This window comes from Homo sapiens, chromosome 2 (assembly GCF_000001405.40).
Source record: "Homo sapiens chromosome 2, GRCh38.p14 Primary Assembly".
Classification (NCBI taxonomy): domain Eukaryota; kingdom Metazoa; phylum Chordata; class Mammalia; order Primates; family Hominidae; genus Homo; species Homo sapiens.
Genome location: NC_000002.12, coordinates 48957654 through 49246011, shown reverse-complemented (window position 1 = coordinate 49246011; position 288358 = coordinate 48957654). Strand labels below are relative to the sequence as shown.

The 288358-nt window shown below is 39.0% G+C and overlaps 1 protein-coding gene, 1 long non-coding RNA gene, 1 other non-coding gene and 1 pseudogene across 8 annotated transcripts, besides 6 other annotated features; 3 read left to right on the top strand and 1 right to left on the bottom strand.

Annotated features, from left to right (window-relative positions):
* RNU6-439P (RNA, U6 small nuclear 439, pseudogene) lies at window positions 12113-12218 on the top strand (annotated as a pseudogene).
* Window positions 27384-29997, top strand: LOC107985810 (uncharacterized). Its single transcript, XR_001739191.2, has 3 exons — window positions 27384-27550; window positions 27899-27958; window positions 29765-29997. It is a non-coding gene; the product is annotated as an uncharacterized LOC107985810 (long non-coding RNA).
* Window positions 69815-70316: an enhancer, noted in NCBI's record as "H3K27ac hESC enhancer chr2:49402835-49403336 (GRCh37/hg19 assembly coordinates)". NCBI's record gives its function as "activates a minimal SCP1, AML or CMV promoter by ChIP-STARR-seq in naive H9 embryonic stem cells {active_cell/tissue: H9 hESC(naive)}" and the evidence as "EXISTENCE:reporter gene assay evidence [ECO:0000049][PMID:30033119]".
* On the top strand, window positions 91497-283855 carry FSHR (follicle stimulating hormone receptor). Of its 6 annotated transcripts, none has more exons than XM_011532733.3 (11): window positions 91497-91746; window positions 177722-177793; window positions 225852-225926; window positions 228449-228523; window positions 255375-255446; window positions 256958-257035; window positions 262846-262914; window positions 263026-263100; window positions 276926-277027; window positions 277129-277314; window positions 282046-283855. In XM_011532733.3, exons 1-11 carry the CDS (start codon window positions 91595-91597, stop codon window positions 283277-283279), a joined length of 2190 nt encoding a protein of 729 aa, XP_011531035.1. In that variant the 5' UTR covers window positions 91497-91594; the 3' UTR covers window positions 283280-283855. The 6 variants fall into 6 exon arrangements, with proteins under 6 accessions (XP_011531035.1, XP_011531042.1, NP_000136.2 ...); XM_011532740.1 differs by lacking the exon at window positions 282046-283855 and adding an exon at window positions 278518-278646; NM_000145.4 differs by lacking the exon at window positions 276926-277027.
* Window positions 164675-165475: an enhancer, noted in NCBI's record as "OCT4-NANOG hESC enhancer chr2:49307676-49308476 (GRCh37/hg19 assembly coordinates)". NCBI's record gives its function as "activates a minimal SCP1, AML or CMV promoter by ChIP-STARR-seq in naive and primed H9 embryonic stem cells {active_cell/tissue: H9 hESC(naive and primed)}" and the evidence as "EXISTENCE:reporter gene assay evidence [ECO:0000049][PMID:30033119]".
* Window positions 182650-183165: an enhancer, noted in NCBI's record as "NANOG hESC enhancer chr2:49289986-49290501 (GRCh37/hg19 assembly coordinates)". NCBI's record gives its function as "activates a minimal SCP1, AML or CMV promoter by ChIP-STARR-seq in naive H9 embryonic stem cells {active_cell/tissue: H9 hESC(naive)}" and the evidence as "EXISTENCE:reporter gene assay evidence [ECO:0000049][PMID:30033119]".
* On the bottom strand, window positions 186354-186409 carry MIR548BA (microRNA 548ba). The gene has a single exon (NR_107011.1). It is a non-coding gene; the product is annotated as a microRNA 548ba (primary transcript).
* Window positions 241617-241736: an enhancer, noted in NCBI's record as "active region_15751". NCBI's record gives its function as "activates an Ori minimal core promoter by ATAC-STARR-seq in GM12878 lymphoblastoid cells {active_cell/tissue: GM12878}" and the evidence as "EXISTENCE:reporter gene assay evidence [ECO:0000049][PMID:35858748]".
* Window positions 241767-241816: an enhancer, noted in NCBI's record as "active region_15750". NCBI's record gives its function as "activates an Ori minimal core promoter by ATAC-STARR-seq in GM12878 lymphoblastoid cells {active_cell/tissue: GM12878}" and the evidence as "EXISTENCE:reporter gene assay evidence [ECO:0000049][PMID:35858748]".
* Window positions 254438-254527: an enhancer, noted in NCBI's record as "active region_15749". NCBI's record gives its function as "activates an Ori minimal core promoter by ATAC-STARR-seq in GM12878 lymphoblastoid cells {active_cell/tissue: GM12878}" and the evidence as "EXISTENCE:reporter gene assay evidence [ECO:0000049][PMID:35858748]".

Genomic DNA, 288358 nt, shown 5'->3' with positions numbered 1-288358 from the left:
ATATGTTGAACCAGCCTTGCATCCCAGGGATGAAGCCCGCTTGATCATGGTGGATAAGGTTTTTGATGTGCTGCTGGATTTGTTTTGCCATTATTTTACTGAGGATTTTCTCATCAATGTTCATCAGGAATATTGGCCTAAAATTTTCTTTTTTGTGTGTCTCTGCCAGGTTTTGGTATCAGGATGATGCTGGCCTCATAAAATGAGTTAGGGAGGATTCCTCTTTTTCTATTGTTTGGAATAGTTTCAGAAGGAATGGTACCAGCTCCTCTTTGTACCTCTGGTAGAATTCTGCTGTGAATCTGTCTGGTCCTGAACTTTTTTTAGTCAGTAGGCTATTAATTATTGCCTTGATTTCAGAACCTGCTATTGGTCTATTCAGAGATTCCACTTCTTCCTGGTTTAGTCTTGGGAGGGTGTATGTGTCCAGGAATTTATCCATTTCTTCTAGATTTTCTAGTTGATTTGTGTAGAGGTGTTTACAGTATTCTCTGATGGTAGTTTGTATTTCTGTGGGATGGGTGGTGGTATCTCCTTTACCATTTTTTATTGCGTCTATTTGACTTTTCTCTCTTTTCTCATTTATTAGTCTTGCTAGCAGTCTATTTTGTTGATCTTTCAAAAAACCAGCTCCTGGACTCATTGATGTTTTGAAGGGATTTTTGTGTCTCTATCTCCTTCAGTTCTGCTGTGATCTTAGTTATTTCGTATCTTCTGCTAGCTTTTGAATTTGTTTGCTCTTGTTTCTCTATTTCTTCTAAATGTGACATTAGGGTGTCGATTTTAGATCTTTCCTGCTTTCTCTTGTGGGCATTTGGTGCTATAAATTTCCCTTTATGCACTGCTTTAAGTGTGGCCCAGAGATTCTTTGTGTCCCAGACACAAAGAACGTTGTGTCTTTGTTCTCAGTGGTTTCAAAGAACATCTTTATTTCTGCCTTCCTCTCGTTATTTACCCAGTAGTCATTCAGGAGCAGGTTGTTCAGTTTCCGTGTAGCTGTACGGTCTTGAGTGAGTTTCTTAATCCTGAGTTCTAATTTGATTGCACTGTGGTCTAAGAGACAGTTTTTTGTGATTTCTGTTCTTTTACAGTTGCTGAGGAGTGTTTTACTTCCAATTATTTGGTCAATTTTAGTAATAAGTGTGATGTGGTGCTGAGAAAAATGTATATTCTATTGATTTGGGGTGGAGAGTTCTGTAGACTTCTATTAGGTCTGCTTGGTCCAGAGCTGAGTTCAAGTCCTGGATATCCTTGTTATTTTCTGTCTCTTTGATCTAATATTGACAGTGTGGTGTTAAAGTCTCCCACTATTATTGTGTGGGAGTCTAAGTCTCTTTGTAGGTCTCTAACTGGGTGCTCCTGTATTGGGTTCATATATATTTAGGATAGTTAACTCTTCTCATTGCAGTGATCCCTTTACCATTATGTAATTGCCTTCTTTGTCTCTTTTGATATTTGTTGGTTTAAAGTCTGTTTTTTCAGAGATTAGGATTGCAACCCCTGCTTTTTTTTTTTTTTTTTTTCCTTCCTTTTGCTTGGTAAGTCTTCCTCCATCCCTTTATTTTGAGCCTATGTGTTTCTTTGCATGTGAGATGGGTCTTCTGAATACAGCACACTGCTAGGTCTTGACTCTTCATGCTATTTGCCAGTCTCTGTCTTTTAATTGGGGTATTTAGCCCATTTACATTTAAGGTTAATATTATTATGTGTTAATTTGATGCCATCATTATGATGCTAGCTGGTTATTTTGCCCATTAGTTTATGCAGTTTCTTCATAGCATCAATAGTCTTTACAATTTGGCATGTTTTTGTGATGGCTGGTACCAGTTTTTCCTTTCCATGTTTAGTGCTTCCTTCAGGAGCTCTTGTAAAGCAGGCCCGGTGGTGACAAAATCTCTCAGCATTTGCTTGTCTGTAAGGGATTTTATTTCTCCTTCACTTATGAAGCTAAGTATGGCTGGATGTGAAATTCTAGGTTGAAAATTCTTTTCTTTAAGAATGTTGAATATGGGCTCCCACTCTCTACTTGCTTCTAGAGTTTCTGCTGAGAGATCCACTCTTAGTCTGGTGGGCTTCCCTTTGTGGGCAATCGACCTTTCTCTCTGGCTGCCCTTAACATTTTTTCCTTCATTTCAGCCTTGGTGAATCTGATGATTATGCATGTTCAGGTTGCTCTTCTTGAGGAATATCTTTGTGGTGTTCTCTGTATTTCCTGAATGTGAATGTTGGCTTGCCTTGCTTGGTTGAGGAAGTTCTCCTGGATAATACCCTGAAGAGTGTTTTCCAACTTGGTTCCATTCTCCCCATCACTTTCAGGTACACCAGTCAAATGTAGATTTGGTCTTTTCACATAGTCCCATATTTCTTGGAGGCTTTGTTCATTTCTTTTCACTCTTTTTTCTCTCACCTTGTCTTCTCACTTTATTTCATTGAGTTGATCTTCAATCACTGATATCCTTTCTTCTGCATGATTGATTTGGCTATTGAAGCTTGTGTATGCTTCATGAAGTTCTCATGCTCTGTTTTTCAACTCCATCAGGTCATTTATGTTCTTCTCTGCACTGGTTGTTCTAGTTAGCAATTCGTCTAACCTTTTTTCTTCATTTTTAAAATCTGAATTTAAAAATCTACAATGAGCATATATAGGATGCATTGTTTCTATTAAACATTTAAAGTTAGTTCAGAAAAAGTTGTCTGTTAACATATCCTGTCCAAAATGTAGAATGGTCCAATTGTTAAAATGTCTAAACAATGCACGTTTGATAGCAAAAGTACCATATGGAGACATTGGTCACGCCCTCATTCATTAGAAAGGAAATTTGCAACACTGCCATTACTATTTTGTCACAACTTTGCTAAATTGCACCCATCCAGTTAATTTTGAAGGACTGAAAATTAGATATGACTCATGTGATATTCATCAAAAATTACAGTAATATTAACATACTTTTAGGCAGTAATTTATATACACACACTTGTAGCCAAATCAAGTTATCCTCATGGGGATGACCTCATTTTTCAATAATATTCCATCTTCAAAGTTTTGCTGATGCAGTTTTTGTCTTCTTGATTGTCCTCACCCCTTTTGTGGTCAATCATTTCCTCAAGGCCCACTTTGTTCTAAAGGCTTGTTTAGCCAACACTAATATCTCCTCTTTGTACAGTCTGTTTGATCATTTGGTTATGTTGTGGCTTATCTTATGTATGTGCAGGCCCTCAATAAAACAGTGATTAATTGAATATTTGAAATCTCTCAAAAGCTCTGAGCTTCATGTTTAGCACTTGAGCAGAAAACTTTGATTATTTAAATTTCTTCAAATTTTAATAAATCAAGCATTTGGATTTTCAGAGAAAAAGAGCAATCCCAGTGATATGATTTGGCTGTGTCCCCACCCAAATATCATCTTGAATTGTAGCTCCCATAATCCACATGTGTCATGGGAGGGATCCAGTGGGAGGTAACTGAATCATGGGGGTGGGTTTTTCCCGTGGTGTTTTCTGATAGTGTATAAGTATCATGAGACCTGATGGTTTTATAAAGGGCAGTTTCCGTACACATGCTGTCTTGTCTGCTGCCATGTAAGAAGTGCTTTTGCTCTTCCTTCATCTTCCACCATGATTGTGAGGCACCCCCAGCTGTGAGACCAATAAACCTCTTTCCTTTATAAATTACCCAGTCTTGGGTATGTCTTTATTAGCATCATGAGTAGGGACTAATACACCCAGCTTCCATCCTTTCCCTTGCAGCAGGAGAGAAAGTGGTATATACTTCCTGATTATGAGCACTTCTCATTTCTTCTGAGCTGTGACATCACTTTTGGCAAGGGACTCTCCTTCCAAGTGGAATGTACTGGTATTTGAGCAGGCATATCCTCATTTTGGAGTCCTGTGAGGGGCATGTGGCAGGAAGAAGTTTTAGTAAATGAGGAAATATCTCTGCACTAGCAGCTTTTGCTTGTTGTGTACAAATTCATTTTGAAGACCCCTTATTCTCCTCTACCTCCTTCCTGAGTATCCTGCTTATCACCCGGAGATGAGAAAAGATGGTTTTGGCAGAGAGAAGACTTTCAAGTTAATATTTCCTGGAGCCAGAGCGGAGACAGACAACTACTGTTGCATTATGGAGGTATAAGTAAATGGGGTTATTTCAAAAGCAATAAAAGTTTCCTTTATTGGTTTCTCTTTTTCACACCAGTTGTTTAAATCTGAATATTTCCTAGCTTTTTGCAGATGATGAAATAGGTGGAAAGAAATGTTTAGCTAATAAAGTGCATGCTATTAGGCAAGCTGCATCATCACTTTCTTCTACCAGGATTTAAGTCTTTTCTTTTTTTAAAAATCCCTGCCACTATTCCAGGGTTCATAAGATGCCACTCCTTCAGGGGTCAGTGCCTGTTTGATTCCTGATCATGCCACAGGAATGTGATTGTAATCTCATCATCATGGTGGCCATTCTCAACAGTCCCTCTTTTCCTGGACATTATCCTCTTTCCCTGGGATTTGTATAGATAAAAGACTGCTTGGGCCGGGCGTGGTGGCTCATGCCTGTAATCCCAGCACTTTGGGGGGTCAGGGCGGGCGGATCATGAGGTCAGGAGATAGAGACCATCCTGGTTAACACAGTGAACCCTGTCTCTACTAAAAAATACAAAAAATTAGCCGGGTGTGGTGGTGGGCACCTGTAGTCCCAGCTACTTGGGAGGCTGAGGCAGGAGAATGGCATGAACCTGGGAGGCAGAGCTTGCAGTGAGCGGAGATAGTGTCACTACACTCCAGGCTGGGCGACAGAGCAAGACTCCATCTCACAAAAAAGACTGCTTATCCAGGCCAAAAGGAGTTGGTCAGGTTCAAAAGTAGAGCCTGTCCCCAGTTACGTTGTGAAGTAGGCAAAGTTGTCTTCAGTGCTTCAGGCTCCAATGTTTGGAATATCACCTTTGTGATTCCCAGGCCAGCCTGTCTCCACACTTCCCTTCTCCCTTCAGCACCAAAGAGAGTATGATTTGTGCATATACTGCATAACATGCCAAGTAAAGAAGTTGGCTGCACATCTTAATTGTCAATTCCAATAGGGACAATATTAGTCTTTCGGTTACCCACATGAGTGAGGTTCAGAAAGGGTTTCTTACCCGCCTGTGTGCCAGTTGTCATCTGAGAGGAGTGCACTGTGTGAGTCATTCTCCCCTAGCTGTTTGTTTATGTGTTAATCATTCTCAAGCCCTGTAGAGAAAGGGTTAACAGCCCAGTCCCCGGAATCAGATGCCTGAGTTAAAAGAATGGCTTTAGCACTCTCTAGCTGGTTGACATTGGGCAAATTGTTTGACTTCCTAGTGCTTGAATTTTTTTCATCTATAAAGCAGGAATAATAACCAAACCTACCTCATAAGTATGTTGTGAAGATTAAATAAATTCATACATTAAAAGCACTTTGAACAGTGTTTATCACGTTGCAATCAATGAAAGTTATTATTATAATATTTGTACTCATTTCTTAAACTACTTGAGAGTGCTCCCCTTTTCTAATGTCTCTCCTATAGTACCTAACTTAGAGGGGCTTGCTTACTCCATGACCAGGGATGGTTGGACCAGGCAAAGAACTAAGAAAAGATCTATGAAAGGAAACTAAATATAACTATTAGAATTTAATTAACATATCAAAAATGTATAGAATCACAGGACTGAAAGTAAATCAGAGATGGTTTAATCTACGGTTATCAGAAGTAGAAATATCAATGAGAATAACAGGGAGTTTAAATATACATACCATCACCCCAGTACACACACACACAAACACACACCCCAGTGCAACTCTCCCAACTTCATCCCATCCAACATCTACCAAACCCCGACCAGGGATTTGATAAGATTTGTTGAGGACCACAACTATATGTATTTTGAAAAAGACTATAGGAGGATTCTGATGTATTTCTACCGACCCCTTACCCACTGGTGTCTACACATCCTGTCTAATACTAATACTCTCAGTTTACGGAGGAGAAAAAAAATGATGACAAGAGAGGATAAATGGCTCTGCCAAAGACAAGTTGCTAATGACTGTAGAGCAGTGCTTCTCTGGCTTTTATCCCTACCCTGATAGTTTAGTTTAGGTCTCCAGCCTCTGGTGACATATGCTTGCCCCCAAATAAAATAATTTCTGGAAGCCCTCAGGGGATATTCCACTAATGCTTAAAGTCAGACGGTCCTGTTAGCCACTGCATGGTTCCTCTGTTCCTCTTCTCCCTCTCTCAATCAGCTATTTGAATTACTCATTCATGCTTTATATACATCTGGGTCCATGGCACGTCCAGGTCCTATAGCTTTTGTGGTTCCCACTGCTGTTTCTGCTGAGCATGCTGCTTGTGTTAGGCATTGCTGCCCCTCCTATTGGTATTGTCATCTCCCCCTGGGCATTCTACCCGCATTGATGCCCTGGGACTTTTAAGATGCCAAAGCTATGTGCCGTGTAGTGCTTTCTTATGTTATAGAGAAAAGCAAGATAGTGTAACTTATATTGCAGCCCACCACCAAGATTTAGCAGAACAGCTCTTTCTTTCAGCTTCTTATTTATGGCTCCTGTTTTCCTCCCTCTGTCTCTTGCTGGCATTGTGTCTGAAAATGAATAGACAAACAGGACTAAAACACAATAAGGGATTCATACAACTAAGGCTTTGTTTCCACCTTAATTTGGCTTTCTGATTCTCTCTTCTGTAAAGACAGGTGCTGTAAGACTGAATTCATAAGTTAAAAAATAGCAATAATAAAAACTAATCTTTGAGCACTTATTCTGTGTAGGCATGACATTAAGCACTTCACCAACATTAATTCATTTAATATTCATAGGCACCCTTGACAAAGGTAATATTATTATTGCTGTGAATGAATGAAACTGAAATGTGTTTAGTCACTTGCCCAAGGTCTCAAAACTGGCAATGGGCGAAGCAGATGTTCTATTCAAGTGTGCTTTCCTCCAGAATCCAAGCTCCTAATTACTTTATTTTACTGCCTAGGGCTAGACTTTAGAGAGCTTGCAAAATCACTAAAATTATATTTAAAATGATGTATGCATGTGCTTTTTACCCTCTAGAGATAAATTTCAGGTGCTCAAAGGGCAAAAAGAATGTCCTAGCATTTTGTTGAGCTTTCCTGTAGGAAGCTGTACAATCTTTTATGAAAATAGACTCCTGCTATGTCTGTCCCATTGGGTCATCAAACCTCCCCAGACATGTCTGATACTTCAGTAGTGGATCAGCTCAGGCTTCTACTGTGACAAGTAGCAGAGCCAAGATGATGTATTTAGCTATGTTAAGCTGACTCAAGCTTAACACAAGATCTTGTGCCTCTCATTTTCCTACCTTCATAGATTTTTTACCTGAAACCTTTCTGGGTTACTGAAGATCCTATGGAATCAGGGGGTTGAAGAGATGGAAACATAAAGAATCCAACCCACTGTGAGAAGATTAAAAGCCCAGTTGCTGGAAACCACCTCTCTCGGGCCAGGGTAACAGCATGCCTCCCCACCTGTGTCTGCTCAGGCAGCCCCTTGGGGTAACTTAGCATGCTGCAGCTGCGCAGATTTCCATCTCTGATATAAGTTTGCCTGAGAGGTACTTGCTGATGATTGTTAACAATCAAATGAATTATAGATGATATTGGTAAACAAAATGCTGCCATGATAAATGATAAGTTGGCTCTCCTCTGACATGACTGCTAAGTCATTCAAAGTGCTGATTAAACCCATTACTGTAAAATAATCACTATCCATTACCTTTAATGTCGTGAGCTGACAACCTAGTTAAGGCAGCTGATGGTGTCAGCAAAATGATTTGTTGTACTGCATGTCCATCGTCAATAAATCACTTCGATAAATCAATGAACAGTAGCAATAAAACAATATATTTTCATATTTCCTGACATTCAATTACAGAGTGTGTATATGGACTTAAACACAACACTGAGATGGAAGATTTCAGCATTCACCAGCAGTGAACACAGGATTAATTCTATTTTGGCCCAGACTGGAGGACGCTTGTATAATTATGTTTGTGTGTATGTGTGTGTGTGTGTACATGTATGCCTTCTTCAGCTACACTACTTACCTAGCTGCTGCTGCCAAGATAACACATTACACAAGCAAAATGATGATCCTAAAGGTGTTCCTTGTCTTGAACTTAGAAAAAGGTAATAACGTAGAATACAGAGCTGTGGACCAGGAATTAAGACCTGAGAAAGTTTTTAAGCAGCTGTTTGACCTTATGCAAGTCACTTAACTTTGCTGTGATTGTTTTTTCATCTGTAAAGTAGGGATAATATCTGTTTACTGCAGACAATGAGAACAACAATCAACTGAGATAACATATATGAGAATATTTTATGAAATATAACACCTACTTCTAAATTTAGTTTTCATTTTTCTTATTCTGAAGTCACTGTTACCTCTAAAAACTCTTATATATTAAATGCTTTTTCCAGCTATAGAGGTCTTGTAAGCAATTAAGTCTTAGCTAACTCAATTTTTAATATAGTAATGTTTTATGTACTGAATCTTTCTTTATTCACCCACAAGTTATCTAGTATTTGATTTTGTGCCAAGCAATGTGCTAGGCCCAGAGAAGAAAATAGTGAAAAAAGAGTTCACCATTTCATCATGAAAATAGAAAAGAAACAGGAAAGTAAAAACTCTGCAAAAATCATCATATAGATGTTCTCTAAATATCAAAACATAATTTCTTTTAGCTACTATGATAGAATTTTTGAAAATTATATTGCACACTCTGAGTCTTCAACTCAGTTTTGTAAATATTTTCCAGAAAACTTAGATACAAAGGGCTGTGCAGGTGTGACATGTAAGTATAATTCAGGCCCTCTGAAGGGCCTGCTTTCTAACAGAGAGGAAAAGTAAGTATACCAATAAGTATAGGATGAGACAGAATTTGTGAATAGCAATAAAAAAGGTGACTATCAAGCCTCCTCATGATTAGAAGAAAGTTAAATTACATCTGATTGGCAAGCATCTAGACATGATTAACATTAGAGATGGTTCTGGAAGGGTGAGTAATATGCCAATAATTAGAATAAGGCAATGGAGGGATGGAGGAATTGATCATTCAGAGAAAGATATTCCCAATGGAGAGATACACGAAGGCAAAGGTAAGAATAAGGGAAAGCACAAAGGCAAAGTTAAGAATAAGGGAAAGCACAATGTGGTGCAGGAATTGGTGAGTTCATCCACTTTGGTTGATGTACTAGTTTAAAGAGGCTAAGTTATGTGTAGTAACAGATTCACTTCAAAATCCCAGCAGCACAACACACCAACACACCAACACACATCAAATGTTTATTTTTTGCTCACACACTAGATCAATGAGGTCTCAGATTCCACCACTTTGTAGCTGCAGGATTTAAATGTGCAACTTTCCTTGTTGCTTCAGGAAGAGAATAAAGAAGCATGGAGAACTCACACCTGTTCTTCTAGGCTCAGGCACAGAAATGACGTATGTTCTTTCTGCTAACAGCCAATTAACCAGAACTAGCCATATGGCCAGCTCAATGGCAAGAAGCTGCATAAAGTGGGAGAAAGGAGATTATTTGGTAAGCATTGTTATCTCTTTCATGGCTGGGCTATGAAACATATACAATGGAGAGTAAAAGATAAGATGGAAAATGTCAGCCACTTCCAGTAGTGACTGTCAGGATGTAGAATTTACACTAACCCTAGGAACTAGGGTGAGATTGAATGAACAAGATTAGGAGGATGATCTGATTGGGTTTGGTGATAATCTAGCTGTTAACCAGAAGGTCTGAAGATGGCTTTCTGGATAAATTGTGAGAGAATAGGGAGATTGGTGTGGTGCCTATCTCAGGAAAAGAGAGAGAGAGAAATTTAAAGCCTAAACATACCATGGTCATGACAATGGAAAACAGAGGGCATATGTGAGAAAATGATGAAAGTAAAAGTCTATTAGATTCGGCCATTTATTCAACATGGCACATGAAAAGTACAGAGTATAGAAAGGAGAAATCCAGTGGCTTTAGTCATAGTGGTGTCATTGTACAGGCAGTCCACAGAAGAAGCCACTCTGGAGACTTCATACATAGGATATAAAGTTATTATAAAAAATAAAGTATGGAGCTGGAGTACAGCAACTACAGCAGAAGCCAAAGATGTGAGTCAGATTTAGTGTGCCTTGAAATCCATTCAAAAAATGTCTAATAAATGGCCGGGTACGGTGGCTCACACCTGTAATCCCAGCACTTTGGGAGGCTGAGGTGGGCAGATCACGAGGTCAGGAGATCAAGACCATCCTGGCTAACATGGTGAGACCCCGTCTCTACTAAAAATACAAAACAAATTAGCCAGGTGTGATGATAGGTGCCTGTAGTGCCAGCTATTCGGGAGGCTGAGGCAGGAGAATGGCGTGAACCCAGGAAGCAGAGCTTGCGGTGAGCCGAGATCGCACCACTGCACTCCAGCCTGGGCGACAGAGCAAAACTCCATCCCCCGACCCCCACCAAAAAATGTCTAATAAGCCACTTTTCTATTTCTTCACCAATGTGATGACCATGCCAAACATCACTAAAAAGATACCATGTTTGCTGATGTATAAGATACATGTTACTTTTCAAAAAATTCAATGTGTCCCACCATCCATAAATAATTACTATTAATGATTAGATGGTATTCTTTTGAAGTTTCCATTTGTAACATATGAAAATCAGAGTGCCTGTGTTCTACCTTTTGTTCTAACTCGGTGTCAGAACTCTGAAAAATTATTCCCTGACTCTGTAATTCAATTTCCTCTGGTGATCTATGGTGTTTGGTAAAAAGTTGACTTTTTTATGATCTCTGTTTTATGAGTTGATTCTTTTGTGAGCCCCTGGTCATTCTCTGTAAATTTTAGTTGCCCTTACCAATGTTGCATATGCTTTATGTTTTTCTCTTTAGTCCTTATAGTGTGCTGTATATTTTCCATTTTGTTCTTATTGTCAGTCTCTTCCACTAGAATATAAAGTCCATGGCAATGAAAATACATTTTTGTTTATAAATGCTCAGTAACATTCATAAAGAGCTCTATGAATGTTAGTAATAAGAAGATCATTACCATCAAAAGGGCTTGTAATCGGACTTGGCAGCAATTTGAATACAGGAACTGCTTGTACCATGCTTCTTGAACTCAAAGTGTGTATCTCTGACCATTAAATATGTTTCAACATCATTTTTAATATCTACATAATATTCCACTATAGCTGTTCTTTAAATTTACACTGCCATTTCCTAATTCTTTCATATTTGCATTATCTTCTCACTATGCTCCATATTATAACAATATTTCTGCACATATAATTTTGTATTTTTCTCACATTATTATATTCCTAAAAGAAGAATTTGTGGGTAAAAGTATAACAACTTTTGTAATTAAATTGATTTTTTGCCAAATTATCTCTTAGAAAGGCATTATCAATTGATATTTTTCCATAAGTGAAAGTAGCTTTCAAGTGATGAGTAAGACCATGGCCTCTTAGTAGCCTGTAGGTCGAAATCTTAGCTCACCCTCATCTGGTTGAAGGCACTGGGCAAGTTCTTGAATTCTTCTTAGTATCCACATATGAAAAATAGGTAAAATATCAAATTTTATTGTTGTTCTGAAGATTAAATGTGAAAATATACATAAAATGTAAAATGGGATCTGACACATAGAACTTATTAAATAAAATTCAACCATTATTGTTTCAGTATATGAAATTATCTTTTCACCATACCTTTATTAACACAATATATTTTTCTTTTATAATCTCAAAGCCTTAATATGATTTTGTTAAATTAGCATTTATTTAATCACTAATGACAATGAATATTATCCCTTATGATTATTAATATTATCCCTTATGATTATTAGTTCATTCTTGCTACTGGGGCTGTCATTTCTCATTAACCTATAAGATTCACTTAAATATTAAGGAAATTAATTCGTTATATATCCCATACATATTAATTAATACATAATAATATTAAGAAAATTAATTCCTTATATGTATTATAAATACATTTCGAGACTATGACTTGCCTTTTCATCATATCTGTGAGTTTATTTGCCTTACCAAATATAAAATTTTTATGGTGCTCACTACGGCAGCACATATACTAAAACTGGAACAATACAGAGAAGACCAGCAAGACCCTGTGCAAGGATGACATGCAAATTCATGAAGCATTCCATATTTTTCAAGATGGCCAAATAGGAACAGCTCCCGTCTGCAGTTCCCAGCATGATTGACAGAGAAGATGAGTGATTTCTGCATTTCCCACTGAGGTACCGGGTTCATCTCATTGGGACTGGTTGGACAGTGGGTGCAGGCCACAGAGGGCGAGCCAAAGCAGGGTGGGGCATCGCCTTACCCGGGAAGCACAGGGGTTGGGGGATGTCCCTTTCCTAGCCAAAGGAAGCCGTGACAGACTATGGCAGGAAAATCGGGACACTGCCACCCAAATAATGCACTTTTCCAATGGTCTTAGCAAACGGCAGACCAGGAGATTATATCCCATGCCTGGCTCAGCAAATCCCATGCCAACAGAGCCTTGCTCACTGCTAGCGCAGCAGTCTGAGATCCAGCTGCGAGGCAGCAGCCTGGCTGGGGAAGGGGCGTCTGCCATTGCTGAGGCTTGAGTAGGAAAACACAGCAGCCTGGAAGCTCAAACTGGGTGGAGCCCACCTCATCTCAATAAGGCCTGTCTGCCTCTGTAGACTCCACCTCTGGGGGCAGGGCATAGCTGAACAAAAGGCAGCAGAAACTTCTACAGACTTAAATGTCCCTGACAGCTCTGAAGAGAGCAGTGGTTCTCCCAGCATGGTGTTTGAGCTCTGAGAATGGATAGACTGCCTCCTCAAGTGGGTCCCATGTAGCTTAACTGGGAGACATCTCCCAGTAGGGGCCAACTGACACCTAATACAGCCAGGTGCCCCTCTGAGATAAAGCTTCCAGAGGAAGGATCAGGCAGCAATATTTGCTGTTCTGCAGCCTCTGCTGGTGATACCCAGGCAAACAGCGTCTGGAGTGGACCTCCAGCAAACTCCAACAGACCTACAGCTGAGGGACCTGACTGTTAGAAGGAAAACTAACTAACAAACAGAAAGGAATAGCATCAACATCAACAAAAAGGACATCCACACCAAAACCCCACGTGTAAGTCACCAACATCAAAGACCAAAGGTAGATAAAACCACAAAGATAGGGAGAAACCAGAGCAGAAAAGCAGAAAATTCTAAAAACCAGACCGCCTCTTCTCCTCCAAAGGATCGCAGCTCATCGCCAGCAACAGAACAAAGCTGGACAGAGAATGACTTTGACGAGTTTACAGAAGTATGTTTCAGAAGGTCAGTAATAACAAACTTCTCTGAAGTAAAGGAAGATGTTCGAACCCATCGCAAACAAGCTAAAAACCTTGAGAAAAGATTAGAAGAATGGCTAACTAGAATAAACAGTGTAGAGAAGACCTTAAATGACCTGATGGAGCTGAAAACCATCGCATGAGAACTACATGAGGCATGCACAAGCTTCAATAGCCGATTTGATCAAGTGGAAGAAAGGGTATCAGTGATTGAAGATCAAATTAATGAAATAAAGCAAGAAGAGAAGTTTAGAGAAAAAAGAGTAAAAAGAAATGAACAAAGCCTCCAAGCAATATGGAAGTATGTGAAAAGACCAAATCTACATTTGATTGGTGTACCTGAAAGTGACGGGGAGAATGGAACCAAGCTGGAAAACACTCTTCACGATATTATCCAGGAGAACTTCCCCAACCTAGCAATGCAGGCCAACATTCAAATTCAGGAAATACAGAGAACACCACAAAGATACTCCTCGAGAAGACCAACCCCAAGATACATAATTGTCAGATTCACCAAGGTTGAACAGAAGAAAAAAATGTTAAAGGCAGCCAGAGAGAAAGGTCAGGCTACCCACAAATGGTAGCCCATCAGACTAACAGTGGATCTCTCAGCAGAAACTCTACAAGCCAGTAGAGAGTGGGGGCCCATATTCAACATTCTTAACGAAAAGAATTTTCAACCCAGAATTTCATATCCAGCCATACTAAGCTTCATAAGTGAAGGAGAAATAAAATCCTTTACAGACAAGCAAATGTTGAGAGATTTTGTCACCACCAAGCCTGCCTTACAAGAGCTCCTGAAGGAAGCACTAATCATGGAAAGGAACAACTGGTACCAGCCACTGCAAAAACATGCCAAATTGGAAAGACCACTGATGCTAGGAAGAAATGGCATCAACTAATGGGCAAAATAACCAGCTAACATCATAATGACAGGATCAAATTCACACATAACAATACTAACCTTAAATGTAAATGGAATAAATGCCCCAAAGAGTCAAGACCCATCAGTGTGCTGTATTCAGTAGACCCATCTCACGTGCAGAGACTCACACAGGCTCAAAAAAAAAAAAAAAAAAAAAAAAAAAAAAAAAAAAAGCAGGGGTTGTAATCCTAGTCTCTGGTAAAACAGACTTTAAAATAACAAAGATCAAAAGAGACAAAGAAGGGCATTACATCATGGTAAAGGAATCAATTCAACAAGAAGAGCTAACTATCCTAAATATATATGCACCCAATACAGGAGCACCCAGATTCAAAAAGCAAGTCCATGGAGACCTACAAAGAGGCTTAGATTCCCACACAATAATAATGGGAGACATTAACACCCTGCTGTCAATATTATATCAACGAGACAGAAGGGTAATAATGATATGCAGGACTTGAACTCAGCTCTGCACCAAGCCAACCTAATAGACATCTATAGAACTCTCCACCTCAAATCAAAAGAAGATGCATTCTTCTCAGCACCACATCACACTTATTCCAAAATTGACCACATAGTTGAAAGTAAAGCACTCCTCAGCAAATGTAAAAGAACAGAAATCACAACAAATTGTCTCTCAGACCACAGTGCAATCAAATTAGAACTAAGGACTAAGAAACTCACTCAAAACTGCAAAATTACATGGAAACTGAACAACCTGCTCCTGAATGAGTACTGGGTAAATAACGAAATGAAGGCAGAAATAAAGATGTCCTTTGAAACCAATAAGAACAAAGACACAACATAAAAATCCCTGGGACACATTTAAAGCAGTATGTAGAGGGAAATTTATAGCACTAAATGCCCACAAGAGAAAGCAGGAAAGATCTAAAATCAACACCCTAACATCACAATAAAATGAACTAGAGAAGCAAGAGCAAACAAATTCAAAAGCTACCAGAAGGCACGAAATAACTAAGATCAGAGCAGAACTAAAGGAAATAGAGACACAAAAAAACCCTTCAAAAAATCAGTGAATCCAGGAGATGGTTTTTGAAAAGATCAACAAAATTGACAGACCACTAGCAAGACTAACAAAGAGGAAAAGAGAGAAGAATCAAATAGACTCAATAAAAAAAGATAAAGGGGATATCACCACCGATCCCACAGAAATACAAACTACCATCAGAGAATATTTGTGTAGAGGTGTTTACAGCAAACTAGAAAATCTAGAAGAAATGGATAAATTCCTGGACACATATACCCCCGCCAAGACTAAACCAGGAAGAAGTTGAATCCCTGAATACACCAATAACCAGGCTCTGAAATTGAGACAATTATTAATAGCCTACCAACCAAAAAAAGTCCAGGACCAGATGGATTCACAGCCAGATTCTACCAAAGGTAGGAAGAGGAGCTGATACCAATCCTTCTGAAACTATTCCAATCAATAAAAAAAGACAGAATCCTCCCTAACTCATTTTATGCAGCCAGCATCATCCTGATACCAAAGCCTGGCAGAGAAATAACAAAAAAAGAGAATTTTAGACCAATACACCTGATGAACATCGATGCGAAAATCCTCAATAAAATACTGGCAAACCAAATCCTGCAGCACATCAAAAGGCTTATCCACCACACTCAAGTGGGCTTCATCCCTGGGATGCAAGGCTGGTTCAACATATGCAAATCAATAAACGTAATCCATCACATAAACAGAACCAAAGACAAAAACCACATGATTATCTCAATAGATGCAGAAAAGGCCTTCGACAAAATTCAACAGCCCTTCATGCTAAGAACTTCATTGGTTTCCTAGGGTTTATTGTGTGAGCACACCATATATTTACAGTAGGAATGGACGTAGACACACGAGCTTATTTCACCTCCGCTACCATAATCATCGCTATCCCCACCGGCGTCAAAGTATTTAGCTGACTCGCTACACTCCACGGAAGCAATATGAAGTGATCTGCTGCAGTGCTCTGAGCCCTGGGATTCATTTTTCTCTTCACTGTGGGTGGCCTAACCGGCATTGTATTAGCAAACTCATCACTAGACATCGTACTACACTACACAACAACACAACATAGTGTTGGAAGTTCTGGCCAGGGCAATCAGGCAAGAGAAAAAATAAAGGGTATTCAATTAGGAAAAGAGGAAGTCAAATTGTCCCTGTTTGCAGATGACATGATTGTATATTTAGAAAACCCCATTGTCTCAGCCCCAAATCTCCTTACACTGATAAGCAACTTCAGCAAAATCTCAGGATACAAAATCAATGTGCAAAAGTCACAAGCATTCCTATACACCAACAAAAGACAAACAGAGAGCCAAATCATGAGTGAACTCCCATTCACAATTGCTACCAAGAGAATAAAATACCTAGGAATCCAACTTACAAGGGATGTGAAGGACCTCTTCAAGGAGAACTACAAACCACTGCTCGACGAAATAAAAGAGGACACAAACAAATGGAAGAACATTCCATGCTCATGGAGAGGAAGAATCGATTTCGTGAAAATGGCCATACTGCCCAAGGCAATTTATAGATTCACTGCCATCTCCATCAAGCTACCAATGACTTTTGTCACAGAATTGGGAAAAACTACTTTAAAGTTCACGTGGAACCAAAAAAGAGACCGCATTGCCAAGACAATCCTAAGCCAAAGGAACAAAGCTGGAGGCATCATGCTACCTGACTTCAAAGTATACTACAAGGCTGCAGTAACCACAACAGCATGGTACTGGTACCAAAACAGAGATATAGACCAATGGAACAGAGCAGAGGTCTCTACAATAACTTCACACATCTACAACCATTTGATCTTTGACAAACCTGACAAAAACAAGCCATGCAGAAAGGATTCCCTATTTAATAAATGGTGCTGGGAAAACTGGCTAGCCATATGTAGAAAGCTGAAACTGCATTCCTTCCTTACACCTTATACAAACATTAATTCAAGATGGATTAAAGACTTACATGTTAGACCTAAAACCATAAAAACCCTAGAAGAAAACCTAGGCAATACCATTCAGGACATAGGCATGGGCAAGGACTTCATGACTAAAACACCAAAAGCAACGGTAACAAAAGCCAAAATAGACAAATGGGATCTAATTAAACTAAAGAGCTTCTGCACAGCAAAAGAAACTACCATCAGAGTGAACAGGCAACCTACAGAATGGGAGGAAATTTTTGCAATCTACCCATCTGACAAAGAACTAATATCCAGAATCTGCAAAGAACTTATACAAATTTACAAGAAAAAAATCAACCCCATCAAAAAGTGGGTGAAGGATATGAACAGACACTTCTCAAAAGAAGACATTTATGCAGCCAACAGACATGTGAAAAAATGCTCATCATCACTGGTCAGCAGAGAAATGCAAATCAAAACCACAATGAGATACCATCTCACACCAGTTAAAATGGTGATCATTAAAAAGTCAGGAAACAACAGGTACTGGAGAGGATGTGGAGAAATAGGAATGCTATTACACTGTTCTTGGTAGTGTGAACTAGTTCAACCATTGTGGAAGACAGTGTGGCGATTCCTCAAGGATCTAGAACTAGAAATACCATTTGACCCAGTGATCCCATTACTGGGTATATACCCAAAGGATTATAAATCATGCTGCTATAAAGACACATGCACATGTATGTTTATTGCAGCACTATTCACAATAGCAGACTTGGAACCAACCCAAATGTCCATCAGTGATAGACTGGATTAAGAAAATGTGGCACATATACACCATGGAATACTATGCAGCCATAAAAAAAGATGAGTTCATGTCCTTTGTAGGCAGATGGATGCAACTGGAAACCATTATTCTGAGCAAACTATCACAAGGACAGAAAACCAAACACCACATGTTCTCACTCATAGGTGGGAATTGAACAATGAGAACACTTGGACACAGGGTAGGGAACATCACACACCGGGGCCTGTCATGGGGTGGGGGGACTGGGGGGGATAGCATTAGGAGAAATACCTAATGTAAATGACGAGTTAATGGGTGCAACCAACCAACATGGCACATGTATACATATGTAACAAACCTGCACATTGTGCACATGTACCCTAGAACTTAAAGTATAATAAACAAAATAAATAAAATAAAAATTTTATGTTATCAAATCTATCACTATTTTCTCTTATGAGCTTTGTTTTGGGAGATATGCCTAGGCAGTTCTCCTTTACCAAGTATAACATTATTATTTACCTACTTCTATTGCTCTCAAGCTTCTGTTATTTATATTTAGAACTTCAGTCCATCTGGAATTTATTTTGGCTTAAGGCATGCAGTAAGAATCTAGATTTTTTTCACATGTTAATTCAATTGATGTGTTGTCTGCTCTTCTATTCTTTGTGTGTGCTTTTTTTTGTTTGTTTGTTTGTTTGTTTTTACTGCTAAGATAGAACGAAAGGTATCAAGAATAAAAGGTTAACCGGATTAAATCCTGATCATTATTTTATGTAAGAGTCTAATTCATAGATTCTGACTTTTCTTCTCTACACTTGTTAATAAGGTAAATAGGCTTTGTAACTACTATTTTCCTGAATGTATTCCTTTTTACCTCTGCCAAATTTGGTCTTCAGGTTAAGGTTGCTATTAAGAAGACCACAAGCACTGTAAGCATTACCTTTGCAAAAGCATTGATAGACTCACATAGCTATGCTGGTCTCTCTGGAGAAAATTGCAGAGAGAATTTATAAATCTATATGAGACTACCCTGTAGACACTCATTGCAGCGACTCTGCTCTGTAAAATTCTGTTTTCCTCCCTAAATGTCTCCCATTATCACAAATGTTCTGGGAGATCATAGGGATTAACATTTCCCTATAACTATTGGAAGTCAAAGTTTGATGCTCCAAAACATACTTTAATTATTGTTTTCTTCTGGACTGTGGAGTTAAATCTTTCCAAATATTCCTCCAAACTTACTAGTATTCACAATTTATTTGAAATACAATAAGGATATTTAAGGCCTCTTTCAGGCTTTACGGTTTTTGGGCTCAGTGAGCATAAAAACATTCTTCCCATGTCTTGGATCTTAAAGGGATAGTGTTGCAATGAGAAATGTGATTATCGAGAGCTATTACTAACCTAATGGTCTCCCTTCCAGCCCCACCCCAGGTCTTTGAGTCAGATTCTCAAATATCTTCCTTTGGCTCATAAATGCAAGTCCCGATGATTAGCTGGCCTCGAAGACAAACACTCAGGACTCTCACTCTCTCTGAAGATTCTGCTCTTACTTGAACTCATTAGACCTTGATTTGGGAACTTTGAACTCTTGATTCTCTAAGTTGACCTTGACAGCTGATTCTTTCCCTTATTAGATTTGGTCCTTTAATTTTCATCTGTTCGTGTGCAGTTGAAATATTCTGTGTTCAGGTCAGTCTTGTTTATCATTGTTCCTGTTATCTTTTAGGAAGATTCAGAGTTCATGAATTACACAGTCACTGTTTGGTATAGGTCTTTAACAGCCAATGCCTTTTTGATAGGAAACTTTCCCATACCTGCTTACATAGGAGCTATAAACAAAGTTAATAAGTCACATTTTATTTAACATAGCCACCTCTCTTTCTGTCATCCCTATTCTCTCCTATATACTTTTACTCGTTATGTTTTCCTCTACTGAAATATCTAACCTTTTACATATTTTCTATTTTCAAATCATAACCATCTCTTCAGGTTCTATTCAGATCCTGTCTTCTCTATGAAGCCTCTTTAAACTTTCTTTTCATGTTTTTTTCCTTCTCCTTAGGACTTTTACTTTTCTTAAAATGTGTACTTAATTATTACTATATATTTTCTTATTTAATGACATACTGTCTGGGTCTTGTTTCTTCAGCTAGATTATAATCTCCTTAAGGAAAGAAACTAGAATGTTCTCTAATTCCCACAATGGCTAGCATCGTGTTAAATATACCATAAGTGCTCAATAGATGTTGTCAACTGGTGGACTAGCAGCTCCATTTTACTGCACTGTAGACTAATAGAAAAATAAGATTTGCCTATTCTACTAGAACTAGCACAAAGAGGTGAAATTCCCAATGTGTTTTTCTTGGCCATGTCATTGTCGTCCATAAAACTTATCCATTTTCTTGACCTTCCTCCAGCTTTCTACATCATTCTATTGATGACTGCATTTGATAAACATGCATTTATTTTACAAGAAACACTTACTGAAAATATTTACTAGTTAGGTTTTAATATAAGACCTTAAACTCATTTTGTAATTGTGTAAGTATTTTAGTAACCAACCCCACAGATTAGATAAGAAAAATTTTTTTCATGCTCAATATGTTGGTGAGAAAATGGAGATGTGGCATTTTCAAGGAACTTCTCCAAGTTCATATGCTTAGTAACTACAACAGAAGAGACAAAACAGTTTATCTGGCTTAAAGCCAGTGGTTTCCAGAATGAGAAGAGTGTGCTTTCTGCTAAGCCCTAATGCCCCTCAATTACCACAAGGTCAAATCACATTTAAAGTTCATTCCACCTAAAAATGCACATAAACATTAAACAATAGCAATGTCCCAAATCTTATCATTAACCATTCCTCTACAGAGCTTTACTGAAAATTTTAGAATTCAAGGCTATGATTTGTCCATTTTATCCCCTTATTCTTTCCCCTTCACAACCAGTTATTCTCTTAATTGAACCAATCTTTAAACTAGACAACACGTTCATTTTTCTGTCAGAGGTATTTCAGCTCATTTTTGCTGAATTGGACATGAAGACTGTGTTTGAAGTTTGTTAGGGAGATATAGTGGCAAGTGTACCATGGCTACTTGCAAAATGCAATTAAGCCCTGGGATGGTGGCCAAGGGCCCTGGCAGGCAGAGACTCGAAACCAGGGAAGAGATTATACTGGAGCCATATTAGTGCCATCTAATTGCTGTTTTAACTTCCTCCCTTCAGCCATACTAGTTGTCCTGGCAGAGACTTGATGCTTCTAACACAAGAGCTAGAGCCAAAGTGAATTTATCATCAGTTTGAATTTGTTTGTGTTTGAATTAGTCTGAGACCTGGCCATGAGAAATTGTTTTCTTTATACCTTTGATGTCGTTCCAGGTGTTCCAGCTGCCTGTAGGTCGTTAGGCTGCTGATTCAGCCCTGGCCCTAGCACTGGAAAATGATAGCTGATCAATCTTTGTTTGTCCATTCCCAAGTCAACTGTTAATTCCAGAATTTGAGGCATTAGAAAAATACTTAGATATTACACTGAGAGAAATGAACATTTAAATTCCTTTTGGTGGTAAGGAAGAATGTAATACCAGGATATAAAATGTAATTTGCAGGAGAAAATCCTCTTTCTCCCAAATATATTCTCTACTGTTACCTGTGATTCTGCATTACTTATAGTAGAAAGTATCATTCACTTCAGACTCCTTTTAAAGGCAAATTCCCTTGGAATGAGAAGCCCATCAGCCCCGCCATGTCATTATGGATGAATAAGAGAGCCTGTGTCAGTGTGGATGAAATAAATATATCTAGGAGATGTTGTACAGGCTGGAGCAAATTCTTATGCTGTAGCCATAACTGTCTTCCGGAGTGGAAATTGTTAACATGTAGCTTCTTAAGACTTAAATACATCTTGTTAAACCAACATTTTTCAAGTGTTATCTTACCGAGTTCACCAAATGTGGATATCAAGATCTTAAATGCAATAATCAGATACCCAACTACAGCTTACCTCCTGTAGTTAAAATTAACTACCTCAAAATTCTCTAAGAGATTTATTTCCTTTAGGTTACTCTGCAAATGCCTGTCATCTATTTCTTTTACTATTTGCATCTCTATTTGCAAGATGCTGGAATTACATCTATATCTTTGTTCTGAGTGCTTGATATAGAATCCTCAAAAAAAATTTCAGCATTCTGCATTTTGCTTGTGCTGCAGAATTGGGAAGGGTAGAGTAACTTCAAGTTTAGGAGTCCAACTTTCAAAAATATTAATCACATGGAAATTGGATACCATTATACATCCTGTATGACAAATGGAAACATTTTCTTTGGCTGCAGAAACTTGTTTGCCCCTCTAACCATTTCACTTCTAAGTCATGCGAACAACTCAAACGGGACTCGAGGTGAGAGCAAAAGCATTTGCTGTACTCCTCCATCAACTCTAGCCTTTCCTGTGCCAAGCATTAATACCATGGGCCACCACCATAGACTGTCATTTTCTTGGAGAGGAAAAAGGAACCAAGAGGAGATTATGGAAAGTGGGGCCCTATTTAGAACTGAAGCATAGAAAGAAATCTGGTGTTCTGCTAACTCCCCACACAAGTCCCCTTTCTGTAGTCTGTTCTGTTCTCTCCTAGCTGACACCTCTTTTCTCTCCATTGCATTTCAAAACATTTCTTGATTTCAGTGAGTCAGATGGAAAAGAGCACTGGACTGAGAGTTGAGCAACCACAGATTTAGTTCCAACCATTCAACCTACTTTCAGTAAAAACTTGGGCAAGTAGGTCAGTCACTTGGATGCCATCCTCTACAACTTAAAAAATGGGTGTGCCCATCTCAGCTGGAGAGGTGCTAAGCAGACCCAGCCCGGCTATTTGGCCACATCTCCACTCCTAGCACTCCGATATGATTGAAGAGGTTCACAAAGAGGATGTGTGATCACCGTACTTATATCCCTAGTAAGGAATTACTGAGAAATTTCTGTGGGTATTTTTCCTGGGTTGGTGTTCTGTGTTAGTACAACAGGCAATTTTTTGGAAAATGTTGTAGGTAGCAGTGACTAAAATGTCACCACTACAGCTCTTTTTTTTTTTTCCTGTGGAATATTCCTATTATTCCACAGGAAATATATTCCACAGGAATAAGGAAACATTATTCTGTTTCCTTAAAATAACAATGCCATAATATGGATCAAAAAAAAAATCCGTAACTCCTTCTCCTTAGCCATGGACAGCAGAATGTCCTATAAACCACCACCGCTGTGGTAGAATGAACGATGGACCCCCAAAGATGTTCATGTCCTAATCCCCAAAACATAAATATGTTACATTATCTGGAAAAAGGGACTTGGCAAATATGGTTAAGCAGAGAATTTTGAGATAAGGAGATTATCCTGGACTATTCAAACGGGCCCAAAGTAATGAGTCCTTTTAAGAAAAAGGCATAAAGGTCAGAGGCAGAGAAAATGATTAGAAGATAATACACTGCTGACTTTGAAGATAGCTATTAAAACCATAAGCCAAGGAATGTGGGCAGCCTCTAGAGGCCAGAAAAGGCAAATAAACAGATTTTCTCCCAGAGTCTCCAGAAAGAATGCCCTGCCAACACCTTGATTTTAGGACTTCTCACTTCCAGGACTGTAAGATAACAAATGTGTGTCATTTTATATCCCTTCGTTTGTGGTAGTTATAGGATTAATAGGAAATTAATATAACCACTTAATTCAGACTCTCTAACATGGATCTGTGGTGTTTGTGTTGGTCATTCTTTCTCATTATTTATAATCAGATAATGTCATTTAAATTTTTCTAAACATTAATTAAATGCTAAATATTATCCCATAACCAGCCATGCCTGGTGGGGCAGGTGATGCTGCTAAAGTGGGATGTTATACAAGAGGGTAAAAGCTCTAGATCTTGGACCAGACAGATCTGGCTTTAAGCCCTTTCTCTGAACTACTGTAACTCTGAGAACGTCAGTGAAATTACTCTATCACTTTGAAACCAGCTTCTTGTCTATTAAAATGTTATCCTAACTCATAAGGTCAATGAGAGCATTAAATAAGATAATTTATATGTAAGAATTCAACAGAAGTTCTAGTACATAGGGTACATATGGCAGGTTTTATTGTTTTTAAAAAGGGATGATTCACTGAACTAAAGTGTATAGCAACAGCTTTATAGAGGAAATGTGATCCACATTGGCCCTCAAATATTTCGGTAGACTTGGGTAGAGACTTTCAAAAGTGAAGCTATTATGTTGGGGAATACAGGCTTTAGGGTAGAGATTTGGATTTGCCACTTATTAGCCACATCATCATCTTCGGTGAATTATTTCATTTCTCTGACCTACAATTTCTTCAGCTAAAATTTGTATATCAATATCCATCTTACAGGATCATTGAGAAAATTAAATAGAATTATGCATGTGAAGCTTGGGGAAAGCTCAGCACAGAATGCAATCACTAGGGTTAGGAAGGCAGCAAGGACAAAGTGGTAGGGCATGTTTTTGAAACAGATAAACCAGCAGACCGTCTCTGGTGGAGCCAGCAGACTAAAGGAGAACAAGTGAAAAAGTTAGAGAATCAATTGAAAGAAGATTGTAGGGGGGTCCTCTGTGGCTGGCTAGGGTTTTCTAGCCTGAAAGACTGAAAGTAACTTTTATAATAGAAGCTATCAAATATAAGCTATGGAGGGTTTTATGTAACACTATAAATTGTCAGTTTGCCCATAATGCAAATGATAGAAGAGTTTATAGAGAGAGGTATTCCTGGGTAGATCTATAGGGCAATGTTTTCAAAGTTTCTTAGCAATGAAATACATGTATTAGAATACATGTAAAGAGTAAAATATTAATGAAGAATCACAAAATGTTTTTTAATATAAATTGATATGCTTCATATTTAAACATATTCATTAGGCAAATATGTGTTGAGTACCTATCATCTAAACAGTTAAAGATAGAATAATGAGCAAAGACCTCAGTCACTGTGTTTACAGCGCTTAGTTTCATGGAAGACACAGATATGAATTAAATAGTTATACAAATGAATATAAATATTATACTTTATGTAACAATATATAATGATATAATACATAGGCATATTTCATCATTTTTATGAAAAGAAAGTATAAAGGGCTGTGACACGTCCCAGAGGGCTTTATACAGTCTGCTATGGACTAAATGGTATCCCCCCAAAATTTCTATTTTGAAGCTGTAACTCCCAATATAATGGTGGTATTTGAAGATGGGGCCCATGGAAGGTAGTTAAGTTTAGATGAGATCATAAAGATCAGGCCTTCATGATGGGGGTTAGAGACTAGTACACGGTCTAGGGAATTTGTGTCCTTGACATCCATTCCTCTGCCTCTCTTTGGTATAGATGCCCTTAAGATAGAACAGGATTTGCTTCTCTTCTCTCATAGGCCCTGTAATTGGTCCATGATTGGTATAGGCAGTTTCAAGGCCAACCCTCCTCCTATCTGTAGCAACTTCCTCCTCTCACCTCCTAGTTCACCCATTGACTTCACCTTCCTTTGGTAATCATAATTCTCATCACTTAGCTATTTTCTTGTGCATGTTGTTATATGGTGAATGTGATATAATCTCATTGATCATATAAGAACTATTCTTCTCCTGCTCTGTGCATAGTACATACTGTGGTCAGTCTCTACCCTTTGACTTGACTAGGATGACTGAGAATATGTTTGAGCTGGACTATGAGGGAGTAGATGTAGCATGAGATAAAAGATATTATTTGGTGGAATTGAGGAGGACAAGAAAAATAATAACAACAACAACAAGAGAAGAAGGAGGAGGAGGACAAAAGAAGAGAAAGAGTATTGGATAGCCAGGAATGAAGACGCAAATGTGGGTTAAACTGACACTGACTTTGAATGTTTATTGGGTCAGAGTGATCTCCAGAAAAGCCACTTCCCACTGTTCAGTTGATTGAATATCTCTGAATTTAAAAAGTGCTTCAGACAAATGAAGCAACTTAGTACTGTGGACTCTACTTTTATCATCTGTTACTTTTGTCAAGTGAAAAGCTTGTGATGTCCTCACCTAATCTAGCTAAAGCCTACAAGTAGTCTCTCATCACTCTCTTCCCTTTTCATTCCATTCTCTACACAGCAGCCAAAATGATATTTATAAAAATAAATGGGATATTTATAAACATAAATTGGATCACCGCCTGCTTAAAACCACTCAATGATTTCCTTTGCATTTAGAATAAAACCTAAGCCCCTTACCATGGCTTACAAAACTCTGGCAGTCTAATTCCTGCCCAGCTCTCAAATTGCATATGATTGCCACCCTAACTCCCAATGTACCTGCCCCACTGGCCTTGTTTCCCTTCTTAAACATGCTAATCTCCTCCTCACCTTTGTTCCCTATGAAGGCTGAATGCTGAGTGTGCAATGCATTTCTCTTATGTCTTCACTTAGCTGCCCCTTCTCATGTGTCAGATTTAAGCATGAATGCCACCTCCTAAAATAAGCCTTCCATTAGGTATTCTGTCAAATAACCCTTTGTTCTTTTCTTCTGTAGCATTCGGCAAAATGTAAGTCTTTCAATGAGGGGCAGGTTTTGCCCTTTTGTTCCCCATTATATTAACAGAACTCAACCTATTGTCTTGCATATAGTAGGCACTCAAGTGTTTATTGAAAGAATGAATGGATAGGTGGATGGTTGGATGGTTGGATGGATGCATGGATGGATGGATGGATGGATGGATGGTAGGCGGGTATGCCTGTGGAGAAGAATGTGTGAATCAGATAGCCATTATGAAAGAATAAGTTAGATTTTTCAAAGTTTACTTTTAGACTTTTCAGGAAATTAAAATCTGTCTCTATTTGGCCAAGTGAAAAGTTCTCCAAGCCCAATTTGCCCCCACCCCACCCCCAGTTTTCTTCCCTGCTTGCTCCTCTGGCCTTCCCTTCTCCCTGCAATCCTATAGTACTAGACATCTGTGTACCACATCTAGCCTTTTAAAACTTTTTGTCTTGTTTTCCTTCTTGTCCCAGAAGACTTTGTTCACTGCTTTATCTGTAGCCTCTACACCTTTGTTCAGAATCCAATAGGTGCCTGATAAATACTTTTTAGATGAGCAAAAGTAGAAATCTTTGAGGATGAGAATCATGCCAAATGCCTCTTAGACGTTTTCTGTAATTAAGCAGTATGTCAAAGCATGAGTTAACATTAATGGATTTAGGCACCAATGTTTAGAAAAGTAAATGTATTAAAATTATTTCTGAAATATAGGATGCATATTTTTGCCTTCTTATATGTAGGTCAATGAACACAATTTGATATTTTCTTGATGTCTGAGGATTATTATGTGAGCATCAATTATTGTTTGCTTCTGCCTCTGTAGATGTAGTTTGGTCTGACATTTGCAGGAAGGAGAGGAGGCACAGAAGCAAATGTTGCCCTTCACCATTCCCTGAGCCATCTATGCCAAATGGCCTAGAGCACGCAAGACAGAAAATCTAAGACAACCAAACAAACCATTTTCCTTCAGAAAGGGAAGTGGATCCAAATGTGAGTGGCTTTTCTTTTCTCTCTAAGACAGTAATGCAGAAATTTTGTTTCTAGTGTGGGATGGCTCTCTCACTCTTAAACTTACATACACTTAACAAAATAAGTTGCCAATTCTATCTTTGGGGCTTCCCACCTTCACTTTCAGATTTATTCTAAGAAAGTGTGATAAAAAGAGCACTGCCTTTAGAGTCAGACAGAGCTGAACTTGAACCCCAGCTCTGCCCTGTCTAGCCATGTGAGAGAGATGTGGGATTGAATTATGCAATGTATATATCACACTTTACACAGTATCCAACACAGAAATAAATGCCTGATTCATGGTTGTTGTTTTTTTTCATCTCCCTCTAGAGTGTCTTCTGCCCTCTAATGACCTACCTGCCCCATGAGCCTCACTCTTCATTGCCTAGGGTAGGTAATCAGCTTCCTTCCCCTCACCTTCTGCCATCTGTCAGGAATAGTCCTATGGGGGGGAAAATATATATATATATATATATATATATATATATATATATAAATATATATATATAAATTTACTCAAAGATACTAGATTCTGATACTTCTTGTTTTCCTTTTCCAGAGGCATTTGCATTTACAAAGGAGACAATTAACTCATCCAGAGAGGTGCCTCTTAAATGATAGAAACTAGTACAGTATTCCCTGTACTAGATAGAAAGTACAGTATTCCCTCCTTACCCAAAGTTTCATTTTCCACGGTTTCAGTTATCTATTGTCATCTGTGGTCTAGAGATATTAAAGGGAAAATTCCAGAAATAATTTATAAATTTCAAATTGTGCACCATTCTGAAGAGTATGATAAAATCTCACACCATCCCACTCCAGCTCCACCCCACCCCACATGAATTATCTCTTTGTCCAGCACATCCACACTGTATAACCTCCCTGTCTGTTAGTCACTTAGCAGACATGTTGGTTAACAGATTGAAAAACATAAAATATATATGGTTTGGCACTGTCCATGGTTTCAGGCATCCACTGGGGGTCCTGGAACATATTCCCCGCAGATAAGAGTGAACTACTATACAATTTTTTAGGGTATTGGTTTGCCGATTGCTCTTCAAATTAAACTGCCTTGGTAATGCTGTATCTGTATTCATGCAGGGCAAAGACTTGTACCAATTTTTTTATGTGTATAATTAAAATGTGTGTGCTGATATCTCTGATATATCAAATTTATATTAAAACTTTCTTCTTCAAATGTAATACTGTAAAACATAGCCACTACATTTCCTACCTGGAAAATCATGTAACTCTGGTGCCTTTATGTAGCTGTACACCTCATTCTGACTTATTGAAGGATTTAAGCTTTTCATAGAGAGGGTTTTAACGAAGCCACTTTAAGCCCTTTTTAGATTTGAAAAGATGAAAGCATTGGCAGGACTTGTAAGAGATAGCACGGGGTTTCCGTGTGAACATCTTAACAGCAGAAACGTGCCCCCATCCAAAGAGTGCACTTTGCTATTTATCAGGATTTAGGGAAGAGACTGAAGTGCAAGCGTGATGCAATTTTAAAAGATCCCTTTAAAAGCAGCTATATCCACACCCAGCGGAAATGGGGATCGGTTTATCTAAAAGTCTGCAGGTGGCACGTTTTCTATTTCTGTGGCCATTAGAGGATGAGTCCCAGAGTGAAGTTTGACTTCAAGATCCCAAAGTGTCCTTTCTAACTAAAGAAAATCTCTCAGATAAACTAGTAATAGCTAAGGTTATTTATTGATGTGGTGATTTTACAAAATATACAAGTAAAAGCTAATAATGTTTGAACTGCAATCACAAGAAATAAATTTATATTCCTGGGTAAAAAGGGGAGGTGGCTTTATTTGTTTGGCTGTCTGTTGTTACTGCTTATAAGTTTAGATGTTCAGTCACTGAAACTAAATAATTAGACTGTTTCTATACCACACAAAAGCCCAGTTTTCATCAATATTTAAACACTAAGGGAGAAAGCAAGAAATTGACCATTTATTTAGGAAAGTAATGTGGCTGGCACCTTCTGAAATGGCTCAAACGATCGATCCCTGCCTTCTGTCATTCAAATGCTTGTGTAATCCCTCTCCTATTGAGTGTGGGCTGCACATAGTGACTGGCTTCTACCAAACAGAATATGAAAAAAGTGATGAGATGTCACTTATAAGATTAGGTTATAAAAGAGTGTGACACCTCTCTTTCTCTTCTCTCTTGCTTTCTATAATGAAGCCAGCCACCATTTTGTGAGCTATCCTATGAAGAAACCCATATGGCAAGAAACTAAGAGCAGCTTCTGGATAATAACCAATGAGGAAGTGAGGCACTCAGTCCAATAGCTCATAAGTAACTGAATCCTGCCAGCAACTACAGCCCCAGCCAATACCTTGATTGCAGCCTTGAAAGAAACCCAGAGAAAGAATGGACCCAACTAGACCATGCTGTACTTCTGACCCACAGAAACTGTGAGATAACGAATACTGTTTTTTTAATGTATTTTCATCTATTATTATTTGTTTTTTACATTTTTTAATTTTAATTATTTTTATTATACTTTAAGTTCTAGGGTACATGTGCACAACATGCATGTTTGTTATATAGGTATATATGTGCCATGTTGGTTTGCTGCACCCAGTAACTCATCATTTACATTAGGTATTTCTTCTAATGCTATCCCTCCCCCTGCCCCCACCCCATGACAGGCCCCAGTGTGTGATGTTCCCCACCCTATGTCCAAGTGATCTCATTGTTCAGTTCCCACCTATGAGTGAGAACATGCGGTGTTTGGTTTTCTGTCCTTGCAGTAGTTTGCTGAGAATGATGGTTTCCACCTGCATCCATGTCCCTGCAAATGACATGAACTCATCCTTTTTTATGGCTGCATAGTATTCCATAATGTATATGTGCCACATTTTCTTAATCCAGTCTATCACTGATGCTCATTTAGGTTGGTTCCAAGTCTTTGCTATTGTGATTAGTGCCGCAATAAACATACATGTGCATGTGTCTTTATAGTAGCATGATTTATAATCCTTTGGGTATATACTCAGTAATGGGATGGCTGGGTCAAATGGTATTTCTAGTTCTAGATCCTTGAGGAATCACCACACTGTCTTCCACAATGGTTGAACTAGTTTACACTCGCACCAGCAGTGTAAAAGCATTCCTATTTCTCCACATCCTCTCCAGTACCTGTAGTTTCCTGACTTTTTAATGATCGCCATTCTAACTGGTATGAGATGGTATCTCATTGTGGTTTTGATTTGCATTTCTCTGCTGACCAGTGATGATGAGCATTTTTTCACATGTCTGTTGGCTGCATAAATGTCTTCTTTTGAGAAGTGTCTGTTCATATCCTTCACCCACTTTTTGATGGGGTTGATTTTTTTCTTGTAAATTTGTATAAGTTCTTTGCAGATTCTGGATATTAGTTCTTTGTCAGATGGGTAGATTGCAAAAATTTCCTCCCATTCTGTAGGTTGCCTGTTCACTCTGATGGTAGTTTCTTTTGCTGTGCAGAAGCTCTTTAGTTTAATTAGATCTCATTTGTCTATTTTGGCTTTTGCGCCATTGCTTTTGGTGTTTTAGACATGAAGTCCTTGCCCTTGCCCATGCCTATGTCCTGAATGGTATTGCCTAGGTTTTCTTCTAAGGTTTTTATGGTTTTAGGTCTAACAGTAAGTCTTTAATCCATCTTGAATTAATTTTTGTACAAGGTGCAAGCAACGGATCCAGTTTCAGCTGTCTACATATGGCTAGCCAGTTTTCCCAGCACCATTTATTAAACAGGGAATCCTTTCCCCATTTCTTGTTTTTGTCACATTTGTTAAAGATCAGGGGGTTGTAGATGTGTGGTGTTATTTCTGAGGCCTCTGTTCTGTTCCATTGGTCTATATCTCTGTTTTGGTGCCAGTAGCATGCTATTTTGGTTACTGTAGCCTTGTAATATAGTTTGAAATCAGGTAGTGTGATGCCTCCAGCTTAGTTCTTTTTGCTTAGGATTGTCTTGGCAATGTGGCCTCTTTTTTGGTTCCATATTAACCAAATGAAATAGTTACATGTGAAAGTAGTTTTTTTCCAATTCTGTGAAGAAAGTCATTGGTAGCTTAATGGGGATGGCATTGAACCTATCAATTACTTTGGGCAGCATGGCCATTTTCACGATATTGATTCTTCCTACCCATGAGCATGGAAGGTTCTTCCATTTGCTTGTGTCCTCTTTTATTTCGTTGAGCAGTGGTTTGTAGTTCTCCTTGGAGAGGTCCTTCACATCCCTTGTAAGTTGGATTCCTAGGTATTTTATTCTCTTAGCAGCAATTGTGAATGGGAGTTCACTCATGATTTGGCTCTCTGTTTGTCTATTATTGGTGTATAGGAATGCTTGTGATTTTTGTACATTGATTTTGTATCCTGAGACTTTGCTGAAGTTGCTTATCAGCGTAAGGAGATTTGGGGCTGAGAGAATGGGGTTTTCTAAATATACAATGATGTCATATGCAATTGGAGACAATTTGACTTCCTCTTTTCCTAATTGAATACCCTTTATTTCTTTCTCTTGCCTGATTGCTCTGGCCAGAACTTCCAACATTGTGTTGAATAGCAGTGGTGAGAGAGGGCATCCCTGTCTTTTGCCAGTTTTCAAAGGGAATGCTTCCAGTTTTTGCCCATTCAGTATGATATTGACTGTGGGTGCATCATAAATAGTTATTATTATTTTGCGGTATGTTCCACCAATACCTAGTTTATTGAGAGTTTTTAGCATGAAGGGCTTTGAATTTTGTCAAGGGCCTTTTCTGCATCTATTGAGATAATCATGTGGTTTTTGTCTTTGGTTCTGTTTATGTGATGGATTACATTTATTGATTTGCGTATTTTGAACCGGCCTTGCATCCCAGGGATGAAGCTGACTTGAGTGTGGTGGATAAGCTTTTTGATGTGCTGCTGGATTAGGTTTGCCAGTATTTTACTGAGGATTTTCGCATCGATGTTCATCAGGGATATTGGTCTAAAATTCTCTTTTTTTGTTATTTCTCTGCCAGGCTTTGGTATCAGGATGATGCTGGCTGCATAAAATGAGTTAGGGAGGATTCCCTCTTTTTTTTATTGGAACAGTTTCAGAAGGACTGTTAACAGCTCCTCTCTGTACCTCTGGTAGAATTCGGCTGTGAATCCGTCTGGTCCGGGACATTTTTCGATTGGTAGGCTATTAATTATGGCCTCAATTTCAGAGCCTGTTATTGGTCTATTAAGAGATTCATCTTCTTCCTGGTTTAGTCTTGGGAGAGTGTATCTGTCCAGGTATTTATCCATTTCTTCTAGATTTTCTAGTTGATTTGTGTAGAGGTGTTTATAGTATTCTCTGATGGTAGTTTGTATGTCTGTTGGATTGGTGGTGATATCCCCTTTATCATTTTTTTGTTGTGTCTGTTTGATTCACTCTTTTCTTCTTTATTAGTCTTGCTAGCGATCTATCAATTTTGTTCATGTTTTAAAAAACCAGCTCCTGGATTCAATGATTTTTTTTGAAGGGTTTTTTGTGTCTCTATCTCTTCCAGTCCTGCTCTGATCTTAGTTATTTCTTGCCTTCTGCTAGCTTTTGAATTTGTTTGTTCTTACTTCCCTAGTTCTTTTAATTGTGATGTTAGGGTGTCAGTTTTAGATCTTTCCTGCTTTCTCTTGTGGGCATTGAGTGCTATAAGTTTCCCTCTACACACTGCTTTAAATGTGTCCCAGAGATTCTGGTACATTGTATCTTTGTTCTCATTGGTTTCAAAGAACATCTTTATTTCTGCCTTCATGTCGTTATTTACCCAGTAGTCATTCAGGAGCAGGTTGTTGAGTTTCTTAATCCTGAGTTCTAATTTGATTGCACTGTGACCTGAGAGATAGTTTGTTGTGATTTCTCTGCTTTTACATTTGCTGAGGAGTGCTTTACTTCCAACTATGTGGTCAATTTTTGGAATAAGTGTGATGTGGTGCTGAGAAGAATGTATATTCTGTTGATTTGGGGTGAATAGTACTGTAAATGTCTATGAGGTCTGCTTGGTGCAGAGCTGAGTTCAAGTCCTGGATATCCTTGTTAACCTTCTGTCTGTTGATCTGTCTAATATTGACAGCAGGGTGTTAATGTCTCCCATTACTATTGTGTGGGAGTCTTAGTCTCTAAGGCTTGCTTTATGAATCTGGGTGCTCCTGTATTGGGTGCATATATATTTAGGATAGTTAGCTCTTCTTGTTGAATTGATTCCTTTACCATGATGTAATGCCCTTCTTTGTCTCTTTTGATCTTTGCTTTCCATTTGCTTTGTAGATCTTCCTCAATCCCTCTATTTTGAGCCTATATGTGTCTCTGCACGTGAGATGGGTCTCCTGAATACAGCACACTAATAGGTCTTGACTATTCAATTTGCCAGTCTGTGTCTTTTAATTGGGGGCATTTAGCCCATTTACATTTAAGGTTAATATTGTTATGTTTGAATTTGATCCTGTCATTATGAAGTTGGCTGGTTATTTTGCCTGTTAGTTGATGCAGTTTCTTGCTAGCATTGATAGTCTTTCCAATTTGGCATGTTTTTGCAGTGGCTGGTACTGGTTGTTCCTTTCCATGTTTAGTGCTTCCTTCAGAAGCTCTTGTAAGGCAGGCCTGGTGGTGACAAAATCTCTCAGCATTTGCTTGTCTGTAAAGGATTTTATTTCTCCTTCATTTATGAAGCTTAGTTTGGCCGGATTTGCAAATTATTTTGCTTAAAAATATTGAATATTAGCCCCTACTCTCTTCTGTCTTGCAGAGTTTCTGCTGAGAGATCTGCCATTAGTTTGATGGGCGTCCCTTTGTGGGTAACCTGACCTTTCTCTCTGGCTGCCCTTAACATTTTTTTCCTTCATTTCAACCTTGATGAATCTGACAATTATGTGTCTTGAGGTTGCTCTTGAGGTATATCTTTGTGGTGTTCTCTGTATTCCCTGAATTTGAATGTTGGCCTGCCTTGCTAGGTTGGGGAAGTTCTCCTGGATAATATCCTGAAGAGGGTTTTCCAACTTGGTTCCATTCTCCCTGTCACTTTCAGGTATACCAATCAAATGTAGATTTGGTCTTTTCACATAGTCCCATATTTCTTGGAGGCTTTGTTTGTTTCTTTTTACTCTTTTTTTCTCTAAACTTCTCTTCTTGCTTTATTTCATTAATTTGATCTTCAATCACTGATACCCTTTCTTGCACTTGATCGAATCAGCTATTGAAGGTTGTGCTTGAATCATGTAGTTCTCTTGCCATGGTTTTCATGTCTATCAGGTCATTTAAGGTCTTCTCCACACTGTTTATTCTAGTTAGCCATTCGTCTAATCTTTTTTTAAGGTTTTTAGCTTCCTTACAATGGGCTCGAACATCCTCCTTTAGCTCAGAGGAATTTGTTATTACCGACTTTCTGAAGCCTACTTCTGTCAGCTGGTCAAAGTCTCTCCGTCCAGCTTTGTTCCATTGCTGGAGATGAGCTGTGATCCTTTGGAGGAGAAAAGGCACTCTGATTTTTAGAATTTTCAGGTTGTCTGCTCTGGTTTCTCCCCATCTTTGTGGTTTTATCTACCTTTGGTCTTTGATGTTTGTGACCTACACATGGGATTTTGGTGTGGATGTCCTTTTTTTGATGTTGATGCTATTCCTTTCTGTTAGTTAGTTTTCCTTCTAACCATCAGGTCCCTCAGCTGCAGTTCTGTTGGAGTTTGCTGGAGGTCCACTCCAGACCCTGTTTGCCTGGGTATCACCAGCAGAGGCTGCAGAACAGCAAATATTGCTGCCTGATCCTTCCTCTGGAAGCTTCGTCCCAGAGGGGCACCTGGCTGTATGAGATGTCAGTCGGCCCCTACTGGGAGGTGTCTCCCAGTTAGGCTACATCGGGGTCAGGGACCCACTTGAAGAGGCAGTCTGTCCGTTTTCCGAGCTCAAACACCATTCTGGGAGAATGACTGCTCGCTTCAGAGCTGTCAGACAGGGACGTTTAAGTCTGTAGAAGTTTCTGCTGCCTTTTAAGTTATGCCCTGCCCCCAGAGGTGGAGTCTATACAGCAGGCCTTGCTGAGCTGCAGTGGGCTCCGCCCAGTTCTAGCTTCCCAGTCTGTTTTGTTTACCTACTCAAGCCTCAGCAATGGCAGACACCCACCCCTCCCCCTGCCAGACTGCCACCTCGCAGGTCAATCTCAGACTGCTGCACTAGCAGTGAGCAAGGCTCCATGGGTGTGTTACGCACCGAGCCAGGCACGTGATATAATCTTTTGGTGTGCCATTTGCTAAGACCATTGGAAAAGCACAGTATTTGGGCGGGAGTGTCTCGTTTTTCCAGGTACTGTCTGTCACAGCTTCCCTGGGCTAAGAAAGGGAAATCCCTCGACCCCTTGTACTTCCCAGGTGAGGTGATGCCCCAACCCTACTTTGGCTTGCCCTCTGTGGGCTGCACCACTGTCCAACCAGTTCCAGTGAGATGAACCAGTTGCCTCAGTTGGAAATGCAGAAATCACCTGTTTTCTGTGTTAATCATACTGGAAGCTGCAGACTGGAGCTGTTCCTATTTGGCTGTCTTGGAACAGAAATCCACGAATATTGTTTTAATCCACTAAGTTTGAGGGTAATTTATTATGCTACAATAGATAACTAAATCAAGAACACTTAAATATATAATATCTTACATGGTACAAAAGTAGATAAAGTGTGGTATATCTATATACAATATAAACTAGAATAAGGTTGAAGATGATTTGATTATATAAAAATAATATCTATGTAGTTACATATATGACCTTCAAAGAAGACCAAATCAATTCCTTTAGAAGACCAAGAGGTAGAGAACTAGAGCATCAAGCCAACACCCAGAAATTATAGAAAAACACTTTTCTATAGCTATATAAAAGATATAGAAAAATCCTTATTTCTGTTTTTTATCAGCTAGTATTCAGGGAGGTAAACAGAAAACAGTCTTCATACCTTGTGGAGAGAAAAATTTAATGCAAGAAATTAGAAAAGGGTTGGAAGTTCTGGGGGAGTGTAAGAGGGAGGGTGGTATTGCCCAGAGAGCAAGCAGCTTCCAGTACCCTTGCAAGAGCCCAAGGGACTATACTTGCTGCTGGTGCCACCAAAGGACTAAACAGGAAGTACAACCCTACTGCAACCACTGTTGATTCTTCTACCTAAGGTGCAGCAGAAGCAGACAGATGTCTATCACCATTCTGTCTTCTAATACCCCATGGAGATCTTCCATGGGAAGACTTTCCCTTCAGCCCGCCTAAAAAGAGGGTCTGATAAATGTGTTTCCAGTAGAATGGTGGGTGTACAGCTGAGTGCCAATAAACAATGTCTGCCACACATATTAAACCAGTTTTGATATTTCCTTTGATCAACGGCATATATTTTTCAAGACTGAAATTATCGCAAGATTCATCGTATAAAATTCATCAAGCACCTTACATCAGTTTTATAAATTAAGCCCTAAATTATCACTGTATTCACATGAAAACAGGATAACTACATGAATACACTGATTTCACCATATATGAAATTAAAGGATTCAGGATTTTAAAATGTCACTCAAACCCTATTATATTAGTGGGTTTTTGACTGAACAATTCAGTTAATCTAGTCAAAACAGTTTATTCAGAAATGCCTTATATGTAATTTTTATAAATCTGGTATTCCCATGTTTATATCCCCATTTCATTGAGAAAACGTAGAAAAAATGAGTTAGATATGAATGCTTTAAGATACAAATTTTTTTTTGCCCTTGTTTATTCATGAAATTTTTTGAGATTCCAAATATAGCCAACCCTTGAACAACGCAGGGGTTAGTGGATCCCAAAACTTAATTACTAGTAGCCTACTGTTGATAGGAAGCTTTACCAATTACATGAACAGCCTATTAACACATATTTTGTATGTTATATGTATTATATACTGTATTCTTACAATAAAGCTAGAGAAAAGAAAATGTTATTAAGAAAGTCATAAGGAAGAGGAAATATATTTGCTATTCATTAAGTTAAAGTGAAACATCATAAAGGTCTTCATCCTTGTCATTTCCATTGAGTAGGCTGAGAAATAGGAGGAATTGGTCTTGTTGTCTCAAGGGTGGCAGAGGTAGAAGAAGTGGAGGAGGTCGAAAGGGGAGGCAAGAGAGGCAGGCACACTCCCTGTAACTTTACGGAAATACATCATAATCTCTGCCTGACTTTTTGCTTTTTCATTCCCTTAAAAACGTTCCTATAGATACTAATACTTCATCCACTATTGCTTTAGTTTCAGCGCCCATGTCATAGAAGGATGCGTGTTCTAAAAGAAGTCAAAAGCAGGCTTCATTACTGAGAACCCTTCTGCCAGATTGTGTAACGTCAACTTGTTTTCGGGCACTGCTTCTCCTATATCTTCTTCCTCATATTCCGTCACTGGTTCAGAAGCAGTTATCTTCATCAAGTCATCTTCTATTAATTCCTCTGGAGTGGTGTCTATTAACTCTCTAATTTTACCAAGATAGGTATCTTGATCCACCCCTTCCGCCACCTTTTTTTCATATCCACATCTTTCATGATTTCCTTGATTGGCTCTGTTGCAAATCCTGTGAAGTCATGTATAATGCTCTTTCTATAAGACTCATAATGCTCTTTCTATAACAACAATGGCATCTTCAATGGTGTAATCCTTCCAGACTTTTATGATAATCTCTCTATCAGACTTCTCTTCCATGGAGCTGGCAATCCTTTCCATAGAATGCTACATGTAATGAGGCTTCAAGGTCCTTATGACCTCCTTATTTGGAGGCTGAGCTAGTGACATTGAGTTTGGGGACAAGTAGATCCTTTTGAAACGTTAATGTTAAAGTCATGGAGTTCTGAGTGGCCAGGAGCATTGTCTAATATCAAGTGAACTTTAAAAGGCAGTTTCTTATGGCAAGGTGCTTCCTGACTTCAGGAATAGAACATCAGTGGAACCAGTCCAGAAAAAGCGTTCTTGTTGTCCAGGCCTTCTTGTTATACTACTAAATGACTGGAAGCTGGTGTTTATCTCTTTCCCTTAAGGCGGAGTTGTTAGCAGCTTTATAGATAAGGGCAGTCCTCATGATGAATCCTACTGCATTTGCGCCAAACAGTGGAGTTAGCTAATCCCTTCCTGCCTTAAATCCTGGTGCTTATGCCTCTTCTTTTCTAATAAATGTCTTTTGCATTGCTTTTTCCCAAAATTGGGCACTTTTGTCTGCAATAAAAACTTGTTCAGGTAGATATATATATATTTTTTTCAGTCTGTATGCCTTTTGTTTATTACTAGCTGAAACCTTCAGTGAAATGTCAAATAGAGGTAGTAAGAGCGGAAATACTTGACTTGTTCATGACCTTAGGAAGAAAGCGTTTAGCCTTTCACCATGCAGATAGTCTTTTTCCTCAATTATTTTCTTAAATGGCATCTAGGAACTTTGCTGCCTCTTGGGCAGCAGAATCTGCTTTTCCTGGTATCTTGACATGTTTTCTAAGCCACCTCTCTTTCTAAACATATTAAACCATCCTTGGCTGTCACTAAACCTTCCAGCTTTAGATCCTTCACTTTCCTTTTGCTTTTAGTTGTCATATAATGAACTCACACTTTCTCAAATCATATTAGAGTCTATAGGTATACCTTTCTTATAGCAATCCAGCACCCACATGAAAGCTATGTTTTCAATATGAGATAAAAAGGTGTTTTGCAAAAACTGCAAGGCTTTTGTGTCTGCTGCTGTAGCTACAGCAATAGCTTTATTAATTTTCTGTTTTTGTTTTGTTTGTAATGGTCCTTACATTGAATTCATTTATCTTGAAATGATGAGCAACCACAGCTGCAGACCTCAATCTATGGTGCATATCAAACAATTCAGTGTTTTCCTGTAAAGCACTTTTCTCTGCTTCTTGGGAGCACTTCCAACATCACTAGTTGCACTTTGTATGGGTACCGTGTTGTTATTCAAGGTTTACGGTATTGCACTAACACAAAGATGAAAAATATGCAAGAACTATGAGTGATCACTTTTTACTGGGATGCACAATTGACTGGAGATGTTGCTCCCAAGGAGATGATTAGTCTCACACAACATTTTAAGCAGATACTTGAGCTCACCACAATAGAAACAGAAGGTGGCTACAAAATTATTGTGATAGTACAGTATATACTATAGTGAATTTTGTGTGGTTATGATTTAATAATGCATATTTACATTTGTTCACATTTCTCTTGGTCTGTGTTTGTGTGCCTAAACTTAACTTTTGATAATAGATCTGTATATGTATTATGGTAATAAATAATAAAATGACTAGTATCTATGTATATTTTATATAATCATGACATACTTAACTTTTTCCTATTTTTTTGATATCTAGACTATGAAGTTCATCTGCTACTGTTTTCAAATTGTCACAAATCTCCAAACTGTCACAAATCTCCAAAAAATCTTCCAATATATTTATTGAAAAATAATCTGCATATAAGTGGATTTTGCAGTTCAAATCCATGTTGTTCAAGGGTCAATTGTATGAGTCCTGTCATCTCTAGCCACACCAGACAATATTCAGCGCTTTGAATGTTTTACACAACATTCCCATGGGCAATTATTTATTCTCCCCTCAACTGGGTCAAGTGTTTTAGGCATGCATAGGAAGACAGTCAGGTTAGCAATTTATTTTTATCTATTGATTATTACTCTAATTTTTAGAACTATCTAAACCTTTGTTTCATCTATGCACTCTCACAAAAGGCCTTTGCTTCACTGTTTAGAAAGTATGCTACTTGAGAACAATGCCCACATTCTGAATTTAATAAATGATTAGCAAAGACCAAGATGTTCCAAGCACTTTGGTAGGTGCTACCCTACATCTCTTTTTAGTTCTAACACCATGAGCCTCACATTCTGCCTGGCCTGGAGCTTGTGCTTAGCGAGCAGTTATCAAATGACTGATTAGCTCAAGAAAAACTACAGATTCAAAGGAACTAAAGCTTTTCCATTGAACTTTTTCCAGTGATTATTGTAACACATTTATTTCCAATCTCCCTTTAGAATTCCTGGTAACTTTTCAATGGCATGTACTGCTGAGGAGAGAAAAACCTGGATATCTTGCTTTAATGCTTAGGTTTATACAACTAATAATTAGCTTTCGTTCTTCTCAAGGAGACACAATTAGTCATGGCTCTGGTCCTCTTCCTTAAAGAGCAGAGAGAACACTCAACCACAATCTTCATAGTCCTTGTATCAGCCTTTTCTAAACTTAGAGGAGTGGTAGCATGACAGCTGCTTCTAAAGGCCGCTGTTGGGGAGGAAAGTGTGAGTGTCGGTATTTGCATCTGAAAATCTGTGTTCAACACCAGTGTATTCTACAAGGCCCTGGAGTAAGTAAGGGCCTTTCTTCTTACCCTTACCCTTTATCCTTGTTTGTTCATTGGAATGAACAATTCAAACTGCCAATGTTGACTGAGGAGGGCCTGAAAGAGTAACAGGCCTAGGTCAATAATGCAACTGGCTCAGATGCCATTGGAAGAAGGCAGATGGAAGAGTGAGCACAAGTGTTCACCTCTGCTCCTAGTCTATCACTTACTGAAGTGATAGAAATGGAATTTTCAAAAGACATAAACTCATAAAGACAAGGAGAGGAGGCAATGGCAAAACACTGTGGAAGTTGGAAAGCATAGAAGCAAAACCAAAAAGTTAAATTTTAAATGAAGACGAGAATGTTAAAAGCAACCAGATGCATACTACAGAACACCACAAAAGGCTCAGAAAGGGGCATCATCTATTATCAATTATCTTCTATTCCCTAGAAGTGGAGTAAAGTGGGACTGCAGATGGATCAGTACCAAGTCCATATACAAAGTGGTTGGATCCTAAGATCATCTCTCTGACTTAGTGAATGTCCCACCTTATCAGAAGACTAGAGATTTATCCTCCAGTGAGGAAAACAGAGAGTCTCTGATCTGCTAACAGAGAGTTAGCACTGTTAAGAGTAGGAATGTGATACTAAGATAAGGGAGAAAATGTGAAAGCCTGTAGGTAGAATCTGGAGACATCCCTACTACCACTTCTCCACCAGTCCTCTTTCCTTAACAAGTTCTCAGAATGGTCTACTAGGAAGGCTTATCCTTCAAGAAAGAAGAATCAAAGATTCTAATCGGAAACTGGACCAATTCTGGGGAAAAAGCCCAAATCTGTAACATGGGTCATTCCCCATTATAACGCTACTCAACGAAGCCCACAAAAAAGTCCCATTATAATGCCATGCAATTACCAGTCCATGCAAACTCAGCTTCTGTTCTCTTAAATATGAACAGAGAGTCATGAATCAGCAGAAAACTAAGAAAAATTTCTATTTGAAAGACAGAAACCAAAACAAACAGATAAGAGCAATCTGGGAAAAAGAAGAAAATAATATACAAACATGTCATTAATATCCTCAGAGAACTGAGAACAATATGCTATACAAATGGAACATTTAAAGAAAAGCTTTTGGAAATTAAAACTATGATTGAATGCATTTAAAATTTCAGTAGAGAGAATAGAAGTTTTTTAAAAGTTGAGAGAATTTCTCCAACAGGTGTGCAAAATGGGAGCTTTTTTAAAAATGGGGAGGCAATTGACAAGTAATAAAACTGAAAAAGCTGTGTAGGCATATTTTATAGAGATATGGACATAATCAAACATATAAAATTGGAAGCAGTTGTGTTTTGGAGTTGAACATGGTGGTCACGTGAGCAAAAGACTGCTTTTTTTTTGTTATTATTATACTTTACTTTAAGTTCTGGGATATGTGTACAGAACGTGCAGGTTTGTTACATAGGTATACACGTGCCATGGTGGTTTGCTGCACCCATCAACCCATCATCTACATTAGGTATTTCCCCTAATGCTATCCCTCCCTTAAACCCCCCACCCCACAACAGGCCCTGGTGTGTGATGTTCCCCTCCCTGTGTCCATGTGTTCTCATTGTTCAATTCCCACTTATGAGTGAGAACATGCGGTGTTTGGTTTTCTGTTCCTGTGTTAGTTTGCTGAGAATGATGGTTTCCAGCTTCATCCATGTCCCTGAAAAGGACATAAACTCATCCTTTTTATGGCTGCGTAGTATTTAATATACGCTGTTTATATTTAATATATGCTGTTTTTAGCAACAAATCTTATATAACTCTTTAAAATATTTTCATGTATAACTTTAATGAAAATAAATACTCTTTTTCTAAAGAAACAGCATAGAATTCGTATCTGGCTTTTAAAATCTTAGCTCTGCTACTTACTAGTATTGAGAATATTTCTGAACTTCTTTAATGTCTCCTTGTCTCTATACTGGAGGAAATAATATCTACTTCACAGAGTTGTTATGACTATCAAATATGATAATAAATGTAGAAAGAATTAATCAAAGAAAGAGTCTGGTAAATATTAAGGGCACAATAAATGTTAGCCATTATCTTTATTCCCTAAATTAACTAGAAACAAATTTCATTTTCATTTTCCAGGGGAATTTCTCATTCCATCCTTTCTTTTGATAACAGAGATGTAAGAGGTTTTGAAAAGAAACTATGTGTAGGGTTGTCTGTGGCCTTTATAGAAACCACTGACAAACCAATGGTTTCTATAAAACCCTTGGTACCTATTGCTATACCTATTAACTATCTAATGTATATCAGACACATAGTCTGGAATGGGATGTTCATGAGGATGACGAAGAGAAGCTGACGTGAAGGTTCCTGTTTCATGATAAATAAAGTTATTTTCATGTTGTTAATTATTCTTTTTGTCCCAATAGGTTTTCTAGCCATGAAGAAATAAAGATAGTAGCAATATTTGTGGTAGCCAGAATGGTACTCCAAAGAAGTCCATGGCCAACTCCTGGAATTGGAATATGTAAGTTTACAGATATAATTAAGGTTACTAACCTTAAAATAGAGAGATTTTCCTGTATTATCTGGACGGCCAAATCTAATCACAGGAGTCCTTAAAAGCAGAGAATGCCCTCCAGCTGGAGGCAAGAGGAAGGTGGAATAAGAAGTCACAGAGGTTCGAATCAGGAGAGAGACTCAACCTGCCATGTTTAGAACTCCTTGGAAAGCATGAAAAGAATGCAGGTGGCTTCTAGGAGCAAATACCAGTCCTTGGCTGACAACCAGTAAGGTAACAAAGACCTGAGTTCTACAACTGCAAGAAACTGAATTCAAGAATTAAACTGAATGAGCTTGGAAGCAGATTTCTCCTCAGAGGTGCCAATAAGGAATACTGCTCTGCCAACACCTGGAGTTAGGCTTTGTTAAACTTTAGCAAAAGATCCAGTCATGCCCACTCAGGCATCTGACCAACAGAAATTGTGGTACAATAAATTTGTGTTGTCTTAATCTACTAAATTTGTGGTAAATTGTTACGGCAGCAAAGAACACTAATATAATATTCAAACAGGTCATACTTCTAATAAAGCCTCATCTGATTCAGAATAGATAGTCCAATTCACTGGATTCAACATATCTTTGGAGAATTTTACAACACAAAAACATAATAATATTATAGCAGCTTATATTTTAAAAGAGGACTTTTATGATGTAAATATTCAGTACTTTTATCTTCAAGAAATAAATGAGGCTTGACAGAATCTACATGCTTCTGCATATAAGTAAGTTAGGTTCCAATGGCTAGATAAAAAGCCAGAAAACCCATGATATTTCTCAGTTTCAACTGCCTTTCCAAGGTGATTTGGCCAATCATTTACTTTACAAATAGCTAAAGACACTAATACTTCCCATAAAGTTTAACTTGACAATTCTTTTCCTGTCATTGGTATTAGGCGACTTTTTAGCTTTCATTGAATGGTAGTGAAACATATTATAGAAAATTACTTACTTCATTCCTCAAAGAGAAGGCTTAGTATAAAATGAGTAATAACTTCAGGTGGTGTTAAATTTTAGTGAATTAAGATGTTATCATTTATGACACTTTATATTCTAGCACCTTATAAAAAGTCCATATTCTGGGAAAGATGCCTGGGCTAGAAACTAGAAAATGGAACAAAAGAAAACAAGATATGTTCTAAGCAAGGTCTTGAGGCTGAGTGTAAACTTCAGAGAATGAAAAATAATGAAGGGTAGTAGATTTTAAAAGTGAAAGAAGAAAATGATATGACTCTGAGAAGAAGACTACAACAGCATCATAGTTGTAGAATCTCCTCAAATTCCCCCATAAAAACAGACAGATCATCTAGAAAACCAATAACCCACAATTTCGGCTGCAAAATGAGATGACAAGATGATATCAGCAGGAACTCCAAAGTACTAGTAAGCGAGTTTAAACTACTTAATGATAGGACCTGTGTATTCATAACTGTGCGGGAGTACACAAAGGAAAGGAAAGGGAACTCTTGGTGTATCTGAATTCAGAAAAGCCTCAAGATAATGCATGGATATTCACTAGAAATATCAGCAGGTTATTTTAAGAATAAAGTCTACAGTGGAGAAAGTTTTACAAACTCCTAATCGAGGGTGAACGCACACGAAATCAAATCTCAGACCCTTCACTCTTCTTGATAATTTGGGAGGTAATAATGGGATGTTCACAGGGACGTGGCTTTCTAAAAGAGGAAACACAGGAGTCTCATGGGTCAGTTTCAAGGATATGAGAAGATTCTCTGTGATTCAGTATTAGATAGTCATGCCCGAGTGGCAGCCAGGGTTAAAAATCACTGGTAGAGAAATATAAAACTATGTGGCATGTACAGGAATAAGCTAATGCTCTTTTGCAGCAGAAACAAAGGGTTGGGGAAAAGATGAAGGAGTGCAAGTACTGAGTCATCAGGGAGGTTAGGAGGGCTCAAGGCTCTGTACACCAAGAGTTATCCTGTAGACCAAATCTGGCCTGCCATTTGTTGAATATGACCTGTGAGCTAATAATGGTTTTTACATTTTTAACTTTAAAAAATCAAAAGAACAATTGTAAATGATATGTGTTTATAAATAAGATTTTTTTTGGAACAAGCCATGTCTATTTATGTGTTATGTATGCCTGCTTTGCACTGCTATGGCAAAGTTGAGTATGACAGAGGCTGTATGGCCCACAAAACCATGAGCATATATACAGATAAATCATTGAGAAACTATTCCAATAACCCAAATTACAGATGAAGAGGACACACTTGGAGAAGGGGACAGTAATGAAGAGAAGGAGGGAAATATCTCCTGAGACAAGTATAATATAAAATTGACAAAATCTGATTAGAAAGGGAAGGTAAAAGAGAAAAATGGAAAATATTGATATTTTAGACCTGTTGGTTTGATTGACATTATTTGAAGAAGACAAAAGGAGGAGCAAATTGGGGTAGGAGAGGAAAAATAAAGGCAAAATAAGTTTGGTGTTGCTCATTAAAAATGTGCTATATATGCAAGACAGCTAGGTAATCCTTGTCTCTAAACATTCGTAATACACTCTTGTGTCATTTATTGCATAATGTATTGTGTTATGTTTTGTGTATAACAAACTAATCTTACGACACTGTGATCCCTCAAGAGCACAGCCCACATCTTACTTACTTAATACCCTGACACAATGTGTTATATGTAATAGGTAGCCCATACATATTCTTGAATAGATGAATTCAGTCGTAAACTTCATAAGGGCAGGGATATATTTTAAGTTGCTCCAGAGCCCCTCAGCACCTAAGATAGAGAAAAGAACACTGTAGGCATAAATAAATGGTTTATGACAGATGTCAAGGGACAAACCCTCCAAACCAAAGGGAGAGAATGCATTGGCCATCATGCTACCCAATTTTCTTTAATTAGCCAAGGTTCTGCAGTATGACTTTAGATAGAGAAATTCCCTGGTCAAGAACTCCTCTCCTAGCAGCTGAATGCTATAGAAGCAGAAAATTTACTTTATACCTTTCTGTCCTCAGGGGACACAGAGGGACAATGGTTGCTATTTTAAAAGACAGGTTATTGGGAAAGTTGAAGGTTCAGATAAATGGCAGAGCACTTTGGCGTGAAAAGAATAAACACTAGGGCATTAGGGGAGCGATAAGGAGATGCTATTCCCAGAGGCTGAAGAAACCCATTTGCCAGAGATATTATTCAAAATCATAGTCCATACTGCAATTGTCTGGCAAATAGACTCTCATACCATTAGGTAAAAAGATAGGTGACAGGTAAAATTGAATGAAGGGTACCCTGTTATGTATACTGAATGCCTGAGGGTCATTTCTGAATGTGTAGATTACCATTTCAGGTTAAATCACTCACTAGTCATTGCCACAGAAAGAAGAAAAGAAAATAAGGAAGAGGCCAGGTGGGAAGAGGGGAAGATGCCAGGTGAATGTGTGGCTGCTACTCATCAGTGGCAGTGTTACCTACCTAGGCAAATGACAAAGCGAGGCCAGAGCCACATAGAGTAAGGCCTGCAAGAAGGACAAAGGATAGCAAGTTATGACTCAAAATGACTCTGGTCAAATGTTAAATGCCCCTTAATTTGGACGTTTTCCCCTTATCTCTCTCAGCTCACAGCCACTATTACTTCCTTACAAATTAGGTTGTATTTTCAATGTGCAGTACACAATGGCTACTATGGCCTAAAATATATGTTCCTTCCCTTTCCCCACTTACTTAATTATATACTCATCCAAAAACAACCTTCTCACTAGCCTCTCATTCTACCAAGAATCCGAAATTACATTCACACTTTAGGGTTAAAGGCATTATCTCTAACACCCCTCTTAAAGTGTAGGTTTCTTCTAGAACAGAAGCATTAATACTTTCTTAGGGCTGCCTCAGCATAAGGTGTCACGTGGGGCATCTCATCTCATGAAGCCAACTGGGCGGATCCAGAGAAAAAAATGTCCAGGCTCAGTAAGAAGGTCCTCTGAAAAAGAGGAAAATGATACTGGAGGCCAGACGTCGTGGCTCACACCTGTAATCCCAGCACTTTGGGAGGCTGAGGAGGGAGGATCACCCGAGGTCAGGAGTTTGAGACCAGCCTGGCCAACATGGCAAAACCTCATCTTTACTAAGATTACAAAAGTTAGCTGAGTGTGGTGGCACATGCCTGTAATCCCAGCTACTCGGGAAGCTGAGGCAGGAGAATCGCTTAAACCCAGGAGGCAAAGGTTGCAGCAAGCAGAGATTGCACCACTGCACTCCAGCCTGGGCAACAGAGTGAGACTCTGTCTCAAAAAAAGAAAAGAAAAGAAAACACTGGAAAGCAGGAAACCCCTTGAGCTGACCAAAGCCCACCATTCCCGGGTCATTGACATTTATGCACTGTCCAGAAGGGAGGCTGTCAGCATCTACGCTCTTGTGATGGAGCAGGTAGCCACTCATCTTCAAATCAGTTTGAGCTGTTAAAACTCCTGAACTCATTTTTGTGCTTGTCAATCATCATGCAGAATTCACCCATTATAAACTAAGATGAATTGTCCTTTATATTTCAAGAGTAACTTTCAACTAAAGAGTACAAAGCATGAGCCAAATTCTCACATCTTTCTCCAGAGAGCCATAGCACATGTTCTTTTAATCTGATCATGATTTTTAAAATGATTATGGATTGTTAGAATTTGTGAAATGGATCCTCCTTGGAAATTGTTCATTGAAAAAAAGAAAAGGTTCATAGAGACTTCCTATGGAGGACTCAGACACTGATGAAGTAGAATATTGAGGTTAATCGTATGTTGTGGTCTAAGATGGCATAAATATTGAGAGAAACAAAAGGAAAAAAATCATCTTGACCTCAAGAGGCATGATAAAGACGAAAGAAAAAGGAGACACACTGCTTTTGAGTTACACAAGTCTGGAGCTGAATGCTGAGTCTTCAGATTTCTGTGTCTCCTTGGGAAAAAGTTTAAACCTCTCTGAAGTTTAGTGTCCTCATTTGTAAAAATAAGAATGATACATTATCTGACAGAGTATTGGTAATAAATGTGGTTGTTACATGGTAGGTGCTAGATGAGGCTTCCTTTTACATGTTCTCTCACTACAAACTGGGCAGACAAGGCTTACACAGAATGACAGCAATTTAGTAGAGGCAGCTTGATATAACAGATAGTGCAGAAAGGAGTCAGGGGACTTGGCTTCTAGATGCCGCTCTGCCACTCAAAGAGTACTAACTACTATTTCTATAGCAACTTTCAGTTTATAAACAAACATGTTAACATATATTCCAAGCATACGATCTAACGTGAGTAACACCCTGTCACCAAAGCTCAGTTGTCTCATCTGACAAATGAAAGGAGATGGCTAGATATGGTCTGTAAGGACCCCTTCAACTCTCACATCTTATGATTCTAATTATTAAACTGTGCAAAATAAAGAGTACTTTAAAGGAGTCCGATGAATATAGAAAGGTCCTGGGACTTGGGAACCTGAAAAAGTTTCATAGATCATAAGAGCTTACATTCTTGAGAATATATTTCCAAGTGATGGTGATAGCCTGAGCCAAGACAGGTACGTAACCAGAACTGAGGAAGAAGTGCAAGGATGAGAGAGAACAACCTGAAGGAAGCAAGTAAGAGTATTGCAATAGAACATGAAGAAAGGTCAGGAAGGCTGAGGCCAGCATTTGGATACACTGCAATGCTAAACAGATATGAGATCAGCTATGGCAGCAAACAGGATCTACTGAAGCTCTTGTTTGAGCCTTTCTTCCAATTCTTGTTGCACCCATGGTTACCATCATAGTGGACAACCAAAACTTCTATAAATTGTTCTCATCTTTTATGTTCCCAAATGAATTTCTCCTTTCTCTAGGTCTCAAACCACAACTTATATTCTGCCTAACATAAGTTGAAGGAAGGAAGAGAGTGGACGGATGAAGGAAGAGAGTAGACACATGGACATGATACACGTGGATTAGCCAACTAGTTAAAACAAATATCATGCTTATAATGCTGTGATCCACATGGCTTGGCATCAAAATGGGATTGCAGTTAAAAACAAAAACATAGTCCATGCAACCAAAATAGTATAAAAGTAGTTCAGCTCTAATGTTTGTATTTTTCTTTAACACCTAACATTGCAAAAGATTTTAATCAATAGCAACATTTCTTAAACGTTTTAAATTAAAAACTTCCTCTCCAGTCTGCAAGCTGTACACACTGCACCTGCTCTCACACCTCTCCTCAAAACCACCTGAAGCCACCCTTAAAACTGTAGTTTTATCTCCCTCTGGTCCTCTCTTCCCCTGCCTCCCAAATTCTTCAACCCCTAAGTCCTAAAAAGAATCCAAAAAAGAAGCAGAGCAATCCCAAATAAAACAACACAGAATTTCTGAGAGTAGGAAGGAGGAGGCAGATTTTGTAGACATTTACATATTAACCATTTCCACACAAACTTCCAACATTTACTTTATGTGAAGCCAAATGTATATATGTACAATATTTTGCATCTCATCTAAATTTATATACGAGAGATGGGGTCCTAAGAGCCGAATTCCACAGACTTGACAAGAGTGGCAAAGCAATAGACGCATTCGGTTCAGGAGCATGTCTCCTGAGTTGGCAGGGACAAAACCCCAGCACAGCACCAGAGAAGAAACCATGCTTGCTGCATCTAGACTGGCCCAGACCCAGGAAAATGGCTGAAAGTAGGATTTGAGTAGAAAGGAGGAGAAGAAAGTCATTTAGATAGCTCCGATATTAATATAAAACAAATTCCAGGCCGGGCACAGTGGCTCACGTCTATAATCCTAGCACCTTGGGAGGCCGAGGTGAGTGGATCACCTGAGGTCAGGAGTTTGAGACCAGCCTGTACAACATGGTGAAACCCCATCTCTACTAAAAGATACAGAAATTAGCCGGGCATGGTGGCGGGTGCCTGTAATCTCAGCTACTTGGGAGGCTGAGGTAGGAGAATCACTTGAACCCGGGAGGCAGAGGTTACAGTGAGCTGAGATTGCACCATTGCATTTCAGCCTAGGCAACAGACTGAGACTCTGTCTCAAAAAATATAATTAATAAATAAATTCCTAAGTTTCTCAGTGGAATTTTGAATTTCTGCTTGTCTAATCTCAAGAGCACTAGTCTTTGCAAAACTCAGAAAGCTAACCTTCCACAGTTGCTGGCTGCTGCTCCTGAAATCTGTTTATCAAGGGTCAAAATATCACTTGCTTCTTCAGGTCCTGCTGAAAATGACAGCAATTGTAGTCCCAGGAGCTAAAAACACTGCCTCTGTGTCTTGGGGCAGAATTCCTGCAACTGTTCTAATAGCCTGGGGAGAACAAAGAACAAGGCTTATTTCTCTAGGGCATTAAGTGTATTCCTTCCAATATGGCTTTCCTTTCCTCCCTTCTTAGCTCACATATCCCTTCCAATTAACTGAGGGCAGCTTGAACCCAATTTACATGTTCCCATATTAACAAGTCCTCATCTGCTTTTTCTGATGAGCCTGTGCCCACCTACAAACCTCTCTCAAAGTATGTGATGAAAAATCTAATTCTTGGGAGCTGTGTTCCTGCAAGTCAGAAAGATGCCCTACATATTTTTTAACTGATCAGTCTAAAAACAGCTTCAGCCAATTTAAACCACTTTTTATAAAATATCATTTGCATCAGGTTTGACAGCCCGCCTGCCACATTCCCACCCATTATGAAATGAAACAGCTGAGCTACCAACTCTCAGAAAAACTTTCTGCTGGAAACTGCAACTCAACATTAATGGTCATAGGCCTTGAAGCAGGCCTTAGCTTACATTATGGAGCTCAGCCTGGGAAATTAAATCAATCTAAAGAAGGCAAGGAAAGAACTAATTCTTCTGTGTTACATAAATGGAGAGAGAGCTGCTGATACAGCATTCTGTGGGGCCTCTGATAATGGTACCAAAAGCCACTGTGGCCTTGCCATGGTCTCTGTGGGGGACGGAGTCTCCCTCTCTAAGAAACACAACCGCCAGGACCCAACAAGTGGCTGACCTGCAGAATGAGCTCCCCAGTCCTGGTAAACAGTCATGAACTAGAAAACACGGTTGAAATGTTCCCTGCAATTAAGAAACTGCCTGCCTAAGACTCAGGACTCTGCTTTTATTCCTCCTGCCTGCACTTTGTTTTGCTATACTAAACACCATATCCCAACTCTGAAAGAACATGGCAGTCTCTACAATTTAGACAACTACTTGAAGGCCGGTGAAATATACCCTCTACCTTGTCCCCAAATGAGTGTGGAAGATGCTTTCTTTGAGGAACTGGAACCCATTCTGGGGTGGAAATCCATATTCCTGATTGTACTGGGATAAAGGGTATTGTGTACTTGGGCATATCACTGTCTAATTGTAACGAGGGTGTTTTGTTTATATTCAGGTAGCAGTTTTTCCATACTTCCAGTCAGTGGGCTCTTCTGTGGAGGGGAGAATACTCTTGAGACTCAACTCATCTAGAGGAACTGAGACCTTGGTAAGGAGCAGTCTGACTTCTGAAAAAGGCCAAAGGTCCTGAAAGCTGCTCCAGATGCTGGGTCACCTCAAGTCCTGTATTTTAATGGTTCTTTTTTCTTCTGGGTGTTTTTAATCCGGGTTCTCCCAAAACATCTCACTCACCCACACTCCCTGCTTTTGATAACCCTCATCTTGCTCTGATCTTAACCTCACCCCTCACCCCTACCAAACAGACTAAGATTGGGGTTATTCTCCCACATCCTAAGCATGATTTGGTGGGTTTATAATCTCTCCTCACTGCTATCACCACATTCCAACACTGCCTCACCTGGTGACCGATATAGACCAGCATTAATTAATTCATTCATTTATTCTTCAACAATGTGTATGGAACACTTGCTATGTGCCAGGCACTGTTCCAATAATAAGATTATCATTAGATGATTGCTGTACTTGCTATGTATACAGCCCTGAACAAAACAAATAAAACCATCTCCCTTCATGGAGCTGACATTCTAAAAAGCAGGAGTTAGAAAATGATTTTGGACCTTTTAAGAATGTCACTTAAAATATTTTCCTTCATCTCTTACACCTTCCAGCAGCCATCCCTACTGTCCACTCTTTCCATTTCCCCATGAGAAAAATAAAAATTTTTTTATATGTAAGTATGATACTAGATCTTTTCTAGGCATTTTCAAATATTATTGAAGTGGTTCCTTAAACAACTTTGTAAGATACAATATTTTTAAAACTTTTTATTTTGATATAGATTTAGATTTCCAGAAAAGTTGCAAAAATAGTTCAGAGAATTCACATCGACCCTTCACCCTGCTTCCCCCAATATTAACATCTTATGTAACTAAGAAATATTTATCAAAACTAAGAAATTAATACTGATGCTGGACTGTTAAACTATAGACTTTATTCAGATTTCACAAAATTTTCTAGTTTCCACTAATCCTTTGTCTGTTCTAGGAGTCAATAGAGAATTCCACATTGCATTTTCTTTAATCTTCTCCAATCTGTGGCAATTTCTTAGCTTTTATTTTTCATGCTGGTGACACCTTTGAAAAGAACTAGTTGGGTATTTGCAGAATGCCCCTCAATTTGGATTTGTCTGATGGTTTCTCATGATTAGACTGGGGTTATGGATTTTGGGGAAAAATACCACAAAAGTAATTTATCTTATTCATTGCATTAATGAAGCCTTCTTCTTCAGGGGCTACACAATGTCACTATGACAGTACTGGTGACGTTAACTGTGATCACTTGCTTACGGTGGTGTCTGCTGGATTTCTCCACCTAAAAGTGGTATCTTTTCCTATGTCCTTTGTTAGAAAAAGTCTGAGCCCAGCAAACATTATAGGAAAGGGGGATTAAGGCCCACCTCCTGAAAGGAGGACTGTGAAAGAATCTGTAGACACGTTAAAACCACCAATCTATTTAATGAATATTTGGGGGAGATACTTTGAGGCTATCCAAATATCCTGTGTAACGTTTCAGCATTTACTTGTGGATCTTGTATGCAGCAATCATCTAATGATAATCGTATCTTAGTCTTTCTACATGTACTTGAAGTTAATCTGCTCCTTTCCCTATTTATTTGACCATTTATTTATATCATTTTGAACTCACAGATATCTATTTCATGCATGTTCCTGCCTAATTATGTAGTTGTGAAGTGCAGATAAATAAATTGAGATTCAAAGCATTTTCATGATTCACCCAGGGTCACACAGTCACTCAGCTGCAAAACAGGATCGGTCATTTAAGTTTCCTCACTTTCAGTTCTATGCTGTCTATGGTTCACCTGGCAAACAACTTGCTACACAGCATAAGTTAATAAATACTTGATGAACAAACTAATGAATGAATAACATAGTAAACTTACAAATTTATTTGGCCATTGGAATTGACTCTTGCTAATCTTATTTTAAGAACACAGAGAACTAGGAAATGTGTAATAGAGAGAGATTTGAATACCAACCCCACAAAGAAAGTTTATTCAGCAGCAGAAAAGGTTTCTTCCTGTTCACAAGGTGATTTGGTAGCTTTGGCATTTGCCCAAATGTTCAGAATATATCATCGGTTCCTTGGCCTGATTTCCTTTTAGGAGAGAATGAATATATAATCCCTGGGAAGAGAAACCCAGAAGCCACTTTTCCTGATAATTCACAATGACCCCTATGTGCGACTCTAACAATTCTCCCAGAATCTAAGAACTCCCTCCCCAAGGGCAGAAGTCTTGTCAAATTTGCATAGTAGGTACTCAATGAATGTTGCCCAATGTGGATCTCGCTTTTTGTGGTTCTTTCGTATTAACAGACTATCACAAGGCCAGAGCTCCTTCATTCAGCTGCCACTGATTTCAGGTTTCATTATGTTCTTCAATGGAAACATCAGTAAATAAACTGTGTTATTAAAAGACTTATGTCCTAGAAACAATAGAGTCAGTAGAAATGTCTGGCACCTTGCCCAATTTCTGATGCACAGTAGGTGCAAAGTAAATATTTGAAGAATTAACCCATAAAGAAATGAATGTGTGGGCTAGAGTAGTTAGGAAACACTTCATGCAGGAGATGGAGTTTGGACAGGACCAAGAAGGATGCTGGTGACAAGTGGAAAGGGCTTATCCCAACAATACTGAATGCTATTCCTTTTATAGTTTTAGTCATGTCAGCTAGTAATAAGACTTTTTTCTTTACTTAGACTCCCATATTAACTAAGAAAAAAACCAACACCCTCTAATAAACTTACAATTGTTTCCCAAGTCCTTAATGGCTCTGTCTTGGTATGTTTAATTGGTATATGACAACAAGAGATGAAAGGCAAGCATTCAACCATCTGGTATGGGATCATGTAACAATAATCCCATTTTCCCAACCCACAAGAAGGCAATCCTGTCAATCATACACCACCCAAAGTCAAACAATTCCGAATTCTAGGGCCTGATGACACCCTACTTCTAATGAGTGATTTCTATTTTTTCAGGAATGTATATTATGTAACAGAAACTCAACAGAAAGTGGCTCACACTAAAAGGGCCTTATTGTCCCATTAGACTGGATGGGCTCACAGAAACAAAAGTGTCACTAAGGGAAGAAGGGAAGCTCTGGGACCAATGAGAACTAGCCTAAGAAGTTGATGCTGATATGATCATTTACTTGTACATCCAGCTCTTAAACCTACCTTCTCTGATTTTATTCCCTCCTTCTGTAGACAGTGATGTCTTCTAAGACAGGAGAGCCAAACCTCAGTTCGTAGTTTTCCGTTCATAAATGCAGAGGCAGTTAAGCCAGGCACTATGGATACTATAAGGAAATTGCTGGTCTTGGTCACATGTCTATCCCAATGGCCAGTGAGACTGGGTGCTATGATAGAAAATCCTACTAGGATCACAGAATATAGTGGAGAAAGAACAATTTCCAGAGAAAAGAGGACATCAGAGTAGACCAACCCCTCAACAATAGTCCACAACTCTTTGCTGAGCTAGACAAAGCAGGCATGAACAGATTTGTTTTTGAGGACCTCATATCTAACATCCACAACTTTCACATAATGTATGTTTAGCCTTATAGAACTCCCAGTCTCCTATTTATCTTGACTCCAGAGACTCCCTCTGCAAACTCCTTACTGATGAGATAGGGAAGGAAACACAATGAAACTGAGTATTATAATAACCATTTGGGGGCTAAAAAACAAAGAAAAGAGACAATGGAGAGTGATGACTTTTTCTTGCTAAAACTAACTCCCAGCCAATTTTTTATTTGGCTACATAGTAAGTGGCCAATAGCACTCTAAGCAGTTAAGAGTGTGTGTCTTGGACAGAGGACACATGGGCCAGAATAGAGGTACGTGGCAGTTCAGATATGGCATAGTTATCAATCTGGAGGTGACATAATTTGTGCTTTGGGGATTTTTGACATTTACTTTGCTTTCCACCATCGTCTATCAACAAGTCACACTCTTTTTTGTTCCATCATTTTGATCTATATTCCAAAAAAGTTCTACAAATTCTAGCTAGGTCTACTGTGCCTCTCAAGTTACTAACTTACTATCCATGGTCAGCACATTTTTGAGTTTCCTCTATGACTCACAGCTATTTGCTTACTTACTATCTATAATTAGTCTCATCTCCACCTCATGTAGTTGTTTCTTTTATTCTGAGTGTAACAAAATTGAATTTTCTTAAATAAAAGAGAAAAATTAAATGCATAATGGCTTCTGATATTTCTTCCTTCTGGAACATCCTGGAACCAAATGACTAGGGAAGGAACTGCATATGCATACACAAAAGCAAGGCAAAGTGGTCAGGGAAGGAGAGCACTCTCTCTTCTGTTTCCCACTTCCCAGGAGGTAGGATATCCACTGCCAGAGTATCAATCTGAATGTTGAAATACTCTATGACTCAATGAACTTCGACTCTTAACACTCAGATAAATTATGAGTGCTTTCCTTCCTTGAGTTTAGAAGCAGCTCTGAAGATGCAAACAATCGTTTAGTTATAAAGCTAGGTGCGGATTGCCTAGACAACCTTGGCTACCTCCTTGACTCTCACAACTAAGACCTGGGAAATAATTCTTAAGAGTTCAATTGTCAGAGGGGATTAGGCAGCAGTAGTAGCCCCCAAGGAAAGAAACACCCAAAGATACAGCCATTTCTGCAAAAGGTTGTAAACATGTGGTTCATTGACCACACTACTTTGTTTCTTTGCCTTGTTCAAATGCAGCCTGCCACAGAAAGAAATATCAGGAGTCATGCTGACAAGCAGAGACTGGAAGAATAAAAATTTTAAAATGAAAATAAAAAACAGGCAATTTCCAAAATTCTAACTCTGTGAACTATGCAAATGTATTTAGCCACTGGACCTCCCCTTTTAGAAGTAGTTTCAGGACCTTAAGGGGGTGCTGGGGAAGGCAAGCCTATCCCTCTCCCTACGTTTGAGAAACAAGTAAGTAGACATGGAGAAAACAAGTGGGGGAGGGAGAGGCAGCAAGAGATTTTTTTCTTCTTTGCTATTTGAATAAACAAGCTTTCTTGCCAGAGCCAACTGATGGGTATTTGATGGCGTTCTGACAGCCAAGGAGAATAAAGGCTTAGTGAGCAATGCCATAGGATCTGTGGGGCCAAAAATTCAAATACAAATACAGTCAGAAATACAGCTGTAACAGGGGTTTCTATGGGCACCTCCTCCAGGAGGTGTTAAAGTACTAGCACTATCACAGAAGTTTGGTTCCCACTGTCCTGTTTTGTTTGTGACTCCCATAGCACTACTGTCCAGCTCCTCATCCCTCCTTCCAGATATTCAAGTTCCTGCATCACTTGAGTAGGTGCCTCCGGAGACTTTGCTATCCACAGACCTATACTAAAGCTTCTAAGGGATGTAATTAGTGACGTTAAGAATAAATAAAAGAGTTTAAAAGGCTAAGCAACAATATCACGCAGGCCTGAAGTGTGTGTTTGCAATTGAAGCATTCATAAAAGTAACTTTATTTGCTGAGCACTTACTATAAGCAGGAACTATTTGATGCATTGAGTAAACAAGAGTAAACAAACTGTTAAAAAATTTTGTCCCTGTGAAATTTGCATGTTAGAGGAGAAAGGCAGCCAATAAGCAAATGACAAAGTCAAGTGATGATAAATTCTATGGAGAAAAATATGAAAGAGATGTAGGAGACAGAGTGAGTGCCGAACCTTCTTATTGCTGCATATCCCTCTTACAGTCCATGCATTCTTTCTACAAATTTATCTTAAAATAAATAGAATATTCTATAATTTTTATATTTTTGAAGGGAAGGAAAAACTCTTAATTTATATTTAAGTATAAGAAGTGTGGATGTTAAATTTTTTTAATTAAAAATAGAAGGAGAGTATATCTCTTCCAAATATGTATGAGGAAGAGTAGATAATGGAATACGGGGAAATAAATTGATTCAAAGAAAAAAAAGGAGGAAAATCTGAGACACAGAGAGGGACACAAATAGAAAGCTTAAAAATGAGGTGGTAAAAATAAATCAAAATATTTTAGAAATTGCAGTAGATGAAAATAGACTGAACTCCGGGTAAATGGCATGAACTGTCAGATTTGATTATAAAAATTCAAGGAATATACACGCTTTAGATGAAACAAGCCTCACAATAAAGAAGCAGAAATGTTTAAATAAAGAGACGAAATAAACATAGTAGGCAAATTAACCTAGATATCTATCTGGTATATCTATATCATACCAGTCAAAATAGGCTTTCCCACAAATACATGTAAAACCAGAGTTAAAGTTTACACCATAATGAAAAAAAAAGGTTCAGTTTTCCTGAGAGATGTAATAATTCTAAACTTGCATTACCCTAAGATATCTCAAAATATGTAGCACAAAAACTAAAGGAACTATAAGGAAAAACTGGCAAATTCTTCCATTTGTGGGAGATACTAACATCCTCATTGATGTATAAATCAAACAGACCAAAAATTAGTAAGCATAGCGAAGATTTAAATATTAGAAAGCTTAATTAATGAATATGAAGAATGAAGAATATGAATATGAAGAATGTTGTAACTAACACTTTGTTTTCAGGCACACATGGAATCTTTACAAATGTTAACAGAGACCACTACCTCATGGACCTTATATTCTGCTGGAAGAAGACAGATAATAAATAAGTAAAGCATATAGTATATTAGATTATGATAAATAATAACGAGAATAAATAAAACTATAAATGAGGAAAGGGAGTAGAGTGGGAAAGAGTATCAATTTTAGATAGGTAGGGCATGGAGAAAGACAGATTTCAGCAAAGACCCGGAAGAGGTCACGGAGGGAGCCATGTGGTACCTGGAGGGATAGCATTCCAGGCAGACAAAAGAGGAAATAAGAAGGGCCTGGGATTGATGGATGCCTAGATTGTTTCACCAAGGTGGGTGATGTAGCTAAAGCAGAATGATCCTGAAGGAGCATAGCGGGCAATAAGGTCTGAGAGATATGGGATGCCAGATCAGGTGGACCCCAAAGATATTATAAGAAATGTTCATTTTTTACTATGAGTGAGAAAGGATTACATTGGAAGAGAATTTGGCCTGATTTGTATTTTCAAAATACCACTCTGACATTTATGCTGCCAATGGACTGAAGAGGCAAAACAAATGCCAGGAGACAAGTTAGGGAGCTATTACAAAACTAAGTGAGAAATCACAGCAGCTTGGAACTTGGTGGTAGCAGTCAAAGTGATGAGAAATGGCTGGGTTCTGGATTTACTGTGAAGTAGAGTCCGTGGGATTTGCTGACGGACTGGATGCACACTATTAAAGTCAAGCAAGATGCCAAGGTTTTTTGGTCCAAACAGCCAGAAAGATGGATTGCTATTTCCTAAAAGGAGAGGCTGTGGGAGGAAGAGAAGCTCCATTTTGGACAGGTCAACTTTTGGATGTCAATTAGACATGCAGGAGAGACATCATGTAGGCAGTCCGATAAACAAATCTGGAGTTCAGGGGAGGGGCACAGTTAGAAATTATATATTTGACAGTCATCAGTAAATGTGCAACTCGGTGACATCATCCAGAGTGTGAGTGTAGACAGAAAAGAAGAGATTCAAGGATTGATTTTGGGGCCAACTCACTAGTAGGGGTAGGAAGCTAAGGAAGAAGTAGTAATGCTGACTAAGGAGTAACCAGACATGTCCCACCCCCAGAGAGCCCAGCAAGCTAAGATCCACTGGCTTGAAATTCTTGCTGCCAGCACAGCAGCAGTCTAAGATGGACCTGGGACGCTCAAGCTTGGTGGAGGAAAGCACGTCCGCCATTGCTAAGGCTTGAGTAGACGGTTTCACCCTCACAGTGTAAACAAAGCTGCCAGGAAGTTCGAACTGGGCGGATCCCGCCCCAACTCAGCAACACCCCTGTGGCCAGACTGCCTCTCTGGGCAGGGCATCTCTGAAAAAAAGGCAGCAGCCCCAGTCAGGGACTTATACATGAAACTCCCACATCCCTGGGACAGAGCACCTGGGGGAAGGGGCGGTTGTGGGCACAGCTTCAGCAGACTTAAATGTCCCTACCTGGCAGCTCTGAAGACAGCAGCGGATCTACAAGCACAGCATTGGAGCTCTAATAAGGGACAGACTGCCACCTCAAGTGGATCCCTGACCCTTGTGTATCCTGACTAGGAGATACCTCCCAGTAGGGGCTGACAGACACCTCATACAGGAGAGCTCTGGCTGGCATCTGGTGGGTGCCACTCTGGAACGAAGCTTCCAGAGGTAGGAACAAGCAGCAGTCTTTGTTATTCTGCAGCCTCCACTGGTGATACCCAGGCAAACAGGGTCTGGAGTGGACTTCCAGCAAACTCCAGCAGACCTGCAGCAGAGGGTCCTGACTTTTAAAAGGAAAACTAACAAACAAAAAGGAATAGTATCAACATCAACAAAAAAGGACATCCACTCAGAGACCCCATCTGAAGGGCACCGACTTCAAAGACCAAAGGTAGATAAATCCATGAAGATGGGGATAAACCAGCGCAAAAAGGATGAAAATTCCAAAAACCAGAACGGCTCTTCTCCTCCAAAGGATCACAACTCCTTGCCAGCAAGGGAACAAAACTGGATGGAGAATGAGTTCGACGAATTGGCAAAAGTAAGCTTCAGAAGGTGGGTAATAACAAATTCCTCCGAGTTAAGGAGCATGTTCTAACCCAATGCAAGGAAGCTAAGAACCTTGAAAAAGTTTAGAAAAATCGCTAACTAGAATGACCAGTTCAGAGAAGAACATAAATGACCTGATAGAGCTAAAAAACGCAGCATGAGAACTTCGTGAAGCATACACAAGTATCATTAGCCGAATTGATAGTGGAAGAAAGAATATCAGACATTGAAGATCAACTCAATGAAATAAAGTGAGAAGACAAGATTCGAAAAAAAAGAGTGAAAAGAACAAAGCCTCCAAGAAATATGGGACTATGTGAAAAGACCAAATCTACTTTTGACTGGTGTACCTGAAAGTGATGGGGAGAATGGAACCAAGTTGGAAAACACTCTGCAGGATATCATCCAGGAGAACTATCCCAACCTAGCAAGGCAGGCCAACATTCAAATTCAGGAAATACAGAGAACACCATAAAGATACTCCTCAAGAAGAGCAACCTCAAGACATATAATTGTCAGATTCACCAAGGGTGAAATGGAGAAAAAAATGTTAAGGGCAGCCAGAGAGAAAGGTCAGGTTACCCACAAAGGGAAGCCCATCAGACTAACAGCAGATCCCTCAGCAGAAACCCTACAAGACAGAAGAGAGTGGAGGCCCATATTGAACATTCTTAAACAAAAGAATTTTCAACCCAGAATTTCATATCCAGCCAAACTAAGCTTCATAAGTGAAGGAGAAATAAAATCCTTTACAGATAAGGAAATGCTAAGAGATTTTGTCACCACCAAGCCTGTCCTACGAGAGTTCCTGAAGGAAGCACTAAACATGGAAAGGAACAACCACTACCAGCTACTGCAAAAGCATACCAAATTGTAAAGACCATCAACACTATGAAGAAACTGCATCAACTAACGGACAAAATAACCAGCTAGCATCACAATGGCAGGATCAAATTCACACATAACAATATTAACCTTAAATGTAAATGGGCTAAATGCCTCAATTAAAAGACACAGGCTGACAAATTGGATAAAGAGTCACGAACCATTGGTGTGATCTATTCAGGAGACCCATCTCACTTGCAAAGACACACAGAGGCTCAAAATAAAGGGATGGAGGAAGATCTACCAAGCAAATGGAAAGCAAAAAAAAAAGCAGGGGTTGCAATACTGGTCTCTGATAAAACAGACTTTAAACCAACAAAGATCAAAAGAGACAAAGAAGGGCATAACATAACTGTAAAGGGATCAATGCAACAAGAAGAGCTAACTATCCTAAATATATATGCACTCAATACGGGAGCACTCAGATTCATAAAGCAAGTTCTTAGAGGCCTACAAAGAGACTTAGACTCCCACACAATAATAGTGGGAGACTTTAACACCCCAGTGTCAATAATAGATCAACGAGACACAAAATTACCAAGGATATCCAAGACTTGAACTCAGCTATAGACCAAGCAGACCTAATAAACATCTATAGAACTCTCCACCCCAAATCAACAGAATATGCATTCTTCTCAGCATCACATCACACTTTTTCTAAAATTGACCACATAATTGGAAGTAAAACACTCCTCAGAAAATGTAAAAGAACAGAAATCATAACAGTCTCTCAGACCACAGTGCAATCAAATTAGAACTCAGGATTAAGAAACTCACTCAAAACCGAACATCTACATGGAAACTGAACAACCTGCTCCTGAATGACTACTGGGTAAATAACAAGATGAAGGCAGAAATAAAGATGTTCTTTGAAACCAGTGAGAACAAAGACACAATGTACCAGAATCTCTGGGACACATTTAAAGCAGTGTGTAGAGGGAAATTTATAGCACTAAATGCCCACAAGAGAGAGCAGGAAAGATCTAAAATTGACACGCTAACATCACAATTAAAAGAACTAGAGAATCAAGAGCAAACAAATTCAAAAGCTAGCAGAAGGCAAGAAATAACCAAGATCAGAGCATAACTGAAGGAGATAGAGACACAAAAAACCCTCCAAAGAAATCAATGAATGCAGGAGCTGCTTTTTGGAAAGATCAACAAAATAGACCACTAGCCAGACTAATAAAGAAGAAAAGAGAGAAGAATCAAATAGATGCAATAAGAAATGATAAAGGGGATATCAACACCAATCCCACAGACATACAAAGCACCATCAGAGAATACTATAAACACTTCTATGGAAATAAACTAGAAAATCTAGAAAAAATTGATAAATTCATGGACATATACACCCTCCCAAGACTAAACCAGGAAGAAGTCGAATCCCTGAATAGAACAATAACAAGTTCTGAAATTGAGGCAGCAATTAATAGCCTACCAACCAACAAAAGCTCAGGACCAGACGATTCACAGCCAAGTTCTACCAGAGGTAGAAAGAGGAGCTGGTACCATTCTTTCTGAAACTATTCCAAACAATAGAGAAAGAGGGAATCCTCCCTAACTCATTTTGTGAGGCCAGCATCATCCTGATACCAAAACCTGGCAGAGACACAACAACAATAAAAAATATTTCAGGCCAATATCCCTGATGAACATCGATGCTAAAAACCTCAATAAAATACTGGCAAATCAAATCCAGCAGCACATCAAAAAGCTTTTCCACCATGATCAAGTCGGCTTTATCCCTGGGATGCAGGGCTGGTTCAACATATGCAAATTAATAAGCGTAATCCATCACATAAACAGAACCAATGAAAAAACCAGATGATTATCTCAATAGATGCAGAAAAGGCCTTCGACAATACTCCATAGCCCTTCATGCTAAAAACTCTCAATAAATGAGGCATTGATGGAACATATCTCAAAATAATAAGAGCTATTATGACAAACCCACAGCCAATATCATACTGAATGGGCAAAAACTGGAAGCATTCCCTTTGAAAACTGGCACAAGACAAGGATGCCCTCTCTCACCACTCCTATTCAATGTAGTATTGGAAGTTCTGTCCAGGGCAATCAGGCAAGTGAAAGAAACACAGGGTATTCAATTAGGAAAAGAGGAAGTCAAATGGTCTCTGTTTGCAAATGACGTACTTGTATATTTAGAAAACCCTTTTGTCTCATCCCCAAATCACCTTAAGCTGATAAGCAACTTCAGCAAAGACTCAGGATATAAAATCAATGTGCAAAAATCACAAGCATTCCTATACACCAATAATAGACAAACAAAGAGCCAAATCATGAGTGAACTCCCATTCACAATTGCTTCAAAGAGAATAAAATATTTAGGAATCCAACTTACAAGGGATGTGAAGGACCTCTTCAAGGAGAACTACAAACCACTGCTCAACGAAATAAGAGAGGACACAAACAAATGGAAAAACATTCCATGCTCATGGATAGGAAGAATCAATATCATCAAAATAGCCATACTGTCCAAAGTAATTTATAGATTCAATGCTATCCCAGTCTAGCTACCATTGACTTTCTTCACAGAATTGGAAAAAACTACTTTAAACTTCATATGGAACCAAAAAAGAGCCCACATAGCCAAGACAGTCCTAAGCAAAAACAACAAAGCTGGAAGCATCACACTACCTGACTTCAAACTATACTATAAGGCTACAGTCACCAAAACAGCATGGGACTGGTACCAAAACAGAGATATAGACCAATGGAACAGAATAGAGGCCTCAGAAATAACACCACACATCTACAACCATCTGATCTTTCACAAACCTGACAAAAACAAGCAATGGGGAAAGGATTCCATATTTAATAAATGGTGCTAGGAAAACTGGCTAGCCATATCCGGAAAGCTGAAACGGGATCCCTTCCTTACACCTTACACAAAAATTAACTCAAGATGGATTAAAGACTTAAATGTAAGACCTAAAACCATAAAAACCCTAGAAGAAAACCTTGGCAATACCATTCAGGACATATGCATGGGCAAAGACTTCATGACTAAAACACCAAAAGCAATGGCAACAAAAGCCAAAATAGACAAATGGGATCTGAATAAACTAAAGAACTTCTGCACAGCAAAAGAAACTATCATCAGAGTGAACAGGAAACCTACAGATTGGGAGAAAATTTTTGCAATCTATCCATCTGACAAATGGCCAATATCTAGAATCTACAAAGAACTTAAACAAATTTACAAGAAAAAACCCCATCAAAAAGTGGGCAAAGGACATGAACGGACACTCCTCAAAAGAAGCCAGTAAACATACGAAAAAAGCTCATCATCCCTGCTCATTAGAGAGATGCAAATCAAAACTACAGTGAGATACCACCTCACACAAGTCAGAATGGCAATCATTTAAAAAGTCAGGAAACAACAGATGCTGCAGAAGATGTGGAGAAATAAGAATGCTTTTACACTGTGGGTGGGAGTGTATATTAGTTCAACCATTGTGGACGACAGTGTGGCAATTCCTCAAGGATCTAGAACTAGAAATACCATTTGACCCAGCAATCCCATTACTGGGTATATACCCAAAGGATTATAAATCATTCTACTATAAAGACACATGCACACGCATGTTTACTGCAGCACTATTCACAATAGCAAAGACTTGGAACCAACCCAAATGCCCATCCATGAGAGACCTGATAAAAAAAATGTGGCACATATATACCATCAAATACTATGCAGCCATAAAAAAGGATGAGTTCAGGTCCTTTACAGGGACATGGATGAAGCTGGAAACCATCATTCTCAGCACACTAACACAAGAACAGAAAACTAAACACCAAGTGTTCACACTCATAAGTGGGAGTTCAACAATGAGAACACATGCACCCATGGAGGGGAACATCACACACCATGGCTTGTCAGGGGTGGGGGCCTAGGGGAGGGATAGCATTAGGATAAATACCTAATGTAGATGATGGGTTGATGGGTGCAGCAAACCCCCATGGCATGTGTATACCTATGTAACAAACCTACACATTCTTCACATGTACCTCAGAACTTAAACTATAATTAAAAAAATGACAAAAAAAGAACTTCTGCTCATCAAAATATTCCAGGAAGAAAATGAAAATATGAGCCATAAACTATGAGGAATATTAGAACAAATATTCCATTTTAAAATACCTGCAAAAACTCAACAAGTAAAAGGCCAAAACCCCACATAAAAATGGTCAAAATATATTAACAACCATTTTCCAGAAGAAGAAAAACAAATGACTAAGGAATATGTGGGAAAAAAATTTACCTGAAATGTTAATCAGAGAACTTCAAAATAAGACAAATGAAATTCAATCTGCAATCACCAATATGACAAAAATTTAAGAATCAGATAATACCAAGTATGAAAGGAATGTGGAGCAATGAGGATTATACACTAGTAATGAGAATTCAAATTAGTACAACCATTTGGAAATAAAATTAACCTCATCTTGTAAGACTGATTTACATTACCCTCAGATTCAGAAGTTCCACTCCTAAGAATATATTATCCATACCCTAAAGCAGCACTGTCCAATAAAAATTTAATACAAGCCACAAAAGAAACTTAAAAATTTCCATAGGCACATTCAAAATAGTAAAAAATGTGAAATTACTCTCAATAATAAATTTAATGTAGTTAATTTTACGCAATACAACCAAAGTATCATTTCAACATGCAATCAATATATGAAAAATATTAATTAGATATTTTACATTTTTTGTACTAAGTCTTTAACGGCTGATGTGTATTTTATATGTAGAGTACATACCAATCCTAACTTGCCACATTTCAAATGCTCAATAGCCACGTATCCAGTGGTTATCCTATTGGACAGCATAACTTAAGGAATCACAGGAAACATGTACAGCAGGTTTATATTTTTGGTGATTCATAACAAAAAAATCCTGTAAACACTCTACATCTACATTGACAGGAGGATAGTTAATCATAGATTACCCATATAATGGAATACTATGCAGCAATAAAATAAAAGAACAGCAGCCGCAGACACTCTTATTTGAATCTTAGAAAGAAATGTTTTCTGAGAAAAGCAAATTTCACGGGAATATATACAGTGTAACATCATTTTCATAAAGCCAAAAAAAGAACAAAACTAAACAATATGTTGTTTATGGATACATACGTATGTGGTAATTCTATGAAGAAAAGCAAGGGAATAAAAACAAACAGTCAAAGATAGTGGTTACCTCTGAGTAAGGCAGGGAAATGAAATCAAGAAAAATTACAGACGTTTCAAGGATTTAAGTAACTATCCTGAAAGGTATTTTCCTAGGTAATATGTTTATTCTTCTGATTTATAGCTCACATGTTGCTTATTTTATCTGTATTAAATGCTTCATAATAAAAGGAGAAAAAAACTGAAGAAGTTGTTCTGGAAAACATCAGATCACTTTGCCTGTGGCACTTCCTTTTTCCCCTTCACACATTTTCAACATTTTTCTATAGCTGTGGAGAAAACACAAAATGGCCAGCCATACTGTGTAAAAGTCACAGTTTAAAAGCATACATTTATCCTGTGTCAAGAACTGGACTAAACACTTTATATCCACTATCTTATTTAATCATCACAAAAGCACCTGGGTATGCCGGGGTCTGACCTGAAGACGCAGGCTGCACGATGGATGAGTAACATACTCAGGCACCGATATTCAGTGAAAGAGCAGGCCAGGGGTGCCGGGCCACTCACAGAAAGAGTTGTGGCAGCCACACATATTGACTAGCTGGCTTCGTGGGCATTTATTCAGCACATATTTAATGACAAAGGCTTTTAATCAACACACCTGTGGGTAATTAACCTGGTTGCCGTCCCCCCAGAGAGAGCAGTCCTACAAATGATCAAAGGCCAGTCTTAGGACCACATGAGTAAACAAGCTCTTTAGATAAACTCCCTTACATTCCTTTGTACCTACTCTAAGCTATTAGCTCAAGGTAAGAAGAGTAGGCTGCCTTCAGTCATAACCCTATCTTAAGGCTTTTGCAAAACCTTCTGGCCTTCCAAGAAGGTTTGTGTCTATTTTATAATTTCACCTACCACCCTGACTGAACTCCTACATGGTTAGGTGCTTGTATGGTCCCCATTTCACACATGAGAAAATCAGCTTAGGAAGATGAAATGATTCCCACATGAAATCAATTGCCCAAAGTCACCTGGTCAACTAAGTGGCCAAGACAGAATTTGAACTCAAATCTGATGACTATTAGCTCCTGAACGTCTAACACTCAAGGTATAAGGTTTCTTTTCAAGTTGCTACTGTCTCTTGGTCTTAGTATTTACCTACAAATGCATTTAGCATATGCTGTGTCCCGTTGCAAACACAAAAGGATCATGCCAGGTTTTTTTTTTTTCTTTTTTAATATCAGAAGGCTGCAATTGGTGAAGCCAGGAGCTAAAATATCATTAATCTGGACTATGGATAATAAATAAAGCAATTTTGTTTTAAGAGAAAGAGTCTCACTGTGTTGCCCAAACTGGACTTGAAGGCCTAGGCTCAAGGGATCCTCCCACTTCAGCATCCCAGGTCGCTGGGACTATAGGTACATACCACTACACCCAGCTTGATCAAGAAAATTATTTAGGCCAGATGTGGTAGCTCACTCCTGTAATCCCAACACTTTGGGAGACCAAGGCAGGAGGATCGCTTGACCCCAGGAGTTCAAGACCAACCTGGACAACCATAGTGAGATCTCCTCTCTACAAAATTTTCTTTAAAAAATTAGCCAGGCATTGTGGTTCATGCCTGTAGTCCCAACTACTGAGGATGCTGAGGTAGATGGATTGCTTGAGGCTGGGAGGTCGAGGCTGCAGTGAGCCATGATCATTCCACTGCACTCTAGCCTGGGTGACAGAGCAAGACCTTGCCTCAAAAAAACACAAAAATTTAAAAAAAGAAAATTATTTTTACCACTAAATACTTTCTCTATGCTAGGTGATGCTGGGTAGGCATCGTGTCTCTAACCTTCACCATGCTGCTGGATAATTATTATCATCTTTTGCAGATGAGAAAACTGGGGCTCAGAAAGACTCCGCTATTGGCCAAAGTCCCTACTTCAGTTGATGGCAGTGGTGGAATGCAAACCTAAGCTGTAGGTGCTTCCTGAATCTTAAGAAATGCTAAAGGGATGCAGGTAGGTGGTCAATACCTTCTGTCAGCAGAATTAGCAGCTGGGCTGATACTATACAAGAGAGATATCCTGTCTTTCCATGTATGGTCAGGAAGGTATTTAAAATGAAGATGATGACATTTACATGGAAACCTGACTACAAGTATAAACCACACCCTTGGCCTGGACATGCCAGAAGCAAGACAAGGATGAATCCTCTACATTCTTGGTGGTACAGGGGGAGGGGGAGTGTTGAAGTAAAAAAGAGAATCAAACCAACAAAAAGATGGCAGGAAGGAAAGTGAGTAATAATTCTAAAGATGTTGTTCAGTTAATGAAAATGAAGGCAGAAGCAAATTATTGGGTGGTTTGGGCAGTTTTACTTTCTTAAAAGTAAGCTTTTTAAAGCTTGATGCTATATACGGTGAATAATTCATGCCTTTTGGGAACACAGAAAGGCTCTGAGATGCTCTAGGAAAAAGAAGAAGAGGAAAAAAATCTGTCCGTAGAGTTTTGCGGTTTGGGAAGAGAGGAGGGGTGTGTACTACCTGTTAATGCAACTCTAACCAGATGCCCACATCAGCAAATCTCACCACTGACCACATGTTAAGGAATCAGGCTGGATTTCGGTGGGAGTTCAACCAGGTTTGCAAGTGGTTTTGAAAAAAAAATAATAATAATCACAGTGAACATTCTATGTGGTCTGCAAGGCTGAAACAGGCTACCCTTTTTCTTCTCTTTCCATCATCCATATAGGATTCTGTCTCCTTTCCATCAAGATCAGCTTTGCCCTTTCATATTCACCCAACCTCAGTCCCCATTCTCTCCCCAGATTCACTAGGCAGTAGCTCTGAGATGTCCTAACCAAATGTGAGAAACTTGTGATAGCAGCAACTGCAGGAGGAGGCTAGGTTTGAAGGAACCCCACGGGGCAATCTGATCAGGACCTCTGTTAGTTCTGTGAAATATATCTTCGAGATACGTTTCAACAAACCCTAGGCATTAAAGGAGGAAAACAACAGGAGAAAGTAATTTACACCATGAATTCCTCCCACCAGCCATCTTATTCCCATAGGAAGCCTCTGCCTTCCCCTTTTGGGCTCTGGGGAAACGCAGAGGGAATGGCAGCCACAACGGTCCCAGGAAACACAATGGATGAGGCTAGGATGTCCCTTGAATGTCCACGACAGACATAATATGAGGAAAACCAAGAGCCAAGACCTGAAAATCCATACAAAGGGATAGATGCAAGGGGTGACTGTGAGAGTACACAGCAGGGAGCTGTGCTAAGGAGGTCAACACAGTTCAGGAGGCATCGGTCTAGGAGACGAGGACTGCAACAACTGCTTTCCTCTCCAGAGGTGACTAATGCTATAGTGCTGTTAGAAGGGGTGGGACCTCCAGGCAATGAGGTGTCCACAGACAGACATCCTCAGTTGCTTCCAGAGATAATGGTAGTTCCTGCAGCTGCTGCAGTCCAATGACCCTTAAAAAACGTTTCCTGTTGAAAGCAATGACTCCTAGCAGCTGCTCCTCCTGCATCTCTTACCTCCTTATCTGGCTGTGCCAACTCTTGGGTCTCTCAGACCAAAGTTTAAAAAATGTTGATGATGATAATGACTCACTTTTATTAAGCACCTACTATATGCCAGAGATCTTTATACTAGGGAGCTATTATTTTATTTATTCCAATGATGTAAGTCATTGTAATTATAATTATGATAATGATTATTGCTTTTATTATATCAATCTTAGCAGATCAGGAAAATGAAACACAATTCAATTAAATAACACATTCAAGTTTACACGGTTTTTAAGTGTGAGAGCTTGGGTTTTGAACCCAGGTCTGATGTTAAACTCTGTGCTCTTAACCCCTGTACCAGTGCCTCCCAAATTTGAATGATACACAGATCCCTTTAAAAGAGAAAAACATTCCTGTGGATCTCCAGTACTGACTAAAACTAGCTATAAACTCCTCCTAAAATCATTAAACCAAAACCAAACATATACATTAAAAACATGTAATAACTAAGCTATAAGACCAATAAAATTCAAATTAAAAACATTAATTCACTGTGATAAAGCATGTTGTTCTGCTGAAACTAGATCTTCAGTATTGGTTTTAATAGGAAAAAGATGAGCCTCAGGTCAGGTTCTATACTGAATAATTTTTGTTGGTATTTTGGCTTCAGTAATTCAGATAATGCCTGTTAGCATAAGTATGTTATTAATTATTTCAAAGCTTTGCTTGCTGGTTCACAACAAATAGACCTCATATTTTTCCAAAACATTGCCAACAAACAATCTTCAAGTGCCAATTTTAATTAAGTGTCATTTGATAACTCTGTAATGCTGTCTTGTTTGCTTGAAAAGAAGGTTATGATTCCAGCATTATTGAAATTTTCATTAAATAAATCCTGATTGCCAGAAGCAGGTCTCATTTCATGTGCCTGGCCATGCTTACAAGGAATGAGCGGTGACAGTTTGGCTTGTTCAAAGATGGGATCTGTAGAGGGTGTCTGCACAATTTTGGAGCGCCTGTGCAGAAGCATATTGTGAATTTGACAGGCATGTCTGTCCTTGTGCCCTCTGATGGCTCAGCTCTCCCATCACGTTTCTTCCTGTGATACTTTCATTAATGCATCACTCCCTGACATCATTTGACTTTCATTTAGTGAAAATAACATTTATAAAAACAAATGTAAATGTCCACATGGAAACTGTGCTCCATTCTTGGAATGAGTGATCTTTAAAATGCCTAAATATGCCTGTCAGGCAATGCATTATAACTGAAATGCAACATAATTTTTAAAACATTCTTTTATGAAACATTTGGACTATTGAAAGTTTTTGTCCATGAGCTCCAGTCTGAGAATCACAGACCATGTATGCTCATTTCCTAGCATCCAGTATGCAGGGAGTGGCATAGCTCTTTCAAGGACTCTCCACTGTTGAAAACCTTGGTCCTGGAGTCACCTCTCAAACACATGCCGAGGCTCCATTCTCAGCACCTTTCCCCTGGAACCTAAACATAGGCCCACACTCCTGTTTCTGTGTAACCCACCCACAGATATAGAACCATCTATTTCCCAGCACCCATATTTCCCCAAGAGAGGTTCACCAGTAAGTAAAGTAATGGCTCTGAGTCCTACATTGAATTGTTTTATTTTACCCTGTGAGAAGACAAACTCATCACCCCCTCTGAATAGATAAGGAAACTGTAGCCCAAATATTTTTGTCCAAAATCATGGGGAGAAGTTACGGATCTCCCAATTTATGCTTTTCTCATTAAAACACTCTGCTTCATCTGAGTAAGATATGTAGAAGCAGGGGATTCTCACATTATACGTATGATTAGAAAGGGAATAGGGTACACAAGAACAGGGAAGAATCAAGAGCCATTTTTCTTCTCTATTAAGATGAAATACTGCCACTTCCTATTTTCAAATGACAACAGCAACAATAACATGCTAATGATGCAGAATTTTAGAGGAATTTCTCTAGCCTTTACCATTTGCTCTATTTGCCATTGTTTGAGAAGCAATTATTAAGAGTAAGCTTTTTTTTAATCACAAGATTCTAAAATCCATTTAATTCAATAAACACTTACACAATGGGGTACCAATCAAGACAAACTTTAAATGTTGTAATTGTACTTTAATGACAAAACTGCTATTTGGGAATCTGAAACTATTGACACCAACTTCCTCAGTTCTGGAGAAATCAACAGGATTACATAGAAATCATGTAAATACCAACGATTGTTCTCAGAGAAAGCTGTGATTCCCCCACAAATGTGACTGCAGGTGGTGTAGGCTGAAGTTTGCATTTATTAGTTGGGTAAATTTGATCCATCCATGGTAAGCCAGGATGTACCCTTAAAGATTTTGATAACTGTTCTAAAAAGCAAGTTTAATAATTAATGCTCCTTATATGGCATTATTTAAATAAGAATACTGTAGACTTGGGAAAATATATTGTTGACTATTGCCACTGACTTTTCTAGAGTTCCCTTGAAACAAATGGAAGTTCATATTGAAGAGGAAATAAAACATTCTCAGGCTCACAGATTAGTGTCTGTGGGTTGCAGAAGCAGCCACTGCTGCGACAATGCACATTATACTTGGGGTGGTGCTTCTATTACTTCATCAGCAATCCATAAATGAATCTGGCCTTAGCTGTACTTTTGAAGAGGAGACTGTGCCCACCAGCAGCCAGGAGAAATGAATTATAAGATAATGTGATAATGTGGCATTGGGGGAAAACAATGCTTTAGAGCTGAGTTGGTGGACAGGATAACAAGTGACTACTAAGATTAGTTTGAAGAACCTCTAAGGCTTCCTTGGGGAGCCCCTCTGGAAGAGAAAACTAGGAGAAAGATGGATTTTCAAAAAAAAGTTATTCATGAAACATTTAGTACCCATTTTAGGAAGAAAATAAGGGGGGCTTTCCAGTTACATTTACCATTTATATGATAAATGTGCCAGACACATGCTTGGAATTAGAGACACAAAGGTAAATAAAACACGGCCCCTTCTCTCAAAGCAGTTAAAATCTACTGGGTGGCCATTTGTGGGTGAATGTTGTGAGTGTGTAGGGGAGGTGCTAGGCAGGTTGGGAGGGTTGCATTTTAACAGCAGGATGTCAAAGTATGAGTAGTCATTTCCAGGTTCATAATCTGTCTGTATAAGAGGAAAGTTTTTGGTGCCTCAAATTGCTCCTTCTCTGGAATAAGCTAGTGGTTAACCTAGAGCAACTGGGTTAACAAACAAGGACATAGCAAAAGCCACTCCTCAGTCACCAGCTCTGCGGGAGGAAGAGATTGCTCCATGGAAACTGTAGCTTATCCCACTCTTTACAAACTAAATAGATAGATTTTTAGAAAGGAAAAAGACCAAATTAACATTTGTTAATTTAACATTTGTTAAAAATGTCAGGAGAACGCAAATCATAAAGTGAATTTCTGTGAACTCAATAATTAACTTCATCTAGGATGTTTATCCTCTGGTGTAAGCCTCTGTGGTCTTATTAATATGGTGAAGTTTCTTCTTCAGGGTCACCTGGGTTGAGGGCAGGTGCCTATGAGTCCTACAGCGGAGAGAGCAATGGAGAATCACCCCATGCATGGCCTCATGAACGATGATGATGGCTCACTCAGAGAATCAAAAAACTATTTCTGACTAAAGAGGTCGAGACAAAGCAAGCTTCAGATTTAGGAAAAGACATCTCTTTTCCCACCTCTCTCCATCATCATTCAATTTACTGACAAGCTATTAAAGGTTTTAAATGGCTGGCCACATATACAAGTCAGAATTGAGTTCTTTTGAGGGCAATAGGTCAGAGGAAAAGGAGGCTTCTAAGACCTCGATCAGCCTCTTTGGACTTGTGATTGAGAAAAGTTAACTGGTTGCCGGAGCTAAGGGTGTTGTGTTCCCTTAACTGCAGAGATTCGCTGTATTTACAATGCAATTTTCTCAAGAGTTTCCATGTCCAGAAGGCTAGTGAAGAATAATAAAACAAATACAACAGGAACTACTTCACCTATGGTCACCAATGATATCTACATGGTTGAAAAAGAATGGGCAGTTCTCTATCCTCCTAATTTCCTTACACTATTGACCACTTCCCTCTGTTAAAGTTCTCCCCTCCCTTTGTTCCCACTCTTTTCTGATTCTCCTTCAAATTCTCTGACCTCTCCTTCTCAGCATTTTGCACAAATTTCATGCTTCAGCCCATCATAGGGTAACATTCCCTCTTTCTCTTCTGTCCCTCTTCCTCTCTGTCAGTGATGTTTGCATTTTGTTTTAATTTGGACTGATGTAACAGGCTTCTTCTTGGCCCCCCTGATTTTAATTTTGATTATCTACCATTCAGCCTCTATATAGCTGCCAGAGAAATTTTCCAAAGTAAACTTCATCGATCTCTTACTTACTTCAAACCACTTCAAGATCCCCCATTGTCCATAAAACACAGACTCCCTGGTCAGGCATAAAATAATTTTATGATCTGCCTCCTGTGTAACCTCTCCAAACTTAACTCTCACAACACCTCTCCACATGTGTCTCGTGATCTGGTCACACAGAATTATTTGCAGCTCCACAAGGTTGGATTACTGTATTAATCCATTTTCATGCTGCTGATAAAGACCTACCCAGGACTGGGCAATTTACAAAAGAAAGAGGTTTAATTGGACTTACAGTTCCACATGGCTGGAGAGGCCTCACAATCATGGTGGAAGGCAAGGAGGAAAAAGTCCCATCTTACATGGATGGTGGCAGGCAAAGAGAGAGCTTGTGCAGGGCAAGTCCCGTTCTTTAAAACCATCAGATCTCATGAGACCCATTCACTATCATAAGAACAGCACAGGAAAGACCCACCCCATAATTCAATCATCTCCCACTGGGTACCTCCCACAAGACGTGGGGATTATGGGAGCTGCAAGATGAGATTTTGGGTGGGAACACAGAGCCAAACCATATCATTCTGCCCCTGGCCCCTCCCAAATCTCATGTCTTCACATTTCAAAACCAATCATGCCTCCCCAACTGTCCCATAAACTCATTAACTCAAAAGTCCACAGTCCAAAGTCTCATCCAAGACAATGCAAGTTCTTTCTGCCTAGGAGCCTATAAAATCAAAAGCAAGTTAGTTACTTCCTAGATACAATGGAGGTACAGCCATTGGGTAAATACAGCCATTCCAAATGGGAGAAATTGGCCAAAACAAAGGGGCTACAGGCCCCATGCAAGTCCCAAATCCAGCAGGGCAGTCAAATCTTAAAGCTCCAAAATGATCTCCTTTGACTCCATGGCTCACATTCAGGTCACACTGATGCAAAACGTAGGTTCCCATAGTTTTGGGCAGCTCCACCTTTGTGGCTTTACAGGGTAAAGCCTCCCTCCCAGCTGCCTTCACAGGCTGGCGTTGAGTGTCTGTGGCTTTTCCAGGCGCACAGTGCAAGCTGTCAATGGATCGGTAGATCCATTGGGGTCTTGAGGACAGTGGCCCTCTTCTCACAGCTCCACTAGGTGGTGCCCCAGTAGGTACTCTGTGTGGAGACTCTGACCCCACATTTCCTCTGAAATCTAAGCAGAAGTCCCAAAACCTCAATTCTTGACTTCTGTGGACTCAAAGGCTTAACACGACGTAGAAGCTGCCAAGGCTTGAGGCTTGCACCCTCTAAAGTCACAGCCTGAGCTCTGTGTTGGTCCCTTTCAGTCATGACTGGAGTGACTGAGATGCAGGGCACCAAGTCCCTAGGCTGCACACATCACAGGGACCCTTGGCCAGCCGTTGAAACTACTTTTTCCACTTAAACCTCTGAGGCTATGATGGGAGGGGCTGCCACAAAGGTCTCTGACTCGCCCTGGAGACATTTTCCCCATTGTCTTGGTGATTAATATTCAGCTGCTTGTTACTTATGCAAATGTTTGCAGCCAGTTTAAATTTCTCCTCAGAAAATGGGATTTTCTTTTCTACTGCATTGTCAGGCTACAAATTTTCCAAACATTTATGTTCTGTTTCCCTTTTAAAACTGAATGCCTTTAACAGCACCCAAGTCACCTCTTGAATGCTTTACTGCTTAGAAATTTCTTCCACCAGATACCCGAAATCATCTCTCTCAAGTTCAAATTTCCACACATCTCTAGGAAAGGGGCAAAATGCTGCCAGTGTCTTTGCTAAAGGCCTCACAATCATAGTGGAAGGCAAGGAGGAGCAAGTGACATTTAACATGGATGGCAGCAGGCAGAGAGAGAGCTTGTACAGGGCAACTCCCATTTTTTAAAACTATCAGATCTCATGAGACCCATTTGCTATCACAAGAACAGCATGGGAAAGACTCACCCCCATAATTCAACCATCTCATACCAGGTCCCTTCCACAACACATGGGAATTACGGGAGCTACACGATGAGATTTGGGTGGGGACACAGAGCCAAATCATATCACATAGCATCTCTCTGGAATGCCCTTACCAGCTTTGCCAGGCCTGCCTCACCTAGTCCCAGAAGCCTTCCCTGATCAGGTTCGTGACACCACCCAATATGGGTGAGATGTCATTCCTTTCTGATCTTCCTTAATGCTCACTACTTGTCTTCATTATAACATTCTCTTGTAAGGGTTTGTATAGGATTCAGACAGAAAATTAGATTTACCATAAGTGTTATGGGAATAAAAAATTGATTGTAGGTGTTAGCCCTTATAAAAATATGGGAGGAGCTGAGGAAAAGAAAATTTGGAAGGGAGAGTTGGATGGTAAAAAAAAATTAGTCACTAGCCAGGTGCCCTGAAGCAAAGGCACGGGTCAACCAGCAGGAGCTTGAAATGAAATTGAAAAAGCCACCAAAGTGAAACCACAAAAAAGGAGAGCTTATGAAGTCTACAAAAATTGTTTTTCCTGGGAAGAGTTGCCTGTGCAGAGATGCAGTTTTGGTGTGTCCCCAGCCAAGAACCTGGTGGTAGGCCTGGGGCCACTGAGTGAAGACAAGTTGGAGGGGAAGAGGAGGAGCCCATCGGGCACCTCTGCATCTGTCTATCACCATGGTCGATGGTGACAACCTTCTGAGAGTAATGAATTCTACTTCATTTCTGTAAGCAAATTGCAAGCAAGTTCTTTCAAAAAACCAGTCAGAGAAGGTTATTGTCCCGGGAAATAAAATTTCCAGCTTTGGCCAAGTTCACCTAACAGAATACAGCACACCTTCACTGTCTGTACTCTAGACTGTGAGATAAGAAGACAGGCAGTACGTTCTATCCATTTTAATTTATTCAGCATCAAGCACAGTGCCTAAGACATAGCAGAGACTCAATAGAGATCTGGACAGTGAATGAAGAGCATTAAAAACGCAGATATGGCCTTTGTGTTTTCAATCATTCCCAAAGCATATGGTGGAAATGGTGCTACGCATTCTTGGGACCAAATCTTCACGTGTCAAGCAAGACCAGACTCCAGTGACTAAATGATTGTAAAAGAATTTCACTGTGAAAATAAATGTAATTACATACATCAACACACTTACTTGAAATTTCAAAAAGTAAGACAATGTTAAAATCAAGTTTGCCTTTTTCCTTTAATGTTATCAACATCTTCAGTTTTACTGTGTTTTGTTTTGGCTTTAAGGTAGTCATTCGTTTTTGGTTTTCTGTTTGTTGCTGCTGTTGTTTTTAGGATGCTGACAGTAATGTGTAATGAAGAACCATATTATGTCAACAGATTTATACTGAGGTTAATTGTTCTTATCAGAAAATCAATATGTTTGAAAGTACATCTGTTTTCTGTTTTAAGTCTACTCCATGAATGCCAAAGTTCATACTCATCTGCCTTTACCTCAGAAATAAAAGCAAGTCTCCAGCAAAAAGAAGGGTAAATTCAGAGTTATTAAGAGTCCTCAGCTGGGTGTGGTGGCTCAAACCTGTAATCCTAGCATTTTGGGAGGCCAAGGTGGGAGAATCATTTGAGGCCAGGAGTTCAAGACCAGCCTGGGCAACACGGGAAGACCTTATCTCTACTAAACATTTGAAAACTAGCTGGGTCTGGTGGCACATGCCTGTAGTCCTAGCTACTTGGGAGGCTGAGGCAGGAGGATCACTTAAGCCTGTGAGTTGGAGGCTGCAGTGAGCAGCACTGTACTTCAGCCCACCAGCCTGGGCAATAGAGTGAGACTTCATCTCAAAAAAAAAAAAAAAAATCTTCACATACAGTTTTATGACTTCATTTCACTTCTACTTATCCTGAAGTTCAAAATTGTAAATTATCTTTCTGATAAAAACCAAGGGAACACTTATGGATAATGGAATATTTTGGGAGAAAAGAGTCACTACAGGTTTTATTTGGTCCGTACAAAGACTTTAGTAGACTATTTTTCTCTGTATATCCTCTACCTGTCTTTCTTGTCAGCTAAAATGTGTAATAATATCATCAGAGTAACTTCTTTATTCAATACTGTGCTTCTAGTTTAATAAACTATTTTTAAAGCTTTGAAATAAATTAGTATTTCCAGATTCACAGTTGACTTTTATCATCAAAAATCTATGTTTATAACTTTTAAAATAATTAACTCTTCCCTTCTGTCAGCTGCTCTGGGGTGGTTTCATCCCCACATTCTGAGAATGAAGGGCCTGGAATGATGCCAAAGGGAAACATGAAGCTGCAGAATAAAAATGGCTCATCTTTTCATCTCTGCACATACCTCTTACTAAAAATATTTTGAGAAATTTGATAGTAAAATAAACATGACTCTATTGTAAAAGAGAATGTAAAATTTGCATACATTTATAATATAAAATAAGAGACACCAAAGAAATGTTGACCTTATTGAGGCTCTCTTTGGAAAACTCCACTCTCATTGGGGTGGTTTGATGAAAATTGTTGACGACCCTCTCATCTCAAAGTAAGCATTATTTTCAGCATTAGTAATGAAAAACACCTTGGTTTTAGATAAATGGAATTTGTTTTCATTCCCAGAGAGATTTAGGACTGGAAGTTACTATCTAAACTGACACTGTCTAGTTATTCCAAGAAGCATTTTTATGTCTTTTTTTTTATTACTAGACATAATACAAGACAACGTGTCATTTGATCAATGATGCTGTCATAAACCAACACCCATTTGTCAACCTGAAAAGAACAAATGACAAGAGGGTCAGGGATTGAAAAGAGAAGCCTTGTGTTAGAAGGCCACTGTCACATTGGAAGATGTTCCTGGATCATGTTGGTTTAAAGTCACCTAGACTGTCCTCTCTCCCTCCCTTCCTCCTCCAATCCTCCCATTCTTCCCTCCTCATGCCTCACCTCCTTTCTTTCTTTTGGAGCCCAGCTTGTCAGTATGTGATTTCTTTCAGATTCTTGCCAGAATTTCTATGTGGGTAAACTTCAGTATTTGCGGTTGCAGTCCAATTTGTAAACTTTAAGCAGAAAAGAGGTAAAAGGCCTTCAAGGATTAGAAGTTATTTAAATCCTGTAAGTTAGAACGGTGCAAATTCACTAACTTTGGCAGTAGGCAAGAGGTTTCCACAAAACAATGTCACCCTGACACAGTAAATCAGGGCTGCCTTGGCTTAGTAAGGGGTGGGTGAAGGTTGAGGACTACGCTGCCCAAATTTGTACCCTAACATCAGGCAGCAGATAACCACTACTGCTGTCAATGGAGTTCACTTCCATTTGGCTGCTCGATGCCCTAAAGATGTTCTTGTCTGAATAATGTGGGTCTCATTTCCATGTTAACTATATCCTTTGATCCCATATTGGTAGAATGATTTTAAGTCCTGGATGCCTTGGATAGTCCTGGCAGTAATTACTAACAGAGTCTCCTTTCACTCTCAAAATTGTTCTGGTTTACAAGGTAAGTTAAATCATTTCTTTAGAAACCTCACTCTCAAAACTAGCATTAAAACTGAGCTATTTCCCATTATGTCAGAGCCACAGAAATAAAAATATAGAACTAAGGCAGGTAATTTAGCTACAATGAGGTGGGAATGATTCAGCAGGACCATCTGGCAGAAACGAAAGAGGGACCATAGTCTTCCTGGGTCACCAAGGCAACCGAGGGAGGGACTCTTCTCCCCAGGAAGGGTGGCTGTGTAGTCCTGCAGAAGTCAGTGTCAGCCTGAGAGTCAACCAGCCTCAGCCTCCTTCTTCCCGGTCCCTCAGTCCATCTCCCTGCTGCCCTGGCTTTCTAGGACAGAGCTGTCCCCAAGGAGTGGGTGCTGGCTTGAAAACCATCACACCTGTGTTTGAAGCCTGGGCTTATCACTTACCAGCTGTGTGAACTAGGGCACATTCACTTCATCTCTCTAAGCCTCACCCTTTCCGTCCATAAAATGAGAATAATCAGAGCTGCGTTGTAGGGTTGGTATGAGGATCAGAGATTATGTAAGATATTTAGCCTGATGTCTAGCACAAAATTAGCACAAAATAAGTAGAAGCTGTTTCATAGCCTAAATCTGAATTCTGAAGAATTTAGGTATGTGACTCTCCATATCTTATAAATGGGCTCCTCTTTTTATACACATTGCTCTCAACTCTCCTGTGAGTCAGTAAATTCCTTGAGGACAAAGTCTCCATTTTATACCTCAGCTGTGCCTGCAACCCTTCAATACATTTCTGATCAATTAATCGGTTGCCTCCCAAGCTCAGTGAACACTCCCAGCCAGAGCCCACCAGCTCTCTTTCCCCTTCCCCAGCAGGAGCCAAGATTTCACACCACCAGGGTTGCCTGAGGTACCCACAGGGAAGGGGAGATTATGAGGAAAGGTTAGAGGCCCCGTGTGGAATAAAAATAAATTATTCTTTGAAAGCAGTGAAATTTCGCTGCTTCTCTCTTTTTTTAACCGTGTTCATAAATAATGGAAACACAGTATTATTTTTCTTCATTCCAAAGTATAAAAATAGAAAATAGGCCTTGGATTTTCAGCTTGCAGTGCTGTGTTGCTGACAACTGACACTCCTGCTTTCATAAACAATGACCCTACCCTGAGATGTTGTTATGTGTTGAATATGTGTATATGCTGCATATATATACATATTTAAAATATTTTGTTTAACTAGGAGTTTGATTGAGAGGTTTAAGTGAGTGCAAGAACCAGATCAGCTAGAAAATTGCCAAATCTATTTATCTTCACTGCCAGCTCAGCTTAAAATCAGTGTTTCCTCAAGCACCACAGCATACATAGTTAGCTACTAAGTATGCTGCTACACTTTAATTTGATTATATGCCTGTGAAATAAAGAATGTTATATGATTCAGTCATGTTATCATGGCTAAATGTTTGAGTTTTCCAAGGGAAGGGGCAGTATCCTAGACTGACACACATCAACTCCTAGGGCCAGACTTCTTTTGCAGCTATTGGGTATAGATTTATATTAATACTGGTCTTACCATAAGTATTCCTGAGAACATTTATCTGCCCTGAGATTTTTAGAAAACTCTCCCTGGTCAAATCTGGAACTACTGCTCCCCATTTTCCCACTGGCTCCTTATGTCAAAACATAAGACATATGATTTCCATATTAGTGTACCCCAATTCCCAAACATGCCCCCCTTCAATTTCTGCTTACTCTGAAATCTAGACATGTGGGGATAAAAACAGTCACCTATAGATCATTTGCTACAACTAAAATGTGATGCAAATTTACTCCATTTTATTTTTAAAAGAGACCAAGACTTCTCTCTACAAAAAATTAAACTAATACGAGAATTTCAGAATCCACTTTGTTCATCTAAAAGCAGCACTAAATTCCCCAACAAGCTTACAATTACATTTTTCCCCCACCTGTGATAAGTTTTCACAGTAACATTTTTGTTGTGTAAATTGGCCCATACACTTCACTTGTTATCCAAAGTGGTCAAGGACAAGTCAAAGAAGGCGAATCTTCACTCTGCCGGCAACAGGTCAGCCCTGACCTCCTCAAGTCCTGAGTGGGAGAATGGGTTCAAAAGGGGAAGTGCAGGTGAGTGAAGGTATGTGTTGCCAATGGCAGAATTGTGGCAGACAGCTCAGGCATGGTCAGTGGCGTGGAGGTCCAAATATCCATATAGTCAGAGTTGTCTGTACACCCCTTCACCATGTAAGCAAACTGAAAAATTGCCATGAAAAAGGCCCACTTTTGCAGTGATGAGCAGTCTACTTCTCCCTTTCATGACAACAGCTGTGAGGAGAATATTATCATACATTCACACCAGTCTCTCTTACAGTATTTCCACATGCTTCTCTCATTTTGTCTTCGTGAGAACCCTGTAAGTGTTCACACCCCCATTTTGGAGAAGAAGAAATACACCTCCAGATAATTGCAATGTCCTGAGATTCTACAATAATGACAAAGCTATGACTGGAGCCCAGATCTCCAACTCCAGCATACTGTTCCTTCCTTTGCTGGTTGTTGACCTCCTCCCAACACTCTGAGTACTCTGTCAAGTGCCTCTCCTCAGCCTCCACTGCCAGTATCCAGTGAGCTTACCCTCCACAGGTCCAGCACTCATCACCAGCAGACAGCCAGGTGCAATTGTGTAGGTCGTGCACTGCTCAGCCCAAGAGGGTTCATTAACATTATGGCTTACATGACTGTCCTGTCTCAGTAAGCTAAAGGTGTGCCATGCCCCAACAGGCCAGGTGTGGCTGGTTGTAGAGCTGGTATGCTAGCCTCCTATATAATATCCTGGTACATTTACATAATCCCATCTAATTCTATCTATATGCTCTATCCTTAATTTGTATTATACGGCATAATATAAAAATTTACATTATGTGGTATAATTTATATGGTATAATATATAAATTATATGATAAAGCAATAAAATATGAAAGCTTAATGTGTAAAAGAGCAAGGTTCTAATATTAATAATAATGCGAATTTAAGGATGCTAACTGGAAATATTTAGTATTCAAAGATGATCATGTTGTACTAAAAATTCACAAGCTACATCTTTATGGTCTCACCATATTACAAGGAATTTTTATTCCTGCCATAAATCTCATAGTATACATTTTAAAGCCTATAATATTATAGTATGCCTACACTACATTCACAGAAACAATCAAAAATAAAGGATAATGTGTTAAATAGAAAAGGAATTTGTTTTTTAAAATAAATATAAACCTACCAAATAAGAATTTCTGAATGGCGAATAAATGTCTTTGGTCCCGTCATAACGACAGATTTTTAAAAAGACCAACCTACATTATTTTCCCTCTTGGGACAGCAACATGCTTAGTCAGTAATTGAACAAATTTCTAAAGGCTAAAGATGAGTCTTCAACATCATTGTTGTCAGTCTCTCTATTGGTTGGCCTAACTTGTACTTTGAAAAACAATAATAAAGAAAGCAAGTATTACCAAGCATGGACAAGGATGTCCTCTAAGTGCTTGGGTACCTGTGGTAAATTGTTGGCAGAAGTGGCTGTCTTTATTTCTACCTTTGTTTGCACACCACTTTGCAATGTGACATTGTGTTTCTCTCCTCAAGAGGTGGGGTCAACAGAATCTGGTTGACTCCTTGAATCTGGTCTGGACTTTGTGACTTGGTATGACCAATAGACCACAGCAAAATTATGTATGGTATGGCAGTTCTGAGCCTCTTGGAATGCCATCAGATGAATACCACCAAGGCAGTCTGCTGGGGAATGTGAAGCACAGCTAAGTTATCCCGGGTGAAGTCATCTGGCACCAGCCAGATCCCAGCTGACTCAATAGCTAATCCCAGTCAAGTCTAAAACTGCTCAACTGAACCCAGACCAAACTGCTGGCCCCCAGAATCACAAATAAAATGAATACTGGTTGTTTTCAGACATGATGATTTGGTGTTGTTTGTTAAGTATAAAAATCTAACTGTTTCAATACATAAGAAAGAAAACAACATCATCTTACATTCTTTTTTTCTTCGAGATGGAGTCTTGCTCTGTCCCCCAGGCTGGAGTGCAGTGGCGCAATCTCGGCTCACTGCAAGCTCCGCCTCCCAGGTTCACGCCATTCTCCTGCCTCAGCCTCCTGAGTAGCTGGGACTACAGGCGTCCGCCACCATACCCAGCTAATTTTTTTGTATTTTTAGTAGAGACGGGGTTTCACCATGTTAGCCAGGATGGTCTCGATCTCCTGACCTTGTGATCCGCCCACCTCAGCCTCCCAAAGTGCTGGGATTACAGGCGTGACATCATCTTATATTCTTTAGATTAAGTTTCCTTTTGACAGAAAAGTCATCAGTACAAATGTTCCTACCTCAACTCATTCTACACTCCTACTTGTAAGATTTTATTTTTTATATAGCAACTTTCACCACTGTTAGGATGGCTTTCTTTCCAGCCAAATAGATACACAGGTGTTTTCCAATTGACCCCAGAGACCTTACCTTCACATGACTACCCTAAAAAGGAAAAAAAAAATTGACCCGGAAATTAATTTCACAGATTTGTTTATAAACCAGTTCAATTATCTAACCGGTGACAAATCTTCTCTGATTAAGAATTATATACAGTTCCATGAAACCATGAAAGTCCAAGAAATAAAATCTGCCTGAAAGATCTATTTAGTCCTCTAGCCTTGTGGTGTAAAAATGTGCTACTGCCTCATTGTTGAGATTTGAGATCTTTGAGATTTAGGAAACTTTAAGTTATAAAATCATGAAGTTAAAATGGACCTTGACTTTCCAATACAATTCCTAACAGATAGATTCCTAAGATGTGAATCATAATCATAACCATCATAATCATCACTACCTAATGTTTGCATAGTTCTTAATCCCTATGGAAGTCTGAGCAACCTGAAGGCAGTGCCAAATGCAAAGGGTCCTCTGAAATAAGGAATAACTAGAAAATAACCTCAAAAGAAAGTTCTTCATAAAGTAGAATAACCGTGAGGACACGCAAGGAGTGCTAGTGATAAGTTTAAAAGAATAAAGGTGGTCAGGTGGGAGATTTACAGAGGTAGAAAAAGGTTCTGTATTCCACATAATTTTTAAGGGATGAACACTTAGTAATAAGGCATTTAATTCCAGTTTATCACCACTAATCTCCTGCTAAGATGTTAAAGCCTCGTTTTCTATACATGATTCCCTTTTATATCAGAGGAGTTATTTTTTCCCCCTTTTGCATCTAATACTGCAGCCAAACGTTGTTGCCACAACTGCTATGCCCAATTCTCTAATTCTAGTATGAGTAGCCTTTCTCCTCACTCTGGAAGAAGAATGCAACTCCAGATAGCTGCTTCAGAGAGCAGGCCGTATATATTCACGCCCTAAAACACTTTCTGTCTGGCCAGACTCTCATAAAGCTCATATAACTTAAGATAGAGTTAAACAACCCAGAACAACACTGTAAGTTCTAGTCCCTGAGGTAAAGCAACTGAGGTTGGAGGTTATTCTAGAATGAAAATCCAGACAAAATGCAGCACATTTAAAACTATGTCAGATAAGGAATGGCTGAAGGAATTGGAGATTGCCTCAACAAGTAAAAAAGATGATTCAAAAAGTACAAAATAGCTGGTGATGTGCTGGAACCAGCTCCTACCAGCTCACAAGAACAGATTGCTAAATGGGAATTTTGCAGGCTGGTTGGCATCACATGGGTAGCTTGATATAAGCTGCAGAGGGAGAGGTTACACCATGGAAATTAACGAATGCTACAAATGAGTTTTTTTTTTTTTTTCTGGAGAGCTGGTTGTTGAGCATTTACTAGCATATCTGTGAAGTTAGCTGTCTTCAATTACTTGGGTCCTTTTTTTGGAATGAGATTATACTTGGTTATACACAATGCTTCTCAAGGCTTTGCAATACAGTATCTGCAAAGGCAAAGGAAAATAAACCCCTAGGAGCTCCAGTGACATGGTGCAGAGTGGCAAGGAATCTAAGCAAATATTGAAGGTATAAAATAATGAGGGTATATAATACTGTAAAACTAAGATCCTAGACAACAATGAATGCATGTTACCTAACCAGCAAATAACCTTAACAATGTAAAGTTTATGTATTTGTTAGAAGGGGAGTTAGAATACTGATAAAATTAAACTGCATTAAGTAAAAGGTATAAGTATACAGTAAAAGCATAATGTCAAAGATAAAAATTTGAGATTAACCATAAACATTTATAAAGAAAGTATAAAACTTGCAAAAGAGTAAATGAAACAAAATAAAACAAGAAAACAAAAAGCAATTTAAAAAAACAGCACACAAAAACTCAACAAATAAAACAAAAAGCATAAAAGGAAAAAAAAGCATGTAAAACTAGAACAAATAGAAAGCATGTTGCATAGTAGAAAAACAAGCATTTATATAGATCAATATTATATAGAGCAATAAAATGTAAATGACTAAGCTCACCTGTTAAAAGAATGAGATTGTAGAAATGGATTAAAACACAAAATTCAGTTAGGTGATTATGAAAGACATGCCTAGAACATAAAGACACAGAAAGGTTGAAAGTACAAAGGTAGAAAAAGCTGGTATATCTATATTAGTATCACATAAAATAGACTTCAAGATAAAAGGCAGTATTATGAGTAAAGTAAGATGTGACAAAAGATAGAAGGTTTAATTCACCAGGTATACCATTCTAAATGTTCATGGCCCAAAGAAAATAGCCTTGAAATATATAAAGAAAAACTAAAACTGACAGAACTGTAGAGACTTGGATCATCCGAATCATGTGAAATTTCAACAGAAATACTTCAATTAGTTTAAGTAAAACTTAAAATGTTAGTAAATATATAGATTTTAGGAAAATAAGCTGAATTTATGGGGCAAAAATAGAACCTGGAAACAAGTAAACAGAGAATGTTGATTCTTCTCAAACTCACATTAAGTATTTGTAAAAATTAACTTGTGTCCTAAGCCATAAAACACATCTCAACATGTTTGGGGGAAAAATACAATCAACACAGACAACATTCTCTGACCATTATGCAATTAAGTTGGAGGTCAGTAACAAAAAAAGATAAATTTAAATATTTCTGAAGTTTGTAAGTTTCAAAACCACACCTCTCAATTATCTATGTGCCAAAGAAGAAATTGTAATGGGAAATTGAGAAATATTTAAAAATAAATTGTAATGAAAGATCTACCTATCAATACTTGTAGAAGAGGGCCAAGGCAGAAATCACAGAAAAATTTACAGCTTTAGTATATTATTAGAAAGGAAGAAAGGCTGAAAACTAATAATCTGACATATAAATAAAACGTTTTAGAAAGGAACAACAAAAAAGGAAAAAATAAGCGCAAAAATCATGGAAACAAAACATAAAGATAGAATTGGATCAGCAAAGGGTAAAGGCAAAAGTTCGTTCTTTGAAAGAACAAGAAAAATAAAGAGAATTTTGGAAAGGTTGATTAATGAAAAGAAACTAGACAGAAATAAACAAGACTAGAAATTGTTTAGAATAGATTTAAAAAGAGAATACTAAAAATCTTTGTGACAGTAAATTTTAAAACTTAACTAAAATAAAAAATTCCTAGAAAAAATATAATTTAATAAATTTAAGAAGAAATAGAAAGCCTGAATCATCTAATAACAATTAAAGAAGTTGAATCAATATGTTTAAATTTTCATACATACACTGACACACACAAACATGCACACAGACACACATATATACACACAAATATGAACCGAGGCTCAAATGGTTTTTTAGGCAAATACAGGCATACTTTAAAGGAATAGATTACTTTAATCTGAAACAGTTTTTTTTTCCCTAAGAATAAAATGAGGGGGATTATACCCCAATTCAGACTATAAGGCAAACGTAACAATGCCACCAAACTATACAAGGACAACATGAGAAAGAAAACTTAGGAATTAATTATGCACTAAAAATTACTCATAATTAAGTTACAAATAACTTACGAACATAGATGCAAAATTTCTAAATAAAGTATTAGGAAATGTGTAGTTTAATAGCATATAATCATTATTGTAGCCCAGGGGTGGTGGCTCACACCCATAATCCCAGAACTTTGGGAGGCCAAGGTGGGCAGATCACCTGAGGTCAGGAGTTCGAGACCAGCCTGGCCAACATGGTAAAACCTGTCTCTACTAAAAATACAAACATTAGCTGGGCATGGTGGTGGGTGCCTGTAATCCCAGCTACTCAGGACACTGAGGCAGGAGAATCACTTGAACCCATGAGGCAGAGGTTGCAGTGAGCCGAGGTCACATCAGTGTACTCCACTCTGGGTGACAAGAATGAAACTCCATGTCAAAAACAAAAAAAAAATTATTATTGTAAAGAAAGAGTAGAAAGAGAGGAAGAAGGAGAGAGAGAAGAAAAGGAAGTTGGAGTCAGGGAAGAAAAGGAGGAAGGGAGGAAGGAATTGAAAAGAAAGAAACTCTCTACACATACACACACACATACACAGAATTATTTAGATATGGATAATTGTTTGCATAGAAAATGTAATAAGTGGCTGGGCATGGTGGCTCACGCCTGTAATCCCAGCACTTTGGGAGGCCGAGGCAGGTGGATCATGAGGTCAGGAGATCGAGACCATCCTGGCTAACACGGTGAAGCCCCGCCTCTACTAAAAAATACAAAAAATTAGCCAGGCGTGGTGGCGGGCACCTGTAGTTCCAGCTACTCAGGAGGCTGAGGCAGGAGAATGGCATGAACCTAGGAGGCAGAGCTTGCAGTGAGCCAATATCGAGCCACTGCACTCCAGCCTGGGTGACAGAGCAAGAGTCTGTCTCAAAAAAAAAAAAAAAAAAAAAGAAAATGTAATAAGGTAATTTAGATATAAGATAAATATTCCAAAATTAACTGCATTTTTACAGTATGACAACAAACATAAAATGTGACTTTAAATATTGATTTCATTTATAACAGCATAAAACAGGATGTCATCAGGAAACACATTTAAGATATTAGGACATATATGGAAGAAAGTATAAAGCTTTATTTAAAGACATCAAAGAAGGGCTTAAATAACATGGTGCTATACCATATTCATGGATAAGAAGACTTGTTATCTTAAAGGTGATAATTTCTGCCCAAATTAATCTATATAATCAATATAATTCCAAACAAAATTATACCAGGGTGTTTTCAAGGAGTGTAATAATCTGATTCTAAAATTTATTCATAGGTCCAAAATAGGCAAGATACTCCTATAGGAAATAAGATAGAAGTGTTTTCTTACTGTATATCAAGGCTTACTTTAAAGTTGTAGTAATTAAGACAGTATAACATTGGTGTAATGTAGAAAAAAGAATAGTGGAATATAAAAAAGCTTAGACACAAACCCATGCAAAATAGTTACTTGAGATATGAGAAAGGTAGTTTTACAAGTGAGAAAAGAAAAGAGGGACCATTCAATAAATGGTTTTGGGACAAATGTTTATCCATGTGGATAAAACCATTATGCCATCAGATAAAAAACAAATTGAGTCCTTTACTCACACCCATAAATCTCAATGCCAAATAGATCAAAGGCCAAAATGTACAGAGCAAAACTAAAAAATTTTAGAGAAGATATAAAATAATATTTTCACAACCTCAGGATTTTAAAAATTACAGGAGAATGAAAACATAAATTATGGTATATTTATGCAATGGAATATCATACAGTAGTATAATATTAATAAACTACAGGTATACCTAACAGGTACAAAATTAATAAACTGCAGGTACACATAACAACATGGTTATTTCTTTAAAATGTCTAGTTAGTGTAAAATAGTAAGCAGCAAAATACTACTAAAAGACTGATAGACTTTGTAAAAATGTAAAAACACGCAAGAAATTAAATAATATATTCCTTGGAGATACATTTTGTGACAAGATTAATTTTACAAAACAAATGAAATAATAACCACAAAATTCAGATTAATGGTCACCTTGGGCATAGGAACACAAGAAGGTAATAAAGGAAAATCAACTAAGTAGATGCAACAGGACTGGCTATGTCCTTTATTCTCCAGCCCGCAATTGTTTGTTGCATTATTATGCTTAATAAATTACATTTATGTTACCTATAAGTTGTGAATACGACATAGCATTTAAAATAAAAATCTCAATTTTAAAAAGATTTCTGCTTATTATACTAAGACTAATTACAGAGCTCTCCAAAAGCTAGAAGGGGACTTATGGGGCAGAGGAATTGGGTAAAAGGTTTAATTGGTAGTGAGTTTCTTGTCACTGGAGTTATTCAAGTACAGATGAGAAAATCCGTTTAAATTAATATGAATACTTAAACTTAAGCATTAGTTGGTTGATTGAATTAACTTCCTTCTACATCTGAAAGACTATAATTCCTTGGATCAGTTGTTGAACAAACTAATTTAACCATTCATGTTAGCCAATTTGTTAAAAATATGAAGTCCATATAGATACTGCCTTTGTCTGCCAATTCCAGAATTAGAATAAACCAGTTGCTCCCAGAAAAAATCTAGGGATCAACTTTGCCCCCCAAATCACTTGCTTCTGTTTTTTTCTTAATAATTTAATCATTCTTTACATGGTTTTCCTTGGTAAGGCAGGGGAGAGGGAAGGAGGGGTGGGATAAGTAGGTATTTTTAACATTTTCATGAAGCTCAATTTTATGCAACTAATTATCTAAAGATAGTATTGAAACTAATTTTAGCAGGTAATAAGTTGTGGGCAGGATCTTAGAGAATATTCTGCCTTTTAATCTTCATAGATTCTACAATTGAAAGTAGAAAGCCACTTTTCTAAAAGTGTTGCCAAACGTTCCTCAGATCCCTCACCATCGAGGAGGGGAATGCCAACAAAAGTGCTGGGCTGTCACCTCAGGGAACTTTTAAAAGTAAGTTAAAAGCGTAGATTAAATAAATTCATTTATGCCAATTGCCAAAAGGCAAGGGCAATCTTCAGAGCCTGGAAATGCGAGAAGGCAGGCAGGATATGCACGAGGGGGTGGATGTGCTGGCATTTACTAAATCCCCACTGGAAACATAGCACATTTCTTAGATCACTCAGTTCAGTCAATTATCGCTACAGATAACCCTATCAGAAGTACCTCCCACCTACGGAAATCTGCCTAAGGTTTGCTAACCCACCTGCCTGTTTCTGAATAGTGCCATTTTTGGCATAATTACAGCAAAAAAAGAGGATCATTGAATGCAACCCAGAAGGGCTGGTTTTCTCTCAGGTGGGCTGGTTGAAGAAATTGATGCTGAAGACTGAAGGTCCCAGCCCTTCACTTATTAGTACCCCTCTTAGTGATGTGTCATATTGTGGGTTGTGTCTTTTTTGGAGAAAGTCAATCATGTCACTCTGTTGAGAAGAGAATGGTGAACAGCAAGGAGACTTTTGCAATGAAATAATGCAAACTATTCCAGACATGCCTAATGGTTCTATTTGCTGTGTGCCTTAGGTCAGGGTGTAAGAAACCCAATCTTGAAGGAAAACAGAGTAGCTTATCTTGCCTGGAAGTAACAAAAAAAAAAAAAAAAAGCATCCCTTGGTGGGTCACATGACCCTACCAGTTCTCAAGTCAGATCTCTTCTCATAAGGGCACTGTGTGGAGCTTCTGAGATCTGTGGAGGTTTTTCTCTGCAAATGCAGGAAGAAATCAGGTGGATGGATGCATAATTATGGCCCTGCTCCTGGTCTCTTTGCTGGCATTCCTGAGCTTGGGCTCAGGATGTCATCATCGGATCTGTCACTGCTCTAACAGGGTTTTTCTCTGCCAAGAGAGCAAGGTGACAGAGATTCCTTCTGACCTCCCGAGGAATGCCATTGAACTGTGAGTATCAGAGGGAGGGGGAACAACTGCATGGCTGGCATTTGTGCATTGCGTACTATTATTATTTTTACATTAGGCTGATATCTGTTAGACTGAAATATTTCTGCCCCTTGACCGAAGTCCTGAATAAAACAACTAACTCCCCAGCCCAACCCTCCTGCCTGTGGCTTTCCAAGAATCTTAGATGAGAGTTTGTATCAGCATTTGTCAGAGAACGGCAGTGTCAGAGAACCGGAATCCAAAGGCAAAGGGAAAAGTTTTGTCTTTTCAATGCATTTGCTCTTGGGTTTCATACTCTCTTTAGTGGAACCAGAAAAGGAAAATGAAGGCAAAGTAGAAACTTAGGAGACCCAGAATTGGAGGCAGAAAGGCAGCTTTGATCTAAGCAGAATACACAAGGTATGTCTCCCGAGGACACTGAATCTAAAAGGCCATAGTCTTTGTCGTTTTGAAGGCAGCAGCAAATAATTCCTGAACTGAGATTCTGCTTTTGGGTGTAAAAAGGAGGTGGTAGAGAAGAGAAAAGGTGTGAAGAAAGAAAGAAAGATAGGAAAGACACAGAGAGAGGGAGAAATACAGGATAATCTTTTACACAACTGGAAAAAAATGTGATTAATAAGTTAGAAATTTACTTAACTATTTTAACAGGAAGTAGACTCCTAGAGTTGGCCAAGAATTTAGACACCATCCTACTCTCTCTTTCTTTTGCAAATTAGGAATCTGGTGTCTGAAGAGTAAAGAGGATTTTCCAAACTCTCGTGATGAGTTGAGATGGAGCCAAAAGTAGAAATCGGGCCTTTTGACTCACAGTCTACTGTTTTGTTTTGTTTTGTTTTGTTTTCCCAACCCACTGTGACTGACTCCATTAGAGCAACAGTGAGGGAAGCCTGAAGTAATTGTTCAGTTACTGCTTCCCCTGAGAACTGGCAAGTTGGGACTCAGGGATTTTAGATACTCTCTGTGTTTTTATTGCAAGGATTTTAAACAGAAGCCTGTTTCAACCTTTGTCACTTAAAGCTGTGGATGATTTGCATTTAATTGAAGAAGGTGGTCATCTCTTTAGTTCACCAATTGCCATATTGACACTGAAACATGTTGGTGTTGCATTTCAGATTTTCACTCAGGGACAATGAGTTGCAGCCTTGCAGACCTGATTGATTCTGTTTGCCACATTTCCCCTTAACATCTCAAGTCTTCAGTCCTTATCCAGAGGCAGCTGCAGAGGCAGGGAAAATAACTGGCCAGCTCTGTGTTTTGGCTACACTGTCTCAGATTAGACAGCTACTCCTGATTATGCTGAAGAATGTGCCCATGCACAAAGACAGTCTGATTTATTAGGTAAATATAAGCACAGGAGAAGGCCAATGTACCTGAGCTCCTATAAGTCATTTGGTCCTAAGTGACTTTCAGTGATTACTTAACCCCTTCTGAGCCTCAAGTTCCTCATTTCTGAAGCCATTTTAGTACAACCTGCTTGGTTGAATTGTTGTGAACACTAAAAGATATAGATGACCCCTACACCCTAATTTCCACCTCTCCTGGACCTACTCCACTTTTTCCAATGTTTCCATGTGGGTCAAGCAGTGTCATCCAGTTGATAAAACAAACAGACCCAAACAAGTTTTAATTTTAGGGTGATTTCACACTAGCCTGTCTGCTTTCTGAAATCTCCTTATCAGAAGAGAGATTTTCTTTTTTCATTCTGCAGAGAAAACATAGGCCAAAAAAGAGAAAAGATGGAGGGAAAAAGGGAAAAAGAGAAAGAAAAGAAAGAGGAAAGAAAAGAAAATCCACCCCCACACCCTAAAGCTTCAGGGAGTATATTTGTATGAATTACTATGAGAGGATATGAATTTTTGAAAAAAAGTAATGCTAAGGTATAAATGACTAAAACACATCTCTGGCCAAGAGCATTTTGCAACTAAGGAAAGAGAGCATGAGATGTTGAGATAGTATGGAAAGAGACTGTGTGAGAGAGTGTGATGAACAGAGCACCAGAAACAAATTTCACATTCTTGACAAAGGCTAGCTCTAGGTCAATTCCTTACTTCAGTGTACGTATTAGAGGACAAAGTTGCATAAAACTAAGAAAAGGAAAGAAAGTTCCTGCCAGGTGTTAGGATTTTCCTCCACCTAAGGAATGAGTATAGTTAAGAGCTTTAGAAGCTCTCTCAAATACCCAGTCTTAAGAAGATTCTGTCTTCTGCACACTCATTGGTAGGGCTTGACTTGGACCATCTTAGAGTTTGGCTTTGCAATCTTCTTGGAAAGGTGTACTGAGGTGAGAAGAGAAATGTTGCTTTGTCTATTAGATTTTAAAAAAGGAAAATTATTTCAGGTCAGTGTGTTAATCACTGAAGAGTAGATAAAATGTCAAGTGAATTACAACTCACATACTGTTAGAATGAGAGAGCAATTACCTTTATTTTTGCTTCCTTAAAAAGACTGAATCAAGGTTATCTAAGTAAATGGCAGAACAGGGATGAAATGGACTGTTCAACTAAGTATCTCTAATTCACCTTACAATCTTCCAAGTTTGCGTATTAACTTTAATGATTACATGAGGTGTAGGTGGATGGATTATTGGACTTCATTGACTGCAATTGCTTAATCCATCAACATGTCAAAGCTTCATTGTTACTCAGGCTCACCGGGTGGAAAACAATTCCTACATTTTACTATGTACATTTTTATCCTATCATTCCATTCACCTTGCAGCAGTTTCATTTCATTTGATACATCTGCCAGCTATCACGAAAGATTGCTAATTTCCTATGATCTGCACATGCTGATATTAATGCTAAAAGAACAGAAGCACCATCAACAGGCAAGTAGATTTCATTTACTAAGGGGCTCCTACTATTTGCTTTATGCAGTATGTTTTGTACATACTACTTCATTAAAACTTCACCAAAAACTGCAAGTTTGGAATTATTGCTCTGTTTTTCAAATAAGACAAACCAAAGCACAAAAAAGTTGAGTAGCTCTGGCAATTATCCCTGCAGCTCCTGGATGGCAGAGCTGGGATCCAAATTTGAATCTTTTATATCTCCTCTGCATGCCATGTGAAATGAACATCATCTGACTCTATACCTTTCTTATTCTGAAAAAAAAAAAAAAAAAAGAGTAATCCTTTACATTTTAAACCAGAAGTCAGCTTTATGGGCTATACCACTTCTTGCAACTACTCACTTCTATCACAGTAGCAGAAAAGCAGCCATAAACAACATGTAAATTAATGAACATGGACATGTTCCAAGAAAACTTTATTTATGAACACAGAAATTTGAATTTCATATAATTGTCATGTCACACAAAAAAGCATTATTTTGATTTTTTTCAACCATGTGAAAAGGTGAGAAAGATTTTTAGCTTACTGGCCATAGAAAAACATGGGGCAAGCCAAATTTGGCCCATGGACTATGTATTGCCCACTTCTGATTTAGACTATAGCTGAGAGAGTGGGTTAAGTATTACTAGTTTGAGTGGGGTTTAGGCAGCCTGAGGCACCATGGCACCATGGAGAAAGTACTAAACTAGGGGAGCAGGTTCACTCACGGGCAGCCTTTAGCTGGTTCTGATGAGTCAGAGATGGTGGAGTATAGTGTTTAGAATCTGAGAGACCTGAGTTTAAACCCAGGATGTTCCATTAAATTTTAGCTCTGTTATCTGGACCTTTGGCTGTATAATGGAAATCACCATGTGTGCCTAACTGACAGAGATGCTATGAGGATTACATGAGACAATGTGGGTGAAACACTTTGCACAATATCTCTCATGTTGTTATTGTTGTTGATGATAATAATGTTGCTCTCAACTGTAAAATATTAGGCAAAAATTATCTACCACAGAGGGCTTTCGTGAGGACCAAGTCAGTCAAGAGATATGAGACTGATTTTGGAAAATTGATATAAAGATCTTTATAACTCTGAGGTAGTTTACAACCTCCCATTTGTTTAAGAATAATCTCCTCCCAGGGTATCTAGCACTTAATCTCCATGGACTTACTTTCTGGGTAAGAAAATGTGTCCCTTAACGCTGTCCATATTTGTCAAGAACTCAGGGAGCAGGTTCATTCTGACTATAGTCAAAGGAATTTTGGTTTCTGACTTATCTTAGAAACTCAGCTTCACCTAGAGGCAGTCAGTGGATCTAGAAAAGTGCCTTTGATCTTACTTTATTCTTCCTGCAGTTAGAATTCCTAAGGAGAATGCAAACACCCATTCTACATCTGAAATTTGAAGTCTAGGCAACAGTATGGACGTAATGATGTTTTTCTTCAGCAGGGTCAGATGATTATAATACTAAAGAAGAAAAGGGTCTATTGATGGTCATTCTTGTCTTAAGGAAACCTGTCCTGGGATTATATTATAGGCTGCCTGTGTTAAACCTTGTCCTTATAGCAAGTTCCCATATCTCATTGCAATCTCTTTTCACTAGCATTTACTTCTAATTATCAAATTATCTTTTCCTCTTTTTATTTTCTTTCTTTGGCTTACATTCCTTATTTTTTCATCCTGGTTTAGATCTCCATATTCCATAACCACAGATTATTATTAGGAATTTTAAAGTGTGTCTAGGTTAGTCTTTGTTTAATAGGTCCTTAGTTCAGAGGGATGTATCAATCGTGTACAAAAAGGGTAGCCTTTGCTATACCAAGGCGTTCTGTGATGTCTTAAGAGTGAAACAGAGTTTTTGATGTTTGCAAACTGAGCCACTTTTCTAAGAGTATTCTGAGGATTAACATTCCACAGAGGTCACTTTGGGAAAGGCTGGTCTATCCAACCCCAGCCATCAGGATAAATTCCTTCTAAAGTCTGAACCACAACCCAGGCCTCTTGACTCTCAGATTCAGTGTTCAATATCACATCTAGAAAAGGACTCTTGGATTCGTTTTTATTGCTTTGTGCCTGACAAGTAGGTATTTTAAAGTGTGCTGTGTTCTCATGAAGGAGATGGTTCTGAAGTATAGACTATAGGTAACCATGAGGTAACCAGGTATTACCTGTTCTGAGGTGAAGAAAGAGAAGATAAAACAATGGATTACAAAACTATAAAAACCATTCCTAACTTCCTCATTTGTTGAATGTTGACAGTTTACTTCTCCTCATCATATAGGTTTCAAACTTTTCTGGTTACCCATCTAATCAGTTTACAAGTTCCTTTCATATTTCTGCTACTAATAATAATATTTTTTTTAAAAAAATTACCATTATCTTTGCTTCGGCCCTGGCAATCTAAATCCTGGATTATATAATTACTTCCTAATTTATGTCTTTCTTATCAATCCCTCTTTTCTCCAAACTAGCCTGCACACCGTCATTCTATTTTCTCCATAAAACACCACTGCCACCATGTTGTGATTTCCCAGTTCAAAAACATTCAATAGCTCATCTTTCTGACTTTACCTCTCTTTATTCTCCAACAGGAGCCTACTCCACAGGGCTCAAGCATAGTTTGTGCATTTCTACCTCTTTGTGTCTTTACGTTATGCCTCCTGTTTGTACTATTCTCAGTTTATTCTTTGTTTCTTGAAATTCAGCCTTATTATAATCTTGCTCAAAGGTTGCCTCTTTCATGAAGTCTTCCCTTACCACTCCGTCTTTATTTAAACTTGCTTTCATTCAAACACTGGTGCAGTTCATTTCACACTTAATCTTGCCTTGCGTTTAATTTTTCATGTGTGTCTTATTTCCTCAACTGTAGTGAAAATTTCCTTTGTACACCTTAGTGTGTCTGGTTCAATACGATGTGTATTCTGGACGCTCAATTACAGGTAGTACAAATGATTCGATAAATCAGGAGGAATTACATCTGTTTATTTGCTCTGCTCCTCAGTATTGAATAAAGAATTCTTATAAAAGATGATTATTACTTTCTCCTGCAGTGAACTAGTATAGGATCGGATAGCTTTCTTATTTTCCTTGCTTTTTTATGTGTTTGTTTTAAGAAAATTCCTGTGTGTCATTCCAGAATCCATTAATTTATACAGAAAGAAAGAGACGTTGACTAGAAACAAGGTCTACTGAGTTAAAAGTTGAATATTCTATACTCTAGGCACATCATTCAATTCTCTTGACTTACGTGATAATACTTGCCTCTCTATACCTAACAAAAATATCGAAAAGAGGAAAGTGATTTTGCCCAAACAAAATCACTTTAAACCAGACAGAAGTGTTCAAAAAATATAATTTTTGCCAATTAAGGTCAGATTCTAGACCCTGAATTTTAAGTTTTCTATATTCCTCAGATGTACTTTGATTGTCGTAGTTCTCTCTGATTATCAAAACTGAACACCCCACTGTGCAAATTGCCCTGAGTGCCCATGTTTGGAGTCTCCTATAGCCTTGTTTAGGTACTTCTTTGACAGAAACAAACAGCACAGCGTTCACACTAATATATACATAATCCTTTCTCTTGACATAAAATCCTGCACCTACTTTTGTGAGAAATGATATGTCTATGTCCAACATTTGGAATTTAATTGGGCTGGGGGAAGGGAGGTTTATATTCCCTGCAGAAGAATAAAAAAAAAAATGACTAAAGGAACAGCTATAGAATGCAGTACCTTGAAAGAGAAAAAGTGGAAATTACATTGCAGGGAAAGAATCCTTTAAAGTAGAAGATGAACTCTATCCTGAGAATTGGCTAAGAGCTATAATTTACAGAGTCATTATTAGCAATTGAAGAGTAGGGGTTTGATAGCAGAGAACTGCACTTGCTTGGTGATGATAAAACCCCCTTGTTTACCTAAAGGTGCATGCTATCCTTCCTCACCCAAGTCCTCTACTCTAAGAAGCCTATGCTTCAGAAATAGGACATTGTGGCAGCAAATGGGAAATTCATTTAACTTTTGATTATCTTTCTCCAAAGCCACTAATTGGGTTATCTAGCCACTGTGGTTGATTGGACTATACTTTTTCTTTAGGCGCTTAGATTTAGACTCTCCAATTTAGCTTTGTTTAGACTAGATTTTAGCTTATATAGCCCACAAGGTCAGCTAGGAAAGAGAGTAATTATTTTTAATTGCCTAGGATCTGATTATAATGAGATATGGATGTTTGTTCTTAATCTGACCTCTCCCTGGAGTATCTCAGAGCATGTTTTGTATCTCTGACCTGAACATGCCATTACCTTGTTCTTTCGTATGAAATAGGCTGGCTGATCTGAAAATCTTCAAAGGATATGTAAAATAATATTTGAATAAAGCAGCCAAACACGTGCTATGCACTTGAATTCAATTATACTTTTAGTCTTCAGAGTGACATGAGCCCTTTTTTGCATCTCATCTCTCAGACCTTTTTCAGCAAGAGTCAACATAAAGTTATCACAGAGTCCTGTGTCAGAAACCATCAAGAATGCACAGCTGAGCCCATTTTTGTATCTTTCTAATGGCAAGCTTGATGAAAACTTCTAAGAAATAGGGACCTCAAAAGTTTAACTGTTTCGATGCAACAGAAAGATCCACAAATTGAGGATATTGAGAGAAAACTCATCAGTAGATTGCTGAAAGTTTGATGTAAAATGACGCTGAGATGTTTTCAATTCTCAAATGCTTTGATTTTACAAGCATCTTCAGGCACCAAACTTCCCCAAACCAATAGGCTTTCTCTAGGCGTCAGATTCCAGCAGCTGTGTAATCCTTGCGCTCCTCTGATCTCACTTGTGGGATTTAGAGAGTGAGCATGTTTCCCTTGGGCTGAATAGTTCTGTTATTTTGAGATGCAGCATGGAAAAACCCCACACAAACATCTCTTTCTCTTGATATTTTCAACTTGTTGAGGGGTTTTAAACAAAGAATTTATGAGGGATCCTATCTCCAGCAATGATTTCATAACTAAACAGGGGGACAGGTCTCTGAGCACTGCATCCCTCCTGAATTCTCTTGGAATAAGGACTTGAGAAAGAAAGGCCCCTTATATGAAAGGGCCACATCCTTGAGCACTAGACTTTCTGAAGTGGCTTCGGTTTCAAATATTCTGTCCCTTTAAGAAAGCTTACAAAATGTTGGTTCATAAGATAGGATTACATCCCTAGAAGATGGCATTGCCTCTTGTGGTTCCTCGTCTTCTCACAATAGTAGCCTCTGAATTGGTCTTTGAGCTTTCCATCTTCTTCCCTCCCAGATCCCTGCTCTGAGATCTTGTCCTGGTTTAATTCCTCTGTGGGTACACATGCCCAAATTCAGAACAAAAATCCAGTCACAAGTTTGGCATTAAGATCCTCTGTATTTTGGCCTCAAATTAACTCTTCTATCTCATCTCTTCTCTTACATCCTCTCAACCCTATGCTCTATGTGCTATTTTCTACTCCCCAGCTTCCAAATATGTTTTATATTCCCCTACTCAAGTACTACTATTTTCTCCAGCCTGAATATATTCTCCTACTCCAATATTACTCACCTTTGATACCAAAGAAAAGATGCTCATTTTTCATGAAGTTTTCTTTGAACAGCAAATATTTATTAATTATATATGTTCAAGGTTCTATATTAGGCACTGGAGAGAAAACAATCAATAGGAAAGGCAAGATCCCTGTCCTCATGAAGTTGCCAAAAAAGAACTCAAACAAGCAGTGACAATGTTTTTCCTTGCTCTTACTTGCAACTATCAGTATCTCTCTCAGAACTCAGAATAGTCATTGTCGAAATCACTAATTTGACAACTAATTGCATGTTGCTTTGTGCAATCTGAAATCATAGATTGTGAGAGCTAGAAGGAATGGATACCTGCCTGCCTGATGCCAGAACAGAGATGATAAGAAGACAGCCATTGGCCTGTCCCATCTAGATTTGCCTTCTTGACCACCGTGGGATGATTTCAGGGGCTATATAGGGCCACTTCCAAAATACTCCATTGCTTTAAAGCTAGCAAATCCTTGTTTTATTTTATAAGAAGGGCACAGACCTGAACTAAAATATAATGAACAATCAGCAAATTAATGATAGGGTTCAATGGAAAGGTGTCCAAATATTTAAGTTTGACTAAAAGTTTACAAATTGTCAAAATACAAGAGACTCAATCTTTTCAGTTTGGATAAAGGAGGTTAACACAGAAGGTAGAAAAGAGCACCAAAGGGAAACGTAGGCTGCATTGTTTTCTTTGCCAACTTCACCGTTTTTCCAAAACTACTTGTATTGATAAATACTATTTTATGCCTGTTGGGTAAAAGTTTACCCGTCAATGGGCTGTGTATGCCAGCTTCCCCCAAAGCAGCTGGGATGATCCTGAATCTAGTAAAAGACCAGAGCTAATCTTAACAAAGGCCATAGCCCTCCAAAAATGACAGACCTTAAGACATTTTGCTTTGGCATGAGGGGGACAGTAATAAGGAATTACAGAATGCTCTTGAACTTATAAGTAATTTCCTTGTCCTCTAAATTTCAAACTATTTGGCATGGTTATATTAGCTTTAGGGTAGAAAAACAAATTAAATGCAAAAGAATGATCACTGTCTACCATCAGATCACAGCCTGAGCAGGTACCCACAGTCAACAACAAACCCTTGCCACTACCATGTACCCATCAAAGCTAATTTCTCGTCAGGGCAGGAAAGGAAGAAACCTTCATTGAATTGCTGTTTGTTTTGTGGGCAAGCAGTGCAGCATTTCTCTAAGTAAATACATTGGAGAGGACATTAGAAAATGCAACAAGAAACATTATTTTAAGTTAGAAAACAAACTGGAAAAGCAATGAAATAAAATATGACAATTATGATGAACAGCAAAGAGGTCATCTGGAATCCTGCAAACAGTAGCAAAATTGCTTATCATGCCCCTGATTGTGAAAATCTGCTGAACTCCTTTAATAAGAACACACAGTCTTTGAATGGCATCTCATTCCCCCAAACAAATACTAGAAATAAGGGGAAAGAAGTGCAAATAGTTATGCTAGTCAGATAGGAAAATTACAAAGTGGCTCTGGAAGCAGATGTTTGGGGTAAGATTCTGGAGGAAGAAGAGCAACAATAGCCGCAGCAGCAGATTTAAGAACCTCAGCCAAAGAAACAGCTAGGCTGTTTGTTGGGGAATTGCTGCATCAGAATCTTTATGTCTTGACTTGGGCTGGTTGAATTTCCTGGAGAAGATTCTTCCAAATTCCTACTGGAGGATGAAGTCCTGACTACCAGCATTCTGGTGGTTGGGAAAAGAACTAGGGTCTCAGCATCCAACAGTCGTAAGTGGCACCTGGCATCCTCAAGTCCAAAAACTCCCTATTTTATGCTCTCTAAAGAATAATTCTTTGGGGTTTTGCTTGGGTGGGTAGGGGCACTCCCATGACTGTTCTGAGGGGAAAGTCTGGCTGCCTTTTAAATATACTTTCCACCAATCCTCTTTATTTTATCCATTTTACCCGATTTCCACCCCTGCCCCACTCCTAGAGATACCAGTGCCTCCAGTCCCTGAGTGTTTTAGGGATGGTGCAGTATAAATCACTTTGGCTTCCATTTTCTAGAGTCAACCAAGTAACACTTCTCAAACTTTAATGTGCTTGCAAAGTAGAGGAATATATTGTGGAATGCAGATTTTAATTCAGCTTTCTGGGATGCTGTCAGTACTAGTTCCAGAACCACATTTCTCCATCTTTGCAATCCTAAAATTTTCTTGCTCTTGTTCTTCTGTCCTTGTTGCTTTATTCATTTAAAAAACAAATTCCCTTATTGTCTTCTCAGTGGAGTTTCAGGAGGAAACAAATAGTTGTTTATTTAATATGCCATTTCTACCCAGGAATTCCCATTCATTATTCACCCACTCAATCTGGCTCTGTCTCCATAGTTCCACTGAGCTGAAAATTCTTCTTGTCACAGGTACCAAAAAATTTCTCTTTATCTTCCATATGTTTTGTACAGTGATTATATTACATTTTACAACTCTGAATATAAGAGGAATGTGCTGAATTCATATGGCAGATTCTGTGGTCACTTATCTGTTCACATTACACACCTCTCAGGAACACTCCATGCAGTGACCATTCGAGTACTTGACACATGTTCCTTTTTTGACTTTCAGTGTCTGTGATACCACACTAGTTTTCCTCCTATAGCTCAGGCAAAACTTTGATCTCCTCTGCTGACTTCTCTATTGCTTCTCAGCCTCTAGATGTTGGAGTTCCCAGGCTTCCTCCTGAACCTTCTTCTGTTGTGCATCTGTTCTCTCTGTATGGTGAGCTCATCCAGACAGCTTTAAATATCACCTACATTCAGAATATGTGTGCCATTTCTGACTGCCTTATGGAGCCCAAGACATATAATATTCAACTGAAACCTTGACTTCTCCACTTGACTTTTACAAGCATCTCAAAACCAACAAATAGAAAATAGTAACACTTAATTGCCTTCCTTTAAGCCCCACAGAATCTCTTCTCCCAGCCTTCATCATCTGTATAAACGCACATGTCACCAAACTGTCACTCCCAAATCCAATCCATCAACAGGTGCTGGGGATTTGACACATAAACTATAGCTCCAAACTCTTCATTTATCCGTATCTCCCCTACCACCACTATAGCTTAATTCACCATCATCCCTCACCTGGGCTACTGCAATGTCCCCTACCTTTTCCATTTCCTTGTTTCACTTGAATTAACAGTCTATCCCCTATGCAGCAGCTAGAGGCATTTCAAAAGCATATGACATCCAATTACATAGAACTTCATTTAGAATAAAATTTATTACACTCATGTTTTATGACTGCCTACTATGACAGGCACTGTTTGAGGTGCCAGAGAGTCAGGAGTGAGCAAAACAGACAAAATATCTTTCCTTGTGGAGCTAATGTGCTTTGCCATGACTACAAAGCACCCCATGATTTGACCTCTTCCTGTCACCCTGGACCCCTTTCTACTCTTTAGAAACACTAGGCTCTTTCCTACCTTAGATCTATTTTTCTCTTTCCTCTTCACATCTTTCAGCATGATGAGATGACACGAGATGACTTTTCATCTTTTCAGTCTCTACCCAAATGCCACCTCCTTAGAAGGGTCTTTTTGACCACTCCACTATAATAGCACATAAACTTACTACAACTTGAATGTTTTCATTTCTTTACTTTCCTCCCCACCACTAGAAACTAGAACTAAAGTTGAATGATGGCAAAGATTTCAACATGTTGAATAGTCCCCAGCACAGAGTAAACACTCAATACATATATGAGTTGAAAGAATAAATGAAAGGGCTTCTCAAGCAAATAATAACTAGAAGGAAAGACTGAATGTAACAAACATCTAATAAGTCCTACTGTGTCACTATGCTGCATGCCACCTATAGCATCTTGCCCAACAATTTTGCACTGTAGCTATTACTGTCCCTATTTTGGAAATAAGGAAACTAAAATTTAAGAATTAGCCCAAAGTCACTCAGCTTCTCAGTATCAGAATTGAAATTGACATCTCTTATATACCTGATTTTAACATGCCCATTCTTTGTATGAACAAGGAAAAAAAGACACAGTGGGCCTCTTTTTACTCTGAACTCCTAAAGTAAAGTCTAAACTCTTCATCTGAGCACTTACATATGTAAAATGCTGGACTCATCTTTAATACAGAACTTATGTATTATTTTGTCTCCCATATATAGTAAGCTGAAGATTAGCACTGCACTCTTCTCCTGTACCCAGTCAGGGTTGGCGACATAGTTTGGATGTGTGTCCCCTCTAAATCTCACATGGAAACATAATCCCCATTGTTGGAGGTGGGGCCTGGTGGGAGGTATTTGGATCATTGGGGTGGATCCTTCATGGCTTGGTGCTGTTCTCTTGATAGTCAGTGACTTCCCGTGAACTCCTGTTGTTGTAAAGTGTGGTATCTCCCCACTACCTTGCTCCTGCTCTGCCACGTGGGATTCCTGTTCCTCCTTCAACTTTCATTATGAGTAAAAGCTCCCTGAGGCCTCCGCAGAAGCCAAGCAGATGCCAGCACCACACACTTCCTGTAGAGCCTGCAGAACCATGACCCAATTAAACCTCTTTTCCTTATAAATTACCCAGTCTTAGGTATTTTTTAATAGCAATGCAAGAACAGCCTAACACAGATGGGTACAAGCAACTACTCCATGAGGAGAGAGAAAGAGAGATTCAATCAGTGGGGTTGTGAATAAATAGAAGGACTAAAAAGTAAATGCGATGACAATTTCCAGAAATAAATTACAAAGTAATCAGAAGCTGGCTAATGTCAAGGAGCTGTTTGAGCAATATGTATGCCTATCTATAGAGTGGGTGGTATCAGGGCTGGCTCCAACTTTATTTTGCCTTTTACACATTTCTTATGAAGATGGTGCCCAGAAGTAACTGACTCTCAGCAGGTTGAGTAGCTGATCTTCTGCAGATGTAGAGGCTTAGCAGAAGTGAATGCCATGTGAAAATGGAGTACTTAATGGAGGCTCAGGAATCACTGTAAATGCTCCCTAAATGCTCCTCACTGAATTAGATGAACCTTGATGATAGTATTTTAAAAATCCCATAGAGTTCAGGAAAAAAAAATTATTGATCTATCATGACCTCATAGCCTTTTCTAAGATTTATTTCTAGATGTGGGGAACTGTACCTTTTTTTTTTTCTCTCTTTTTTTGAGATGGAGTCTCACTCTGTCGCCCAGGCTGGATGGAGTGCAATGGTGCAATCTCAGCTCACTGCAACCTCTGCCTCTTGGGTTCAAGTGATTCTCCTGCCTCAGCCTCTAGAGTAGCTGGGATTACAGGCACGCACCATCATGCCTGGCTAATTTTTGTAGTGTTAGGCCATTCTTGCAGTACTATAAATAAATACCTGAGACTGGGTAATTTATGATGAAAAGAGGTTTAATTGGCTCATAGTTCAGCAGGCTGTGCAGAAAGCATAGAGCTGATATCACTCAGTTTCTGGGGAGACCTCAGGGAGCTTTTACTCATGACAGAAAACAAAGTGGGAGCTTGTACATCACATGGCAAAAGCAGGAGCAAGAGAGAGAATGGGTGGGGGGTGGTGCGGGGGCAATGCCACACACTTTCAAACGACCAGATTTGTGTGAACTCAAGCCAACAGCTCACTTATCACCAAGGGGATGACCAAGCCATTCATGAGGGATCCACCCCCATGACCCAAACACCTCCCACCAGGCCCTAGCTCCAAAATTGGGGATTATATTTTAACATGAGCGTTGGGTGTGGACAAATGTCCAAACTACGTCAGATGTGATGTCCTATTTAGGCCAAAGCTGCCCTAACAAATCCATAGTTCCCTAAGTAATACAATCTGAGAAGCACTAAGCTGGCTCAGTTGCCCCCAGATATATCCTCTGCTACTTGTCACAATACCACCATTAATAAATCAATTCTTGGAGCCTTAAAGATTGCCCTAATTTCAAATACTCTGCATTTGAAACATAAAATTTCTTGGGGCTGGGTGCGGTGGCTCACGCCTGTAATCTCAGCACTTTGGGAGGCCGAGGCAGGCTGATCACGAGGTCAGGAGATCAAGACCACCCTGGCTAACATGGTGGAAACCTGTCTCTACTAAAAAATACAAAAAGTTAGCCGGGCATGGTCAGGGGTGCCTGTAGTCCCAGCTACTCAGGAGGCTGAGGCAGGAGAATGGCGTGAACCCAGGAGACGGAGCTTGCAGTGAGCCGTGATCATGCCACTGCACTCCAGCCTGGGCGACAGAGTGAGACTCCATCTCAAAAAAAAAAAAAAAAATTCTTGGAAGTTAAAAATCTTTACCTTTAAAGGCTGGCACTTTAGCATTTCTCCAAGTATATGCCTCACAACCCTAATTTCATGACACTCCATAAAAAGTAAATTTTTAAAAGGTCTTCCATGGTCAGCTTGGTTTGGAAAATGCTGCGTGCTATACCCTCATTCTAGAGATTCACATGCATATACATAATAAAGGCTCTCAGAGGCAGTCCAATTTTGTATAACTCATAAGTATTCTACCTTCCACACTTCAGGAAACTCTCATTTAGTAAAATGTAGCTAACTGAAAATAGGCTTTGGCAAATGGGTCTCCATATACACCCAAAGGAACTGAAGGGTTGAGAAAGGTACTATGTACAACCCAAAATAGATGGTAGACACCAAAATCCCTTTTTAAAGTTCTATGTGGGCCAAGTCTCCTGTGAAAACCTGCATTGTTCTTCAAATTAGAAAACATTGCCAGATGAGCTTGAGACAGTATATACTACCTCCTTCCCCTTGTTTTAGAAATGTAAAATGAAGCCCAGTGAAATGAAATGATTTGTCTAAGATCATGTGGGTAGTTAAATGTATTGTTTGTCCGTTATTGACAAAGCCTACAATTTTAAGCTTGCTATTGCACAGACGACCTCCCACTACCACCTTTATCTCATACCCCACACACCCAAGGGAACACCTTCCAGAAATTACGAGCATTAGAATTCCACTGGTATTTTTACTTTTGCATTATTAAAAAAAAACAGCTTTGAGCTATAACTCACATACAATACAATCTTCTCATTTGAAGTGTGCATTTGAATGGCTTTTAGTATATTCACAGATATGTGCAACCATCACCGTCAATTTTAAAACATTTTTATCATCTGAAAAGAAAAACTCATACATGTTAGCTATCATCCTCCATTCATCCCTGAGCAAGCACTAATCTACTTTCTGTCTCTATAGATTTCTCTATTCTGGACTTTCTTATGAGTGGGATCATACAATATGAAGTCTTTTGTTACTGTATTCTTTCACTTAGGATAATATTTTCAAGGTTAATTCAAATTATAATGTATCAGTACTCTATTATTTTAAGGGTCGAAAAATATTTAATTGTATGGATATGCCACATTTCGTTTATCCATTCATCTGTTGATGGACATTTGGGTTGTTTTCACTTTTGGGCTATGATGAATGATGCTGTTTTAAACATTTGTGTACAAGTTTTAGTGCTGACATATGTTTTCAGTTTTCTTGGTGTATACCTAGGAGTGCAATAGCTGAGTCGTGTTTAATCCTTTAGGGTATCACCAGACTATTTTTCCAAAGTGGCTGAGCCATTTTACATTCCCACGAACAGTGTATGAGGTTTACTATTTTTTCACATCATTGTAATTGCTTAATATCTGACTTCTTGATTCCAGCAATCCTCTTGAGTATAAAGTGCTATTTCATTGTGGTTTTTATTTGCCTTTCCCTGATGGCTAATGATGCCAAGCATCTTTCATGGGCTTATTGGACATTTATATCTCTCCCCTAAATTTCTATTAGATATAAATCCCTTATCACATGTATAATTTACAAATATTTTTGTCCCATTATGTGAGCCTTTTCACTTTTTTGAAGGTGTCCTTTGAAGCATAAAGGTTTTAAATTTTGATAACATTCAAAGTATTTTTTTATTCTTTTTTTGTGCTTTTGGTGTCATATCCAATAATCCTTTGCCAAATCCAAGATTAAGAAGATTTATATCTTTATGCATTCTTCTGAGAGTTTTATAATTTTAGCTCTTACCTGTGGGTTTTTATCCATTTTTAGTTAATTCTTGTATATGATGCTTGATAAGTATCCAACTTCAATCTTGCATGTGAATATTTAATTGTCCCTTACTAAACAATTGGGACCATATTGAAAATCAGTTGAAGATAGATATATAGGTTTATTTCTGGACTCTCATTGTTTCTGTTCCATTTACTTATATATCTATCCTTGTGTCAGTATCACACTTTCTTCATTACTATTTCTTTCTACTAAGTTTTGAAGTCAGAAGTACAATCCTCCAACTTTGTTCTCCTTCAGGATGGTAGCTATTTAGAGTCTCTTGCAATTCCATATATATTTTAGAATCAGCCTGTCAATTTCTTCAAAGAAATCAGCTGGGATACTAACAGGGATTGCACTCAACCTATAGACTAGTTTAGGGAGTATTGCCATCTTAACAATATTAAGTCTTCTGACCTATGAATATGTAATACTTTCCCATCTATTTTAATTTTCTTTCAATAATTATTTTATAGTTTTCAAGACATAAGTTTTGTACTCCTTTTGTTAAATCTATTCCTAAGTTCATTTTTTATAATACTATCATGAATGAAATTTTTCTCTTATTTTTAATTTGTTCATTGCAAGTACAGAGAACTACAATTGATTTTGGTATATTGATTTTGTATTCTGGAGACTTGCTGAACTCATTTATTAGTTCTAATAATTTTTTAGTGGATTCCATAGGACTTTCCATATACAGGAATATATCATCTGTGAATAGAATTACTTTAACTTCTTTCTAGTCTGTATGCCTTTTATTACTTTTTCTTGTCTAATTACTTTAGCCAGAACCTTCAGTACAGTGTTGAATGGAAGTAGTGGGAGTGCACATCGTTGTCTTGGTCCTGATCTTAAGGAAAATCATCCAGTCTCTCACCAATACGTGTGATGTTAGTGGTGGTTTTTTCATTGATGACTTTTTATCAGACTGCGGAAGTTTCCTTCTATTTTTGTTAAGTATTCTTACCAAGAAAAGGTGTTAGGTTTTGTCAGAAGCTTTACATGTGTCAATTGAGACAATTATGTGATTTTTGTTTTTATTTATATTGATGTAATATATTACATTAATTGATTTTTGGATATTAAACCAACTTTGCCACCCCTGGAATAAAACTCAATTAATTAAACATGATATATAATTATTTTTATATGTTGCTAGATTCAGTTTTCAAGCATTTTATTGAGGACTTTTGAATTTACATTCATAAGAGATACTAGTCTGTAGTTTTACTTGCTTGTGATGTTTTGTCTGCTTTTGGTATCTGAGTAACACTGGCCTCATAGAATGAGTGCAAAAGTATTTTCTTTTTACTTTTGGGAAGAGTTTGTGAATAATTGGTATTTATTCTTCATTAAATATTTGGTAGAATTCAACAGTGAAGCCATCTGGGTCTGGCATTTTCTTTGCAAGTAGTTTTTTGGCTTCTAATTCTAATCTCTCCAGTTGACACAATCTATTTATATTATATATTTCTTCTTGAGTCAGTTTCAGTGGTTTGTGTCTTTCCAGTGATTTTCCAAATTTATCTAAGTTATAAATTATCTAACTTATTGGTGTGCATTTGTAAAAATATTCCTTTATTTTTCTTTCTTTAAGGTGAGTAGTAATACCATATCTTGCATTTCTGATTCTACTAATTTGAGTCTACTATCTTTTCTTCTTGGTCATTCTATCTAAAGTTTGTCTTCTTTTTTTAATCTTTTCAAAGAACTAGCTTTGGGAGTCTTTTTTTTATTCCTTATTTTATTAATTTCTGTTGACACTTGACCATAGAACAACATGGATTAAACTATGTGGGGCGACTTTTATGTAGATTTTCTTCCACCTCTGCCAGCCCCCCAAGACAACCCCTTGTCTTCCTCCTCCCCTCAGCCTACTCAATGTGAAGATGACAAGGATAAAGACCTTTATGATGATCCATTTCACTTAATAAATAGTAAACATATCCCATCTTTCTTAAAAGTTTTCAATAATATTTTATTTTCTCTAGCTTACTTTATTGTAAGAATACAGTATACAATACACATACAGAATGTGTTAATTGTTTATGTTATTAGTAAGGCTTTTGGTTGACAGTAGGCTATTAGTAGTTAAGTTTTAGAGGATTCGAAGTTATGCGTGAATTTTTTTATTGCATGGGGGTTGGTAAACCTAACCTCCACATTGTTCAAGGGTCAACTACAATCTTTACTATTTCCTTCCTTCAGCTTGCTTTAGATTTAATTTGCTCTTCTTTTCCCAGGATCTTATGATGAAGGTTGGGTTATTAATTTGAAATATTTTTTTCAAATACAGCTATTTATAGCTATAAACTTTTCTATAAGCATGACCTTAGCTGGATTCCATAAGTTTAGTATGTTATGTCTTAATTTTCATTCATCTCAAAGTGTTTTCTGTTTTCCTTTTTTAAAAAATGTATCCATTTGTTATTGAGTATTGTGCTGGTTAATTTTGACATATTTGTGAGTTCCCAAATTTTTTCCTAATATTTATTTTTCATTCCATTTCATTGTAGTTGGAACACATACTTTGTATTATTTCTATTCAATCAAAAATATTGAAGTTTTTTTTTAATGGCTTAGCATATGGTCTATCCTGGAGAATGTTCCATGTGAACTTAAGAAGAATGTGTATCTCCTATTGTTGAATTAACTCTTCTATATACATGTCTGTTAGGTCTAGTTGATTTATAACATTGCTCAAGTCTTTTATATACTTGATATTCTGTCTAGATTGATAGTTTAGGGTACATGTGCACATTGTGCAGGTTAGTTACATATGTATACATGTGCCATGCTGCTGTGCTGCACCCACTAACTCGTCATCTAGCATTAGGTATATCTCCCAATGCTATCCCTCCCCCATCCTCCCACCCCACAACAGTCCCCAGAGTGTGATGTTCCCCTTCCTGTGTCCATGTGATCTCATTGTTCAATTCCCACCTATGAGTGAGAATATGCGGTGTTTGGTTTTTTGTTCTTGCGATAGTTTACTGAGAATGATGGTTTCCAATTTCATCCATGTCCATACAAAGGACATGAACGCATCATTTTTTATGTCTGCATAGTATTCCATGGTGTATATGTGTCACATTTTCTTAATCCAGTCTATCACTGATGGACATTTGGGTTGGTTCCAAGTCTTTGCTATTGTGAATAGTGCCACAATAAACATATGTGTGCATGTGTCTTGATAGCAGTATGATTTATAATCCTTTGGGTATATACCCAGTAATGAGATGGCTGGGTCAAATGGTATTTCTAGTTCTAGATCCCTGAGGAATCACCACACTGTCTTCCACAATGGTTGAACTAGTTTACAGTCCCACCAACAGTGTAAAAGCATTCCTATTTCTCCACATCCTCTCCAGCACCTGTTGTTTCCTGACTTTTTAATGATCGCCATTTTAACTGGTGTGAGATGGTATCTCATTGTGGTTTCGATTTGCATTTCTCTGATGGCCAGTGATGATGAGCATTTCTTCTTGTGTCTGTTGGCTGCATAAATGTCTTCTTTTGAGAAGTGTCTGTTCATATCCTTTGCCCACTTTTTGATGGGGTTGATTTTTTCTTGTAAATTTGTTTAAGTTCTTGGTAGATTCTGGATATTAGCACTTTATCAGATGGGTAGATTGTAAAAATTTTCTCCCATTCTGTAGGTTGCCTGTTCACTCTGATGGTAGTTTCTTTTGCTATGCAGAAGCTCTTTAGTCTAATTAGATCCCATTTGTCAATTTTGGCTTTTGTTGCCATCGCTTTTGGTGTTTTAGTCATGAAGCCCTTGCCCATGCCTGTGGTCTTAATGGTATTGCCTAGGTTTCCTTCTAGGGTTTTTAGGTTTTACATCTAACATTTAAGCCTTTAATCCATCTTGAATTAACTTTTGTATAAGGTGTAAGGAAGGAATCCAGTTTCAGCTTTCTACATATGGCTAGCCAATTTTCCCAGTACCATTTATTAAATAGGGAATCCTTTCCCCATTGCTTTTTTTTGTCAGGTTTGTCAAAGATCAGATGGTTGTAGATGTATGGTATTATTTCTGAGGGCTCTGTTATGTTCCATTGGTCTATATCTCTGTTTTGGTATCAGTACCGTGCTGTTTTGGTTATTGTAGCCTTATAGTATAGTTTGAAGTCAGGTAGTGTGATGCCTCCAGCTTTGTTCCTTTTGCTTAGGATTGTTTTGGCAATGAGGGCTCTTTTTTGGTTCCATATGAACTTTAAAGTAGTTTTTTCCAATTCTGTGAAGAAAGTCATTGGTAGCTTGATGGGGATGGCATTGAATCTATAAATTACCTCGGGCAGCATGGCCATTTTGATGATATTGATTCTTTCTATGTATGAGCATGGAATGTTCTTCCATTTGTTTGTGTCCTCTTTATTTCGTTGAGCAGTGGTTTGTAGTTAAGTGGTTTGTAGCTTGAGATCTTATAACTTCACTCTCCTGACATGGATTCACTGCCTCATGAACTGGGACAAGAGCTATCAGAGACCCATATTCTCAACAGGTCATGGTCAAGGTAGAGCCTTGCTTGCACAACTGTGGCTTGGTCAGAAGAAGGGGACCCCAACCTGTTAAATGCTGTTGCACAGGACTTAGCCTCAGCAACGGGCAGCTGGGATAAGGATGAGAAATGCTGAAGTCCTCCTTATCTTGGGAAGAAAGTCCTATAGTTAGGAGCTAGGGAAGAGGGAACTCTGTGTTCTTTACTGCAGCAGTCTGGAGTGGGGTCTCCACCCGCTCTGAGATGAGAGGAGAGGGAGCAAGCGGTCTTGGTTCAAATACCACAAACTTGCCTTTTTTTTTTTTTTTTTTTTTTTTTTTACTGAGTTTTAATAAATGTTCTTGAATAAATGTGTTCTTATTTACTCTTTTGCCCTTAGGACCATTTCAAGAAACTCTGAATAGTTTTTGTTTGGTTTTTATAATTTTTATCAGTTTCACCGTGGAACAGGACAGCAGAGCTCCTTAAACTGTCATGCTGGAAGTCAATTCCACAACTATGTTTTTGACCAGGCAAAGCAGAGAGTAAGTGGGTTGTGGTTGAAAGAAGCAAAGCAGTTAGGTACCCAGGATTATCATCTTTGAAGTTCTTGGTGTGCCCTTGAACAAAAGAGAACAGTTGGGCAAGCCAGGAGGAAATAAATGTTATTGCAATGAAGTTACTTATCCCATTTTTTACTTTAATGTGTCCCATGTGCATTATTAGTGTTAAATAATTCAGTATGCATGTCCTAAATACTGGTCTGGTGAATGGTAATGGCTCTATCACCTGCAAAATAAGGCCAATAACTGTTCTTTTTGGCAGACATAACAGTTTCTTAAACAGTGTGACATGGTGAGCAAAACATCGAAATAAAATTACAACTGAAAAGATGCTTTCCAGTGCTCCTTTGATTTATTAGATTAAAGGGAAAGAAGAGATTTATTTTCTTCTGAGCAGGATAGAAACAAAAATGACCTTTTCCCTGAGTATTTACAGTCCTGAACATTGACTGAAGTAATTTCACCAACAGAGTGCATGCAGTTGTGCCAAACGGAAAACAAGCCAAAAGTTATATCAAAGTCCTGAGTTCAGCATCTTCACAGCAAATCACTGAGACCCTAAACAAAGCAGTACATCATCCAGAACATGTAACTACAGGCAACACATCTTTACTAAACACTTAAACAGTGTATACAGCCACTTGCTGGGATTTAAGAGCCAAGGATGCAGCCCTGACACATAGACTCTTTTAATGCAGCTAAAGACACACATGCACAAACACAGAAAAATAGAATAAGGCTTTTCAAGTTGTCACGTGATAACATAAGGATAGGATGGGCAGAGCAATATTTGAGTCCTCAGAAGTTCTTTAAAAGAAGAGGTAACTACACTTGAATAAACAAAGGATGGGGAACTTCCTTTAAAGGGTGAGGCATGTGCTGGGTATAAAAAAGGATTTAAATATATGGTAGTAAGAGAGAAGCCATAGTTGGTAGAAAGAACTTCTGGAGAACTAGTCAAACAGGAGCAAATCAAAGAAATTGTTCTTGTTCCTGAAGGAAATAATATTTTCTCTGAATTATCTATTTTATTTCTAGAAATGTGCCAAGTACAGTGCTTGAGTAGGGGAGAGGGTAGTTGAAGCATTTCCATGTCAGATCTTTACATTCAAGATAATACAGCAAGAAATAATGCAGTTCTTTTAAAAATTTGTGGAGGTTTAGGTAGAAAGAAACAAAATGTGGTACAGAGAAACTTAGTGACGTAAAATAAACGGCTTCTCAAATCTCCGTAAACTGAATATAGACTCTGCCTTAGTTTGCAATTGAGAAATAATGTATTTCAGCAAATAATTGATTATTTATTTATTTGTTTTTATTGCCTGCAGTATGGACTAGCTCAGATCACACTATGCTTAGAGGGTCTTTGGATTCAACATCCTATGTTTCTGACTTACTTAAACATGGTGTTAACTTAGTCTTTTATGCATAAAAGCAAATAGGCTCCAATTAGATATAAATAACTTTTCCTAGAATTAACTTGAATTTATCATCTTGTTTGTTGGTCTTCAACTCGTCTTTCTTTTAAAGAAAGAAAATAGCAAATGAATAAAGGACTGAGTATAAATAATAAATATTACCAAAATGTTTTAAATAACCTATCTCCCCATTTATTGTATTTTTCTAACTCTTCATTTAAGGTGAGCAGTCCACCAGCTACTGATACATGGCTCATCTAATTTTATTTTTGCATCACTCTGTTAAGCTGTCTTCCTTCCAATAATCATTATGGTATAAGTAACACTCCCAGAGAAATCAATTTATCAATTTTTTTGTACTAAATAGAGAAGCCCATTTACCTCCCCGGAATCATAATTGGGGCTTTGTTTATTTTGCTGTAGTTTGAACTCTATAACAGCCCCCTTCTTGTTTTTACCTAAGTTGAGTAGCTTGTCTCCTACACCCTCCAGGGAAGGTTGGCCAGCCTCGAGGAATGTCCCTCACCAGTAGGGAATAATTAGAACCATTTAGAAATCAGAAGTACATTTCAGAGCAACTGGGTGAATGTCATTTTCCTAAAGATTGTTTAAAGGAGGAGACCCTTAAGCCCCTGAGGGATAAAGTATCTTATTTTCTCTCCACTAAGAAAGATGTAAAGCTACAAAAGTCATTCAGATTTGTAGGAGCATAGGTCTGAAACTGTTATGCATGTCTTAAACCTCAAGAGATATCTTTGAATAAATGAAATTAATGACTTGCACTAAATTCAATAGATGAGTTGAACTGAATTGGATTGTATTGAACTAAATTAAATTTACTTCTCTAGGCTGACAGAATGGCTATCATGAGAGCAGAATGAAGGCCAGAGTATTCCATTCACCAGATAATCAAGGCCAGAACTTGGAATGATCAGGGAGTCCAGGCCTTCCTGGCTATTGAGGACACTGAGATTAAGCGATTTACCCCAGGACAGATAGCAAAATGGGAGCAGAGCAGAGATTCCACACATGATAACAATACAGGCAAATAACTGGGCTCACCCATGTTAAGTATGTACTGTGTGTCAGGCACAGCTCTAAGTGCTTTCTTGTACTACCTTATTTATTCCTCCTAGCAAAACATCAGGGCAGACCCCTCTATTATCCTCTTTCTCAGAAAAAGCTACTGAGGCACAAAGTAATTAAGTAACTTGCCTAAGTGGTACATCCAGGATTTGAACCCAGGAAGTAAGATCTCAAGACATTTATCATATCCATTTAAAGACGTCACAGTCCTTTGAGAAAGAGAGTTTATAACATAGCACAAATAAGATTTAAAACAAAACAAAATAAAACATGTTAAGGAAATTGAGAAATAGAAAAATTTTCTCCCTCTGAAAAACCTGAAATTATAAATTGTCCTAATTTCCTGAACTCAAACATTTTAAAATAATCAAGTTTTACAACTCTAAGTTTCCTGAAGTTCAACCTCAGTAGGGTCTGCCAGACCATATGGTACAGAATTTTGAAGGCGCGTCAGGATTCTAATTTATGAGAATACTATATAAACTAAAGGTTTTTGAGATAACACATTATCTCATATTTATATTTATGTATCCTTTATATTTGAAAACACAGCTCTATAATGTTGAAAATGTTCAGTTAGTATCTTGAGATTTGGAGCCCCCAGTCAGTGATGGACACCATGCTACATCTTCAGCTCCAGAATGACCAGGAATCCTAACACTGTGTTATTTCCCTGTCTTGTACACAAAAAGGCCCATCTGTCTCTGGATCTGCTGCTCACATCAGTGAGGACTGATTGAGTGCTTCCAATAGCCCTGCACACAGAGAAGCACTTATCATCCTATCAGAATCAGAAATACACAAATGATTCTGATTATTGACTATTCTAGTACTGAAGATCTGCATTCCATAGAGTTCTGAGCACATGGAAGTCATCCTGTGGATGGGTTAATTAGCAGCCCCTACTGACTAGAAACTAAATAGAAATCAGGCTATCTGGCCTGGCTGTGAGGGCAGGGAGGCAAGGGATGACTCAGAATCAATAGGTGTTGATGGGTGACGTGAGGTGTGAGGAACAGGGCAGCTTCAAGGAAAACACCCAACTGTGACATGAGCAATTCAGTGGAAGGCAGTGGTATTTACTGGGCTGTGTGAGGAGCAAGACAGGCAGGGGAAAGAGATAGTGAAAACAAAAGTACCATTTGGGACATAAATTTTAAATGAATTTGAAACATATAACTGAAAAAAAAAAAAACAAGAAAACAGATAAACAATCTGGATGATTCATATGCTTTAACGACCTTCAAAGATGAGGATGTGAAATTAGGATTGTGAGAAAATAATAGAGTGATGTTAAATTTTCTGGTCTAAAATTTCTAAAATCTGTTTTCTACCTTCTGAAAAATTGAACCATTACATGTTATTCTCCTGTCTTCTGATATCAGTTCTATTTTTCGTCATTCTTCAAAGATTAAGGAGTTTCCTATCCACATGTCCGAGTTTTTCCAGAGCTTTGAGATGCCACTCATCTGTGTCTGAATCAGAGACTCATTTAAAGCAGCTAGCTGTTTCTGTCCTCTCTTCTCCCACATATTGAACTTCATTTTTATAGAAAAAAAAAAAAGACTATTCAACACCTTCCTGGACAATTCTCCCTGCTTAAGAAGGTAGAAGTCAAACAGAAGACAGGTACTTTAGTGTTGTTATCTGTGAGTGTTACAGTAGCAGCAGGCTGATCATCCCTTGCTTTTCTTCTTGACCTGAATAAAGATGAAAAGTCAGCTTTGTAGGTGTTAGCATTTTTTTTTTTCCAGGCCACAGCTCACTGTAAGGTTTAGGTTCCTGTTACTCTTTTGTCTTTACTCTTAATATTATGTTCCTTTATTTTGTGCATGGTATAGCTTTCTTAGTAAAATCTTTTTCAAGCTTTTTTCTCAGTATTGCTCAATTTGTGTGTGTGATATCAGTTATAAATGCTTATAATTTTACTTTATTAGTTTAAGAAAATCCTCCCATTCATTCACTCATTTATTCAACAAGTGTCTGTTCAGTATGCACTGAGGCAGTCACTGTGAAGCACAGAAAAACTAACCAGACAGAGATTTGAGTTCAAGCATAAATTGGCTGGGCACGGTGGATCATGCCTGCAATCCTAGCACTTGGGAGGCTGAGGCAGGTGGATCACTTCAGATCAGGAGTTCAAGACCAGCCTGGCCAACATGGTGAAACCCCATCTCTACTAAAAATAGAAAAATTAGCCAGGTATCATGTAATCCCAGCTACTTGGGAGGCTGAGGCCTGAGAATTGCTTGAACCTGGGAAGCAGAGGTTGCGGTGAGTGGAGATTGCGCCACTGCACTCCAGCCTAGGGAACAGAGTAAGACTCCGTCTCAAAAAAAAAAAAGAAGAAGAAGAAGAAGAAGAAGAAGAAGAAGAAGAAGAAGAAGAAGAAGAAGAAGAAGAAGAAGAAGAGGAAGAAGAAGAAGAAGAAGAAGAAGAAGAAGAAGAAGAAGAAGAAGAAGAAGAAGAAGAAGAAGAAGAAGAAGAAGAAAGAAGAAGAAGAAATCATGCACAAATCAATGTGCCACAAGAGATACACAAGTCTTAGGGGAATTCAGACAAGACAGGTAGCAGAGGCAGGATTGGCAAGATGAGAGTGTGTATCAGAGAAGGAAAGCTTCATCGTGCGGATGTCAGTAGACCTGTGCCTTGGATGATTTAGATAAGGGAAGAGATGTATTTGTGTGTACATGGGGTGTGTGTGTGTGTGTGTGTGTGTGTGTATTGTGGTGGTCATTGAGAAAGAAACAGGGTATTTCAGAAGAAGGAAAGAAAGGACACGTTCAATTTCTTTTTCCTTTTTCTCCATGATGCACTTTTCTTGCTACTTCTCATCTACTCTTTTATATGCTCAGATATTTCACTTATTTTGCTACTGGAAGAATCTTTTTCTGTTTTTCTTTTTTTTTTTTTCTTAGACAAAGTCTTGCTCTGTTGTCCAGGGTGGAGTGCAGTGGTACAATCTCAGTTCACTGCAATCTCTGCCTCCCAGGTTCAAGCGATTCTCCTGCCTCAGCCTCCCAAGTAGCTGGGATTACAGGTGCACACCACCACGCCCAGCTAATTTTTGTATTTTTAGTAGAGACGGGGTTTCGCCATGTTGGCCAGGCCGGTCTCAAACTCCTGACCTCAGGTGATCCACCAGCCTCGGTCTCCCAAACGGCTGGGATTTCAGGCATGAGCCACTGCACCTGAGTCTTTCATCCAAGGTTATTATTCTATCTTTCCCACATGCCTCCCTTTCTTTCCACTGAGTTTTCCCAAATCCCTCCTTGGTTGCCCACTCTTTCTCTACCAGCTTACAGAAGTGAATACTCTTTCTGTCTGATGAATTTAGGAAGCAGAGATATTGCATGGATGGTTCCTTGTGAGGGAGGCCTGCAAACCATCTCTGTAACTTTCACATTCTATCTTGAGAGGTGTGTCCTAGGACAAGGAGTGAGCCCAAGATTAGAAGTGAAAAGACCTGGGCTGTGGTTGCAGTACGAAGAGCACATCATTACATAACCTAAGAAAAGCATCTAATTCTCTGGGCTTCAGTTTATTCCTCTATACAGTGACAGAATTGAACATAGTGATCCCCAGTCCCTTCCAATCCCACTAAACAGAAGGAAAACTTGAGCCCTGAAAATTACTATAACTGAGGTCATTCAACCATTTGATATTACCATCAGCTTCATGTCTAGTTTACTCTTCTCTTGCTATTACTTGAATATGTCCCCCAAAGTTTATGTGTTGGAAACTTAATCCCCAGTGCAACAATGGTATAAAGTGGGGCCTAATGGGAAGTGTCTAGGTCATGAGGGCAGAGAACCCTCATAAATGGATTAATATTGTTATATTATGCATTATTGCAGGAATGGTGTTTGTTATCAAAGTGAGTTCAATCCCTTCTTGCCCCCTCTCTCTCTCCCCCCCTCTTCCTTTTGTGTGTGCACGCGCATGTGCTCTCTTGCCTTTCCACCCTCCCCCATGGGATAAGGAAGCACAAAGGCCCTTGACAGACATGGGACCCTCACTCTTGGACTTTTCAGCTTCCAAAACTGTAACAAATAAACCTCTGTTCTTTTTAAATTACCCAGTCTCAGATATTCTGTTATAACACCACAAAAGAGATTAAGACACCTTCCCAACTTACCATTCCACGGATCCTTTACTGCTTTGTCATTTGTGATTCTAGGAATCCCACATGGGTAGTGGAAATTCTGCTTCTCCTACCAGACTCTTTCTTCTGGCTTGTTATGATTAAGCGGCAGCAGGAGTAAGCTAGAAGACCCAGTGTCTATTTATGGACAGTTTGCCCTCTAGACCCTGCTCCAGGAGGAGAAATAGCAGAGGTTCACTGAACTCATCAGCCATCCACAGTTTCCTAGTCTTTAGGTCTGTTAGCAACTGACATTTCATCTGTACCACGACAGCTAGTGGCAAGACTGTGGAGTTAGGAACACCTCAAATTTAAGTGTATAGCTGGTCCTGGCTTTCCTTATCTAAGTCCAATATTTACAAACAACAACAGTCCTGCAAATTCGAGGCAGTGATGGATTTTAGATTCCTCAGGTAATTGGATGTTATTTCCTAAGGCAAGAAGAAAGCAGAGACTGTATATCATCAATTCATTCGTGAATTCAACAAATACTTATTGATTGCCTACTGTGTGCGAGACAGTGCTCTATATGCTGGAGATGCAGCAGAGAACAGAACTGACTGCAGGAAGAGGTGATCAGCTCTCATGGACTTTATATTCTATAGCAGATGACTGATAATGAACACAAAAAATAGGTAATAAGATATATAATATGCTAGATCAAGTGTTCAACCTGCAGCTCACAGGCTGCATGAGGCCCAGGATGGCTTTGAATGCAGCCCAACACAAACTTGTAAACTTTCTTAAAACATTATGAGATTTTTTTGTGATTTTTTTTTTAGCTCACCAGCTATTGTTAATGTTAGTGTAGTTTACGTGTGGCCCAAGACAATTCCTCTTGTTCCAATGCAATCCAAGAAAGCCAAAAGATTGAGCATCCCTATGCTAGATGATGATGTATGCTACTAAAAAAGTAACGAAACAAAGAAAGGCAATAGGGAGGATCAGACATGGTAGATACACTGTCCAGGAAGCCCATCAGAAAAAGAACCAATTGAGTAAAGACTATATATGTTGAAGGACCAAACCATGTGGGTATCCGAGGGATGACAAACAAGCAAGAGCAGTGACTCTGGGACAGGAACACATCTGTTTGTACAAGGAACAACAAACAAGTTAGTGACAGGTGACAGGAATGGATGAGTGGACAGGGATTAGTGTAAGATAAGGTCAGAGAGTAACAGAGAAGGTTGCATGTAATGAGGGGCCAGTGGACCCCTGTAAGGACACCAGTTTTCTTTCAGGATGAGGCAAGAAGCAATTGAAAGGATGTGATCTGATTAAAGCTTTAAGAAAATTACTGTTGACTAAAGGAGGTCAAAGGAGAAACAGGAAGATGATTTAGGAGACTATTAAAATAATCCATTTGAGAGGAGTTGATGGATCACATACATGTGGTAACAGAGAAGGTGATGAGAAGGGGTCGGATTCTGGGCATAGTTTGAAGGTTGTGACAACAAGACTACTGACAAGTCTAATTGGGGACATGAGAGAAAATAGTGTCAAAATTGTTATAGGGTTATAAACCTGAACAATTGAAAAAAAAATGGAGCTACAGTTTCCCAGGTTGAGAAAAGAACACAGGAGAAACAAGGCAGGGAGGATGAAGATCATGAGATAGGCGTAAAACTAGGAAAGACAGCTCTTTATACTTTTAAAAATAATTCTATAGCCTAAAGATTGTGATTTGGATATGAATGTAATATTAATTATATTTTTGTTTTCTGATACCACCTAGGATAAACTTTTGCCCATCCCTTGCCCTTAGAATACTACACTAAAAACTTACACTTAAAGAAAACTCGGCCGGGTGTGGTGGCTCATGGCTGTAATCCCAGCACTTTGAGAGGCCGAGGTGGGTGGATCACGAGGTCAGGAGTTCAAGATCAGCCTGGCCAAGATAGTGAAACCCCTTCTCTACTTAAAAAAAAAAAAAAAATTAGCCGGACGTGGTGGTGGGTGCCTGTAATCCCAGCTACTCGGGAGGCTGAGACAGAGAATTGCCTAAACCCGGGAGGTGCAGGAGGTGGAGGATGCAGTGAGCCGAGATCATGCCACTGCACTCCAGCCTGGGTGATAGAGCGAAATTCCGTCTCAAAAAAAAAAAGAAAGAAAAACTCAAGAGCTCTTGAAGAGTTACATTATACCTCAGTAATAGCTTTAAAAAACCCTCCTAATAGCTAAGCAAGATCCCTACAGCTACAGACTTAAGCCACATACCCTAGTATGTCTAGTGAAGACGCAAAGAGAACCCTCCCTCCCCTGATGATAACTACTCATTTGATTGTCAACATTCTGCATTGTTCTTCCTTGCTTTGTCCTCTCCCAGTGCTTCTACTGAATCCCTTCTCTCTCTCTCCCCTGGGGAGAAACACTGAATGGAAGTCTCTGTTATCTGAATCTTGCATGAAGGGCATGATTCCTTTTATTTTAAAGTTGTATTTTATTTTTAATTGACAAACAATCATTATATAAATGTATGGGGAACAATGTGAGGCTTCAATACATGTATACACTGTGGAATTATCAAATCAAGCTAATTAACATATTCATCACCTCAAATATTTGCCATTTCTTTGTGATGAGAACATTTGATTATTTTTTTAAAATTTGAGACAGGGTCTCACCCTGTCATCCAGGCTGGAGTGCAGTGATGCGATCATGGCTCACTGCAACCTGAACCTCCTGGGCTCAAGCGATACTCCTACCTCAGCCTCCCTAGTAGCTGGTACTACCAGCGTGAGCCACCGTGCCTGGCTAATTATTGCATTTCTTGTAGAGACAGGGTTTTGCCATGTTGCCCAGACTGGTCTCGAGCAATCTGCCCGCCTCAGCCTCCCAAAGTGCTAGGATTATAGATGTGAACCACCGCGCCTGGCTGAAAACATTTTAAATTCTCACTTTTAGCTATTTTGAGACATGAAATCATGATTCCTTTTAAAACAGAGTTTATAGACCTGATAGGGAAAATAGACTCTATATGACTCAGGTATATAAGTCTCTTAAATTCTTTATGCCTTGGATGTTTCTCATCTCAAACCAAAATGTGGAGGAAAGGAAGGAAGGAGGCGAGGAAGGATAAAGGAAAGGAGGGAGGGAGGAAAGCAAGGGAAGAGGAACACTACAGTTCTTGGAGAAGAGGATGATAGAGGGCTAGGCAGATAGACTCCAGTATATCTTCATAACCATAAGACACCCTTCATTTAATAAATGTAGAAGTTGAGATTTAGAAAGGTGACATGACCTTCCCAAAGACAGAGTCAGGATTTGGCAAGGCCAAGAATGGAACCCAAGATCCTGGGTGTTAATCTTAGCAGAAGTGAGCCAGCCCTCTTCACCAGGAGGGACTTTAAAAGTGAGGCAGAGAATAATAGCTTCCATATAATAGACAATGGAAAGCTATTGCACACCCTGGAGTAGGAGTTGGAAATCATGTTTCTGGAGTGTTCTCTTGAAGGTAAGTGTCCAAGACAAATTGGAAAAGGGAGAGACTTGTAACAGGGAGGAGACAGAATGCAGGCCATTATGGTTAGTCATGAGGTATACAACACTCTCAGCCAGGATAAAACTAGAAATGAGGAAGAAAGAGTGTATCCAAGACACAATTTCAAGGAAGAAGTGATCAGACTTTTGGGTAATGAGAATTGAGAGCAAGAGACAAGTGTAAGAAGACCCCGACTGTAGTAACCATGGAAGCTGGTTCACTGTTTCATAAGCTTGTTGTCACTCCGTGAATCCATTCATAGAGAAGGCTAGAGCCATCCCCCCTCTATGCATTAGGAAGATGACAGTTCTGTCAGCAAAATCAGTAAGGCTCCAGCTCATTCCCGTGTAAGCCAAGAATATGCCCGTGTAGGTCTGTCAGTCTGTTTTCAGCTCTTTCTTTCCATCATGAAAGTACAAAGGAAAATGCTCAGAACATGCTTTAGGCAAAGCATATTTTATCCTAAAGTTGAGAAAGGAAAAGTTCACCTCTCTCACCACCAATGCCAGGATTTGGAAAGCACCAAAAAGTGGATAAAAGAAAATAAGCTACAGCAAGGGCTCTGATTCTTTAGTTATGAGCAATTTGTAGTGGCATGCATGTTGCCTGACTGAGCGGTTATCAGGAGGTAAATACAAAAGGAGATTTTATTGAAGTGCTTTGGATGACAATTTTCTCAAATAAATAAATAACTGGAAAAACATCCTGTCAAAAGAAAGGGTGTTTGTTTATTTTTGTCCTGAAGATACAGATCACGAAAGGATGAGGCAGAGAAGAAACACTACCTTATGGATATTTTTCTTAAGGAAAAAAAAAAATCTTTGCTATTAAAAATGAAAGACTCAGGGACTTTGATGCGGTGGCAACCAGTTTTTGGGTGACAAACTCCGATGTTGGAGTTAAGGTTGCTATGCACACAGCTCTTCCTTGAGCTGCTGTCTATATAAGCACCAAGGTATCCAGAATGACAACTGCAAGGCAAAGGAAGTCATTAAGTCATATAGAAGTCTGTCACTGATACACAGAACCTCAGCTAGGTATGGGAAAGCCCCTAAAGAATACCTGGAATCTAGTAGACACCTAATAAACAATTAACCCACTTCCCACACTGCTTTCAACTCTAGAGATGCACAGGACTAGGGACTTTTAGAGACATCAATACAGGCCAGATTTCTGTTCCTGAGAGCTCTTTTAATTCATAATAGCTACCATTTACAGGGTACTTTACAGTTTACAAAACACTTTGGCATTATCTTATTTGGTTCCACAAAGGAAAATAGAGGTTATTATTTTGTACTGAAGAGAACACTGAAGGTCAGGGAGGTTAAATGACTTGCCCAAATGTATGCACTTCATAAATAATGAAATAGATTCTGATCCAAAGTTGTCAAACTTTGAAGCCCAAAGGTAGGTTATGGAAATCACTCAGCAGTGTCTGGCACATAGAAGCTGCTCAATAAGTGGCAGCACATTATTCCCTAACACACAATAACTTCACTGACCACATATTATCCAAAACAGCTTGTCACGTGGTTTAGCAATTTTTCTTTCAAAGGATGACCATGTTAGGTGAATAATTTGGTTTATCATCACTTGCTATCTGAAAGTCTCTACAGGACTTCTAATTCCTGATAATTTATTAAGCTATGAAGAAAAACCCCAAATCACTAGTGTTCTCCTGGTATATCACAATGCATCTTACTCTCATATTCTAATATTTGTTCAACCTGTACGGATATAATATTGGTTTACACCTAAAAATATGAAAGCAAAGTGGAAAAGAAGCAGAGATATACTCAGCATCTACTACAGGTCAGCAAATGTGGTAAGCTCTTTTAAAACAACTTTTCAAAGAGCTGGCCTTGTAGCCTCTTTTCCTGGAAGAGAGTGAGGCCAGAGAGGTTGTATAATATGTCCAAAGTATAATTGGTATGATAATGAGCCAGGATTTGAACCCAGAAAGTGTGTCTAGCTCCAGGTCTGCCCTATTTCAACTAGAGCACAATATCTCTTGATTCTAGAGATTGCTAGAGTGCTATGGAGTGCAACTTACACCAACAAATTCCAGCTCTTTCAAGGACATAATATTATATCACTGTATCAATACAATTCGAAGTGCTAGATTCTTCCCTGACTTATTTTAAAGTGTCATCCAACTACAAAAGACCATCCTGTCCAGCAACAGAAAGCAGAATTCATCAGTATTATCCACAGGGAAACATAACACATTTTCCTCAAATTTTGATTTATAATGAATTTCACTACCATCCTGACTTAGGAGATGAAATTCTGTACCTAAAGCATAAGGTTGCAACAGTTTCCTTTCCTTTTTGTTTTTTTGTCTGAGATGGAGTCTCACTCTCTTGCCCAGGCTGGAGTGCAGTGGCATGATCTCAGCTCACTGCAACCTTCGCCTCTCTGGCCCCGGCGATTCTCCTGCCTCAGCCTCCTGAGTAGCTGAGATTACAGGCAGGCACCACCATGCCCAGATAATTTTTTGTATTTTTAGTAGAGATGGGGCGTCACCATGTTGGCCAGGTGGGTCTGGTACTCCTAACCTCAAGTGATCCACCTGCCCTGGCCTCCCAAAGTGCTGGGATTACAGGTGTGAGCCACGATGCCCAGCCTCCTCCCACTTTAAAGAGCCGTCATAGAGCCCACTATGTGCCTGCCACTGCCACTTGCTGTACTCACATTCTCTCATTGATTTCTCACGGTAACCCTACAATGTAGAGACTATTATTAGTCCCAGTTTGCAGATGGGCAAACTGAGGTTCAGCCAGGTTGTGCAACATGCTGGCTCACACAGCTCTAAGTGTGAAATCAGACACAAACTCTGAGTCTGGATTCCTTTGTTCGTTTTTGTATTTCTGTCCACTTGTTTTATGTTGAAAATTGCAATCATAACCACTGCAAAGGGAGCGTGTCCAAGGGTGATATATGTTACCTGGGATTTCAGTGGTAATCTGTTCTAAGTGTTTGTATAATATTGGTACAAAAATCCTGCAAGATAATTCAGTGATAACAGATTTTGTCAAAGAAAGCGAAACAAACCAAGGATCTAAAATGCGCCATTGCAAAAAAGGAAAGAAAAAAATTTTTCAGGTGCTGGATAAATTGAATTGATGGGCTTAAAAGGGAAATTAAGAAAATATTTTAGGTTTCCAGCATGTAACTTTCTAGAGAGGAAAAAATGACTAGGATGAAAAAACAAAAACAAAAACAAAAAAAAAACAAAGATGATCCTTCTTGTCTCAGCATTTGGCCAAAGTATGTATTGTTTGCCTATCGAACACTGCTTACCAATATATGTAACCGAAATTTGCCCACACTCACAAGCACAGTAACAAAAAATCACTTTGAAGTAACAGTGAAATACAAAGGCTCTAGCTTCTTGCCTTTGGGGATATTGCCCCACTATCACATTCCCCAATAATATCAGTCTTCATTCTTAAAGGATCTCTGAATTACACTGGAAATTTCCGGGGTCCACGTCATGTGTCCATAAGTAGTCTTATCCTACTCACTGATGTCCACTGCCCATGTAACGTGGAGGTCCCCAAACGCTGGTAGGACCTGGATCCTGTTGGTGTCTAGGCTCTTGACACCATCACAAGAAGGAATGCAAGGACAAGTGGGAAAATAGTGAAAGTACAGACAGTTATTGCAAAGCAAAAAGTACATAGTCAAGAAAGGGGAGTGCAGGTATACTCAAGAGAGGATCCCATGCAAAGGTTTTTGGCTCTTTATGGGTTTCTTTAAAACCAAGGGGTGGAATATTTATAAAGATTTCTGGAAAAAGGTGAAGATTTCTTGGAACTGTGGTGCCACCCACTTTTACACCAAATATGGGTGTTCCTGGAACGGATATGGTGCTGGTGGGTGTGTGATTGGGTATGTTAATGAGCATATAATGAGGTCCTAGGTGAAACCTAAGTCAAATCTAGTATCACATTGGGTCTAGTTGTTCTTGGCCAATGTGACCCACATCCTGGTTTTCAGGGTCTTATCAGCCTCTAGCTTATGCAACTATTTCAGCAGTTTCTTTTTTGCTGGTCATTTGAAACTGCTGCCTGGAATTTTCTATTCTCCCATGACCACCCTGTATTATTCCTGTCTCACATGAAGCCACTTCACATGACACCTCTCCGGTCCCACTGCTGCCATGTGAAAGCCACAGGGGTCCAAAAGCCACTGTTTCTCAAGGTGCAACTAGTGCCGGCACCCCTTTGTGAATGAGCTCACTAGTTGAGTTGAGGAGGGGGAGAAAGCATCTTTTCTCCCCTTTGGCCCCATTCAGCCATCCACTCACAGAAGCCTCTTGCCTTGGCTGTGTCTCTGAAACCTCTGTGCTCCCTCCCCCTCCTTGCTCCTTTCCTCCTTTCCTCCTTGGGAATACATCTCTCAACTCCTGCTGGGAGCCCCTCTTGCAGAATGCTCAGGCACAAGTCCACCACCTTGGAGTGGATAGATACCTTTTTAGCTTTTACTCTTTCCCCCCAACCATCCATCAAATTAACATTTTCAAAGAGATGCCTCAGAGCCATCGGCTACACCTACTCATCAGGTAGGCCCAGACACCTTTAAATCATCTGAATCCCATACACCAGTTTGTAGTTCAGGGCTCAGCAATATTTGCTAAGTGATTAAACTGTGGAGCTCCTTTATAATTCCCTAAAATAATTCTATAATTCTCCTTTATGTTGGGTTTTCTATCCCTTTGCTACAATGGGTGAGCATCACTGTCACGCAAAATCGAGCTTATGGAGGTACATACAAATGATAACATGATCTCAGTGAAACAATTGAAATAATTCCCTTTCAAGAATGGTCAAGCAAATTAAACAGCAAAGAGCACATAGAAAAGAAATTTGAAAAACGGAAAGCGAGGCAGGAGTGAAGAGGTTAAAATATTTCTCCTTGGTCCTGCTATACTTAACCTAACTTATTGGTACACAGTTACTGGGCTTTTGATATCATTGACCCTTTTTTATTCTCCTTCAGCTTCATTGCACAGTGCTTCCAAAAAGGACACTCCATTTACCTGGAATAAAACCCCAGTCTTCGGAACTCTTATAGCTCCTCAGCATAAACAGGAGCAGCTGCTAATTTTTATGAGTCAGATTGAATTCCAGAAAAGCAAAAGATAAAATGACTATCCACTTAGAAACTAACTTTTCTTTGTGTCCAACTTTTCATCAGTACACTATTATTATCCTGATAGTAGAGCCAAAGCAAGCTCTATCACATTAAATATGTATGATATGTCCCATTCACTAGAGAGGTTCCCCCTAATGACACCGATGACATACCAGAGATGCAAAGATGTGTGTGGCAGTCAGGGCAAGGATTGCTTTGATTTGGAAAGTGCAGCTGAGAAGTCTGGAAGGGTGAATATTAAACACAGAAGCTAGATATTCCGTAGTTGTCCTCAGTGATTTGTTTTGTAATCTAAAACAGAAGTAGACTTCTCCTGTGAACCTTTTTTTCTTGACCTGCTCTTGAGATGGCCAAACTCTAACCAGGCCTATAACAATTCTAGCTAACACTAACTGGGCTCACAAAGTGCTGGGGCCATGTTTTACACAATGGTAGGCAAAGAAGGGGAAGAATGCTTCCCTCTCCCAAGCTTGGTTTTTCCTCTTAGAGCTAGCTGGATTGAAAATGTTTCCATTCATATCAAAGTCTCAAACAGAAATAGAATGGGGTAGGAAGTAAATGCTCCTTTATTTTCGTTTTGCCTTCTAATTGAGCCAACAAAGCAGAATGTTGGGAAAAGAGACCAGAATCTTGAAATAACAGAGTTACACTAAGAACCCTGATTTGACCATTCTACAATGTACATGTGCATCAAACTATCATATTGTACCCCATTATTTGTCAATTAAAAATAAAATTTAAATCTGAAAAAATTTAAAGAATAATGGTAGCAAACTGTGGGTACATAAAAAGCTATTGGCTACATACATGGAGGTTAAGAAACATTCTAGCTGACATCTTCAACTATCATTTATCAAGTACTTAGCCATGTGTTAGGCACAGTGCTGAGAACTGTATGTGCATTTACATTACCTCATTTAATCCTCACAACAGCTTTATTAGGAAGTCCTATTTTTATTCTCATTTTACAGGGGAGAAAACTAAGGTTCAGAGAACACATAGCTTACAAGTAGCCTAACAAAGACTAAAACTCTCATCTGCCTAAGGCTGAAGCCCACATCCTCCACCTTACCCCCTTGCCTCTAAGTAACGCAAGTGTCAGAGCCTTCAAACTCCTAGGTCAGCCGTTATCTCATCCCCACCATATGGCAGTGGAGAAAACTTCAGACACTCAAGTTTGATGACTTTAGTCCCTTGCTTAAAACCTCTCAGGGTTCCCTATTTTCCTCCAGGACAAAGTCCAAATTTCCCAATATGGCTTAATAAAAGCCTTCCTGATTTGACTCCTGCTCACATATCAGATTCAGTTGTCACAAATTCCTCACCCCTCTGCTCTACCCATGATGACTCTGCTACAATTACTAAAAAAAATGCCAAGATCTTGCTTACTTGCAGGTTTGCTTACCCAAAATAGTCTCCTCGCTCTCTTCTCTGCCCTGATGACATGTTTCATTCTGAATCAAACGCAGGATTAGGATTCCCCATAGAGCCACCTCCTCTCAGAAAGCTTCAAGTCCCCACAAGGCCCTTTTGCTGGGTTTCAATAACCCACCCTTCACTTATGTCATGCACATATCACACCAAATTGCAGTATTCCCTCTTGCCCCTAGATTGAGGTCCTTGACAGTAACATTTATATCATATTCATCATTTTAGCTCCAGCACTTTGCACTATAACTGGACCTTCATCAGTCAGCAAAATGAATGAAGACACCTTGGCACTACAGCTGATTCTTACTAATGATGCAACAGAGCCAGTAGATCATGACAGCATGATTTCTTTACCCTTGTCATGATACAATAGAGCATGATTTAAGAAGACTGTCTCTAGCAGCATGTGGCACCTAGGTTCAAATCCCAGCTCCATCACTAAAAAAATTACCTAAAATAAGCCACATCCAAGAGAAACTTTTCCTTACAGTTTCCTCCTCTTCTCACAAACAGCTCCATATTTGTTTTTACCCTAGCACTTATTCCGAATTAACAACTATTGGTTTACGAGATTACACAGTCTATAAAAATCATGACCACACTGGCCGTTTTTCCATCTTTCCACAAAGCTAGAATAGTGTCTGCTCCATAGAAGGTGTTCAATAAACATGTGTTGAATGACCTTGACCTTGGTGTGAGATAATAGTAAGCATCACAAGGACATGTTTCACATCTAAAAAATGCTGTGTTCGGAGTTTGTGTTCCAAACATTTCCAGAGGTATTAAGGTAGTGTGTCCAAATGCGACAATCTCTCTCTGCTCCGGTGCCTCCAGGTGGCCTGGTTGGATCCTGTAAAGGGTCATACAGTGGCCAAGTCCTTCTTTCTCCCCTTCATCTTGTATGCCAGGTTTTCTCCACATACCACTCTAAGGTTTAAGTGAGCCAGCTCCTTTCCATGCACATCTTGTCCACCACAACTGGGCTTTCATTGGATCATGTTCTAAGGGCAGGAATGGGGCCAAACAAACTTTTCAACCAAATGGTTTAAACCAAATTCTAGCATTTTGGTTTTAGCACTGGGCAATGATTGCTTTTTCTGTATATCTTCTTACCTTTCAAAGGATCCTCATTTCCTCATACCACATTGATTCTACCACAAAGGTTGTATGATCATTGTAACAATATTCATCTCTGAGCCCAGTAAGCTTTTATTGTCCCCTCCCCCAACAATTTCTGCTTTATTTGAATTCTGGGTGCCTCAGTTTCCCTAAGGCAGAGTGAGAGAGAAACCATCCCAACTTCTGGCATCTTCAATAGTATAAAAGTACTGTGATTGTTGCTATTGTCTTTACTACACTCTCCAAGGTATTTTCACACATATTGTCCCTTTTGAGTACCACAGTAATGCTACGAGGGTTCTTACTCTTTTTATTTTTCATAGTTGAGGCAACTAAGATTCAGAAACAGTAGTTCACTTACTCAAGGTTATATGGCTGTTTAGTATTACAGCCAGTCTGAAGATGGAACTTCCAGTTAATGTGAAAACCTTCTCATTCATTCTTTTTTTCTCTGAAGCACTTCCACAATGGCCAAGACTGTGGTTTATAAACAAAGGAAATCATGGCAAGCTGGTTCTGACATGTTATGTAAAAGCAATGCATTGGGAGAGTATTGCTTTGGTCTAGAATGAATGTGTGCATCCACAGAAGCTCCCCAGGATGTAGAGGTGATCAGCCCCCAGTCACCATGTTCAGCATTTGGATAATGCTCAGCCCTGTGGTGTGAAAGCCAGCAAAGGCTCCCTAAGTGCAGGTGATTGTACTGGCGATGTGGTGATGCTGGGGTGCCAAAGTTATTTGTTTGCACAGTGGTCTCTGTGTCATCCTGTGGTAACGAAGGAGGGGAGTAAGATGATGGATTTTCTGGGAAGCAAGTCTTCAGTGAGAGAGGCTGGGAGTATAACCATCCTGCCAGGTGGAGAAGGAGCATGCTTTGCTGGTGTGACCTGGAAGCTGGAAAAATGAGCTCTTGATAAACTGCCACTTCTCTAAGCCTTGATTATTCCATGTTCTTAATGGGGGTGACAAGGCTCACTTGAGACAACTCTGAAGTCTCTTGAGGATGACAGGAGGCAATGGGCATGAAAACATTTAAGGAGCTTTTCTTATAATCAATAGAGGGGGAGAGTTTACTGCCAACATATCTGGCATCTGTGGGGATCTATGTACCTGGGTGCCAAGACCTCCCCACAAGTGTCCTTTTTGGCACAGTTTAAATTCAGAAACCACTGTCTACAAAAGTCACTGTCAAAATAGAAAACCAGATGCTACGTCTCTAATAGGATTATTCAATTCAATTAAAACTAATTGTTTAGGGGGAAAATAAAAAATGAAGAAAATGTTGTTCTCACGGGTTAAAGTAAAAGAGAAAAATGCATTTGGGCAAAAGAAAAAACAAAAACAAAAAAGATTTGAATGGTTTTTTATTTAAATCTTGTTTCCTAACCTGCTGAGCTAACCTTAGCTCTCTTCTTGACTGTGCAAATGCACAGCTTCCTAGAACATAAGGTGAGTATGTGGCTGGATTAACAATTTTCATAAATAATCATCCTTTTAAATTCCTGCACCAAGGATCTAAGAACTCATAGGAGCTTAGAATTTAGCTTTTTTAGGGCTCAGCCTCTCACCCCTGGTGCCTACCACACTTGCACAGAGCTGCATACAGCCATCTGCCAGAGATTTCCAATCCCTGTTTTGGCGATGAGATAAGCAATGTGTTAAAATGGTTCAGCCCTGTCTGGCAGAACTAGCTCTGGGGACTTGGAGCCCCACATGTCTGGAGGTGCTGTGCCATCTGCTCAAGGTCACTGGTAGTCAAGGCTGGTAGTGAAGAGTACCCTTACCACATTGTCTCCATCTTCACCTCTTTAGTCATAACCTCTAGAGCGCTGCCCTGGCTCCCATCCTGCCTGTTCCTCATACATGGTCTATTAAGTGGCCCGTTTTCTTTCCCTTCCACACTCATGGAGGCTTTTCTTTTCCCTTCCACATTCATGGAGGCTTTTCTTTTCCCTCCAGTTGCTTCCTCCCACCTGGGCATTTGGGACTTGTGTCAGGAATAAAAGTTCTCAGGACTGGATCTCTAATGGCCCATTTTGCACTAATGTAACTTTCAAATACGCAGCATGGCCAGCTCATAAAAATATCTTGGTGCAACTTAAAAACTTAATAAAGCATTGTTCACAAAAGTTTATAGGGGCAAGATGGTCTTACTGTCTTTGTTACTTAGTTAACTATTAGGAAATTTTTCTCTCCAAAATAAAAATTAAATAGCAGTCAGCAATGGTTCAAGTGGTTGCAGGGATCTTCACATCTAACACTCTCTTTAATATACTCACAAAGTGATCTGCTACTTCTGCTTAAAGACTTCAAAGACATGGGTTTCTCTACCTATCAATGCATCTTTATAGGTTTAGCATTTTGTTTTGAAATTTTTAACATATTAAAAAATGTACAGCAAATAACATAATAACCCCAATGTACCTAAGACCCAGCTTCAATAATTATCAGTAAATGGTTAAACTTGTTTCATCTAGGTTTACCAACTTTCCCCAAATCCTCCTCTACTGCATTATTTTAAAACAAGTCCTAGACATTATTGTTTCATCATAAATATTTCCGTGTTCTATTGTGTGTGTATTCTATTGTGTGTGTTATATTTGTGTATTCTACTAGGGAAAAAAATGGCATTTCCCTTACACAACTTCACTGTCTTATAATAATGCATATACATTACCCTGAAGCACTTTGGTCACACCTAGTTGCAGTTTTGTGAATGGAAATGTAATAGTTAGGCTGGGATTTTTCTCTTTGCTGAGTTTTAGGACTCCAATTAAAGGAAGTTCACATACATAACCGAAGCATTAATTTCGTATTCCATAAGAAGTGACACCATGAGGTGAAAAAAAATGTGTAAGAGATCCTAGTTGCTACTCTGCAGCTTGGAAGCTGTGTTACCTTGAGTAAATTATTTTATTTTTCCTCAGTTCCCTCTTCTATAAATTACGGGCAATATTGTCAGCCCTACTTCCTTCACCAAGATTTTGTGAGAATCCCATGGGATGATCCACATGGAATCACTTTGTAAAGACAATGTACTGTTTGAGAGTAAGAAATAATTACTGAGGGGTGATAAAGATACATTGCAGAAGCAGAGCTCAGTAGGAAAGTATAAAGAATATGGAGATTTTCCCTGCCAACTAAGCCATTATGGTTCCCAGAGCCTTCTGTGAAAACTCATAATAGACACTTGCTGAGGAGCCGTGGGGAGCACCAGCTGCAGAGCTATGTCAAGAGAGGCCCCGTCATATATGATCTCAATCAATAAACCCGCCGTCCAGGCAACAACGGCTCCTTCCAGCACTGTGCAGACTGTTCAGACAAAAGCCACCAGGAAAAGTATATTTTTCACCTTCTTTTGAGACCTGAACAGAGGAACAAATCACTGCTCTTTCCCCTTAGAGAGAAGAAAAATTGTCTAATAATAATACTTTCCTCGGCCCGCTGGAGAAATGAAGTGACCAGCTGAGCTGCAAGTAGATGATTATTCTTTTGGCAAAAACTATAATCGGTCTGAATTCAAAGACCAAAAGCATTTTAAAGGCGAAAACACCTGGGGAGAAGAATGGACAGTGGATTAAAACAAAAATTTCCCTCACCTGTTTCCCTCACAGGGCAGGCCAAAAAAGAGCTCAGGAGGCAGAACAGTTACTGGGAAGGAATAAAGTAATGCCTGGTTATACAATGGCCCTTTGTCTGTCAAAGAAGGGGTCTGGGGCTGCCATTCTCTCCAACATATAGAACATGGCTCTCATATGTCCTAATGGCTTAATAAGGACAAGATAGTGACAACTGAACTAATCCAGACAAAGACAAGTCCCCAGAGGGGTTTCTGCCTCCAGTCAAGCCACATGGCCACAGGCCATACATAAAGCAGGACTCCAGTTTTCCATTTAAAGAACTGATTCCATTAATAAGGTTCCATTTGAAGAACCTTATTAACCACTGTGTGTTAATAAGGGTAGGCTAGCTGCTGTAAGAATCAGTCCCCTTAAATTACAGTAGCATCATGTAACAAAAATTAATTTTCCTTCCAAAAAAATCTCTATTTGTCTGGGTGACTCTTCGACCCAATTCCATTGCCAGAGTTCTGAACAGCCCCAGCAGGAACAAGGGGGCTGGAAATGTTGTCCTTGGCTGGGCAGCTATTCCCCAGCAGCAACTCCACACCATGGGAGGAATTGCAGCTTGCTGAGTCTGACAAGAGTGGGAAATTGTGAAAAATTGACTAACAGGCATTTATAAGGCACCTACTTTTTGCAAAATCCTTTACCAGCTGTCACAGGGAAACAGAAGAAATAGGATCCTTGATCCTCAAGAGGCTGAAAACATGATGAGGGTGACAAATATGTAGTCAACTAACAACTAGATGTTGAAACTCCATCCCTTCCTTTTCCCTGAACTGTGCCAGTTGATTTACTTTTATGGAATATCGGTGGATGTAGTATCCCCACCTAGAAATAAATGATTTACAATTCAAGTGTTCTTCACATAAAGTCTTACTGAACTTTAGTATGCAGAGACAGTATATTAAGTAGTTAAAAGAGTCAGCATTAGGGCCAGACAGCCCATGTTTAAATCTTGAGACCACCACTTCCCAGGATTTATCTGCTATGGGCCTCAGTTTTTGTACTTATAAAATGTGGATGGAGATTGTTCCTACTTCATGGAATACTGAGAGGATTAAATAAGCTAATAAAGGTAAAAACACTTAGTACCATGCTTGGCATATAGGAAGCACCATGTTAATGTTGGCTGTTGTCACTGGGTAATGACATATTAAATATGAAGGGCATAAGCAACATAAAAACATGAGAATTCCTGCATGACTCAGTTTACAAAATATCAACATGCAAACCCTGCTCCCAAATGCACTCTTCTTGGCCTCCTCATGCAACTGTTCTGACCCTGCCTCTCAGGTGCTCTCACATTATCTGACACCTGCATAGCCCCAACTCTCATTCTGGATGGCATTTTTCTTACTCTTTATCTCTAGTCCCATCAAAACAGATTTGTCTTGATTTCTTAGAAGTGGAAAGAATTTACCCTTTTTTACAGAAGGATATCTTATCCTTTTCCTAATTTAAAATTTTATTTTCACGTTCCTAATTTAGCAGAGTTGCTTCCCATCTCCCCATCATAATGGCATAAAGGAAAAAGCAATTTCTGAGATACTGGAGAAGATTTTTAGAAGATGTGATGTTGAACTATGCAGGCTTGTGGTAGATGCAGGAAAAGTTCCATGGCAGGTGGCTGCCTCTTTATTTGACCAGCTCTCAGTATGTCTGGTCCACATAGCTAAAACAGGAGATGCCCTGTTTCACCACACTGTCCCCCCAGTCCACTCCCCTTTCTATGAACAGAACAACCACTATGTCCTCCATGCGCTTGACCTCAGGGGAGGCTCTCTCACCATTCAACTTTGCCCACTACAGTCTATCTCTACATTGTAGTCAGAATTATCTGTATGAAAGAGCATAAATCTGGCCATGGCACCTCCTCTCTCCCCAACCCAGATAAAACACTTAAATGAGACTTCATCTCTCATGGCATTTCTCCACATTTTTCGATGGGCATAAAAGGCAGCTCTTCACACCAACTCCCCTCTCAAGTGTCTCTTTCCTCTGTCCCCCACCCACTCTGCTCCTGCAACACCAAGCCGCTCACTCTTCCCAGTCTCATCAAAGTTCTTAACTTTGCCCTTGGCCTAGAACACACTGCTCATCTTTCTGGATAGGGAATTTCTGCTCATCCTTTTATGCACAGCCAAATATACTCAAATTTATCTGTGGAGATCTCCAAGATATTCCCTGCATACCTTTTCCTGTCTCATTCCCAGAATCCCAGGCAGATTTGCTTCCTCTGCTCTCCCCGGTGAAGACATCTCCTCTGACATTTTAAGCCCAGCAGGCGTGCTTAATGCCATCTGCTTTTCTGAACTATGAGCACCAAAAAGGCAGGATTTTGGTCCTAACTGTCCCTTTGTTCCCTTCATGACACATATTAGGTTATATATTTTAGAGAATGAATATATAAAGGATTCTTTAAAGCCTCGTACCTAATTAGATATCTAAAACTTTTGACTCATTTTTAACTATCCCTCAAACATATCCTCTCATCCCCATTCATTTTCGTTGCCTCCAGGCCACAATTCACCCCTCCTCTCCTGCTCAGTCTAAATGTTCTCAAAAGCCACCCTGCACTAATGCAAGTCTCTTTATTCTCCCTTTACAAACATGCCTTGTTCTGCTTTGCTTCCATTTTTGAAAACTCCCATGCTCAGTTTTTCCATGAGAGGCTCTTGGCAGGAGAATTATAGGTGAAACAATCGAGAACTCAGTGGGCCCTCAGCCTTCTGCCTAGTTTGCAGCCAGATCCAAAGGTAGCAGAACTCTAAGCTGAGCTTGGTTGGCCAGAGTAGGGAAAAATAAGGAGTGAGAGGGGCAAAAGACACGCTAGAGACAGAGGGCAAATAAACCCAGGTATGGATATGTATCTGTATTAGGTCAGGGTTCTCCAGAGAAACCAAAGCAATAGAATATACATATAGGAAGAGATGTATTGTAAGAAATTAGCTCACATGATCATGGAGGCTGAGAAGTCTCACAATCTACAATCTGCCAGCTGGAGACCCAGGAAAGCCAGTAGTGCAGTTCCAGTTTGAATCTGAAGACCTGAGAAGCAGGGGATTCGATGGTGTAAATCTCAGTTAAAAGTTAAGAGAAGACCAGTGTCTCAGCTTAAGCAGGCAGGCAGGAAGCAAAAGGGATGAATTTATCCTCCTCAACATTTTTGTTCTATTCAGGACCTCGACAGATTAGATGATGCCCATTCACGTTAGAGAAGGCAATCTACTGAACCCACTGAGTCCAATGTTAGTCTTATCCAGAAACATCCTCACAGAAACACCCAGAAACAATGTTTGCACTGGGCATCTCTTGGTTGACAGAAAACCTTCATGATCATACTATTGATGTGTCCAGGTAAGGAATGTGTACTCAAAATATATTTCAATATTCATTTGAAAGCCATGGGTTGGGAGGAGAAAGAGATCTAGCATTAGAGTCAGGAATACTTTGTCCAAACTTCATCTCTGCTGTTAAGAAATTGTGTGAATTTGTGAAAGTCACCAGGTCTCTTTCAACCTCATTTTCCTCACCTATAAAATTGGGAATAGTAGTTCTTACTTTGTAGTGTTATCAAAAGGACTACAACATAAGAATATAAAGCCTACCAATAGTTTTTGCCAAGGGGTAGATTACCAATAAAAGGTAATGGCTATTAATATTAATTTTGTGATTAACCATTGTTAATCAGTTTTCATTCTATAACCAAATTGTTTCTCTTTACCATCATAGATGGATTAATTATTTTCCAGTAAGTACTCATTAAACACCTGTAATTTTTAAGACACAAGATGAGTGAAATATAGAGCCTGCTTTCCTGGGGCTAATTATAACAGAGTGAAACAGCCAGGTCAGCCTAGAGTCACAGTAGTAAGATAAGTGCTATAAGATAGGTGTGTGCAAGACAGCATGGTGATCTTAGCAGAGCCTAAGCAGGTCTGAGGCACTTGCCCAGAGGAGATCATATGGAAGACAAATTTCAAAAGAAGAGAGGAAATCCCCATGAGAACTAGGAAAAAAAGGCCATTTCAAGGAGAGGGAACAGCATGTAAAAAAAAAGTGGAACTAAGAATAAAATAGTGCAATCAAGAAACAGCAAGTAGCTTAAGGTGATCAGAAGACAGGACTAGGGGCTAAAGCAGGAGCCAGATCATACAGGAATTGTTCATAAATGGCGAGGAGTTTGAATTTTATTCTACAGGTGATAAGGAGTCATTGAAAGGTAATGATGAAATGTGATTTTCATTTAGAAAGTTGTCTTTAGATATTGTAGAAAACAAATTACAATAATGCTTTCCAACTTATTTTTTCACACAATGGCACAAGTAAATTAGTATAATAAAGGTATGGCTCATTATGGTCAGTAATAGGATGCTTAAGGCGAGAGGCTGCTCCAGACCCCACAGAGCTGCAGAGAGCTGAGGGACTTGCCATCTTGCACATATGTAGCCTTCTCGCAGACCACCATTGTGAAGCGGTACAGGGGTTAGGAAGCTCTGGATTAGAGGGAACCACAACCATCAGGCAAGCAATGCTTTGAAGACTTAACCACACTGAATTTATTTGTCTGGATGAGTCCTAAAGAGCAAAATGTAGGTAACAGCCAGTGACACAGATTCGGTGTCAAGAACATTGCTCCATGCTCATGAGCCTGCAGTTTGGTTGAATTTAATAAGCTGTCTCTTTACATGGTATAAAAGTAAAGAACAGAATAGGGTAAAATATGTCTTTCTTCTCGCTTAATTGATTTCAATCTGTACCTCTGAAGAAAATCCCTGAATGGCAGGAACCATCTCCAGCCAAACTGTAAAATTATTGAAGGTTATTCTGGAATTTAAGCTTTTCCCTATCATTGCCTTCCCCCATGCACTCATATCCTCTATCTGTTGGCCAACTGCAGGAGCTCTCTTTCTCTCTCTCTCTTTTTCTTTCTTTCTATCTCTCTCTCTCCTTCCTCCATCAAACTTGGCTACCAGAGACATCGCTGATATAGTCACTCACTCCTAGGTATAAGTGTGCCCTTGCATATCTTCTCCCTGCAGTGTTTGCACTTCAAATGTCATCTTGTTGTTAAGCATTAAGGCTTGCCTCCTTTTAAAGGTATTTCAGGCCTGAGGTCTCAGGAAGGAGAGATAGGCAGGTAGAGAGTCTTCTCTTCATACTCCTGACATTGCACTTGAAAGTTGTCCCTAATACCTCTTAAATATTCCCTCCTTTGGCCTTCCTAATAAGCTGCTCAGAAGGCAGAGCAGATAGTCATATGCCCATTTTACAGAGGAGAAAACTGAGATCCAGAGGGATTGAGTGATTTTCTTATGACTGCCCAGTTTGCTTTTGGGAGTAAGGTCTAGCTTGCTGATTGGGAGGGATGAGGAGAACCCTCACCTTGCCATGAAACTCTTGTCTGAGTCAGTGTTCTTCAACTTCCATCAACTTGGAACATACAGCCAGCCTCACATGGTGGAGAGAGGTCAAAACATCCAGATGCACCTCTTCCTAAAGCTTTGTTTGTCTGCTCAGTGGCCTTGAGTGGGGCAGCTTGCAGGCAGCTGGCAGTAGAGCACGGCTCACAAAGACAGCACTGCTTTGTCCTGAAAGACTGAATGTATCAATGTGGAGACTGGGATGGGCCTTTGGGAAATGAGAGCCAACAGGGCACATTGATGAGAATCAGCTTGCAGAGCCTGATCTTTCTGAGAAAGCAGAAACTTAGTTGTTTTTCTCATTTAAATCTTTTCCATTTATTTTTGCCCAGCCTCACGACTCTTGAAGTTTAATTGCCAACCTTTGTTTTTTAAGCACAAAAGGGGAGGGGCCTGACTTTCTAAGGCATTAAGAAACTTAAAGTAAGCTTCCTTGGAACCCTCACCTTGCCCTTGAACTGAAGAAACAGGTATCCAGGCTCAGGAGAAACTGGTGAGGCAGCAGGTGGTGGAGAAAACTAAGGAGGGGAGTTTATCAGTGCAACATGATTGAGATATACCAATGCAAGCAGCACTCCCCAAGCACACCAAGGCAAAGGGGAGAAAACTGCCCCTTGTTTTCAACATAGGCTCCCTTTCTCACTTTTCAAGGCTGTTCCTAATATTCAGATAACCTAGATTACACTGGTGAAAACACACTTAAACTTTGTGATTTGTGTTTGTGTTTGTTTGAAAAGTACAAAGTGTGATTGGTCTCAGTACCCACTCCCTGCCCTCACCCTGTCCAGAATTGATGGTATGAGCCCCTTCCCCCAAAGTTTTGATATCTACGGATTTCTCAACTCAAAAGAGTTATTTTCGTTGCCTGGATATTCTTACCTTTAATTCACAAGTCTCCATTGCCAAGCCCTTCTCATTCTCTACATGCCCTCAAAAGTTTTTAGAAGGGTGGTCTCCTCTCTGTCACAGGTGAGTTCTGTGCCCGCCCCCCCTCCCCCCATCTCTTTCCCACCCCATACCAAGAGGGGGCACTGGGGCTAAGCAGAACTGGTGGAAATACTGGGCTGGGATGGGGCTGACTACTCCCTTCTCTCTCTACCCTGCTGTATTGAGGATGGCAATCAGAGATAGAGAAGAACCAAAAAACAACACCCAGCTGAAGCAACTTCGGTCCTCTTTACATTCTTGTCATCTTCCAATCTCTTTCTCATGCCACTCTACATGCCCTTTGGAACACGATATCTTTCTGCAAACCATTTTTCACTTAATTTCGCAAGTCAACCTGATTCTGTCAAGAATACAGCTTGACTAGAATGCAAAGAAAAGACTGAACAAGAACATTTTCTTAAGCTTTTCTTTCTATCTAAAAGAAAAGCCTTGATGGACATAAAACAGAAAGGAAACAGAATGGCTCTCCGAACAACTTTCCATGGTGAATTGTTTTGAACTCTGACCGAACAAAGGAAACTCTTCCCCCTTCACAAAGAGTTCGGGTTCAGGGGGCCTCTCTGTGGCATCACCTATTTCCACCCAACACATAGCAATCCTCCACCTGTGCTGAGGAAGTGGCAATGGCTGACCAGAAAGTCAAGGTGTGCCTTTTAATCTAATCAGACTGCTGAGAGGCTGAAGAAAAGCAACTTGCCAGCTTCAAGGATTACCCGTTTTCTTCCCAAGGCCATTGGGCCTGGGGTCAGCATTTCGCAAAGATTAAATCTACTCTAATCTTCCTCCAGGTAAGAGTTTGCTAGATAATGACCTTTCCTATACTCTTACTGGCATGATTACTGATACTATCATCTCCCCCAAGCCTTTACAAACTGAAATTGCAGTGATAATAGTGAATTCTTTCAATGTCTTTTTAGAGGATAAAAAAAAAAAACATAGCCCACCTAGTCACAATAATCCATGACATTTGAGCTTTGGGGAAAACCAATGGGGCAGCAAGGCACACTAAAAGAAAACCAAACAAAGCACCTGTTGTCCTCTATTCACAATGCAATAAAATGATCTGTCTTTATCCCAAATTTCATCCAGGGCATAGATAGAGTCATGACTGTAGTCTTTCTTATCCCTGAACATCATGAGAGGAAAACCCTGACCCTTATGTAGGTTATTCCAGTAAGGCCAAGAGAATCAGATACACTCTTTAGAGACTTTTCCCCTCTCTTTCCTGCCATTTTTGCCCTCAATTTAAAAGATAGGGATAGGTCCTCACTGTACCAATGAGCCAGCCGTTAGAGGCAGGCCATCGGTTCTGTAGGGATGCCATCTCAGAATGTGCCCTTTGACATCCTTGGATGTCAGTTATTGGCTGCCCCCTGCCCCTAGATCTGTGCTGAGGATCACAACTATGCACAAGGGGTTCTGCAAGGCAAATTCTGAGTTCTTGGCTTGGAAGAAGACAAGCAGAGGAGGCCTCTGTAGTTCTACCTGAAATAGGCCTTACGTTTGTTTCTAAATCTTGTCTTATGACTGACTGTGTTGTGAGAGATTTGCCAGTGCCACTTTTTGATGTGAGCCTGAGTTTATTTACAATCCTTTAATTTCTACAGAAGAGAGGATCTTTCAAATTATAAGAGGAGCCACACCAGCATTTCTGTATCAGTCCCTTCCTAGATATCCTCAGGGGCTCCTATTTCCTTCCAAGTAATGTCCAAACCTAGGACGTTTCTTCTCAATAGAGCAATACTGCTCCCAAGGAGGCAAAAATTGTTTTGGGGAGGGGAGGAGAGATAAGACAGTTCTTACTCCTTTTATTATAAAGAACAGATATACATACAATACATAAACAGATATACAATATAACTGTGGTATTAAATTTTCATGGGGGAAGGCGGGGAAGATTAGAGAAAAAATGTCTATCTAAAAAGTGCCTTAGGGAAGCAATAATGGGAGAAAAAAATCGAGAAACACTGAGATAGAATAAAAGCTTTTACAATCCGATTTCAAGGATGCCTTTCCATCCTTGATCTCACTCTACCTTTATGCCAAAGAATAACAAACCGTGGCAGAAATCCTGAAAATCATGGAGATTTTGGTAGAAATATTTACATGTTGGAATTAAAGAAACAAATCTATAATATTTTATTATTTCGGATACAACTCAATAATAGATTATGTACTATCCCAGATTATACATCATCCTAGATTTCAATGTCCATGAAGCTAATCCATTCAAAAATTGACTTTCTATTTACTGGACTATGTTAACTCTATTAAAGACTATCACTTTACTGAACTTCAGCACTCACTTTCAGAGCACATCATTCTATTTATTGCCCAGTACTGGTCCACCCTAGTGAGCATTTGACTGCACTTGTCTGTTCTATGATCTGCACCTCCTAACTTACCAAGTCTCACATTTTTGTAAACACCATACGTCTTGATTTTGACCTCCTGGCTGAACTCCAACCCCATAGTGTCTTAGTTGTCTTCCAGGCTGTCACATGCCTCTTGGCCTTCCTCCCTTTTATAGATTTAGACTCCCTTGATGAACTTCTGCTTTATTGTCTCATCAGCATTATCAAATTTTTTGTATTTCTGTGCTGCCCCCACACCTTCCCAGCAAAGTCCCAAAGGAGGATGACTATAGATCATTGCCACAGCTCAACTTCTTCTCCTCATGCCCAGGTCACTATTCACTGCTGGTAGAAATGCACACATCTGGGCAAATAGCCAGAAATATAAAAAGGTATGTATAATCCTGGACTATATGTGGCCCTCTGCACTGCCCATCATGCTTAGCTTCCCTTGATTAGCTTCTTTGTTGATTCCCTTTGCTATTTTGAATATCTGTCCCCTCCAAAACTCATGCTGAAATTTAATCCCCAATGTGGTAGTATTGAGAAGTAGGGCCTTTAAAAGGTGACTAGGTCATGAGGGCTCTGATGGGAGCTTCAATGGGACTGATGACTTTAGAAGAAGAGGAAGAGACACCTGAGCTAGCACACTCAGTCCTATTGCCATATAATACCCTGTGCCACCTTCGGACTCTACAGAGTCCCCACCAGCAAGAAGGCCCTCATCAGATGTGGCCCCTTGACCTTGGACTTCTCAGACCCCATAAATGTAAGAAGTAAATTTCTTTTCTTTATAGATTTCTGATTCCTTCAGATTGTTTATGGATTTTTCAGATTCCTGAAACCTATAAAGAAAAGTTTCAGATATTTGGTTCAGATATTCTGTTATAAGCAACAGACAATGGACAAAGACCCCCTTCAACTAGGAGCTAAATCCCTACTACTCTCCTCATATGTTATTCTGAACCATACCCCCACACTTGGAGTAAATGTTCTTGCCTTCTTTGTAATTTAGAAAATTGTGCCCTTTGACATAATCTTTCTCTCTTCATTTTCTGCTTTCTTATCATTAGAATTAGCTATAATCGTACCCTTGTCTATTTAATTTTCTCTAGTCTCAGTGGACAAGAGTCTTTCAGTCCTGTTCAAGATTAGTGTCTCTTCTAATCTCCTTAACCCCATCTACTCCCAGTTCTGGAGGGACTCCACCCTATTATACTTCCCTACTCTCCTAACTTGCTCTTTCTTTCCCAGCCTATAAACATGTTTGAGTCTCTCACAACTGGGCAGGAAATAAAGTTTTTCTTTGACTTTCTCTCCCTCTAGCTACCCTCCAACATCTCTTCCCTGGTTCATCCAAAATTTTTGGAAGGTTATTTTACATTTGCTGTTTTTATTTCCTTAACTTTTCCACATCTTTCCTCAATACAGTGCAATCAAATGTCTTCCCCAACAATGCACAGAAATTTTTTCTAATAAAGTCACCAATGACCTCTCAATGATTACACCATTGCATATGTTTCAGTTTTTATCTTATTACATCTCTTTGATGCACTTGCCATTTTTATCACTAGGCTTTTAAAAATTCTCTACTTCCTTTGATTTCTTAACACAACACTTTCCAGTTCTCCTTGAAGCTCCCTGATCATTCTTTCTCAATCTCCTTCCCTGGTTTTCTTCCCTGGTCCCTTCCTTTGGGTCAGCTTTCCTCAGTGCTTCTTTCACTATAAATACTCTCTCAATGTATCAGTTGGAATTGCCTTCAGGTACAAGTGATAGAAACCTAGAATAATAATGATTTAGATTGATAGTGCTACATTCTTCTTACATAACAAAAGGCCCGGCTGTAGACAGCCAGAGCTAACTATTTAAGGATCTGATCAGGGATCTGGGATCTATCCCTCTCTCTGCTCCACTTTTACTTAGTATTTGTCTTCCATCTTCACGACCACAGGATGGGTGCTGCATGCATGCATCTCATCCAGGTAGGAAGATTGGGTAAGGGTTTTGGGAGAAACACAAAGACTTTCTAGTCTTGAGACTTTCCTTTTTTCCAGAATGAAAATTCTTTTCCAAGGCTTTCCATAAGAAATGTCTCACATGGCCATCTGAGCTGCAAGGATGACTGAACAGTTGAGTATTTTATTTTATTTAAATTGAAGAAATCAAAGGAGAAAGTACTGTGAATTTCTGGAGTTTGACTAGCTAATACTCATTATCTACCTCTGGGTATAATCCCACCTTCTTTTTGGTACCAGTTCACACTTACAAGCAGGAAAGCAAAATGCCAAGAGCATGGATGCTAGAGCAAGCATGTTCCTAGAACTGAATTATGGCACTACCACCTTCTATATAGCTATGCAACTTTACACAAGTCATTTCAGTGCTCTGTGCTTAGGCCTCCTCATCTAGAAACTTGGAATGATTATAGTACCTATGTAATAGGTTTGTTGTGAAGATTACATGAGTTAATACGTGTAAAAGAGCCTGCAATGGAGTAAGCTCTACGAAAGTGAGCTATTACCATTATTATTATTAGTGCTCACAAATATGCATTTATAGCTCATTTCCCTTCCTTAGCTTTGGATTTATACAGCCAACTGCTCATTATACATTATATTAATAGCCTAGAGATGCCACAATAAAGTACCACAAACTGGGTGGATTAAAACAACAGAAATGTATTCTCTCACAGTTCTGGAGGTTAGAACGCTAAACTTAGGGTTAGCATAGATTCCTCCTGACGGTTCTAAGGGAACAACAGTTCCATGCCTCTTTCTTAGCTTCTGGTGATGGCCAGCAATCTTTGGCATTCCATGTTTTACAGACGCATCACTCCAATCTCTTCCATTTCCATATGGCCGTCTTTCTTTGTGTCTCTGTGTCTTCACATGGCATTCTTTTCCCTGTATGTCTATTTTCTATTTTTATATAGACATCAGTCATATTGGATTAGGGCCCACCCTAATCAAGTATGACATAATCTTAACTTTATAATATTTGCAAACACCCTATTTTCAAATAAGGTCATGTTCACAGGTATGGGAGCTTAGAACTGTATTAATCTGTTCTCACACTGCTAATAAAGACATACCTGAGACTGGGTAATTTATAAAGAAAAAGAGGTTTAATGGACTTACAGTTCCACATGGCTGGGGAGGCCTCACGATCATGGCGGAAGGGAAAAGGCATGTCTTACATGGCAGCAGCAAGAGAGAGAATGAGAGCCAAGCAAAAGAGGAAACCCTTTATAAAACCACCAGATCTCATGAGACCTATTCAATACTGTGAGAACAGTATGGGGAAACCACCCCCATGATTCAATTATCTTCCACTGGGTCTCTCCCACAACATGTGGGAATTGTGGGAGCTGCAATTCAAGATGAGATTTGGGTAGGAACACATTTAAACCATGTCAAAGACTTCAACATATTTTGGGGGAAAAATACAATTCACCCTACCACAGACACCCATCACAGATCTCACAGAGGTACCTTACATATGATACTGGAGATGTGTGATTCTTCTTTCTTCCACACTTACCATATTCAAATGAATCGCCAAGTCCTGCTAGTTCTAATGTGTGTATGTGTGGGATGTGTGTGTGTGTGTGTGTTTGTGTGTTGCAGATATATATGTATACATACATACACTTATATAAGTATAATATATGGATAATATAAGTATATATTATATATAAAGTATATATAATATAATATATAATATATAATAATATATAAGTATACATATTATAAATATATATTATTATAAGTATATAATATAAATACATATTATTATATAATAATATATATAAGTATATATGGGTAATATATGGATAATATATATAGATATATGTACACATACACACACATACACACATTATTCCCTTTTCTTAATATGTTCTTTCTCTGCTACCTCAGGCCTTCCTCTCCATTCAAGTAGCAAGATCAAATCTCTGTAACCTGGCATAGAGATTCTCCAAAATCTGGTACCTATCTTTCACTGAAGACAATATAGTGGCTGCCACCTCCCACAGATAGTTCCCTTAACTTTAAATGTCTTTTTTCATTCCTCCCTTTCACATGGTCAAATTCTATTTACACTTTATGATTTAATCCAAGCATCACTTCTTCTAGGAAACTATCTCTATATCACCCCATTCTATCCTCTAAGATTGAATCAAGTGTCCAGCCTTCAGTTTTTCTATATCTTTACTTATCTCTATCACTAAATTTATCATGTGCCTTTATAATTATTTTTATGCATGTTTACTCCACTAGCCTGTGAATCCATTAAGGACAGAGAATACAGCTTGTTTTTCTTTGTATTTTAGTACTTGCCAGATTTAGCAAATAAAAAAAGTACACCCAATTACAAATTTAAATTTCAAACCAATCAGGAATCATTTTTAATGTAAGTATGCCCCATTAAATATCTGTGCACACTTAAACTAAAATAAATTATTTGGGATAATCTTTATTTTATTTCGTAACCCTACTAGCCATATAGTTGTCAAAACTTGCATTTCTATAAATGTTTATTGGATGAATGAATGATAATATAGATATATAATGGTAGATACCAAATATTTTTAAAACTTAATAAAAATTTGGGCAGAGAGTATAAATTTATAAGATAAAAATCCATGTGTGCAAATAAAAAGACTTCAAATTTTTCTTAAAACTAAATTTCTTCTCTATTATGAATTAAATCTAACAACAAAACACTAACTTAGATCAATCCAGCAGTTTATCAATTAAAATTTAAAATTAAGTTTAAAACTTACTTTTCTAGTTTCCTTCTTTCCTTTCCCCTTCAGGACCGATGTTAAACTTCAGAAACCAGTACCTCTCACAGTGCAGGGGTGATCTGCCTCAGAACTTTTTTCTCTGTCCTAACGTTATTCTATTCCAGCCCTTGCTCAGAGATACATTTTCCAAGTTGGTTCTTCATTCAGGCAATGCACAGCCCTCCCTCAGGGGTTTGAAAATCTTCACTTCATTCCTTCTTAGCTCTCTAGCACAGTAGTTCATCCAAGATAAATTATGTTCTCCTCTCATCCTTGAATGAGATAATTCATTTCTTGTTCTCTGCTGTGGAAACCTTTCATCTTGGCCTTGCACTGAAAAATACAAAAGCCAAAATTGTGAAGTTCCCTAGTGGGCTCAACAGAATAATAAACATGACAGAAAAAAGGTCAGTGAACTTGAAGATGTATCACTAGAAATTCTACAATTCTCATATCTAATGAAAGACATAGACCCACAGATTCACCTACAGCTTAGAAAATCTCAAATGAAAAAAAATTCAAAGAAATCTATGCCCAGTACAACACAATCAAACTGATGGAAACTGAACAGAAAAAAAGAATTTACTGAAAGCAGAAAAGCAGAACATTTTATATAAGAAAACAATAAAGCAAATGACCATGGATTCCTCATCAGAAATCATGTGAATTAGGTCATTCTTGCATTGCTATAAAGCAATAACTGAGACTGGATAATTTATAAAGAAAAGAGATTTAATTGGCTCATAGTTCTGCAGGCTTTACAAGAGGCACAGTGCTGGCTATTGCTTGGCTTCTGGGGCTGGGGAGACCTTGGGAAACTTATAATCATGGCAGAAGGTAAAGTGGGAGTAGGCATATCACATGGCCAGAGCAGGAGCAAGAAAGTGGTGCCACCCACCTTTAGACAGTCAGATCTCATGAGAACTTACTCACTATCACAAGGACAGCACTAAGGGGATGGTGCTAAACCATTCATAAGAAATTCACCAGTGATCCAGGTACCTCCCACCAGGCCCCATCTCCAATACTGGGGATTACAATTCAACATGAGATTTTGGTAAGGAAAAATACATAAACTATATCACCATGGTTGCCAGAAATAAATTGAACATTTTAGTATTAGCAGTAGTTGTAATATTTTACTGGAGATATTCATATACCATAAAATTCACTCTTTTTAAGTGAACAATTAAGTGATTCTTAGTGCATTTGCTAGGTTTTGCAACCATCTCTATTATCTAATCCCAAAATATTTTCATCACCCTGAAAAGAAACCCCATATCGTTGGCAATCAATGCCTATTTCCTTCTCCCCCTAGCCAATGGCAACCAGTAATTTACCTTTTGTTTCTATATATTTGCCCATTCTGGGCATTTCATGTAAAATAATCATATACAATATGTTCTATTACCTCTGTTTTTCACTTAGCATAATGTCTTCAAGTTTCATCTATGTTATATCATTTATCAGGACTTCATTCCTTTTAATGGCCAAGTGGTATTCCATTGTATGACCGTACTACATTATGTTTATTCATTCATTCATTGATGAATATTTGGGTGTTTTCAAATTTTGACTATTGTGAATGATGCTTCTATGAATATCCATTTTTGTATGGATGCATGTTTTTAATACTCTTGAATAAATACATATGAGTAGTATTTCTGGATTATATGGGAACTCAATGTTTAACTTTTTGAGGAACTATCAAAGTGTTTGCTAATGCAGCTACATTAATTTACATTTCTACTACCAATGTGAGAGCATTCCAATTTATCTTCATCCTCATCAACACTTAATATTGTCTGTCTTTTTAATTACAGTCATCCTAGTGAATGTAAAGTGGCATTTCATTGTGATTATTTTATCTGCATTTCCCTAATGACTAATGATATTGAGCATCTTTTCATATGTCTATTGGCTATTTGTATATCTTTACTGGAGAAATATATTTTCAAATCTTCACCCATTTTAAAACTGGGTTGTCCCTTTGTTGTTGGGTTGTACCAGTTCTTCATATATTCTTGATAAAAGACCTTTCTCAGATACATGATTTGCAAATATTTTATTTTGTGGGTTGTCTTTTTGCTTTCTTGGTAGTGTCTTTTGATGCACAAATATTTTTAATTTTGATTAAGTCCAATGTATCTACTTTTTCTTTTGTTTATGCTTTGGGCATCATATTTAAGAAACAATTGACTAATCCAAGGTCACATATATTTACTTTCATATTTTCTTCAAAAAGTTTTATAGTTTTAGCTCTTACAATTTGATCTTTAATCAATTTCGAGTTAATATTTACAAACGATGTGAGGTAGGGATTCAATTTCCTTCTTCTGAATGTGCCTATTTAGTTGTCCCAGCACCATTTATTCAAAAGACTATTCTTTCCCCTATTAAAATGTCATCACCCTTGTCAAAAATCAGTTACCCATAAGTGGATGGGCTTATTTCCGGACTCTCAATTCTATTCCATTGACTTATATGTTTGTCTTTGTGCCACTGCTACCACATCTTATTACTGTAGCTCTGTAGTGAATTTTGAAATCATGAAGTATGAGTCCTCAACTTTGCTCTTTTTCAAAATTATTTTGACCATTATGGGTTTCTTGCATATTTTTGTAAATTTTAGAATCAACTTCTCAATTTCTGCCAAGAAAAATAAAAGCAGCTAGCGTTTTGATAGAAATTGTATTAAATTCTTTCTGGGAATTTGTCCATTTCATCTAGGTTATCTAGTTTGTTGGCATACAATACTACATAGTATTCACATAATCCTTTTTGTTCTATAAGGGATAATATCCCATCTTTTATTCCTGATTTTAGTAATTTGGGTCTTCTCTCTTCATTTCTTAGTCATTCTAGCTAGTTTTATCAAAGTGTCCAATAATAATGATTTTTTAAAGAACCACCTTTTGGTTTTATTGATTTTTTATATTGTTTTTCTATTCTCTATTTTATTTCTCTTCTAATCTTTATTGTTTATTGTTATTTCTTCTGTTTCTCTAATTTCTTAAAGTTTAAGTTACTGACTGGAGATTTTTCTTCTTTTTTAACGTAGGCATTTGTAGCTATACATTTTCCTCAAAGCACTGCTCTCTCTGAATCCCATAAGTCAGGATGTTGTGTTTTTGTTTCCATTCATGGAACAACATTTTAAAGTTCTAAATGAAAAGATATTTTGACTCCAAATTCTATGTCCTGTGAAAATAGACTTCAAAAATAGAGGTAAAATAAGGCTTTCTCAAAATAATGAAAACTAATAATTTGTTAGCTGGGAAATCCTGAAGAAAAATTTTACAAAAAGGAAACAGAACATAAATAATAAAGGAAATGCAACAGAAATGGCAAAATGTCTACAATATCTGCGTAAAGACAGTAAACTATTCTTCTCCCCTCTTAAATTATTTAAATATGTATTTGGCAGTTGAAAGCAAAAAGAATAACCTTATCTGATGCAATTTTTAATGTTTGCAAATAAAATGCCTATGACAATTACAACATGGAGGGAGGAGCTTAATGGTGGTGGCAAGGTTTCTGTATTACCATTGAAGTAATAAAATATTAATTCTAAGTGGATTCTAAAAGTTTAATCCCTAGAGCAACTACTTAAAAATTTATTTGAAGATATGTAGTCAAATACAATTTGAGAGAAATATATTTAAATAATCCAAAAGAAGGAAGAAAGGAGGAAACTAATGAAATATAGAGTAAACAAACAGGAAACAAATTAGAAAGCGATAGACCTAAATCTAAAGATATTAATAATTATGTGTAAATGATCTGAAGACACCAGTTACAACAAAGATATTCAACTATGTGCTATGTAAAATAAATCCATTTTAAATATAATGTTTTAGAAAGCTTTAGCCAGGCACAGTGGCTCATGCCTATAATCCTAGCAATTTGGAAGGCCAAGGTGGATGGATCATCTGAGGTCAGGAGTTCGAGACCAGCCTGGCCAACATGGTGAAACTCGGTCTCTACTAAAAATATTTAAAAATTAGCCAGGCGTGGTGGTGCACGCCTGTAATCCTAGCTGCTTGGGTGGCTGAGGCGGGAGGATCGCTTGAACCCGGGAGGCAGAGGTTGCAGCGAGCTGCGATCGTACCAATGAACTCCAGCCTGGGAGACAGAGCAAGACTCCGTCTCAAAAAAAAAAAAAAAAAGATAAATATAATGTTTTAGAAAGGCTGGAATAAAAGGATGAAAAAAGAGAGACTATGCCATGCCATGTAAACACAAATCAAAAGATAGCTGTAGTGGCTATATTAATATCAGATAACACAGACTTCAGAGCAAGGAAAAATTACCATGAAAAAAGAGGGACATTGCAGAATGACAAAAAGGTCAAGAAGACAATGATTTAAATGTGTATGCACCTAACAACATTTCTTCGATATACATGAATCACAAACTGATACAACTGAAATGAGGAATAGACACATGTACACCTCTATTTGGACGTTTTAACACTCCTATCTCAGCAATCAAATGAACAAGTAGACAAAGTCAGTAAGGATACAGAAGAATGAATCACATTACCAGCCAACTAAATCTAATTGATATTTCCCAGTTCATGTTACAAAGCCGGCATTACTCTGATATCAAAATTAGACAGAAATAGTAAAACAGAGGAAAACTATGGACAAATATTCCTTCATGAATATGGATGAAAAATCACTGAAATCTTATTAGCAAGATTGAAGGCAATCCAGCAACATAAACTAAGAATTATTCACAATGATCAAATGGGGTTTATTCCAAGAATGCAAGACTGTGTTGAAATTCAAAACCAAAGCTGGGTGTGGTGGCTCATGCCTGTAATCCGAGCACTTTGGGAGTCTGAGGCAGGTGGATTAGTTAAGGTCAGGAGTTCGAGACCAGCCTGCCCAACATGGTGAAACCCCATCTCTACTAAAAATAGAAAAAATAGCTGCGCATGGTGGTGCGCATCTGTAATCCCAGCTATTTGGGAGGCTGAGGCAGGAGAATCACTTGAACCCGGGAGGTGAAGGTTGCAGTGAGCCGAGATCACCCACTGCACTCCAGCCTGTGTGACAGAGGGAGACTCCGTCTCAAAAATGAAAATAAAAATAAAATAATAAAATAAAGAAATTCAAAAGCAAACACTATAATTTATACAATGTAATTAAAAGACTAAAGAAAAAAGATTAAATCAATTAAAGAAGATAAAACATTTGAAAATAATCCAATATCTATTCTTGGTTAAACATTCAGCAGACTAGAGATAGAAGCAAACTTTATTAGCTTGATAAAGAGCATTTACCACAAACACCATACTTAATTGTGAAACATAAAAAGCAAGAATGTCCACTTTCACAACTTCTATTCACATAGTACTAGAAGCCTTTGCTAGGGTAATAAGGCAAGAAAGAAAAATAAAAGGCATTCAGATTGGAAACACAGGAACAAAATTGTCTCTGTTCATAAATTACCTGATTGTCTACATAGAAAAACCACGCAATGGGTCTCCAAAAAAACGCTCTTATAACTACAAAGTGAGTTTAACAAATTCATAGGATGCAAAGTCAACATGTAAAAATTCTTTTTATTTGTAATTTAGCAGCGAACAATTAGAAACCAAAAATAAAATCTAACATCACTTACAGTTGCTCAAAAAATTGAAATACTTAGTTGTAAACCTAATAAAATAGATACAGGATCTGTATCCTGAAAGCTACAAAATGCTGATGAAAGAAATCAAATAAGACCTAATTAATGGAAAGCCATACTGTGTTGTGTTCATAATCAGAAAATTCACTATAGTTAATTCTCCTCAAACTGATCTGTAGGTTAACATAATTACAAACAAAATCCCTGAAGGATTTTTTGTAGATACAGATTAGCTGATTCTAAAATTTATATGAAAAGGTAAAGGGATTAAAACAGTCAAAATAATTTTGACAAAGAAGAACCAAATCAGAGAACTCATGTTAACCAATTTAAAGACTTACTATAAAACTGCAATAATCAAGAAAACATAACATTGGCAAAAAGACTCATAGATCTATCCATTTAGCAGAACAGACCCACAAAATTATAGCTAATTAATTTTTGACAGAAATCTAACGTAATTCATCAGCAAAAGGATAGTATTTTTAAACAAATAGCACTGGAGCATATGTTTTTAAAAAAATTGTTATTGGCTGGGCATGATGGCTCATGCCTGTAATCCCAGCACTTTGGGAGGCCAAGTTGGGCAGATCACTTGAGGTCAGGAGTTGAAGACCAGACTGGGCAACATGGTGAGACCCCATCTCTACAAAAAATATAGCCAGGCATGGTGACACACACCTGTAGTCCCAGCTACTAAAGAGGCTGAGGGGAAAGGATCACTTGAACTTGGGAGGTCAAGACTGCAGAGAGCCGTGATGATGCTACTGCACTCCAGCCTGAGTGACAGAACAAGACCATGTCTCAAAAATTTTTTTTTAATGTTCTAAACCTCATACCGTACACAAAAATTCTCCCAAATTGTATCATAAATCTAAATATAAAACATAAAAGCTATAAAAAACTTAGACAAAAACACTAGAGAAAATCTCCATGATTTTAGGCAAAGAGTTTTAAAACATGACATCAAAAACACAATCCATTAAAAAAAAAATGGTAAGTTGGACTTCATCGAAATGTAAAACTTTTGTTCTATGTAAGCTACTATCAAGAGAATGAAGGACAAACTACAGATAGGGAGATAATATTTGTAAACCCTATGTCTAAAAAAGGACTTCTATCTAGTATATATAGAGAATTCTCAAAACTCCAGAAAGAAAACAAGAAAAAAAATTTTTTTAATCATGGGAAAGAATCAGTCACTTCACCAAAAAAAATATAAGAATGACAAATAAGCACAACAAAACATGCTCAGCACTAAGGAAACAATGTAGCCATTACGTAACTAATTAAAACCACAGTGTGATAAAACTTTATAGCTATCAGAACAGCTCAAAACAAAACTGACTACTGCATGCTGACAAGGATGTAGAGCACCTGGAACTCTCATAAATACCTCCTGAGAACCCAATGTGGTACAGCTGCTCTGGAAAACAACTTAGCAACTTTTTATGTAGTCAAACATATTTATCATGTGACCCAGTAATTTCACTACTATATATTTATCATGAAAAATGAAAAGTTCTATTCATAAGAAACCTCCACATAAGTGTTTATAGCAGCTCTATTCATAATCATCCCCAAACAAGAACAACCCAAAGGTACTTCAACAGGTGAATAGGTAAACAAACTGTGGTATATTCATACAGTGGAATACTACTCAGCAGCAAAAAGGAACAAACTACTTATTGACCTATACAACTAAACAGATGAATCTCAAGTGAACTGAAAGAAGCCAGTCTCACATGTTATATACTGTATGATAGCATTTATATGACATTTTAGAAAAGACAAAGTTATAGTAACAGAGAACAGATTGGTCATTACTAGCAGTTAAAAGTGGAGGGACAGTGTTTCCTCAAAATGTCAGTCCAAGGGAGTTTTGTGGTGATGGAGCTGTTCCATATCCCGATTGTGGTGGTTACATGAATCTATGCACATGTTCAAACTCATAGAATTTTACACACACACATGCACACACACACACACACACACACACACACTCGATTTTACTGTATGTTAGTTAAAAAAGAAAAAACTTGCTTTGTTTCACTGTAGTGAGAACTAAAAGCAAGATCATGTGATAAACAACCCTGGAAAATGCCTGTACATGATAGGGCTTCAATAAATGTTAGTTCATTTTTCCTGGTCTTTTTGCCTTTTAGCCACTGGTAAGTCTTTTTCGAGTGGTCAGCGTCCCTGCTAGCTAGAATGTACACGCTTTGCACACACAGTTCGGGATTAGAAAAGCCTGGTGCAGACTATGTAAATCTGCATCATCACTAGCAGTGACTCAGCTCTCCACTATCATTTTTCAGGCTTACATTAGTGCAAAGACCCCTTTTAACAGGAATATTTATTTTTTAGATCAATAGCTACTGTCAAATTAGGAACTGTCAAAAATCAAGACACATATCTCATTCTTAGAGTAACATGAAATATATCACTGTTTTCCAGAAATTGGAGACATACTTTCTTTGTTAAATGCAAGGTTTTGATCCTATTATATCATTGTTGCATTGCAGCCTGGATGAGCTGTTGTTTTGTTACACGCGGTTACTCTGGAGATGAGCATTTATAGATTTCAGTATTTTTTAATGAAGAGTCTCTGTGTTTCTGTTGGCCAATGCTATTTATTTTTACCAAGTAAGTATTATAAAAGCCAAACTGCCTTTCCTCTATTTCAACATGTATGCTATTTATTCAGGACTTGCTCTGTTCTAATAGTATCTAAAGAAGCAGAATGTATCCTTGATATTATTTTACGTTCTTCTGATGCAAAACAGTTATTTATCTTGATTTCTGGTAAAAATCTCTGGTTCATATTTGAAAGAAACAATGCTGAAAAGAAAATGCTTTCATTCCATCCCTACAGAGGAAATTAAATTTTTCAGGGAATCTTTCTCCCTGTCGAAATACATGTTGTTCTTAAGGAATAGGTGTAGATATAATCCGGTTATCACCACGAAGATTAAATAATTAAATAAATCATTCCTCAAACTCATATAAATAAATATTATATTATATTATATTAGAAGTGAATTTGGATACACAATTGCATTCTGAGCACTAAGTCTTCTTCACTTTTCTCTGAATCTATTATAGTTTTATGCATAGGTTCTTATTTCTAACAGTTCATTTGAACGTTCGACATTTGCATTTTACACAGTCAGTAAAATATAATTACTCAATGCATATGTTTTCTGATTAAATGTGTGAAACTTTTAAATAGAATACAGAAATTAGTTTTAAGTGCATTATGAAAGACCTAAATTTATCTTTTTGGTTCATGGAGTAGTGATCAGCTTTCCTTGTGACTTCATTCTCAGTGACTGTCAGTCAGCCAGAGTTCATGGACTCTAAAAGGAAGTTTATCCCTAGTTAATCCTCCTATATCTAAGCAGAAGTAGCCCCAAACCAACCTTTATGTGACAGTCACCTCACATTATTGCATCTTGAGCTAAATATTGTCAATAAAATTCACAGTTAAATCAGGTGGATATTAACTGAGGGCACCTAAAGAACTGCTTTAGAGGCACAATGCGTTTGTCATTCTGCCTGAAACTACAGTGAATCATTAAAGTCGAATTCTGTTTACCCACACTGACAGAGCAAAAGTAAGGGCATCACTGAATTATCCCAACCGGGGTGCAGAATCTAGAGTAACAAAAGTTCAATTCTGAATTAATTTTATACCAGACTGTCTTTCTGAAGAATTTCTGGTAAAATTTCTTCTTTCCCCTTCTTGGGGCATCTTTGTGTTTCCTCAAAGTCCCAGCACAACCTCGCATGACTGCTGTCTTTTTTTAAATTTTCTTACCTGGTCCTACTTTTTAAAGAAACATCTAAGCTCCAGAACTGTTTTGTTATCACTCATTCTCCTCGCCCTCATTAAAACTTTACCAGCCCTGGGTCCCATTCTCTTATCCCTCTGCACCACATACACACGCAGACTTGTGCGCATGGGCTTTGGGACCAGACAGGCTTCAGAACTACATCTGCCACTTTCTAACTGTGTCCTTGATCAAGTAAATAAACCATGCTCAGCTCAGGGCCCTCATCTATAAGTGGACACAAGTATGGATAGTTACCTATTTCACAAGATGATTTTGAAGATTATATTAGATACTGCAAATGAAATATTTAGCACAGTGCCTGATACAGCTAGTGCTAAATGCCACCACTGTCATCATCACCACACACTCTATACTATAGTTATTAGACTACACATATCTCTCTCTCAATATAATTAAAATTGGTAGAGAAGGAAATGTGTCTGTCTTATCACTGTTTTTTTCCTAAGAAACTTAGATAATGTGTGTCACGTAGATGTTCAATAAATAATTTGAAAATGCATAACAGGATATATTAGTCCTCTCCCACATCTTTCGCCTTCCCTTGCTCCCTCCCTCTGTCTCCATCCATCCATCTACCACCCAACTATGCATATGTATGTAATTTTTAAAGGACTGTTTCTTTTTTACCTCTATTACTTTATGCATGATTGATCCTGTTTTCATTCCAAGTAATTGCCTCATGACTATACATGCTTTTATTTTTTCAAACTATTTCTGATTGCCTATTTCTCTGGCTAGAACATAAGCTAATTAGGGCAGATACTTCGTCTTTTTTATCATATGTCCTCAGGGCCTAGCGCAGTGTCAGACATATGAATAGGAACACAGTGAATATTTGTCAAAAGAACAAGTGAATGCTCTCTGGCTCTTTCAATATCTGCTTCTGATTCTTCATCTTGGACTCCCCTCTCTGGCTTTCTTGTTTCCCTTCCATCCAATGCTCTTCTTCTTTACTGTTATATACACTACCCTCATTTATGTACTGTGTACACCTGAGGTAGAAGAGTCCTTTCCACCCTGATCTGGCCCCAGTTACCAAAAAGCCTAACCTCCATTGAACAAAGAAGAGGATCTCCAATGGAAAGTGTATATATCCTGTTTATTTGTGTTGTTATTCCAATGCCTTGACCTGTGACTGAAAGGAGAGAGATATGGGATAGAAGTAGCTTTGTAAAAAAAAAAAAAAAAAAAAAAAAAAAACCCTGCCCACAGGGTCCCTCAACTACTGAGCAGAGCAACTTGCTGCTGGCTCTTTATGCTATTCTACTAAAGCAGGTGTTCTCAGTATTGACCACACGTGAAAATCACATGAGTATCTTTTAAAATAAGGATGCCTGGGCCAGGCACGCTGCCTCACACCTGTAATCCCACCACTTTGGGAGGCCAAGGCAGGCAGATCACCTGAGATCAGGAGTTTGAGACCAGCCTGGCCAACCATGGCCAACACGGTGAAACTAAGAAAATTAGCCAGACATGATGGCGGGCACCTGTAATCCCAGCTACCTGGGAGGCTGAGGTGGGAGAATCACTTGAACCTGGCATGTGGAGTTTGCAATGAGCCAAGATTGCACCACTGCACTCCAGCCTCGGCAAAAGAGCAAGACTTCATCTCAAAAACACAAATTAAAAAATAAGAAATAAAATAAGGATGCCTGATAGCACACCCACCTCCAGGAGAGAGGCTCAGGCATTTATAGTATGAAAAATCTTCCGCAGGTGATTATAAAATGAAGCCAGATGTGAGAATCACTGAGTTCTGAAGCCCACTCGGACTGCAGCTTTTCAGGTACCAGAAATCTCAAAGTCTTAAGTTACAAGACAGAAGAACAAATCAGCAAGGACTCTGACTCACTGACAACTTATGCCATTTATAAGGTGTCACCCATCACTCAATTATAGCTAATTGTGATTATGTGAGAGTGTAGCTCAGGGTTGCTACATCTTTTCTGTCTTGAAGAGAAGCCATAAATCTGCAATTTTAGATGAACTCTCACAATGTAAAGTGCTGGCACCTATTCAAATTTCTCTATAATGTAGTATGGGCTGAAATAAAAGCATATCTTGGGCTGGATTACATTCATGGGCCAATCATTTGTAGTTTTTACTTTATAACAACTGCTCTCCCATATCCTAAGAAAACCTTTCTATATTTTTATTATTATACTTTAAGTTTTAGGGTACATGTGCACAATGTGCAGGTTAGTTACATATGTATACATGTGCCATGTTGGTGTGCTGCACCCATTAACTCGTCATTTAGCATTAGGTATATCTCCTAATGCTATCCCTCCCCACTCCCCCCCCCCACAACAGGCCCCAGTGTGTGATGTTCCCCTCCCTGTGTCCATGTGTTCTCATTGTTCAATTCCCACCTATGAGCGAGAACACGCGGTGTTTGGTTTTTTGTCCTTGGGATAGTTTGCTGAGAATGATGGTTTCCAGCTTTATCCATGTCCCTACAAAGGACATGAACTCATCCTTTTTTATGGCTGCATAGTATTCCATGGTGTATATGTGCCACATTTTCTTAATCCAGTCTATCATTGTTGGACATTTGGGTTGGTTCCAAGTCTTTGCTATTGTGAATAGTGCCCCAATAAACATACGTGTGCATGTGTCTTTATAGCAGCATGATTTATAGTCCTTTGGGTATATACCCAGTAATGGGATGGCTGGGTCAAATGGTATTTCTAGTTCTAGATCCCTGAGGAATCACCACACCACACCTATTCCAAAATTGACCACATAGTTGGAAGTAAAGCTCTGCCTAATTGCCCTGGCCAGAACTTCCAACACTATGTTGAATAGTAGTGGTGAGAGAGGGCATCCCTTCGTTGTGCCAGTTTTCAAAGGGAATGCTTCCAGTTTTTGCCCATTCAGTATGATATTGGCTGTGGGTTTGTCATAGATAGCTCTTATTATTTTGAGATACGTCCCATCAATACCTAATTTATTGAGAGTTTTTAGCATGAAGGTTGTTGAATTTTGTCAAAGGCCTTTTCTGCATCTATCGAGATAATCATGTGGGTTTTGTCTTTGGTTCTGTTTATATGCTGGATTACATTTATTGATTTGCATATATTGAACCAGCCTTGCATCCCAGGGATGAAGCCCACTTGATCATGGTGGATAAGCTTTTTGATGTGCTGCTGGATTCAGTTTGCCAGTATTTTATTGAGGATTTTTGCATCAATGTTCATCAAAGATATTGGTCTAAAATTCTCTTTTTTTGTTGTGTCTCTACCAGGCTTTGGTATCAGGATGATGCTGGCCTCATAAAATGAGTTAGGGAGGATTCCGTCTTTTTCTATTGATTGGAATAGTTTCAGAAGGAATGGTACCAGTTCCTCCTTGTACCTCTGGTAGAATTCAGCTGTGAATCCATCTGGTCCTGGACTCTTTTTGGTTGGTAAGCTATTGATTATTGCCACAATTTCAGATCCTGTTATTGGTCTATTCAGAGATTCAACTTCTTCCTGGTTTAGTCTTGGGAGAGTGTATGTGTCCAGAAATTTATCCATTTCTTCTAGATTTTCTAGTTTATTTGCATAGAGGTGTTTGTAGTATTCTCTGATGGTAGTTTGTATTTCTGTGGGATCGGTGATGATATCCCCTTTATCATTTTTTATTGCGTCTACTGAATTCTTCTCTCTTTTTTTCTTTATTAGTCTTGCTAGCGGTCTATCAATTTTGTTGATCCTTTCAGAAAACCAGCTCCTGGATTCATTAATTTTTTGAAAGGTTTTTTTGTCTCTATTTCCTTCAGTTCTGCTCTGATTTTAGTTATTTCTTGCCTTCTGCTAGCTTTTGAATGTGTTTGCTCTTGCTTTTCTAGTTCCTTTAATTGTGATGTTAGGGTGTCAACTGTGAATCTTTCCTACTTTCTCTTGTGGGCATTTAGTGCTATAAATTTCCCTCTACACACTGCTTTGAATGCGTCCCAGAGATTCTGGTATGTTGTGTCTTTGTTCTCGTTGGTTTCAAAGAACATCTTTATTTCTGCCTTCATTTCGTTATGTACCCAGTAGTCATTCAGGGGCAGGTTGTTCAGTTTCCATGTAGTTGAGCGGTTTTGAGTGAGATTCTTAATGCTGAGTTCTAGTTTGATTGCACTGTGGTCTGAGAGATAGTTTGTTACAATTTCTGTTCTTCTACATTTGCTGAGGAGAGCTTTACTTCCAAGTATGTGGTCAATTTTGGAATAGGTGTGGTGTGGTGCTGAAAAAAATGTATATTCTGTTGATTTGGGGTGGAGAGTTCTGTAGATGTCTATTAGGTCTGCTTGGTGCAGAGCTGAGTTCAATTCCTGGGTATCCTTTTTGACTTTCTGTCTCGTTGATCTGTCTAATGTTGACAGTGGGATGTTAAAGTCTCCCATTATTAATGTGTGGGAGTCTAAGTCTCTTTGTAGGTCACTCAGGACTTGCTTTATGCATCTGGGTGCTCCTGTATTGGGTGCATATATATTTAGGATAGTTAGCTCTTCTTGTTGAATTGATCCCTTTACCATTATGTAATGGCCTTCTTTGTCTCTTTTGATCTTTGTTGGTTTGAAGTCTGTTTTATCAGAGACTAGGATTGCAACCCCTGCCTTTTTTTGTTTTTCATTTGCTTGGTAGAGCTTCCTCCATCCTTTTATTTTGAGCCTATGTGTGTCTCTGCACGTGAGATGGGTTTCCTGAATACAGCACACTGATGGGTCTTGACTCTTTATCCAATTTGCCAGTCTGTGTCTTTTAATTGGAGCATTTAGTCCATTTACATTTAAAGTTAATATTGTTATGTGTGAATTTGATCCTGTCATTATGATGTTAGCTGGTTATTTTGCTCATCAGTTGATGCAGTTTCTTCCTAGTCTCGATGGTCTTTACATTTGGCATGATTTTGCAGTGGCTGGTACCGGTTGTTCCTTTCCATGTTTAGCGCTTCCTTCAGGAGCTCTTTTAGGGCAGGCCTGGTGGTGACAAAATCTCTCAGCATTTGCTTGTCTGTAAAGTATTTTATTTCTCCTTCACTTATGAAGCTTAGTTTGGCTGGATATGAAATTCTGGGTTGAAAATTCTTTTCTTTAAGAATGTGGAATATTGGCCCCCACTCTCTTCTGGCTTGTAGAGTTTCTGCCGAGAGATCTGCTGTTAGTCTGATGGGCTTCCCTTTGAGGGTAACCCGACCTTTCTCTCTGGCTGCCCTTAACATTTTTTCCTTCATTTCAACTTTGGTGAATCTGACAATTATGTATCTTGGAGTTGCTCTTCTCGAGGAGTATCTTTGTGGCGTTCTCTGTATTTCCTGAATCTGAATGTTGGCCTGCCTTGCTCGATTGGGGAAGTTCTCCTGGATAATATCCTGCAGAGTGTTTTCCAACTTGGTTCCATTCTCCCCGTCACTTTCAGGTACACCAATCAGACGTAGATTTGGTGTTTTCACATAGTCCCATATTTCTTGGAGGCTTTGCTCGTTTCTTTTTATTCTTTTTTCTCTAAACTTCCCTCCTCGCTTCATTTCATTCATTTCATCTTCCATCGCTGATACCCTTTCTTCCAGTTGATCGCATCGGCTCCTGAGGCTTCTGCATTCTTCACGTAGTTCTTGAGCCTTGGTTTTCAGCTCCATCAGCTCCTTTAAGCACTTCTCTGTATTGGTTATCTAGTTATACATTCTTCTAAATTTTTTTCAAAGTTTTCAACTTCTTTGCCTTTGGTTTGAACGTCCTCCCGTATCTCGGAGTAATTTGATCGTCTGAAGCATTCTTCTCTCAGCTCGTCAAATTCATTCTCCGTCCAGCTTTGTTCCGTTGCTGGTGAGGAACTGCGTTCCTTTGGAGGAGGAGAGTCGCTCTGCTTTTTAGAGTTTCCAGTTTTTCTGCTCTGTTTTTTCCCCATCTTTGTGGTTTTATCTACTTTTGGTCTTTGATGATGGTGATGTACAGATGGGTTTTTGATGTGGATGTCCTTTCTGTTTGTTAGTTTTCCTTCTAACAGACAGGACCCTCAGCTGCAGGTCTGTTGGAGTACCCGGCTGTGTGAGGTGTCAGTCTGCCCCTGCTGGGGGGTGCCTCCCAGTTAGGCTGCTCAGGGGTCAGGGACCCACTTGAGGAGGCAGTCTGGCTGTTCTCAGATCTCCAGCTGCGTGCTGGGAGAACCACTGCTCTCTTCAAAGCTCAGATGGAAATGCAGAAATCACCCATCTTCTGTGTCGCTCACGCTGGGAGCTGTAGACTGGAGCTGTTCCTATTCGGCCATCTTGGCTCCTCCGCCTAACTTTAACTTTTAAACTTGTGTGAAATTCAAAGAACACAGAACCCAGTATCATTTACACTTGGGCCATCATAAAAAGGCAGCTTTCTCAAAAAGAATATTGGCTGTCTTCCAGACTGCCAGAAAGCTTTCTATGGAATCTTTTAAACCGTTCTCCTTTAAGCCACAAAGGGAAATTAAATTTGGCCAAGTGTGAATGGACTGCCCAAAGTATGAAATATTTCTAACAGAGACAGAGTTTAAGAGAATCATAAAGCTTCCCAATTTCAGGGAAGAAAACATAAATTCCACCCACCCCATTTATCATGTAAGAAACATTAAGTAACCTGCAGTATAGTGACAAAAAAATTTTTTTTAGTGTCATAGTGGTGAATTATTTAATCTTTACAGAAATCATTCAGGCACTTTATGGGGAGGTAAAGGTACTATCTGACAAGAATGGTGTGATGATACTTTTAAATAGCTGTTTAAAAACAAATGAATTAATAGTGAGTTAATAAATGATGCTTGGGATATGCCCTGGTGAGAATTTCAATCTTGAAAATTAATTATGAAATATTTCAAGCATGAAGTATAGAGAATATTATAATAAATGCCCATAAGACACCACTTAGCTTTGCCAAATCTTAACACTTGGTCATAATTGCTTAGTTTTGTTTTTTTTTAATATAAGATACTTTAGATACAATTATGTACTTCTTGTCACAGAAGTGACTATACTGATTTTGGTGTTGATCATCTCCAGAATTTTTTAAGAGATATATATGCATCTTTAATCCTGTTTTAAAATTTAGTCTTTATTACTATTCCTGTTTAATGGTGAGGCCAACAGATCAAGAGACAACTACCATTGAAAAGATAATTTGTTATACTCACAGAACCCAAGAGAAAGGAATCACACCCTGGGGCAGGAGGAGGAACACAAAGAAACAGTAGGGTCAATCAGAAGGCAGAGAAAGTAAGGGGGAAATGTGGATAAAACTCTTATTGTCTTTCCATAGGAACGGGCAGCCAGAGACCAGGTAAACAGCTTAAGATTGGCTAGTTTGAATAACTTCTCGGCAAACTCTGCAGTGTAGTGGATGTCCCTAGTTGTCAGATACCTGGACCTAGGTAATTAGAGTAGGGGAATAATGGCCCAGAGTGTTAAGAACCCTGTAAAGGAGATGGCTGGGAGTATGGACTTTGGATTAGTTGGTTTGCATATGAAAGGTGCATTCACAGACCAGTTGTTTGCTGTCTCTGGGCATTAGCCACCACCACTGGGAGGGGCAGTTTCTTCAGGGTCAGCAAAGCCAGAAGATGTCAAAGCATCAAAAATACACAATAAAAAGACATGAATACAAAACAACATACTATATTATTTTGCATGTTGTTAACCTTTATAAAAATATCATTCTGTTCATGTTTACATACATCTTATCAACTTTTTGGTTTTTGCTCTCAACATTATACTTTGGAAATTTTTCCAGCTGGTTGCATGCAGCTCAGTTTACTCCTTTTTTCATTTTAAAATTTGGCATTGTGTAAATATACCACAGTGCATTAATTGTATTTATGTTCATACTTGAGGGTACTTAAGTTGTTTCCAGTTTTTTGGTTTAGTAATGATGCTTCCGTAATTAATGTTTTGTCTGACCCCAGGTGTACATGTGGCAGAGAGAAGGACATGGAATAACTGGGTCCAAGGGCATTTTGTATCTTCTACTTTAATGAATATTAACAAATGACTCTTGAAAGCAGTTGTAGCAAATTATCCTTCCATCAAGACTGTAGAAAATATCCTACTGTTCCACTGCCTCACCAGCATGGATACTGTGGGATTTTCCTTTCAATGTTCACCAATATAATGGTGAATAAAGGTGTCAAAGTATTGTTTACACTTCTTGATTACTACTGAAGATGAACATCTTCTTTTTTTTACATGTTTATTGATCGTTTGCATTTTATCTTCTATAAATTGCCTGTTCATATCTTTTGCCAATTTTTCTACTGGGTTGTTTGTATTTCTCTTATTATTTAGCAAATTTCTTTATATACTTTACTGGCATGTGTTGCAAATATCTTTCTCCAGTCTAACGCTTACACATAAACTACAGTTCAGTTTATGTATCTTTGTTTTACAGAAATTTTAAGTTTAGTGTACTTAAATTTATTAATTTTTCAATTTTAGTGCGGGATTTTTGTGTGTTTTTTTAAAAAAGTCTTCTGAACAGACATTTTATTTAAAAGTTTTAAAGTCTTAATTTTTCCTATTTATATCTTTAGTAAAATTGGAATTGAGATTTAATGTGGTAATAAGCAAAGGTCTTAGGTTACTCCACAAGGAAAATCAATAGTCTTAGCATCCTTTATTGATTAGTCCATATTGTCCACCACTGATTTTTGATGATACACTGTCATTTATCATATTCCTTTGTTTGTGGTTTATTTCCGTGCTCTTTATTTTCTTCCATTGGTCTATTTTTTTAAATCCCTGTCGATATCATAATATTTTAATCACTCTAACTTTAGAAAAATCATATTTCCTGGTATGCCAATCCCCTCAATCTTGATCTACTTCTTTAAAATTGCTTTAGCTTTTCTTTAAAACTTGCTCTTCCATATAACTATTAATCAGCCAGTTAATTTCCACATACCCATACAAAAACAAACAAAAAAACAACTGTGCTTTAGATGGGTTTTGCCTTCAATTTATATACTGATGTGGATTAAACTGATTATCTTCACAACATTGAAACTTACCACTTATAAATGTGCTTATTTCTGTTTGTTTAGGGTTTTTATTTTTTTTCAATTAAGTATTTGATTACTTCTCCTAAATCCTGGAGCCTGTTTTTTTCTTAGACTAATTTCTTGATATGGTATAACTTTTGTGGTCACTGTAATTGATATAGTTTAAAATAATATGGGGGGGTTATTTTTGTCCACTAATCATACACCCAGCTATCTAACTAGACTTTCTTATCAGCTGTCATAGTGATGTCGTAGACTGGTTACAGAGTAGGCTTTGTGTGTGTGTGTAAACAATGATGTTTTCTGTGGGTAATGATAGTTTTTCATCAGTAATTCTGACATATCTTTTTCATTTTCTATTCTTATTGCGTAGTAATTATGACGTATCTTTTTCTTTCTCTATTCTTATTGTGTAGGCCAGGGTATCCAGCACAATATCAAATAGAGGAGGTAACAGCATCATTGTCTCATTCCAATTTTAAGCGGAATGTGTCTAAAATTTCTCCATTCAGTATATTTATTTTAGTGTTTAATCGAATTACCCCTTATCAGATTAAGAATTTTTTTCTTAAAAACTTTTATTGTGATAGATTTCCATTTTTATCAAATACATTTTCTATGTTTATTAAGAAAATCATGTGGCTTTTTCTCTTTTAATTTATTTATATGAAAATTTTCTTTGAAAGAGTTGTCTAATATTTAGCAACTCTTGAATTCTGTGACACATTCAAGCTGATAATAATGTATTATTTATTTAGACTCTGCTAAATGCACATTGTCCCTATATTATTTCCTTTTATTGTCCCTGTCTACTTTTGTTACCAATGTTACACTAACCACATAAAAAGGGTTGGAGAGCATTACTTCTTTTACTAGCTGATATGGTTTGGCTAGTATGGCAGGGACCTGGTGGGAGGTAATTGAATCATGAGGGCAGGTCTTTCCCGTGCTGTTCTCATGATAGTGAATAAGTCTCACGAGATCGGATGGTTTTAAAAAGAGGAGTTCCCCTGCACAAGCTCTCTCTTTGCCTGCCACCATCCATTTAAGATGTGACTTGCTCCTCCTTGCTTTCCACCATGATTGTGAGGCCTCCTCAGCCACATGGAACTGTAAGTCCATTAAATCTCTTTCTTTTGTAAATTGCCCAGTCTCAGAAATGTCTTTATCAGCAGCATGAAAGTGGACTAAAACAGTAAATTTGTACCAGTAGAGTGGGGCATTGCTGAAAACACACCTGAAAATGTGGAAGTGACTTTGGAACTGGGTAACAGGCAGAGGTTGGAAACAGGCAGAAGACAGGAAAATGTGGGAAAGTTTGGAACTTCCTAAAGACTTGTTGAATGGCTTTGACAAAAATGCTGATAGTGATATGAACAATAACGTTTAGACTGAGGTGGTCTCAGATGGAGATGAGGAACTTGTTGGTAACTGGAACAAAGGTGACTATTGTTATGTTTTAGCAAAAAGACTGGTGGCATTTTGCCCCTGCCCTAGAGATTTGTGGGACTTTCAACTTGAGAGATGATGTAGGGTATCTGGTGGAAGAAATTTCTAAGCAGCAAAGCACTCAAGACTTGACTTGGGTGCTGTTGAAGACATTCAGTTTTATAAAATAATCAGAGCCAAAAGTTCAGAAAATTTGCAGCCTGACAATGCAATAGAAAAGAAAATCCCAATTTCTGAGGAAATAGTCAAGCTGGCTGCGTAAATTTGCGTAAGTAACAAGCAGCTGAATGTTAATACCCAAGACAACATGGGGAAATGTCTCCAGGGCACGTTAGAGATCTTCACAGCAGCTGCTCTCATCACAGACCCAGAGGTCTAGAAGGAAAAAGTGGTTTCAAGGGCCAGGAACAAGGTCCCCATACTGTGTGCAGCCTAGGGACTTAGCGCCCTGTGTTCCAGCTGCTCCAGCTGTGGCTGAAAGGAGCCAACATAGAGCTCGGGCCATAGCTTCAGAGGGTGCAAGCCCCAAGCCTTGGCAGCTTCCACATGATGTTGAGCACAAAAGTCAAGATACACAAAAGTCAAGAATTGAGGTTCGGAAACCTCCACCTAGATTTCAGAAGATGTATGGAAACACCTGGATGCCCAGGCAGAAGTCTGCTGCAGGGGAGAGGCCCTTGTGGAGAGCCTCTGCTAGGGCAGTATGGAAGGGAAATATGTGGTGGGACCCTGACACAGAGTCCTTACTGGAGCACTGCCCAGTGGAGCTGTGAGAAGACGGCCACCATCCTCCAGACCCCAGAATGGTAGATCCACCGACAGTTTGCACCATGTGGCTGGAAGACACATGGGAGGGAGGCTGTACCCTGCAAAGCCACAGGGGCAGAGCTGCCCAAGATCATGGAACCCACCTCTTACATTACTGTGACCTGGATGTGAGAAATGGAGTCAAAACAGATCATTTTGGAGTTTTAAAGATTTGACTGTCCCACTGGATTTCAACCCTGCATCGGTTGGCCAAAATTGGCCAAATTTGTTTTGGCCACTTTCTCTCATTTGGAATGGCTGTATTTACCCAATACCTCTACCCCATTGTATCTAGGTAGTAACTAACATGCTTTTGATTCTACAGGCTCATAGGCAGAAGGGGCTGGCCTTGTCTCAGATGAGACTCTGGATTGTGGATTTTTGAGTTAATATTGAAATGAGTTAAGACTTTTGGTAGACTGTAGGGAAGGCATAATTAGTTTTCAAATGTAAGGACATGAGATTTGGGAGGGGCCAGGGGCAGAATGATATGGTTTGGCTCTGTGTCCCCACTCAACTCTTATCTTGAATTCCCATGTGTTATGGGAAGGACCCAGTGGGAGGTAATTGAATCAAGGGGGCGGGTTTTTCCCGTGCTGTTTTCACGATAGTGACTAAGTCTCATGACATCTGATGATTTTAAAAAGATGAGTTCCCCTGCACAAGCTCTCTTTCTTTGCCTGCTGCCATCCATGTAGAACATGACTTGCTCCTCGCCTTCTGTCATGATTGTGAGGCCTCCCCAGCCACGTGGAACTGTAAGTCCATTAAACCTCTTTCTTTTGTAATTTGCCCAGTCTTGAGTATGTCTTTATCAGCAGTGTGAAAATGGACTAATACACTAGTCTGTGGTATAGTTTATATAAGATTGGGATTTTTTGTTCCTTTGAAGGGGTGGAATTTACTTCTAACATCACATGGTACTGACCTTATTTTTTTAGGGGACAGCTGTTAAATTACCAACACAATTTGTTAATAATTATAGGTCTATTCACTTTTCTGTATCTTCATGAATCAATTTTTGTAAGCATATATTTCTGTAAAAATTATCCATGTTTTCTGATTTTTCAAATCTACTGTTAGTCTAGCTGTGGTGTCTCATGCCTGTAATCCCAGCACTTTGAGAAATAGAGACAGGTGGTTCACTCCAGCCAAGGAGTTGAAGACCAGCCTGGGCAATATGGTAAAACCCTGTCTCTCCCAAAAAAACCCAAACAAAAACAAAAGTCAGCCAGATGTGGTGGTGCATGCCTGCAGTCTCAGCTGTTTGAGAGGTTGAGGGGGCAGGATCAATTAAGCCCAGGAAGTCAAGGCTGCAATAAGCCATGATTATGCCACTGCACTCCAGCCTGGGTGACAGAGCAAGACTGTCTCAAAAGAAAAAAAAAAGTAATGTTATAAAATTGTAGAGTTCTCTAATTTAAATATGTTATATCTGTAGTTAAGTGCCATCTTTCATGCCTCTAATTGTTTGGGTGCTTTTTTTCTCTCTCAGTTTTTATTCTTTGCTGATTATAAACAAATATTCTTTCTAGTCTTAATCCTTCCAAAGAATTAGCTTTTGCTGTTGTTGATCTTGTTTATTGTTATTTTTAATGAATTTTTATTCTTCTCTTTATTCTTTCTTTCCACTCTTTTAGGTTTCCTCTCTCAAGGCAAATTTAAATCTTGCAATGTGATATTTTATTTTAATTTTTTATAATTTACAAATAATAATTGTACATATTTATGGGGAGCATAGTGATGTTTCAATGCATCAGAACAGAGTGATCAGAACAGAGTGATTAGCATACCCATCATCTCAAACATTTTCCATTTATTTGTGTTGGGAACGTCAATATCCTTCTTTATGATTTGCAACTATATATTATTGTTAACTATAGTCATCCTACAGTGATATAGAACACTAGAGATTATTCTTCCTATCTAGCTATAATTTTGTATCCTTTAACAAATCTCTCCTTATCCTTCTCGTCCCCATACCCTTCCCAGCCTCTAGTATCCTCTGTTATACTTTTTACGTCTATGAGATCAACTTTTTCTAGCTTCCATATATTAGTGATAATATACAGTGTTCAACTTTCTGTTCCTAGCTTGTTTCATTTAACATCATGTCCTCCAATTCCACCCATGTTGCTGCAAATGACAGGATTTTATTCTTTGGCTAAGGATTTTATTCTATGGCTAAATAGTATTCCATTATGTATATATACCGCATTTGCTTTATCCATTTATCTGTTGGACAACTAGGTTGATTCCATACCTTAGCTATTGGAGTAGTGCTGCAATAAAAACATGGAAGTGTAGATGTCTCTTTGATATAGTAATTTCCTTTCCTTTGGGATAAATTCTAAGTAGTAGGATTGCTGGATCATATGATAGCTCCTTTTGATGAACCTTCATACTGATGAAACTTCATACTGTTTTTTATAGTGTCTGTACTAGTTTATTTTCCCAGCAACAGTATTTATGTGTTCCCTTTTCTCTTCATCCTCACCAACATTTGTTATTTTGTTGTCCTTTTGAGGATAGCCATCCTAACTGGCGAGACAATATCTTGTTGTGGTTTTAATTTGAATTTTCCTGATGATCAGGGAACCTGTTTTATGTATTTGTTGTTTTCTTTTGGGAAATGTCTGTTCAGATCATTTGCTTATTTTCTTAATCAACTTTTTTGTTGGTGGTGATTTGTTGTTTTTTTGCTGTTGAGATGTTTGAGTTAATCTTCTGTCAAATGGGTAGTTGGCAAATATTTTCTTCCATTCTATAGGTTATCTTTTCATTCTGTTTTTTGTTTTCTTTGCTGTGAAGAAGCTTTTTGGTTTGACATAATCCCATTTGTTTATTTTTCCTTTTGTTTCCTGTGCTTCTGAAGTCTTACTCATAAAACCTTTTCCCAGACCAATGCTCTGAAGCACTTCTACATTTTCTTCTAGTAGTTTTATCATTTCAGGTCTTATATTTAGGTCTCTGAGTCATTTTGTGGTCATTTCTATATAGAATGAGAGGTGGAAGTATAGTTTCACTCTTCTGCCTAGGGATCTACAATTTTCCCAGCAGAATTTATTGAAGAGACTGTCCTTTCCCCAGTGAGTGTTCTTGACACCTTTGTCAAAAATTAGTTGAATGTCAATACATGGATTATTTTCTGGGTTCTCTAGTCTGTTCTTCTGGTCTATGTTTCTATTTTCATGCCAATACCTTGTTGTTTTGGTTACTATAGCTTTGTAGTATATTTTGAAGTCTGAGAATGTGATGCATATAATTTTGTTCTTTTTGCTTAGAATGCTTTGGTTATTCAGTATCTTTTGTGGTTCCACAAAATTTTAAGTTTTTTTATTTCTATAAAGAATGTCATTGCCATTTTGATAGGGATTGCATTGAATCTGTAGATTGCTTTGGGTGGTATAGTCATTTTAACAATATTAATTATTCTGATCCATGAACATGGGATGTCTTTACATTTGTATCTTCTTTAATTTCTTTTATTAGTGTTCTGTAGTTTCCCTTGTGAAGGTCTTTCACATCCTTGGTTAAATTTATTCCTGGGTATTTTTTTGTAGCTATTGTAAATGAGGTTGCCTTCTTGAATTCTCTTTCAGCCAGCATGTTGTTTATGTATTGAAATGCTACTGATTTTGTATATTAATTTATCCCACAACTTTACTTAATTCATTTATCAGTTCTAAGAGTTTGTTGGTAGAGTCTTTAGGTTCTTCTGTATATAAGATCATGTAATCTGCAAGTAGGAACAATTTGCCTTCCTCTTTTCCAATTTGGATGACCTTTATTTCTTTCTCTTGCCTAATTGCTCTGGCTAGAGCTTCCAGTATAATTATGAATAAAAGTGGTAAGAGTGGGCATCCTTGTCGTGTTCTAGTTCTCAGAGGGAAATGTGAAAGCATCCATAAGATGTTAATTGTGATGCAAAATATTCTAAACTTTATTATATTCTCACTTACTTTATTTCTAAAATGAAAATTTATCAAATATAATGCCTTTATCTATATTTCTGATTTAAAGGAAATGTGCACATACCTTTTGAATTTGTTAATTAGAACTAGATCAACAAGGTCATAATGAATTGTCAGAAGGTTGGTGGTTAAAATAAGCCTTCTATAATAAGCAGAGTTTACAATGTTAAGTGGTAAATCCAGCTTTCTTCAGTAAACATTCAAACAGGTGTAGTTCTCTGTAATAATCATTTTCAGTGTTGAAATTATAAATCGAGTCCATGAAACCATTTTAGTAAACCTTTTGCTACTAGTAGAAAGCTCCTTACCCATGTTACCAATAAACTCAAAGAGAAACTTAACCTTATAATTGCAAAATTGCAAGTTAGTGTAGATTAAACTTTATCTAATATGAAATTATAATGTCTACCTTAGTGTTTACCTTCTCAAACATTTCTATCAACAGTCTTTCATTTTACCAATGTTTCTTATTAAACAACTTTCAAGTTTCACTTTAAGTTCTAGCAAAAAATGGAATAAAAATTATTGGGTTCATAATTTTCTGTTTCCACAATTCTATTTTTCTTTTAGTAGTTTATTGTATTGGAAGCTTGGCTCATTAATTTTTAATCTAATTTTTTGTTTCCTTTTCTGGTACAATAATTTAAATCTACAAATTTCTGCTAGAGGTAGCAATTTACCTATATCCAATGAGTTTGACATGTTGTATTTTCATTATAGGTCAATCCAAATAATTCCTAATTATAATTGCGATGTCTTCTTTGACCCATGTATGACTTAAAAGGGTGCTTGTTTGTTTGTTTGTTTGGTTGGTTGGTTGGTTTGCTTTGCTTTTGGTTTTGTTCTTTCCACATGGGTCTATGTGTATTGGGGGAGAAGAGTTAATTATATTTATTACTGATTTCTAAGTAATTTAATAGCATCATCATCAAAGAAAGTAATTTTTTAATACTAATTTTCTTCGTAACCTAGTTCTTGGTCAATATGTTTTTAGTGTTCTTTATTGACTTGGTGGGGTTTCCAGCCATTATGACAACCCACTTATATTTCCTTCCTGCAAATCTCATATTGAAATATCCATTGTTGGAGATGTGACCTAGTGGGAGGTGACTGTGTCACGGGGGCAGATCCCTCATGAGCAGCTTGGTGCCATCCTTGCAGTAATGAGTGAATTCCCACTCTATTAGTTTTCACAAGAGCTGATTGTTGAAAAGAGCCTAGCATCTCCCTTCCCTTCCTCATCCTTCATCCGTTGCCACGTGATGCCTGTCCTCCTTCCCCTACTGCCATGAGTGGAAGATTTCTGAGGCCCTCACCAGAAGCAGATGCTGATGCCGTGTTTCTTGTACAGCCTGCAGAACTATGAGTGAAATAAACTTTTTCTTTATAAATTACTTAGTTTCAAGTATTCCTTTATAGCAACACAAATGAACTAAAACATTCACCTATTCAATACAAAACACTAATTTCTTCATTCACTATTCCTTCTTGTGTTTTGTGCCTTCCTCCTGGATTAAATTTTCTTATCCTTTAAAGATATTCTTTTTCTAGAAGTTTATTCATAGCTAATTAAATTTGTTCAGAAGTAATTTTATTTTATCCTCACATTTGAATGATTTTCTACATTATAGAATTTTAAATTGGCAGTTATTTTCTCTAATAATTTTGAAGATATTTTTACAAGGTTTTCTAATTATTTTTTATTTGAAGATAGTCTATATTTTTCCCTCCACTTGCATTTAAAATATCTTCTTTAATGGCTCTACAGTTTTAATTTATAGGTTTCTGGAAGTGGATTTGTGTTTTCCTCCCTGGGATTTGTTGAGATCTCTGAATCTGAGGATTTATATCTTTTATAAGTTATGAAAGATTTCTGGATGTTATTTCATTGTAATTTAAATTGCCAGTTCTCCATATTCTATACTTTTCTAGAATGTGTATGAGATGAAAATGTATCTTTACATTCCATCTTCCACATCTCATCTCATGTGCCAGTTTCGTACCAAAATGTAAATCCCTTAGCCTCCAAGTTCAGAAACTCCCCCAGGGTTCCTTGGTTTTAGTTTACCCTCTTAGAATTCTGGTTTGCATTCACCACTGCTCAGGGTTCCATCTGGTATTCAGCTGCTTTACTTTGAGCCCCTGGGGATTTCTCATATCCTTGCAAGCTCTACTATGCATTTAAAATAATATTTGTAATGTTTTATAGAAGACTTCTGGGTAATTTTTCGTGAAAATGTCTTCAGATTATCTTGTTTATAACATTTCAGGAAATAGAGGTCAGTGAAGATTTTAAGCATCAAAAATATTTAATTATGTTAATAAGTTTGAACTACTTAATACAGACATAGTCCTTGAAAATTTTAGAAAAACATGCACACTACTGGGGCTGAATCAAAAAATGCTTTGTAGTTGACATTATTAAATAGAAGAGTTCGTTATTCAAGACCTCACTCTCCATGCATCTCGTTAATTAATATTTTACTTTAATGTTTCAATTTCCTTAAAACTTTTAGAGTGTTGCGTAGTTTAAAACAATTTTATTATCTTCATTTATTGGTTTATTTTCATCATTCTTCTGTCTTGTGTTAAATAGGAACAAAAGGAACTTGTATGTATTAACTAAGGTTAAGTGAGTACAATTAAGGTAGGGTGTTGAGCTAACTTTGATTAATTTTAGATAGATATTCTAGAAGTAGATAATCTTTGATCTTAAATTAGATCACCTTTTATTTAAATGGCTTAATAAAGACAATGCTTTTAGTATGATCTAATATTTTTGAGGCTTGGGTTCAAAACTCATCTACTCTTGACAATATTTCTGTTATATATTTGTGTATTTTGGAATCTTTCTCATCTTAATCCTTGTAAAGCATTTATTGCTATTACAACAACTATAGCCCTCAACTGTTTCCTGGCAATTTCAAGGTTTCTGGTATTGCCTTCCCAGCAAGTATATAAACTGCTCCAGGGCAGCAACAGCACACAGGGTTCTCTCTCATGATTCATCACCACAGGGTTGGTACACCTAGCAGCCAAGCACAAACAAGGTGAAAGAAAAGACCTGATTGCCTGAGTAGCAGCTCTATCTGAAACAGAAATTTCACTAACACCAATATATAACAGAAGGCTAAAGCAATAAAATATTTATGAAACTATCCAAGTCCATGGTGTTTGATTACAATTCCTGCTCACAGACTGCCTTGTAAAAGGACGTGTTAAAGATGAAAGAAAACCAAATCCCTATTAATCAGTTACAAAGCTAGAAAAAGCCAGAGAGAAGAAGGCTGGGGAAAGAATAATATTCTTATTATAAACATTTTCAAAGGGTCACTTGTAACTTCAACCTCAAACCTAGAATTTTCAGAGGGCTCAATAAGCCATTTAATTCAGTCATTCAAATATTTATTGACTACCTATCATGTTAAGCACTGTTCTAGGCATTTGGTATACAATCATAACAAATCAGGCAAACATTTTTGCCCTCATGGAACTTGAATTCTAGTTAGGAGGAAGAAACAAACAAATGGATACACAAATAGATAAATGAAGATATAACATGTCAGAATTGCTATGAAGAAAAATTAAAGCAGCAGGAAAGAGGGTCTGGGCCAAGTTTGGGAGATTATCATTTTAAATAGATGGTTAGCGAAAGCTTCACTGAAATGGTAACATTTGAGCAAATGGGGGTCTGAGATAACAAGCCATGAGGATATCTGAGAGAGAAATGTTCCAAACAGAGAGAACCGCAAATGTGGAAACATTAAGCCAGAAGGAACCTGGCTTGTCCGAGGAATTTTTAGAGGATACCACGGCAAGACCAGGATGATCAAAGGGTAGTTGTCAAAACTGAGAATACAGGGTCTATGGAAATAAAGAAGAGAAAGCTCTTGTAGGGCACTGAAGGCCTTTGTAAACAACTTTGATTTTTCCCCTAGTGAGATGAGGAGCCATTGGAAGGAATTTTGAGGCAAGCGTGAGACAATTATTTCGAGCAGAAGAAAACGGCAAAAGCTGAAGTCAGCTGAGGTTAAGAGAAGACTTTTTTTAGATGAGATGAGAGACATTATGGCATGCTTTTATATCAGTAAGCAGAATCCAGGAAAGAAGGGGAAAAAGGTGAATGAAATGTGTCTAAGAAAGTGGAAAACTGTCATAGTGGTTACTGGGACTAGCAGAGAGGGAAACAGACCTAGTGTATATTGGAGAAGCTATTCTTAGGACCCTGGAGAGTTCACTCACAGTACCAGGAGAGAAGGCAATGTGTATAAAGCACAGGTACAGGCAGGTTGATCAGGCAGTGAGCCCTGAGAGGGTATAAGGACATTTTCTTCTATTGGTTTCATTTTCATCTTGGAATAGAAGGCAAGGTCAGCTGAGAATGACAATAAAGGAAGAGGTAATGGGGGTTGGAGTAGAGGAAGAGAACAGGCCTCACACAGGGCTGCAGAAGGCAACATACGGTAGTGGGAACAAGCAAGGTTCATATTCCATCTCTGTCATGTATCAGCCATGTGACCCTGGGTAAATTTTTTGTTCTCCCTAAACTCTAGTTTCCTTATGCAAAATGGAAAGACTAATAGTTTCAGTATCACTAGTTGTAGACAGGATGAAAAGAGAGAATGTAAAAGCAATTTCAACATTACTTTATGGCAAGCACTTAGTATATGGTAACTGTTTGCTGATATGAATACATTAGCAACTCAATTACTTATTAATGGATAGGTTGTGATATTTTATTTCTACTCTCTTTGCAGGAGGTTTGTCCTCACCAAGCTTCGAGTCATCCAAAAAGGTGCATTTTCAGGATTTGGGGACCTGGAGAAAATGTATGTACCTAGCACTGCTGTGAGTGAATGCCTCAAGGGGGCTATAGGGAGCAACCTCAGACCACATCTAGTATGACTATCTGCACTTAGTAGCCGAACTGACATGGTCAGCCAAACTTTCTGCATCTCCTCACATTTTACTGTGTTACCATGGTTCCTAAATGATAGTGTGGAGTCTTTCACTGAGGCCATTGAAATGAGCAAAAGAGCAATCCAAGCAATTTTCATCATTTCTCAAATAAGGGGTTGCTCCCAGAGTACCGGTGAATGGAATTTTCATAAACCAAAGCCTCTTCTTTTCTGCAGACATCCACTCTCTTTCAGAGATACTTTCTACCATTTATGATTAATTTTTAATTGACAGCAGGACTTAACATCTATGCTGTAGAGATTCTCTAGACTTCTTGTTTCCAAAGTATTCATGCAGGCAAGTAGTAATTGATATATAAGCATTTCAAAGTACTAGGAAAGTTTACAGCACTGATTAAGATTTCCTTTGAAAAGAGAAGCCTCTTTTGTTACTGCAAACATTCAGTTCACATTGCGCTAGTCTAATTTAGAGTTTTCCCAAGACATGGTTTTCTCAAAGTGGGGTGCAATAGTAAAAGAGCAAATCCTCCTATACTTAAAGTAATCCTCCCTCCCTTTGAAAGCTCTTGGTATCACCTCCTGGGCATTCAGGGCCAGGGAAATATGTTCTTCTCTGCAGTGAGACAGCCAGGATTCAGGACTTTAATGCCAGTAAGTATAGCAATGAATAGACAGAGTATATACAGAAGGGAATGAAAGCAAGGCAAGAAAGAAAACCTTTAGTTCATGTGTTTCTTTCTTGAAGTCATTAACTTTATCTTTTTGGTTCTTTTATATCCCTTTAAGAATAGTACTTCCTGAAGTCTGAAGAAGCAAGAAAGGAATCCAATAACAAAAGAATCACAAAGTATAGAAGATGTCATTATGTTCCAGCAATTAAGCCACCTGCTTAAAAGAGGGTGGTCAGAATCCTGGTTTCAGTGCTAGTTTTAATATAAAATTACTGCATAACCTCGATTAAAGCATTTTATCTTTCAGGGCCCTGGTTTCCTCATCTGTGTATTAAGAGAGGAGTTTTAAAAAGGGGCTTACGTGATTTCCAATTTCTATCTCCATGTTGCAGGAGAGCCCGATTTAAGACCTGTAATCTTCCGGGTTTACCTCATTGAGGACATTCAACTATCACAGGGATTAGAAGATGGGGATACTAAAGCTGAACAGAGTTCACAAAGGAAACCAGGGAGACAGTAGAGTGGGAGAGCTTTATGCTCAAGATGTATTCGCGATTCCCTTGCCTGGAGCTAACATAGACTAAATGACTACTGGATATCCCTGTGTCCCTAAACATCACTATAATTACATAGAATTCTAAAGACAGGCATTTCAGATGTCACAAATAAGCTACTTTAATCAAGTTTAATCCAGCAAGTGTGAATGACCCCTCATTGGGTATTCAGTATCAGGCAAACCTTCCTGTGGCAATACGAATGGTTGAGCTGAGCTGACATATCAACAATCCAAGAACCACAGCAGCTGGCTCAGTAACTCAACTTGTTCAGACACAGCTTGTACATTTTTACCTCATGTCTTCATTAATCATCCTGAACTGGCACAGCGATACACCAAAATAAAATTGATCTTGTTTTTTTACCCTTTTTATACCATAAGGCTTCAAAGCATTTTCTAGCAGAGGGCCCAGCACTGAACTGAACCTGAGGAGACTTGCGTATTCCTCAGTCTCCGTGCTCACCTTTGTCCATTGTCTTACCTTACACTCTTGGTCACCAAGAAATTCTCATCTCCTTTCCAGACCTATCTCCTTCACTTGTGTTCTTCCAGTTGTTAATCAGTTTCCTGAACTTAATAAATATTGGCCTTTTCTTCAGTATCTCCCCCTCCACAAATCACAAAGTCCTTTTCATTCATTCTGCACATGTGACCAACTTTCACCTATCCATGTTGGAAAGAATAAAAGAAAAGTATTCTGTATAAATTCCACCTTCCTATTCTGCTCCCTTCTTCTCTCTTCCCCATCAAGACCACTGTGTTGAAAGAGTTGCCTACATTCACTGCCTCTCTATCCTTTCTTTTCAATCGCTTCTTAGCCTGCCCACTTGCTATTTGGACAAAAATTCTTCAACACTATTAAATTATTCTATCAAAGATCTCAAAAATACCACAGTTACAAGATCCAGTGAATTCTACTTTATCCTCTTCTACTTACCTTATATGTAGTCTTTAAATTTCATTAACCATTAATGTCATTCTTCTCAATGCCCTTTCCCCACTTAACTTCTGGGATACCACACTCTCCTGCCTCCCTATTAACCTCCCAGATTGCTCCATATCCAGTTCTCTTCATCTCTCTTGTTCTTCAACTGCCCTTCAAAAATTTAGGTATTCTAGGGTTCTATTTTTTGGCCATTTTCTTTTCTTCTAGCTCCACCCTTGAATGACCAGTTGTCAGATAATGTCTTATTACCAGGGTTCCTAAACTTTCATCTGCAACCTCCACCTCTCTCCTGAGGCCATAATTCTTGTTTTGAATTGGAAAGATGCCTAAACATCTACATCTGAGTGAACTGCAAATACCTGGAATTCAACATATTCAGAACTAGCTTATCTTTATTTTTAAATTTCTCGTATTCCCATATTGCCCAGTGAATCATGTCACCATCTGCCCAGGTTCCCAAACAAGGAAAATCCAGTCTCCCTTGACTCAGGTGCATTCTCTATCCCTTATGCCAAGGTGCTCCTCCAGTCCTACTGACTGCCTCTCAGATGTACTCTGATATCCAGTCCTCTTCTCATTCCTGTTACTATTAGACCCAAAGTCTCATCATCACTTACATAACCTACTGTATGAAGCTTCCATGCCTATCCCAGCTCCAATCTTCCTGCCACTCTGCTGCCAGACTTGCACTGTTTAAATTCTCTTGCAGAAGAACTTCTAGGGATCTTCCTCGCTGCAGACTTAAGTCATAAGCTCCTGGCACAGAAATCAAAACCCTTTATTTCCCACCATATGCACTGTGTACCTTACACTCTCACCAGGTGGAATAATTTTCTATTCCCCAAGCACTATTATTACCAGACATCATATTGCATATTTAGAATGTGACAGCTTGTTCTTTGGACAATGTCTGGCACATAAAGGGATCAAAAATAATTGCAGGGGAATGAATCAACAAATAAACAAATGAACAAAATATACTTTCACACTGTTCTTATGTAGATGCTGTCCCTCTGTCTAAAATTTCACTTCATAAAATCCTGCTTCCCATTCAGGGACCAGATGAAATGCTTACTTTTCTACAGAACTTTTCCAGAACTTTCCAAGTTCTTCCAAACCATAACCCTGTATTCATAATATTAACAGCACATTTATCAGACTGTACTCAGAATTTACAGTTTCTCAGATCCCTTGGTTATTCATTAAAGCCAAGATCACAATGTAGAAACGTCGTACTGAAGTACAACACCAAGTCCTGTTGTTTTTACCTCGTTACACGTCTAACCTATCCACCCATCTCTTTCTCCAGCTACCACAATCTTTCCCTGGTATCTTAGTCCGTTTGTGCTGCTATAACAAAATACTGCAGACTAGATAATTTACAAGGAACAGAAATTTATTTTCTTACAGTTATGGAGACTTGAAACTCCAAAATCAAGTCTCCAGCATCTGGTGAGGGCTTTCTAGCTGAGTCCTCACATGGTGGAAGGTGGAAGGGCAAAAGGGGACAAACATGTCCCTACGTGGCAGAAGAGGAGAAGAGAGAGAACCCACTCCCAAAAGCCCTTTTTAATGGCAACACTAATCTCTTCATGGGGATGGGCCCTTGTGGTGTGGGCCCTAAACCACTCTCAAAAGGCCACATTTCCCAATGTTGGAGTGGAGATTGAGTTTTAACAGGAAATTTGGGGAGGAAAAAATATTTAAACCAGAGCACTTGTGTAACTGCAACAGCCTTCAACTTGTGCTGTCCCCATTTACCAGCATGCTCTTCCCTCTCCCTCATCCATTTTCAACATAGAGTAATATTTTCTAAATTCATAACTGATTATGTCATCTTCCATATTTGCCCCACCATGCATGTGCAAACACACACACACACACACACACACAAACTCTTCATGCCTTACCACTTTTTTTGTTCTTGTTCCACAGTTTTTTCTTTTTTATTATTTTTTAATTGACACATAATTGTGCATATTTATAATAATTGTAACACATAATAACTGTAAAATAATTGAGTATAGTGTACTATTTTGATACATATATACATTGGGTAATGATCAAATCAGGGTAATTAACATATCTCACACCTCATATATTTATCATTTCTTTGTTTTGGAAACATTCAAAATCTGCTCTTCTACATATTTGAAAATACACAGCAAATTGTTGTTAATTATAGTTGCCCTACAGTGCTATAGAACAGTAGAACTTATTCCTCCTATTTTGCTGTACTTTTATATCTATTAACCAATCTTTTGGTATCCTCTCTCCCACATAGACTTCCCTGCCTCCAATAACCACTATTCTACTCTCTGCTTCTTTGAAGTCAGACTTTTTTAGCTTCCACATATGAGTGAGAACATGCAGTATTTCCCTTTCTGTGCCTAACTTATTTCACTTAACATAATATCCTCCAAGATTATCTATGTTGCTGTGAATGATAGAATTTTGCTCCCTTTCATCACTAAATAGTATTCCATTGTGAGTGTGTGTCACATACATATATATATATATATAGCATTTTCTTTATTCATTTCTTTATTTGTGAACGTGTAAGTTGGTTCTATACCTTGGCTATTTATAGTGCTACAATAAACATCAGAGTGCAAATAGGTCTTTGACATATTTACAGCACTGATGAAGATTTCCTTTGAAAAGAGAAGAATCCTTTGTTACTGCAAACACTCAGTTCATATTAAGCTGGTTTAATTTAGGGTTTTTCCAAAATATGATTTTCTCAAGCCAGGGTACAGTGGCAGAAGACAGAGCAAATCCTCCCACACTTAAATTAATCCTCCCTCCCTTTGAAAGCTCTTGGTACCACCTCCTGGGCATTTAGGGCCTCTCCTTGCATTTGAATACATACCCATTAGTAAAATTGCTGGATCATATGGAAGCTCTACATTTAGTTTTTAGAGGAATCTCATACTCATACTATTTTAAATAATGGCTGTACTAACTTCTATTCCCACCAACAGTGTAGAGGAGTTCCCCTATCTCTACATCCTTGCCAGTATTTGTTTATGTTTTTGGTTTTGGGTGGGTTTCTGTTGTTTTTTTTATAATATCCATTTTCACTGGGGTAAGATGAGACCTTATCATGGTTTGATTTGCATTTTTCTGATAATTAGTGATGTTGAACAGTTTTTTCATATGCCTATTGACCATTTGTATGTCTTCTTTTGAGAGATGTCTATTTGACCCATATGATCATTTTTAAATTTGATTATTAATTTTGCTGTTGAGTTGTTTGAATTCCTTGTATATTCTGGATACTAATCCTTTGATGAGTAGTTTCCAAATATTTTCTCCCATTCTGAAGGTTGGCTCTTCACTCGGTTGTTTCCTTTGCTCTACAGATGCTTTTTAATTTAACATAATGCCATTTGTCTGTTTTTCCTTTTATTTCCTGTGCTTTTGAGGTCTTCTCCATAAAAATCTTCACACAGATCAATTTTCTGAAGAATTTCCCAATGTTTTCTTCCAGAAGTTTTATATAGTTTCAGATCTTACATTTTAGTCTTTAATCCATTTTGAGTTGACTTTTGTATATGGTGAAATATAGATATCCAGTTTCCTTTTCTGCATGTGAATATCCAGTTGTCCCAGCACAACTCATTGAAGAGATTTTCCTTTCCCCAATGAACGTTCTCAATGTCTTTGTTGAAAATCACTTCACTATAAATATGTAGGTTTATTTCTTTTCTGTGCCACCTGCATATGGTTTGGTTTTTATGACCATAGCACGTTGTTTGGATTACTATAGCTTTGTAGTATATTTTTAAGTCCTGTACTGTGATGCCTTCAGCTTTATTCTTTTTGCTCAGGGTTGCTGAAGATGTATATTCTGCAGCTGTTGGATGAAACGTTCTGTAAATGTCTGCTAAGTCCATTTGGTCTGAATTGCAATTTAAATTTAATGTTCATAATGTTGATTTTCTGTCCAGATGATCTCTCCAGTGCTGACAGTGGGGCATTGAAGTCCCCAACTATTACTGTATTAGAGGCTATCTCTTCCTTTAGGATTAATAACATTTGCTTTATGCATCTGAGTGCTCCAGGTTTGGAGATAAATATATATATATAAATATATTATATTTATATTTATATTTATATAAACATATATAGTTATATATGACTATATATAACTATATAGTTATATATGAATATATAGAGTTATATATAGTTATATATAAATAGTTATATATAAATAGCTATATATTTTTATATATAGTTATATATAATATATATAAATATAAATATATAGTTATATATAGTTATAAATATATAGTTATATATAGTTATATATATTATAGATATATGTATTTTTATATATCTAAATATATATACATTTAGATATATAGATATATATCTAAATATGTATATTTATATGTATATATGTATTTATTTTTATATATCTAAATATATATATATTTAGAATCATATCCTCTTCCTGAATTGATCCCTTTATCATTATATAATGTCCCTTTTTGTCTCTTTTTACAGTTTTTGACCCATAGTTTCCTTTATCTGATGTAATCATGATAGCTACTCCTGGTCAGTTTTGATTTCCTTTTGCTCAGAATCACTTTTATCCATCCCTTCACTTTCAGTTTATATTTGTCTTTACAGGTGAGAGGTGTGCTTCATATCAGCAGCATATACTTAGATGCTCACAGCAGCTATGGGGGCAGGGTCCCAGGCTTATGGTCTTGCATACCTGTTATGGCACCTGGGTCTTGAGGTGCAAGTTTGCTCTCCTTGGCAGGATTAGATGTAGGTTTCCCATGAAGCCAAGATTTGTGACTCTGAGGCACCCCCTAGCAGCTTGGGTTCAAGGTGCCACGTTGTAGTGGTGATTATGCCCCTGAGGAGCAAGGTACAGTACTACCTTGATCCCTCAGAAGAAGGGGTAATCTGGAGGTATGGGCAGGGGGAGAAAGGTATGGATGCAATTTGAGAACCTGAGCCAAATATACCCAGTGGCATCTCCCAGGAGATGAGGCACTTTGCAGTAGTGACCATAGACCCTGGAATGGTGGGGCTTAGCAGCATTCTAGACTCTTTACAGCCATGTGTAGCAACAGCAAGTATCCCAGAATGGCAAAGCACAGCTCTAGTTTGGGCCGGGGGGGAGTGGGTACATGGATGACTGCACTCCCCAGGGAGAGAGGTATCTCAGAAGCCCAGAATAGGGAACTAGTCCGGCTCCAGGGAAGCAAGGTACTAGAGGTATTTGGCATATAGGGTGGAGTATTTCAGTTCAGCCACTTCTCTCTTGCCTGGGCGGCAGGATACTATAACAGCTCAGCCTTGGAATATGCAGCTGTTCAGCTTGGCCAGGGCATTGACTTCCCAGGGGCAATGTGCCACTTCAGCTCAGGCCTGTGGGATGTGACTGTTCTAGGCAGCCCAAGCCCCATTTCCCTGGAATGCAGAGTGTCACATCAGCTTAGGTACTGGGGTGTGTGACCACCCTGGCTGGTCAAGGCATCATTTCCTGGGATGCAGGGCACAGTTTCAACTTAGGCACTGGAGAGGCATGACTTCTCTGAGTGGTCAAGGTAATGTTTTCCCAGGATACTGAGTTTTTGTTTTTGTTTTTTTTTCCTTTTGCTAATACCTAATGGGATCATATGGTAGTTGTATTTGCAGTGTTTTGAATAACCTTTTTATACTGTTTTCCATAGTGGCTTTACTGTTTATAGTCCCACGAACAATATGTAAGGGTACCTTTTTCTCTGCATCCTCACCGGTATTTTTTTCGTTTAATAACCATCCCAAATGGTGTGAGATGATACCTCATTATGGTTTGATTTGCATTTCTCTGATGATTAGTGATGTGGAGCATTTTTCCATATATGTGTTGGCCATTTATATGTCTTCTTTTCAGAAATATCTGTTCAGATCACTTGCTTATATTTTAATCAAATTTTTTTGGTATTTTTTTGTTTGAGTTTCTTATATATTCTGGATATTAATGCCCTGTCAAATGAGTACTTGGCAAACATATTCTCCCATTCTGTGGTTGTCTTTTCACTATATTGATTGTTTCATTGGCTCTGCAGCTTTTTGGTTTGATATAATCCCCTTTATTTTTGATTTTGTTTCCTGTGCTTTTGATGTCTTATTCATGAAATCTTTTCCGAAACCAAAGTCCTCAAGCACTTCCTCCATGTTTTCTTCTTGCAGTTTTATCATTTTTGGACGTATATTTAGGAATTTGATCCATGTTGAGTTGATTTTTGTATAGAATGAGAGGTGAAAGGGGGCATCTGTTAGGTTGATATAAAAGTAATTGCAGTTTTTGCCATTACTTTCTAATAGCAAAAATCACAGTTACCTTTGCACCAGCCTAATAGTATCAGTCTTCTACATGTGGATATCCAGTTTTCCCAGCATCATTTATGAAACCGTCCTTTCTCCAGTGAATGTTCTTGGCACCTTTGTCAAAAATCAGTTGGCTATAGATACGTGCATTAATTTACGGATTCTCTATTCTGTTCCATTGGTCTATTTGTCTGTTTTTTTTTTCCCCCAGTACCATGCTGTTTTGGTTACTATAACTTTGTATTATATTTTGAAGTCTGGTAGTTTGATGCTGCCAACTTTGTTCTTTTTTGATTAGGCTTACTTTGGCCATGCAGGATGTTTTGTGGTTCCGTACAAATTTAAATTTTTTTTTCTACTTCTGTGAATGACGGCATTGTTGTTGGCTGTTTTATTTTATTATTATTTTTTTAATTTTTAGAGACAAGGTCTTAGTCAGGCAGGAGTGTGATCATGGCTCAGTTATGGCTCACTGCAGCCTCAAACTCCTGGGCTCAAGTAATCTTCCTACCTTAGCCTCCCAAGTAGCTAGTACTACAGGCATGTGCCACCATACTCAGCTATTTTTTTATTTTCTTGCATAGATGGGGATTATGTTGCCCAGGCTGCTCTTGAACTCCTGGACTCAAGGGATCATTCTGCCCCAATCACCCAAAGTGCTGGAGTTACAAGTGTGGGCCACTGTGCCTAGAACTGCATTGGTATTTTGATAGTAATTGCATTGAATCTTTAGATTGCTTTAGTTAGTAAGGTCATTTTAACAATACTGATTATTCACATCCATGAGCTTGGGATGTTTTTCCATTGGTTTGTATCCTTTTCAATTTACCTCATTAGTGTTTTGTGGTTTTCCCTGTAGAGGCCTTTTTCCACTTGAGTTAAATTTATTCATAGGGTTTTGTTTTGTTTTGTAGTTTTTGTAAATGGAATGGGCTTCTTTATTTTTTTTTCAGGTAGTTTATTGCTAGTGGATAGAAATGCTACTGATTTTTGTTGGTTGATTTTGTATCTTTCAACTTTACTGAATTTGTTTAACAGTTCTTAAAGGTTTTTTTTAGGTGGGGAGGAGGGTGTTGAAACAGAGTCTTGCTCTGTCACCAAGCTGGAGTGCAGTGGCTCGATCTCTGCTCACTGCAACCTCTGCCTCCCGGTTCCAGCGATTCCCCTGCCTCAGCCTCCCAAGTAGCTGGGACTACAGGCATGCACCACCATGCCTGGCTAATTTTTTGTATTTTAGTAGAGACAGGGTTTCACCATGTTGGCCAGGATGTTCTCAATCTCCTGACCTCGTGATCCACCTGCCTCAGCCTCCCAATGTGCTGGGATTACAGGCATGAGCCACTGCACCTGGCCAGTTTTTCCATGTATAATATGTCATTTAAAAACAGGGACAATTTGACTTCCTCTTTTCAAATTTGGATGCCCTTCATTTCTTCCTCTTGCCCAATTGCTCTTGTTTGAACTTTCAATACTATGTTACATAAGAGTGGTGATGGTGGGAATTATTGTAACATTCCAGTTGTTAGAGAAAAAGCTTTCAGCTTTTCCTCAATCCACATGATATTAGCTGAAGGTATGTCATATATGGCCTTTATTGAGTTGCGGTACTTTCCTTCTATACCTAATTTATTGAGAGTTTTTATCATGAAAGCATGTTGAATTTTACCAAATGCTTTTTCTATATTGACATGGTCATATGAATTTTGTCCTTCATTCTGTTGCTTTAATGTATCATGTTTACTAATTTGCATATGTTAAAACATTCTTGCATTTCTCAGATAAATCCCACTTAATTCTCATATATTATTTCTTTGATGTCTTATTGGTTTTGGATTGCTAGTATTTTATTATGGATTCTGCAACTATCTTCATCAGGGATATTGGCCTACGTTTTCTTTTTTTTGCTATGTCCTTGTCTGGTATCTGAGCAATGCTGGCCTATGAGAATGAGTTAGAAAGAGTTCCTTCTGCTTCAATTTTCAGAATCATTTGAGAAGAATTGGTATTAATTATTTTTCAAAGGTTCTGTAGAATTCAGCAGTGAAGCCATCTGGTCCTGGGCTTTTCTTTGTTGGGAGATTTTCAATTACCTGTTCAAACTTGTCACTTATTATTGGTCTATTCAGATTTTCTATTTATTCTTGGTTCAATCTTGGTGGGTTGTATTTGTCTAGGACTTTATCCAGGTTTTCAAATTTATTGGTGTATACTTGTTCATAGCAATCTTTAATGATCCTTTGTATTTTTTTAGTAAACATTGTAATGTTACTACTACTGCTACTGTCATTGTGTATGTTTTTCATTTCTGATTTTATTTATTTGGTTATTCTCCCATTTTTTCTTAGTCTAGCTAATGGTTTGTTCATTTGGCTTATCATTTCAGAAAAGCAACTTTTTATTTCATTGATCTCTTGTGTTATTATTTTAGTGTTAATTTCATTTATTTCTGCTCTGATATTTATTATTTTTGTCTTCTACTAATTTTTGGTTTGGTTTGTTCTTCCTTTTTTAGTTCCTTGAGTTGCAGTGTTAATTGGTTTATTTGAGGCTGGGAAATCTTTCTTGTTTTTTCATATAGGGGTTTACTGATATAAACTTGCCTCTTAATTCTGCTTTTGCTCATCCCATAGGTTTTGGTATTTTGTGTTTTCATTTTCATTTAAGAAAGATTTAAATTTTATTCTTAATTTCCTCTTTACCCATTGATTATTCAGAAATGTGCTGTTTAATTTCCATGTAGTGTATGCTTTCAAATGTTTCTCTTGTTATTGATTTCTAGGTTTATTCCATTATGGTATTATAGGGTACTTGACATAATTTTGATATTTTTAAAATTTTTTTGAGACTTGTTTATTGTCCTAACAGAAACAATATGGCCAATTCTGAAAAGTATTTCATTTGCTGATGATGAGAATTTGTATCCTGCAGCTGGTGGATGAAATGTTCTGTAAGTGTCTGTTTGGTCTGTGGTGCAGTTTAAATCCAATGTTTCTTTGTTGATTTTCACTCTAAACAATCTGTCTAATGCTGAGAGTAGGGTGTTGAAGTCTCCAACTACTAATGTATTGCGGTCTATCTCTCCCTTTAGGTCTAATAATATTTGCTTTTTATATCTGTGTGCTCTGGTGTTGGATATATATATATATATATATATATATATATATATATATATATTCCAATTGTAATGATTTCTTGCTGAATTGATCCCTTTATTATTTTATAATGTTAATTTGTGTCTCTTTTTACATCTTTTAACTTAAGTCTGTTTTTCTGATGTAAGTATAGCTATTCCTGCTCACTTTAGGGTTTTGTTTATAAGGATTATCTTTTTTCAATCCTTTCAATTTCAGTCTATGTGTCTTTACAGGTAAAGTAAGTTTCTTGTAGGCAGCATATATTTGGGTCTTTTAAAAAAATCTATTTCACCAGTCTATATGTTTTAAATGGGAAATTTAATCTATTTACATTCAAGATTATTATTAATAGGTGAGGACTTACTCTTGCAATTAATTGTTATCTGCTTGTTTTGTATATCCTTTGTTTCTTACTTCCTCTCTTATTTTTAATTATTGCAATTAGGTGGTTTTCTGTAGTGATAGGCTTGATTCCTTTCTCTTTGTCCTTTGTGTATCAAGTCTAACAGTGAGTTTTAGAGTTTTGCATGTTGTCATGATGTTGGTTTCAGTCTTTTTACTTCCAGATGTAATACTCCTTTAAGCATTTCTTGTTTGGCAGGTCTAGTTGTGATCAATTCCCTTATTTTTTTCTTGTCCATGAAATGTTATATTTCTCCTTCATTTCTGAAATGTAGCTTTGCTGGGTATAGTATTCTTGTCTCGCAGCTTTTTCTTTTAGTACTTTGAATATATCATCCTATTCTCCCCTGGCCTGTAATGTTTGTGCTAAGAAATCTACTCTTCATCCAATGTGGATTTTTTAATATGTGACTTGAGGCTTTTCTCTTCCTGTTTTTAGAAGTTTGCCTTTTTCTTTGACTTTTGACTATTTGACTGTAATGTGCCTTGGAAAGAACTTTTGGGATTGACCCTATTTGGGTTTTTTTTTTTTTTTTTTTTTTTTTTTTTTTTGAGCTTCCTGGATCTGGATGTTCATCTCTCTCCCAATACTTGGGAAATTTTCAGCTATTATTTTATTAAATATGCTTTCTATGCCTTTTCCTTTCTCTTCTCCTTCTGAAATTCCTATAATATGAATATTTATTTGGTTAACTATGCCTCATAAATTTTGTAGACTTTCTTCATTATTTTTTATTATTTATTTATTGTGCCTGTGTTCTTTCAAAAGACCTGTCTTCAAGTTCAGGTATTTTTTCTTCTGCTTGGTCAATCTGTTGTTGAAGCTCTCAGCTGGTTCCTTTTATATTTTATTAATTGATTTTTTAAGCTGTAAGATTTCTGTTTGGCTCTTTTTTTGTGATATCTCTTTGCCACTTTTCTCACTCAAGTTATGAGTTGTTTTCCTGATTTGATTAAATTGTCTATCTGTATTCTCTTGTATCTCACTGAGTTTCCTTAATTATTATTTTCAATTCTTTTTCTGGCATTTTATATATTTCTTTATAATTAGGGTCTGTGACTGGAGAGTCACTGTGTTCCTTTAAGGTGTCATGTTTCCTTGCTTTTTCATCTTTGATGTATCCCTACATTGATTTTTATGCATCTGGTCAAACAGTCACCTGTTCCAATTTTATGAAGTAGGTTTTATAAGAAAAGACATTCATTTGGATGAGTCTTGGGGTGTTGTTTTGGTGAGGTGCTTTGACTTTTGTTCTAGGTGGATACAATAGTGTAGTATCTGTGTCATTTCTTTTTCTGTAATCCATGCTAGTAATGTTTGCGAGTGTCTCAGCAGCCTAAGCTGAGAGAGTCTGCAGTTGTTGTGCTGTGGCTTTACTAGGGGTGGGCTTGCTAGACTGTCTGTCAGGTCACAGGTACATGTGTGCACACAGTGCGTTGGCCAACTCAGGGTCTGGCTCACTGGGGTTGGGGCCATGTGGCTATTACTTTGATCAGAGGCATGGGTGCATGGTTGCTCCACTGGCTTGAAAGCATGTCTACCTGGGGCTATCTCTCAGGCCCAGATGTAGGCACATAGCTACTTGGCTGGCCTGGGGGTATGTCTGCTTGGGGTGGCCCACAGGGATGTTTTGCAGGCCTTGGACATGGTTGGATGGCCTACTGGCTGATGTGGGTTCGTGTGTCTTCTTTGGGTGGATTCTGGGGCTGTTTCTTAGATTCAGGATGTGGGTGCAAGGTTGCTTAGCCAGCTTGGAGGCATGTCTGCCAGCAGCAACCTGTGGGCTATTTCTTAGGCCAAGACATGGGCACACAGCTAGTAGGTTGGCCTGGGGGCATACCTCCTGGGGTCCACCCACAGAGCTACATTCAACCCTTTTTCATCCCCCCAGTTGCACAGGAGATAGGTAACATCATTAGTGCTATGTTATAGATAAGAAAACAGGCTTAAACAGATCAAATTCTCTGTCCAAGGTAACACAATGGGTAAGCAATAGAAAAAAGATATTGCAGAATGTACCTCACTTACATGGAACTAGACTAATCTGGGGAGATGCTGAGTTCACACATCTTTATTTTCTTCTCTCTTTAGATCTGTCTCTATGTTGTACAAGTGTTTCAACTTCTCTAATACTAATCTCCCTAATCTGGAAAATGTTAATACTAAGGTCTATGTCATAGAGTTGTCAAGGCCCTTAATACTCAATCTCAGTATCTGAAACAACATGGGCATTTGATGAGTTTATTTCTTACTCCCATCCTCTTGTTAAAATGATTGGGAAAAATTCCCCAACCCTTGCTGATGATTCTTCCTCATTTATTATCCCAGTTTAACCCAGCCTCCTCTACTTCTATCAGAAGTCAACAGGGAAAGGACTGTTTTTTTTCTTTTTTTTAAGAACCAGGAATAGAAGTTTGTGCATTAGAAATGAAATGGCCACTGTTCATGCCTTAGCTTTTATCTGCATCACTATCTCAAACCTCCCTATTCTTCATTGCTTTGAGACTTTGTGGGGGGAAAAAAGAAATCATTAAACTCTCTGCAACATGAAGTGGCTTTGCAAAGTGCACTGTAAACTGTTTACATTGTCTTTAATTACTTCGGAGCCATATGTCAGCTTGGTATAAAGTGTGAAGATTACATTGAATAGGGTGGGGGGAGTAGGTGACAATGTGGTGATTTATGGTAACCAGAAAAATTATGTATGGAAATGAGTTCAATTTAAAAACACATCTATGTGTTATTATAACACTGGAGGTGGGGGGAAAGCTAGTTTATAACAAAATATCTTTGGAAATAGGAGCATGATGAATATGCAAATGAGACCAATCAACATCAGCTGAAATATGGTATATGCAGATGAGGCGGCAATAAGCCAAAATGTGAAATAGCTCCCAAACCATAAATATGAACCACATAAAATTCATTTGAAATATTCATGATAACATAAGGACAAAAAATATAATCAAGTGATTTATTTGCATATAGAAATGAGAACACTAGTCTGACACTCCAGCCTCCACCCCCAGATCACTGGGGAAAGAAAAGTTAACTTAACAGAGGGACTTTTAGAGAAAGAGATTTATTGAATGAGAATTGTTGCAAACACATTAAAAAAGTTGAGGATCCTCCCAATTCTCAGTTCTTCAGGCTCACTCAGCACAGATAAAAGGAAAGGAAGTAAATCAGGTAACCAGAACTGTAACTGCAACAGTGCTAGAAAATTTGGGTTCCACTCAGCTTTGCCCTTCAGAGCACCCCCTTGTTACATGACTTAAGTTCCTTCCTAACCCAACCTTCTGTGATTCTGAGAGTTAATGGTCAAAGCAGCCTTGAGTCCCGCTTACTCAAAGCGAAAAGGAGAGGCTGATGATTCTACTGGCTCCTGGTGAAAAATGAAAGGCCAGTGTTAGACTGGTTAGATCTCTGAATGGGAAGAGGGGATTTGAGTCCCTGGGAATAACAAGGAAATGACGTTGAGTGGTTCTCTTCTTAGACTGCACTTTAGAATCCCCTGGAGAACTTTAAAAATAATGTACACACCCAAGTATCACTTCCAGATATTTTTATTCCATTTTTCCAGGACGAGGTCTAAGCATTAATCATTTTTTAAAGCTCCCTTGATGATTCTAATGTACATCTAAAATTGAAAGCCACTGAGGTAGATGATAGTTTAGTCAGAATCCAATTTGTACAAAGAACATTCATGAGTATGTAAAGTGTATCATCTACATGTTGTAGCTAAAGAAGAATAAAACAAAGAGGAGGTTGGCAGGACATAAGATCAAAGAGGAAGCTGGGAGTGAGGTCATATTAGTACCTGATAGACCATGGGGATGTATTTGGGTGTCATATTTAGTGTGATTGGGATTAAATGGGGTGTTTTGAGCAACAAAGTGACATAATCTGATTTGCATTTGTTAAAAATTGTCCATACACACAAATTTTGATTTGCTAATATTTTGTTTAAAATGTTTTATCTATATTTGTAGCAATATTAGTCTGTATATTTATTTTCTTGTCGTTTCTTTGTTTGATTTTGTTCTACCTGTATTATAAAATGAGTTGGGAAATGTTCTCTCATCATCTATATCCCAAAAGTGTTTGTTTTCTAGAATTCAATACGGAAAGAATAGTTTTTTTCCACAAATGATGCTGAATCAACTTTGTATCCATATTGGAAAAACAATAAATCCCAACCCTTACCTCATGTTATACACAAAATTTAACTTTAAGTGGATAATTGACTTAAACGCAAAAACTAAAATTTTAAAACTGTTAGGAGAAAAATATTTTACAATCAGGGGATAGGCAAAGATTCCTTAAGTAGAACACATTAAGCATAAAATAAAAGTGTTATTTTGGACTTCATTAAAAGAAAAAACTTCTGCTTTTCAAAAGACAATAAAAAAAGTAAAAAAAGACACCATCAAGAAAATGACAACCAAATCACATAATGAGAGAAAATATCTGCAATACATATATCTGAAAAAGGACTTGTATCAAGAACATATCTTTCTATATATAAAGAAGTAAAAAATAAGTAGACACACAATCTAATTTAAAATGGGCAAAATATCTGAACAGATACTTCACAAAAAAAGATACACGAATCGGCAATAAGCATACGAAAAGATGCTCATCATTAGTCATTAGCAAAATGCAATTTAAAACCATAATGAAATACTATTACATACCCATTAAAATGGCCAAAATTAAAAGCTGATAATAGTAGGTTACTGGTGAGGCTGTGAAGCAACTGGAACTCTCCTACATGTTTGGTGAGAATTTAAAATTGTACAACCTCTTTGGTAAACAGTTTGTCAGTTTCTTATATTGACCCAAGAGAAATAAATACATATATTTCTACACAGAGACTGCAAGAATGTTCATAACAGATTTATTCATAATAGCCCCAAACAGAAAATCACTCAAATGTCCATCAGCAGGCCAATGGGTAAACAAATGGTATGATATCCACACAATTTAATACTAAGCAGTAATAAAAAAGAATACACTGCTAATATGTAAAACAACATGGATAAATCTCTCAAAAGCATTATAGTAAGCAAAGAAGCCAGACACAGAAGGTATACCATATGATTCTATTTATATGAACCTCAAAAAAGAAGAAAATCTAATCTATGGTAACAGAAAGATTAGTTGCCTGGTTCCCAGGGTGGTGTTAGGGATTGTCTGGGAAGGCAGACAAGGAAACTTTTTTAACGTGGTGAAGATATTTTATATCTTGATTGTGGTAGTAGTAACAGGTGGAAGAGTTAAAATGAATGCATTTTATTATTTGTCAAATTATACTTCAACAAAGTTGATTTTTAAAATCAGCAATTATTCCACACCTATTCTGGGACAGGTGTTTTAAATACTACATCTCAGTTAACTCACACTGTATAGACAGGGATACTGACATTCACAAAAGGTAAGAAACCAAGCAACATCAGAGTATCCTTATGTGGTGAAGCTAGGATTTAAACCCAAGGTAGTCTGGTCCTTTCTGCTACACAAGGCTTCTTTTAGTTGGAATCTACCATTTTCCCACATGTTCCTGCTAAGGTAAAAGAGGGATTGACAGGAAAATTAAAGCTATTAGCTTCCTTTGGTGACATTTATTATCAGAGGAGAGGATGTCTGTGCCTAAGCCCTTGGAACTGCCACAAACCAGAACCTAGAGTGATTCTCTACTCCTATAGTCACAGAGTGAAGGAAACCTCTTCTTGGAGCTATTTTCCTTTCAAGTTTCAGCTTGCAAACTCATTTCTGGGTAAAGCTCCTGCTAAGAGTAGCTTTAGTACAAGGGTTTGCAAACTGAGCTTGCTGTTAAGTTGCAAATTAACTTAGCCATCAGTTGGGAAATATAAGATTTGGGCCAATTAAGCAGTTATTATTGACCCAGGTCAAACGTGAGTTAGTGTCTAGAAGGTGAAAATCCTTATGTCATTTCCTATTCTCCATAAATATTCTGAAAATAACTATTTTTGTTATATTTATTGCTTCAACCAAGAACACAAGAAGCTATTTTCTTGTCACTTTTTGGGTTGATGTGGTTTTAGTGTTTCCATTAAGTCTCCCTATTTTTAACTTGCTAGGTGTGTCCTTAAAATAAACTCTACAGTATCTAAGAACTGCCCAGATCAGAAGGGGAATAATTTATTAGCTTTGTATTTATATGTTTGGAATTTTTGCTTCTTTCTTTTATTTGGGTTTGGTTTTTATTATATATATATATATATATATATATATTAGAGTAGGGGCTATATGAGTCTGATAAAGAAAGCAGAGTTCTTGAGATCTGTAATTTTATAGATGTTCCCAACCTTATACTCATAATAACTCTTCACACCTCAGTCACTTACGCTTTATCCATGAGGTTAGAGTGGGATTTCCTTGGCTGAAAGGGATTACAACGAAGAAAATACAGTAAGAATACAGGCAGGAGGCCCACTGTGAGCTAATAAGCTTATAGTAATAAAGATGTATGTCATAGATGCTCCCTTGCTTGGTAGAGCACAGATATGCCCTCATTTACATCTCTCATCTCTAATATCCCCCACCCTCTTGGCCATTTGATACTCCAAGCATTCATGGTCCTGATGACTTCTGCTTGGTACCTCTCATTGAGCAACTAAGACTTCCAGGTGCTAAGATATGACAGAGGTTACTCAAGGCATTTCTGACTTGCTATCAAACGCAATCTTCTTCCATTTTCTAATCAACAGCCAAGTGAGGTCATCTTATCTATCTTTTACAACTTCTGCTTCAGCAACACTTTCCCTTTGGACTCTCCTTGACAAAGCAAGCTGTGTGTGAGACCTTCCAGTGAATTATATTTGTCAGTGCTCAGAGATATACCAGAAAATGAATTGGCCTTTTTTTTTTCCTCCTTGCTGGTAACTCAATGTTTTTGTCTATCCAGTGAAGATACAATTAAGGCAGCATAATACTCGAGTTAAAAATATCCTTGTGGCTCTGCTCTGGGGATTTTTCTAGCTTTTTTTTTTAATAGATGGTGTTAAAATAAAAAGAAGCAATCTAAAGGTAAGCTGCAATCAATGCATGAACTATTTATTTTTATTTCCTCATTTAGCCCATGCCCATCACAACCACATCCATCTGGGCTGTGTATGACTTAATAAGATGCTTTAAACAGTAAAAGATTCAAATAGAATATGGACCCTCTTGCCTGTCCACCTTCCAACAAATAAATTACCTGAATCTTACACTTCATAAACCTCCCCTGCAGTGCTCAGATTCACCCTGGCCAGCCTACACAGCAATCAAATGACCAAAGATGTGTTTTTATATATAACCATTCCAGAAGTTAAGCAGGCAGAGAGGAAAAGTCCAGGAGCTAGGGGTAAATGCTAGAGAAGCCTAAATGAATGAAGCAGAAGTTAGCCATCCCAGTGGGTCTGAGGTTCTGAGAGAGTCTGGGCAGAGAGATAGCAATTGTTTATGCCAAATGTTTTATAAACACGTAATATGCACTTGGACGTGAGCATGCTTTGAAAAGTTAAAAGTGAGTGCAAATGCAAGGTATGAATAATAAGGACAGCATGTTTGCTCTGTTTCCCATTTATAGTGTCTCAGCTTGACTGACTACACGCTGACTACTAATCCTGCCCTTTCCCTCTTCCCATATTCCTCGAAAGCACCTAGCACAGAGTTAGGCACACTGGAATGATAATGGCAGGTGATGTTTATTAATTTGCAGTCTCTACCTCTTGATTCCTTTCCCAACTTTTCAGAGCCCCAGGTTTTTTTTCTATAAGAAAACCACTTTTTATTTATTTTACTTTTTTTTTATCATCCTCAACTTTTTCTTTCCAGTCTTCTTGAGGTATGATTGACATATAAAAATTGTATCAATTTAAGCTATACAGGCTGGCCACGATGGCTCACATCTGTAATCCCAGCATTTTGGGAGGCTGTGACTGGCAGATCACTTGAGGTCAGGAGTTTGAGACCAGCCTGGCCAACATGATGAAAGCCCATCTCTACTAAAAATTCAGAAAAAATAAAATAGCTGGGTATGGTGGTGGGCACCTGTAAACCCAATTACTTGGGAGGCTGAGGCAGGAGACTCACTTGAACCTGGGAGGCGGAGTTTGCCGTGAGCTGAGATTGTGCCATTGCACTCCAGCCTGGACAACAAAGCAAGATTCCATCTCAAAAAATAATAATAAATAAGCTGTACAACCTGAAGTTTTGATATGTGTACATATTTGTGAAATGATAGTACAATCAAGCTAATAAAATGCCCATCACCTCATGTTTCTTAAGTCAAGCTCTCAGGTTTTTAAATCTTGTTCATAATTCTTCTTTCCCAGTAAGGATAACAGCATCTGAAGAACTTATTGACACCAAAAGTCTAAGGAATTTGTAAACTGGCTCCTCCAACCCAATATGCCTTTTGTAAAAATCATAAAGTGGGTAATGCCCAATCTAAAGGATTGAATTGCTAATGGTGGGATTTTAGTCAGGGTGGAACATATGCTTAAGGACCATCTGCTTTAATACATGAAAAACCATATCCTGGCTGACTTGCTTGTTTGGACCACAAAGTCTGTGTGTACATACACTTAAATTTGAGAGCAGGGTGATCGTGCTGTAAGCACACTGACATTAGTGCTTTAGAGATCCCGTCTTTTGATGGGCTCCTCACTCTCTGACCAGGTGGAAAACTCAGATTATTTTTTTTCTTTACTGAATGTTGAAAATTGAGGTGTCAGTCATCACATATTTGTTTAAAATGTACTCCTTTTATATCTTCCCTTAAATTTCCTTTTCTGCTTCTCTCCACATGTACATATAACCTCTCAGTCCAACCAAGTTAAGACAGTTGAGATGTAACTTTTCATTTAGTAAAGCAGACATTTGACTTGGGAGATAAAGGGTGGTGGTTTACTGCAGCACCAAGTCCCAAAACAACAACAAAAAATCCTACATATAGAGTAAGTTCCATTCTAATTTTAAGGATGTGAGGCCAAATCTGAGATCACTGGTTAAGGCTTTTTAAAAGGAGGAGATTTATCGACTTCAGTCAAATACTTGAGACAAGTGCAGGCTGATGAATGACACCAGCTAATTCATCAAGAAATTTATCAAGGTTCACAGAGTAAAAGACTGTGACTTCCATCAGTCCCTGTATGTCTGTGGGATGAAGCTTGTGGAGCTAATGAGCTTCCTTGGGCTGAGTACACCTCCTTCTGACTCACAAATATGCTGTTGTGTTTGTTCTGTTCTACTTGTGAGCAACTATAAGAGAGACCAAGCCAACTAAGAGAAGCATAATCCGTCCACCAATCAATGATTCAACAAATTCTTCTTGAGCTACAAAATGTGTGCTAATTAGATGAGGACATGATTTGATGAAACTTACCTGGTAGTCACTGATAGATGCTGTGAGCAATAAAGATGAAGATACACAGTCCCTGCACTCAAGGAGTTCTCATATTGCTTAACAACAACATTAATCACAGCTGCCATTTGTTGTGTGATTATTTTGCCAGAAACTGAGCTAAGCCACTTTATATGCATTGTCTTATCTGATCATAAGAATCTTACTATCATTCTAATTTTATAGTGAGAACGTTGAAGCCAAAGTGGTTATGTGACTTGCCCATCAGCACACAGTTGATAAGTGATGAAGCCAGGAATTAAATCCAGGCATTCTTACTCCAAAGTTCATGCATTAATCTACTATTCTGAGATATTTATGAATGCAAAAGTGTAGCCCAGATAATATAAGATGTAGGACAATGATAACCTTGCTCCCTAATGGAGAGAAGTAGGACGTACATAAACACAAATTCAGAGTTATCATCCATTTAATTTGTAGTAGTAGTATGAATATCTTCATGTGGCTATCCTATTTTATAATTTCAAAATGCCTCATATACCCCTTAGCTCATTAATCTCCCACACCAACCTTTAAGTAGCAGCTGGGACAAGTATTTGTTCCTACCTCACAGGTGAGGAGATGAAGCTCAGAAAAATTTGGTAACTGGCCTGAGATCAACATCTAAGAAGTCATGTAGGTGAGTTTTCTCTGACACCACATCCTGTGCACTTTCTCCATATAGTGTTTTGTTTTGTGCCATGTTGCCTGTCATCTATTAAAAGAAATTAGATCTTGAGAGTCTTATAGTCATGTCAGTACAAAATAGTAAGTGTGTCCAAGTCTGAAGAAAACAATAACCCTTAAATTTCTGCCAAGTATGTAACCTTCATATGCACATGTTTTTGCTCAATATTTCTCATACTTCCCACTCAGCGTTGAGCACTTGGCACTGGGGAAAAAAAGGATGTTTTAGAAGCGGATGGATGTCTAATCCAAGCAGTAAAAATCCAAGTGCAAAGCTGGCCTTTTCCACGCCAAAGAGAAAATGCTCAAATAAGGTGTATCCATTAATAAAAATTGACCCAAGCTGTCCCGGCAAAACATTTTTTTAAAGAAAATTTCCTAAGTCAACTAGACTTATTGGCTTTCTTTTTTCTTGTTTTTGCCTACCTCTGTCTGCCTTCCCTTGAAATTAACATTCTAGTGACATGTAGATTCAACCAGAACCTCTTAGCCAAGATTTCATCTCTGCAAGAGAGGATTTTTCTTTTAGTTAAATTCAATGAGCATTTCATGAGTTCCTGTTCAATGTCTCCTACATAAAGCACTTCAAAATTTAATGTGCATACAAATCACTGAGGATCTAACTACTGTGGAGAGTCTGATTGAGTAGGTCTGGGTGGACCTAAGATTTGTCTGCCTAAACCAGCTCTCAGGTGAAGCCAATGCTCCTGGTCTATGAAATACGATTCCTGTGTTGGGACCTGTGTGGTAGAGGATACAAGAGAAATGGCACACAGCCTCTGCTTCAGTGTAGTTGTTGATAAAATACACAGGAAACAATTAGAGAAAAGCACATAACAAACACATAATTCACTGCTATTAGCCAAATGATAGATTATGGGGAAAAAAAACACTTTTCATATTCCCTTTGTCATTGTCAGATCACATTTAATTGTTAAAATGGTCCTCAGTTTTTAGTACAATTAGTCACTTATAAAAGTACTGTTGCAGTTTCTAAAAGCCCCTCTCTTGGTGCTCTAGAAACACAGCTGGACACTGAAAAATGCAATTCACATACAACTGTTTCAGGAGCCCATTGTGTGGCTCATCTGGGCTAATTGAGCCTGAGCACTCCCTCTTGTGACAGAAAAACTGTATCTCAGGGAAGAAGCACAAGTCTAAATATAGCCATTATGTCCTGGCAGTCTGAGGTGGGCAAAAGTCAGAGGGAAAGTGCAGGGCAAGTTAGCACATAAGGTTTCTTCTAGATCAAACACAGCTAAAATTGTGAGTGAAGCAGGTTGGGGGAGGTGAAATGAAAGCAGGCAGTAAGAGTGCTGGGGGAGGGGGATGGGGGAAACAGACTTTCTTTGCTCCTTTCCCCTCCAGCCAAGGCCCAGTAGCATTTCTGCACACCTGATGGAGCCCACAGGAAACCTAGAGCAGAATGAAATCTGTGCTGGTCTGCATGAGTTCCAAAGGAGGAATGCTGCAGAGCTAATCACTGGACTGAGATTGCCATTTAATGCCCTTCCTCCACAAGCCATTCATCAAGTTTATAGCAGCAATAAGAGTTCATTACCATGTTCCCGTTTTGCACATGCTTGAACAAGGTTATGCCTCCAATTTTAAGTGTGGTGTATAAAAGGAACCAGGGAAGGTGGGAAGGCGAGAGGGTTCCTGGAAGAAACAGTAATAAACAAAATAGGTGCTCCTCACCAACCGAAAATGTGAGTTTCCCCCAGCTGTTTATGACTTTATATAATCAGAAAAAAACAGCATATCACTTATATTCTCATATTCATTCTTACTAGTAGCTCCTAAGCTGTTTTTATCAATCTAGCTATCCATTCATCGCTGCCAGTCTTCCATATTAGGAGCTAAAAGAACAGATAGGATTTGGTTCTAACCCCGAAGAAATTTATAATGTAGTTACAGAAATTGGAATTCACGTAAAACAGAGTATAAACCAGAATATAAGCAACCCCTAAATGTTGCTGTCCAGATCTTTGGTGCCAAAGCAGTTGAAAGACGTGGGAGTTAGATCTATGTCAGGCAGAGAAGCAAGAGAAGGTTTTATGGAGACAGTAGGATTTCCATTATCAAAGAAGAGAGGGGAAAGTGTTCTGAGTGGCGGATATTAATGAAACAGATTCAAAGTCATAATGGGAATCCGAGGTCTTCTCAAAGAGGTTGCAGGCTCCCACAATCCATGTCATTTTGATCCCATTATGCACAGTGGGCTCCCACTGAGCTCTGAATGTTCAAACAGGAATAGAAGAAAAGAAGCTGCTTCATGCACTGAGATAACTGTATCTGAATTCATCGGAACATTTGGTTTTTTTATGCCCCACCCGTGATTCTCTAGGCAAGATGCTAGGAATGTGTCCATCAATGTCCTGATAGTGCAGTAGTCAGTGTAGAACAGACAGATTCAAATTACATCTAAAACTGCTTAGTGTCATTGACTTAGGAGAGCCATTGTCAAGTGAGGTCTCCAAAGAATAGACATAACTTAGGTTTGGCTCATGGGAACCAGAGAAATGTGAGATTTATATGTGCCCATTTATCTCAGCCTAATTACATAGTCAAATCAGGGTACATGTAAAATTCTCTTTAGGGCTATTATTAATTTTTCAGTTTCTATGTTTTTATGGGTTGCATTTGCTGAGTAAATAATAAATGTGCACACCACTACCCCACCCCCTACCCTGCCCACCCCAGTCAGAAGCACACATAGGAGAAGTGGCAAACCACACCTGGGATAGTTTAGTGCAACCAGAGCTCTTAGCTCTAAGAAGTGCTTCTCCTTGAAGAGGATACAGTAAAATTTCTCAGTCCTTCCTTAAACTTGGAAAGGAATGAAGCCATAAAGGGAAAGAGTCTGCTCCTACTGAAAAAACAACAGTGTTTTCCTGATGTCCCCTAGAGGAAGTCAAGTGAATGATGGCTATTCTCAAGCTTGGTTTTCTCATTTGTAGATATCTTGGATGGTCCTGGTATGCTTCTTCCAGTGCTATAGGATCTGCTATATTCTTCCTTTTTTCCTAAGGTGTTGTCAATGTTAGGCATAAAAAAATAGACGGTGCCTGGTCAGTAAGTTTATGGGTGACATACACTATAGCTAGTCTCTGCCCCTTAGCAATCCTCTATTTATATGAAAATGGAAACGTTTGACTGAACCAAATATGCCACATCTTCAGGCCTTCCTCATTAACCTCTGTCTCTCTGTCACTAACCTCCTCCTGTCCCTAGAGTCTAGGAATGACAAACCTCATAGATACATTTGGCTCTTTAGAGCTGACTATGCACCATTTGAAGTCATGAAAAAAGGAAATTGCTGCTCCAGTGTTCACTAATGAGTGATTAAAAGCAAAACTATGTCCTGTGAAAGAATTCAAAAAGATTTAGTAATATATAAACCCATGTGGACATTCTGTGATCATCCTGTATAGAGGAGAAAATATTAATGGCAATGAATTCTTCAACTCTTTATTAAGGGAAGTGAATTTTGACTCCCACCTTTGTCAAATTATTTTCCCTGCCCCTTGTGAGACTTATCCCATTGCCCTGATGATCCTGTTTTTAGGATGTTGTGTTTCTCTGCTCTTGTTCTATCATTCCTTCTTTAGCATGCAAAAATCTTCTCCTTCCCCCATTGTTATCTAGTCTGGTTTGGTTCTCATTTCAAATAATCCTTAATGATTGGGGTGGCAGACCAGCCACAGGTTTAATGTCCCAGAACTAAGTCACTCGGGGGAAAAAAATTGGAAGGTGAGTTTTCAAAAGCATCTCTGGACTCCATAGTATGCAATATGATATGGAAGAATGTGTACTTTCCTTGTCTATGCCCCTAGAAATATTTCTAAAATGAATGGCTATATACCTAGTGGGCAGGATGTAATCACAGCTCACTGTAGCCCCAACATCCCTGGGCTTAGGTGATCAACCCATCTCAGCCTCCCAAGTACCTGGGACTACAGGCCCACACCACCGCACACAACTAGTTTTTGTATTTCTTATAGACACAGTCCCACCATGTTGCCAGGCTGGTCTCAAACTCCTAGGCTCAAGCAATCTGCTTGCCTTGGCCTCCCAACATGCTAAGATAAAAGGCATGAGCCATTGTGCCCAGCCTGGTTAAGGTACTTTAGGCTACTATCATTGCACCATTTCTTCAGTGTGCTTTCTTTTTTTTTTTCACTTCTTTAAATGTCTGATGCTGAGAAAGGAAGGAAGTTCCCTAAGGCTGAGAGAGTCTGTCTTCTTCCTTTCAGGTAAGGATGTCAAGGGGATAATCTCAAGGAAATAATGCATTGCCTGGTATAGATCTCCTTGGATTCCCTTCCAATTCCAGAATTGAAAGACCCAAGACCTATCTTGGGCCTTCCTCAGAATAATCTAGAAATAGTAAAATAAAATCCTCTAGGACCATCAATCAAATAACATGAAGACTAAAATAATTCTTCATACAGCTTGGAAATCTTAAAATAGATATGCACGTATCTGGAAGGAAGACAGGGTCTCAGTCCTGCCCATCCTAATTACAATTTCCATTTTCTAGTATAATTCATGATTTCTGTATGGCAGGAGGAGCTCCCTGACATGTCACCCTCAGAAGCTAGGCTAAGCAAAAAGGCTTGCTGTCTCTTTTCAGAAACAGCAAAGGCGTGTTCATTGTAGCATGTAAACATTTTACACTGAGTGAGTTCCATTTCTATCCATACTCATCACAAATGAGCACCACAAAAATACTCAAATACATATTCACGGTGTGCCTCCCAAATGCGCTGTATGAAAAAAATCAGAGCTAAGCATGAGGCACAGATCCATTTCATTTAATTAGAGTTTCAAAGAAGCCTGAAGAAAAAGGTCTGTGTCTCCCTAAGTGTTCTGTTTCTGCATGTGTATAGCCGTCTTGCATTGTCAGGTAGTTTGAAGAGAAAATAATTCCAAATGCAAAGCCTTTAAACTCTGAATGTTTAGCTCAGGTAATAGTATCATAGACCGACAATGAAAGAAACCATCTATCCCATTCCTATTCCAAATCGCATACCAGTGTCCACTTTTCCTTTCCAGTAAATCAATCAATGCTTCTTTATCAATCAACGCTGGGCCCTGATTTAAGGCCATGTCAGGAAATCCTGCACTGCTTCTCAGCACATCCCCTTGAGTATGCTAACTCCTTATTTTGATTCTCTTCTGTTTTATTTTACAGTCCCTTTTATCATCTTTTCCCAGTCCAATCATTAAACTTTGTTTGCTATTATTCATCTTCAAGGACCCTCCCTGCTGCCAGGCCAGACTCCCCATGGCCCCACATCCATGCTATTCTTTTTCTTATCTTCTTATCTCTACTCATGCCATTCCCTTGCCTGCACTGTACCATACCTCTCTCCACATAGACAACCATTTCACATTTATTCCTTCCTACTTTCAACACATATTTACTGAGCACCTACTGTGTACCAGATGCCACAGACAACCTTGACAAAACAGACAGAGTTCCTTGCCTTCATATGGTTTAGATTCTTGGAACAGGAGAGAGATAAATGAACAATAGACCTTTTTTTAAAAAATTGAGTAACTTATATAGAAATTAAGATGATAAGTTCTGGAGGTGGTCAGGGAGAAAAATTAGAGCAGGGTTAGAAGGATAGGGAGGTACTCTTCTAAGAAAGCCCACTCCCCAGTCTGAGGTACACAGTCTACAAGACAGAAGTCCATGCTGGTCTAACCATCTCACAATATCTCCATGGCCACTTCTGAAACACTTTATAAGGCCTTTTTCTAAAATAAACCTGATTGCAATTGAATAGGAAAAACAAAGTAGACATCAAATTTGATTTTCAAGTAGCGCAGCAAACTCCAGTATATACGTTGTTTCACAGAACACCTCTATGTATTCACTGTATGCCTTCCTTTGATAACCTATAGACTCTCCAAGCTGTGGATCCAGGAATGCTGCCTCTTTTGGAAATGCTTTTGGAAATGCTTCAGATTTTATTTTTCACAATTAAGATAGGACATTTTTATGATTATGAAAGTAATACATGCCTGCTATAGAAAAAAAAAAACCACCAATGTAGAAAGTTATAAAGAACAAAAATTTTACATAATTCCACCATAAGATATCCATGGTTAATATTTTGATGAACAGCTTTCCACAACTTTTTCTCTACTTACACATAAAACAAAATTATATTACACATGCTCTTTTATAACCAACTTTTTTCACTTAACTATATACCTGCAAAATATTTTAGAGGAAACTGATGGCCATTAAAATATTTAAAAAGACAAGGAAGAATTCAGAGATCAAGGAAAGCAGAACTCACACATGACTGTGACAAGTGGAAAGGATTCAGCTACCAGTTTGGAAAAAAGTAGAAGTCTGCAAGGAACATGTCACCTCTAGTCTAAGCCAAAAGCCTTGCTGAATAAAAATTTAAAAATCACCAAGAAGACACTTTGATGAGAAAAGTAAATTTTTGTTAATCATTTTGGAAAGATAACAAGAAAGTGGAGCACTGTTGACCTTTGTATACTGCTCTGTGCCCTCCTCCACGAAGGCTGAGTCTAGACAGTGCAGCAGGTGGAGACTTCTCTGAAAGGGACTCTGTGATATGTTGTCATTATAGTCAATGGATGTTGAATATCATTAGAGAGAAATCAATGTAAGAGACATCACATCTTCAAATTACAGGCTTGGTAACACAGGAAAAAGAAAGACCCTGGGCTTCTTCAAAAACTGACCAGAAAACAAAAGATGTAAGAGGGTCCCTAGAGTGACCTGCAGCCTGGTTTCCCAGAGAAAAAGAATCTACTGAGTGCAGCAACATATATAATTGTACTTGCTACAACAAAATAACCTGTAAAAAAATATATATCATTCTGAGTCTATGGATGTGTGAAAACTGTACTTTAGATTTAGTTAGGACATGTACAGGGCCTCATGGAAATAGAGATATTTTTTGAAGTCTCAGAAGGCATACTCATCCAGCACATATGCACACGTTCTCAAATACACGTACAATAAAATCTTTCCCGTTAGGGTTTGAAATGTTATCATTACAATTTCTTTAGCCCTTCTTTTCTCCTTCTCTATTGTTCTGGAAGTTACATGTTCTATTCATATTATGTTATAGTTACTTTATAATTCTTAAAAATATATTTATGAAGTCTCAAAATTAATCAGTGTCACTTTGTTCTATTTGAACAACATGAGAACCTTAGAATGTTTTAATTCTACTCTTCCTCTCGCAATTTTCTACATCGTTTTTGTTCAGTATTTTAGTTGTATCTTGTGTTTAAATTCCCCTAAACCAGTATTATTATTATTATTATTATTATTATTATTATTATTATTATTATTTTGAGACAGAGTCTTGCTCTGTCGCCCAGGCTGGAGTGCAGTGGCGCGATCTCGGCTCACTGCAAGCTCCGCCTCCCAGGTTCACGCCATTCTCCTGCCTCAGCCTCCTGAGTAGCTGGGACTACAGGTGCTCCCCACCACGCCCGGCTAATTATTTTTTTGTTTTTTTAGTAGAGACGGGGTTTCACCGTGTTAGCCAGGATGGTCTCGATCTCCTGACCTCGTGATCCGCCCGCCTTGGCCTCCCAAAGTACTGGGATTACAGGCGTGAGCCACTGCGCACAGCCAAAAACTAGTATTATTTTTAACTGTGTAAGTATTTAATATTACTATTACTTGCCAGAGACTTCACTTCTTAAACTCTATTTGTTTCTTCTGGGTCTAATTTTCTTCTTGTTGAAGAAAATTATTTAATTATCCTTTTAATTAAAATTTATGAGTGGTAAACTCTCTTCAGTTATTGCATGTCTGAAAATATCTTCTTTATTCCTCCTGAACTATTAATGAACTCATAAATCTGAGCTGACTGTAATTTCTATTCAGCACATAACTCTATTATCTTTTGATATCTCTTGTTGCTTATGTGAAGTCAGCTGCCAGTCTAATTTTTAGTAATTTGTCTTTCCTCTCTGGTGGGTTTTCAGATTTTTATCTTTGTAGTTTCACTATTGAGTGTGGATTTTTTTAATGCTTGTGGTTTAATGATTTCCTTAAACTGAGGCAGCCTTTCCTCAGTTCTAGAAATGTTCTTATTGTTATTTTTATCCTCTTCCTCTTTCATCATTTTCTCTTTCTGGATTTCCTGTTAGGACTATGTTGGAATTTCTTATGCTATCCTCCATGTCTCTTTACTTGTCTTTCCAATTTAACATCTTTTTATTTGTGAGCAATATCATGAGTGATTGCCTCATCCATTTTCCAATTCATTAATTTCATTGTTTATAGCTATTCTATTATTCAGTCCACTTATTGAGTGTTTAATTACCTTAACTTTATATTCGTGTATTAGTATTTTCCATTTTTTTAAAATCTGTTCTTCTTCAAATTTTCTTATTTTTCTTATAATTTCTATATCTTTCTGTATCTCTTTGAGCAATTAAAGTTACTCATTTTAAAATCTGCTGCAGCTTCTTAAAAATCCTCACTTATTGAAGTGCAAATATTCCCTCTAATATGGTGTTTCCTTTTATGGTTTCTAATGTTTACCCTCATCCCATGAAGTGGGTTAGAAGCAGGAAGGATGAAGTGTGTTCAATGGGGATCACATGCTGTAGGTATGAAAATATCCTAACATTTGCTGCTATCAAGCATTTTAATTTTCTCCAGTTCTGTTATAACATTTAAATTAGTTTCTTGAGGTCACTGTGCCTAGTGGATGCTGTGAATTCTCACCCAACATAATCATGTGTCATTGGCCTCATGTTATAAATATTTGCAGGTGACTGTTTCCACCAAGGGCCTCAGGATACTGCTTTGATGTTTTCCCTGGTTTAGATTCCCCAGTTTCTCTAATGGGAAGATTTTCCTTACTCCAGGCTTTATGCAAGTAGTTCATCTCTAATTCTTCTCAAAGAACTGTGGAACTTGGGCTCATGTTCCCAAGTGGGTTTTGAAGCTCCAAGACCCAGCCATTATGCTAATTAAAATTTTTCCTTGGTTTTTTGCTTCAATGCATGCTCAGCGTTCTGATCATGTTGAAGATGGAGTTACTTTTATAATTTCTAAATTTTCTAAAAATTTTTAAATGTTTGACATATTTTATTCAGCATTACTGTGTCTGGATCTGGAGAGGCTTTTGTCTCAGACTTCCATGTCAGCCAGAACTCGCAACATCACTGTTTTAGTCTTTGTGATAGTTTATCACCCTCTCCTTTAAAGATACAAAAATGCCAGAGAGAGGTAACCAATAAATTAGTAAAAGACATAGTTTAGATTATGTTCTACCTTGACAAACTGGGGCTGCCTGATGGTACTGAGCATCTAGACAAAGAAGAAATGCTAGAAAGAGGGAAGACATTATGGAAACAAGATGCTGAGAACACACACACCAAAGGCCAATTTGTCCAAAGCTGCAGCCCTGACTGTGCCCTATGTATTTATATATAGATATAGATATAGATATAGATATACAGATGCAAATATAGAGAAATAGGTAAGATATAACAATATATAACATGATTTTTTAATTTATATATAAAATATATCCATATAAATAAGGATATAGGTATTTATATATAACAATGTTTAAGTGGAGAGTAAATAAAATAAATGAACATAAAAAAGGGTAACTGGAGATGATGAAACACAGATCAAAGATAACAAGTCTAACCTTTTTTTGGTGGTAATAAATTTCAGACCCCAAAAGAGGAAGAAAAATAATTTCCTTGAGAACAAAATCAGCCACCGTACCTCTCATCACAATTTGGATACATGTTTCCAATGGGAGTGTCCCTGAAGTATAAATAATCATGGCTACAGATGTTGATTAATGTCCATCATAATAGAGAATCTAAAATACATGGTACATATATCTACCTTTCTTTTTGTTAGAATCTAACAGATACAGTATCTATATCTACCTATCCATGTATCGATCATGGGTTTGAGAAGAAAGAAAGGGAGTAAGAGAAGTGTTGCTGAACTTTTCAAATGAAATCTACATGCTTAAACTTGCTAATGATGTTGACCTCAAATGAAAGTTACTAAGTTCTGCATCTTATGATCTAAGAAATACCTATCTACAGCTCTACTTGCTCAAAGATTTCTCCTCCTACTGGCTTCTCAGAGTGCTTGAAATTTTCATCTTCCTCATGCTTTAAGGACTGTAGTCCTTTATTAAATGCAAAGCTGTTGCCTGTAAATAGTAACATACAAACCACCAGCACCCATGAGTGGTTTTGACCAGTCACCTTCTTGAGGCCTTAGATTCCTGAGAGAGCCAAAATAAATAATCTCTTAGGTCCCTTCTCTCACTAAGCGTTATTCTGTAGTTCTGTAATTCTATAATATGATGATCTCATAGGCTGATGTTTTGATAGAGGATTAGGAGTCAAGGTGGATCAAGAGCCTTAAATGCCACTTAGGGAAGCTGGAGTGGAGTGGAGGGGTGGTTACAGCCAAGGTAGGCATAGCCACAGAGGCCTCTGGATCCAAAACACTTCCCTGGTGGGAGGCAGAGAAGAGGATACCACTGAGGAATTACACTCCATGGCTTTGCCCCTTGGATGGGCATGATGTTAATACATACCTAAAATGCCAATTGTCCTTGGTCTCTTCTGTCACTGGCAGAGACCCTTCGAAAATGAAAGGCAATGTGAAATCAAATAAAGCACGTAAGAAAACCATGCTCATGGGAGCAAGTTGCATACAAGGACCTGTTTAGGACATTGTTAACATTTCTGTCCCTGTCCCTCTCCTGTAATTATCAGTGATTTGCCTTCAGCAGCAATAAAGAACATGGTTTAACACAGCCATCCCAAGTTCTAAAAGAGCAATGCTTTATATAAAGTATAAGGCCTATAAAGACCAGGCTTGATGCTTAAAGACGTTGAAACACGTCGAATGTGACACTGGGTAGCCACCTGTGTAAGCAGAGGAAGCAGCCCCATCTGCAGCATTGCGTGAGGGGCACTGGGAGGGCTTGTTGCCACAAAAGAGAATGTTAAAATAAAACACCTTTGCTGGCTTATCCCTAATGCCCAAATTCCACCTTCAAATACCATCTTCTGTGTTAAATGCCACCCTCCTTCTAACCCTTCCATCTATTTCTCCAGGGGTGAGAAATGCTAGGTCTAGACTAATAGCTCTGGGAGTCCATGTATCAAGTCGATTATGAGTTTCATCTCAAAAATGGGTGTCTGGAAGAAAAGAATAATGGCAAGGAGAAAAGGGAATACAGAATGGGGCAGGGAATCGCAGTATCGTCAAAGAAAACTGTAATAACACCAGGGATAATAATAATTCTAATCATTCCAAAAAGGTGTTTATGTGTTAAATGCTTTACAGTTTACCAAATGCTTTCACAGACATAATTTAATCTTTACATTGATCATATGAAGTAGATAAGAGACAGTTTTTTACTCACTTTACACTTGAGATTTGGAGAACTAAAGGGTCTTTTCCAGACCACACTACTAATAAGCAAGTGGAAAACTAAAACTAGATGCCAGCTATTGACACCTGCATATACCACTTTGCTCTAAAGGTATCCACAGGGCCACAGTGACTCCTTAATAGAGGAGATTTGGGGAAGTTAACCACATTCTTTGCTGATCAGACTTTTCTTAACTCCTTGGGACCTCGGAAGGGGGGTCAGGCAATACTCTGAAAATCCAAGGCCTCATCTCACCAGCTTTCATGAGCTCTAGCTCTCATCCTCTCCTGTGTTAGAACTGGCTTCCTCCTACTCAGTCCTCAGGTTAAGAATAACTGGGGAAGGGGAGAGGAAGGGAGTGGCAGGCAGAAAGTCAATCACTGTAAGTTCTCCTACAGATATTAAACATTTGAGCCCTCCAGACTCTGGGTCTTGTTTCCTCAACACAAATGCTCCCTGATAGCTGGCTTTGTGTTTACTTTCTGCAGTGTTGCACTGTGCCTGAGAGACGTCTACAATTCAGCCACTACAATAATTACCTCACTTCATCTTTTCCTTCAGTGGCTGAGGACCTAAAGCCCATTGATATCCAGCCTGCTATAAAATCATAGTATATGACAGATGTGATATAAGGGGCTCCAGAAAGGACTTAAAGCTCTAAAAATACCTCCAGTCCCTGCCCCTTTGTGCCCTGTATTCATGACAATTCTCTTATTAAAGCTTTGCTCCCTATTAAAATGTAATCCCCTCCCCTCCAAACAGACTTTAGTCCTCAGACACTGGCACTTGGGGGTAAATGATTTTTTTTCTTACAGCAGAGACTAGTATAGGGAACAGGGGGGAGGAGGGCTCTCAAAGGGGCCCAGGGATGCAGGGTGAAAGGCTCGCCATGCTTCCCATGATGCTGTATGCCAGGCTCCAGCTTGCACACAGCCCCCAGTGCAGGCAGCTTGGTTGCAGACCATCCGTTTTCCTCTCAAATGCCCTCTTTCCTTATCTGAGCTGAAAACAGCCCTCCTGCGTTGGCCTCTTCATCAACTCCCCTTTCAGCTACTACTTATTCTCACTTTCAAATTGGTGATTTTCCCCCTTACTTTTGCACAGCATTTAGGTGCTAGAAGAAAGAAAAACCAACCATAACTGAACATCCTTTAGAATCCATGCTCAGGTTCTTCTTGGCAGGTTATAAACTGTTTCTACTATAAGACATATCTTTAGGTTACACAAGCAGCAAGCAATGAAAAAAAATCACACTCAACTCTGGGGAGAGATTTCCAATAGTTTTCACGTTTCCTCATTGTCCCTGCACATCTCTAGCTCTCTTTAAGTACTTTGGGCTTACTCAGTCACTGACCTTGTCTAATCATATTGATTGTCAGCAATTGCAGTCTAATTGGAAAGCAAGTTGCTATGGTAATTCCTGTATCTTCTGTCTTACATTTAAAGACACAATGATCCTAAAAGGGGGAAAATTGCTTGTGGTTGGTGACAGAGGAAAACATAATTAGATATGCAAATTGTGAAACTAATGTATTCAAATGAATTCTGAAATCTAAGTAAGGATTTGATGTAATAAATTGGTCCCAGAATTTCTACCAAAGGCACATTTGGTCAGAAGGTATTCTTTTTCTCCAAATACTTATATTTTTAGGAAAAAATAAATAAAGACAATGTATCATGGAAGCAGGAAGGGGGTGGCTATTCACAGCTGAAAATTGGGGATAGGATCCATAACACCAGTATGCTGCATTGCGTGCTTGAAGGAACACCAGCTCAGGAGATGGCAGACCCAGATCCTGCTCCTCCTTCTATCTTTCACTCACTGTGTGGCCTTGGGTAAATCACCTAACTTTTCTGTGCCTTATTATTCTTCACTAGCAAACAAAATAACAGCTTTTGTGCTTTTCATTTATTTCGCCCATCAGTGATCACTTACTGGGCACCTGCTATTAGCAGGAAACATTGAAAGTCAGTCTCTCTTGTCACTATGTACTCCAAAGAGAGTACAATTTCTGTTAAGTTAGATGCTCCTTGAAGGCAGAAACTATACTCTTTCAAATATGTATGAAGAAGAGGACTGCAAAGGAATTTGAGATTTGGCACCAAAAATACTACAGTATTGTTAATTCTTGCTCCCTCCAACTAAATAAAAATTGAGAGCCTGCCAAGTGTGATTTGAGGGGCCTGGTATTATGGAGAATGTGACAGTTGCCACAGCTCCAGCACTCAGGGGCCTACAAACAGAAGTGCAGCTGGTGTGACAGCCTGACTATGATAAAATACCCTGATAAAGGCAAAAGCAATGTGATAGACAAACTCAGAGAAAGGAAAATGTCTTAATTCTGGAGGATTAGGGAAGGCTTCCTTGGAGAAAACTTTAAACGTTGGGCCTTAAAATTGGAATGGGGTTTCTTTCCCACTCCACTGCTCAGGTGGGAGGGTAAAGTATATGTTTACTTGACTCAATATAAGGCAAAGGACTTCAAGCCCTGAGGATGTCACTTGTTCATTCAACACACATTTATGGAGTACCTGCTGGGTGCACAGATACAAGCTATGCATATAACAAAATCCTTGACCCTAAGGGATTTATAGTCACTAGACTAGACTCTAGTAGAAAATAATAACAATAATTATAAATATCATTCCTTTACTACTTACTAAGCTTCAGATACTTAACATGTAACTATTTCATAAAGAATTCTCACAAAGTTTTATAGAAGTAAATACCATTATCCCCATTTCAAAGATGAGAAAACCGAGGCTCAGAGAGGCTAAATAACTTTGCCAGCTTCACCCAGCTAGTAAGTGCTTATATGGATCTACAATGCTACCTCTGCTGCCTGGCTGATAACCTAGATACCTCCTTCCCTGGAAGTAATAGCTTTCACCCATTGGTTCTACAGCTCCAGCAAGAAGACCCCTGGAACTAGAGTGCATTAATGAAAATGCACTCCTATCATCACATATCAAGAACATCTTAACCTAGATCAGTTCCATTATTAATTAGCCATGTAATTATAGCTTCTTATACCTTTGTTACTTTACGTGTTGAAAAAAGGGAAAGGGGGCATGTGTAGGAAAATAAATCTAGGAGATAGCTGATAAAATCTCTTCCTTTGCTGATTACTCTGAAATTCTAATTTCAGGGTCATTGGAAAAACAAAACAAAATTTCTAAAAGGTGTCTTTCTAACAGGATCCCCATTACCTGAAATTATTTTAGTAAAGGACAAATGCGTGCTTCACAATTAAATTATACACATCAATAGGGGTACAGAGGACCCCTTCAGAAGCTGCTAACATGAGGAATGAGATCTGGTTTCTCTTCTCCCTCCGCACAGAGCCAGTACCCTCCATCCTCAATAGGAGCCATTCCACTGTTTGTGTTGCTACTCTCTAAGTTTTTATTTAAACAAAGGGTCCCAAAGGTACAGCAAAGGCCTGAAAATATACTGAACCAGGTTGTTGATCCCCAATATCTTGGGTGGCCTAACTGGCTGGATCACTAACATGAAAGACTCATGTTAAAAAATAATCCAGTCTTCTTATTCCTCCCTAGAATGATGGCGTTTTTCTCTAGGCATTGGTAGTCTCATAAAATAGGAAGCATTTAAAAACCATTTCCTTTTCCTGACCTTGCAGGTCCCTTCACTGTAAAAACACGGACAGTCTCAGGACCAATAGGAGACAAAGGAGGTGCAGGAGTAGGGCTTTTGCCTATAATTTGGGGGTAGAATGGGGGATAACTACTGTTCAAAAATGGATATAAAACCAGTTAAATATGGAGTCAGAGAATACAGACCTGTAAATTTCTGAATTGTTGCAAAGGGCAGGATGGATAACAGCTTTGCATGCAGGGCACTCATAAGGGTGCTACATTCAAGGCTTCCAAGGGATAAAATAAGACCATCAGTGTGACTCAAATACAAAAGCAGCCAAATGTGAGCTCCTTGTTGCTCCTTCACTGTGGCTCATAAAGGAAGCTCTTTCAAGCCAAGATAAGATTTAAAGAGGTATAAAATGGAGGGGCATAAAAAATAGAGTAATTATAAATTACAGAGTGAAAACAGAGGCTGGAAGCAGGAGAAAAGCCATTTGGGGAAGCCATTTGTTACAGGTACGGTATCAAAAAGGCACAATCGAACCCAGAGAGAATTATTAAGGAAGGTTTTGGGGTGCTCTGTGGTGCCAGCAGTGGACAGGACAGCCTCCAATAACACACACACACACACACACACACACACACACACACACACACACTTGCTATTCCTTTAGCAAAGAGCCTCAAGACATATGTCAAGGAGGAAATCAACACTGGCTTACTGGCTTGTAGGGGGTATCAATGGAGCCCTCTTTAAACTGACAATAAAACATATGCTGTCTTTAAGAGAATAATGGCTCAGGCCAGAAGTCCTTTCTCACACTTGTCCAGGGCTTCGAGTGGTAAATGGCCCTTGCTGGCTACCCTGCTGCTACTCCCTGATAGGTCTGCCGCAGAGCCACTCCCAAAGATGCAGTGCCATAAGAAGGATGCGGCATGGAGCCCCGCCTCACCCTAGCTTTTTAAAAATGAAAGCTGGCTGTCATAGAGGACTGCCAAGGATGAGGCTGGCTGCCTTTTAATAACAGAATCACAGAAATAATTAAAATCACAGAATTCCAGGGCTAGCAGGGACCCTGGAGATCATTTGGATCAACAGTGTTGTTTTATAGATGAGGAACAAAGGCCCAGAGAAGGTAACTGATTTGACTCAAGAAGAGTGGTTAATTAGTGGCAGAGTCAGGACTAGAACCTAGGCCTCCTGACTCCAGTGAAATAATAAAAATAATAGTAAGCAGCACGACCTTTGCATAACACTATGTGCTTTTATCCTAGTGCATGACATGCATTATTCATGTGATCTTCAACAGCCCAGCCAACTACAAAGGATTGAGTATAAAATGTACTGAGGGACAGAGGACCTTCACACATCTTACAGAGGAAAATGGATCTCAGAAAGCTCCAGTGATTTGCCAAAGTGATGAAGGGCTTCCTTTGGCCCACTCAAGAGACCTTTCCAAATGCAGCTTTGCATTTCTAGAGCTTAGAGAGCTGGGGGTTCAAATTTCTTAACCTTAACACCCTCTCAGGCTGTGTGTGCTAATGGATTTAGTAGCCCCCATTGTTAAACAGTTGTTCTTTCTAGCATGCCAAGTTTTGTTGTTGTTTTTTCACGAAACAGTTGAAAAAGGGAATAAAACAGCCAAGGGCCCGTAATTCAATAAACAGCAGCCACGATGTGTGCTCACAAGAGGGAAGGCAACTCAATCACAGGTAGTAAATACTGTGTCACTGAAGAAGAGTAGTCTCCGGTTAAATTAGGTCAAATATAGATTTCGTTTTGAGGAAGAATTTTTGGTTATTTCTTTTCTTCAAATTGGCCAAGCAATACTAATTAATCCATCAATAAAAATGTACTTAACACCTACTGTATGTATCCACTTTTCACCAGATGGTAGATATAAAACTCTTACCCTGCCCTGATGTGAGAAGCATTTGCTGAACAAGTGCTAGCAACCACCCAGGGTACTAGACTCTTAACCTTAGATATTAGAGTAGGACAGATGACAACAAACTCCAAAATATCAGGGACTTTCAGAACAAGTTTCTTTCTTTCTCATCGAGTGGTCTGGGTTGGTATTTCTCAGCATTTTATTTAAGACCCCAGGGCAAAAGCAGCTTTGCCATCTTCAACTGTGGCCTTCAAGGTTGTTCTGGGCACCTCCAACCAACAGCTAAAAAGGAGACAGTGTATGGAGAAGCACAATGGTGGGTGAAGGACCAGGCCTGAAATAGCACACACCACTTCTGTTCACCTTCCACAGGAAGAGCTTTCTTCTCACAATGCTACAACTAACAGTAAGATTGGCCAAGAAATGTAGTCCAGCTATGCTCCCAGGAATAAGAGGAGGGAAATTGATTTTTGAGGACAGTTAGCAATCTATTCCATGCCACATATTTATCTCCAATATTCTCACAAAAACCCTAACAGGTGGATAATTATTCCCATTAAAATAAATGTCATGCATATTAATTGACTTGTCCAAGGTCACACGACTGGGCAATGATAAGGCTAGAATTTGAATCTAGACCTGTCTGGCTTCCAGGTTGATGCTGCCACTCACACATGTGTGTCAACCAAGACAAATATGAGTCAGCAGGGCCCTGATGAGACAAAGCCATTAGTGAGATTACCCATGCAGAGCATTTAGCACTGTGCCTGCTACACCGCAAACATCTAATAAAGGTTAATTATTATCATTGTCATCATTATTCCTGCAGCCTTGAGTTACACAACTCAAACTTACAAGTGTCTCAAACCTATGGCCACTTTACTGTCCCTGTCCCTTGTATGTCAAAGGCTACTCCAACCTCGCACCTCACTTTTTTTTGCCTCTGCCAAAAGTGTCAGGTCACATGAAACCCAAACGACCTGATCAACATGCCTTTCCTTTCTCCTCTACACAGCATATCCACTCCCTTACTACCTACCAAACTCCTTGTCTTTCATCACTAGGAACTCAGTAAATTCCTGCTTAAGAAAGAAATTGACTACCTTTTCTAGCTTCCAACCCTAATCTGACTCTACCTCCAGAAAATCTTTGTCCTTCCTTCACTCTTTTTTTTTTTTTTTTTTTTTTGGAGAAAGAGTCTCACTCTGTCATCCAGGCTGGAGTGCAGCCGCACAATCTCAGCTCACTGCAACCTCCGCCTCCTGGGCTCAAGTGATTCTAATGCCTCAGCCTCTCGAGCAGCTCAGACTATAGGCATGTGCCACCAAACCTGTCTAGTTTTTGTATTTTTAGTAGAGATGGTGTTTTGCCATGTTGGCCAGGTTGGTCTGAAACTCCTGACATCAAGTGATCGGCCCACCTCGGCCTCCCAAAGTGCTGGGATTATAGGCGTGAGCCACTGCGCCCGGCCCTTCCTTCACATTTTCTCATCTTCTTTCAATTCCATTTGCTTTCCCAAATAATTATCCTATGCATGGCTCCCAAGCACAAAGACTAGCTGCACCACTGTGTCCAGGTAGGGATAGACTCATAGGCTACCAGCTTCCACTTCACTATTTTCTCTACTCATCCCTTCATTCTTAGTCTTGCATATTATATACATAAACTTAAATCTCTCCCAAATATTAAGTAAATAATTGGTACACTTTATTCATTTGAAAACAGATGACCTATGACCAACATCAAACCACTCCGGAGTCACCACACGGCTGTTAAGAACTATTGGTGGTGGAAATTGCAAAGCTGACAATGATGGTGGGAAATAAAGGGAGGTTTGCAAGAAATACAGAAGAGAGTAATTGAGAGAATTTAAGATCTGTTTGGACAAAAATGGTGGAGAGAAGTTGGAGATGGCAGCAGAATTAAAAACTTAGGTTAGTCCAGTGGGCCAGTAGGGATGTCAGACAGAGCCGTTGGCAGGGGTCGTGACTAGGGAGGGGAAGAGAGTTTGGAGAGGAAAAGAATCTAGCTGCTCTAGACTGATTGTCTGTGATGGGTTCACAAAACATGTATCCCTCAGGTTGTTACAGACAAGGGATGCTGGTCTCAGAGGGCACCTCATTTGCCTCATCAGCAGATTCATCAGCAGAGAGGTCCTAACTGAGGGAATGAGGTGACCTCAGGGGGTCAACAGGAAAAGCTTGAGGGACACCAAGACAGGGATTAAGAAATGGTGACATTTAGAGAGTGTGTTGGGGTAAATATGGTGTACAGGGAAAAATAATAAAATGTATTGAAGCCCCACTGTTTACTCGGCTGTGTTGGGCACCGGGCATCCTTCCCACACTGTCCTCCACTTCTGTTGACTCTGCACTCGCAACTTTTCATGCGTATGCCTAACCTGCCGATGTTTGCAAGATAAGGGCAGTAATATTTACCATCTTATATGCTTTATACTTGCACAGAAAATGTACTAAAAGGTGCTTATTATATGAGTTGCTGCTTGGAACTTTGACTTATGTGTGCTGTTGGGGAAATTACTGAACTTCTGTGTGCCACCCTCTTCTGTAAAAGGGGCTAAGGATGGCACTTAGCTGACAAGGTTGTTGTGAGGATTAAGCAACCTAATAAATGTGAAGCAGAGAAAAGTTGCCTGACACGTAAGTGCTTAATAAACGTTAGCTATTATGACTGTGATTTTTAGTCCCTTTGCTCATCTACTGAGGGAAACAAGGGAAATATATTATGTCAAATTTTAGATTACTTAAGGTTTAAATTAAGGTAAACCTAAAAATGAACACAATCGTTTGTTGTTGATGTATTTGAAACCAAGTGCATTTAATTCAAATTACTGAATTAGGCTGAGCCACTGAAGGTACTTTTATCTCTGTCTCATTTTGGGGATATCTGTAGGATGACTCTAGCAAAGACTTATCTTGCCCATGAGAAGGAAGCAGATCTGGGAAGACAAGACCATCTCAGGCATGTCAGGAAAGGATAGCACCACTGGCTGTCATCTGAGGAGGTAAAAGGAGCCTTGTGGCAACATCCTCACCACACCCTGACATGTCCCACCTTGAATTGAGCCTCTCCTAAAGGGAAAAGCATGCTTTTTAGGTTATGATTTCAGTGGTGGAGACAATCCATGTTGAGGCACATACATGCTCTACCTAATCTCCTTTATGCGGTCAGCAGACCAGATAGCCAATCTCACTATAGGATTTAGGAAGGGGCTTGGGTTCGGAATAATAACATAGCCTGGTTTAAGTATTTAAATGATTCTATAGGTGAGGTTAAGGGAATAACCTGAATTTCTCTAGGACCTTTGCCAGTAGAGTTTTCCCTCAGCACAGTGGTTGACTGTCACAAGGTCTCCCAGCTGCAGATGAATTTAGTCCCAGACTCCACAAAGAGAGTTTTATGAAATTTTCTGGAACATATTTTCATGGGAATTTTCACCTGCCTTCTTATACATGACATATATATATTACACATATTATAATTATATTATATGCATATTACACTTCAATATCACAAGGTATACAACATATGTCACATATATAATATGAATTACTATATGCACATACTCTATCTTGTTGTATTGAAAAGCAATATACCAAAAGTTTATTTTTTCTAGTAACTAAAATGTGCCCCATCAAATACAGATAGCACCAGTTAAGGAAAGCCTAGAATACTACTCTCACTGAGTTAGAGATGATTGATGAACCAAGGATCCATTTTATTCATCTTTAGATTCCCAGCACTGATCCCAGTGCCTGAAACACAGAAGCTCCTTAATCAAAATTCGTTGAACATTTGTTGAATTAGTTCTCCACTCGCTTAAAGATTCACTCCAAGTTTTCTGCTAAGAAGCTTCCCTCCTGTGCGAATACACAATTTGATTTGCAAATACTCTGTTTACTGCAAGTTTTCAGGAACACGGTTTTATTGTACAAAAGCAAAGGTGGAAAATCTTTTATAATCTTTCAAAGATAATTCATTCATTCAGCAAACATTTGACTGGGAGCAGGAATATTAAGATAAAGGGCAATGTCACTGTCCTCCAGCAGTTCTTAGCCTAGTGAGGGAAACAAAGCAGAATGCAAACCCAATGCAATATGCAAGGGGCAGTAACAGAGGGTCTATGGAAATCCTCAACCACTGGGGACTCAGGGAAGGAAAACAGTCAACTGAATTTAGTTTGAGCTTATTAACAACAAAAGAAAAATTTGATTCAGTGACTATTACAAATATTTTAATGCAGTTGAGTCTCTTAATTTACTGAGTTAGGGAGAAATATTTTGGATATATTGGAGAAAAATGCTCTGTGAAGAGAAAGGCAGGGGAGGAGGGACAAGATGGGAAAGACCCAGAGGGGGACTTTATCTCCTCTATCAGAAAGAAAGTGAAAAAGAAGTTTCTGTTTTTGATTTCTTATTCTTTTATTTTTATTGTTTATTTTATTCATTTCAGGGATATATTATTTACTCACCAAAATCTGGAGTTTAGGCACAGTCTCGGCTCACTGCAAACTCCTCCCAGGTTCAAGTGATTCTCCTGCCTCAACCTCCTGAGTAGCTGGGAGCACAGGCATGCACCACCACGCATGACTAATTTTGTATTTTTAGTAGAGGTCAGGCTTCACCATGTTGCTCAGGCTGGTCTCAAACTCCTGACCTCAGGTGATCCACCCATCTCAGCCTCCAAAAGTACTGGGATTACAGGCATAAGCCACTGTACCCGGCCCTTATTTTTTTTTTTAATTTTACTTTAAATTCTGGGATACATGATGTGCAGAACGTGCAAGTTTATTACATAGGTATACATGTGCCATTCTGTTCTCCAATTCATGTCATCGAAATCCTAGTGAGGCCTTTAACTACTGGTCACAGCTCTTCAGTTCTTTGTATCCAATAAGTCAGTAACAACTCTACTCGGAATAAAACAGTTCGGCACTTGTCAAATGAGTATCAGTTATAATGGTGAACAAATTAATATGACTCTGTAAGAGGTTGAAATTTCATGCTGGAGCAGACCAAATTCTGTATGCTTATTCGCTCCCTAAAGTCCTCAATATTGGAAAACACCCTACCCCAACCCTCCATCAAATGTACTTGTATATTTGAAGGAAAGGAATTTCATAATGGCTCTGAAACCCACACCAGAGAGAATGCCTTGATAACCCCCAGTACCTCATGGAAGCACATGTCCCTATCCTTCATACAAACATGGAATCTCATGTACAGAAGGGGCCTTAAAAGTCATCTTCCCTAATCCCCAGTCAGACACTCAGTGAACCCTTATAGTCACCCGTCCTCTCTCCTGTTTTATTTTCTATGGGTGTTTTGTCAATTCAAGGACCTCAACTGATAGCCAGAGAAGGCCTAGGGAGAGAGCTGTGACCCAGAGAGGCACGGATAAAGGTATCCAGATACTATCTGGTCAGCAGACCAAATATTTTTGTGTGTCACTTGCATGTTATACTCTGTATTAGTAAAATTCCCTGGAACAAAATCCTAAGTCATAGACAAGCTAGGCTGGGCTGTCACCTGCTGGACTTAGACATGTTGCCTGCAGAAAAGGGGGTGAAAGAATGCCACAAACTTCATCTCCTTCAGTTTAGTGATGATATTCATAGGCCTGAAGATTTCTTTTCCTTAGTCTACCCTTTGATCCATTCATTCATCCAGTAATCATTTATTGGGCACTAACTACATATCAAATTATCACTAGATGCTAGAGATACAAAAACAGATGAATTAGACAATGACCAAAAAAAAGCAACGACAAAACATGGTTGTGATTGCTTCAGCTGAGAAATGAAAAAGATCTTGTGAGAAGCTAGACAATAGGAAAACTTCAGTGCTGGTAGAGTAAAGGAGGGCTTTTCAGAGGGAATGCAGATTTTTCTAAACCAACTACTTCATTCTCCTGGAGCTCCTCTATCACACTCTGCATATCCACCTATGAATATGTACATTGGGTCAAAAAGTCTGGTAGCATATTATTACTATTTCCCTAAAGAACCTTGCAGTACAAAGTATGACCAGCACCTGGGCTATTAGAAATGCAGGACCTCAGGCCCCAGTCAAGACCTTCCCAATGAGAATCTGCATTCTAAAAAGATCTCTAGGTGGTTCTCATGTGTGTTAGCATTTGAGAAGCGCTGTCCTAGAAGATGAGGAAAGGAGAGACTCATCTCTGAAAATTGTCTTCTGCAGAGCTTCTGTGCTTGAGGATGAAGGCACCTTGCACTGTTCTGGAAAAGACTTGACAAATGATCTCATCGTATCCCCTTATTTTGCAACAAAGAATCCAAGGCCCAGAGGGGTGCTCAATATGGCACGGGAGGCAGGGAGGGTAGAAGAAAGTGTGTGAGCCCTTCTGTCAGCCACAGTTGGTTCCTCATACAGGTGGGACCATTTATTAATGTGGAGACCAAAATACCAACCTCACAAGCATGTCAAAAGGATTACAGAGTATGTAGGTAAAGTGGCTGATAAACGGTAAACACCCAATAAATTATAATAGTAATAACTAGAGACAGAATTGGGTTAGATCGGAATAAGATGTCTAAATTTCTCATTGAAGGACTTTTCCATGACTGTACCCTGTTCACCTGCCCCCAACCCTCGTCTGGCCAAAGGCATCCCCCTACCCAACCCTAACACCTGGTACTGTCTTTGAAGTTGAGACCGTCAAATACGGACTACTTTCTGAAATCACTAATTTAGAAGTGTTTCTTTACTTTGTTCTAATAATTTCTAGTTCCTTTTGAAAAACAAATCCAGTTAAGGGAATTCTCAATATGTGAACTTCGGCAAGGACATATGTCTCTACGAGTGGTGACCAAATGTACTGCTAACTGCTAGTGAACCTGGAAATAGCTTTTAGAGGAGATGGCCTTATTTGCATTTGAGCCCTTCCTGTTAGCTAGCCTTTTCCTGCATGCCTTATTCTCTACCTGTGCCATTCTTTCACTCTACTGCATTCAAATGAAGGCTTTCTTCTTCCATCCCTTTCCCCCTCCTTCTCAATTCTGTACCTCTCAGAACTCCCTGTACTTACAGGATAAAGAATGAGATAATAAACGGCCAATAGCCAGCATGGTGTTCATTCTCTCTCTCTCTCTCTCTCTCTCTCTCTCTCTCTATATATATATATATATATATATAGAGAGAGAGAGAGAGAGAGAGAGAGAGAGAGAAACACATACCCCACCCTTATTTATGTTCAACTGTGCAAATGGTGAGGACTTTAATTTACCAAATAAATCATGAAAGATGTTATTATGGAATAAGAGGAGCTCTTCTCACATAATGTCTCCTCATTCATGGGGGCTTCTGAGAAATGGCCCTGCCACCACTGGGTTAACAAGCCACAGATGTCACCAGCCCCCTGGTCACAGATGCACCAGTCACAGATGCACCAGCAGACTGCTGCTGCTCACAGTCACACTTCCCCTCCCCCAGGGGCCTTCTTTTTTCCCTCCCCTCCAGGCCTTTCTCTTGATCAAGAGCCTTTCTAGAACTCTTCCGCTAAATCCTAGGCCAGCAGACAGCACTTCTACCCCAGCCAGTTTGAATGCATGCTGCCTGTGAGATTTCCTGAGACACTCAGCTGCCGCATTAAAACTGCATAAGAGTCTTCCTCAGGAGGCCTAATAATAGCACATTTCATCTGTGAGACACTTTATAAATATTAACTGATTAAGCTGCCCTCTCTCCTCACAACCTCTGGGCTTCTGCCTAGTGGACTTCATTCTCTTCTGCCCTCAAATTACTCTGGGAGAAAAAAACGCTGAGACCTGAGGAATCTTTTCTGTGTATTCTAGGCCAAGACATCATTAATGGCAATGGCCTTGCAACAACCTCCACCTAGTTAATGGCATGGAGTGGAAAGGGATTTAAATATATGTTTTATTTTATTATTTTTCTTAATTTTTAAGTTCCAGGGTACATGTGCAGGATGTGCAGGTTTGTTAAATAGGTAAATGTGTGTCATGGTGGTTTGCTGCACCTATCAACCCATCACCTAGGTATTAAGCCCAGCATGCATTAGCTATTTTTCCTAATGCTCTCCCTCCCTCAATCCTACCCCCTGACAGGCCCCAGTGTGTGTTGTTCCCCTCCCTGTGTTCATGTGTTCTCATTGTTTAGCTCCCACTTATAAGTGAGAATATGCGGTGTTTGGCTTTCTGTTCCTACGTTAGACATTAATGGGGCCAACAAACATATGTGTATTTTAAAAGAGACTGGATTGAAGTTCTCATCTCTCAAAGCCAGATTAGCAGAGAGAAAACAACTCCACGATCTAGGACAGTGTCACTGAACTACAGCCAATGGATCAAATCCAGCCTGACACCTGTTTTTATGAATAAAGTTTTATTGGAACACAGGCTAATTCATTCATGTGTTACCTTTGGTTACATTTGGGCTACAATGTCAATTGGGCAGTTGTGATAGAGACCAAATACCACAGCAAGGGCAAAAAAGTATTTACTATCTAGCCCTGTAAAAAAAAAAAAAAAATGTTTACTGACCCGTGGTCTAGGGAACTTAAATTTTGTTCTCATCCTGTATATTCCCTAAATATCTTTAAGCAAATCTCTTCCTTCCTGGACCTCACTTTCTACAACTATAGACTGGATAATCTCCAAGGTGAGCCACAGCCTTCGACTTATTCTCCTCTTGTTCGGTAAGTGTTAGCCTCTAGTATGTTAGTTTTGCCTTATTACTACAGCTGACTTCTTTAATGGCAGGAAAGGAGTTTTGTGTGTCTTGTGAATCCTCCCAGACACAAGGCTCTATGCTGAGCCCTAAAAATATTCAAGGAGTGTAACTGAACTGGCTTGACTTATATATTTTTTTCTCCACAGAGAGATCTCTCAGAATGATGTCTTGGAGGTGATAGAGGCAGATGTGTTCTCCAACCTTCCCAAATTACATGAAATGTAAGCAAGAAGATTGGGGGATTTGCTCATGGCCATTCTTGAAAAAACCCTTAAAGTTCTTCTACATTCCTGGGAGGCCCTGATTCTGCCATGGCCTCAGATCCCTAGATTGTCATTATAAGATGTCAAAATCAGCCTAAAAGGCACTGTAATGTGTCTCTATCTGGTGACCCAGGGACCAGCTCAGAGCCTAGTCTCATCCTGTTGCCTGCCTGTCATCATTTTTTGCATCATAGACCCAAGAACTTTGCCCAGTGACTATGTGCAAGCACCTCTGTGTCATCCTTCCATTCAGAGTTATTCCAGTCAAAGCCCAAAATAAGTCCCACATGATGTAGTTGAAGTTGATTAGTCCTGGTCTGACTACTGGCCTATGCCATATATTCACCATGAAACCTTGGCCAAGATAGATAACTATCTGAGACTCAGTTTTCTCATCTGTAAAACTGGAATAATAAAATTACATATGTCATAGGATTACCCTGATGAATAAAGAAGATAAATGTCAATTAAATCTAGCATACTGACTGGCCTAGAGTGTGTATGTTATAATGATCCTTGGTTCCTCTACTACTCCAGCCAAATTTACTTTCTCTTGTTGATGTTCCAGTTTTACATAATAGCGCTGCTCACACAGATCCACTTCTGTTTCATACCAGTTTATTATTACTATAAATTATTTCATAGAATCATAGAATGTCAAAGCCAGAAGAGACTTTAGAGACTGGTCAACAATTTTTCAAAGTATATTCTGTGTATCACTAAAAACTCAGGGAATTATAAGGTATTTTTAAAAAGGAAAAGATTTATGGTCAAATAAGATTAGGAAATATTAGGTAAATAAAATTAGATAGGTTTGCTTCTTATAGGAAAACTTTTCAGAGTCTATAATATGCTAATATGCATTTAGAATCTCCAAGAAGGATATTGTGTGTTTGTCAACTAATGTCACTGGAAAGTTTTCTTTAGAGATTGGTGATTACCATCTCACAAAATCCCCATGGAACACATTTAAGAAAGCCAATGAACTACCTCCTAATTTTACAGATGAAGAAGGAAAGGCACAGAGAAGTTGTAAGGCTTATCTAAGGTCATCTGTCCAAATCCACACACAAATAAGAACTTGAACATTAATCTTTTGACTCTTTTGTATCTTTTTAACAAGGATGAATTTATTTTTATCATTTGCCAAATATCAGTAGGGAACAGATACACACACACACAAATAGACACACAGGTGTGTGTGTGTGTGCATGCGCGTGTGTGTGAATTTCTTTAGTCTGCTCATTTGGCAATCTCCCCTCTCCCTTTTACTTCCTTCTACCCACTCTGCCTCCTACCTTCATTTTTCCTCGTTGCCTCTGCACTCTGCAAGTGATGTTCACCCTCCCTCTCCCCATTACTTTCATGCTTCTTCCTTTCTTCTCTTTCCACTTGGTCTAGTTGGGAAGAACCCACAGACATTATCAGAGAAATGAACCAAAGGGCAGCCAGCCCTCTGGGCAAGGTCAAGCAGGCATCCCTTGAAACATTTCAATGGACAGTGAAGGTAGTGGTTTGGGTCTTTCATCTCTTCCTTGCATAAAGAGGTGCTCACCTCCATGTAGCACTGACTGTACTTAAAATGATTAATTGCCTGGTACTTAGATCTGGGTAGCTACAGTTTACAGCAACATAAAAGCTAATGAAACAGGGAGGAAGTAACTAACAGAGAGCATGTCTACAAATACACATTGATCCAGCAAGACAAGGAAAGGGCAGGCTGTCTGTGTTGGAATCCAAATGTGAACATGCTCACTTCCAGACTGTTGATCAAGACACAGCACAAGCCAAAATAGGGCAGAAGTCACCCCTTTCCATGAGCTCTGAGTGAGCAGCCTCAGTCTACTGCATAAAGGGAATCAATGGCCATTCCCAGCTACTGTATGCTTGGATTTCATGCTTAAAAGCAAAAAGATATCGATTGTTTTTCTCCCAACTTTCTTTTTCTTTGCCATTTCACTCTCTTTTCCTCCAATACCTTTTTGCCCCTCACTTTTTCCTTCCTTATCTTCTTTTCACCTCTTTTCCATTTTTCATTGCTCTTTTTCATTACTTTCATTCCTTTTTCTCTTGCCTCCCGACCAGACAAACACTCATTTCGCCATATTAGTCTCATTCCTAACCTCTTAGCCTCCTCCAACCCTGGGCGATTCTTACTGGTTAAAGATGCAGCTCTGCTCAGGGTGACAAGAACCCACCCAGCCAATGCTCTGTTTGCCTCCAGCGGACAGGGCCCAGGTAATGAGAATGAAACAGCAGGGAGACAGGGTTAATATTTAGTTTGCACAGCTTAGTGTGATAAAAGGCACTGCATGCTCCCTCAATATTTATTGAAATGATGGATGGATGGATGGATGGATGAATAGATGGGTGGATGAGTGGATGGGATGAATGATTTATTATGTACTCTGTAAAATGTGAAAAATACTACAGCATTCCTTACCATCAAGATCACTAGCATGTTTTTTCTTCTTTTACAGTAGAATTGAAAAGGCCAACAACCTGCTCTACATCAACCCTGAGGCCTTCCAGAACCTTCCCAACCTTCAATATCTGTAAGAACTCATGTAGTTTGGTACCCCCACTATGATTAAATAGTGCAAGCCTATTTTACTAAAAGGCCTACTTGATACTCTGGGGAGCAATTACTTTTGATCAAGGATGGTGGTGGGGGGCAGAAGTGGAGGTGGAGAGATACTTGGTGATGGATTTTAGTTTAATGAGCAAATTCTACTAACATAATTGTATCTTGTTTTCATTTGCAAAAACAGACATAAGAAATGCCATTTGCATTAATGGGACGGTCACATGGACCTCGTACAGAACTCAGTCATAATTTAGTGTTAATGAGATACAGCCAAAATTTCTGCTAGCATTTAGCTTGTGACCTTGACTTCAAAGCCATTGTCTCTCTTATTCTGCATATATGCATTTTTCCCTTGATAAATATCAGCATTTTATTTTGTTTATTTTGTATGTTTTCGTTAATAACACACATGGTATTTTATCAGCAGAGATTCCTAGTGTTTCAGCTGCATTCTTTGGGCCTGCCCCTATCAGCAAAAGCACTGCTTCCTCTACTCAAATGGCTTTCGGATTAGCTGAGGGCTTGACAGAGCCATGAGTGTTATAATGGGACCCCACAAAATAACAGTTAAGAATTTGGTCGCTGGAGTTAAACTTTCTGGGTTCATTTACCAGCTACTGATCATAGGTATGGACTTAACCTCGCATATTGTTTCATCAAGAGAATGGAAATAATAATCCTTGAATATCTGTTATCTATTAGCATCATAATCATGCATAACCAACCAACCACTACACAAAGATAGAGGCTTAAAGCAACAACTACTTGTCATTTTTTACCTCTCTGTGAGTTGATCAGTGGAATGGTTCTGCTGATCTGGACTAGGTCTGCCTGACCTCAGCTAAGTTCATTTATACATCTATTGTTAATTGGCAGATCAACTGGATGTTGGCCACTCTGGATGGCCTCAATTGGGATGACTCAGCCCTCCTCTAAGAGGCACTCATTTCTAGCAGGGTAGCATAGTAGGCTTGTTTTCATGGTAATCCCAGGGTTCTAAGAGAGACAGCTGAAGACTGCAAGCATCTTAAGGCCAAGATCCTGAACTAGCACACTATCTCTTCTGATGCATTCTATTAACCAAAACAATTCACTGAATCATCCAGATTCAAAAGGTGAAGATGCTACTTCTTGATGGGAAAAGCTGCAAAGTCACAACACAAGGCATAGGGAAGGATACAGAATTGAAGCCATTTTTTGAAGCCACTTTTGAAATCAGTTTAAAGTATTTAAACATTTTTGTACTACGCCTCTGATAGTAGATGCTCAGTAAATATTAGCTATTAATGATATTACGATTCTGTGCCTAAATTTTCATTCATAAGAACTGGACTTAACAGGTATAATAAGAAACACTGGGCCATCATGTGCCTTAGCTCTCTGAATGAGAACTGAGGTAATAAAAGACTTAATAGGAGACAATTCATATGACCTGGAACTTCTGCTCTCTGACAGCTACCCCAGAAAGGGTCTGAAAAAGAAACAAAGTCATCTGCTTCTAAGTTACTGTCAGAGGTAGGCTGGCTTCATGGGCACACAAGTGCAGTTGTATAGGGCTTTGTGCTCAGGAGGGCCCCCGCACTCAGAGGACTGCTGGGTTTCATTCTCTGCTGTTACCTTCTTGAAATGCTTAAACAAGAGGCTCTGCATTTTTATTTACACAGCATCCCACAAATTACGTAGCCAGTCCTGCTTAGAGGTTAGGGTTATGAGCTCTTCTACTTTCAGGCTTAGGAGTCTTGATCTCTAAGTTCATCATGTTCCTTAGGGATGGAATCTTTGCTATGCTCTCTGCAGAGGCTAACATGCCTAGGCACATAACAGTAGAGGAAATACGTGACAACAGAAAAAGCATGCACCTCAGAATCAGAAAGTCTAGGTCTTCATCCTGACTCCATCATTCAATAGTTGAGAAATCTTGGGCCAATCACCGGACTTCTGAGAGACGCACATGGCTTATATGAACCTCAAACAAGATTTAGATATGAAAATATTTTGTCAAATACGAAGTGCTCAAAAACATTAATAAATGTATTTGTAGAATAATTATTTCTGGTCAAATACTCAAGGTCTACCAGCCCATCCTCAGGAAAATTCTAGTAAGTTGTTGAATAATTATGCTGCCGATTAAGACCTTCAGCTTTTACCTACAAATGCTTGGCAAGGGTTCAAAAAGAGGAAGTTGGAGCATGCCTTTGCATTTAAATGAACAGAATGGAAAAGAAACTATATATGAAAAACTATGAATTCAGAAGGACTGGAATCCAAATAGAACATTGATATTTATTAGCTAGCTGGTTAATTACTTTCCCTAAACCTCAGTTTGCTTATCTATAGAGCGGCTGTAAAAACCAAATAAGATTATGCCTTTAATAAAAAAACACTTTGCAAATTGTTTTTATATAAAAACTATAAAGAACTATAGAAATATAAAATTATTAGTGCCTGTTACCCAGTTAGTTTCCTTCATTCTTTCTTCCTTTCTCCCAACTCTATCTCTCCCTTCCAGATCCTTCTCTTCTTTTGTTTTGGAGAATGCCAAAGTGGAAAATGGGGATCATAGAGCCTTCAGTGACAGAACAAATGCTCTCTAGGACATGAAGAGGCATCCCCAGAGACACTTTCATTCATAAACTATCACATATGGCTAATGCAAAGCACTCCTGCCAAGGACAAACCCAAGAAGAAAACCAGCTCTTCACATAGATATCCCTAGCCCATGATAATAATAGCATATCTGAAAATGCGGATTGGAAACAGGTAAATGAGAAATGAGGAATCATTGCAAAATTTGAAACCAAGGGATTCAGAATTTGACCTCATCATTGACCCACATCTTGCAGCCAGCACCATTTGTTCTTATGAATGAGGACCCCCTTGGCCCTTCCCTTAGGAGATGAGGGCAGGGGAGATACTTGAACTTGTAAGGATGTGGGCATGGAAAGCACAGCTCCAGACAGAGGAAGGGAGAGAGGGAGAACAGAGGAAACAGAGCTATGCCTTTGCCTCTGAAAAAGGCTGAAATCTGTGCCACCTGCCACTAAGTCCATCCTCCTCTTTGTGTCTTTCTGTCTCACTTTGGGGTGTTGAGTAGTCCTCAGTCCTGTATCAAGTTCACAAAAAGCTGGAGGTGACCAATTCCAGACACATCTTTTTCTGAGAGAAGATTATTGTTCTCAGGGCATTTTAAACCTGCTTTCTAAGGAAAGAAAAGCACAAGAAAGGATTTAGAAGGGATTATGTCACTGTCGAGGGATTCTCCTTGATTGCTCTGAAAAATAGCATATCATTTTCTTAGTCAGTTTGGGCTGCTCTAACAGACTACTGTAGCTTGTGTAGCTTAAACAATAAACATTTGTTTCTCATGGTCCTGGGGGCTAGAAGCCCAAGATCAGGATGCCAGCTGGCCAGTTCTTGGTAAGGGCCCTCTTCCTGGGTTACAGACAGCCATCTTCCCATTGCATCCTTACAATGTATATGCACATGGCCTTACCTTGGTGCATATACACAGAGAGAAAGAGAGATCCCATGTCTCTTCCTCTTTTTGTAAGGGCATTCATCCTATTGTGAGGGTCTTGCCCTGATGATCTTATCTAACTCTAATCACCTTCCAGAGGCTCTACCCTTAAATATCATCACATTGAGGGTTAGGTTCCAACATATAAATTTGGGGAGGACACAAACGTTCAATTCATTGCAGTTATATAATTCTACACTATACAAAATGTTTGCACATCCACTGCTATGTAGATTTCCCATTAGGGAGTTGAGACCAAGAGTTGTCTATCTTAAGGCTTTGACTTACTGCCCAGGGTGGACCTTTCCCAGCTATGTACTCCTCCTCAGTGTATGGCAACTCTGCCCTCCAAAGGCACTTCTACCTGCAATAAATAAATAAACCATATATATATTTATTTATATATATATTTTTATATATATTTATATATATATATATTTATATATATATATATTTATTTATATATATATATATATTTATATATATATTCAGGGCTAAGACTCTAGCTCTTTGAAATATTTTCCAAACTGCTAAGAGGGATCACCTAAACTCATAGGTGGCCCTCTAAATCTGAAAGATTTTGTCAGGGAAACAAAACCTAATTAAGCTTCCACCTCACACTAGTTAGCTTGGGCTACCATAACAAAATACCATACGCTAAGTAAATTAAACAACAGAAATTTATTTCTGACAGTTCTAGAGGCTGGGAAGTCCAAGAGGTACTGGCCAATTTGGTTCCTGGCTTGCAGACAGCTGCCTTCTCCCTGTGTCCTCAAATAGTACCAAGAGTGAGAGTGAGAAAGTGGGGGTGGGGGGGGAAGATAGAGAAAGAGAGAGAGAGGGAGAGAGAGGTGGAGAGAAAGGAGAAAGAGAGACTTGAGTGAGCAAGAATGAGTTTCTGGTGTCTTATCTTATATAATGGCAATAATCCTAACAGGTTTAGGGCCCTACACTTATGACCTCATTTAACCTTAATTACCTACCAGAAGTTCTATTTCCAAATACAGTTACAGTGGGGATTAGAGTTTTAACAATTGAGTTTTGAGAGGACACAGTTCAGTCCATAGCATATCTTCCATGCTTATTTTCATCTGAGCAGGAGTCCTAACAGCTTCATGCTCCAGCAGCCAGGTAGAGGTAGATGGCAACGATTTCAGATATTCTTTGGGATGATGAACTACTTGCTTCAAGAGAAAAAACGCAAAATGGATGAAGGAATTCAGTGGGGACCAGTAGGATTGAGTTGTTGGTTTTGTTTCATTTTGTTTTTTTCTTAAGCCAGGATAAATGTTAATCATCACAGCCACTGAAGCAGGAGATTACAAGGGGTAGGGGTGAGTTGCTACTTGACTTGAATGTCCTAATTTCTGCATACGGGTACTTAAAAATGTTGTTCTGAAGCTCTCCCTGTTGATGCCATCTCATGCTGCTCATTTGATGGCACAGAATTCAAGACAACTAGAAATCAGTGCTCTTCATCAATGCCTTCATGCTTCACTGAGGAACCTTAAGTGGTTAGGAAAAAAAAACTCATGAATAAAGAAGTGTTCTTAACTTGAAGAATATGCATCAAAGGATTCATCTGGGTGGATTTTTTTAAGTCAATATTGTATTTACAGGCAATATTTCTTTCTTTACTGCTCTGCCTTCCTGGAGCTGACCTTTTGTGTATGAAAGATTGTCTATTGATCTGTAAATAAGGTTTACACAATATTTTCTTGCCTTTGCATCCTGTTAAAGTAATTCTCAGGCAGCTGGATGTTTCTCTTTGCTGCTCAATAAACCATAATTCCATTTTAGCAAACCTTTCACACAGTGCTGTAAGCCCCACCCCCATGCCCCACTGACAACCATCTTCCACTCAGATGTGGGCCTGTTAGACCTCCTTATGATGCCTGTTAATGGCTGCCATGACATGTGCTTTCTTCAGGTGGGAACAATTCCAGGAGATTCTTCACTGGGACTCCCCTCAGCAATCCAGGCTGTTTCTTTCCCAACCCTCAGCTAAGTCCCTCTCTCTCTTTTCTGTGTTTGTCCCTTAAATTTAATTTGGTAGGAGTATTAAAAGTAGCTTTTCTGGTTATAAAAGCTGAACTGCTTTTGGAGGTAGCACGGCAAGGGGACAGAGGGTAGGGAGTCAAGAGGCAGCTCAGAGTAGCAAGGAAGCACAAAGAATCCAGTGGCACCTGTCTGGGCACAGGTCTCAGCTGCTTCCCTTATTTGCTGCATAAGCTTGTATAATCGGCTTAACTTTGCTTTCTGAAAAGTAGGAACCTTAACATTGCCTGCATCACCGAGTTGTGTTCATCGAGTTAAAACAAATGTTTAGACAAATGATCGACATTTAGAAAATTCAAGGATACCCAGGAATTGAACTCAGCTCTGCACCAAGCGGACCTAATAGACATCTACAGAACTCTCCACCCCAAATCAACAGAATATATATTTTTTTCAGCACCACACCACACCTATTCCAAAACTGACCACATACTTGGAAGTCAAGCTCTCCTCAACAAATGTAAAAGAACAGAAATTATAACAAACTATCTCTCAGACCACATTGCAATCAAACTAGAACTCAGGATTAAGAATCTCACTCAAAACCACTCAACTACATGGAAACTGAACAACCTGCTCCTGAATGACTAGTGGGTACATAATGAAATGAAGGCAGAAATAAATATGTTCTTTGAAACCAACGAGAACAAAGACACAACATACCAGAATCTGTGGGACGCATTCAAAGCAGTGTGTAGAGGGAAATTTATAGCACTAAATGCCCACAAGAGAAAGCAGGAAAGATCCAAAATTGACACCCTAACATCAAAATTAAAAGAACTAGAAAAGCAAGAGCAAACACATTCAAAAGCTAGCAGAAGGCAAGAAATAACTAAAATCAGAGCAGAACTGAAGGAAATAGAGACACAAAAAACCCTTCAAAAAATTAATGAATCCAGGAGCTGGTTTTTTGAAAGGATCAACAAAATTGATAGACCACTAGCAAGACTAATAAAGAAGAAAAGAGAGAAGAATCCAATAGATGCAATAAAAAATGATAAAGGGGATATCACCACCGATCCCACAGAAATACAAACTACCATGAGAGAATACTACAAACACCTCTACGCAAATAAACTAGAAAATCTAGAAGAAATGGATAAATTCCTTGACACATACATTCTTCCAAGACTAAACCAGGAAGAAGTTGAATCTCTGAATAGACCAATAACAGGATCTGAAATTGTGGCAATAATCAATAGCTTACCAACCAAAAAGAGTCCAGGACCAGATGGATTCACAGCCGAATTCTACCAGAGGTACAAGGAGGAACTGGTACCATTCCTTCTGAAACTATTCCAATCAATAGAAAAAGAAGGAATCCTCCCTAACTCATTTTATGAGGCCAGCATCATTCTGATACCAAAGCCGGGCAGAGACACAACAAAAAAAGAGAATTTTAGACCAATATCCCTGATGAACATTGATGCAAAAATCTTCAATAAAATACTGGCAAACTGAATCCAGCAACACATCAAAAAGCTTATCCACCATGATCAAGTGGGCTTCATCCCTGGGATGCAAGGCTGGTTCAATATACACAAATCAATAAATGTAATCCAGCATATAAACAGAGCCAAAGACAAAAACCACATGATTATCTCAATAGATGCAGAAAAAGCCTTTGACAAAATTCAACAACCCTTCATGCTAAAAACTCTCAATAAATTAGGTATTGATGGGACGTATTTCAAAATAATAAGAGCTATCTATGACAAACCCACAGCCAATATCATACTGAATGGGCAAAAACTGGAAGCATTCCCTTTGAAAACTGGCACAAGACAGGGATGCCCTCTCTCACCGGTCCTATTCAACATAGTGTTGGAAGTTCTGGCCAGGGCAATTAAGCAGGAGAAGGAAATAAAGGGTATTCAATTAGGAAAAGAGGAAGTCAAATTGTCCCTGTTTGCAGACGACATGATTGTATATCTAGAAAACCCCATTGTCTCAGGCCAAAATCTCCTTAAGCTGATAAGCAACTTCAGCAAAGTCTCAGGATACAAAATCAACGTACAAAAATCACAAGCATTCTTATACACCAGCAACAGACAAACAGAGAGCCAAATCATGAGTGAACTCCCATTCACAATTGCTTCAAAGAGAATAAAATACCTAGGAATCCAACTTACAAGGGACGTGAAGGACCTCTTCAAGGAGAACTACAAACCACTGCTCAAGGAAATAAAAGAGGATACAAACAAATGGAAGAACATTCCATGCTCATGGGCAGGAAGAATCAATATCGTGAAAATGGCCATACTGCCCAAGGTAATTTACAGATTCAATGCCATCCCCATCAAGCTACCAATGCCTTTCTTCACAGAATTGGAAAAAACTACTTTAAAGTTCATATGGAACCAAAAAAGAGCCCGCATCACCAAGTCAATCCTAAGCCAAAAGAACAAAGCTGGAGGCATCACACTACCTGACTTCAAACTATACTACAAGGCTACAGTAACCAAAACGGCATGGTACTCGTACCAAAACAGAGATATAGATCAATGGAACAGAACAGAGCCCTCAGAAATAACGCTGCATATCTACAACTATCTGATCTTTGACAAGCCTGAGAAAAACAAGCAATGGGGAAAGGATTCCCTATTTAATAAATGGTGCTGGGAAAACTGGCTAGCCATATGTAGAAAGCTGAAACTGGATCCCTTCCTTACACCTTATACAAAAATCAATTCAAGATGGATTAAAGACTTAAACGTTAGACCTAAAACCATAAAAACCCTAGAAGAAAACTTGGCATTACCATTCAGGACATAGGCATGGGCAAGGACTTCATGTCTAAAACACCAAAAGCAATGGCAACAAAAGCCAAAATTGACAAATGGGATCTAATTAAAGTAAGGAGCTTCTGCACAGCAAAAGAAACTACCATCAGAGGGAACAGGCAACCTACAAAGTGGGAGAAAATTTTCGCAACCTACTTATCTGACAAAGGGCTAGTATCCAGAATCTACAATGAACTCAAACAAATTTACAAGAAAAAAACAAACAACCCCATCAAAAAGTGGGCGAAGGACATGAACAGACACTTCTCAAAAGAAGACATTTATGCAGCCAAAAAACACATGAAAAAATGCTCATCATCACTGGCCATCAGAGAAATGCAAATCAAAACCACAATGAGATACCATCTCACACCAGTTAGAATGGCAATCATTAAAAAGTCAGGAAACAACAGGTGCTGGAGAGGATGTGGAGAAATAGGAACACTTTTACACTGTTGGTGGGACTGTAAACTAGTTCAACCATTGTGGAAGTCAGTGTGGCGATTCCTCAGGGATCTAGAACTGGAAATACCATTTGACCCAGCCATCCCATTACTGGGTATATACCCAAGGGACTATAAATCATGCTGCTATTAAGACACATGCACACGTATGTTTATTGCGGCATTATTCACAATAGCAAAGACTTGGAACAAACCCAAATGTCCAACAATGATAGACTGGATTAAGAAAATGTGGCACATATACACCATGGAATGCTATGCAGCCATAAAAAATGATGAGTTCATGTCCTTTGTAGGGACATGTATGAAATTGGAAACCATCATTCTCAGTAAACTATCGCAAGAACAAAAAACCAAACACCGCATATTCTCACTCATAGGTGGGAATTGAACAATGAGATCACATGGACACAGGAAGGGGAATATCACACTCTGGGGACTGTTGTGGGGTGGGGGAGGGGGGAGGGATAGCATTGGGAGATATACCTAATGCTAGATGACGAGTTAGTGGGTGCAGTGCACCAGCATGGCACATGTATACATATGTAACTAACCTGCACAATGTGCACATGTACCCTAAAACTTAAAGTATAATAAAAATAAAAAATAAAAAAAATTTAAAAAAAAGAAAATTCAAAACAAATGTTATCCATTCTTATTAAATTCCTGACCCTGCCATTTACTAGTTAAGGGTGCCCATGCAAGAGACTTCATCTCTTTGTACCTCAGCTCTCTCCTCTGCTTAAAAAAAAGGAAAAGATAAAATTATAATAATTCCTACATTTTAAGACCAGTGTAGGATTAAATGAGATACTGATTGTAAAGCTTCTGGTATATTATCCATTCACAATAAATGTTTCTGATTTGATGATGATCATGATGATGGTGGTGACAGTAGTGATGGGGTCTCTTTTCCTTTCCGTTATTCCTAATGTTTTGAAGGCCTCTGTAACTGCTTCTTTAGGACATCTACTACTCAGCATTCTATCATGGAAATACATCATTCATGTTTCTCAAAAGACAAAAGGAGCCTTCTTACAGAACCCCTGACATATCCAAAAAAGTCCTTCCAACAAGCAAAACTACATTATCCTGCACAATTCTAAAAGTTCTCAACCCTGCCTTTTATGTTTATTTTCAACACTAGTGGTCCACAAGCTCCCTTGCCATCCCTATTCAAAATAATTCCAGTTTTTTACACAAACAGCTGGTTGAATAATGCTTCCCATTTTTATGTTTATTTATAATTTAACACTTATCATCCTTTGTTGCATTTGAACCTCAACAATCCACACAGTAGGAGGGACACACAGCCATTTTACAGGAGATGTAAGCTGACTTGTCTATAGTACTTGGTTATAGGGCTCTTCTGACAGGAGGATGCAATGTCCCTACACAATGAATCATTCTTATACTTTTCGTGCTTAGCTATGTTTACTTCTCTATGATGGTGGGAAAAGAGCCATACTTGGGCTCATTTTTAGAAGTTATGGTAGCCATGTGCATGGTGGAAAGGCCTGGTGGCTCCCCATTTCTCCTCCATCCTTTTTGAAGTGAATTGGCCAATCAGTAAGAACTCATTCACTCAGCCAATCATTCAACAATCAATTACTGAGGTCATAGTACACTCCAGGCTTTGTTGTAGCTATTAGTCTCTCCAACTAAAATGTAAGCTCTATAAGGGCAGAGGCTTCATTTGTCCTGTCAAACAATGTTGGATAATGTCAGGTGGTGATGGTGCTATGAAGAAAAATAAAGTAGTAAAAGTAGAGAGTCGTGCTTTAGAAAGCGTGGTTGAGAAAGGATGGAAGGGATGGCTTGTGTGAGATATAGGAGATATCGATGGACAGCTCTCACTTCAAGGAGCTCAGTCCTTTGGGGAGAAAAGTCTATCAAACGTTAACCCCTGGAAATAGCAATACCTCTGTAGAGCTGTGTGGCACTGATCCTGAGTGAGAAGACTGACCCTGTGCCTCAGGCCAGACTAGTCAGGGAAAGCTTGTTGTGGGCTTCTTGGAGGTAACATAGCTGGAACTTGAGTGATAAATATGATTTGGAGAGACATAAAAGAAGAATAAATTTCCTGGGAAAGAAAGAAGTGAGTACTGTAAATGAATAGAATGAAATAACCACGGAAATGATAAAGGATGTAAAGAAACTGAGTCCCAACTAAAAAGAAGGTGTGTACTGAGAAAGAGTATGACTAGATTTGGATGGATAGGGTTGGGTAAGATTGGGAGAAAAATTAAGGCAGAGAAGTTTAAGCCTAACGCAGTAGGAAAAAATAAGTTATAACATATTCTTGAGCAGCAGAGTGACATAATGAGAATGACTTGGACTGTAAGTTGACCAGTAGCAGGGTACAGACTATACAATAGGGAAACCTGTTAAGGGTCATGTATTAGTCAGGATTTTTTAGAGGGACATAACTAATAGGTTAGATGTATACATAAAGGGGAGTTTATTTAGTAGTATTAACTCACACAATCACAAGGTCCCACAACAGGCCATCTGCAAGCTGAGGAGCAAGGAAGCCAGTCTGAGTCCCAAATCTGAAGAACTTGGAGTCTAATGTTCAAGGACAGGAAGTATCCAGCCTGAGAGAAAGATGTAGGCTGAGAGGCTAAGCCAGTCTAATCTTTTCACGTTTTTTCTGCCTGCTTTATAGTCTGGCCATGCTGGCAGCTGATTAGATGGTACCCACTCAGATTAAGGGTGGGTCTGCCTTTCCCAGCCCACTGACTCAAATGTTCATCTCCTTTGGTAACACCCTTTCAAACACACCCAAGATCAGTACTTTGCATCCTTCAATCCATTCAAGTTGGCACTCAATATTAACCATCACAGGGCAGTTGCCATAATCCAGGGATACAGTAATGGTGGTGCTTAGAGGGATAGAAAGGCATGGTTCAATAGGGACACATTTCTAAAACAGAATCACTGGAATATGTTTCATCTCTGGGTCAGACATCCATCTAAGTGGTTGCAGTGATTTGTTTTTTTGCACACTCACTTTCAGTAACCCCTAAAACCCTCTCTTCCCCCAGTACCTCCTCCTAAGCACTTCCCACACAGAGTCATCTTGCAGATATCACTCATCGAGAATCCAGACATCTTATGCAGGACTATCATTATAGTGAAGAAATTATTAGCCATCTCCTGGCTGTCAGTGTTGCAAGGATCTAAGGATGTTGCCATGACTACAAGGATGTTTGGGCACAATCGAGATTTACAATTGCTTTTTTTATCAGTAATCTGCCTGGCAGAGCCAACTTTGCCTACCATCTTCAAATCTAGGAAAATGTGGCCAGCTTTTCCTTCCAGAACACTGATGTTGAAGGTGAGATTTCAGCCCAAGCCGGTCATCTCCAGGGAGGCAAGGACCACCTCTTGATTGTAAAGGTGGTGACATTTTCATGCTGCTTACCTTTCCTCCCTGTTCTCCCCTAACCTGTTCAGTATGCGTTCTCCTGAAAGAAGCCCAAGTCCTTCCCATCAGCAAAGAGATCACTTGATCCATCAATTTATATCAACATATTCAGACTCTGATATTCTCCTTTCAAGGAGAATTTGCATTTTTGAAAGAGGAACCTGAAAAAGGTAATGCTAAACTCAAGAGTTGGTAGTGATGGACTCCATGACGGGGGATTTCTAAGAGGGAGAGAAAATTTCTACAGGACCCACTCAAATAGCACATAGGTGACCATCTACTCTACCCATTTGCAGATTCGGTGCAATTTTATTTTCATAGGATATGCCTTCTTACAAGGTAGTTGTATCCTTACCTCATTAATTTTGAAATAAGACCTGTCTGTCTTTCATCACCAGAAATCAGATATAAGGACAAGTCTAGAGAGGACTGGGTGAAAAGCAAGTCTCAGATTAGCCTAGTAAAGCTTAGCTCTGATTTTTTTCTTATTGCTATATCATCCTCATCAGACACTCCCATCAGCCAGTGATGTACTAATCTCTTCAGGTCTCAGTTTCTTCATCTGCAAACTGAAAATAACAAAATATGCTTCAAGAGGCTAGTCAAATGAGGAAAATAGAAAATCCTCTAAGATCTACTCTAGCCCTGAAGTGCTTGGTTTCTGAACTGTGATCTTCATGAATCTGGGGCTCCCAGTGTCACTGCCTGTCCTGAGTTCATCATATTCAGGCCCCACACGAGGGGCCCTGTATGGAAAGAGGAAGTGATTCTGCAAGATAAGAACATTTGGCATCTTGCAGACCACTTCACTTCCCAGCTCCTCTTCCCCAGGATTCAAATGCTGAGATCTTGCAGAAGCAGTGAGAAGCTTAAATCAGCTGTAAATTACTCATAAATTAAGCACAGCTAAAGTGCAGCTCCTAGAGCTAAAGGACAGTCATAGATGTATTCCTGCCACCCCAGTCCCTGACAAATGAGAACAACCACCTCAGCAGAGCCTGAGAGGCACTGGATGTGGAAATGATATTTAAGAGGCAGAAAGCACCCAGCAGCCATTAGAGCTGGCCTGGGAAGGAGAAATCCTTGGCAGGGCCTGCCTGGGGCACAGACAGAATGACAGTGTGGACAGTGGAAACTGAAGAGACATTAGGCAAATACCCCACCTCCATGGAAAATAAACTGTTGCCTCTTATTCCACTACTAAAGCCTCATATTGGGAGGTTTAAAAGGTATCTTTGTCCTTAGAGACCCTTTTAGATTTGCAATTATCCCTGGGACAGGCCACACATTGAGAGCTACCCATCTCCATGGGGATGGGCCAGAGGAGGCAGGGCAGGGCAGTGGGCAGCAAGGGTAGTCAGGACATGGAGAGAAGGGAGAGTGTCACTCAAGTGACAGATTCTGCACTACTCCAAGGGGTGGGGGTGGGGGACCAGGTTTTCTCCATCACTATATCCCCAGTGCAGGGAGGGAGGATTATTCATTTTTTCTTTTATAGAAACCTGGCTGTGATCCAGATGCTTGCACCTGGTCCTCGCCCCACTCTGAAATACTTGCTGAGAGAGACCCACTTTTTCCCTGCTTCCATCTATTTGTTCATCTCTTCTACTTTATCTTTCATAACGTGTATTCTTAGGCGATAAGATCCTGGTACAGGAATATTCTAGCTGAATTGTCCCAGCTGCCCCCAAACTCTTGATTTATCCTTCTGGGAAGGACGTTGTCTTCCCCAAGGGCAAGTCTGCAGGAGGAATGCATCCAGGGACTCACAAGTCAGCCAGATCAGGACGGGGAAACCACAAAGTAGCTGGAGATTTCCCCACTAGATTCCACTGACATCCAATCCAGAGCAAGGGCTGTGTCCAGTTTATCTCTAGGTCCCCACAGAATACAGGGTCTGCACACAGTGGCCCTTCATGAGAATGTGGGCCGGAGTGGTTGGAACCTTTTTGTTTGGGTAGAGAGGGGAGCAGCTGCTGTTTTTAGAGAAATATCTTGGGGCATCACAGAGTGTGAACACTGAAGTGAAAAATGCTCCACAAAAGAATATTTTCATCTTCAACAGACATCGCAAAAATGTTCTGCTGTGGTTTAATCACGAGCTCACCCACAGAAAACAATCCACAAATAACATCTAGTTCAAGAGGCAGTGAGCTTTTCCCTCACCCATTTGGAATTCAAAGATAGCAGTGCTAAGAAGAGAAAGCCTGGCATGCTTGAAGGACTTGCAAGGGAAGCAGCTAGGCAACCTCCCTCACAATGATCATCCATCATGGTCTCTCTGGACAATGACCAAACCACAGGAGCCACATAGACACAGATTCACTTAGCAAGACATCAGGGATAAGCTCTTTTCTTTACAGGAGATCCAAAGACCCAGGTTCCAGCCCTGGCCCTGCCTGTGAGAACTTGTAAGCAAGTAACAGGGCCTCCCGGGGTGATATGGTCTGGCTCTGTGTCCCCACCCAAATATCATCCTGATTTGTAATCCAAATTGTAATCCCCACATGTTGGGGAGGGACTTCATGGGAGGTAGTTGAATCATGGGGGCTGCTACCCCCATGCTGTTCTTCTGACAATCAGCGAGTTCTCACAATATCTGATGGTATTATAACGGGCTTTTCCCCTTTGCTCGGCACTTCTTCTTGCTGCCACCATGTGAAGAAGGCATGTTTGCTCCCCCTTTCTCCATGACTATAAATTTCCTGAGGCCTCCCCAGCCCTGAGGAACTGCGTGTCAATTAAACCTCTCTCTTTTATAAGTTACCCAATCTCAGGCATTTCTTCATAGCAGCATGAGAAGGGACTAATACACTGGGCCTCAAGGAAAATGGAGAAAAAAATAGCTGCCTCATTTCTTAACAAAAGGTTATTGTAAAGAGAGAAGAGGAAGGAAGGGGCAAGATGAAACTGGGTGTGGGAACATTTTGAAAGTTAAAAGCAATGAAGAAATGCAAGCACTGGTAGTTGTATTAAGGTATTGCTGGGTGATACGGGCATGAGTAACAGAAATCATAATGCAGAAAGCTCTTTTACTTTGTATTAATTAACTAGTCTTACAAAAGACCTGTAAAATATTTACTGGTGGATCCATTTTACAGACCAGAAGCTTGAGGTTCAGAAATGCTAACTGAATTCCCCAAACTTACAAAATGGGATTATGAAATTATACTGGGGAAGAAGGCCCAGGGACACTGAGCTTACTGAGCATCTACTAGATGGCAGATTCTGAACTAAGCATTCTGTTCACCCAAGTTACCTTCCAATCTTCTAAAACAGTGAGGTATGCATTTTTCCCAATCTACAGATGAGGTCTTTGAAACTCAGAGATTACATAGTTGATATAATTAAGAACTGAAGCCAGGAATGTCAGACTCCAACCCAGTTCATCCTGCATTCCAACACAGCACAGCTAGAGAGATTTAGAATGTGGATGAAGCCAACATCAATGTGCCCAGTGCTCAGAACACAATATTGACACCTTATTAATACGTTTGCCACTTGGAATTTGTGATCATCTTCTTGGGCTAAGTTGAAGTGTACCTAAGAAATAGCTTTCTAAATAATTAATATTAGAAATGAGTTGTGGGAAGGGTGTGCAAACTGTTTAAAATATTAACTCTTTTGCAACTCCCTTATGTAATTTAAAAGTAATTGCTTGCCACAAATTGGTAGTTTAATTCAAGTTATTCTAACATCAGCATCCAAGAAGGTCTCAAAAGTTTGCTGCTTGGCAACTCTGTTAGCTGCGAATCTCACCTAGAGATATCTTTAGGTTTTAAAAGTTCTTATACAGCCAATGCAGTATGATGGAAGCAACATCACCAAGAGGCAGGGGAGCCAGAGTGCCTGGGTTCAGGTTCCATCTGTTCTACTTTCTATCAGACAAGCTACAATAATTTGAACTCTCTAAGCCTCAGTTTTCTTATCTATAAAATAGAGTTTATAATAGTACCTCCTTCATAGGGTTATGGGCAGCGTTAAATGACTTTAATACAGGCAAGGCATTTACAATGGTGTCTAGCTTATGGCAATGAAATAGGTGAGTATTAACCATTATTATTTCTGGCTCAGATCTAGAAATTTTGAGCAGGTCAGTTACTCTCTGTAAGCCTTGCCTCTCTTATCAGTAAAATGGTAATCATAATTATGTTTACCTTAGAAGGCTATTGTAAAGTCAAATGAGATCATATGAAATACCTTTGTCAGGTATGTGCTACACAAATAATAAGGCTAGTTTATTTTCAAGTCTTTTTTTCTTAGAAGAAAAATCTGGGTCAGACTTGTGACCTCTGTAACCAGTTCCTAGGACTGCAGTTCCTTTTCAGTTAGCAGTGTTCTGGTCTACTGCCACTTTAGCCAGCCTCTCACTCAGCTCAAATTCAGACACTGGTCACTGTGTTCCCCAAGCTAGAGGGAGCAGCTATGAAACTTTCCACATGGTCTTTCTAAAGTCCCTCTTTCAACCTAAGTGAAGCAGCAAGCAGCCCCCACCCTTTCCATGGTACAGGAATAGGAAGGGAAAAATCTACAGCTTTCTCCAGAAACCCTTCTCACAAAGTCTTTCCCCGAATTTAACTCTCCACACTACTTTCATGCCCAATGTGCATGAGAGGTTAAGAATTGTGTAACTGGTTTCCAGAAACCTGGAATGTAACATTTCTTCTACCACTGTGTCTCAGGGAAAACTCCAACTATGACATTGGCTACACTGAGCTCTGCCTTAGCCACGGAGGTATCCGATAGCTTGCTCCAAGTTAAAAGCACAAACATCAATAGTGACAACTACACAGTAGCCCATCACAAACTTATTTATTTTTTTACATTCAAGTCAGGCCTATTTTCTCAAAGATTTCTCCTAAGTTTACTTCCCTTTTGACTTAGTTTGCCGTGATTCTTTTTACCCTAATCTGGTTATATGTAGAAGTTAATTGTCGGACTAGGGGTAGGAAACTGACCTTGAGACTGATATCATTTACAACCCTAGCGTAGTTACACAGAGTCCCTTGCTTTACCTCCCCTAGTTATAATCTAAGAGATCCATCCTAAAATGTGCAAACTTGGTGGTGGAGAGTAAACCAAAATTCACTGGACATAGTCTGCCCTTTCACCAATACAGTTCTGATTTTGTGTATTGTGAACTTTCTGATGTACATCACGGTAGAAGAATGGAGTGTGCTGACTGATGGAATACTCCTCCTAAGACAGAGTTTACCAACCATGTCCTAATAGTAATAGTCTTTTTGAAGAATTAGTCTACAGTAAAAGAAGGTGACATAAATGCTTTAGCTTTTAGCAGAGCTTCCAAGGTTGAACTAGGAAACACCAAACTCAGGATATACTATACAATGATGTGGGAGTCCAAAGTCAGTATGTTTGGGAAAGCCAGCCGACTATTTCCTTCTCTTGGAAACTTATAATGAATAATGTCATGGTAAAGGCTCTGAGAATCCTGCAGGAAACAAGCTGCTTAATTAACCTTATTAACCCAGCATTCCCTAAACGTATTTGACCATTGTAACATTTCATTCACAAACAAAGTATTTGTATTTCTGGAAATACCGTTTCTAGAGAAATGCTCAGTTTCTAAGTTGGAAGGCATCTTAGAGGTTACGGAGTCTAAGGCCCTCTTCAGGAATAAAACCCTCCATACAGTTACTTGGACATAGTAATTCTATGGTTGCAGAGATAAGGAACCACATGCTTAGCAGCACAATCCATTTCTTCTTGGGCAACTCTCATAATGAATTAGAATCTGTCTTTAAGGTAAGACAACAATAAGCACCCAAATTTTACATTAAGAAAAATCTAAATTCAACCTCTAGCTGTGCTTCTCCTTATGTGGCTTTGAGAAAGCTACTGGACTTCTCTCAGCTGAGCATCCTCAACTCTAATATGAGGATGGTAAGGGTACCTGTCTCCAAGGTAGTGGAGAGGAATACATTAAATAATCGATAGTAAGTGCTTGGTGCGGTACCTGGTACATAGGAAGTGTTCAATAAATGTTGACCATTATTATTATGAATCCTGTATCTACTTTCCAGAACAGAATAGCACATATCTATTACCATTTCCACCTGGCAGCTCTTCAGAATCACACAGGCTTCTTTTCCCAAGCAAAGTATCCTATGCACTGGATGGTATGATCTTGATTCCTCACCCCATCAGCGAACAAACACACAAACAAACAAAGCATATGTTTCCGAATAAGTTTATTGATAAAGTAGATACACATATGACTGCAGTCTTGTGTGCATTACCACACATACACAAAAATAATATTTTAAAGAATGAAATCAAGATGAATAATATGCTTCGATATTTGCATCTTCTCTTATTATGTACCATTTCACATAGCACAAAATCCTGTTTTGCTCTCACTAAATATAATAACAATATTTTGAGAAAGCATTTTCATGGAATATGCTTTTTTTTTAATCCTTAGTTTAAGAGGTCATTGTAATATTAGATTTTAATGGCTGTCAAAGTTGAGAACAAAACTTCACTAAAATAGGTAGATCCAATGGAAGAACAGCTCCATACCTATAGTCGCTGAGTCATCATACTTAGTGTTTATACCCCTTTTATGCAAATACTGTTGTAAAATTCAGCTAGTATATTTTTTTCCCTAACGTCAGTCAAATGTTCTGGCTGACATCAGGGAAAAAATACACCAGCTGAATTTTACTAGTACCTGGAAACTACCTGGAATATGTTGAATTTTTTATACTTTTAATGAAAGCATTCAAAACTCCACGAGAAACAAACTGGTTAGAAAATTGCATTTCCTTATGTTTAAAACATATACTATGAGAGTTTTCATATATAATGACATACATCACTTTCAGCAATAAATTAACAATTTCCATACATGTTTCCCAATGCTTTATCCATAGCACAGATTTTTTTTTCAAATCCTGTTGCCTTCCTCCTCATTAATATACCACCTTTCACTTAAAAAGACAAATCAAGTATGTCTAATTAGAAAATATCTGCTTTGTACCATTATTTCTGACAGCCATTTGTCAAAGAAAAACTCAACAAATTTGGATCACTTGTCTTTTTGAAAAAAAAATGTATAAGTCATCTTTAATTTATCAACTCTAGGTAGTAGTTTTCCTTGACTTCAACAAACCTCTAAGTGATAGTATGATCCTGATCAGAAAACCCAGGAGCCAGAGGCTAAACAGAGTCAGACAGGTAAAAAGGTAAAAAGGTTGATCCAGGCAGGTTTATCAGAAGGAAGCAGAAGGCAATTAGAGAACGAGGGCAGGAGGAATCTGGGAAAGTCCACTGTGACTTCCAATGTTCTCAGCAGAGCTCAAGGAGCCTCAGGTAGAAGGTAACAGACCAGCCTACTGAAGTGTCATATAAGTCCCACAGGGACTCAGGCAAGGAAACAGCATTTGAGCACCCAAGAGAACTAGGGAGATGTAAGACATGACCCAGGTCCTAGTGGATCAAGGAAATCAGAATCTCAGATATGGCAACTGGAATACAAGGCTGGAGCATGACCACAGCAGTAACAATTCCTGGTCACGGGGCTAAGTTGTCCTAAAAGGTAAATCTTATTTCCCTGTGTAAAATATAAGAGATCTGAGCCCTGGAGACTCCAACTAACCCCTAAGGCTACACATCTTAAAAAATGATAAGGCCAGGAGGACTTGAAACCAGACCATCTGGCACCAGAGCTCTTACCTTTGAAGCTATGCTACATGCCCTGCTCAAAAACAGAGGCTGATTGCAAATCTAGGATGCTAGGTCCGAACAGAATCTGCAGCCAAGCCGATAGGACTGACCTCTCCTCTAGGAAATGTTACCCTTGAGCTCCTTAAATTTCCCCTGATTACTAAGGAGTTTGGTTTCCATGGAGACTGAGACAAAGAGTTCCAGTTAAATATGAGAGTTAAATACTTCTAGTTTTGAAAATGTGAGATCGAAAAGGCAAGAAACCAGGCTTTCCTACTGTCTCACATAATTTCTTACACAAAATCATTTTACAGAGAGAAACTGAGACTCTGAAAAGGTAAGTGAACTGTTTGGTGTTATCCAGAAGCTAGAGAGACCACTGGAACCCAGGGTCTCTAAACCTTAAGTTGAAGACCTTTTTCATACGCCTTCTTACATGCTCTGCCATCTAACTCCACGATTCTGTGATACTATACCTAGCGCAATGTTTATTTAATGATTCAGAAAGCATATGTTAGCATCTTTTATCATGTTGTATATAGATATACAAACTCCCAGTTAAGAAGGATCTGTAATTAATAGAAATATCAATATTAGCAAGCCTCATAAAGTAGCGAGTCTTTTCATATACAGTTGATCCTCATTATTTGCAGATTCTGTATGTGCTAATTAATCTACTTGCTAAAATGTATTTGCAATCCAAAATCAGTACGTGAAACACTTTTGCATTATTCCTAGACATGTGCTTTTGCAGAAAGACAAAAATTTGAGTGTCTTGACATGGGTTCCCAACTGAGGTTGAATGACTCTGCATTCTGCCACCTCGTTTCAGCTGTCATGCTGAAAATCAAGTGTCCTTTGCATGGTCTATCTAGGGCCTTTTATCCCCATATTTGTGCTTTTTCTTGGTGATGTCATGGTTTAAAATGGCCAAAAATATATGTGTAAGATAAGCTTCCTTCAGACATGAGTTATATACTCCAGAACATGAGTTGTGTTAATGAATCAACAAGAAATATTAAATAAGGTGTCTTTAAATAGAAACATATATAAAACATGGTTGTATATTGATCAAGCCATGACAAAAATGTTGCCACCAAAGGCTTATAGGAATCTAACCCTGAATTTCCCATGGGGCCAGTGATTCACTAATTCCATGTTTGAGGTGACTTTTAGAACATACTGCTGTGGATAATGAGAATCAACTGTATATAGTTAAGCTCAGCCCACTCTTCCTAGTCTTATCCATCATTGCCCTAACTTCTCTCAGAATGGTCAGGAGGAAGGAGTCAACTTCAACTTTATGCAAGAGACTTTAAAAATGTAATTAAAAATGTAAAAGAGTAAAAGAATCAAATGGCTTAAAAGGAAACAAATCCTATATCATAGGAAACCAATTAGTAGGTAGAGAAAAGAGTTCAACTTCAAACCCTCAGCCTTGGTTACTAGGAAATGCGCTTTGGCTAAAAGGATAAACTGGACACACAACTGGCAGCATCCTCTCTCTTAATCAAATTTGCCTAAAGCATCTCAATGATCTACTCAAGCCATAGCATGAACTCTGTGGCTGCCTTAAGTCCTAGACTAAGAGAGAGCTGTTTCACACAGTCTCAGAATCGATCATTCCATGCCATGGTAGATTTGGTGTGGAACAGAGGTAAAAAAAAATGTTTTCCTTGTTGACATATGTGATAAAAAGGGATGTCTTGTCCTTCCTGGCTTAATTTTCTCACTCCAGTAGGTTAAGTATTCACCTCCACAGTTGGTTCTCAACCACCATCACTTTGGTCTGATTACTTCTGTGAATTCCTGAGATGATGGGCTGGTGAAAACATGGGCCAGCTCTGCTCAGGGAACCCTCAAGTCTTCTTGCTTCCCCTTGCAGCCCCATAAAGTGGCTTCTAATGCTTGCCCATAAGTGGGGAATTAACACCATGCTTCTTCTTTACCATGTTTCTTTAACTAGCTTTAAAGTTTCTGGAATCCTGCCTCCTCCCTGCCTTTTAATTTCATTTTTGTCTGCTTCCCATCCTTTCATCCACCTCGTGTGGTCCGGATATACACACTTGCTACTCTTAGTTTAGGCCAGAAGGCTCTGTAGTTTCTAAGATACTTGACTTTTTTCCTCTTCCTATAAGCACTTCTTCTTGGCTACTCCAGCCCATATTGTTCCTCCAGCCCCTTCCCTGAACTCATAAAGCATTCACAATCAGTAGCATACAGTTTTCCACCAGACCATTCTGAGTGTTTCACCTGTGCTAGTCTTAACTCACTCCCAAACTCCCTGAAACCGGCACACTGTGTCTGCCTTCCTCCTTGGATAAAACAGAGATTTTATTGGAAGGATGGCACATAGACCAGTGCAACACAAGCAAACACAGACCCTGTTAACTCAAGAAAAAATAAGAGCCCATCAACACTACTGAAGCTTAATAAAAGCATTAATGATGTTTAGGACAATGAGCCTTAGAGCCTCAGGGTCACCTGTTTATGAAAGGCAAGCATATTATCCTATGGCAGAATAGGTAAGAATGGTTCCCAGCAATTACAGGACCCCGCTAAGTTTATCCTGATTGGAGAGAAGCTCACTTTCACTTTACAACCTGAAGATTAAGGACAATCAGGCATGAAAGATGCTAACATCAACTTAGAATGTAAAACTGGCTGTAGAGAGGGAAAACTCTGAGTCAGTTACCTTTCTTTAAAAGACTCATTTGCAGAACTTAAATTCACTGACATTTTACCCTCAGGCCTTTAACTGTTTTTTGAAGATAAACCATGGTTGAGTGAATCAAAATAATTTTGCAGCAAACAGTCATTTGACAAAAGCAAACCCATTGAGACATACAGTTCCTAGCTGATTACCCACTTCCAGCCTCCATCAGCATGAATTTATTGATCAGAGGGGAAAAATGAATTGAAAACTAAGTGTTCGTCTGAACTCCATTTCCTGTATTATCTTGGGGTTATAGAGAGTCTCAGCTACAGAATTATCACCAATAATCCATCTCACTAGATGGTCACTAGATCTTTTTAAGTGCCTTAAACTCAGCACTACTGGAATAATTTTAGCCATTTTTTGCAGTGTGATTTCTTTCCTATAAAGATCAAAGATCTCAATGTGCATCTGCAGATATCTATAGATATTTCATAAGTACAGTGGCTATGGAAGCTCATGCAATTGATGTTAAATGATGCACTCATAACTTTATTATTGAGCAATCATGAATTCTTCATTCTTTCAATTATATAAAACCTATTCATTCACTAAGAGAGATGGGGAAGTTGCTACCCAAATAACGTTGAATGAGTAAGCTGTAATAAACATAGGCAGTGAATAATTCCTTGTGAGTTCATCTCTTGACAAAACATAGCACATTACCTGGCATAAAGAGCTTGGCAAACATTGAGCACATTTTATGCGTCAACTACTGTGCCAACATTGGGTTTTCAGGGAAAACATGAATCTTGCCCTCATATGATTCACAATCTGGTTGAAGAGGCAGACATTGGATAAATAACACAAAATAATACATGGCTCAGAGTTTTGAGGAGTGCTAAAACAGATGCAGTTATATTGAGAATAAATCAGGGGCCAGAATTTAGTTTAGCATATATGGAGCTCCTTTTTGAAGAAATGACATGTGTAACTAAACTCTGAAGGGTGAGTTGAAGTTCGCCAGGTGAAGAATGGATGGTTAGCCTTCTAGAGAAAGTACATGCAAATATTTGGAGAAAGGAAAGAACTTAATACAGCTGAGGAACTGAAAGAAAGCCACAGGGGCTAAAACGCACTGGGGAAATAGCATAAGATAAAGGTGCAAGAGTAGGCAGTAAGAAGTATAAATTTTACTCTAAGTTTTATGGGAAAGAACTAAAGCCTTAGCAGCAAAGGAGTAAAACAATCTGATTTACATTTTTGAAAAGAAGGCCCAGAGTGCTGTATGGAGAATGGATTGGAAAAGAAGAGGAGGATAATATTGCAGACATTCAGAGGGTCTTTTGGGAATGGTGTCAGTGGAGATAGGCAAAATTGCATAAAGTCAAGACATATTTTGGAAATGGAATCTAAGAGGACTTTGAGATGGGCTGGATATCGGAACGTGAGAAAGAAGAAGCCAAGCCAACTTTAACTGTCAAATTAAAATTGATGGATAGCAATTCTATCTATGGAGAGTAATTGAGAAGAAGCCGTTTGGTGGAGGTGATAATGGGGGGAACAAGTTTAGTTGGCTATGTCAATGAGACATTCAGGAGGATATGCAAAGTAAGCTTTAATTAGCAATAGACTAGTGAAGTCAGACAGCAAGTATGAATCTAGGAGTCACACAATATTGATGCTACTTAAAATCACAGGAAGCAAGATCTATGTAGTGAGACTATAGAAAAGAGAAGCAAAAGGCCCAGAGCACAAATAGAGAAAAAGGAATCAACAAAGAATGCTAAAAAGGAGTAACAGGAGAAGGAGCAGAAACGAAAGAATGCAAAATGACAGAAACCAATAGAAAAGAGAGTCCGGAAAAAAAATGCTAAATGATCCAGAGAGGCCTAATAAAGTGACTGTTTAAAGTGTTTCTTACATTTGGTAGTTGGTGAGTTTGTAGACTTTGGCATGACAGTCACAGTTTCAGTTATGAGTTATGGGATGAAAATAGATTGGAGCAGGTTGAAGATCGATGGGATATGAGAAAATGAAGACAGCATGTGCAGACAACTCTTTCTAGAAGCTTTGCTGTGAAAGAAGAAAGAGAAATAGGGAGTTAGGCTAAGTGAAAGAAGCCAGACCCAAAAGTTGCATTCTAGATGATTCCACTGATAGAGACAGAGCAAGAGGGTGGAATAGAAAGCTCCACCAATTGTCCCCTGGGCAAAGACACCAAATTAACAGCTCTCTACACAGAAAAAAACACCTTCATGAGAACCAAAAATCAGGTGAGCACTCACAGTACCTGGTTTTAACTTCGTATCGCTGAAAGAGGCACTGAAGAGATAGAAAAGACAGTCCTGAATCACTGACACCACTCCTCCCCACTTCCCTGGCAGTGGCTGTGTGGAGAGCATCTTTGGGCTCCAGTGGGGGACATCATGGATGATTCCATTGACATAACATTTTGGAAAAGGCAAAATTACAGAAACAGAAAACTGATCAGTGGTTGCTAGGGATATGAAGTAGGTGAAGAGATGAACTACAAAGGGAAAACACAAGGGAATTTAGAAAGTGACGGCACTGTTCTATGTCTGTATTGTGCTCGTGGTTACGTAGCTATATGTATTTGTCTTAGCCCATAGACCTCTATGCTGAAAAGAGTTTATTTTTCTGTATATAATTTTTTAGCGCATTAACAACACAACAAATCCTTCAAAAAAGAACCTCTTTTCCTGGATAAAAAGCAAAGGGAGACTAACTCAAGGGCTGTTGAAGTAATTAAAAGAGAATTGCCCAAGACAGCTTCTATGTGGACATTAGGGAATCAAGAGAGGAAAAAAAGAAAAAAAAATTTGAGAACCATCACCGAGAACCCATAGACTGCATTCACTTCCTCTCTAAATACAGAAGCAGAGAACAAGGCACCAAATCTTCTTGAGTCATAAACCTCAAAAGGACATATGGTCCTTCACAATGATTAATATATATCAATGAGTGTTCTTTAGGTTGCATGCAACTATCACCACCTCCATCTTGAGTAAGTCACATACAGAAAAGGGAATGGGAGTAGAGAGGTAGTAGAAGGATTTCAAATAACTCACAGGTGTTAGAGAAATGACAAAGAACAATGCGTCCAATAATTCGTATGTGCCTCTAAAAACCCTCACCATTGTTCTGGCAGCCAGTTCCACCCACATTTCATCCAGCTTCACTCAAGTGCAACTGGACAACACCTGGCCTAGCCTTGTACACCTCTCACTTCCTACTCTGGGGCTTCTTGGGCACCACTGTGAGAGATGCCCATCAGGAACTCACTGGGTGCTCACAAATGTGCAAGCCATAAGTGGGGAATTAACACCATAGGGTCACCTTTTACCAATAGGAAAGGGGAGTCTACAGACACATCCTTCCCCCACTACTCTCCCTCACTCAGATCAACAGTTCTGAGGACCAATTTTTTAAATATCCTAACTCAAGTCCTTGGGATTAGGAACTAATCACCAGTAGTGGTAGTATTGCTTAGCTTCACCTCCTTGCCAGTTTCACTCCCTGTCCTGAATGCTCTGAAATCATGCTATCAGCTATATTACCCACAGCTAGGCTTCTTCTCAGGCTCTGCTTCCCGGGAAAGCCAGGCCAATACAACCAGACCTTGGGAAGGATCCTGGGTAGGTCTGAAATTTTCAGCTATAGAAATTTATAACCATCTCGTAAGGGTAATGACAGCAGAAGCTCTAACCAACCTCTAACCAGTTCCCAGGAGAGAGTCTGATTGGCCCAGCTTAGGTCACATACATACCCTAGGGTCTTAGGGCATGGAATCTCATGCTCTAATCCCAAGAGAATCGCTTGGAGTGGAGAAAGGAGTTTTCCAACAAGTATGATGAGGTTGGAAATAGGGGAAATTTTAAGAAACTTTTGTTACTAGTTGGAAGTTGCTTTAGGGTCACATTAACTTATCAATCGTTTTTTTTTTAATGTATACTGTGGCATCCTAATCCCCTTGTGACTGAAGTGTAAGTTTCTTTTCTCTGAGGAATCAACAGCTTTTAAGACCGTGGAACGAACCTTAAAATAGAAAACATGAGCCTAATTCACGTATATACGGGCTTTTCTCGTAGATTTTTCTGATGGTTCAAAATTGATATTTTTATTCTGGAAAGTTCATGCTCTAACAACTGTTTAAACAGCCAGTTTCATTTTCACTCACTCTCATTTTGTTTCTCTCTAGGTTAATATCCAACACAGGTATTAAGCACCTTCCAGATGTTCACAAGATTCATTCTCTCCAAAAAGTTTTACTGTAAGTTTTTTCCTTGAGTGACTACCAACTCTTTACTCAGTATCTGTCTTGCCCAACGGCTATCTGGGCCTTTAATATGCATTGTGTAGTCTACATCCTCCAAATGTATTGCTCTGGGTTAGCAAAGATAGGGAGGCCAGAAGTGAGGTCCTTGATTTTACCTGCAGGCCAGTCAATATTAGTTTGGAGGAAACTGAAAGACCCTTCAATAAGAGTATTGTTCACAAAACCAGCATGTAGCAAAATCAAAAAGTGGCTCATTTTTTCACTATTTAGCGCTTTAATTACTGCCCCCCACACACATAAACAACACCCCCTGTATTCCAGCATCCTCTCCTCTTCTTTCTAGAATTGCTATGCTGCCCTGGGCACAAAGAAACTATCTAACAAACACATTCATATTAAAGAGTTAATGACAGGCTGTGTTTGCCTTTTCCCAAGGTATTTGTATTTTGAAAAAGGAAGAGAAAAGGTAGCATATAATGGCAACTATTCCCAATAGTGAAATTGTAAGAATATGGACAGATCCAAAAGGAGGAGATGGGGAAGGGGTGTAAGGAGCTAAGCAGAGAGGAAGGAGATAAGCAGGGAGGGAGGAGAGAAAGAGGAAAATATGAAAATCTTTCAGAATTTCTCAAATTGTTCCAAGCTGTTTACTACACTACTTGTACAGCTGTTACTTCCACATTTACTTCTCCATATTAGATCAGACCTAACAGGGAAGGTTGACGGGGGAAATGAGGAATACAAACAGAAAATGAGAGTTTCCTCATCCTTTCATTCAGGAAAAGAAAAATCAATGATAAAGCCATTCTGAGACCCAAGGAGAACAGGCAGAAGGAAACTAGCTGTAAGAAGGGGATTGACATGAGGAGAAGGCCCAACTAAGATGAACAGAGAAGTTAGACAAGAGGTGAAAGGTCAGCTTAAGTGTTTGTTACATTAGGGTGAAATTATTTAAGAAAACCTTCAGAAGAAAAAAGTAAGCCATGCACAGTGGCCAGTGGCTCTAATCCAGTACTTTCGGAAGCCAAGGCAGGCAGATCACTTAAGCACAGGGTTTGACACCAGCCTGGGCAACATGGTGAAACCCTGACTTTACAAAAAATACAAAAATTAGCTGGGTATGGTGGTGCACACCTGCAGTCCCAGCTATTCTGGAGGCTGAGGTGGCAGGATCACTGGAGCCTGGGAGGTTGAGGCTACAGTGAGTTGTGATGGCACCACTGCACTCCAGCCTGGGTGACAGAGCAAGAGAACCTGTCTTAAAAAAAAAAAAAAAAAAAAAAAAAGACACTGAATGTCTGCAATTCCATTTGTAAGAACATACTAAAGATAAATTAGAGACAATTTTTTCTCCAAACTTTGAGCTGATCATCTTCTAAACAACAACTAGTTATATTAATACATTACCTCAGCTGAAGACCGCATCATGCCAGTTAAACTAAATTTTGGAAGGTTACATGAGTAGAGCTGATGTAAGTATCTTATTTGTCTGTACTTTCTTCTAGTGACATTCAAGATAACATAAACATCCACACAATTGAAAGAAATTCTTTCGTGGGGCTGAGCTTTGAAAGTGTGATTCTGTAAGTAAGGGGGAAAAAATCCAACAGAGTAACATTTGATTTTTCATTTAGTGATCTCTTTCTCATAATTGGATGCTCCTTTTTTGTTTGGGTAACTTTGGCATTTCTCCACTTAAATCACTCTCCAGTTCTGCGTTCCTCTCTCATCTTTACATTTCAGAATCACAATGTGGAGTCATGTTAATAATTTATGATTCTGGGGTGTGATTCAAGTATTTAAAATTGCTGTTTGAATGATGATCTCCTGTGATACAACATCTGTTCCAAAGGAAAGAATAACTCATGCATCAATAAAGCTAGTTATTGCCTGGCAAGGCTTTTGTTGCCCAAAGAAAAAGATCAGGAAGGAGGCCCAATCAGGAAGATATGGCGATTCCCTCATAACCATGCCAAGCAGTTCCTGTTCAGGCCCATGCTGAGCATAGGATGACTTCTCATTTTCTTGAAACAATCACATTTTTTAATGAGCTTGAGTTACTCTCTCTGACTTTTGGGAAATCTCTTAAAAGCATTCTGTGTTGTTAGTGAAAGACCTTCTACTCTTTTATGCCAGTAGCCCCTGTAGCAGTTTATCCACTCACAAGTATGGCCAAGAAATAGGACACTATGGGCTATCTAAGTATGCCTGGGATCCATGAAAGTTAGATGCACAGAATGACATTTGGGGACCCAGCAATTGCACTTACATCTGTAAGATATGAAAAGCATTTTATCTATTTTACAAACTGTTGTGTTTTTAAAAAAATATACCAGTATGAGTTTTTAAAATATGCCTATATGTACAAAACATAAGTTCCAGTCCATAAAGAATTTTAGCCCCCTTCAGTTGTATGATTCAGAGACCAGGCTGTTGAAAGAAAAAAGAAATAGTAGACAGATTATAACACTTTGATGAGTAAAGCTAAGCACTGTATTTGATGTAAATTAATCACAGATAACAATGGAAAAAGTTTGAAAACAGATTAGCATAGAAATTGAATGTATGGAGGGAACAATAAAATTAAATCAAAGGAATGTATTCAAAATACATAGATATTAGGACAAAAGCTATAGGTGAGTGATACTGAATCATTTCACATAAGCTCATGATATTTGAAGTGAAGGGGTGTGTGTGTGTGTGTGTGTGTGTGTGTGTGTGTTGAGATGAGGTGATGGGGTGCAGAAAGGGTAAGAAAGAGAAAGCAAAAGGAATAAACTAAAACGCGAGCAGAATGAATGATATACAAAGAAAAAAAGAGCAATCATTCTAAGAGGAAAGAAGGAATGATTTAATCTCACTAGTCTGTGATGCGAGGGTTAAAGGAAGAGTTAAACAAGGGAAAGGAAGCTAAGAAAAAGAGGTTGTTTTTAAAATGGGCTTTTAAAGATGAGCAGTAGTTAGCTAGGGAATTGGCAAAGGGCGTGCAGAGGGAACAGAATAATCAAGACCAGGAAGAGCACCTGCCTTTTATAAAAATAAAAATAATCAGGTGGGCGTGGTGGCTCATGCCTGTAATCCAAGCACTTTGGGAGACAGAGGCAGGCAGATCACGAGGTCAGGAGATTGAGGCAATCCTGTCTAATACAGTGAAACCCGTCTCTACTAAAAATATATAAAAAAAAAAAATTAGCTGGGCATGGTGGCAGGCATCTGTAATCCCCTCTACTCAGGAGGGTGAGGCAGGGGAATCGCTTGAACCCGGGAGGCAGAGTTTGCAGTGAGCCAAGATTGCACCACTGCACTCCAGCCTGGGCAACAGAGTGAGACTCCATCTCAAAAAGTAATAATAATAAAATAAAATAAATAAAAATAATAATACAAAGAGCTTGTGGAAAATAGTGAATACATGAGTCATATTGGCCTGCTGGATTGTGAAACAAACACAACAGTAAAAGGATTCCTGGGTTACTTCACAGAGGGAGATTGGTGATAAATGTAAACATTTATACCTAGATGTTTATGTTTATTTGGATCTTTCTTGAAATATATGTTCATTTTAAATAGACTTAAATGAATGTTATAATATGGCAAACTTATTCAATTTTTTTATAGAAAATATATAATTAAGTGGGAGTGTGCTCATATCATTCTTGTAGTTTTGCATAGTGTGCTTATATTGTTCTCACAGTATCATTGATCTGACTTTTTTGTCCAGACCGTAAGACAGAAGGCAAAGCACTTTAAGTGACCTGGTCTCAACTCTCCCCAACTAGAGGCAAAGAACCTGAGGAAATAAGAACTTCTGACATAGCTTTGCAAACCCAAAGCTACAAGGGAAACATATAGATCCTGTCTGCTCTTTCCTAACTCCTGTTCATGGACACTGATCTCTCAGAATTTAGGAACACACTTTTCAGGAAAGGAGTTTTCTTTTAAGAGTGAATGTTTCTCAGACATGTCTCTAAAGGATAAACTCACTTTTGTGGAAACAATTTCTATTGTTCTTATTTTGGCTGTCCCTTAATCCATAGACAATAAAATCATGTAATTCATACTTAACACAACTTAAGTCTCCAATCGTTTCTAGTTTGGCAGCTTCGATGCAGGGGTGTTTTCTTCCCATGGGGACATTTGAGCACACTCAGAAAAAAAAAAAAAAAAAAGCATGGCAAATGGCGCTGATGACTGTTGAAGTATTCTATGGATAGCAATTTTCAAAATTCTGGGAATACTACACAGCTATAAAAAAGAACAAGATCATGCCCTTTGCAGCAACATGGATAGAGCTGGAGGCCAATATTCTAAGCAAACTAACACAGGGACAGAAAACCAAATACCATATGTTCACTCTTGTAAGAGCTAAACAATGAGAACACATGGATTCTAGGAAAGGAACAACAGACAATGGGGCCTACCTGAGGGAGGAGAGAGAGGATCACAAAAAATATCTATTGGGTACTATGGTTATTACCCAGGTGATGGAATTATTTGTCCACCAAACCCCATGACGTGCAGACTACCTAATGTAAAAAACGTGTACATGCGGCCGGGCGCGGTGGCTCACGCCTGTAATCCCAGCACTTTGGGAGGCCGAGGCGGGTGGATCATGAGGTCAGGAAATCGAGACCATCCTGGCTAACAAGGTGAAACCCCGTCTCTACTAAAAATACAAAAAATTAGCCGGGCGCAGTGGCGGGCGCCTGTAGTCCCAGCTACTCGGGAGGCTGAGGCAGGAGAATGGCGTGAACCCGGGAAGCGGAACTTGCAGTGAGCCGAGATTGCGCCACTGCAGTCCGCAGTCCGGCCTGGGCGACAGAGCGAGACTCCGTCTCAAAAAAAAAAAAAAAAAAAAAAAAAAACCTGTACTTGCTCCCCTGAAACTGAAAGTTGAAAAAAATTCTGAGGCCCTGTTCTAAAAGTAAATGTATTTTTAAAGCAACCAGCAATGAAAGATTATCAGACACTAGCCTAGTGAATCAGAGAAGTGAGCAATAAAAACCCACTGTGTAGAGGCTTCTGAGCCCTTCTGCACCCGCACTGTGCCCTGGTAAGCAGAGTGCCTGAATGGGGAAAGCACCTAGCTATGGCCAGCCAGGAGAATAATGTCCTAATTCAGAAGAAATAAAATGAGTGATATGCGTTACAGTGCCCAGCACACTCGGGCCTCAGGAGAGACCTGCTTCGTGCGTGTTTCCTCTGTTCCTCAGTCTGCCCGTCTCCCTTGCCTGCCCCTCAATGAGTTTTAAAGGGCCAAGTCCCCAGCACCTCCACTCTTTAGGATGAGAGCAAAGTTCACTTCTGTAGCTTCCTGAGCCTCTGCTGAGTGAGCACACTGGCCTCATCCCCAAGGACACAAAAGGGTTAAGGTAAGCCTGTGATGCAGTAACTCCTTAGTTGATGTTCTGCCCAGGTTGTTGTAGTCATCGTCATCATCGTCATCATCGTCATCATCTGGTTTTCAAATAGGTACTTCCTCTCTTAAGAGACCAGGGGTGCGTGTAATAAATGTGGGTTTCCCTTTGTTACTAGCTTGAGATTCCCACAGATAACGTAAATCCAAGGGCAGCAGTTCTGAACATAATTTGTTTTTTTTGTGTGATGATCCACTGCTGATATCAAGAAATACCATCCTCCTCCCCATATAATGGTATCTGTTGATTGAGATAATCCATAAAGACAAAGGGATATTTGAATACAATAATTATTTAAAATTAGTTTATGTTTTATTTGATTATAGCAACATCGATTTACAGGACAGTAATATGCAAGAAATATTAATTATCTAGTCAATAGGCAAATAGGTGGAACCTGTATGGATTAAGGGTCAGCCAACTACATATAACCCAGAGGCCAAATCCAGCTCATGAGCTAAGACAGGAAACACTAACATTAGATCTAAGTTAAGCAAAATGTTATCCCCCACTAAAAATTCTCTTCTCAATATTAGGCCTATATTACAAAAAAAAAAAATACCCAATTATTACACTTTGAATTTGGTCAATAAAAAATTGTGGTAATTGTTTTATAAGTACATAAAGTACTTATATAATATTTTTTATTTTTGCCTTTTGGCCCATAAAACCTAAACTTTACTATCAGGCCCTTTACAGAAAAAGTTTGCTGAATCCTGTATTTGATTCAAATCCCCAGGGATCCACATGCCACAGCTACCTCAGCAACTCCCACTATCCTGCAACAGTCAGGAGTCCAGATGTGCCTGGGAGAGGCTTTCTCAAATGGCATTGGGGGTGCATAGCCACTTCTTTGCCATCAGAACCCACCAATTGATTGTGAATGTTTTAAAAGATTTGCCTCGCCCCTTTCTGGATTTTTTTAGGTAATTGGTTTTCAAGAGGAGGAAAAAGACATACAGTTGTTCTCCTGTGATTTTAAGTGTTTTCTGGCTACCCATGGCAGCCCAGGAAAGAGAGTCCTGGATGCACAGGAGCTTCTCTGGGTCAGCTTTCTGTACAGTGTTATTTGCAAGCCCACTAAGCTGGACAGGGAAAAGAACCTGACAGCAAAACAAGAGCAGGTAGTCAGAGGTTCTTCGGGCTAAGCTCTCCTGACCTTGGTATCTGTTTTTGTTTTCAGATCCACTCAGGAGCAGAGCAAGGCAGAGCTGTAGCCCAAGGTGTCCTTGGGCTCCCCTGTCCAGGGAACCCTGCTCACTGACCTTCTTAGCGCAATCAGGATGGCTGTTCTACACCCATCTCCACCTCCCCCAGAACCTCCTCCCCTGCTCATTCAGATCACCTCACCCTGCCACAGCCCACATTCTCTGTAATTGATTTCTCTTCCTTTCTGGCTTAACCCAGAGCCACCTCCACAAACCTCCAATAACCAGGTCCCTATGGGTCACAGGAGATGTTCAGGTTGTCTGACAACTTAATTAGATCACTTTTGATGACAGCCAGGCCTGCTGCTGTGGGTGATCATGGGTGAAAGGCTTAAGGCCTTAGAGAAAGGTGACACAAAATGTTCTTTCTCTGTCTTATAAACACTTGTTCAATAATTGTACGATTCCTGTCCTTCAGGATGAGAAAGATCTGTCGCTCCCCGCATTGCTTCTCTACACACAAATGATGTGTGTAAAGACCTTACAGTTATAGAATCCAGGCTGCTCTGCCTAAGTATGCCTTTCAAACTTAAATTTCATTTAATCCTTTGAATAGGTAATACATGCAAGTAATACAAACTTCAAAAGTTACAAAAGATTATACAGCAATAAATCAGTCTTCCTCCCACCCGTGTCCCCAAGCTTTAAAAGTGGCATTTTCTTTATGCCACTAACCTGTGCTGTCTGCCCTTGCTCAGTGCTTCCAATTATGAAACCCGTGTATTGTTTGCATCTGACATTATTGGTTTTTTAATAGGCCTTTTATTTCAGATGGCTGAATAAGAATGGGATTCAAGAAATACACAACTGTGCATTCAATGGAACCCAACTAGATGAGCTGTAAGTAGCCCTGACTATTCTTCAAGGCCATTTAAAGGGAAATGGCTCTTACAACAGCAATATTTATGTGGCTTTGTGTTTTCCTTCTTCTTTCCTCAACCCCATCCCCAGGAATCTAAGCGATAATAATAATTTAGAAGAATTGCCTAATGATGTTTTCCACGGAGCCTCTGGACCAGTCATTCTGTGAGTAGCTTTCCCCATTTCTGTGTGTAAGAGCTCAGTTTGTGTAAGTTAGAAGTCAACTCTCTGCAGCTAGGGGAGAAGCTTCCAACACAGGGCTGGCCATCAAGTTCAATTTTTATTCGTGTCATCTGCAAAAATTTATAGAGACAATTTAAGGCTTATCCACGGTCTAACTCTCCATTAAAAAGCAACACTAATAATAACATGTAATGAGCACGTACAGAGTGTCAGATGGCGTTCTCAGAAGTTAAGATGCATTTTCTTGTTTAATCCTTATAATCACCCCCTGTGGTAGGAGCTATTATTCCCGTTTTACAGAAGGAAAAACTGGCTTCCCTGGAGAGGTTAATTCACCCACTCAAGGTTATACAAGAGTTACAGCAGGGATTTAAACTGATCTAACTCATGGTACAGACCCACAACCACTCGATCATGTGTCTCTTCCCTGGAAAGGAAAGCACAATTCTCCATCATCCTCAACACTCAGGAGGTTCCTTCAACCCAATGAGACCTATATACACATTATTTTTGGATCCTCTTTCCAAATCCCTTGGGATGCATTCCGTGCCTCACAGCCCTGCATCAGCACCCCTCCCTCTTGTCATTTCCTTACTTCCATCTTTCCCTCCAAAAGTGACTTTCCCATCTTCTCTTCTTACCTACACTGCCCCTTCCATCAAGCATCATTCCAAAGTCCTCTACCTCCTCAAGTCTCTCTGACAACCTCGCCATCAGTGACTTCTTCCCGTGGCTCTCATGGCCTTTAAGGCTTCTTTGGTGGGGGGACAATCTGCATCACAATCACAAAAAGGCTTTTTAAAAATGTGTTCCTGGGCTCTAAGCAAGACCTACTACACTTACTGACTGAAAAAAGTACTTCAAGATGAAGAAAGGAACCCAAAAGGAGAGAATGAGGTACAAGAAGGAATGGTGAGCAGAGCAATAGATAAACATGTTAATAAATCTACAGTTTTACTGAATGATCCTTATGTAGCCTGCCTTAAGTCAAGTCAGGCGTTTAGAAGCCACCTGCCTGAACCTCTTATTTGGCAGTTAGCATAGGCTACCATGTGTGGTTATCTACCCACCTACCGACCAACCATCTATCTGCATCACTTTTGTCTACACCAAATAGCTAATATTCTCCTTCAGGCTGGAACCTGTGTACCTCTAGAATTAGACTTGGTATGGAGAGTCAGAATTTTAAATATTTATTATTAATGATAAAGGGTGTGTTGTGATCTATATATGAGATTCTGCTGCTTTGAAGAAGAAATATACACTTCAAGGTAGATTTATCATCCTGACCATGTTCAAAGATTATTCGAGAATGCCTGGCTTGAGATAGGCAACCTATACAAATGGAGTATCCGTGTGATTAAAGCGGAGATACAGAGCAGACTGCCTTGGTTTAGACCAATTCTTTTACCTCTCTAAGCCTTGGTTTCCTCACCTAAAAAAAATGGCCAAAACAATACCTATTTCCTAATATTATTTGAAGCATAAAACACACACACACACATAAATATTTTTTCACTCATCAGATAAATTTTTAAGCATCAGTCTTGTGCCATGCAGGAAACAAAGGAAAGTTCCTCCTCATAGAAAGCTTATATTCTCATTGGGGGTGGGAATAGAGAGGAGTCAGGCAATACATTAAATATACAACTTAATATATCAAGTCATGATCTATCTATGAAGTACAAGGAAGGACCCAGGGCTAACAAATGGAGAGTGTTGGGCATATAGTCCATGTACTCAAGAATACAAAGTACTCAAAACTTGTACTGCTTAGTTCATGTACCCTGTTCTTAGAGTACTCGGGAGACAAATGAATTTTGACAAGTACTTTTGATGTCTTTGATCCCCACAATAGCAGCATGTCAGTTTCACTTAGCAAAAAGCCCTGAAAGTTTTGAATGTTCCTAAGAAGGCATCTCTATCTGTTCATGGCAGAATATGTCAGTGATGGGTGTGTTTATATATGTGACCTGTACCAGGTACAATATTGAATCTATAGCATCTTAACCTATCTGCTCCCGAGAATAATGAAGTTGGATGAGATCCCCCAACTCCTTCATTATCCAACTGAAGAAATCAGAACCCAGAGGAGAGTGATCTGTTAAAGATCACACTGCAACTAGAAGGGGCAGAGTCTGGACCAGAAACTAGGTCTTCTGCCTCACATTCCATGTATTCCCACCATACCATGTTGCCATAAATACGTTTAATTGAACATCTAAAAGTTATTCGGTGAGGCCCCCTGAAACTGGTTGTGAGCTAAAATAGAGAGGAAAATAACTATTAACACCAGCCTCCCAGCCTAAGAACACCAGTCAATGTTAGATAAACGTGGCACAGAAGAACATCTCCTGAGGTTGCACAAGCAGATTCCAGGCGAAGATACTGCACAATGTATCTCATAAGAATGTTTAACAGAGAACACAAAACTTGAATCCCCCATCTAGCCCCACTGTGAACGCAGGCAGGAAGAGAGCCTCTGTGAAAGCATCGGAAGCAATTCTACAAGGTCCTCAAGTTATAGGCCCATTGTTTTGTCCTTCTTACCACAGGAACACATCTGTCTAGAATTAAGGGAATACAATTTACAGAAAATCCATGGAATTAGGAAGCACTCCCCATGACTTAAAAAGGTAGAGAGTGATAATACATTCCCACATATTTCCATCTCAGTGCAGGATCCTGGCTGGAAGCCCAGCCTATAATTGCGAATTTCCTCTTTTCCCCCTGGGGCCAAAAGAATTGTTCACCTTAACATCAAGCCCCCCTTTCTGGGGCTTTCAGATCAGTCCATAGATGTTCTTCAAGCCTCTCCCCCTGCTGACCTGAGATGCAAGAAGACTAATAGCTTATTCCACATCTCACTTCTGCATCCAGATACACTAAACCATCTAAACCCTGGCCTGAGAGGTGCTTGTGTAGGTGTGCAGTAGACCAGCCCACCTCAGGTGATGAGTTAAGAGGTAAGAGTAGGAGTATGCGTAGGCTATTCAGACCACAGTAGGTGCAAATCATGCTGATCTTGACTGTGCCTTGGGTCAGATTGCAGTCCCCGCTCCCACACACACACACACACACACACACAAAGACTGTGATATATCTGCATGCGGGAGGTTTACCGGAGGGTGCTCTCAGAATGTACAGGGAACCCTTGATGGAAGCAGAATCAGGGTAATGCATTTGCAACAAAAGGCTCAGCTGATCCCATGGGGAGATCTGGAGTTAAGATGGTCCTTCAAAGTTGTACTGAATTAAGGTAAGGGGCAAGTCCTCCATATCAAGAATTATTGGGTGCAGGCTGTCCCTGGGGAGGAACCAAACTCCTGGGGAGGAGAAAGTCAGCTGAGGGCAATTCCCAGAGTAGACTCGGCTATGAGCCACCTCAGCTGTGAGTGGTTCTCAGTTGTCCTAGAGCAGCATGTTCAGAGTTGAGTAGGTTTTGGGGGGGTGTTTTTGTGGTTTTTTTTAATCACCCATGCTGGAGTGCAGTGGTGCCATCATAGCTGACAGCAGCGTTAAACTCCCGAGCTCTAGTGATCCTCCTGCCTCAGCCTTCTGAGTAGCTGGGACTACAAGCGTGCACCACCACACCTGGCCATTTTTTTTGTTGCAGAGACAGGGTCTCACTATGTTGCCAAGGCTGATCTCAAACTCCTGGCCTCAAGTTATTCTCCTGCCTTGGACTCCCAAAGCACTGGAATTACAGGCGTGAGTCATAACACCCAGCTCCCACCTTTAGAATTTTTGATTCAGTAGGTCAGGGTTGAGGCCTGATAACTTGTATCTCTAACATCTTCCTAGTGAAACTGATGCTGCTTGTCCAGAGTGCTCTCTGAGAATTACTGCCCTAGGACCAATATTGGGAATTGGGAAGCCTTGCTCAGTCTCCAAAATATCTCCTCCACAAGCCAAATGTGGTGAATCTTCCTCCCTCACTGGCTCAGTCCTTTTTCTCCAGTGGATATATGCAAGGAATTCTAAGAAAATTAAGGGGCACACACTCAAACTGATGATAGCTGCTTTCCTGAAGGCAAAATTTGTAGTTGAGGGAAGAATAGGGAGCCTCTGAACACCTGAGGGTGCAAGGGTGCACTGTTCCACACAAAGAAAGATAGATGCAGAGAAAGCCAGGGGCATACAAACAAGTTTCATCGAGTTTCAGAGGAGCAGCTCAGCATCCTCATTTCCCCCTTGTGAGTCTTGACCTTGAACATCAGCAGCCATCTGAGTTTTTACCTGATATTCTGAACTCACTCAAGGTTGTTTTTTTTTAAGCAATCGAACAATTGCTGTTTCTTTGGGAAACAGTTTCCTGTGGGGAAAATTTAATGCATTGCCTTTGCAGGCTGGAGCCAGTACAATCATATTCTGATGGTTTATCAAATTGATTTGGCTATAGCTCAGATTCATTTGATAGTTCAGATTCAAACACTGAGTTATTTGTATAAGAATGGTTCTCTTCCATTACCAGTGTACCCACAGTCCTATAGATAGTAAATTGCCTTTTTATCCAGCCTGGGATCATGAAAGAGAGGTCTTCTAGCCATCTGTCAGTGTAGTATACACCAGAAATGTGCTCTCACTTATGGAAATGATTGACCTGTAATAACATCTTTGCTGGGAAAAATAGAAATTGTTCAAATCAAATTTGTGGCACTGGCTATAACACACTTTATTAAATGGGGCACAGAGTGCTTTTTAACTCCTGCCTCTCCTGCCTCAGCCTCTTACTACCCTCCTACCCATGCAGTCTCTCTTGCTACTCTGTATCTCAAAATGAAGAGTACTAACAATGTGGAAACAATTTTAAATTACTAAGTCTCTTCTGTGCAAGTCATAATCCCATGGGGTATCCACTGGTCTTTTCAAGATTTAAATTCTCAAAACTACTCACTATCTGAATATAGCATGTGTTGCAACGTTAAAAGTGATATTTTTAAAAGAAAGACCAAAATCATTAGAAGAGACCAGCCTGAAAGATAAAGTTTAAAAACACCAGTCCACAACTACCCCTCCCCGCTTGTCCAGCCCACCAGTTCCAGGCACAAGGGCAGGAATAAAGTAAACATTCTCAAGCACTCATTGAGGGCATCAAGTCTTACATGACATACATTTAGTGGATGTTGATTAAACACCTACTGTGTGTCTGGCAAGGGGTAAGAAATATATGTGAAAACAGAAAACAGTACCTACTGTAATGCATCTGGCCAAGGGATGAATGTTACTCCCCAGTACAATGAGCACTGCAGAAATTTTCACAAATGGCTATAGTAATATACAGCAGATGCCTAATAAACCCTTGTCATCATGTCACACAATGACTTTTAACACGTGAAGTGATAGTGTGGGAGGAGACAGCCTCTGTCATCCTAGGCCTGAATTTCTGCAAAAGCCACGTTGTCCCCTTCCTACCCTCAGTCCTTTCCCCTTCCATTAGTTTACCAACTATTTATTGAACACCCACCATATGCTGGTATCAAGGTTCTCAAGACTAATCTTACAAAAATCCAGCTTTGAATAAACCATTCTTCTGCTCATATAAATCCTAAACTCTTCTGCATGACTATCAAGGCTCAGAGATCTAATCCCGTCCCATGGTTCCCTTTACTCCTCCAAGTATGATTGCCCAGAATAACTATTCTAAATAACCCTCCCTCACTGTGCCATGATTTATGTTCTGGGCCTCTCTCTAAGCCTATCTTTAGCAAATAGTCATTGTATTAGTCAAGGTTATTCAAAGACAGAAACGAGAGAGAGAGAGAGAGAGGAGAGGGGATTTTATTATTATTATTATATTTTAAGTTCTGGGATACATGTGCAGAACATGCAGGTTTGTTACATAGGTGTACACGTGCCATGGTGGTTTGCTGCACCCATCAACCCATCATCTACATTAGGTATAACTGAAGGAGACAGAGACACGAAAAACCCCTCAAAAACGTCAGTAAATCCAGGAGCTGGCTTTTGGAAGAGAATAACAAAATAAACAGACTGCTAGCCAGACTAATGAAGAATAAAAGAGAGAAGAATCAAATAAACACAATAAAAAATGATAAAGGAGATATCACCACTGATCCCACAGAAATACAAACTACCATCAGAGAATACTATAAACACCTCTATGCAAATAAACTAAAAAATGTAAAAGAAATGGATAAATTCCTGGACACATACACCATTCCAAGACTAATCCAGGAAGAAGATGAATCCCTGAATAGACCAATAACAAGTTCAGAAATTGAGGCAGTAACTAATAGCCTACCAACCAAAAAAAGCCCAGGACCAGACAGATTCACAGCCAAATTCTACCAGAGGTACAAAAAGGAGCTGGTACCATTCCTTCTGAAACTATTCCAAACAACAGAAAAAGAGGGACTCCTCTCTAACTCATTTTGTGAGGCAGCATCATCCTGATACCAAAACCTGGCAGAGACAAGAAAAAGAAAAATTTCAGGCCAATATCCCTGATGAACATCGATGCGAAAATCCTCAATGAAATACTGACAAACTGAATCCAGCAGCACATCAAAAAGCTTATCCACCACGATCAAGTCAGCTTCATCCCTGGGATGCAAGGCTGGTTCAAAATACACAAATCAATAAACATAATCCATCACATAAACAGAACCAATGACAAAAACCATATGATTATCTCAATAGATGCAGAAAATGCCTTCGACAAAATTCAACACCACTTCATGCTAAAAAGTCTCAATAATCTAGGTATTGATGGACCGTATCTCAAAATAATAAGAGCTATTTATGACAAACTCGCAGCCAATATCATACTGAATGGGCAAAAACTGGAAGCATTTCCTTTGAAAACTGGCACAAGACAAAGATGCCCTCTCTCACCACTCCTATTCAACACAGTGTTGGAAGTTCTGGCCAGGACAATCAGGCAAGAGAAAGAAATAAAAGGTATTCAAATAGGAAGAGAGGAAGTCAGATTGTCCGTTTGCGGATGACATGATTGTATATTTAGAAAACCCCATCATCTCTGCCCCAAATCTCCTTAAGCTGATAAGCAACTTCAGCAAAGTCTCAGGATACAAAATCAATGTGCAAAAATCACAAGCATTCCTATACACCAATAATAGACAAACAGAGGGCCAAATCATGAGCAAACTCCCATTCACAATTGCTACAGAGAGAATAAAAATACCTAGGAATACAACTTACAAGGGATGTGAAGGACCTCTTCAAGGAGAACTGTGAACCACTGCTCGAGGAAATAAGAGAAGAGGAGATTTCTTAGGGACATTGGCTCACATGGCTATGGAGGCTGAGGAGTCCATGATAGGCTATCTGCAAGCTGGAGAACCAGGGAAGCTATAGCATGGCTTGGTCCAAACTTGAAAGCTTCAGAACCGGGGAGGCCATCTAATTCTCAGTCCAAGCAAGAGGCCTGACGTGCCTGTGTCAACAAGGAGACAGACATGCACTGGGGAGTAAGTAGAATGATACATTGGGTGGACTGACTTGAACACCATCCAGTGTTCAGGTGTTGGATTGGGAAGAGGCCTGAGAACCAGGGAAATTGATGGTATAACTCTGAGTCTGAAGTCAAAGTCCTGAGAATCCAAGGGGGTGGGGGAGGGAAACTGGTACAAATCCCTGAGTCCAAAAGCCTGAGAACCTGGAGTTCTGATGTCTAAAAGTAGGAGAAGAAGGGGTACCCAGCTTCTGGGTGAGGGCATATCTTCCTTACTCAATCCATGGATTCACATACCAATCTCTTCTGGAAATACCCTCAGACACCCAGAAATAGTGCTTTACCAACTATCTGAATATTCTTTAATCCCCTCAAGTTGACACCTAAAATTAACTATCGTGGTCACAATAATGTACTCCCATGAAGATGTGAATAACTGATGTCTTTTTTTGTTACTACCCCCCACCCACGCCCATGTATATTTGCATCATAAAAATGGAGAGTGTTTTCATAAAGGAATTAAAATCAAACATCTGATTTTTAGGCCATGCAGAAGAACTGTAGCCAACAAATAGACCTGTGTGTGTATGAGTGTGTGTGTATGTTTTAGGAGAACAGAGCAAAAAAGGGAATATACTATAGTTAAGTCTCTAGCCAAGATCTGAACAAGATCTACTTATCTCATCTTTGTCCCTGGCTAATATAAATTTCTATGGAATTTTCTTAATCCATGGAGATACTAGAGATATGTTGTATTTTCTGTCAGTTCAAAATTTGGAAGTCTTGACAGGTTCCATGTTTGATCACTTCAGACAGTAAGCTTTAAGTAAACACCTCCACAAAGACTTTTATTTCCCTGTCATCCAGGAACCACTTTTGCTTAAAAATTTGCTTTACTGAACTTTAAGTGACTTTGCCTCTTTCTTACCAAGAGCTCCCTCCTTCAACATCCACCAATGAAAGATCTCAATCCCAGGGCACTGACAAGATGCCTTCGTCTCACAGCATCAAAGCCACCATGTGCAAATGGCAGCAGCACATATGTCTTGTAGCCGTGATAAGAAGGAATCCAAAATAACAAGCTAGCTCCAGAACACTGAGCAACGGAAAGGCAATGAAGTTTACCAAGGAGGCTTCCCAATCTAACACCTAAACACTGGATTGCATTCAAGTCAATCTACCCAGTGTATCATTCTGCTTACTCCCCAAGGCATGTCTGTCTTCTTGTTGGCATTGCACAAGGTTGCTCCCTTTCTTGGTAACTTTTATATTCTCAGCCACATATACTTACCTGCTGCAGAAGCACCATTTTCCTGAGCTCACTTTAAGTCTAGATTTCTGGATTTCTCGGTCTGCCTTTCATTCATCTCCCCTTAGAATTAGCTCTTTTGTAAAATTTTCTCCAGCCTCTCATTTTTATTACAATGCTGAGTCATGTCTGCTTATCAGACAACTACTTACTCAATAGATTTCATGAGCCCAAATCTATGCCAGAAATGATACAGAACACAAAAGCCTGCTCTCAGGGCACTTGAAATCTGGCTGAGGAGACAAACAAACATACATGAAAAGACAACCATAGGAAACAATAGAAGACATAACACAAGGTGCAATATTCTGCAATTTCTGGAAGTCGGAGAACATCACAGTTGGCTGGGGTGATCTGTCTATTTCCTTTCCTAATCCTTCTCCAATGTCACTCCCCAGTATATCTTCTAACAAAGCAATAAGTTTCTGGGTACTCACTACATGAAAGGCACCGCTGAGAATGCGAGAGCCTTATACCTTCAAGGAGAGATAAAATACAAATAGCTAGTACATAAAGCAAAAGATAGTCAGTGGTAAAAGAGGCAGAAAGTATACAGACTATAATGCTATCGCACTCTTACTGGTTTTCAAGGAAAAAATACTTCTTCAACTGTTAAACATTATGGAGACCTCAGTGGAGTTTGTTTTGGTTCTCTATTGCCTCATTAAAATTTAATGGCTTAAAACAACCATTCCATTTTGCTCACAATTTTGTGTCAGACATTTGGATGGCTGGCCCTGATCCATGCAATGTCAGCTCAGGCGGCTGACTGCGGGGCGGGGGGTCCACTTCCAAGTAGTCCCCATCACTTATGTGCCTCACACATCTGTGTTTATTGGGTGTGTGTGTGCATTTGCATGTGCATTTGCATGTGCATGTGTGTGTGTGTGTGTGGTGTCTTCTCTAACTCTGTCCATACGGGTTCTCATTCTCCAGGACCTGTCTGCATGGTTTAGGCTTTTACCAATATGGCAGCCTTAAGGTATTCAGAGATCTTTCATGGCAGCTGAAGACTCTGTTAAGACCAATGTAGAAGATGTCAGTGCTCTTAAAGGCTAGATCTATAATGAATAGCAACATTTCTATCATATTCTTTTATCCGAAGACATCACAGTTCTGCCCAGATTCAAGGGGAGAACAAATAGACCCGCAATGGGAAAGAGTGTAAAAGAATTTGCAGTCATCTTTAATCTACCACAGAGTATATGAGATAATGGGATGATATTCCATGGAGTATAAAAATTTGTTTCTCTTTAGAATCTTCAATTAATCCAATTTTTATACTGTAAACTCAAGGGGGAGACATAATCAAGAAAAATAACCTGCTTTGTATTGCTCGTTTTGAAAAATGTGAAAAATGTTCATGAGAGGCAATGATGGTCTTGGTCTAAATTGTTCCTAAAGGACTTCTAAAATGTTTTTTTTAATCTCATTTCTTGGAGGGAGTCCTGAATTGTTATAGACAAAACAGGGAGTTGGGTCTCAACCTTTGTTCTTTCCACATTTGAGAAAAAAAGAGGAACCCAAATGACAGATAAGAACTCAGTCACAGAAAACAGGGCAAGTGTCACTAACAGAACTGGCTAGAAGAGGCGTTGCCAAAAGAGAGAAACCAGAAAGATCTCCTGTAGCAAAGAAAAAAGTTGGAAATCTCTAAAACAATGGGAAGTATAAATGGAGAGAAGGCAGAGACAGCAGCAGAGATCAAAGATTCATCAAAGAGACAAGGGTTCATGGACCAGACTCTGATCTCCAGGGACCCCAAATCTGAAGAATCATAATAGGGAGGGAGCTAGACAAGATGCCCTGGACCACCAGAACGTTTACCTTGTGGTGATAGCAATGAGTGTTGTGAGAAGTAATTAGATTCCAGATGTATGTGGTATAAAAAGTCAAGAAGTTTTTCTGAGAGTTTTGATATAGGGTATGAGAGAAAGAGAGGAGTCCAGGTAGGCATCAAAGTTTTTGCATGAACAACTGGAAAGGTGGAACAGATTTTCAGAAAATATCAGGAAGGCCATTTTTATTATTCAAAGTCTGACCTGCATATTAGACAACTAAGTGGAGATTATAAGGAGGCAATTGAATATGACTCTGGGGTTCAAGAAAAAGAAGCAACCCAGAAATACAAATTTTAGCGCCATCAGCATATAAATTGTGTTTATGTCATAAGACTGGATAAGCTTATCTGCAGAGTAAGTGAAGATTGAGAAAAGAAGTCTAGGCACTGAGTTCATTGGCACTCCTAAAGTTGGAGGTCATGGAGGAACCAGCAAATAAGAAGAAACTTTCAGCGAGCTAGGAGACAATTATTACTAGAGATACAGAAAGTTACCAGGAAGGCATAAAATGTATAAATTTGTATGAGCCTTAAAAAGTCATCAAACATATAAAAGGCAAAAATTGACAAAACTAGAACTATACAAATCCAAAATCATTGTTGGAGATTTCATTATAATTTTCTCAGTAGTGATAGAACAAAGAAGCAAAAAAATCAGTAAGTATATAGGAGATTTGATCTAATTGACAGCTAACAAAGAGGGGACTATGTATAAAATACACACACATACAAATGCACACACACCTAACAAAGGTAATTGTTCTGAAAATGTAAATCTTCCTGAACATCAAACAGGGGATCAGTAGTCCAGAGATTGGCAATAGTAACCACTACTAACCCTAGGACTTGAGGAACAAATGAGGAAGTCATCTTACTGATGTCCAGGAACTGGGGCAACTGGTAGAAGCTGGATCCTCCAAGGATCTGTTCAACGAGAGCTGAAGTCACAGAGAAGACTCAGTTGCTGCCTGAGACAGAGAAGGGATGAGATTTGCACTTTTACCTATTCTCCAGTATCCCACTAGTGCCATTTGCTAAACCCAATTGAAAGCTGATTGATAAGGTGGTACCTGGGAAATGGAACTGCAGGGATCATCCTTCCTGCAACACAGAGAAGAGCGTAGAGAAGGGCATAACATGGATGTGGGAGAAAAGAGGCAAATGATCAACACACTGTATACAGTGACTTGTCCTTCATCCTAAGAGCAATGGGGAGTCATTAAAGGGTCTTAAGCAGGAAGTCACAATCTAATAGGCATTTTTTATATCTGCAGTACTAAGATTGCAATAGATGGTCATGAGGGCAGTTATAAGACCTTTGCATTTGTCTAGGCAGAGATTGTGGTGACTTAGACCAAAGTCACAGGAGAGGAGGGAAGTAGGCTGATTTGAAACACATTTAAAAGTTAGGCTTGAGAGAACAAGACACTGATGTCCCATGAGGGAGTCAAGGATGGCACCCAGGTTTCCATTATGAAAAACAGGGGAAACTGGAAGAGTCATTTGCTGAGATGGAAAAAACAAGGAGGAACATATTTACAAGAAAGATGGTAACTTCAGTTTTGATGCAAGTCATCAAAATGGTGGAGTTCAAAGAACAACTGATTATGTGGACCTGGAGCTCAGGAGTAGGATCTGAATGGGGACACACATTTTGGAAGCCATCAGCACATGCCTGGTATCTGAAACTAAGGGAATGAATGAGATCACCTGAAAAGATTGGGTATAGTCAGAAGGGGTCTAGGTATAAAGATATACTAATATTTAAAGAACAGATAAAAGAGAAGTAAAACAAAAGCATCAGAAAGAAGTCAACGGAGATGTCAGAGGAAAATATGTCAAGGAGAATATGACGCCAAGAAAGAGAGTATCTCAAAAAGAAGGAGCATTCTACCTGTGAAATGTAATTACAAAATCAAGGAGATCAGAGCTAAGACATGGCCTTAGTGAGTACTATTTCCCGAGAGGCTGAAGAGAAACTCAACTGAATTGTGAGATGAGGAAATAAAAGCATGAACAACTAGTATAAATTTGCTTGGGAAATGGAAGTGACAAATAAGGCAGTAGTTAGGGATGGGTTTCACTGGACAATAGGAAGCCATTATAAATTTTTGAGCAAGATAATTATACAATGAAAGCAAGACTTTGAAAATGTAATTTTCACCAGATTGTGAGAACATATGGGGTAGCAAATATATATTCACACCCCCAAGTTTCATTACTCTGAGTGCCTACTGCTTTGATTTACAGGGAATGCCAACATTAAAAGACTCTTCTTACTCAAGTATATCCAAGGGTCCCCAAGGATGCTAAAATGAACTCATCCTGGTCATCACTTGCTACCATCCCCATCAGAAGTACCCACTCACGGCCAAGCTGTTGGCCCCACCAGGTCCAAGCTGGTGCCATTTAAATCTCCTTGTTCTCACCAGCCGGTCTTGGTTTTGAAGGTTGCAACTACCAGTGGTGCTGCCAGAAAAGCGCCCACATCACTGGTGCTGCTGCCAGAAAGGATGGAACTTGCAGCCCATCAGGGGCAGGGACCTGGTTAAACTGGTCATTTGTGCTGAGGTCTAATGGACAGGCAGAGACTTTCCTACCAAACAAGAACAACTTTCTCTCTCTCACACTCAGTGTTATGTTTACTAAGAATAGTTGCCAGACACTAAGTGTTGTCTGTTGGTCAGGAAGTTCTTTATGCACTTTAACTCATCTAATTTTAACAACAACCCTCTGAGGTACACATAGGATTTTTGTCTTCCCATTTTACAGCTGAGGAAACTGAAACATGGAGAAGTGACATACTTGACCAAGGTCATAAATCTAATAGGGAGAGGGGCAAGGTACATATGCAGGCAGGTCTGCTGTAGACGCCAAGTTCGTAACCACCACTCTGTACTGCCACTTGGACTTTGTGCTAACACTGCCCCTACCGCCTGCCAGACTCTTCTTCCTCTTGTAGTATATTTCCTTCTTGTCCCTTTTTCTGAAATTTGGCCACAGATTCTACTCCAGCTCATCAGAAATATTTTTATAGCTAGTTTTATGGTACAGACAAATGGTCTCAATCCCTTAGTCCCATGCAAATTAGCAGGTACAAATAGACTGTAGAAGGGAAGGTGGCTAATTCTACTCACCAGCAACACTTAGGCCCCAAATTAGCCAGGATGTAAGTATATCCAGGAATCAGAGTGGCCTGTTATCTAACTCCTCCTACCAGGAACAGAAGGACCAGGACTCCTACAGAACCAAATGTCCTATTAGCCAAATATCCATCTGGCCAAGGTGTGTTGGAGGAACCGGAGTCTCTCTCCTCATCCATGTAAGAATATCACTAGTGTGTCTGCTATTTTGCCTGCTAACCAAGAGCAGAAAGTTTTAGGTCCATAGTAATCCTGTTATATTTACCTTTTCTCTTTATAGAGATATTTCAAGAACAAGGATCCATTCCCTGCCTAGCTATGGCTTAGAAAATCTTAAGAAGCTGAGGGCCAGGTCGACTTACAACTTAAAAAAGCTGCCTACTCTGGAAAAGCTTGTCGCCCTCATGGAAGCCAGCCTCACCTATCCCAGCCATTGCTGTGCCTTTGCAAACTGGAGACGGCAAATGTGAGTCCATCCTTTAAGCCCTGCTCAGGCATTTCCCCAATGTAGAACTTTGTCCACAATTTCTACCTATCTGTGACATGAAGAGAATCTACTTGCAGAGAGTTCCCTGTCTCAAGCCCTTTGGCACATTCTGGGTCAAAAATTCAGTTCATGGAGAGTGAGGAATAGTTGAACTCTTTCATTTCTTTGAAAGTGGGCTCACAGGAGAGGGCTACCCATGTGGCAGAACATATACCAAGTACTAAATGAGAAAACATGAAAAATACTAAGCATAGTGCCTCAGAGTTGGTGCATAATATCTGTTCCCTCTTTCCTTTGTACCATTATAGATTTAATCCTTCAAGTCCCAAACTGTGCACCTGATAAATGCCCCATCCGTGTCATCTTTGGTGGGGAGATGCATAAATGCCATGCCAGAGACTGATGTACATATCTGCCGCACATCCCAATCACTCTAAGCCTCTCTAATCCACCTTGGGATCTTCCTACCTCACAGGGAGGATAAAGATTAAGACATCTCATTACTTTGGCTTTCAAAGAAAGCCGGGTTCAAGGAAGCCCAGACTTAAAGAGGGCCATCTAAACAGAGACAAGTCTTAGTAGCTAACTGGTTAAAAAAGTGAGGTAATCATAGACAGGATCTGGAAAGAGTAAAGAGAAAGTCGCCTTGGAGATTGTACACATGTTCCAGACATTTAAATGATCCATTGGAGGTAAGAACTTACTGAGTATCAGAGTTCTCAAAGCTCTCACGCTCCTCTGAGCTCACCTACATAAGCCACACCATGTAGTTGCACTCATCAAATGATGTCTTTTCATTACTCTTATATACTAGCCTAGAACTAATACAGCTTTCCTATGATATTATTTCTCTGTTTAACACAGTCTCCTCCATTATTCAACCTTTAACATACATTGACCAGTCCATGTGGACATATTCCTTGCTCCAAAGCAAAACAAAAAGAGCAACAAAACAGTACCCACCCTAAAATGTTTTTCAGAGTAGCTGGAAGTCCCTACTCAGACCCTTTTGGAGGATTTGTAGAAAAATAGCTGTTTTTCAGAATCTGCATGCATCATTGGGATATTATCCAGAATGGGCACTCTTCATAGATCAGCTCAAGAGCCAGGAAATTTCTTCCTGACAATCAGAATTCTTAAGGTCCTGGGCTGAAGCAGTGGCTTGCCTCTTTTATATTCCAGATAAGAATTATTCTATCCAGAGTGAGAAAGATACCAATTTTGCACCAAGTCCATGGGACTGAATACCCCAAAGGAGAAATAAAGAACATTAAGATTGGCCAGGCAAGGTGGCTGACACCCATAACCCCAGCACTTTGGGAGGCCAAGGCGGAATAACTCCTTGAGCCCAGGAGTTTGAGACCAGCCTGGGTAACATGGTGGGACCTCGTCTCTACAAAAAAAATGAACAAAATTAGCCATGTGTGGTGGCGCATGCCTGTAGTCCCACCTACTCGGGAGGCTAAAGTGGGAGGATTACTTGAGCCCAGGAGGTCGAGGCTGCAGTGAGCTATAATTGTGCCACTGTACTTCAGCCTGGGCAGCAGAGTGAGACCCTGTCTTTAAAAAAAGAAGAAAATGTTAAGATCACTGTGAGAGCAGCTTGCAGTGTGCTATTTGGCCCAGTTCCAACACACCCCAAGAATTTGTTGTCTCATCGTGTTACTCAGACTCCTCTAGACATAGCCTCAAGGCTCTCCCAACCAGAATCTCCACATCTACCTTATATTGTCACAGGACATGAGGTCTTCTCTGATCCCTCCAGACCACTCGGCTCTCATCCCTCTAGGTTGCTGCTCTAACTTACCATCCAGGCCTGTTGGGGTATAGCAAGGGAGAGGAACATGGTTCTTACACTACATGCCAAAATGGAGTAACAAAAATTGTGATAGGTGGTTTTCATTTTTTATTTTTAGCAATGGGTATTTGATTTTCATATTTATCAAATTCACACACAAACAACACAAAATAATTGTTATTCAGAAGATAATTTCAGATTTATTCCTTCAATAGTGACATTTCATTGTATATCATAGTAGATGTGGTTTGGTAGCGGGATTCAAGTTTTAACTTGTATGATGAAATTCTTCTTTTGATCCTCATTTGGAAATAATGCCCAGAGTGTAAACATGAGGCCCCTGTGACTAAAACTTTGGCCAGTGGTCCTCCTGGACTCTTCCTGGGCTCTTCCCAAAAGTTCGTATCAACTACAGTCTTCATTTGTCATTGAACCTGATATTTCCTTGTCATAATTCTGTATTCATTTTGCATTACTTTGCTCTCATTTTATTCTTCAATTTTTAATGTTAAATACAATAAAAATTGTGTTTCTTCACAACTCAATGTTGTGAAGGCCATTTCTTCACAATTCAATATTAAATTGACATGCTGTTGCATATGCTTCTAAGTACCCACACAGGGCCTAGACCTCAAGAATTCCATAAGTAACCACCATCATTTGTCTTCATACTGCTGACATTTGCCAAGTATTCACTACCAAGCACTGTAATACTCTGTATCTTTATTTCATTTAATTCCCACAATGGTAATATCATTATTATTCCTTTCTCACAGAGACAGAAACTAAGGCTCAGAGATACTAAATAACTTGACCTACACTGACCAAACAGATCCAAATCTGGTCTGCCTGCCTCCAAAGCTTAGGCTCTGCGACACTGCTATGCCACCCCCAAGCATCTGTTCACTGACTGATCAGAGTCCAAGAGTGCCACTTTTTCAACTGACCCTAAACTGAATTCCCAACTCCTTATGATAATTAGGATTTTCCAAAGTACTGCGGAGGCAAGACTTGATGTCCTTTGGTTTCCACTTTTGTTTCTGTTCTTATCTCAGAGACATAAGTTATTTACTTTTCTCCTTACTTCATGTCAGTGGGTCACTTCAGTTTCAGAAAAAGAGAAGCACAATATTTAAAATATATGGACAGCAGTATCAACAATAAGAACCTTCACAGACAGCGACCATAAGCCATAGGAAGTGAAGGCTGTTTCTAGAGAGTTAAGTCAGAGCTCAGTCCAATGAACCAAACTGCAGTCAGCAAGTACCAGGTTACTTACTTTCTCTTCCTGGAATCAGGCTGCAACTAATTCAGTAACAGGGTTTAAGAGTCTAGAGTTAGACTAAGGACCACAGGATACCCCTCTTCTCCCCTCTATACCCATTATGGAGCTTGCCTCACCTTTCTTGGAAGACCATTGACTAAACCAGAACATTTTCTGGGCTCCGTTTCCATTCACTTTCAATTCTGTGTATGTTAATCATTTAGCCTTAAAAAAACAAACAAACAAAAAGAATCCCTTAGGCCAAGAGAAAATGACTTCCTGGCAATTCAATTCACTTCCCAGGGGTGAGAGAAGAGAGGAGAGCACTCTTCCTAACAGACCCTTCTCATCCAGGTTGATGGGGCAAGGTTCAGTCCCTGTATAATAGGTTGGAACACCTGGCAAGACTCATCCTTTAGCATCAAATGGAGTCTTTACCTCCTCCACTCCCCTAGCCACCTTTTTCCTTCTTAAGAAGGTTTGATACTTACTTCGCCACTTATATCTGAGGTTATGTCAAGGTTTAAAAAAAATACAGTCAACTTAATATTGCTGTGAACTTGCCCCTTGGGGAAGGAGGGAAAGGTATGCATGTGTATGTACAATTTTTTTTTTTTTTTTGCATCCAAAAAGGTCCTAACGTAAGGCTTATTCCCATTCCACAAGCCTTTGCTTCCAAACAGAAGTATTACCTTTCTTGTTTCTACATCCAGAGTATTGATATACTACTCTGGGGTAGAATATTTATGGGTATACTCGTGGATTGAATATTTATCACCTGGATTTCATTCAAATCCCTCTGTAAGTACCTCTATCCTGTTGACAAGGCCCCTTGTACATTTGGGTTTAAAGGCAAAACCAAGACAGTAAAGTGAGCCCAAGGAGAGCTAGGCTGCCCAGAGGATGAGTTCCATTCTTAGAATAAATTAGGTCCTTTTGCAGCTTGCATTGTTCTTTGGGGCACTCACTAGGAAACTGTTCAATATGAGAGAGCCAGGCTTACCTTGCAGACAAGCACATGCTGAGGCCTATTGTGGCCCCCAGAAAGTGAGATAATAAAGAACAGGAAAGACCCTGGTAACATTTCCGGCAAATTAGCTGGCCTCCTAATAGCCTGAGTACCAAAGAGCCAGGGAATAGGGGCTGGCTGGGAACTAACTACAGATTTTGATCCCCTAATTTATGTAGATAAGAGAAGCAAATAAGTTCTCATTTGAGTCAGCGAACAGTCTGGATCTTCCAGTGATTTGAGTGTAGACGAATAGGAATATGTCCTACTCAGGTGTATTAAGAGATAGCTGGATCAAGATGGGAGAAGGAAAAGGGTCGAGTTGATGCCAGCTCTGTAAATTATTTTCACTTAACAGCAAGGCTTAGTCTCAGGTGCCTTCCTCCCCACATTCAGGTTGTGGCAAGATGGTTTCCCCAGTGAGCCATCCAACTCTAGTAATATATATACAAGTTGTTATATTCATTTACAGTAAGCAGCATTAACCCTTGAGGTTAGCCTCAAGGGCAGGTATGATGTGAGAAGAAAAAAAAAAAATCTCAGGAAGAAACTCATCATTTCTACCCTGCACAAAGACAGTGATGTATTTGCTATACTGGATCTGAGATGTTGATTCTATTTCTTTTTGTATTTTTCTAGCTCTGAGCTTCATCCAATTTGCAACAAATCTATTTTAAGGCAAGAAGTTGATTATATGACTCAGGCTAGGGGTCAGAGATCCTCTCTGGCAGAAGACAATGAGTCCAGCTACAGCAGAGGATTTGACATGACGTACACTGAGTTTGACTATGACTTATGCAATGAAGTGGTTGACGTGACCTGCTCCCCTAAGCCAGATGCATTCAACCCATGTGAAGATATCATGGGGTACAACATCCTCAGAGTCCTGATATGGTTTATCAGCATCCTGGCCATCACTGGGAACATCATAGTGCTAGTGATCCTAACTACCAGCCAATATAAACTCACAGTCCCCAGGTTCCTTATGTGCAACCTGGCCTTTGCTGATCTCTGCATTGGAATCTACCTGCTGCTCATTGCATCAGTTGATATCCATACCAAGAGCCAATATCACAACTATGCCATTGACTGGCAAACTGGGGCAGGCTGTGATGCTGCTGGCTTTTTCACTGTCTTTGCCAGTGAGCTGTCAGTCTACACTCTGACAGCTATCACCTTGGAAAGATGGCATACCATCACGCATGCCATGCAGCTGGACTGCAAGGTGCAGCTCCGCCATGCTGCCAGTGTCATGGTGATGGGCTGGATTTTTGCTTTTGCAGCTGCCCTCTTTCCCATCTTTGGCATCAGCAGCTACATGAAGGTGAGCATCTGCCTGCCCATGGATATTGACAGCCCTTTGTCACAGCTGTATGTCATGTCCCTCCTTGTGCTCAATGTCCTGGCCTTTGTGGTCATCTGTGGCTGCTATATCCACATCTACCTCACAGTGCGGAACCCCAACATCGTGTCCTCCTCTAGTGACACCAGGATCGCCAAGCGCATGGCCATGCTCATCTTCACTGACTTCCTCTGCATGGCACCCATTTCTTTCTTTGCCATTTCTGCCTCCCTCAAGGTGCCCCTCATCACTGTGTCCAAAGCAAAGATTCTGCTGGTTCTGTTTCACCCCATCAACTCCTGTGCCAACCCCTTCCTCTATGCCATCTTTACCAAAAACTTTCGCAGAGATTTCTTCATTCTGCTGAGCAAGTGTGGCTGCTATGAAATGCAAGCCCAAATTTATAGGACAGAAACTTCATCCACTGTCCACAACACCCATCCAAGGAATGGCCACTGCTCTTCAGCTCCCAGAGTCACCAGTGGTTCCACTTACATACTTGTCCCTCTAAGTCATTTAGCCCAAAACTAAAACACAATGTGAAAATGTATCTGAGTATTGAATGATAATTCAGTCTTGCCTTTGAAGGGTATGTCACAAAGAGCTGACAGTGCTTCTACACATTTCATCTAATTTAATATTCCTGGCATACCTTTAAGGTAAATTGGTCAGGAACTATTAATTCCATGTGATACATTAGGAAGCTGAATTATTAGTAACAACAATAATAATTAAAGAATGCAATACTGTATTACATATTTTATCCTTATATATGTTATTTTTGCACGTTATGTTCAAAGTGCTTTTGTTCAGATATCTCAAGTGATCCCTGTTAAATAAGCAGGACAGGGATTATTCTTGGAGTTTTACAAATGAGGAAACCACGACTCAAAGAGTTAAGTGACTTGTTCAAAATTGTTTAGTTTGTAAGAGGCAGAGCCAGGATTAGGTATTCCGACTCCCAGAGAATTTCCCAGAGAAGCACCATGGTATTCATTCATTCATTCATTCAACAAATATTAATTGAACACCCATCTGAAGCCTTTGTAATGCGTCAGTGTGGATAGGCTGAAATACATTTCCCAGATTTCCCTTCCTCATGTGTTTCCAGTTAGTGTGGGCCATAGTGAGGACTCTAGGAAAACAGGAGGGCAGAGGAAAATGGCAGCCATTTTGTAGCTCAGCACACTCTGTTGCTGATGCTGACTCAGCTCACTGCTGTGAAGCAACGGCTGGGTCTCCAATTGCTCCACCTTTCCCTGGATCCTCCTTCAGGTTCTCAGACTCGTCCTGGGCCAGGTATATTTGTTAAGCTCCATGATAAAGGCTCCAACTTCTGTACGGCACTTTCATCACCAAGGTCAGAGGCAACAAGAATGTAAGCAGGGCTCAGGGTGTGCTTGTGGAGTTCTACCTGTGCTGCTGCTTCCAGCATGCTGTGATCTTCCCTTTATGATCGCCCACCCTGAGGACTTCTAGTTCTGGCATCAGCTGTGGAGACATCCTTACAAAGACAGGTTAACCAGCTCCCCACAACTGTGTGAGCCTGTAACAAATATTTACCACCTATATATATTTACATGCATGCAAATATATCACTGGTTCTGCTTCTCTACTTGAACCCTAACACCTATTATATGACATGCATATGGATCGTAATGTTAAGAACACAGCAGTTTGGAATCAGACAGCACTGCGATTTTATTAGGACTCCATAATAAGCCAGGACCTGACCTCACTAGGCTCAGCTGCCATTTCTGTAAACTAGAGACGGTTATATAGCTAACTTTTGAGCTTATTGTAAGAAGTAGATAAGAAAATGGTTGTGAAGAGCCTAGTGCTGTAACTGGCATGGTAAACGTTAGTTCACTTCTCTCCTCCCAGACCTGTGCCTGGTCTAGTGCCCTCTCCTGACCCTCAGTCTAGAACTCATTCCATTATAGCATATTGCTCTCAATAAATAACCATACTACCCACATCTATTTTATAAATGACCCCATCTGGATAATTTCGGTCATAAATATCAACTATAAATTCCACCAAGCTCTGTGCCTTGGCTAGCAGACAAAGCTCTGCGTCTTCTCTTTCTATGTCAGAAGCCAGCCCTTCCTCCTCTTACCCTTTGGCAAACATTTAAAAACTTGATCCCAAAAGCATTTTGGAGGAAGTCCTTAGAGAGCCAGAAGAAAAAGCAATCGTCTCTTCCCATCTGACCTGGCACCATTTTGATATACTGTGAGCATCAAGTGCAAAATAAAATAATTGTCCTTGTAAAGAGTCTAGAGCTTTACTGTCTAGCACAGTGGCTGCTAGCCACATGTGGCTACTGGGCACTTGAACCGTGGCTAGCCTGAATTTAGATGTGCTGTAAGTGTAAAATACACATGGGATTCCAAATACTTCATATAAAAAATCATAAAATAGCTCAATAATTATTTTATTGATTACATACTAGGACAATATTGTTTTGGAGGTATCAGGACAAATACATTTAAAAATTAGTTTCACTTATTTATTTTTACATTTTTTAATGTAGCTACAAGAAAATTTTAAATTACTTATGTGGCTTGCATTTATGGCTTGCAGTTTATTTCAATTGGAGGGCACTGATCTAGAACTATACAAAAATGCAGGGCTTTCAGCTAGCATTTTCTCCCCAGCCCCCACACACTCGTTTGCTGCACTGCTGGGCTGTCCCAGCTCCATCTGCAGTCATTCATCTTCCTTATTTTTGACCAGAGGCAATGTATTTCTGAATTTGGACTCAAAAGCAAGTTGCAGCTAAATTAAAAATACGATAGAGTATTAATTATTCCACAACATAGCTGCTGATGACACATCGGTTTAAGAAATCATGGCTCTGAGAGGCAAGAATGTGCTCAGAGACAAATATACAGCAAGAGACACTCAGAAGACATTTTTTCCATCACTATAATACTTCCTGGTAAGAGATGAGACTTTTCTCAAATAAGCAAACATATTTATGGGTAGCTAAACTCAGTGCTTCTAAACCCTTTAGACAAATCTAAAGGGAAAGAAAAACATCCTACACTTCCTGTATTATAATAAAAACCATTGAAATCACTCTTCCCCCTAAAGGTGATTATACAGGTAACACCCCTAAAGTTGTACCTCCTGGAGTGGCAGTTCAGTCCCATAGTGGTGACCCAGAGGGAACACACACACACACACACGCGCACGCGCGTGCACGAAGTTTCAGATTAATACAAGTTTGTTTTTTCTATTTTTTAAGTTTGTATTGCAAATCTCAAAAACCATGAAGAGGACAATAGCTCCCAGAGATTACTTAAAGTACCCATATCTCCATGGGTAATACTGAAAATATCAATACAAATACTGATCTCTCATGATGGATATTGGCTTTGGCCATCCTGGTGCAAAATGAAATCTTTGCCTCCTATCCCTGACCACACACTGGACCTGCTCCCATGTCTATTTCCTCAGATTTTCACTCATCATAAATTTATTCAGCCCCATCCTGGAAAGCCTCTCATTTTGTCTTCCCTTCTCCACCAACTTTCCTCCATATACTCCTTTGACTAAATCCCAAGAAAATCTGACAAGGTAGGATCCTCCTTGGTGGGGTTGGAGCAAGGTGACTGAATGGATAAATCCAGAGTGAATGGGTCAGAGTGAAGAGATGAACTAGGTACACAAGTTGATCAAAAATTTTTATCTTGTCACATACAGATGCATTAGTTTTGGTGAAGGGGATGGAATGGGGGGCACTGGAGAGTACTATTTCACTAAAAGTCTCCATGTGCTGATCATGGGGAACCCTTCATACCTTGTTTCTGCAAGAGCAAATGGAGGGAGGAAGAGAATAAGAGAAAAAGCCCCCTGCACTTGCATCACTAAGATACTGCAACTCTTACCACAGGCAGCACTACACCTTATTTAGGTCAGTATCACATGGCATTAGAAAAATCAGAAAAAGATCATTGAAACTGATGGCCACAACCTTCAGGTTCATAAAGTATTTTATTAGGAAAGTTTGTAAAGGCACAAGCAGGGAATAAACTTTCAGCTACTACATACTAAGGGACATTGAAGAAAGAAGACAAATATATAGGATGTGTTGTTTGTTTAAAATATAACTGAACCCATTAAAGAGACTAAATAAACGTCCACACAAAATAAAGCTCAACTATAAGGTGGTATTTGCTGACCCTCATCAAAGTGCTTTCAGTGGCAAGAAGCAGAACTCTTATTTTAAAAAAGCCTTAAACAGTAAGGCCAGTTATATAAAATGTTCCAGGCTTGGATTGGCAGCTCAATGATCTCAAAGACCCAGGACCTTTCCATCTTTTTGCTCTGTCATCTTTGGAGTCTTCAGCCATGTCTTCCCTCATGATAGTAGGTTGCTATAGCAGTTCCAGATGCCCCAAGCAGACATGACCAAATCCAGAAACAAAGAAGAGATGTCTTTTCTTCTGTGCATCTCTCTTTTCAAAGGGAATAGAATGTCTCATTAAAGGCCATGAGAAAGCCTCCTTTCTATTCACTATCCAGGACTGCTGCCCTGGTTGCAAGAGAGGTCACAAAATGAGCCTCTGCCACATTCAGCCTCTATAGTGAAAGGCAAGTTCTGTCAGTCAGGAATGTGGAAGCAGGTACTAGAAGAGGGGGAATGAATGGGTAGGCAACCTCATCCTCCAACGTGAGCCAACCCAAATCCTCTCTCATGGGATGAAGCCAGTGGGATTCAAGGTCAGAATACATATGGCACCTTTACACCTCACATCTCCTGTCTTCATTCCTCTGTCACCCTCCCTCCATTATAACCTGCAGTGCAGCTCCTCCTCTCCATGTAGTCTGTTCCATCCCTCCCTGAAACAAACCTTAGAGACTACTCAGATCTAAAGGCAACCATTGGAGTCACACATTGTCCATGAAATCCTGTTTGGGAATAGGAATGGAAAAGGAAAAAAAGAAAGAAAAGAGACAAGAGGAAAAAGAAGTAAGAAAAGAAATGCACTAGGATAGGAAGGAGGAGACATGAGGAAAAGAGAGAATGGCAAGACAAATATCAAGGAAAGGGGCAATGTGAAAGAAAGCCATGCCCTGATCATGTCCCTTTGTGCAGATACTTGTTTATCTTTGTCTTAAGAAAACCTTTCCAACTTGTTGCAAAGAGTTCAATTCAAAACACTGAATGAGCTCAGTTTTAGATCCCAGTAGAAAAGCCCAATGGACATATCATGATGGTCTAGGTTTCCCAGGGCTCTACATACCATGGTGTGGGGCCCCCAGATCTAGTTCAAAAAGTGAGACGGAGTCTAACCAAAGAGATAAGGGTCAGTATTTGGAACTATAAAAATATTTGGTGTTGGGGTAAATTATATCACTGGGAGCCACCTAGAGAAATCAAAAACTAACTCTGAACAAGCCCACACAATTCTATTTTCCACTTATGCATTCCCTCATTCAACAAATATTTATTGAGTGCCTACTTTAAACCAAGCACTATTCCAGTCACTGGATATAAAGTAGTAAATAAAAAATTTCTGTCCTTGGAGACTCTATATTCTAGTAGAGGTGACCAATGACATACAAACTCAGTAAAATGCATTGGTGCTAGGCAGTGAC

Coding starts and splice junctions, on each gene's coding strand:
- FSHR (XM_011532733.3), top strand. CDS start 91,595: ATGGCCCTGCTCCTGGTCTCTTTGCTGGCATTCCTGAGCTTGGGCTCA. Junction 177,794..225,851: donor TTTGGGGACCTGGAGAAAAT/GTATGTACCTAG, acceptor TTTTCTCCACAG/AGAGATCTCTCAGAATGATG. Junction 257,036..262,845: donor AGCTTTGAAAGTGTGATTCT/GTAAGTAAGGGG, acceptor CTTTTATTTCAG/ATGGCTGAATAAGAATGGGA.